This window comes from Caloenas nicobarica, chromosome 31 (assembly GCF_036013445.1).
Source record: "Caloenas nicobarica isolate bCalNic1 chromosome 31, bCalNic1.hap1, whole genome shotgun sequence".
NCBI classification, from domain to species: Eukaryota; Metazoa; Chordata; class Aves; order Columbiformes; family Columbidae; genus Caloenas; species Caloenas nicobarica.
Window position 1 is genome coordinate 2,190,736 of NC_088275.1, and position 208,263 is coordinate 2,398,998.

General features: G+C 57.0%; 24 protein-coding genes, 1 long non-coding RNA gene and 1 other non-coding gene across 44 annotated transcripts; 10 read left to right on the top strand and 16 right to left on the bottom strand.

Annotated features, from left to right (window-relative positions):
• Positions 1–504: 504 nt before the first annotated feature.
• Positions 505–2,907, top strand: EFNA1 (ephrin A1). The gene is made up of 5 exons (XM_065653766.1): positions 505–619; positions 1,857–2,152; positions 2,235–2,300; positions 2,553–2,597; positions 2,707–2,907. Exons 1-5 carry the CDS (start codon positions 519–521, stop codon positions 2,820–2,822), a joined length of 624 nt encoding a protein of 207 aa, XP_065509838.1. The 5' UTR covers positions 505–518; the 3' UTR covers positions 2,823–2,907.
• A 2,489-nt stretch (positions 2,908–5,396) lies between these two features.
• SLC50A1 (solute carrier family 50 member 1) lies at positions 5,397–8,099 on the top strand. Its single transcript, XM_065653734.1, has 6 exons — positions 5,397–5,514; positions 6,136–6,213; positions 6,316–6,439; positions 6,519–6,680; positions 6,770–6,889; positions 7,647–8,099. Exons 1-6 carry the CDS (start codon positions 5,447–5,449, stop codon positions 7,746–7,748), a joined length of 654 nt encoding a protein of 217 aa, XP_065509806.1. The 5' UTR covers positions 5,397–5,446; the 3' UTR covers positions 7,749–8,099.
• Positions 8,100–10,884: 2,785 nt separating this feature from the next.
• On the bottom strand, positions 10,885–11,520 carry DPM3 (dolichyl-phosphate mannosyltransferase subunit 3, regulatory). The gene is made up of 2 exons (XM_065653800.1): positions 11,438–11,520; positions 10,885–11,193 (listed from the first exon to the last, which is right to left on the bottom strand). Exon 2 carries the CDS (start codon positions 11,185–11,187, stop codon positions 10,909–10,911), a length of 279 nt encoding a protein of 92 aa, XP_065509872.1. The 5' UTR covers positions 11,188–11,193; positions 11,438–11,520; the 3' UTR covers positions 10,885–10,908.
• A 671-nt stretch (positions 11,521–12,191) lies between these two features.
• Positions 12,192–14,607, bottom strand: KRTCAP2 (keratinocyte associated protein 2). 2 transcript variants are annotated; one of them, XM_065653772.1, is made up of 6 exons: positions 14,550–14,607; positions 13,951–14,029; positions 13,250–13,404; positions 12,758–12,821; positions 12,587–12,653; positions 12,192–12,399 (listed from the first exon to the last, which is right to left on the bottom strand). In XM_065653772.1, exons 2-6 carry the CDS (start codon positions 13,952–13,954, stop codon positions 12,279–12,281), a joined length of 411 nt encoding a protein of 136 aa, XP_065509844.1. In that variant the 5' UTR covers positions 13,955–14,029; positions 14,550–14,607; the 3' UTR covers positions 12,192–12,278. The 2 variants fall into 2 exon arrangements, with proteins under 2 accessions (XP_065509844.1, XP_065509843.1); XM_065653771.1 differs by lacking the exon at positions 14,550–14,607 and having other exon boundaries at positions 13,951–14,240.
• TRIM46 (tripartite motif containing 46) lies at positions 14,570–21,232 on the top strand. 2 transcript variants are annotated; one of them, XM_065653769.1, is made up of 10 exons: positions 14,570–14,679; positions 15,688–15,943; positions 16,025–16,368; positions 16,459–16,602; positions 16,686–16,781; positions 17,294–17,547; positions 17,633–17,754; positions 19,318–19,617; positions 19,699–19,996; positions 20,641–21,232. In XM_065653769.1, exons 1-10 carry the CDS (start codon positions 14,617–14,619, stop codon positions 21,014–21,016), a joined length of 2,253 nt encoding a protein of 750 aa, XP_065509841.1. In that variant the 5' UTR covers positions 14,570–14,616; the 3' UTR covers positions 21,017–21,232. The 2 variants fall into 2 exon arrangements, with proteins under 2 accessions (XP_065509841.1, XP_065509842.1); XM_065653770.1 differs by having other exon boundaries at positions 14,571–14,679; positions 15,693–15,943.
• A 2,790-nt stretch (positions 21,233–24,022) lies between these two features.
• Positions 24,023–28,118, bottom strand: MUC1 (mucin 1, cell surface associated). The gene is made up of 7 exons (XM_065654019.1): positions 27,919–28,118; positions 26,402–27,102; positions 26,119–26,192; positions 25,874–26,016; positions 25,513–25,631; positions 25,274–25,420; positions 24,023–24,097 (listed from the first exon to the last, which is right to left on the bottom strand). The coding sequence occupies exons 1-7, from the start codon at positions 27,968–27,970 to the stop codon at positions 24,023–24,025; spliced, it is 1,311 nt and encodes a 436-aa protein (XP_065510091.1). The 5' UTR covers positions 27,971–28,118.
• A 2,269-nt stretch (positions 28,119–30,387) lies between these two features.
• On the bottom strand, positions 30,388–38,141 carry THBS3 (thrombospondin 3). Of its 2 annotated transcripts, XM_065653890.1 has the most exons (23): positions 38,023–38,141; positions 36,745–36,951; positions 36,311–36,567; positions 36,110–36,212; positions 35,823–35,849; positions 35,447–35,529; positions 35,286–35,337; positions 35,058–35,206; positions 34,772–34,912; positions 34,569–34,646; positions 34,326–34,478; positions 34,094–34,204; positions 33,889–33,996; positions 33,557–33,716; positions 33,329–33,447; positions 33,147–33,199; positions 32,753–32,946; positions 32,506–32,684; positions 32,342–32,390; positions 31,962–32,158; positions 31,714–31,886; positions 30,882–31,021; positions 30,388–30,682 (listed from the first exon to the last, which is right to left on the bottom strand). In XM_065653890.1, the coding sequence occupies exons 1-23, from the start codon at positions 38,117–38,119 to the stop codon at positions 30,624–30,626; spliced, it is 2,889 nt and encodes a 962-aa protein (XP_065509962.1). In that variant the 5' UTR covers positions 38,120–38,141; the 3' UTR covers positions 30,388–30,623. The 2 variants fall into 2 exon arrangements, with proteins under 2 accessions (XP_065509962.1, XP_065509963.1); XM_065653891.1 differs by lacking the exons at positions 30,388–30,682; positions 30,882–31,021 and having other exon boundaries at positions 31,866–31,882.
• A 1,243-nt stretch (positions 38,142–39,384) lies between these two features.
• On the top strand, positions 39,385–42,467 carry MTX1 (metaxin 1). The gene is made up of 8 exons (XM_065653894.1): positions 39,385–39,542; positions 39,637–39,706; positions 40,609–40,688; positions 40,799–40,891; positions 41,211–41,393; positions 41,541–41,617; positions 41,865–42,019; positions 42,094–42,467. The coding sequence occupies exons 1-8, from the start codon at positions 39,462–39,464 to the stop codon at positions 42,318–42,320; spliced, it is 966 nt and encodes a 321-aa protein (XP_065509966.1). The 5' UTR covers positions 39,385–39,461; the 3' UTR covers positions 42,321–42,467.
• Positions 42,468–43,891: 1,424 nt separating this feature from the next.
• On the bottom strand, positions 43,892–47,626 carry LOC136000006 (lysosomal acid glucosylceramidase-like). Its single transcript, XM_065653644.1, has 11 exons — positions 47,567–47,626; positions 46,631–46,749; positions 46,270–46,485; positions 46,035–46,181; positions 45,757–45,890; positions 45,352–45,524; positions 45,023–45,260; positions 44,706–44,930; positions 44,456–44,619; positions 44,253–44,378; positions 43,892–44,181 (listed from the first exon to the last, which is right to left on the bottom strand). Exons 2-11 carry the CDS (start codon positions 46,695–46,697, stop codon positions 44,073–44,075), a joined length of 1,599 nt encoding a protein of 532 aa, XP_065509716.1. The 5' UTR covers positions 46,698–46,749; positions 47,567–47,626; the 3' UTR covers positions 43,892–44,072.
• Positions 47,627–49,865: 2,239 nt separating this feature from the next.
• LOC136000026 (lysosomal acid glucosylceramidase-like) lies at positions 49,866–53,310 on the bottom strand. The gene is made up of 10 exons (XM_065653695.1): positions 53,199–53,310; positions 52,796–53,011; positions 52,575–52,721; positions 52,331–52,464; positions 51,843–52,015; positions 51,504–51,738; positions 50,494–50,718; positions 50,252–50,415; positions 50,038–50,163; positions 49,866–49,971 (listed from the first exon to the last, which is right to left on the bottom strand). Exons 1-10 carry the CDS (start codon positions 53,272–53,274, stop codon positions 49,866–49,868), a joined length of 1,602 nt encoding a protein of 533 aa, XP_065509767.1. The 5' UTR covers positions 53,275–53,310.
• Positions 53,311–56,532: 3,222 nt separating this feature from the next.
• Positions 56,533–59,727, bottom strand: LOC135999968 (lysosomal acid glucosylceramidase-like). The gene is made up of 10 exons (XM_065653566.1): positions 59,295–59,727; positions 58,893–59,108; positions 58,667–58,813; positions 58,420–58,553; positions 58,179–58,351; positions 57,844–58,081; positions 57,521–57,745; positions 57,245–57,408; positions 56,986–57,111; positions 56,533–56,896 (listed from the first exon to the last, which is right to left on the bottom strand). The coding sequence occupies exons 1-10, from the start codon at positions 59,347–59,349 to the stop codon at positions 56,794–56,796; spliced, it is 1,581 nt and encodes a 526-aa protein (XP_065509638.1). The 5' UTR covers positions 59,350–59,727; the 3' UTR covers positions 56,533–56,793.
• A 1,063-nt stretch (positions 59,728–60,790) lies between these two features.
• On the bottom strand, positions 60,791–65,797 carry ENTREP3 (endosomal transmembrane epsin interactor 3). Of its 4 annotated transcripts, none has more exons than XM_065653817.1 (12): positions 65,490–65,797; positions 64,796–64,852; positions 64,571–64,681; positions 64,279–64,404; positions 64,086–64,193; positions 63,765–63,925; positions 63,575–63,674; positions 63,419–63,503; positions 62,742–63,314; positions 62,553–62,618; positions 62,064–62,326; positions 60,791–61,542 (listed from the first exon to the last, which is right to left on the bottom strand). In XM_065653817.1, the coding sequence occupies exons 1-12, from the start codon at positions 65,706–65,708 to the stop codon at positions 61,372–61,374; spliced, it is 2,040 nt and encodes a 679-aa protein (XP_065509889.1). In that variant the 5' UTR covers positions 65,709–65,797; the 3' UTR covers positions 60,791–61,371. The 4 variants fall into 4 exon arrangements, with proteins under 4 accessions (XP_065509889.1, XP_065509888.1, XP_065509890.1 ...); XM_065653816.1 differs by having other exon boundaries at positions 62,553–62,621; XM_065653818.1 differs by lacking the exon at positions 64,796–64,852 and having other exon boundaries at positions 62,553–62,621.
• Positions 65,798–66,568: 771 nt separating this feature from the next.
• Positions 66,569–70,528, bottom strand: SCAMP3 (secretory carrier membrane protein 3). Its single transcript, XM_065653822.1, has 9 exons — positions 70,424–70,528; positions 70,278–70,349; positions 70,054–70,194; positions 69,430–69,550; positions 69,209–69,337; positions 68,586–68,745; positions 68,232–68,333; positions 68,004–68,121; positions 66,569–67,900 (listed from the first exon to the last, which is right to left on the bottom strand). The coding sequence occupies exons 1-9, from the start codon at positions 70,469–70,471 to the stop codon at positions 67,754–67,756; spliced, it is 1,038 nt and encodes a 345-aa protein (XP_065509894.1). The 5' UTR covers positions 70,472–70,528; the 3' UTR covers positions 66,569–67,753.
• Positions 70,529–72,920: 2,392 nt separating this feature from the next.
• Positions 72,921–81,327, bottom strand: CLK2 (CDC like kinase 2). 2 transcript variants are annotated; one of them, XM_065653820.1, is made up of 13 exons: positions 81,169–81,327; positions 79,547–79,716; positions 79,179–79,413; positions 77,397–77,490; positions 76,977–77,043; positions 76,323–76,439; positions 75,942–76,108; positions 75,391–75,485; positions 74,921–75,050; positions 74,532–74,614; positions 74,227–74,306; positions 74,001–74,091; positions 72,921–73,573 (listed from the first exon to the last, which is right to left on the bottom strand). In XM_065653820.1, exons 2-13 carry the CDS (start codon positions 79,714–79,716, stop codon positions 73,391–73,393), a joined length of 1,512 nt encoding a protein of 503 aa, XP_065509892.1. In that variant the 5' UTR covers positions 81,169–81,327; the 3' UTR covers positions 72,921–73,390. The 2 variants fall into 2 exon arrangements, with proteins under 2 accessions (XP_065509892.1, XP_065509891.1); XM_065653819.1 differs by having other exon boundaries at positions 77,397–77,493.
• A 267-nt stretch (positions 81,328–81,594) lies between these two features.
• On the top strand, positions 81,595–90,404 carry HCN3 (hyperpolarization activated cyclic nucleotide gated potassium channel 3). Of its 2 annotated transcripts, none has more exons than XM_065653813.1 (8): positions 81,595–82,055; positions 84,586–85,015; positions 85,171–85,332; positions 85,474–85,692; positions 86,039–86,185; positions 86,290–86,530; positions 86,729–86,893; positions 87,451–90,404. In XM_065653813.1, exons 1-8 carry the CDS (start codon positions 81,748–81,750, stop codon positions 88,593–88,595), a joined length of 2,817 nt encoding a protein of 938 aa, XP_065509885.1. In that variant the 5' UTR covers positions 81,595–81,747; the 3' UTR covers positions 88,596–90,404. The 2 variants fall into 2 exon arrangements, with proteins under 2 accessions (XP_065509885.1, XP_065509886.1); XM_065653814.1 differs by lacking the exon at positions 81,595–82,055 and adding an exon at positions 83,638–83,662.
• Positions 90,405–92,264: 1,860 nt separating this feature from the next.
• On the top strand, positions 92,265–95,224 carry FDPS (farnesyl diphosphate synthase). The gene is made up of 9 exons (XM_065653721.1): positions 92,265–92,451; positions 93,034–93,174; positions 93,246–93,326; positions 93,404–93,526; positions 93,756–93,844; positions 94,119–94,191; positions 94,325–94,402; positions 94,478–94,612; positions 94,800–95,224. Exons 1-9 carry the CDS (start codon positions 92,314–92,316, stop codon positions 94,998–95,000), a joined length of 1,059 nt encoding a protein of 352 aa, XP_065509793.1. The 5' UTR covers positions 92,265–92,313; the 3' UTR covers positions 95,001–95,224.
• A 1,015-nt stretch (positions 95,225–96,239) lies between these two features.
• RUSC1 (RUN and SH3 domain containing 1) lies at positions 96,240–106,540 on the top strand. 2 transcript variants are annotated; one of them, XR_010607715.1, is made up of 12 exons: positions 96,240–97,863; positions 98,987–99,073; positions 99,937–100,013; positions 100,684–100,864; positions 101,659–101,764; positions 101,855–101,901; positions 102,464–103,484; positions 103,786–103,914; positions 104,527–104,953; positions 105,044–105,190; positions 105,572–105,638; positions 106,420–106,540. XR_010607715.1 is itself a non-coding variant. In XM_065653804.1 (9 exons), the coding sequence occupies exons 1-9, from the start codon at positions 96,333–96,335 to the stop codon at positions 104,693–104,695; spliced, it is 3,348 nt and encodes a 1,115-aa protein (XP_065509876.1). In that variant the 5' UTR covers positions 96,240–96,332; the 3' UTR covers positions 104,696–105,025. The 2 variants fall into 2 exon arrangements, 1 of the variants encoding a protein (XP_065509876.1); XM_065653804.1 differs by lacking the exons at positions 105,044–105,190; positions 105,572–105,638; positions 106,420–106,540 and having other exon boundaries at positions 104,527–105,025.
• Positions 105,973–144,099, bottom strand: ASH1L (ASH1 like histone lysine methyltransferase). Of its 2 annotated transcripts, none has more exons than XM_065653802.1 (28): positions 143,922–144,099; positions 137,133–137,655; positions 134,122–134,185; positions 125,559–125,660; positions 124,287–125,022; positions 123,077–123,256; positions 122,104–122,198; positions 120,233–120,306; positions 119,058–119,103; positions 118,729–118,837; positions 117,909–118,115; positions 116,918–117,064; positions 115,904–116,012; positions 115,552–115,713; positions 115,259–115,353; positions 114,863–115,020; positions 114,215–114,367; positions 113,785–113,839; positions 113,569–113,701; positions 112,880–113,128; positions 112,648–112,734; positions 112,323–112,413; positions 110,969–111,107; positions 110,511–110,683; positions 109,976–110,142; positions 109,349–109,389; positions 108,793–109,082; positions 105,973–108,083 (listed from the first exon to the last, which is right to left on the bottom strand). In XM_065653802.1, exons 2-28 carry the CDS (start codon positions 137,553–137,555, stop codon positions 107,992–107,994), a joined length of 4,377 nt encoding a protein of 1,458 aa, XP_065509874.1. In that variant the 5' UTR covers positions 137,556–137,655; positions 143,922–144,099; the 3' UTR covers positions 105,973–107,991. The 2 variants fall into 2 exon arrangements, with proteins under 2 accessions (XP_065509874.1, XP_065509873.1); XM_065653801.1 differs by having other exon boundaries at positions 129,448–134,185.
• Positions 144,100–144,216: 117 nt separating this feature from the next.
• Positions 144,217–155,388, top strand: DAP3 (death associated protein 3). Of its 3 annotated transcripts, XM_065653739.1 has the most exons (15): positions 144,217–144,298; positions 145,191–145,291; positions 145,472–145,547; positions 146,141–146,187; positions 149,050–149,172; positions 150,873–150,974; positions 151,507–151,615; positions 152,032–152,124; positions 152,246–152,376; positions 152,640–152,720; positions 152,950–153,108; positions 153,485–153,544; positions 154,217–154,306; positions 154,486–154,603; positions 155,276–155,388. In XM_065653739.1, exons 4-15 carry the CDS (start codon positions 146,146–146,148, stop codon positions 155,359–155,361), a joined length of 1,194 nt encoding a protein of 397 aa, XP_065509811.1. In that variant the 5' UTR covers positions 144,217–144,298; positions 145,191–145,291; positions 145,472–145,547; positions 146,141–146,145; the 3' UTR covers positions 155,362–155,388. The 3 variants fall into 3 exon arrangements, with proteins under 3 accessions (XP_065509811.1, XP_065509810.1, XP_065509809.1); XM_065653738.1 differs by lacking the exon at positions 145,472–145,547; XM_065653737.1 differs by lacking the exons at positions 145,191–145,291; positions 145,472–145,547.
• LOC136000063 (uncharacterized) lies at positions 151,767–155,342 on the bottom strand. The gene is made up of 2 exons (XR_010607713.1): positions 155,262–155,342; positions 151,767–153,145 (listed from the first exon to the last, which is right to left on the bottom strand). It is a non-coding gene; the product is annotated as an uncharacterized LOC136000063 (long non-coding RNA).
• A 110-nt stretch (positions 155,389–155,498) lies between the features above and the next one.
• MSTO1 (misato mitochondrial distribution and morphology regulator 1) lies at positions 155,499–159,665 on the top strand. Of its 3 annotated transcripts, none has more exons than XM_065653805.1 (14): positions 155,499–155,576; positions 156,038–156,152; positions 156,223–156,283; positions 156,375–156,447; positions 156,776–156,824; positions 157,041–157,146; positions 157,263–157,380; positions 157,461–157,592; positions 157,719–157,871; positions 158,135–158,266; positions 158,392–158,576; positions 158,813–158,911; positions 159,009–159,127; positions 159,407–159,665. In XM_065653805.1, the coding sequence occupies exons 1-14, from the start codon at positions 155,502–155,504 to the stop codon at positions 159,634–159,636; spliced, it is 1,647 nt and encodes a 548-aa protein (XP_065509877.1). In that variant the 5' UTR covers positions 155,499–155,501; the 3' UTR covers positions 159,637–159,665. The 3 variants fall into 3 exon arrangements, with proteins under 3 accessions (XP_065509877.1, XP_065509878.1, XP_065509879.1); XM_065653806.1 differs by having other exon boundaries at positions 158,816–158,911; XM_065653807.1 differs by lacking the exons at positions 155,499–155,576; positions 156,038–156,152; positions 156,375–156,447 and having other exon boundaries at positions 156,227–156,283.
• Positions 159,666–160,252: 587 nt separating this feature from the next.
• LOC136000111 (GON-4-like protein) lies at positions 160,253–182,062 on the bottom strand. The gene is made up of 31 exons (XM_065653803.1): positions 181,720–182,062; positions 179,964–180,119; positions 179,117–179,313; positions 178,835–178,909; positions 178,461–178,511; positions 178,070–178,120; positions 177,688–177,783; positions 177,320–177,424; positions 176,423–176,596; positions 174,905–175,097; positions 174,206–174,307; positions 173,498–173,538; positions 173,118–173,221; positions 172,305–172,503; positions 171,754–171,840; positions 171,095–171,266; positions 170,558–170,702; positions 170,264–170,414; positions 169,450–169,566; positions 167,300–168,964; positions 166,467–166,710; positions 165,299–165,480; positions 164,823–165,020; positions 164,329–164,472; positions 163,822–163,965; positions 163,457–163,576; positions 163,136–163,249; positions 162,617–162,791; positions 161,353–161,938; positions 160,908–161,010; positions 160,253–160,402 (listed from the first exon to the last, which is right to left on the bottom strand). Exons 1-31 carry the CDS (start codon positions 181,997–181,999, stop codon positions 160,253–160,255), a joined length of 6,321 nt encoding a protein of 2,106 aa, XP_065509875.1. The 5' UTR covers positions 182,000–182,062.
• Positions 182,063–182,337: 275 nt separating this feature from the next.
• On the top strand, positions 182,338–190,844 carry SYT11 (synaptotagmin 11). 2 transcript variants are annotated; one of them, XM_065653809.1, is made up of 4 exons: positions 182,338–182,647; positions 184,957–185,780; positions 186,720–186,843; positions 187,947–190,844. In XM_065653809.1, the coding sequence occupies exons 1-4, from the start codon at positions 182,614–182,616 to the stop codon at positions 188,255–188,257; spliced, it is 1,293 nt and encodes a 430-aa protein (XP_065509881.1). In that variant the 5' UTR covers positions 182,338–182,613; the 3' UTR covers positions 188,258–190,844. The 2 variants fall into 2 exon arrangements, with proteins under 2 accessions (XP_065509881.1, XP_065509882.1); XM_065653810.1 differs by having other exon boundaries at positions 186,720–186,840.
• Positions 190,845–191,443: 599 nt separating this feature from the next.
• On the bottom strand, positions 191,444–196,732 carry RIT1 (Ras like without CAAX 1). Of its 2 annotated transcripts, XR_010607716.1 has the most exons (6): positions 196,430–196,732; positions 195,920–195,976; positions 194,782–194,855; positions 194,493–194,684; positions 192,880–193,957; positions 191,444–191,521 (listed from the first exon to the last, which is right to left on the bottom strand). XR_010607716.1 is itself a non-coding variant. In XM_065653811.1 (5 exons), the coding sequence occupies exons 1-5, from the start codon at positions 196,518–196,520 to the stop codon at positions 193,727–193,729; spliced, it is 645 nt and encodes a 214-aa protein (XP_065509883.1). In that variant the 5' UTR covers positions 196,521–196,732; the 3' UTR covers positions 191,667–193,726. The 2 variants fall into 2 exon arrangements, 1 of the variants encoding a protein (XP_065509883.1); XM_065653811.1 differs by lacking the exon at positions 191,444–191,521 and having other exon boundaries at positions 191,667–193,957.
• A 178-nt stretch (positions 196,733–196,910) lies between these two features.
• Positions 196,911–207,392, bottom strand: KHDC4 (KH domain containing 4, pre-mRNA splicing factor). 3 transcript variants are annotated; one of them, XM_065653855.1, is made up of 14 exons: positions 207,301–207,392; positions 206,619–206,856; positions 205,922–206,050; positions 205,135–205,214; positions 204,483–204,535; positions 203,639–203,802; positions 203,041–203,252; positions 202,445–202,505; positions 201,689–201,746; positions 201,266–201,516; positions 200,580–200,735; positions 199,618–199,730; positions 199,116–199,204; positions 196,911–198,169 (listed from the first exon to the last, which is right to left on the bottom strand). In XM_065653855.1, exons 1-14 carry the CDS (start codon positions 207,390–207,392, stop codon positions 197,970–197,972), a joined length of 1,896 nt encoding a protein of 631 aa, XP_065509927.1. In that variant the 3' UTR covers positions 196,911–197,969. The 3 variants fall into 3 exon arrangements, with proteins under 3 accessions (XP_065509927.1, XP_065509928.1, XP_065509929.1); XM_065653856.1 differs by having other exon boundaries at positions 205,922–206,044; positions 207,301–207,373; XM_065653857.1 differs by lacking the exon at positions 196,911–198,169 and having other exon boundaries at positions 199,118–199,204; positions 199,618–199,702; positions 207,301–207,373.
• On the bottom strand, positions 203,348–203,478 carry LOC136000249 (small Cajal body-specific RNA 4). Its single transcript, XR_010607726.1, has one exon. It is a non-coding gene; the product is annotated as a small Cajal body-specific RNA 4 (non-coding RNA).
• Positions 207,393–208,263: the final 871 nt, after the last annotated feature.

Here is a 208,263-nt window from a genome sequence, read left to right on the forward strand (position 1 = left end):
TCCCAGGCGCCCCTCGCCTGGTTCCTGGTGTCCCCCCACGTCTCAGATAAGGGGGTTCCCACGGTGAAAGCTGGGAGGGGGGACAAGCCGGCAGGGTGTCCCCCGCTTCAGCCAGAGCCCACCACCAGCCGTTGTCCCCCGGTGAGGAGGGGACGGTCACAGCTCAGACCTCGGGGGTCACCCCGCATCCCAGCCGGGGTTCACCCCATCATCGCCCGTCACCCCGGCTACCTCAACGCGGGGAGACTCCCCCGTCCCACCGCTGCCGGTGCTACCGGGCGTGACCGGCCACCCGCCCGCGCCGGTGTGTGCGCGGTGGGGGGGAGGTATCCCCGCCCGGTGCCGATCGCGCGTGGGGCCGTTCCCCCCTCCCCTCCGCCCCTCGCTGCCCGTGTTGTTGTTGTGTCTCGGCCCCGGGGCGCGGGGCGGGGCGCGGGCGGGCGGGGCGGCGGCGGGGCCGTACTTAAGGCGGGGGCCGGGAGCGGCGCCCGGCCGGCGGAGCGCACCCCGCGCAGCGCATGGAGCGGCCGTGGGCGCCCCTGGCCCTGCTGGGGCTTTGCTGGGTGCTGGGGGGGGCGGCCGAGCGCCACACCGTTTTCTGGAACAGCTCCAACCTCCGGTGAGTGCCGCCCCCCGCCCCTCCCCGGGATGCCCCTTTCTCCCCCACCGGGACCGAGCCCCGGCGGCCCCGAGGGCGCGGACGGCGCCGCTCCCTCCCGGGGCTGGGCGCTCCCCGGCGGCCTTTGTGCGGGGCGGGCGGCGGGGATGGAGCCTCCGCGGGGCGGGGGGGGGGCGGGCCGAGCCTGGCGTTGGGGTGTGGGGGGGTTCGAGGCCGGTGTTTAACCCGGCGGGGTGCTGGGGGGAGCGGCGGAGCCGGTGCTGAGCTCCGGTGCGGGTCGCGGCGGGGCCGATCCAGGTGCGGGCCGGGGAGTGCGGGGGGAGGGCCGGGGGGGCTTTTCCGTTCCCAGGGCCTCGCAGGAGCGGGGCCTCTTCCTTCCCCGCGGGGGTGGCGCGGCGCCAGCCCCGGCGCCGGGGCACAGGGAAGCGTGTTGACAAACACGGGGCTGGCCCTGGCTCCTGCCGGCCGGGCAGGATGTGCGGGGGGGCTGAGCAGGACCTGTGGCCCCCCCAAAGCCCCAGTTGTGCCCGAGCACCGGCCCCTGCGACGGGCTGGGGCTGTGACCCCATCCCAGGCATCAGCTGCTGTGAAGCTGTGGGGTTCCCCCTGCCCAGGGCCATGACCCCCCCGGTTGTGGGGCTGTGTCCCGAGGCGCCACCCCCCCAACCGTAGGACTGTCCCCCTTGGTTTTAGAGATCCCCCCACTAGGCCCCTCAAGACTATAGGAATGCCATGACCCCTAAGCTATAAGGTTGCCCCCTCCCTGGGGGGGTCCCCCGAGGATTTGGTTGCCCCCCATGGGTGGCTGTGCCTTGCAGAAGCCACTGCAGCCGGCGGGGTGAGGGGACGCCCCTGCGGCACCACGTCTCCCCCCGGGTGAGGTGTGGGCAGCAGCAGGCGCTGGAGCCGGGCCGGTTGCCCCACGGGCGAGAGCTGCCGCCGCCTCCCGGCCCCGCGAGCGCCGGGACGGGCAGGGCGCGCGTCCCAGCGGGTCCCCTCCCTGCTCTGCGGCGGCCGAGCCCTGGGAAGCGGGGTGCACTCACCAGCTGGCTTTGGGGAGCTTTTCCTCCTAACGCAACCCTGGACACGGCGCAGTTTTGCATGGACCGGAGGCTGCCCTGTCTCGGTCTGGACGGGAGGCTGCTCTCCCTTGGCCTTGTAGATCAGTGTGTGGGGGTGCAAGGGGAGCCCCCCCAGCTCACGGCTGCTGCTGACCCCCGCGTCCCTCCTGCCGCAGGCTCACGTGGAGCGACTACACGGTGGAGGTGCGTCTCAATGACTACCTGGACATCATCTGCCCGCACTACGAGGAGGGCAGCGCGGACCCCCGCGCCATGGAGCGCTACACCCTGTACCTGGTGGAACACGAGGAGTACCAGGCCTGCAAACCCCGCTCCAAGGAGCAGATCCGCTGGGAGTGCAACAAGCCCAGCGCCCTCCACGGCCCCGAGAAGTTCTCCGAGAAGTTCCAGCGCTTCACCCCCTTCACGCTGGGCAAGGAGTTCAAGGAGGGGCACAGCTACTATTATATCTGTGAGTGCCCCGGGGGTCTGCTGTGGGGTTTGGGGGGTCCCTGCTGGGCTCCCCCCCACTTAATCAACATCCTCCCTTGCAGCCAAGCCCATTCACCACCACGGGGACGCGTGCCTGAAGCTGAAGGTGGTGGTCGCTGGCAAAGGCGGTGAGTATCACCCAGACCCCCCCACCCATGTCCCCCCTTCCCACTCGTGGCGTGGGTGCCCAGCTTGGCCTTTCCTGAGCTGAGTCATGGCCACACCGTGGCCACTCGCCAGCGCCGGGGTGTGGGCACATGTGGCTTGGCTGGGAAGGTGCTGGTGGCTGCGGGTGGGGGTGAGGACAGGGGACGGTCCCTGGTGAAATGTGGTTTGGGGGGGCTCCCCTTCAGCAGCCTGACCCTCTGTTTGCTTTGCAGCTCACGCACTGCCTGTCCCCACCCAGAAGGGCAGGATCCAGGCAGGTAGGTTGGTGGCAGGGGAGCCCTGGGGGGGGAACGGGGAGCGGGGCTGGTGATGGATGCGCTGCTGCTTTGGGCCTGGGGGATGCTCACAGCTGCTCTCTCCCCACAGACGACGCGGCCGCGCACGTTCTGAGGAGCGTGGGGCAGAACTCGGCGATGCGGGCCAGCAGCCCCTTCACCTTCGTCAGCCTCCTCCTGCCCCTCCTGGTGCCGCAGGGGCTGTGAGCTGCCCCGCCGTGCCCCGATGCACCAGGGCTGGGGACACAACCGGGATGCTCGGGGACCCCCGCGGTCCTCACGCGCGCTCCAGGGCGGCCTGCCCTGCATCTGGGCGAGGAAAGGATTTGTCAGTATTACAGGGCTGGAAGCGCCCGAAGCTGAGCAGCCAAAGCCCTCGGTGGCCCCGGTGCTCACGGTGTCGGTAGCCGGAGGATGAGCACGAGCCCGGGGCGGGAGGAGAGCGCGAGCCTGGGGCTCTGCGTGCCCTGGACTGGAGGGGAGCGGGGGGCTGGCACCCCCGCCCCAGGAGCTGAGCTCGCCCGGGGGGCTCTCTCTGCCGTGGGCTCAGATTGGGACGTGTCCCGCGGGCAGGGACGCGGTGCCGGCCGTGCCACCGGTGCTGGCTGCGGTCCCTCGGCGTCACCGGCTCTGAGAGCTTTGTGTGATCAAGATGCCCAGCAGCGGCTGTAGGAAACATCCCCCATGTTCCACAGCCTTCATCCCACCCTGGACCTCCCCCCCCTCTGCTGGGTGCCAGAGGGGTCGTCCCCCCCCCCAGCACGCTGTGTGTGGGGTGTTTTTCCTGCCCTGATTTGTACAGCTTTCTAACACGGGAGGGGTTTTTTTATACAATTGTCTTGAATAAATAACCAAGACCATGCTGAGCACTTTTGGGAGTGGGCGCTGGAGGTCAAGGGGTTTGCCCCACATCGTGGGGCTGGACTCTGCTGGCCTTGGAAGGAGGAATGGCCCATGCAGGGCATTTGTGCTGGTTAATTAGTTAATTGGCTGGTGTTTGTGCAGGGCTTTGAAGTGGAAAAGTTGCCACAGTGGGCGGCTGGCGCTATTGGAGGCTCTTATCTGGTGACACAAAGCCCTCCCAGGGCCTGGGGGGTGGTTTTTTCTCCCTCCCCCCTGCACTGGGATAAGCTTCCAGGCCTGGGGCAGCAGCTGCCCCGTGGGACAGACCCCACTGGAGGTGACTGGGGGGGCTGAACTGCAGCAGGAACCAGCCAGGCTGGAAACCGGTGTCCCCAGGTGGGTGGAGGGTCCTGGGCACATGTGGCCTTTGGAATGTGGGGCCTGAGTGATATGGGACCTCTGAGGGGTGCAGGGTCCTGAGGAGGTGGGGGTCACAGGGACATGAGGCCCCTGGAATCTGGGGGACCCCAGGGATGCAGGGTCCCAGGAAGGTGGGGGTCACAGGGACATGAGGCCCCTGGAATCTGGGGTCCCAGGACTGGGGGACCCCGGGGCTGTGGGGTCCTGGGCAGGTGGGGTTACAGGGAGGTGGGACCCTGGGGATGTGGGGTCACAGGGACATGTGGGACCCCAGCAATATGGGATCTGGGGGTGGATGACTCCAGGGGTTGCAGGGTCCTGAGGAGGTGGGGGTCATAGGGACGTGAGGCCTCTGGAATCTGGGGGACCCCAGGGATGCAGGGTCCTGGGGATGGGGGGACAAAGGGACATGTGGGACCCCAAGGGTGTGGGATCTGGGGGTGTGGGACCCCAGGGATGCGGCATCCCGGGCAGGTGGGCTCCTGTGCCCTGGGGACATGGGGCACTGGGGCTGGGGTCCCCCGCATCGTGGTGGGTACCCCTTGGGGACAGTCCCCGCCCATCGCGCTGGTATCGAGGCTGTAGGACACCCTGCGGTGCCCGGTCCCCGCGGTGCGGCGGCCGGTCCCTCCCCGGTGCGGTGCCCGGTCCCTCCGGTGCGGCGGCCGGTCCCTCCCCGGTGCGGTGCCCGGTCCCTCCGGTGCTGCGGCCGGTCCCTCCCCGGTGCGGTGCCCGGTCCCTCCGGTGCTGCGGCCGGTCCCTCCCCGGTGCGGTGCCCGGTCCCTCCGGTGCTGCGGCCGGTCCCTCCCCGGTGCGGTGCCCGGTCCCCCCGGTGCTACGGCCGGTCCCTCCCCGGTGCGGTGCCCGGTTCCCCCCGGTGCTGCGATCGGTCCCTCCCCGGTGCGGTGCCCGGTCCCCGCGGTGCTGCGATCGGTCCCTCCCCGGTGCGGTGCCCGGTTCCCCCGGTGCTGCGATCGGTCCCTCCCCGGTGCGGTGCCCGGTCCCCGCGGTGCGGCGGCCGGTCCCTCCCCGGTGCGGTGCCCGGTCCCTCCGGTGCGGCGGCCGGTCCCTCCCCGGTGCGGTGCCCGGTCCCTCCGGTGCTGCGGCCGGTCCCTCCCCGGTGCGGTGCCCGGTCCCTCCGGTGCTGCGGCCGGTCCCTCCCCGGTGCGGTGCCCGGTCCCTCCGGTGCTGCGGCCGGTCCCTCCCCGGTGCGGTGCCCGGTCCCTCCGGTGCTGCGGCCGGTCCCTCCCCGGTGCGGTGCCCGGTCCCCCCGGTGCTACGGCCGGTCCCTCCCCGGTGCGGTGCCCGGTTCCCCCCGGTGCTGCGATCGGTCCCTCCCCGGTGCGGTGCCCGGTCCCCGCGGTGCTGCGATCGGTCCCTCCCCGGTGCGGTGCCCGGTTCCCCCGGTGCTGCGATCGGTCCCTCCCCGGTGCGGTGCCCGGTCCCCGCGGTGCGGCGGCCGGTCCCTCCCCGGTAGTGCGTCCCGGCCCGTCCCGCCCCTCGCCGCCGCGGGCAGCACCGCCCCCGCCGGTGGCCCGTTCGCGGTGGCCGGTTCCCGGTGGCCCGGGATGGCCCCGCCGGCGCTGCTGCCCGCCGCCTGCCTGGCCTGCACCCTCGCCATGTTCGGGACCGGCCTGTGAGCGCCCGGGGGGTGTTTAGGGGTGCAACGGGGCCGGTGCGGCCGGTTTGGGGGTGCAATGGGGACATGGGATGAGTTTGGGGGTGCAATGGGGGCCATGGGGGTGGTGGAAGGATGTGGGGGTGCAGTGGGGGCGGTGAGGGGGTGCAATGGGGGCCATGGGGGTGGTGGTGGGATCTGGGGTGCAGTGGGAGCAGTGGGGCCAGTTTGGGGGTGCAATGGGGGCCATGGGGGTGGTGGTGGGATCTGGGGTGCAGTGGGAGCAGTGGGGCCAGTTTGGGGGTGCAATGGGGGCCATGGGGGTGGTGGTGGGATCTGGGGTGCAGTGGGAGCAGTGGGGTCAGTTTGGGGGTGCAATGGGGGCCATGGGGGTGATGGTGGGATCTGGGGTGCAGTGGGAGCAGTGGGGCCAGTTTGGGGGTGCAATGGGGGCCATGGGGGTGGTGGAAGGATGTGGGGGTGCAGTGGGAGCAGTGGGGTCAGTTTAGGGGTGCAATGGGGGCCGTGGGGGTGGTAGAAGGATGTGGGGGTGCAGTGGGGGTGGTGAGGGGTGTCTACTGGCTGCAAAGATTGCAGGCCCCCCCCCCACCAGCACCGCACCCCTCCCTCTCTCCTTAGGTCTGACCTCCGCCAGATGTTCACAACCAAGAGCGTGGAGAACATCCAGTTCCTGCCCTTCCTCACCACCGACGTCAAGTACAGCAGGGTCGAGCCCTGGGGGCGGTGACATGGCTGTGGGGGACAGCAGAACCCCCCCCCCGGCCATGCCAGCGAGCGCTTGTGCCATTTGCCCCGCAGCAACCTGAGCTGGCTGGGCTACGGCGTCCTGAAGCAGGACTGGACGCTCATCGCCGTCAACACCGTGGGGGCGACGCTGCAGACCCTCTACATCCTGGTGTACCTCTACTACAGCCCTGCCAAGGTGGGGGGGCAATTGGGTGGCCCAATGTGGGGACAGCGCGGGGGTCACCCTCGCCCTGACCATCCCCTCCCCGCCCCAGCGCCCGGTGCTGCTGCGGAGCCTGTTGCTCCTGGCCGTGCTGGCCGCCGGCTACGGCTACTTCACCCTCCTGATCGAGGACGCGCGGACGCGCCTGGCACATTTGGGGCTCTTCTGCAGCATCTTCACCATCAGCATGTACCTCTCGCCGCTGGCTGACCTGGTGCGTGGGGCTGGGGAGGAGCTGGGGGGGTCACGGTGGCGGTGCCGGGGCTGCCCGGCCTGGGAGCAGCCTGATGTTTGCTTCCGCAGGCCAAGATTGTTCGGAGCAAGTCGACACGCTGCCTGTCCTTCCCCCTGACCGTCACCACCTTCCTGGCCTCCACCAGCTGGACGCTGTACGGCTTGCAGCTCCGCGACCCCTACATCACGGTGGGTTTGGGGCAGAGGGCGGGCAAGGGTTGCTCTCCTGTTCTGTCCCGTCCCATCCCATCTCCACCCTGTCCCACCCCATCCTGTCTTATCCCACCCTGTCCCATCCCATTCCCTCCCCATCCCATCCTGTCCTAATCCATCCCATTGCCATCGTCATCCCATCCCATACTGTCCCAATCCATCCTATCCTCATCCCAATCCCTCCCCATCCCATTCCATCTCATCCCATTCTGTCTCATCTCATCCTGTCCCAATCCATCCCATCCTTATCCCCATCCCATCCTGTCTCATCCCATCCCTCCTCATCCCATTCCCATTCCATCCCATCCCATTCTGTCTCATCCCATCCTGTTCTAATCCATCCCATCCTAATCCTCATCCCATTCCATTCCATCCCATCCCATTCTGTCTCATCCCATCCTGTCCCAATCCATCCCATCCTCATCCTCATCCCATTCCATCCCAACCCATCCTATCCCATCCCAGCACCCCCTTCCATCCCATCCCACCCCATCCCCTCCCGTTCCCCCCGTGCCATCCAGCCGAGCGCTTGGCACCCGGCCGGCCCACATCCAGCGCTGTGTCACACAGCAGAGCCCGTGACTCGTCTCGGTGAGATGAGTATTGATTTTAATTAATTAGATGGTATAAAGCCAATAAATCTCCCCCGGCAACGACGTGGCTGGCGGGGGGGGAGGGCAGCCGCTCCGCCAGCTGGGTAGATCTGTCCTTCCCCCACCACGTCCTCCCGCAGGTCCCCAACGTGCCGGGGATTGTCACCAGTGTCGTGCGGTTCTGGCTTTTCTGGCGGTATCCGCCGGGTCAGGACAAGCCCTACCGAGCCCTGCACGCCTGAGGCAACCCCCTGAGGAAGGAGCCCCCGCGCTCACGGACTGATGAAGGATCCCCCCAGTTCCCCCCGTCCCTTGCCAGTCTCCTCCGGGTGACACCGCGGTGCTGCTGTCCCCTCCCGCCTCTGCCGCCGCGGTTCGCCCTCGTCGCCGTCCCTCTGGCTCTCGGGCCTTCGGTGATGGTTGGTTTGGTCTCAGCGATGCCTTTGGGGTGGTGGGTTCCCCCCCTGTCACCCTGTGTGTCCCCAGTGTCCCTTGGACAGTCTTCCATGCCCCAGCACCAGGCTGAGGCTGCTGGGCAGCCCTGTGTCACTTTTATACAAATTTAAGTGCCTTTTAATAAATCAGAGACTCTTCCCAGTGCCTAGTTGGTGTCCCCTCCCTCCTTGGGGTGGCTCTTGTCCCCACAGCTGTTTTGTCCCCAGGATGGTGGCGGGGTGGGGGGTTGACCCTGGCACCCCCTGCGCTCCAGGAAAACAAAAACACACTTTTCGGCAGCGACGAAGCGTCAGCCCTGGCTCTGGGAAGGGATGGGGCTGGGTTGGGACAGGGAGGGGACACCGAGGACAGTAGCACCGCACAGGGACGCTGCTATGAAACCCCCCCGGGGGACACCGGTCACACTGGGGAAAGAAAAGTCCATTCTGCAGCTTCGACATGGGGCTCGCTACCAGCTGATGAACCCGTAATCAATTAAAAACCCTCGCTAAAACCACGACGATTGAGCGCGCACAAACTGGGCAGCCATCGGCATCGACTCCCCCAACTCGATTAACAAATTAACGGCGGGCCGGAACGAAGCTGTCAGGGAAGCAGAGGGACGGGAGCGCATTTCGGTGAGCAAACGCCACAACAAACACCGGAGCCTCACAAAATGTCATCCCCTCTGGATCAGGAGACCCCCCCCCACCACATCCCCGCAGCTCCACCGGGCGCGTCCTCCACTGCGGCTGACGCACGGTGGATTAAGGAAGCGGTGACGAGGACTTTGGCTCGTTTACACCTCGCGACGTGGCCTGGGAAAAATCAATACGGAGCAAGCGAGCAGCTGAGCCAAACGCGGCAGCTTTTGGAGGCGGGGGGGGACGGGACAAGGCCGAGGCGCCGCTGCCGCGCTCGCCCCGGCGTGCTCCGGCTTGTTGCTGCCAAATCGCGGCTCCTCTCGCCTGCACCCGCTGTACTCGCAGGTGTTTCTACCCCAGGGACTCGCCCCGGGGCCAAATTCGCTCCCCGAGTTGCAACAACCCCGTTGTTGGGGGGAAGGGCCTTGGGACGGGGTGGCTATTCTGGGGGGTCCGGCTGCCGTGTGCCGCCAGCGGCTCTGAGTAGCCCCTGGATGGCCATGAGTAGCCCCCGGAGAGCTGTGAGTAGCTTACGGAGGGCTGTGAGCAGCCCGTGGATGGTGATGAGTAGCCCACAGTGGACTGTGAGTAGCCCACAGAGAGCTATGAGTAGCCCCTGCATGGCCAGGAGTAGCACATGGAGAGCCATGAGTAGCCCGCAGCAGACTGTGAGTAACCCACGGAGAGGTGTGAGTAGCCCACAGAGGGCTGTGAGTAGGCCGTGGAAGGCTGTGAGTAGCCCACAGAGAGCTATGAGTAGCCCTTGCATGGCCACGAGTAGCCTGCAGAGAGCTGCGAGTAGCCCACAAAGGGCTGTGAGTAGCCCCTGGATGGCCATGAGTAGCCCAGAGAGGGCTACGAGTAGCCCATGAAGGGCTGCAAGTAGCCCAGGGAGGGCTCTGAGTAGCCCACAGCCGGCCGCTGTCCCTGCCCTGCAGTTCCTGCTTCGACAAGGCATCTCTTGGCCCAATCGGGGGTGCTGCCACCCCCCAAACAGCACCAAAGCTGCCCACCCTGCTCGGCACTGCCACTGTTGCTCAGGAAACAGCTAATTAGTTGCTCCTGTTAATTAGCCCGAGTCCTCCCTCACGCTACCAACTGCTCCTTTTTTTTTTTTTTCCTGCAGGAGGATGCGCAGCCAATAATTAAAAAACAAGAAAGTCCTTCGGCTGGTATGCGAAGAAGCCAGGGCGGCTGCCAGGAAGGCAGGTCCTGGCGTGCGTCACCACCAGCCGCATAGCCCCGCCAGCAGCTCCCAGACCCCCCCAGACACATGGACACCCCCGGATCAACAGACAGACAGACACCCCCAGCCAGAGGCCAACCGCGCTGCCCGCGGCAGTGACATTTTCGCCACAGAAGGAGCCCCAGCCCAAAAGCAGAGGCAGAGGAGCCGCAGCCGCTGCGCTGAGCAGCTCCCCCAGCGTGGGTTGGGCCGCCCCGGCGAGCCGGGGAGAGCCCACAGGCTCCGGGTGCTCGGAACTTGAAAAGGTTTGTGCTGTTTGCTCCACACCCAAGCTCCCTCCTCCTCCTCCTCCTCCTTCCCCTGCAAACCCGGCCGGCAGGGCCGGGATGAGTTTTCTCTGGCTCCCACCTGACGGTTCCAACCACATCTGAAGGGCGGGCGGGATCGCGGTGTTACCGAGCGCCGCGGGGCTGTGGGGCGAAGCCCCAGCCTGTTGTCGCCGCTTTGCATCCCTGCTGCGAGAGAGGAGCTGTGAGGAGCTCGGAGGGGGAGAGGGTGGGCTGGGGGGAGCGTTGAGAGGGGACGCGGGGCTGGGTGGAGGCCCCTCCTCTGTGCGCAGCTCCCCAAAACACCAGCATCACCCTGGGGACAGAATCATCAAATCGTTTTGGTTGGAAAAGCGCCTCAAGATCGAGTCCAACCATAACCCACCCCTGGCACTACCCCCTGTCCCTGAGAACCTCATCTCTGTCTGTTCAACCCCTCCAGGGATGGCGACTCCACCACTGCCCTGGGCAGCCTGTTCCAATGCCCCAAAACCCTGTTGGGGAGAAATTCTCCCAAATTTCCAACCTCAGCCTCCCCTGGTGCAACTTGTGGCCGTTTCCCCAGGTCCCTCAGCCGCCCCATCACACTTGTGCTCCAGCTCCTTCCTCAGCTCCGTTCCCTTCTCTCAACTCGCTCCAGCACCTCATGGGCTTTCTTGGCATGAGGGGCCCAAAACTGCCCCCAAGCATTTGAGGTTTGGGCCTCCCCAGAGCCCGGTATAGGGGGATGGTCACTGCCCCAGTCCCGCTGGCCACGCTGTTCTTGCCACAAGCCACCACAAGCCACCACCGTCCCTCGGTTTTATTTGGGTCACAAGCGCAGCCCCCGCCGGCGCAAATCCGCCCGCGCCGCCTCGATGTGCTCCCGTAGCTCAGCGGCCGCCTCTTCGCAGTCATTGAAGGTGGCCAAGCGGTAGCCCACGGTGGCCAGGGAGTAGCAGCCGAAGGCCACCAGCAGGTAGACGGGCAGGGGCAGCAGGGCCTCCCGGTACGGGGCCGGTAAGCGCAGCCCCGGCGGTGCCAGCGCCAGCGCGGCCCATGCCGAGCCCAGCAGGGCGAGTCCACACAGCCACTGGCCCAGCTTGGTCATGGCGGCCTGCGGAGAAACGGGCCGTGAGCACCGGAGCGGGCCGTGAGCACCGGGGCGACCCGCGGGCCCCGCACCGACCCCTCCCGCCACAACCGAGCCGGGCCTGGTCCCCCCGCCAAAGCGGGGCCTCCCGATCGCGACCCGGCCCCGAACCCCTCCAGGCTTCGCCAATCGGCGCCGAAACCCGGCCCCAGCCCCCTCCGAAGAATCGGGACCGCCCCCGGTTGCCGGTACCGTTCCCCGCCCCCACCTGGCTCGGTCCGGGACCCGCCGCCCGCTCTCCCGCCCCTGTCGCGCTGCTGACGTCACGTCAGCGCCGCAGCGCGGGGGCTGCTGGGAGATGTAGTACGAACAAGGCGCCGCGGCTCATTGCGCATGCGCAGTGGGAGGCGGCGAGGCGCCCCCTGCTGGCGGGGCGGGCGGAACCCCCGGGATCGGCCCCGGTGCCGCCAGGGAGCGCCGGGTTTTGGCGGCGGCGACCGCAGGAAGCATCTGGTTTCCTCCGCGTCCGGTCATGGCGGGGGAGCGGCGTGGGAGCAGCCCCTGCCAGCCCTCCCACGGCTCCTGGGCTCTGAGCTCTTCCCACGGTGCAGCCCCGGTGCTCCCCTCCCGGTGCCCGGTGCCCCCCGCCACCTGTCTCAGGGAAGGCACGGATGTCTTTGTTACCCTGCCCAACACTGGCACCTTTGGCCCTACCAGTGCAGGGGCCCGGTGGCAGCTGGGGACGGAGCTGGACCCTCCCAGCAGAGCCCCCCCACCAACCGGGCCAAGCCCCAGTGGCACCGGAGCCTGTTCCAACCCGCCCGGCTCCACTGGGATTTTCTTCCCTTGCATATCCAGGCAGTCATTACACCGTCGGTATGTTTTCCCGTTGCGTGGCTCGGTAGCTGAAACTCCCCCCCAAAAACCGGTGAGGCAGAGAAGCCCCCACAGCCCTGACAAGCAAACGGGATCGTTCTCAGCCACACTGAGAGCCGGCAGAGGAACCAAACCTGCCACAAAGCTACAAAAAAAAGGGTTTATTGGGCGGCTGAGAGGCCCAGGCCGGCCCGGCGGGGAGGGGGCTGCCCCAGAAAAGGGGCGTCAGGGCATCAATTCCTCTTCCTGCCTTTGCCGATGGCTTTGGCGGGAGCAGCAACAGGCGCTGCGGACTGGTAGAGGGTGGAGGAGATCTTGTTGATGTAGTAGAGGCTGACCATGGAGAAGATGAGGCTGCGAGGGAAGAAAAGAAGTGGGTGCTGAGCTGCTGGAAGGCAGGAACACGAAAGGAATGAAGCGACACCTTCCCCTTGGCTCCCATTGTGCTGTGGTGACCGACACTGGCCCTCCCTGACGCCCCATTTCCCTCCCAATGGTGAGAACAAGCCACTGGCTGCTCCGGGGCCGGCTCGGGACTTACCAGGTGGTCACGCAAACCCGGTGAATGAGGCCGGAGGCAAACAGAGCCAGCAAGAGGCAGGTGAGGACTGCAGGGTAAAAAAAAAAACAGGAGAGAGAGAGAAGATGCAGCCGTGCTGGCCTAACGTGTCACCCTCAGGGGAGCAGGACAAACCCACCCCGCTGCACTTACTCTCAGGGAATATCTTGGCCTGGAAGCCCTTGCCGAAGACAAGGTTCTCCAGGTTGTTGAAGGCCTGGCCGGTAGGTTAAGGTGAAATGAAGAAACCAACTTAACAGCAGAGGCAATTCTACTGTTAAGCGGCATTCTTTATTTTATCAGTGCTGGGGAGCTCTGGGGATCATCCTCCACAAGTGCTCCAAAGACTGGATGCTCTTGCATTGCTATATTCACATAATTATTACATATACATATTAATTATTAGTTCAATATAAGTTGAGCACTCTGCTTCTAAACAATGTTTTACTTCATCTTCTGCCTCCTTCTTGTCATGCAGAAGGAGCTAAAACTTGAAAAACATCCCCTCGTTTTGCAGGTGGTCAGAAAGCACCGATCGTGTCATGATGATGGGTATGTCCTTTGTAATTTAATCACAGTCTACATTAATTTAGTAGCTTCTCCTCAAAGGGACAGAAAGGGGGCCCCACTCCCCAGAAAGGATACGGTGAGGGAGCAGACGAAGAGTGCGGAGCCCAGCAGCCCGCCCTGGATGGTGAGCCACTCGGTGGAGCCCAGCTGGCGGCTGTACATCTGCATCCCGGCGAAGAGCAGCAGCGACAGCAGTGACGACAGAGCCAGGGACGTGCCCGTGCCTACGGCTGGGGCCACAGGGTCACCTCAGTGGGGCCACGGTGAGAAGGGCCAAAGCCGCTCCCCAGGCCCTGGGACCCCCTGCAGCCCGCCAGGCCTTGACCAGGTCCCGGGTTCCCTCCACAGCCCCTCAGGCCTCAGCCCCACAAGGCCTTGGCCTTGCCCTGGGACCCCCCGCAGCCCCCCAGGCCTCAGCCCCACAAGGCCTTGGCCTTGCCCTGGGACCCCCCGCAGTCCCCTAGGCCTCGGGACCCCTCGCAGCCCCCCAGGCCTCAGCCCCACAAGGCCTTGGCCTTGCCCAGGGACCCCCCACAGCCTCCCTGGCCTTGACCAGTCCCCGAGTTCTCCCCGCAGCTCCCCAGGCCTCGTCCCCCTCCCCGCAGCCCCCCAGGCCTCAGCCAGGCCCCTGGCCCACCCCCTAGGCCCCGGGACCCCCACAGCCCCCCAGGCCTCAGCCCCCCCAAGGCCTCGGCCTTGCCCCGGGCGCACCCCGCAGCCCCCCAAGCCTCGACCAGGCCCCGGCCGCCCCCCCCGCAGCCCCCCGGTCCCGTTACCCATAGTTCCCCGCGGCGTCGCCCCCGGCCCAGGCCCGTTCCCGGTGCCGCCGCTCTGCGCATGCGCACTGCCGCCGCGCTGGGGCGGCCACGGCATCAAGAACCGCGTGAGGGGGTGTGAGAGACACTGCGCATGCGCGCACGGCACCGCCCCTCCCCGCGGGCACCGCGCGCTCCGGCGGGGCTCCTGCGCCCCCTGGCGGCCGGGGCGCGGCGCTGCAGGGCCCCCCACGGCTCGCGCGCGCCCCCGGGCGGCGGGGAGAGGCGCAGAGCGGGAACGCGGGACCCACCGAACCCCGGGACCGGACCCCCCCCCCGCCCCGCCACCCCCGCCCCGGTTCCTCTCCCGACGCCTCGCTCAGCCCGCCCGGGGTTCATCCTCTCCCGGGCGCCGCTTCTCCAGCCGCTCTGCCTTCCGCGCGGGCTCGGCGGGGGGCGACCGGGGGCGCGGCGGGAGCCTCCCGGTGCTGCCGCCCCCCCGCCGCGACGGCTCCCCGTCGCCGCCCCCCCGCTGCCGCTGCCACCGGGGCGGGTCCCGCCGAGCATGCGCGCCGCCGCCCCCCGCGCTCCCCCCGGCTCCGCCGCTCCCTGCAACAGACCGGGGCGTCCGCGGCCGCCGCTGCTGCCGCCGCCGCGGGGACCGGCGCCGGGCGCGGGCGCGGAGCCATGGCCGAAGGCGAGGACCTGCAGACCTTCACCTCCATCATGGACGCGCTCGTCCGCATCAGCGTGAGCGGCGGTGGCGGGGGGGGGGGCACGGTGGGGCGGCCGGGCCGGACCGGGCTGCCGGTGGAACGGGGTCGCCATGGCAACGCGGCGGGGCCCGGCGGCGGGCGGGATGGCGGGGGTGTCCTTGAGGGCTGGGAAGGCCGCGGCGAGGCCTCGAACCCTCGGACTCCGAGGCGTCGGGCGGCGATGGCCGGGAATGGCCGGTGTCGGGCGCCCCCCCCGCACCCGTGTCACCGCCCGGGATGGACCCCCCGGGAGCACCGGGGGCTGCCTGCGCACCCGTGGGTGGGGGGCCCGATCCTGCTGCTGGTCCTGGCTCTGGTCCCGGTGCTGGTCCCAACCCTGGACCTGATCCCGGTTCTGATCCCTGATGCTGAGCCCAGTGCTGGTCCTGATCCTGGCCCTGGTGCTGGTCCCAGGCCTCATCATGGGCTTGGTGCTGGTCCTGGCTCTGGTCCCAGTGCTGGTCTTCATGCTGGTCCCAGTCCTGGTCCTGGCTCTGGTCTTGGTTCCAGGCCTGATCCTGGTCCTGGTGCTGCGCTCAGGCCTGATCGTGGACTTAGTGCTGGTCTTGGCTTTGGTTCCAGTGCTGGTCCTGATCCTGGCACTGGTGCTGGCCCCAGCTCTCATCCCCATCGCAGTCACAGCCCTGGTCCCCATCCTGGTGCTTGCTGATCCTGGTCCTAGGCCTGATTCTGGCCCCGATCCTGGTCCTAGGCCTGATCCTAGTCCTTCTGGTGGTCCTAGGTCCGATCCTGGTCCTAGGCCTGATCCTAGTCCTTCTGCTGGTCCTAGGTCTGATTCTGGTCCTAGGCCTGATCCTAGTCCTTCTGCTGGTCCTAGGTCTGATTCTGGTCCTAGGCCTGATCCTGGCACTGCTGCTACTCCTAGGCCTAATCCTGATCCTAGGCCTGATCCTGGTCCTGGTCCTGGCCCTGGTTCTACCCCCAGCCCCGCTTTCTCCCCAGTCACCTCGGCCATGGCTGACGCTCCCCCCTCTCTCCCCAGACCAGCATGAAGAACATGGAGCGGGAGCTGGTGTGCCCGGTGTGCAAGGAGATGTACAAGCAGCCGCTGGCCCTGCCCTGCGCCCACAACGTCTGCCACGTCTGCGCCAGCGAGGTGCTGCTGCAGCACGGCTACCTCTGCTGCGACCCCACCTCCGAGCCCTCCTCGCCCGCCGCCACCCCCGCCACCCGCAGCCCCCGCCTGGGACGCCACGTTGTCCCCAAACCCGACCGCCTCGACCGCCTCCTTAAGTCAGGTGGGACAACCGGAGGAGAAGCGGGGCCGGGGTGGCTTTGGGGTGTTTTGGGGTGACGCCCTCCTTGCCTCCCTCCCGCAGGTTTCGGCACCTACCCGGGGCGCAAGCGGGGCACCGTGCACCCCCAGACCGTCAGCTTCCCCTGCCCGGCCTGCCAGCGGGACGTGGACCTGGGGGAGCGGGGCTTGGGCAGCCTTTTCCGCAACCTGACGCTGGAGCGGGTGGTGGAACGTTACCGCCAGACCATCAACATCAGCGCTGCCATCATGTGCCAGTTCTGCAAACCCCCGCAGCTGGAGGCCACCAAGGGCTGCACCGAGTGCAAGTCCAGCTTCTGCAACGAGTGCTTCAAGCTTTACCACCCCTGGGGCACCCAAAAAGCCCAGCACGAGCCCACGCCCCCCACCCTCACCTTCCGCCCTAAGGTACGGCGTCTTCCTTCTCCCCTTCCGTGCGGGATTTTGGGGGTGCTGAAGGTTGGGGACACCCCGCTGAGGTCCCCTGTGCCCGCGCAGGGGCTGATGTGCCCGGAGCACAAGGAGGAGGTGACTCACTACTGCAAGACCTGCCAGCGGCTGGTGTGCCAGCTCTGCCGCGTGCGCCGCACTCACACCAGCCACAAGATCACCCCGGTGCTCAGCGCCTACCAGGCCCTCAGGGTAAGGACCGTGGGAGGGGGTGCAGGGATGGAACTGGGGACAGACGGGGTTGCCGGTGCCTCACCTCACCTCTTTCTGTGCAGGAGAAGCTGTCGAAGAGCATCGCCTACATCCTGAGCAGCCAGGACACGGTGCAGACCCAGATTGCCGAGCTGGAGGAGACGGTGAAGCACACGGAGGTGAGGGGCGGAAGGTTTTTGCTGTGTCCCTGAGCTGTCCCCGGGCAGGGGGTGGCACTGCCAGGCAGGGTCCCCTCCCCGTCCCAGGGAGCACAAGTGTGATGAGGAGCGGTTGAGGGACCTGGGGGGTTCAGCCTGGAGAACAGGAGGATGAGGGGAGACCTTCTGATCGCTGCAGCTGCCTGAAAGGAGCTTGGAGCATGGAGGGGGTTGATCTCTTCTCCCGAGTGATAGGAGAAGGGGAAATGGCCTCAAGTTGCACCAGGGGAGGTTTAGATTGGATATTTGGAAAAAATTCTTCATGGAAAGGTCTGTTGGGTGTTGGAACAGGCTGCCCAGGGCAGTGGTGGAGTCACCATCCCTGGAGGGGTTGAAAAGGCGTTTAGACGAGGTTCTCAGGGACGTGGGTTAGTGCTGGAGTTGGGTTATGGTTGGACTTGATGATCCTGAGGGTCTCTTCCAACTGAAATGATTCTGTGATTCTGTTCTCTGCCCCCGCCGTTGCTCGGCAGGCGAACGGCTCGCAGGCCAAGGAGGAGGTGTCGCAGCTGATCGGGGGGCTGTGCGCCATGCTGGAGGAGAAGCGGGCTGCCCTGCTGCAGGCCATCGAGGAGTGCCAGCAGGAGCGGCTGGCCAGCCTGCACGGCCAGATCCAGGAGCACCAGGCCATGCTGGAGAACTCGGGCATGGTGGGCTACGCGCAGGAGGTGCTGAAGGAGACCGACCACCCCTGCTTCGTCCAGGCCGCCAAGCAGCTGCACAACAGGTACCGGGCTGCGGTGACGCAGCGAACAGGGTCCTCCGGTGCCCACGCATATGGCCCTGACATCCCCACTCGCTCGTTGCCGCAGGATCCTCAGGGCCACCGACTCGCTGCAGAGCTTCCGTCCCGCGGCCACCGCCTCTTTCAGCCACTTCCAGCTGGATGTCAGCCGCGAGCTGAAGCTGCTCACCGACCTGGCCTTCATCCGAGGTAACGGCAGCGCGACCGGGGCACCGGCTGCGCCCCGCACGGAGCTGCAGCCTCCCTGCCCATCTCGGAGCTCGGCCACGGGCTCTCGCGGATCTGCCGGTCCCCCCCATCCCCGTCAGGGACGGCCCCCGCCCCAGCAGCCCCCAAAATGATCCCGGTCCCCGCACCAGGGGGGCAGGACAGGCAGGGTGGCAGGTAAGGGCAGGAGGAGTTGCCGGAGGGTGAGTACGGAGCCGAGGCTGCCCCGCCGCAGGGCAGGAGCCGCGTGGCCCTGCCAGACCCGCTGGGGACACTTTTCAGACCTGCTTCTACCTCTCTTTGTTTATAGGCTGCGGCCGCTGCTGAGGCGTCACCGAAGTAACTTGAGGCAAGTCACATCCCTGCCCCAGAGCCGGCCCCACTCTCTCTGTCCCATCCCCGTCATCCTCCAGCCCCGGCCTGCCCACCGCCGGTGGCTCTGCGTCCTCCATCTGCTGCCGCTCCTGCCCCCTCCTCGCCCCATTTCCACCCCAATCCTCGCCCCATTTCCACCGCAATCCTCGCCCCGTTTCCATCCCCTTCCTCGCCCCATTTCCACCCCCGTCCTCGCCCCATTTCCACCCCCGTCCTCGCCCCATTTCCACCCCTGTCCTCGCCCCGTTTCCATCCCCTTCCTCGCCCCATTTCCACCCCTGTCCTCGCCCCATTTCCACCCCCGTCCTTGCCCCATTTCCACCCCAATCCTCGCCCCATTTCCACCCCCGTCCTCACCCCATTTCCACTCCAATCCTCGCCCCATTTCCACTCCAATCCTTGCCCCATTTCCATCCCCCTCCTCGCCCCATTTCTGCCCCATCCTTGCCCCATTTCCACCCCAATCCTCGACCCATTTCCACCCCCGTCCTCACCCCATTTCCACCCCAATCCTCGCCCCATTTCCACCCCCGGCCTTGTCCCATTTCCGCCCCGTCTTCGCCCCGTTTCCATCCCCCTCCTTGCCTCTGTCCCCCTACTCGCCCCATTTCCATCCTCATCTTCACCACATTTCTGTCCCCCTTCTCATCCCATTTCCATCCTCTTCCTCGCCCCATTTCCACCCTCCTTCTTGCCCCATTTCCACCCCCTCCTCACCCCGTTTCCATCCCCCTCCTCGCCCCATTCTCGTCCCCCTCCTCGCCCCACTTCCACCCGCCACCCCCTCCTCTCCCCGCCTCCCTTCCCTCCCCGCTCCCGCCGCGCTGGCAGCACCTTCACGCCGCCATCCCCGTCTCCTCCCGTCCTCCTCCTCTCCTGCTGCCTCCATCCTCTCTTTCTCTCTTTCTCTCTCTCTCTCTCCTCCCTCCCCGACTTGCACTCAGCCCGTCTGGTCCCCGGAGCCCCACAGCAGCGAGTTCCTCTGTCTCCCCGACTCTCGCTCCTCCTCCGGTGCCTCCACACGGTCTCCGCAGTCAGATCCCCCTTAGACTCCTGCTGGTTGTGCGTCCGTGCGTCCGTCCGGAATGCCCTTTTTCCCCTGGCCGCCTCTCCCCGCCCGCCGGCGGGGGGGATGCTGCCTGATGCCCGGCCGGTCGCCTTTCCCCGCAGCGCCCGAGGCTCCGGTCATCGACACCCAGCGCACCTACGCCTACGACCAGATCTTCCTGTGCTGGCGGCTGCCGCAGCACTCGCCGCCCGCCTGGCACTACACGGTGGAGTATCGCAAGACGGACACCAAGGCCAAGGGGCTGAAGCTGTGGCAGCGGCGGGAGGAGGTTCGCGGCACCAGCGCCCTCGTGGAATACCTGGACACCGACAGCGTCTACGTGCTGCGGGTGAAGGGCTGCAACAAGGCGGGTTTTGGGGAGTACAGCGAGGATATCTACCTGCACACGCCTCCGGCGCCAGGTGAGGGGGTGCCGCGGGCTCGGAGCATCCGCACCACGCGCGCGATTTTCACGCGCTTTCTCCTCCTCCTCCTCCTCGCAGTCCTCAACTTCTTCCTTGACAACCGCTGGGGCTTCAACCGGGACCGCTTGGCCATCAGCAAGGACCAGCGCGCCGTGCGCAGCGTCCCCGGCATCCCCATGCTCTTCGCCGCCGAGCGCTTGATGACCAGCTGCCACCTCTCCATCGACCTGGTCATCGGCGACGTGGCCGTCACGCAGGGCAAGAGCTACTGGGCTTGCTGCGTGGATCCCAGTTCCTACCTGGTGAAGGTGGGCGTGGGGCTGGAGAGCAAACTGCAGGAGTGGTTCCAGGTGCCGCAGGACGTGGTGAGCCCCAGGTGAGCTGTGGGGCTCGGTGGGCGCGGGGGGGTTTGCGCGTCTCCGCCGGGGAACCCGAATTTGTGTCTGCGCCGGGAGAGAGGTTCTCCTGCCCCTCTGCTCTGCCCTGGGGAGGCCGCAGCTGGAATATTGTGTCCAGTTCTGGGCCCCTCAGCTCCAGCAGGACAGGGAACTGCTGGAGAGAGTCCAGCGCAGCCACCAAGATGCTGGAGGGAGTGGAGCATCTCCCTGCCGAGGAAAGGCTGAGGAGCTGGGGCTCTGGAGCTGGAGAAGAGGAGACTGAGGGCTGAGCTCATTCATGGGGATCAATATGGAAAGGGGGAGTGTCAGGAGGATGGAGCCAGGCTCTTCTGGGTGACAGCCAGTGACAGGACAAGGGGCAATGGGTGCAAACTGGAACACAGGAGGTTCCGCTTGAATAGGAGAAGAAACTTGTTCGCGGTGAGGGTGCCAGAGCCTGGCCCAGGCTGCCCAGGGAGGTTGTGGAGTCTCCTTCTCTGCAGACATTCCAACCCGCCTGGACACCTTCCTGTGTAACCTCAGCTGGGTGTTCCTGCTCTGGCAGGGGGGTTGCACTGGATGAGCTTCTGAGGTCCCTTCCAACCCCTGACACTCTGTGATTCACCCGTCCCCCCCGCCGCAGGTACGACCCCGACAGTGGCCACGACAGCGGAGCGGAGGACACGACGGTGGAGGCTCCACCGCCATATGCCTTCCTCACCATCGGCATGGGCAAGATCTTGCTCTCGCACGGCTCGGCGCTCACCTCGCGCGACCCCAATGGCTGCACCGTGCCCTTGCCCCCGCGCATCGGCATCTGCCTGGACTACGAGCAGGGCAAGGTGAGCTTCTACGACGCCGTTTCCTTCCGCGAGCTCTGGGAGTGCGGCGTGGACTGCTCGGGGCCCGTCTGCCCGGCTTTCTGCTTCATCGGAGGGGGTGCCCTGCACCTCCAGGAGCTGGTGGCCAACAAGCAGGAGCGGAAAGTCACCATCGGGGGTTTCGCCAAGCTGGACTGAGCCGTGCCCGCGCTCCCCGGCCCCCGCGGTTGCGCAGGAGGGAGCAGCGGGGTGAGCACAGCGAGGGCGGCTGGGCTGGGAGCGCACAGATGGTTGTTTTGTGGCATGGGGGGGACGGGAACAGCGCTGCCGTCCCCTCCTGTCCCTGTCTGTCTGTCCCTTTCCCCGGCTCAGCTCGGGGCGGTGGGCAGAGAGGGATCAGCCCTAGAGATGGAGCAGGGAGGGGGGTGCGAGCAGGACACGGGGTGGGGGGGACAGCAGGTGGCTATGGGGTGACAGTGGGGGGGGAGAGACGGTGCTGGCCGGGGTGGGGGAGGCAGCGGGGCTGGGGGAGAGCGGGCGGGGGGAGGCTGGGCTGGAACGAGACGTGAAGAGGGTTTGTTTTTTTAAAATGGCTCATTTTCCACACGGCCATCGGGGCTGTGGGTCCTTGGCGTCCCCGCTGTCCCCTGGGGCTGCTGGCTGTTCTGTCCTGTCCCCTGGGACACGTTCAGCCCCCCCGTTACACCACTCAGTCCCAGGCCTTGAGCCGTGGGGTTGGAGGGTCCCAACCCGGCTGGGGGGGGGCCGGGATCTGTCCGAGCTGCTATAGTTTCTCCTGGGTTCTGTTACATTTGCTGTATTTTCATGGTTTCCTACAATAAACTGCGACGCCAGACTCCTCTGGACATGCCCCACGGGGGGCACCGGTGCTGGGGGGGGGCTGTGGGGTGCCGGGGGGGTGCCCATCGCCGAGCCCATGGGCCAGGGCTGTCGCTTGGGCCAGGGCCAGCAGGGACGGGCTGGGGCAGCGCTGACGTGTCACTCGCTGCCACGTGGCCACTGCCACCCTGTCCCCACGTGTCGGGGTGGTCCTGGGTCAGCACCCCCCCACACGGCATTACTGGGGGATCCCACGGGGGTTCTGGTCCAGCCTGGGGGGGCTGTTGGGTGCTGGAGCATCCTTGGGGTGGGTAACGCGGGCTGGACCCCCAACCCGGGTACCCCCATCCCGTGGGGCAGGTGGAGGAGCCACATGTGGGGCCCCCCCCACCCCGCTCTGGTGCCCGTCCCTGGGTGACACCGGGTGCTCCGTTCAGAGCCGGGGGGGGGTGCGGTGGCCGGGTTGGGTCCCCGCAAACAGGCGGCTCTTTGTAGGGCCCAACCCAGGCGCTGGTTTCGATTCCTGGGGGCCCTGCCCAGGGCTGGCGGGGGGGGACAAACACAGCCCTGCCCAGCCCCATGTGGCAGCAGCCCCACGGCCCCATCCCCAGCTCGGGGGGGCGGCGGTGGGATGTGACACTGTGACACAGACCCCTCCCTGCCCAGCTCCTGCCCTAATTTCCATCCTCCTCCCCGAGGCGCACCCCAAAGTAAAACAGACGTCCCCCCGACACCTCCCACCCCCAGCTACACCCCCCCCAAAACCACGGCCACCCCTGGGGCTTGTGTCACCTCCTGTCACCGGGCAGCCCCCCCCAGCCCCTCATTCACACTCTGGTGTGGCCCTGGCACCTCCTGGGGTCCCCGCGGCACCCGGTGTGGCCGCGTCCCCCCCCAGACCCCACGTTTGGTGGCCAAAGCACCCACCCTGCACATGTCACCGGTGCCAGGGCTGGTTCCCGGCACGGGCGCTGGCTCCGTGCCTGAGCTCACACGGGCTTTCTTGGGGGAAAGTTTTGTTTCCTTGTTTTTCTGCTTTTTCACCCGTTGCCAAAAACCTTCCCAGCCCCCAGCGCTGACCCAGGGGACACAGCTGCGTGTGTCACCGATGAACACGCAGCCTTTATGGGGCTCGCCCGCGGGTTTATGGCGCTGTCGTCACCTTTCCGTGCCGCTTGTGCTGCCGTGGGACAACCGTTGGTGTCGAACGAGATGTGTTTGCTCATGAGACAGAGAGTGTGGGATGGGAGCGAGAGGGGCTGGCAGGACATGGTCACACCCGAGGGACGCGGGGGAGGGGGACGCAGGGGATGGGGACGCAGGGGAAAGGGATACAGGATGGGGACGCAGGGGAAGGGGACGCAGGATGGGGACGCAGGATGGGGACACAGGATGGGGACACAGGGGATGGGGATGCAGGGGAAGGGGATGCAGGGGAAGGGGATGCAGGGGATGGGGACACAGGGGATGGGGACACAGGATGGGGACGCAGGGGAAGGGGATACAGGATGGGGATGCAGGATGGGGATGCAGGGGAAGGGGACGCAGGATGGGGATGCAGGGGAAGGGGATGCAGGGGAAGGGGACGCAGGGGATGGGGATGCAGAGGATGGGGATGCAGAGGATGGGGATGCAGAGGATGGGGACGCAGGGGAAGGGGATGCAGGATGGGGACGCAGAGGATGGGGACGCAAGGGAAGGGGATGCAGGATGGGGACGCAGGGGAAGGGGATGCAGAGGATGGGGATGCAGAGGATGGGGATGCAGGGGATGGGGATGCAGGGGATGGGAACACTGATTGTAGGTACAACACCAGCAAGTGACAAAGAACCCCAGCACAAACCCAGGCTTGAGGAACAGGAGTGTCCCCCCCGCAGAGCCAAGACTACCCGCCTGGGTGACAACCATACTGGGGACATCCCACCGGCCACGGGGGAGTCACCCGGTGTCACCGTGGCCCCGTGGGACACAGCGCCCGCCTGCGCTCACCCTTTTATTGTGCAATGCGATAAATACAGCACGGCCGCAGACCCTGGCACCCCGCCGAGCCTGGTGCCGACACCCCCAAAATAGATATTTCTATAAAATAACATCACAGAAAAAAAAAAAAGAGCAGTTGAATCAGAATCCCCGGGGGCGAGCGCGGGGGGGCACGAGCCCTTGTCCCCCCCCCGAATCTTTGTTCGTCCAGTTCTGTCATGCGCGCGAATCCAGCTGCTCCAGAACCGTCCGGCTCCCGCTGCCCGCACCAAGGGGCCGAGCGGCGCCGGGGGGGGACGTGCCGGGGGCCGGTGCTGTGTCCCCCCCCAAAGAACCAGAGGCTGTGGCTGCCCCTTCCCCTCCGCCCTCCGTCCCGGCGCATCCTCAGAGGTTGTCGGAGCCGGTGGAAGGGTTGGTGTAGGTGAAGGTACCGGCCCCCCCGCCATTGCTACCGGCTACCTGAGGTGGGATAGAAGAGGGGGGGTGTCAGAGCCACGCTGAGCCCCCCCCAAACATCCCCACCATGAGTTCCCCCCTGCACCCAACCACGGGCACCCCGAGCCCCCCCGAAATGGCCCTGACCGTGTTCCTCTCCTCCTGGGCGATAAGCTCGCCCAACAAGACGAAAGGCAAATATTTACCCAGGCCCCTGGTATTTGAACAGGGTGAGCGGCTTCTCACGGAGCCAAGCAGCTGGATACGGCCCCCGCCCAAGGCAGCGGCACACAGAGGGGTGCAGCACCCCGGGGGGACGTGGGCACCCCCCCAAACCTCCACCTCGCACGTGGAGCCGCGTCTTTGCGTGCGCAGGCAGCTCTGGATGGCGCAGCTGCATTTTCGGTGCAGGATACGGAGGGAGGGATTTGGGGATCGCCCCCACCCAAGCTCCACCTGCACCCCCTGGTTCTAACCCCGGGGAAAAGGGGGAGAAGCTGCGCAAGGTCATGGGCGGCCCCCGGAGCCGGGACGGGTCTGCCAGGGCCGGCTGAACGCTCAGCACCGCGGCTCCATCCAGGCGTGAATGTGACACGGCCGGGAGGGCACCGGTGTGGGACCGGCACCCGGGGCCACCCGTCCCCTGCCCCACCGGCTCCGTTAGCCATTAACCTGGCGGGCAAGGGACCTGCCCAGCTACCCGGCTGCACCAGAAACACCTTCCCCTGCACCAAAAGCACCTTCCCCTGCACCAAAAGCACCTTCTCCTGCACCAAAAACACCTTCCCCTGCGCCAAAAGCACCTTCCCCTGCACCAAAAGCACCTTCCCCTGCACCCAAAGCACCTTCTTCTGCACCAAAAGCACCTTCCCCTGCACCCAAAGCACCTTCTCCTGCACCAAAAGCAACTTCCCCTGCACCAAAAACACCTTCCCCTGCGCCAAAAGCACCTTCCCCTGCACCAAAAGCAACTTCCCCTGTACCAAAGCACCTTCTTCTGCACCCAAAGCACCTTCTTCTGCACCCAAAGCACCTTCTCCTGCACCAAAAGCACCTTCCCCTGCGCCAAAAGCACCTTCCCCTGTACTAAAGCACCTTCTGCACCCAAAGCACCTTCCCCTGCACCCAAAGCACCTTCCCCTGCAGCAGCCGGGACACCAGGCACACGCACCCCTGGCGCCGGTGGCCCTGGGGTCTCACCTGGCTGTAGGGGTTGGGTTTGCCGGTGGGCGGTGCGTAGCGGCCGTGGCTCTGGTACGGCGGGTACTCGGCCATGGGGTTGTAGGAATCCTTGGTGTTGAGCAGGTCCAGCTTCCCGCGGCTTTTCCGGCGGCAGGTGCAGGTGGTCTGGGGGGCGAGGGAAGGGGTCAGGGGCCCGACAGTGTGGGAACGGGGACACGGGACCCACCTGAGAGGCCAGATGGGGACAGGGGACTCACCATGAGAAAGCAGGTGAGGATGCTCAACAGCAGCAGGAGGGACACCAGGACCAGCAGAGCAATGGCCCAGTCTGGGACCGCGGACACCGCTGCTGGGGACGTCACCACCGCAGTGCCTGCGAGAGGACCAGAGATGTGCCTGTGCCACAAAGCTGGGACAAATGGCCCTGAGACGTCCCCCGGGATGGGGGGCCAGGTGATTTTCCCAGTGCTGTCCACCACAGGCACTGGGAAACAGCCTGTTCTGAGCCCATCCCAGCGCCAAGGTGGGACGGTGGGGTGCGACCGCACTTGCAGACCCCCCAGACACCCCGCGGGGCTCCGTCGCCCCTCACGCCCCCGTAACGAAGCTCCCGCTCACTCTGGATGTCGACCAGCTGCAGGTCCCCGATGAAGCCGTTCTGGTCCAGGCTATTCCGCAGCTGCTGCTCCGCGCTGTCGCTGGTGACGGTGTCCTCGCCGTGCCCGAACACGAGGGTGGACTGTGCCCGCACCGAGCCTGGGCTGCGCGGGACAGGAGGCGTCAGCGCCCGGATCACCGACCCCTGCCAGGGGCTCTGGTCACCCAGCCGGGACATCTGTCACCAGAGCCACCGACCCGCTCACCTGAAACGGAGCTCGCTGCAGCCCTTGTAGCTCTGCTGGCCCACGCAGCTCGCGCAGCCGAAGACGGATTCAAACTGGAAAGAAACGTAGGGGTGACGGCCACCTCCCCAGCAGACACCCCCTCGACAGACACCCCGACCCCCATCCCCTCGTCACATCCCCTCGCCGGAGCAGCCGGGGCTGCCGGAGCAGATACTTTAATGGGAAGCCCTAATGGGAGGTGACTCCTTCCCAGTTCAGACTGGGGGGGGTTTTGCTCGCCCAGCGCAGCACCGGCACTCACCATGGTCAGGACACTGTAGCTCAGGCTCCGGTAATCCTTGGACGTGGGGTCCCGCAGGCTCTCGTTGAAGCTCCTGTTGAGGATGCGGAAGGACAGGGGGACGGGGACGAGCAGCTGGACGGAGGTGGGAAGCAGAGCCGCGGTTTTGCTGGGGTCGGGGCCGCCGCTGCTGCCCGGCACAGCTGAGGGGGTTTGCCTGGCAGCCGTGCTGCCCCGAGCGGTGACAGCGGTTTGCTGGGTGGGGACAACCTGGGCGCTGCTGCTCCCATTGCCTCGGGCGCTGGTGATGGGGATGACTGTGCCAGCGCTCACGGGGGAGGTGGGGACCGCGGAGCTGCTCGGGGGTGTGCTGGTGTTAGAAACGGGGATCCAGCCGCTGCTGTTGGTGGTGGCGTTGGCAGAGATGGGCAGCGCGGTGCTCTTGGCCGTGACCTCGTCTGTGGAGCTGTTGCCGGACTGGAAGTTCGTGGTGTTGCCTGTGGCGGGGACGGCTGTGGCGTGGGAGGAGATGGAGGTTTGGGTCCTGTTGCCGATTGTGTTTTTGGAGATAGTGATGTTGGGAGCGGGGGTCGCGGGCGTGGTGGTGGTGTCGGTGGTGGTGGTATCGGTGGTGGTGGTGTCGGTGGTGGTGGTGTCGGTGGTGGTGGTGTCGGTCGTGGTGGTCTCCGTGGTGGTCTCGCTGACGTTTATGGCACGTGTGCCTAGAGGCAACACCAGGAGTTGGCAGCTGGGGCTGCAGCACCGCTTTGGGAAGGTTTTCCGCAACGCGGCTCCTCGGCTGGATGCCACAAGGCACCGAGAAGCACCGCGACCTCCAGGAGCCGACCACCGGCAGCTCCACGAGGCCAAGACCTTCAGGAATATCCCACAAGTGGGGCTTGTGCTGGGCACACGTGGGTCTGGGCGGTGCCGCCCGGGCAGCTGGCACCAGCTCCATGCCCACCCCTGCAGATCCTGAGGGGACCCCGCCTGGCTGGGGGGCTCAGCCACAACCCTCCCACCCCAATAAAACCTGCGGGGGGCTGAGCTGGGAGGCTGGGGTGCCACCCGCGCCCCCCTGGACCCGCATGCCTGGGCTGCCGGCCAGCGCGGGCGGCTCCTGGCGCTTTCCCGGCGGCTGCCAGCGGCGCTGGAGGAGAGCCCGGGGTCCGAACGGCTTCACCGAGACACACCTGCATACCAGGCTGCGAGCCCCAGGCGCAGCCCGCTCCAGCTGGCCCCGGCACAGTCCGGCTGCCCGGCCCTGGCCGATCCCGTTGGACACGGCTAAAAGGAGCCATGGCCACCGCAAGGTCCCCAGGTTGTGGCTTTGCTGGGGACAGTCATCCCTGGCATGCTGCACCCCGGGACCAGACCAAAAAAGATGGCAATGCCGCCGCCGCCGGTGTGCCACCAGCTCTGGCGTCCCCTGCTCCCAGCTCAGAAAGCCCAGGGGACCCCCCTCCTGTCTGCTTGCCCCGTCACCTCCCCGCTAGCCCAAGTCCCGGCGTGGGATCCCACCGGTCCCCGTCCCTCACCTGCACCCAGCGCCAGCACCAGCAGAAGGGTGGTGAACGCCATGGGGGTCATCCCGGGGGGGTCCCGGTGCCTCTCGGGGCTCTGGGGCGGCTGCTCTCCCGTTAGCCGGCGGTGCGTGCCGCGATCCGGGGCTCGGAAACTGGTGGCTCGGCAGCGGCGGGAGCTTTATAGAGCACCTGGCGCAGGTGGGGAGGCCCCACCCTGCCGCTGGCCCCGGGGACGGGGGGGGTCCTTCCGCCCCGCTTGGCACATGGCACAGGGGCGCCGCCTCACTGATGGGGCACCCGCAGCATCCTTCCCCCTGGGTGGGGTCCCCCCTGCTCCCCCGGCGTGGGGGGACACTGCCGGTAGCGTCACTGTGCCATGGGTGGGGGCAGTTTCAGGGGGGGCGTGGGGAAGGAACAGCAGGTGGGTGTCCCTGGGCAGGGGTGAGGGGCAGAATCCGGCCCCCCTGCAGGCTGAGCCCTCAGCCGGAATTTGGGGGGGAGCACGGGGTGGGGACGGAGCCCCCCAGCCCCTCCCTCGGGGGGGCCTCATTCTCCAGCTCAGCCTGTGGTTAATCATTACCGGCCGGCCACTGCCTCGCCCTACACTCAAATAAACACCAGTGATCCCCCCCCCGAAATGCTTACGCAGGTGGGGCCCGGGGCCCCACAAAATCCCAGTATACCCCAGTAACCAGGTCGCAGGGCCCCCCCCCAGCACAAGACCCCCTTCCCACTAAGGACGTGGCCCCAGCCCCAGCTGATGCCCAGAGCCGAGCTGGATGCTGATGCTCCACCCCAGAGGTACCAGGTGCCACCGGTGCCAGGGCACAGAGCCCCCGTCCTCCCTGGCGACACGTGCTCCTGGCACGGCCAGACACCGGCCGTTCCGGTCCCTCCCTGCCCTGCGGCAGAGCCCCGATTCCTGGGGAGGGCCCCGATTCCTGGGGAGGGCCCCAATTCCTCGGGAGGGCTTGGCAGGGGCCCCCCAAATCCGGCATCCTGGCCGGATGGAGGTGAAGTGCCACCCCAGCCATGCCGGGGGGGTTCCGAGGCGTCGGTGCGAAGGGAGCAGAGGGGAGGGGACCCTTGGCGAGGCAGGGATGGGCAGCCTGGGTGTCAGCGTGGGCGCGATGGGAGCCAGCTGCACCCAGTGCCCCAACGTGATGCACAGTTTTGGTGCTGGGCAAGAAGAATGTGAGCAGGGGACAGGCAGGGGACAGGCAGCCAAGCTCCGGGCCAACATGACCTCCCCAAAACCCTGCAGCCGTGGGGAGGCACAGCTCCCGCACACGGTGACGGGGGCTCCCGCCGCCCTCGCTCGTTTTACCGCGTCCTCCTGCACCCGCCACGTTCTGCTCCCCGTGCCCATCCCGGGATCCTGGCTGCCATTCTGCGCCGGGGATGCAGCTCCCGGCCTGTGTCCCCAAGAGCCTCCCCAGCGCCCCCCCCAGCCTGCTCAAAGCCGCGGTTTAAGGTCTGCAATATGCCCCGTAGCAGAAACCCACCGAAAAAACACGCTGCGTGGGGGAGCTGAGGGACAGGAAGGGGCCGGACACGCAGAACAGGACACCCCAGCACCCGCTGGGGAACCGTACCCGGCACCCACGCGTGTCCGTGTCCCGGGGGGGGGTCGGTCCCGTCCCCACGGCCCGTGCACGCGCGGCCGCGCCCCGCGCGCGCTCCCGCCCGAGCTGCGGCGCCCCCTGGCGGGCGCGGTGCCGACCCAACGCTCACCCCGAGCGGCACCGGGAGCGGGGCCTCGCGCGCGCCCCTCGCAACCGGGGCGGGCGGCGGCACGAGCCCCGCCTCCCCGCGCACCCCTCGGACGGGAGGAGCTCGGTACCGAGCGGTGATTTCACCTGCCCCCGGTACCGCACAGGTGCGCCCAACCGCCTCCGTGATTCCCCCGGTAACCGCGCCCCGAGCAGCGCCCGCCTCATTCCCGCTGCGGTCCCGGGGCGAGAACGGGGAACGGACAACGCTCGCCCAAGCAGCGGCACCGGGCGCGTTGCCATTTTAAGAGAGGGGGGACCGGGGCCGCCGCGCCCATTGTCGCCGCCGCGGGGCAAGGGAGGCCGGGCCGGTGCCGGTGCCGGCCCCGCGCTCCCCGGGGCGGGGCGGGAGTTGGGATGGGGGGGGGGGCACATTCCGCCGCGTTGCCGGGACACCCGTTGCCATGGCGACCGGGCACTGCCGCCGGGGCTCGGCGCGCACCGCGCAGTTCCCACGGAACGGCCCGAGCGGCGGCGGCTCCGCTCCCTCCGGGGCGGCGGGAGGGACGGGATGCGGTGCAGTGTTGTGCTCTCGCCTACCAATATTGCACTCGTCCCGGCCTCCCGCCGCCCCGGCCTCCGCCGGTGGGACCGGCCCGGGCACCGGGCTCCACCCCCCACCTCCGCGACGACCACCGGGAGGACGGTGAAGGACGGAGCCGAGAGCACGGGGAGGGCGGGACCCCCCTTAGGAACCGGGCGCGCAGGCTAGAAAACACTTAAAACTTTATGGCCAGACTTCGGGCAGGGACCGCAGCACCGGGCAGCAGGGCGGGGGGGGGCAGCCCCGCCCCCCGCCCCGTTGCCGGCCGCAGGCGCCGGTTACCGGCAGTGCAAAGTCCGCGGGGGGCCGGGAGGGGGGCCCGGCCGGGAGGGGCTGCGGGGCCCGGAGCGCCCTTGGGTGCCGCTGCTGCGGGGCGGGGAGCCCGGGCCGGGCACGGCCGCTCACTCGCGTCCCTCCAGCAGGAACCGGCGGAAGGGCTCGAAGTCGGTGGGGATCGTGTCTGCGGGGCGAGAACGGGGTGGGGGCGTCAATAACCGGGGACGGGCCAAGCCCCGGTAAAGTAAGAGAGACCCCCAAGCCCCCGGCCGAGGACCGACAGACCGACCCCCGCAGCAGGGGCGAGGGGGAAGATGCTCCGTGAGCCCCCGGCCCGGTGCGGGGCGGCCCCGGTGTCCCGCGGGGCGGTTCCCGGTGCTCACCGTTGCAGCGGTACTGCAGGTTGGACCAGATGATGTTCTCCTGGGAGAAGCAGAAGACCCCCAGCCGCCCCCCGCGCATGGTGGTGTCGATGATCACCCCGGAATCAGCCACCAGCTGCGGACCCTCGTACAGCCGCACCCTGCGCGGGGGAGGAAAACGGCCCGGCCCGGGGGGGTCAGCGGGGGACCGGGACCCCCACCGGGGCCAGCACCGGGCATCCCGTCCCGGGCACGGGGTGGGGGCACCGGGCTGGGAACGGGGCATCCCGCCCCGGGGTAGGATGGAGGCACCAGGCTGGGAATGGGGCATCCCACCGGGGTTGGACCCCCGGAGCGGGCCCCCCCCGCCGTGGCCGGGATGGAGCCCCCCGCGCCGCCCCCGTCCCGGCCCTGCCGCTTTTGTGGGGCGTTTTGCATGTGAAAGGCGCCGGCGGCCGGCGGGGTCGCCATGGCGACGGGACAATGGCCGCGGGGGCCCGGCGGGGCGGACGGGCCCGGCCCGCGGAGCCCCCCCCAACCACCGCTGCCACCCCGACGGGATCCTTAAAGGGGAAACGCTCCCGAGGCCGCACCCGGCGCTGGACCCCTCCCCACGGCCGGCATCCCCGCTCTGGGCTGGTCCCACCGGGGCTGGACCCCCCCCAGCCGGCATCCTCTCCCCCAGGGCTGGACCACACCAGGGCTGGTGGCATCTTCCCCACTGAGGGGGACCCGCATCCCAGCAGCTGGCATCCCCCACCGGTGTGGTCCCACCCGGGCTGTACCCCCACCCAACAGCCACCATGCTCCCCATACTCCGTGGCCAGAGCAGCCCCCCCCGGCCCCCGCTCACCTGATGTAGCCCACCTGGGGCCGGTGGGCCAGCTGCCAGCGGTAGGACGTCTTGTCCCGCCAGCCCACGTTGCGCGGGTCCTTCCAGAGCAGGCGGACGTGGTCGGGCGTGTGGCCCGTGTGCCACAGCGCGTTGCGCAGGTGCTCCCCAGGGCCCGTCGAGGACTTCACTGCCTGGGGGTGCACGGGGTGTCAGGGGGAACCCGACTGGGGGGGCCTGAGCCAGCCCACGGGGTGGCCAGCACCCACCTTGAGCTGCAGCCCCGGCTCGGCCACGGCGCGGAACGGGGTGGCCTGCCAGTACGTCTGCTCCGTTTGCTTCCACATCACCACGTAGAAGCTGGCGCTGTCCTGGTAGCTGAAGATGAAGCCGGCGTAGTCATCATCAGTGACGGTGTTGACGTGGAAGGTGCCCTCGAAGTCCACCCCGTTGAAGGCCGTGTAGCCTATGGGTGGGGAAACGCTGCGAGAAACCTTCTTGCCCCGCATGGGACTCTGCACCCCAGCTCCCTCCAGCCCACCCTTCACCCCTTTGTGGGACAAAGAACCGGCTGTCGCCCCAGCCAGTGCAGGGGACAGGAGCAGGGGGGCCGCCCTGCGGGCTCTGCGGGTGGGAGAGCATCTCTTACCAACAGCCAGCCCGGGGTCACTGTTCATGGTCTGCACGATCTCCATGCCCTGTGAGTGACAGCTGAGTGAGGGCTGTCCCCAGCACCCCCAGGGACCTCCCGGTCCCCCTCTGCTCCCACCCCAATAACGCAGTCCCCAGAAACACGGGGGGCAGCACCCACACCTGGTTGAGGACAACCCAGTTGGGATCGATCTGGGCATCCCCCTCGGGGTCGAGGATGACGGTCTGGTAGGCGCGGAAGTCGGTCAGCGTCACCTCGGCGCTCTCGGGGCACACGTCCAGCTGGTCCACCACCGTGTCGTTGTCGAAGTCCTCCTCGCACACGTCACCCACGCCGTTCCCTGGGGACACGCACCCCGGTCAGGGCCGGGCTGAGCCCCTGTGGCTCTGCCTCCTACCCAGTGCTCACCATCCGAGTCCTTCTGGTTGGGGTTTGGGATGAGGCGGCAGTTGTCTGGGCCAGGCGCCACGTAGTCGGGGATGCCGTCGTTGTCGTCGTCATTGTCACAGTCATCCCCCAGCCCGTCGTTGTCCGAGTCCAGCTGGGAGCTGTTGGGGATCTCGGCGCAGTTGTCCTTGGTGTCCTGATGCCCATCCCCGTCACTGGGAGCAAGGACAGGGTCAGAGCAGTGCCACAAACAAGGGACGTGTCCCTGTGTCCCGAGACTGTGTCCCAGCACCCTCCTGACCCTGAAGATCCCATCATCCCTCCTCCTGGGCCCCCGAGCCAGGAACCCAGCTCTGCCCCAAGGAATAGGACAGGATGGGATGGGGATGTGATCCCGGAGCAGAACGGTCCCCACCTGTCCTCGTTGGTGTCACAGGTGTCTCCTACCAGGTCACTGTCCATATCTGTCTGGAGGAGACCAGAGCCCTAGTTCAGCGGACACCCCAGGGCGAGGGGGCCCAGCTGTGCCACAGGAGAACCCCCCCGTGCCCCCCGCCGCACACCCACACCCCTTCCCCAGCCTGGCCCCGGCCTTACCTGAGTGGGGTTGCTCATTTCAGGGCAACTGTCACAGGCATCCCCAACACCATCCTCGTCCCGGTCCGTCTGCAGAGGGTTGGGCACCTTGGGGCAGTTATCCAGCATGTTGGGAATCCCTGCAAGGACAGCGCTGGGTGGATGTCCTCAGCCCCCGCAGCCCGGTGTGACAGCATCCCGGCTCCACGAGCACCCCCGGCCCCGCGCAGGCACCCGAGAGCTGCTCACCGTCCCCATCGATGTCATTATCGCAAGCGTCCCCCTCGCCGTTGCTGTCCGTGTCCCGCTGGTCGTTATTGGGCACGTTGGGGCAGTTGTCACAGGCGTCCCCGAAGGAGTCGGTGTCTGAGTTCTGCTGGTCCTTGTTGGGGAAGAGCCGGCAGTTGTCCTGTGGGGAAGGGGACAGAAATGCCTGTGCTGCGGTGGCCACAGTCCCGTAGCTCCTCTGGCACACCCGGTGACACCATCCCAGAGCCAGGAGAAGTATCTCGAGGAATTCGTCACCAAGCCGAAGGGAGAAGCACTCCGCCCATCGCGCCCCACCCTCCAAGCACAGCCACCTCCACATTCTTGATGCCATCACCATCGGCATCATCGTCACACTGGTCCCCGATGCCGTCATTGTCAGCGTCCTCCTGCCCCGAGTTCGGTGTCAGACGGCAGTTGTCCTGCAGGCACAGACGGCGTTAAAGATGGGGAGGAGACGAGGTCTGAAGCACAGCCCGGCACCCTGAGGATGCTGCCCCCCCTCTCCAGAACACCCACCTGCTTGCAGTGCTTGTTATTGTCGATGCAGGGCAGGGGCTCGTCCGGGTAGCCGTCGAGATCTGTGTCTTGCCCACACACGTTGCCGTTGCCAGCCCAGCCCACGTTGCACTGAAAAAAGAAGTCGTCAGGAGCAGGGAAGCGGGGAAATGCCCTGGCAGGACTGACCGCTGCCCCTGGCGATACCCCCTGCACCCCCTGGTGCATCGCTATCCTCCTGTCCCCTGCTCACCGCACAGGAAATTTCACCGTTCCTCTCAAACACGCAGACACCATTGATGTCACAGGGGTTGGAGGTGGAAATGCTGCAGGATTTCTGCGGGATGCAGCCGGATGTTTGATTCCCCACAAACCCTGACTTGCACGGGCCACACTTGTAGGAGCCCTGGGAGAGAGAGAGAGAGGGACAGGGGCAGGATTCGGGGAGCAGAGCAGCCCCAAATGCCAGGCAGGGGAGCGGGGCAGCTCCGCTCACCAGCGTGTTGGTGCAGATGGAGTTGGGGTCGCAGCCCCCGTTGTTCCCGTCATTGCATTCATCAATATCCGTGCAAACCTGCGAGCAGCGCGGGAGAAACGGTCACCCGGGAGCTTTCCCTGCCTGCAGCTCTGCCCAGGAAAGGTGCCCTCCCCTGGCACCCCACATGGGGACCCGGCCGAGCCCTACAGCACCATGCTCACCTGCTTGCTGGCCCTCGCGTAGTCAGCCCCCACACCCGAGACGGTGTTGCCCCGATAACCGCGGGGACAGGGCTCGCAGCGGAAACCGGGGGCCGTGTTGATGCACTTAGAGCCGGGGAAGCAGGGGTTGGCATGAGCGCACTGTGGCACGGGGAGAGAGAAAGGCTTCACCCTCCGCATCAGGGTGCCCATCACCCCGGGGCGTCCCAGCAGGGCCCTTCCCCAGCTTGCGGATGCGCCGGGGCTCGGACATTGCACGCTGACCCAAGCCCAGGAGCGTGCCCACCTCATTGATGTCGGCGCAGTGCGTGCCGTTGCCCTCCAGCCCCGGCGGGCACGGCCCGCAGCGGTACCCGGGGTACTCGTACGTCTCCATGCAGTCCACGCCGCTGAAGCAGGGGTTGGGGTTGCAGCGGGATCGATGCTCGTGGAAGCCTGAGAAGGGCCGGGCAGGGGGTGAGACGGGACATCCCTGGGTGCCCCGAGGTGGGAGCAGAGCTTTGCCAGCACTCACCGCAGACCTGGCACTCCATGATGGTGTTGCGGATCAGAGACATCTCCTTCACCTGCGAGGCAGCAGAACGTGGAGCATCAGGGGGATGCGGTTTACTGGCTGGCACCCTGCTCTTGGGCAAATCCAACCCAGGGAAAGCTGATACTGCCCCGCCGCCTCACCTGGTCCCTAATGTCTTCTCGCAGCTCGGTCAGGACCCGGTTGAAGAGTGTCAGCTGCGTGACCAGTGCCTTGGTCTGCTCACCTGCCAGGAGCACAAAGGACAAGGTCAGCGTCAGGATAGACACATCATCTCGGTGTCGTTGGCTGGGGACTGCTCTGCCCCCCAGCACCAAACCAGGAGGACGAGACAGTCGACTGTCCTTCCTCATCCTCCCTGGTCCACACAGGACCCTTCCCCTGCAGCGCATCCCGTGTCCCTGAATCCACCTCACCCTGGGGCCCTGGGACAGGCTGCAGGGGGTTTTCTGCCTCTGTGGAGCCCCAAATGTTGCCATCACGTTGGCAGGCGAAAGGGCAAAGCAGAAAGGGACTTACCCAGGATGGAGGCCAGCACGCTTGTCACTGCAAGGCGAGAGACAAGATATTACTGAACGCTGTCACCGAAGCCCAGCAAGTGTCACCTTGCATGGTTGCTCCTGGTCAGGGTGTGCACAGCGCAGGAGCTGCCACCTGCACGGGGATGCAGGAATGGGAGAGGCACGAGCCCCTCTCTGTGCGATGTGCCGTCACCTCCCACCCCGACACACACGTAGCACGCGTGGGTGACCCCATAAGCCCTCTGCGTTGTCCCTGCTCGGCGCAGGGTGCGGATGTACTGTTACCTGCGCTGTGAATGGACTCGTCTCCTTGGAAAGGGCACTCGCTCAGGGCCCCGACGCGGCTCATGGACCCTCCCAGGATCAGCTTCATCGACTCCACGAACCCCTGGCGTACAAGGGGAGATGAAGTCAGCCGCGAAGGGCTCTGCCTGTCCCTGAGGACACGGGGGGGTGTGCGAGCCCCCGGGGAGTGCTGACTCTCACCTGCATCCTCTGGTACGCCTTCTGCCCCGTGCGCACCTCGATGGACTCCACCTCTGCCAGGGGGATCTCCGACAGCTCAGGCAGCCCCACGCTGGAGTCCATCTGCTTGCAGTCGACGTAGAGCTCCACGCTCAGCATGTCCCCGCGCAGCCCGCTCAGGCGCACGATGATGCTGTGGCTCTGCCCGTCCGCCACCTGCGCGTGCTGCAGGTTGACTGAGTGCAGCTTGTTGTCTTCCCGCAAGTAACGCACCAGGACTGCGGAGGAGTAAGAAGGGGACGTCACCTCTCTCCTCCAGCACCAGCAGCCCCTGGGGACCCAGATGCACCCACTGCTCTCCCCAGCGGGCCCCATGGATGGCAGGAACTTGGTCCCTGTTTCTGAACATCACAGTAAGACTGGAGCCAGCACATCCCCATGCAACAGGCACCCACCTTTGTTGATTTTCCCCACCACGGAGACCTCCAGCCACTTCGTGTTGTCCTTCTTGGAGTAGAGGCCAAAGAGGGTCCCTCCCTGCTTGGGGGGCAGGCGGAAGGTGGAGAGGAGGTAAACGTCGTTAACGGTCAGGAGCTCCATCCGGATCTTGTGCGTGATGCTGGCCATCTGCCGGGCCTCGCTCACCATCAGCAGGTCGATGACTGCGGGGGCGAGCGCAGGGGTCACGTCCTGCCCGGCAGCCGCAGATCCGGCCGCAGGAACCCGGAGATGCCCGGTGCAGGGCACCGCGGCCCGGCCCCCCGAAAACCCGACCCAAGGGTGAGGAGGGAGGCCCTGGATCACCGGGACCCCGGGCCGGGGCGGACGGGGAAGCCCCGCAAGCTCCGAGCCCCGCCCAGCCCCGGCCCCGCGCGGTGGCGCTCCAGCACCGGCACCGCCGGGAGGGACCGGTGGAGCCGCCGCCACCGGCAGGACCGGCGGCTCAGCGCGGTCCCCGGCCCGGAGCTTGCTCTGCTCCCCAACTCCGCACCCGGGATTTCCCCGCGGGGGCGGCCCCGAGCATCCCGTTCGCTGGGAGAACCGGTCCGGCCCCGTGGGATCGCGCAGGGGGGGACGCAGCTCGCGTGGAGCCCCCTCGGTCCATGTCCCGGTGGACGTCGCGGAGCAAAGACCGCGGCCGCCCCGTTAAGGCGCAGCGGGACCGGGAGCCCTTGGAGGGTCTGCACGGCCCTCGGCACCGGCCCGGGGCGCTCCGGGGAAGCACGGAGAGCCCGGTCCCGCCGCTGCACGGCTGCCCGCCTGCTCCGTGCAACGGCACCGGGCAGACCGGGAGGAGCCCCGGTCCCGCCGCAAGCCCCAGCCGCGCACCGCGGCCCCGGGAGCCCCCGCTGACCTCTCGCCTCCCCGAGCCGACTTCAGGATCGGTGTCCAGGCGTGGCTGTGTGTCCCTGCCCCGAGCTGCCCCCGGGCACAGCCGACCCTGGGGGCAGCCGGCGGCCGCCCCGAGCTCCGGGGATGAATGTCCCTCTGTCCCCAGCTGTCCGCAGCCCGGGTGCCAGACCTCCCAGGGCGAGCAGAGCCCGCTGTCAGCCACCCCAAGCTGGGAAGCGGGGCAGCGGAGCGGGCCCGGGGGCCCCCGGTTGATGGCAGCGGGACCAGGGGGACTCCAGCCGTCTCCTCCCGGCTGGCAACGGACCGGGCGCCCCGTCCGCCTCGCCCCGTCGGGGCAGCCCCGCCGCCGCCCCGGGGCCCGGCCCGGCAGCAGCCCTTACCTTGCAGCCCGTGACGAGCCGCCCCGGCGGCGCCCAGCAGGAGCAGCGCCAGCAGCGCACCGAGCACCGGGCCCCCCGCGGCCGCCGGTACCCCCATGCCGCCGGTGCCGCCGGTGCGGAGCGGAGCGCGGCGGGGCGGGGTGGCGCGAACGGGGAGGGGCCGGCGCTGCCGGCGAGGAGGAAACAAAGAGCCGTCAATCACGGGCGCGCATCCCCGGGACCCCGGCGGGCGCTCGGCCGCGGTGGCCCGGCCGCGGCCCCGGCGGCGGAGAGGAGCGGGGCGGGGAGCGGCGCACCGAGCACGGGGCTGCGGGCGACCCACCGGCCGCCCTGGCACTGCCCGCCTCTGGCGCAGCTCCCGCTCACAGAAATTGAGTGTGGCAGGCGCCGGTTCACCGGGAGGTCAGGCAGTCTGGGGCCGCCTTCTTGCGAGCTAGAGCCGCCCCAGCAGCGCCAGAGCATCCCAGCCCGGGAGAGCCGGGAACCGCCACCGGCAGCCGGGGGTGCGGGGGATGCTTTGCCAGGAGTGCCCCGCGGTGAGGTGCCAACCCCCGGCCCGGGCGGTGCTCCCCGGGCAGGCGGAGCCCCCGGGGCGGGCGGACCCCCCGGGGCAGGCGGACCCCCCGGGGCAGGCGGTGCTCCCGGTGCGGGAGAGGAGCGAGGGGAGCCAGCCCGCCTGGAGAGCGCTCAGCAGCATAAATCAGCGCCGGGATCCGGCCCAACTCCCGGAGCAACATCATGAGCTCATCCCGGGAACTCCTTCCCCTCCGCCCCGGGCTGCGGGGAGGGGGAGCGGCGGCAGCGCTGGAGCCCCCGCCGTGGCTTTGGGCGGCGGCGGCAGCGCCGTGCCCCGCGGGCAGCGCCCGAGCCGGCCCGTTGCCAGCGGAGCCAGCCCGGGGATGCTCGGACTGGTCGAGCCGTTTTCCCGCTGAGCACCGGCCAAGGCGGGCGGGCGGCCCGCGGTGTCCCGGTTGTGTTTACTCCTGTTTCCCCCGGCTCCATAACAACGGAGGCACGGGGGGGGCCGCCCCAGCCCCGCTCCCCCGGCTCCAGCTCCGCGCCAGCGGCTCAGCGCACGCCAGCGACCCCGGGTAACGGAGCAGGGGGGCCGGTCCCCAGCCGCACACCGGGAGTTTTCCCTCCGCCCGTGTTTTCAATCCATGGAAACACGCGGAGCGGGTCCAGGGACCCGCCAAGCGCAGCCACCCCCGTCCGGGCAGTTCGCTCAGCCCCGGAGCGGCCCCGGGACCGGAGCCGCCGGAGCCGCCGGGGCCGCCGGGGCCGCCGGAGCCGCCGGGGCCGCCGGGGCCGCCGGAGCCGCCGGGGCCGCCGGGGCCGCCGGAGCCGCCGGGGCCGCCGGAGCCGCCGGGGCCGCCGGGGCCGCCCCGCCGTGGGGGCGGGCGGAGCCGGGCCCGTGTGGTTCCGGGTCGGGCGGGAAGATGGCGGCGCCCATGGAGCTGTTCTGCTGGAGCGGGGGCTGGGGGCTGCCCTCGGTGGACCCCGATTGCCTGGCCGTGCTGGTGAGCGGCGGCGGGGCCGGGGCGGGGAGCGGCGGGGCCGGGGCCGGCGCGTCCCGTCCGGCCGAGCCCCCGCTCGCCTTCCGCTCTCTTGCAGACGTACGCGCGGTTCACGGGGGCGCCGCTCAAGGTGCACCGGGTCACCAGCCCCTGGAGGAGCCCCTCCGGTAAGGGCCGCCCCCCCCCGCAGCGGGGATACCGGTGCCGACCGGCAGCCGGGACTGTGCAACGCTGCACACCGGGAGCGCCCGGTGCCCCCCACCCCATCGCACCCCCTGCCCCATTGCGAACCGCATCGCCCCGGTGCACCCCTCTGCTCCGTGGCACACCCCCGCGCCCCTTTGCACCCCCCTTGTGCTGTTGCCCGTCCCTTGCACCACTGCACCCCCCTCACCCCATTGCACCCCACTGCACTCCCCCCTCACCCCGTTGCATCCCCCTCACCCATTGCACCCCACTGCACTCCCCCCTCACCCCGCTGCATCCCCCTCACCCCATTGCACCCCACTGCACTCCCCCCTCACCCCGTTGCATCCCACTCACCCCATTGCACCCCATTTCACTCCCCCCTCACCCCATCACACCCCCTCACCCCATTGCACCCCACTGCACTCCCCCCTCACCCCGTTGCATCCCCCTCACCCATTGCACCCCACTGCACTCCCCCCTCACCCCATTGCATCCCCCTCACCCCATTGCACCCCATTTCACTCCCCCCTCACCCCATCACACCCCCTCACCCATTGCACCCCATTGCACTCCCCCCTCACCCCATCACACCCCCTCACCCCATTGCACCCCACTGCACTCCCCCCTCACCCCGTTGCATCCCCCTCAGCCCATCGCACCCCCCCCCTGCCCCATCGCACCCCCCACGTCCCATCACACGCAGCTTCATCCTCTCGCCCATCACTGCGCCCCCCTGCCGCACTTTCTGCACCCCCCACCCCGCCACATGCGCCTCTGCCTCGCGCCCCCTCAGCCAAACGTGGGGTCCCCTCGCCCCGGCGCAGCCCCCCCCGCACCCGGGTGGCACCGCTGCCCACAGCCCCCCGCTCCCTGCCCACAGGGTCCCTGCCTGCGCTAAAGACGCGGGACAAAGGCACCATCTCCGAAACGCAGCAGATCATAACTCACCTCAGGAAACAGGTACGGGGGGGTGAGGGGCACCCCCTGCGCCAGGCTGGGGGGCACTGGGAGAAGAAGGGGGCTCTGTTGCGGTTGCCTAATAACTCCTGACCGGATCATGCCCATTGCAGAAGTATAACGCTGACTACGACCTCTCGGCCACGCAAGGAGCAGACACGCTGGCTTTCGTGTCCCTGCTGGAAGAGAAACTGCTGCCTGTGCTGGTGAGCATCCCCGTGGAAACATCTCCGAGGGGGGGGACACGGGGGAGGTGGCCTCCCCGAAGGCTGGATCCACTCCTTGGAGGGATGCTGGTGGGCTCAGGCGTGCACCCACCAGAAAATGTTGCAGGCAGCAAAATCCCGGGGATGCGGAGCATCGGTCGCAGGGATCAGGGTGCCGGGGGGGCTCGTGCAGCCAGGGCTGGGGTCTGGGCTGCACCCTGCTGCTCCCTCAGCCCCTCGTGGTCTCCGTGGCCACGGCAAAAAGCTGCGGGGGCGCCAGCCCTGCCACGGTCTGGGCACGGATTGTCCCCCGCCGCAGATCCACACCTTCTGGGTGGACGCGAAGAACTACGTGGAGCACACGCGCAAGTGGTACGCGGAAACCATCCCCTTCCCGCTGAACTTTTTCCTGCCCAACTGCATGCACAAGCAGCACGTGGAGCGGCTGCAGCTTCTCTGGGGAGACGGCTACATGGAGGACGAGGAGAAGCTGGAGAAGGAGGTGAGGGGACGTGGTCTGGGCACGGTGGGTCCTTGGTGGGTGCCCGGAGGGCTAAAATCTTAATTGGGGTGCAGGGCTCACCCCGGCTGAGCGCCCCTTCCCCTTAGTCTGCCAGGTGGGTGACAACCCTCTGTCCTCCTTCCGCAGCTCTACCGGGATGCTCGGGAATGCCTGACACTCCTGTCCCAGCGCCTTGGCTCCCAGAAGTTTTTCTTCGGAGACTCGTAGGTGGCTGTAGGGCCAAAAGGTGCTCGGGGGCACCAGAGCCCCTGGCAACCCTGGCAGGACATGGGGAAGCCGCAGCAAACACGTGGGATGGGGTAGTCCTGCTCCCCCCGTCCTCACCTGGGGGGCTGGAAGCAGAGAACCTTCTCGAGGAGGATGGGCCGGGGGTGACCGAGACGTCCGGGTGGCTTTGGGTGGTGACAGCGGGACGGGGGACCGTGCCCCAGCGCAGTCTCTGTGCCCCAGGCCAGCATCACTCGACGCCTTGGTCTTCAGCCGCCTGGCGCCGCTCCTGAAAGCCAAGCTGCCCAACGGGAAACTGCAGCAGCACCTCAAGTCCCTGCAGAACCTGTGCAACTACTGCACCTCCATCCTCAGCCTCTACTTCCCCTGGGACGGAGGTGAGATGTGACCCCCGCCTCGCCTCGCCCCGTGGTGACCCGTCCCCATCCACACCCCCGTTGCGTCCCCCCAGGTGACCCCCCGGCCGGCGCCCCGCGGACCGTGGCTGCCGAGGGCGGCGAGGCGGAGGAGGAGCCCCACAAACGGCGCAACCAGCTGCTGTCGGTGGTGGTGGGGCTGGCGGCCATGCTGGCCTACGCCTTCCTGAGCGGCATCGTCTCCATCCAGCGCGGCAGCGCGGGGCCGGCTGCCCGCCAGCCCGTCGCCGTGGAGGAGGAGGAAGAGGAGGAGGAGGACTGAGGAAGAGCCGCGCAATCGTTCCTCCCCCCGGCTCCCTTGGAACTGTTTTTACACCGCGAACCTGGCGGCATCTCTCCCTGCGGGCGCCCGGCTCTGCGTCCCGGTGGGAATCGCAGCCCTCCACCACGCCAATAAACCTCCCCCTCTCTCCACTTGCACCCTCGTGTTCTCCCAGCAAGCTCAGGGCTCTTCCCAGTTTCCCCAGTTGCACAGGCTGGAGCGCTGCCCCGTTGCCCGCCCTGATCCTGCACCGGCAGCTCTGCCGTCACCTCAGCTGGGGACAGGGTGAAGGGGACACCGACTGGTTTTGACGTTCCTAAAAGCATCTCAGCGGAACCCCCCATCCTTTTTCCAGCAGCTGCAGGGGCTGAGCCCTGCACTGTTCCCCCCTGCAGCATCCCTGCCCTCCGGCTGCGGGGCAGAGCAGCCAGCAGGTCCCGTGGGGCTGGTGTCCCCCGTGGCCACTCTGCTGCCAGCCCGGGGTCCCCGAGAGCCGCGGCACAGCCAGGGCCAGCAGCAGGGACCGGCAGCACAAACCAACAGCTCCCCGGGCAGGATGCAACCCCGACCCGGGAGGGATGCCCAGAGCCCAACTCCCTGCAGTGGCAGCCGCAGCAGGAATCCCTCCGGCGCTGACAGCTCTGTTTGCATTCCCCCACGCTTGCCAGCAACAGGGAGTTCCTCGCAGCTGGCACTGCCAAAAAGCACGTCCCGCGGTCCGCGCGGCTCGGCCAGCGGGGACACGTGGGGCCACGGAGGAGGACGCGGGGCGGCCGTCCAGGTACCGCGTGTCCCGGCAGCGCCGCGCCGCTCCCCGGGGACGTGCGGCATGGGGCTCGGCCCCGGCGCTGGCCACTCCGCTGCGGTTTCTCCTCTGGCCGCTGCCGCTTTCCGAGCGCGCAAATGGAAAAGCGGCGTCTGGCCAGGCTGGCCTGTGTGCGCACACAGCCCGCGCTTGTTCGGCCGTCGTGACACCCTCCGGGGAGCCGGCTGAGTGCGGTGCCCCCGGACACGCGTCCCCCTTATGGGCGTGATGGCCGGGGGGGCCCCCGCGTTTTGCCAGCAGGGAGCCGCAGCGCCGTGCCAGGGCCAACCGCGGAGCCTCCCCCGTGCTGGCCCGGTTGGAGGGGCCCCACTGGGGGGGGATGACTCAGTGCAGCCCCCCCCGCTTCGTGCCCGTTCCCCCCCATAACGTCACTCGGGAAGTATGTGCCCGACGCTCCCGGTTCCCATTAGCCGGGGCCGGGGGGGCTGGTGGCTGTTTCGGCAGGAGAAACCGCAGCACGCGGCCGCCTGCTCCGGCCGGGAGGAAAAGCCAGAGCTGCCGCCGTCAGGGCCTTGTGCTAAATCCCGGCTGCCGGCCCCGTGTCCCTGCCGGCTCCTGGTCCCTGTCCTGTCTCAGGGATGCCGCCGTGGGCGGTGGGGGCAGAGATGCCACCCCTGGGGGGGATGGCTCCCCGGTCTGGTGCCCCACAGGACCCGGGGAGAGGTGGGATGGAGCCCATGGGGCTCAGCGGGTACCAGCACCAGCGGGTGCGCAGGCGAGGTTGTAGAAAACCTGTTTATTTTATGACAACATCTAGAAAAGAGCGGACGTCGCGGTCCTCAGGTCAAACAGGTCCCTTAGGGCGTTGCGGGGCTGCACCGCAGCCCCAGCCCCCCGCACGGGGACCCGTCCCCAAATCCCCGAGCCCTCCACCAGCATCACCCTCCCAGTGCCAGCACCTTCCTCCATCACCAGCCGCGGCCGCGCTAAGCCGGCTGCTTCCACAGGAACGTCTGGATGGAGTCGCTGGCAGCTGTGGCCTCGATGAAGCCAACGCGTGGGTCAGAGATCCCGAAGGACACGTCGGTGGGGGAGCTGCGGGGATGCGAGAGGGTCAGAGCGGGCAGCCGGGGCTGGGAGCCGGGGCGCGGGGCCGAGCCACTCACCGGTTCAGGACCACCAGGACGACGGCCCCGTCGGGGCGCAGGAAAGCCGAGTGCTCCAGTTTGCACCAGCGGCACTTCTTGGAGACGCTCAGCCCCACGCGCTGTGAGCCCTCGGGGATGAACTTGCTGCGGGGAGAGGGATTGTGACCCTCGTGCCAGGCCGGTGACAGCCCCTGAGCACCCCCCAGCCAGCCGTGACCCACCTGAAGTGCCCCATGTGGTAGAACATGGGCTGCTTGTAGAAAACGTCCTTGCTGCCGTCCACGATGACGGGACTGTCCACGTAGTTCTTGCTCCAGTTGGGTCCCCCCTCCAGATCCAGGGCCAGGTTCCAGTCAGTCCAGCCGGTCACGTAGTTGTTGAGGTTCTGTGATGGGGCAGGTGACGGCAAATGAGCCGCGCACGGGTGTCAGGGGGTGGCCGGTGACATCCGCGGTCCCCAGCCAGCCCTACCGTCAGGATGCTGTGGCTGTACTTGCTCCCGCGGTCCCAGTCACCCAGCACCACCCTGGGCTCCCAGAAATAGGAGCCGGTGGAGGCTTCGGTGGAGAGGAGGAAATAATCCGGGAAGAGGTGATGGGTGATGGAGAGCGTGAGGTCAATGGGTGCCAGGAAGTCCAGGTACCAGTGGATGCCGATGCCGCTGATGTAGCTGGCGGCCACAGGGTCTTTGAGCACCTGATAAGAGAAAGGAGTCACCAGTGCTGGGACACCCGCTGTGGGGCTGGGAAATGTCCTGTGGGGCTGGGAAATGTCCTGTGGGGACTCACCACCTGGGCCCAGTAAGGCAGCATCACCCTCTGGTCGTCCAGGATGATGAGCCGGACGTGGCGGTGGGAGCTGTTGGCCAACGCGGGGCCCAGGTCCCGCGCGATGAAGTCCCGCTGGTGCTCGGGGGAGAAGCCCAGGCACTGGAAGGGGTAGAAGACGATCTCGCCGGCCGTGGGCTCGTTCCCCGCCGTCACTGCCCAGAAGGTCAGGTTATACTTGGCGTATTCGTCCAGGAACCTGCGCGCGGGGGTATGATGGTGAACGGCCCCGTCGCACCAGCCCCCGGCATGGCGAGCCTGGTGCCCACCGCGCTCCCATGGCCCCTCACCGGATGAAATACTTGGCCCAAGCCTGGTGGTACTTGTCCCCGGGGCTGCCCTTCAGCGTCCCCCTGCCTGTCATGGCACCGTTCGTCTTCATCCACACCGGGGATGTCCAGGGGCTGGCGTAGAGTGACAGTGGCCGCTTGGCCATCGCCTGGGCTGCCTGGAGGATGGGGATCTGGGGACAACCAGGGTGGCAGTGAGCTCGGCGGGTCTGCCTCAGTGTTGGCAGCACAGGACGAGTCGTCTCCCTCCCTATCATCGGGAAGATGCTTTCCCATCCCATCCCATCCCATCCCGTCCCGTCCCGTCCCGTCCCATCCCGTCCCGTCCCATCCCGTCCCGTCCCGTCCCGTCCCATCCCGTCCCATCCCGTCCCGTCCCATCCCGTCCCAGCGCCTTGTGCTCACCTTCATCCGTGTGTCCTCCTCCGTCAGATTAAAATGCTTCAGCTCGAAGTCGCCCACGGCATCAGCATAGGTGTAAAGGCGGATGGAGAAGTCGGTGCTGGCCATGGGGACGCGCACGAGGTTGTACTCGATGCCTGGGGACAGGACAGGTGGTCATGGGCATCCGTGCAGGTCCCCCCATCTCCCAGCAGCCTCCCAGCCCCTCGGCACGTCTCAGCAGCCAGACCCCAATCGGGGGGGGCTGGACAGACCGACCCCTTTACCCAGCAACATCTCACCTTCCTCGGAGAAATAGGAGCGGAGCAGCTGGTTCTGGGCACCCTTGGACAGGGACTGGATGTTGATGGCAGCCGAGTCGGTGACGGAGCCACCAAAGCCCTTCACCTTCTGGTACCGCTGCGCCGTGTTCAGAGTGAGGTGGAAATCTGCAGGGGACAAGCAGCGTCGCAGCCGCCACGCGGGGACGGTGTCTGTCCCGCGGCACACAGGCGGGCGCCCGGCCGCGGCGGGTACCTGGGGTCTGGGCGTTGCGCTGGAAGCTGCGCTGGAAGCTGCGCTGGAAGCTCCCCTGGCTGCGCTCCAGCCGCTTGCCAGCCTTGCTGCTCTCGTACTTGACGTAGGTGCCCGGGGCCGGCAGGACCACAGGGTCCAGCGTGTCGCAGTACGTGGCACTGCAGGCGCACACCAGCGAGCCGTGACCAAAGTCCTTGGCATCGCAGGGACGGCCACCTGTGGCACGAGGAGACACCGGGCAGGCGCAGAGGGCCGTGGCAGGCACCCGGCTCACCCTCTCGACCCGCCACGGTCACCAAACCCGTGGCTTTGTCACCCCAAACCGCTGACCTCAGCTTGGGGATGTGGCAGCGGCACTTACCCGCTGCCCGCGCCACTGCCTGCGCCAGCAGGAGCCAGCGCAGGACGCCGGCACACCCAGGCCTCATGGCAGCTCTGCTGCGGCACGGCTCAGACGGACGCCGACGGCAAACACCGGGGCTGGGAACAGGGTGGCGGGTGTCAGCAACCGGCTCCTCTCGCCCTGTCCCAGCCCCGCAAAGGGACGGGGACCCAGCACAGCGACAGCCCTGGCACCCTCCTGCCTCGGCGAGCACCAGCATCCCCGGCCACCCCGGCTGGTCCCCGCAGTCCCAGCCCAGCGCTCGCCTTCCCTCCTGCCCCGTCGATGCCCATGGATGTTTCTGGCCGCATCCCGGCCCGGGGCGCATCCCCCCAGGCATGTGCCACCCCGGCATTCCCAGCTGCCCACGCCGGCTGTACCCGGCAGCTCAGTTCACTCCCATCACCTCCCTCCCACTCCTTCTCCCTCCTTGCTCGTCCCATGGCTGTGTCACACCGTGCCGTACCACCGCATGTCCCCAGTGCCTCCTGAGCTGCCATCGGAGCAAACAGCTCCACACCCCAAACCCGTGAGCGTGACAGCCAGAACAATTTGGGGGTCCAGCCTCTGCCACAGAGGGTCCCGCGTTTCCCTGCTCGCTGTGGGTGCTCCCACCCTTCCCCGTCATTCCCGCGATGCCGCGCGAGGAGCTTCTCAAGCAGGGGCCCGGGAAGTGCCACCTCCGTGCCTTGGGACCGCGATGCCAGGCTGCTGTCCCCAGGGAGGCGAGGAGGGGACAGAGCCAAGTCACTGCTCCCGTGCAGGATGGGGACCAGGGCCAAGCAGGACGACCTGCACGCATCCCTGCCCAGCGCGATGCCCAGCCAGCGCCGCGGGCACAGCCTCAGCACGGTCCCACCGTCTGGGGACCGTCCCCACTGATGGATGAAGCCGCTTTGGACGCAGGGTACTCACCTGCTGCCAGAAAACCCTCTCGCCGCGTCTCTGCTGGCAGCGGGGCGGCAGGACCTGCTTTCTGGCTGCGCAGGGTAGGAGGTGGCAGCAGCTGGTGGAGCAGGAAAGGTGAGTCCGGGAGGTGCCGGCTCATGGGACTTGGTGCATTTGAAGAGGAGCCTGGGGATGATTTTGCAACCTTGCTCCGATGAGAACTTTCATCACCCACCACAGCGTTTGCAAAGCTCTCCTCAAACCTGTCCCAGTGGCCAGAGGGAAGGCGGGAGGGGGGGTGGCAAGATGCACACCGGCTCCCCATGTCACTCGCGTCCCGCTCGCGGCTGCACCAACCACTTTCCCGGTGTGGGCAGAGGCACCGCCGGGAACCCTGCGAGCTGCCAGCGCGGCGGGGACAATGTCACCCCACTCCTGCCAGCCTGCTGAGAAGGCGACGGGCTCGGCGGGGGCTGCGCGTGCTGCTTGCAGGGGTCTCGCTCGCCCCCGCCGTGGGGCTGTGCCCCCCACGCCTGAGCCCCACACGCCCGCAGGCGGGTTGGGTGGAGCGGGCTGCAGCAGTTTTATCACCTGCAAAACAAGTCTTGGCTCCACACCTTCTAATTTGGGAGCTTTCCTAATTGCAGACACCTGCCTGGCAGGAGAAAGGAGGGGGCTAGAGCCGTGGGAGAGGTGGTGTCTGCCCAGCTTGGCCCTGGTGTCCCCCAACACTGCTTGGGAGGGTGACCCTCACTTGGGGACCACAAGGACCCCGCCGGCACAGGCTGCAGCCGGCGGGGACGATGGGGACGACTCCTGCAGCCTCCCCTGAGCCCCTCGCCCCCAGTGCCGGGGATGCTGCATCACTCGCTTTGCCCATCGGCACTTTGGCGCGGCGGGGAGGTACCAGCCCCTCGGCAGATGTGCACCCAGATGGCTGCGGAGCACAGAGGGGGGGGCTGCGGAGCCCAAGCGTTCCTCCACACCGGCGTCCCCGGGCGCCGCTGGACATCTGGGGGTGCGGGGCTCTGGATGTGCACAGCAGAGCTTTGATGTATTTCGGAAAGCGCGGGCAGCCCAGCGCTACCCAGGAGCATCGATAAAAGCTCCGGATGGGGACATGTTCTCCACGAACAAGGCTGAGATGGAGCCCGGTGCCGCCCTCACGCTGCACTCCCAGAAAACAGCTGTTAAACCTCTTTTTTTTTCCTTTTTTTTTTTTTAGTTTTTTTTTTTTTTTTTCCCCAACATCAGCAACTCCGCAGCTCACACAGAAGGGGAGTTTGCCAAGGAGCGCTCTGGTTTTCTCATTCCAGGAACATCAAAGATGCTGGTAACGTTCCCAAAGGCTGGAGCAAGCAAATACTGTAACCGGTATTTAACGAGAGCAAACAGGCTGGTCAGGTAATTGTGGGCTGGGAGCTCCATGTCGGTCATGGCTGGGATAGAGGGGACTCTGTCCGGAGGCCACACCGGCTGAGGGTGGCTGGACGTGGCCAGCGACATGAGCTCCGAGAGACGGCATCGATCTCATTTTGCCTGCGAGGTTCGGTGGACGGGGACATTGATAGAATTCACTCTCCATTTTCTACAGTGTCCGCCCTGGTGGAGCAGGACATTTTGATTTAAAAAAAAAATTAATAATAATTTCGTCTGTGAGATGTCGTGGATGGGGACGCTGATATAATTTACTTGGCCTTTTCTATGGTGTCTGCCCTGGTGCAACAGGACATCTTGATTTAAAAAAATAAAAGGATTGAAACAAAAAAAGAATAAGAGCAGGCTAGGGAAAGCCAACAGCACATCTGAAACGAATCAAGAGCTGGCGAGCAGCGGAGGCTCCAGCTGCAGCGATAAACAAGGCGGCCACATGCCGGCCACGGGGCTGGAGCCCTTCGGGGCACCCCTCGCCCTTCGCCGAGGAAAACCGAGCAATTTCCGAGCGCGTAAAGGAAACACTGATGGGGACGGTGCATTCCGGAGGGAGCGCGTCACGGCTTTACTTGGCGCCCGAGAGACATGCGAAGGTTTTGGTGGAGCCACGTGTGGAAGCGTGGTCCAGGAGACAAAGCGGCGGGAGATTTTGGGGGGCTGGAGGATTTTGAGGGGCGGGGAGGAGGATGGGAAGCACCAACACATCAGCGCTGGTGGGACCCCAGTGTCAGGAGCGCCCACAGCCCCTCGTGCTGGGGGGATCCCTCCTGCACCCCCAGCACTGGGTCACCACTCACTCCCATCATTGAAGGATGCTGGAAAGGGCGAGGGGAATAACTGACCCCCCGGAGACCCCCCCGCCACGCAGTGCTGTCCCCAGCCCTGCCCGGTGTCACTGCTGGTGCCACAGGTAGGTCTGGATGGAGCTGGCCGGAGACACGGTCTCAATGAAACCAACACTGGGGTCGCAGATCCTGAAGGGCACGTCCCAGCCGGACCTGGGGAGCGAGAGGGGTTGAGCGGCTTGCGGCCAAGTGTCCCCCCCACCCAGGCTGTCCCCTGACCTGTTGAGGACCACGAGGACGATGGCCCCGTCGGGGCGCAGGAAAGCCACGTGCTCCAGCTGGCAGGAGCGCTTTCGGCAGACGCTGCGCAGCCCCACGCGCTGCGAGCCCTCGGGGATGAATTTGCTGCGGAGAGAGGAGCAGGAAAGCGATTGTGACCCTCGTCCCAGGCCGATGACAGCCCCTGAGCACCCCCCAGCCAGCCGTGACCCACCTGAAGTGCCCCAAGTGGTAGAACATGGGCTGCTTGTAGAAAACGTCCTTGCTCCTGTCCACGATGATGGGGCTGTCCACGTAGTTCTTGACCCAGTTGGGGCCACCCTGCAGGTCCAGGGCCATGTTCCAGTCGGTCCAGCCGGTCACAAAGTGGTTCAGGACCTGGGTAGGTGGGGAAGGGGCTGAGCAGGGCTGAGCTGAGCCCCCAGAGCCGGGCGGGCAGTGCTGGGGGGGTTGTACCGTCAGGATGCTGTGGCTGTAGCGTTGCCCTCGCTCCCAGCAGCCCAGGGCCACGGAGAACTGGCGGCTGAGGAAGCCGTTGCAGGCCTCGGTGTAGAGGAGAAAATGGTCGGGGAAGAGTTTGTGGGTGGCCCCCAGGCTGCAGGCGGCTGAGACGATGTCATCCAGGTACCAGTGAACCCCCACGCCAGCGACGTAGCCGGCAGCCGTGCTGTTGCCCAGGACCTGGGGGTGAGCAGAGGAGACGCCTCGCATCGGGGACACCAGCGCCCTGAGTCCCGTGGGGACGGACACACAGACCCCACGCACCAGCGGGGTCCCCGGGGCCACTTACGTCCCCCTTTGTCCCGTCCTGCAGGCACCGCACGCCCGCATCCCCCTCCATCCAGCACCCCAAGCAACAAGCCACGAGCAGCACCCCAAGGTGGCTCCAGCACCCTGCTGGGCGCAGAGCAATGGGTGCAGGGGGTGATGTGCCCCTTGGTGGGCACCTCACCCCCGTTTCTGACCGGTTGTCCCTTTGCACCCCCCCTCAGGGCTGATCCTGCCTTGTCCCTGGGCGCTGCCGGTTTGGGGTGACAGGGGGACGTGCTGCACCCTCCCCAGCAGCTCCAGCCTCGCTCGAGGCAGGAGCACCTTTTTATTTCCCTTTAGCTGGAAGGTTAATTCCCACAAACAGCTCTTTGGCATCGCGATGGGAAAGCCGAATCAGGCGAAACTCTGCCCGGAGAAGGAGCTGGGGCGCCCGCAGTGCCTGCGGGTGCCACGCCGCGGGAATCTGGGACACGGATGCCACCTCCCGTCCCTGCTTCAGCCAGGCACACGCGGAGGCGGCGCTACCAAATTAGCCGGCCCCAGCTCCCTCTCCGGCAGTCCTGGTTTAACTCCAGCTCTATCTAGGGCTGGGAGCAGCTGCTGGCTTAATTTTCAGCGCAAACCCAAGCGTTTAGTGGGACGGGGAGCAGAGGGAGAGGGATGAGCCGGGCAGGGCGATGGGCTTCGCTCTTCACCGTTTCAGCCCATTGCGGGAGGTGCACGCGCTGGTCATCCAGGATGAGGAGCTGGGTGCGGTGGGGGCTGCGGGCCAAGGCGGGCCCCAGGTCGTGGATGATGAAGTCCCGCTGCTGCTCGGCGGTGTAAGAGATGGTGGGGAACTGGGGGAAAGTGGGGAGCCTGGCACGGGGCTCGTTCTGCACCGTCACTGCCCAGAAGGTCACGTTGTGTTTGGCGTATTCATCCAGGAACCTGGCGCAGGAAAGGTGGGGAGCAGCGTCAGCCACCCCTGCCCGCCCCAACCTGTTCCTTAGCCCCTTGCGGTCCCCGAGCATCCCAGCCCCAGGGGACAGTACTTGATGAAGTAGTTGGCCCAGGTCTTGTGGTACTTGTCCCCTGCCCGTCCCCTCAGCGCGCCCGTCCCACGGATGTCCCTGTTGCTCTTGATCCAGGCTGGAGCGGTCCAGGGAGTCGCGTACAGCGACAGCGGCCGCCTGCTCATGGCCGAGGCTCGGTGCAAGAGGGGGATCTGCAGGAGGGGGCAGAGGGTCCGTCTCAGCTCCGCTGCAGCCCCCCGAAACCACGGGGCCCAGGGCAGGAGGAAGGGGGAGCGCTCAAGGGACCGTCTGCGAGCACCAACCCACGGCACGTGTCCCCAGCTCTGTGTCCCACCAGTACCAACTGGGATGTGCTGGGACATGTCCCCGAGGAGGCGCCGGCTCCCACGGGCTGTCCCCACGCACCCTCCCGCCCCGCGCAGGGTTCGGCAGCGCCTGGTCCCAGAGGTCCCGGCACATGCGGGAGCTCCAGCAAGAGAGGTGACAGGGACCGATGGCTTCCCCACCTTCATCGTCACGTCCTCCTCCGCCAGGCTGAAGTGCTTCAGCTCGTAGTCGTAGGGGACGTCGTCGTAGCTGTAGGGGCGCACGGAGAAGTCGCTGCAAGCCATAGGGAGCCGGACGAGGTTGTACTCGATCCCTGTGGAGCAGCAAAAGCATCAGGAGCAGGCACCCGGGTGACGGGTGTCCCTGCAGCAGAGGTGGGCGCAGCTGCTTCCCGGGACCCCGTGAGCAGCCCTCGTCGCTCACCGTGCTCGGAGAAGTAGGAGCGCAGCAGGTTGTCCTGGACTGGTCGGGACAACCCCATGATGTTCAGGGCAGCGGCATCGGAAAGGGACCCACCAAAACCCTTTACGCGCTGGTACAGCACAGAGGTGTTGAGCATCAGCAGCAGCCCTGCAAGAGAGACCCCCGCTCAGTCCACGGTGCTGGGGGGTCCCGCGGTGGCCCCCACCGCCCGCAGCGGGTACCTGGGGTCTGGGCGTTGCGCTGGAAGCTGCGCTGGAAGCTGCGCTGGAAGCTCCCCTGGCTGCGCTCCAGCCGCTTGCCGGCCTTGCTGCTCTCGTACTTGATGTAGGTGTCCGGGGGCGGCAGGACCACGGGGTCCAGCGTGTCGCAGTACGTGGCGTTGCAGACGCACGCTATGACATTGCGCCCAAAGTACTTGGGGCTGCAGGGGTCGGCGCCTGGGGGGGCACGGGCAGGGTGGGGGGCAGCTGCTGGGTTGGGGGACGTGTCCCTGCCAGGGCTGTCCTGCCGCTGCCCCCGCGCTCCGCACCCCGTCACTGCCACGGGCACCCCAGCTCCTGACCCTGCCCCAGGGTCCCCGGCCACGCTGTCCCATTGCCACCCCCGCGGCGTCCCCGCGCTCACCTGCGGCGCAGGGCAGGAGCAGCAGCAGCCAGGGCAGGAGCAGCAGCAGCCAGCCCAGGACACCGGCGGCCCCCATGGCCCCTCCGCGTCCCCCCGGCTTCAGTGGCTCCTGGGGAGCAGAGCGTGTGAGCGGGACCCCCCCCAGCCAACGCAGATATGGGTGCAGGAGGGGGTGGCGGCGCAGGCTGTGCTCCCCAGCTGGATCAGCGCTGTCTCCTCTTCCCCTGCTCCTCCTTCTGCTGCTGGGGAGCTCCTGCCACACGCTCCGTCCTGCCCGCCACCCCCGAAGACCCTCACCTTGCGGGAGGGGGAGGTGGGTGCATCCCTCCCAGGAGGCCACAGCGCACCCGCCTCCGCCTGCTCCCCGAGCTGGGCTGCCGCCAGCCTTCCTCCTTCCTCCTCCTCGGGCAACTCCAGCCTCCCCACCTCGTCTTGACGGGGTGCTGCTTTGAGACCTGCCCCCACGGCTCCTCCTCACGCTCCCTCTATCCACAACCTACCGCTGGTTTCAGACCCAGAGCATCGTGCATCCCCTCGCCATGGAACGCCGGCTCCCTCCTCGCCACCCGCTACCGTGCGAGGGCATCGGCCGCCGGAGGGGAGCGATGGGGACGTCGTGCTGGCTACGCAAAAATCCTCAGCAACGCAGGGAGATGCAGCACAGGGCACCTCCAAGAACCCACCGCAGCGCCGTGAAGGAAGAGCTGATTTCATTCCTCCATCAGGCTGGGGCTGGATGAATCCCCAGAGCACAGCAGAGCTTGTGGGCACCATAGGGCATCCTGCTAACGAGCTCTAACAGCACCTTGGGTGATTAACCCCTGCCCATCACCCCAGCTCCCCTATTTTCCCCCACAAGAGCTGCTGTGGTGGGTACACCCAGCACGCGGGGGGTCCAGGACCCCCAGGCGAGGGTGGCAAACGTGGCTGTGCTGCTGTGCCTGAGCCTTTGGCATCGCCCACCGCACGCCAGCACCCACCACAAAGGTGGCAGCGGGGGGTGAGTCCCCAGGTTCCCCCAACCATGGCAACCAGACCCGCAGAGGGGAACCCGCTGCCCCAACTCCCCAGTTCGGCTCCGGGAACACTCCCCGCTCCTCCAAGACCAACCGTCCCATCCAAAAAGTCCAAGAGCATCGAACACCAGAGCTCGGAGTTTCCCTCCGCAGGGTTAACCGGCTCCATTACCTCTCCCTCTCTGAGCTCCGCCACTAATTTTCTCCATTTCTGGCGCATCAGATGCAGCTGTGGGGCAATTCCATCCATCCCAGTTCTTTCTACCCTCCAGCGCTGCCCTGCCAGGGTCCCGCACCCCCGCCTGCCACCCATGGGCACCCGTGCCAGCTGCCACCGCGGAGGGGACAAGACAGGGCTGGGCACCCCCCAAGACAACTCACAGTGCAAACAGGCAAGGCTGGAACGAAGCTCCTGTCCCCATGGCTCTGCCACCTCCAGCTGTGACAAACGTGTCAGCCGGGTGCTACACCCAGGCTAATAAGTCCCAATTTTGAGGAGTCATTAATAGGTCACTCCCGGCTGCCCACAGCGATCAGCTGCCTCCTGACCCTCCGCCAACCACTCAGGATACCCCAGATACCCTTTTCTGCCCCATTTTGGGCTCTGGCGCTGCCTCCTCCCACCCAACCGCAATGTGGCAGCTCCCACAGCTCCCCAGAGCAAAAACACTGTGGAGGCTGCTGGAGCTCATCCCTATCACCACGGGCCGATAGGAGATAAGGGCTTCCTGACCAGCAGGAAAAGTGAGACCCAGGGGAACGGCCACACCTCGGTGCGGAGCGGGTGGCATGGGAGGTGCCAGGAAACCCCACCAAAGAAATCCTCCCCAAGCCGCTTCTCGCCCCCACTCCCAGCACACGGGTTTTTCGTGGGGTTTGCAGCAGGTGGAGGAGCTGGGGGGGTGAATTTTGTCCCTTCGCCAGTGGGGACGGGGACCCTGGGAACGCGGAGCTGGGGGTGAGTTGGCTTTGTGGGGATGGCGGCTCCAAAAACGTCGGTGCCGAAACGGGAGCCGCGGTGCAGCATCGCGGCAGCGGCTCAGGCTCCAGGGTCCTCCCAGCCCTTGCTGGTGGCCACTGGTTCCAGATGCTGGGGGTCCCGTCCTCTCAGTCCCACCAGCCAGTGCGTGCCCCAATGCTTCACACAAGAATTAACGAGCCCAGTCTAACGATGTTGGACGATCCGCCCCCTCTCCATTTAACTCAGTCAGTCCTTCCGAGCAGAGCACAGGGACAAAGTCATGTGTCCTGGGATGGTTCAGCACCTGGATATTGGCTTTTAGTACCAGGGCTGGTAAAAAAATTAAAGGAAGACAGTAAATAAGAACCTTGGAAAGAAGCAGGTGGAAGAGCGGTCCTGCTCCAGGGTGCTGGGAGCAGAGCTCACTGTCAATCCTGGAGAAATATTTCCCTCTTGTGGACAACCACAAACAGCCTCGGGGCAGGAGCAGGATGCTTGTGCCCCCCGGGACTTGGGCACTGCCCCATGCCATGGGGGCCCCAGGGCTCCTGCATCCCGGCGCAGGGACGTGCCAGCTCCCCCGGGTGACCCTGGCACCCACTTACCCACCGCCGCGGGCGGTGCCGGCCCACGCAGCATCGCTGGCAGCATCCCTGACCCTGATCACCCCAACAGTCCCGGCCACCCGGCCTCACCCTGCCTGCAATCCTGCCCTCCCTGCCCTCCTCCTCCTCCGCTCCACACGCCCTTTCCCGGCTGCCTTCCCCTTTCCGGGGTGTGCCCCAGCGCAGAAACCGCTCCTGGCCCTGCGCCCGCTTGCTCAAGCTGCCCCGGCTCCGTGATGGGTGCTGAGCCCCAAGTGCACCCTGAGCCTCCTCGTGGCATTGGGGGCTGCTCTACCCCACGTCCAGGTGGGGACGGCGCACCCCACGGCAGGGGACAGCGCAGCCTGGCACCCCTGTCCCTGCAAAGTCCAAAGAGAAGCTTGCAGGCGTCCTGACCCCATCCCGAGCCGGCTCACACCCTGCCGAGATGCTCATTGAGCTGGTTCTGTCTCCACGCCCTAAACCCAGGGAGCACCCAGCACCCTGGCCTGGGTGCGATGTGATCCACGCACCCCCCCAGCCCAGCATCGGGCTGCGAGCGGCTCCAACAGAGCAGGAAAAGCACAGGGAGCTGAAGCTTGGCCGCAAACCCTGCCCCGTGCTTTCCACCAAGCGCTCCGCCCCAAATCCTGCTCCAGGACCCAGGGCTTGCAGGGTAAAACCCACAGGCTCCATACCCAGGCGGCACCAAACCACAGCACCCGGGAGCACGGGAGGGACCCGGCCCTTCCTCTTCCAGCCACAGACATTGAGGCAGCATCAGCATTTAATGTCAGAGCAGTGGTAAAAACAGCGCTCACAGCCTGCAGGATCTCCACCCCGAGGGGCACCAGTGCCCCCCACTCTTCTGCACACTCACACGGTGCTCCCCGGCTCGGCTTGCTCCTCCGGCTCGCCCGGGCATGCGGCTTTGCCACAGCACGGACCGCAGGGAGCATCCTCCTCCGCACCCCTGGGCAGCACTGGGCTGCTCTGGATTGGGCCCCTGGCCGGCCACGGGCATCCCAGCCCCGTCACTGCCGCTGCCACAGGTAGGTTTGGATGGAGTTGGCCGGAGCCACGGCTGCGATGAGGCCAACGGTGTCGGCCAAGCCGAAGTTGACTTTCTGCGGGGACCTGGAGGGAGAGGAGCAGCGGGGTCAGAGCTGCGGGGTGCGCAGGGACGAACCACGCAGGCGGCTGGCGGGACGGGGTCCCGTACTCACCGGTTCAGAACCACCACCACCACGGCACCGTCGGGGCGCTGGAAAGCCGTGTACTCCAGCGCTGTCTTCTTGGACTCTTTGGAGGCGACGAGCCCCACACGCTGGGAGCCCTCGGGGATGAACTTACTGCACAGGCACGAGAAGCGAGTCAGACCCCGGCCGAGCGCTCCTCCCGACACACCTGCCCTGTTCCCCTCCTGAAAAGCTGCTCTTGCAACCATGGAGCTGCCGCTGGTGCCAGGGGGTGGCCCTGACCCACCTGAAGTGCCCCATGTGGTAGAACATGGGCTGCTTGTAGAAGACGCCTTCGTTGGCATCCACAATGATGGGGCTGTCCGCGTAGTTCTTCACCCAGTTGGGTCCCCCCTGCAGGTCCAGGGCCAGGTTCCAGTCGTTCCAACCCGTCACGTAGTTGTTGAGGTTCTGTAACGGGACATCCCAGACATCTCTCCAAGGAGTGGGGTGCTGACGGAAGGGGGAACGCACCAGCGCCCCGCTCCGGGACCCGCTGCGCAGGGCAGCGTGGTGGCCTCACCGTCAGGATGCTGTGGCTGTACTGGTTCCCGCGCTCCCAGCAGCCCAGGATGACGTTCCTCTCCCAGAAGTTGGAGCCGACGCACGCCTCGGTGGCCAGGATGAAGTAGTCGGGGAACAGCTCGTGAGTGGGCACCACCGTGTCCTGGATGGGACTGATGAAGTCCAGGTACCAGTGGATGCCGATGCCGTGGACGTAGCGAGCTGCTTCCTCATCCTCCAGGACCTGGCAGGAAGAAGAGTCGGCCACCGCTGGGTCCAGCAGGACAGGGAGCCATGGCCACAGGCTCCACGCTGCAGGATGGAGCGATATGACGTGCTCACCACTTTGGCCCAGTGCGGGAGGTGGATCCGGTTGTCGTCCAGGATGATGAGGCGGATGTCGCGGTGGGAGCTGTTGGCCAGCGCGGGGCCCAGGTCCCGCGCGATGAAGTCCCGCTGCTGCTCAGCCGTGAATCCCAGGCACTGGAAGGGGTAGTTGTTGATCAGCCCGGCCGTGGGCTCGTTCTCCGCCGTCACTGCCCAGAAGGTCAGGTTGTGCTTGGCGTATTCGTCCAGGAACCTGGGGTGCAAGGGGAGAGCGGTGAGCCGGGGTGTCTCCCCAGTTCCACCACTGAGGATCCCCTGGATGTCTCCCACAAGCCCCAGGAGCTTCTTACCGCACAAAGTAGTTTGCCCAGGTCTTGTGGTACTTGTCCCCTGCCTGTCCCTTCAGCGTGCCCTTCCCCACGAAGGACTCGCTGGTCTTCATCCAGGTCGGGGAGGTCCAGGGAGTCGCGTACAGCGACAGCGGCTGCTTGCTCATGGCCAAGGCTCGGTGCAGGAGGGGGATCTGGAGAAGGGGATCACCTGAGCTGAGCCCCTGTGCCTCCCCAAAAATCCCACCCTCCTACCGCTTGCCTTCATCTTGGTGTCCTCGTCTCGCAGGCTGAAGTGGGCAAGCTCGTAGTCGAAGGGAACGTCGTCGTAGGTGTAGGCGTGGAGGGAGAAGTCGCAGCTGGCCATGGGGATGCGGATGAGGTTGTACTCCAGCCCTGCCGGGCACAGCGGGGTGCGACAGACAGAGGTGGACAGTGGGACAAGTGGCCTCCAAGTCCCGCTGGCCGCCAGGCAGCGGCCTGCAGGATCCCCTGTCCCCATCCCTCACCTTCCTCAGAGAAGTACGAGCGGAGCAGGTGATCCTGGGCTGTTTCTGGCAGGGAAAGGACGTTGATGGCAGCTGCGTCGGTGATGGAGCCGCCAAAACCCTTCAGCTTCTGGTACCGCTGCGTCACGTCCACGGTCAGGACAATGTCTGCGGGGAGGGAAGGTGGCGTGAGGGCGGGTGGTGGGCAGGGGGTCCCGCGGTGGCCCCCACCGCCCGCAGCGGGTACCTGGGGTCTGGGCGTTGCGCTGGAAGCTGCGCTGGAAGCTGCGCTGGAAGCTCCCCTGGCTGCGCTCCAGCCGCTTGCCGGCCTTGCTGCTCTCGTACTTGACGTAGGTGCCCGGGGGCGGCAGGACCACGGGGTCCAGCGTGTCGCAGTACGTGGCGTTGCAGACGCACACCATGGCATCGCGCCCAAAGTACTTGGGGCTGCAGGGCTCGGCGCCTGGGGGGGCACGGGCAGGGTGGGGGGCGGCTGCTGGGTTGGGGACGTGTCCCTGCCAGGGCTGTCCTGCCGCTGCCCCCGCGCTCCGCACCCCGTCACCGCCACGGGCACCCCAGCTCCTGACCCTGCCCCAGGGTCCCCGGCCACGCTGTCCCATTGCCACCCCCGCGGCGTCCCCGCGCTCACCTGCGGCGCAGGGCAGGAGCAGCAGCAGCCAGCCCAGGACACCGGCGGCCGCCATGGCCCCTCCGCGTCCCCCGGGAGATGCGGCAGCACCGTCGAGCCCGCCTGTCCCGCCGTCACCCCGAGCCGCTCCCGGCCGCACCGCCAGCCCCGGGCTCGCTGCCGGCCTCGCCTTTAAGGCCACCCGGGCTTCCTTTTCCGCCCACGCCCGGTCCCCGCTGCAGCAGCGCCGCCGGGCCCTGCTTGGGAATACAGCGGGCCCCGGCTCTACCCCCGCGACGGTAACGGCGCCGCACGGGCGGCGGGGTCGCTCACTCCGGCACCGGCAAACCCCCGGCAGGCGCCGCCGGGCACCGCGCACCGGGCACCGCCCCCGTTGAGCAACGCGCTGCGCCCCCCCGGCCCCGCAGCGGAACGCCCCTCCCCGCGCCCGCGGAGCCGCCACCGGTGACACGGGCGGCGCGCCGCCCCCGGTCACGCGCGCGCTCAGCTGACCCGCCCGGTCCCGCCCCTCCCCGGTGCTGCCGGCCACACGGTCCCGGGAGGGAGCGGGGGAGGCGACCACGTTTTATTCGGTCTCTTGCGAGGGGCTGCGAGCGCCGCGGGACCGGCCCCGCAACGCGTCTGGGGACCCCGGGGCGGGCACGGCCAGCGTGGGGACGGGGCAGGGGACACGCACAGCTGGCACGGAGGACAGGGCAGGGGACACGCACAGCTGGCACGGGGGACAGGGCAGGGGACACGCACAGCTGGCACGGGGGACATGCACAGCTGGCACGGGGGACAGGGCAGGGGACACGCACAGCTGGCACGGGGGACACGCACAGCTGGCACGGGGGACAGGGCAGGGGACACGCACAGCTGGTGTGGGGGACACGCACAGCTGGCACGGAGGACAGGGCAGGGGACACGCACAGCTGGCACGGGGGACACGCACAGCTGGCACGGGGGACAGGGCAGGGGACACGCACAGCTGGCACGGGGGACACGCACAGCTGGCACGGGGGACATGCACAGCTGGCACGGGGGACAGGGCAGGGGACACGCACAGCTGGCACGGGGGACACGCACAGCTGGCACGGGGGACGGGGCAGGGGACACGCACAGCTGGCACGGGGGACACGCACAGCTGGCACGGAGGACAGGGCAGGAGACAGGCACAGCTGGCACGGGGGACAGGGCAGGGGACAGGCACAGCTGGCACGGGGGACATACACAGCTGGCACAGGGGACAGGGCAGGGGACATGCACAGCTGGCACGGGGGACACGCACAGCTGGCATGGAGGATGGGGCAGGGGACAGGCACAGCTGGCATGGGGGACACGCACAGCTGACACAGGGGACAGGGCAGGGAACAGGCACAGCTGGCACAGGGGACACGCACAGCTGGCATGGAGGATGGGGCAGGGGACAGGCACAGCTGGCACGGGGGACATACACAGCTGGCACAGGGGACAGGGCAGGGGACACGCACAGCTGGCACGGGGGACACGCACAGCTGGCATGGAGGATGGGGCAGGGGACAGGCACAGCTGGCATGGGGGACACGCACAGCTGACACAGGGGACAGGGCAGGGAACAGGCACAGCTGGCACAGGGGACACGCACAGCTGGCATGGAGGATGGGGCAGGGGACAGGCACAGCTGGCACAGGGAACAGGGCAGGGGACAGGCACAGCTGGCGTGAGGGACAGGCACGGCTGGCACAAGGGGACAAGGCAGGGGACAGACACAGCCAGGGTGGGGGACAGGCACGGCCACCCCAGGGGACAGGCACGGCCAGCGAAGGGGACAGAGCAGGGGACAGGCATGGCTATCCCAGAGTAGAGGCACGGCTGGCAGGGGACAGGCACGGCCAGCGCAGGGGACGGGGCAGGGGACACGCACGGCCACCTCGGCCCCCAGCGGCCACCCCAGGGGACCAGCCCCTCGCCCTGGGGAAGGGACCCTGCTGAGCCCCCGGGGCGCTGGCGCAGGACCCAGCCCTGCCGAGAATCAACGTCCGAGCAACGTCCGAGGGCCCTGGCCCAGAGCGGGACCCCCGTCCCCGCAGCGGGGTCCCCGCGGGAGGGTGTGCGGTCAGAGGATGCTCTCCTTGCAGGTCCCGCTGAGGCTCCGCAGGCGGCCGCGCTCCAGCCGGCGGGTGGACAGGAGCCGGCGCAGGGACGAGGTGGAGCTCAGGTCCCCGCAGCTCTGCAGGTGGATGCCTTCCTGGGGCCGCTCCGCTCCCGGCCAGGCGCTCCAGGGAACCTGCAACCCCGTGGGGACAGGCTGCAGCGGCGCGGGCAGCACCCCTGCTCGTGGCACCCAGCAGGACCGGGCAGCAGGGATGGCAGAGGCGTGTGTCACACGCGGACGGTGTCGTTAAGGACAGGATTGCTCCTGTCACGGCCTCACAAGGTCACCAGCATCCCGTATGATGAGGACGGGATGTCCCAGCAGCTGCCACCGGGCTGAGGTGACTCAGGGACAAAGACAAAGCCATTGCGACACACGTGATTTTCCCACTCAGAGCTACGGCAGAGGCCAAGGGGAAAGGACTGGCACGCCGGGAAGGGCTGGGTGACAACAGTGCCGCGGGAAAGAGGCTTTGCCTGCAGCCCCTGCCTGCAGCCGGGGTGCCGACACCGAGGGGTGCATGGCTGGGGAACGGGGACCCCAGAAGGGCCAGTGTAAACGTTCTAGCGGGGAGCGGAGAGGGTGTGGATGGGGCTCCCCGGGTAAGAGGAGCTGGCCCCGTCCCCTGCAGCACCACGGCTGCCAGAGCTCACCTGCTTGTGGCCCTGGGCGCTGTGGCCAGGCAGCTCCACGCTGGGTGTTCGGCTGCGCTTGGGTCTCTGCAGGAACCTGGCCACCAGCCCGCGGGTGCCCCGGCAGACTTTGAGGTCCCCCAGGGAGCGGGTCGTTGTCTGCGAGAGCTGCTGCGTCACCTTCTTGGAGGGCAGCGGTTTGTTCTTCCCCAGCGAGCCAGCCCGGAGCAGCAGCGGGGAGTCACAGTGTGGGTGGCGGAGCAGGCAGGCCGCCGAGCACAGCCCTGCGGGGACAGCGCCGGTCAGCGCCGGGACGCCGGTCAGCGCCGGGACGCCGCTCACCATGGGACCCGTCCCCAAAACCCACGGGGCTCTCGCTGTCCCCCCTTCCCAATAGGCAACGGTGCCTGCGCGCGTCTCCATCATCCCAGCGGGGTGAGCCTGATCTCCAAAGGGCTGCAGGGGCCCCTGCCCACCTCCCAGTATATCCCAGTATATCCATGCCCTGACCTGTATCCGCAGAGGAGTTGGACAGAGTGTCCTCCAGTGCTTTGGTATAAAGTACTTCCCTGAAATCTGCTGGGAGCAGAAAGAGCATATTCAGGCTCTGGCAGGACCCCCCAGCACACGAACGCAGCCGAACCCCTGCGGCGCATCCCGGCCGTGCCGCGGGGACACGGCCGCACGCGCGTCACCTACCAGCGCGGCCGCCCATCAGGACACCAGGGTCACTGTGCGACCGCAGGAGCGGGCGCTGGCTCAGCCCCGGCGACGAAGGGCAGGAGGTCTCGCTGTTCCGCCGCGGGTGACCGAGGCGCCCGGCGCCGGGCCCTGCGGAGCGGCCGCCACCGCGTCCCTGGCAAGAGCCCTTCTCCTTGAGCCGCACCTCGGGGAAGCAGGGCCCGGCGCAGCGCGCCAGCCCCTCCAGGCGGTTGCAGCTGTGGGTGACGGCTCCCCCCACCAAGATGCCGTCGTGGGTGGGCTCCTCCGTGGAGCAGGAGTAGGAGCGTTCCCCGCGCACCCGGGGCTGGGGGCGCTCCTCGAAGGGCCCCTGCAAGCCCAGCGTGGGGCTGCGCGCGTGGTGGCTGCACTGCACGCAGTCCACGCTCAGGCAGTAATCGGCGCGGCTGCGCTGGATGGAGCGGAAAAGGACGTAGTCGACGGAGCGCATGGAACCCTGAAGCTCCAGGAGGCACGAGTCCTCCGACGGGCTGCTGTCCCCGGGGATGTCCATGATCTCGGACATGATGAGGGACCCGCTGTCCATGGACACTGCGAAAGGAGCAGAGCGGGTGGGGGTGAAGAGGTGCTGGGGAGGGCTGGTGTCCCCGCGAGTCCTCGTCCCGTCCTGCGGTGTGTCGCCGGGGCACGCTCACCTTCTCCGCTGAGCACGATGGAGGGGACGCGGTCGCAGGTGCAGGCGTGCGAGCCGTCTGTCAGCTGCGAGTCAAACAGGGTGGCCTGCGGGACGGCGCGGTCAGGGCGCGGGCAGAGCAGGAGCCTGGTCCTCCCTGCGCCCCCCCATATCCCACCTGGCTGTCCCCCCGCAGCCCCATCACCGTCTCATAGGACGGGGGGAAGTCGGTGGGGTAGAGCGGCACGGGGCTGTCCATTGAGCCGTTGTAGGTGATACTGCGCAGGCAGGAGCAGAAAAGCCACGTCAGGTGGGACAAACTCTGCTTGGGGACAAATGCACCCCGCAATCCCGCCCCAGCCCGGTACCTCTGCGCGTCGGTCTCGGAGCTGCAGGTGTACTCGGGTGGGTAATAAGGGGGTGGCGGCACCGGGGGCACAAATTCCTCGAAGTCCAGCATGCTCTGCAGAAAGGTGTCGGGGGGGGACGTGCATTCCAGTGTGACGGAGCTTGAGCGCTGGGGGACCAGCTGCAGGGAGAGGAGGGAGAGCTGGGACCCCCCGCCCAGAAATCCAGCAAGGGATGCGTGTCCCGGGCCTTTATCCACACTCGGTTTGGGGCCAGGTCCTTCCCCGGCACCCTGGGGCCACCCCAGTCCCATCTACCGCGGGGCCGGGGCTGGGACTCACCACATGGACAATGTCGAGGGAGAAGATCTGGATGCAGCACACGACGGCAGAGAGTGTGCAGACGATGGTGGAGAAGACGGTCAAGCCGCAGACGCTGAAGAGCAGGTCCTGGGGAGGAGCGGGGTGAGCCACGGCCATCGCAGAGCCCGGCGGGGCGCGTTGCCGCTCCCCGGGCACCCCCCGCGTCCCCCACCTTGAGTGCCACGCGGATGCTGCGGCAGTCGGGGTTGGGGTACATGGTGAACGTCTCGCTGTGCCGGCTGCAGGAGGCGGGCGGGGGCTCCGAGCGGGCCTGGCAGCAGACACACAAGTCCCTTTCCTGGGGACGAGGAACGCCGTGAGGGACATCTGGATGCTCGGCCCTTCCCCAAGAGCCACCGGTGCGTCCCCTGCTCCGCAGCTCCCCGCGTCCCCAGAGCTCGGCAGCCAGGGACGAGCTGCCCGGGCGCGCGGGGGCTCTGCGGCAGCCCCCCCGCCGGCCTCACCCTCTCGCAGGCCGCCAGGGACGTCACCAGCTGCGCGTTCTGGCAGGACAGGATGGACCCGGCGAGGCTCAGCATGACGCCCAGCACCGACAGCAGCGTGAAGAAGGTGACCTGCGGTGCGGAGGAGAGGGGCTGCCAGCCGAGCGGGGAGCCGGGGGGGGCACGTGAAGCCTCTTGGCCCCTCCACGCTGCCCTCCCCAGCCTGTCCCCCCCGCCACCACCTACCACCAGCGTGAGCGGCCGCTTCCACGAGACGATGCCGACAAGCCCAGACAGTGCCAGCTGCGGATGCACAAGCCCGGGGGTGAGGATGAGGAGGGGTCTCTGCCAGGTGGAGGGGCCCAGAGCAGCCCCCACCCTTGGGCAGAGCCCCCCGAGCCCTACGGACCCAGAGCCGGCCTGGGAGTGGCAGGGCCGTGGGGACAACATCAGTGCCACAAGCCGGGAGAAACTGCTGATTCAGGGCAGTGGAAAGCCTGGGGACTGCGGGTGCTCTGGGCCAGGATCAGTGCTGCACGGTCACCGTTGGGGACCAAGGGCCTGCCAGGGTCCTGCCCTCACCCCACGTACGCCGCAGGCCGAGCATCCTGCCCCCCCTGCCGCCACTGCAGCGCCCCACGCACCCCTCCCTGCACAAACCTGCTCGGGGTTTGGCCAGAAGCACGTCACCCCAGTGCACCCCCCCAAGAGCATCCTGCACTGCGCCCAGGGGTCTCTGTCCCCCACAGAGTCACCCTGGGGGAACCCCCCGGGATTCTCCCACAATGCACCGCGGCAGCCACAGGCAGAGGGTGGGGGAGCAGCGGGGCCGCACTCCCCTGGGACCGGTGACAAATTCAGCATCCAAGGAGCTGTACAGACCCGAGCAGAGCAGGTCTGTGCCCGACCCCTCCGTACGCTACCCCGACCCCAGACTCACCGAGAAGCCGGCCCAGGACGGGCAAGAGTTGCGGATCTTGGTGGAGGGCGTGATGGTGGCCGCCACCAGGCTGAAGGTGACGATCAGGACGCCCAGGATCACTTGGATGAAGCCCAGCACCAGCAGGATCTGCAGCCAGGTCCGCTGGACGCGGAGGTGGGTGAGGCTGCGAGACGCGCGGCCGGTCAGCGAGCGGCTGGACTCGCTGGGGGACGGCATGGCTGTCCCGGGGGGCGACCGGGGACAACCGGCCCCGGAGCCCCGGGGCAACCGGCGGCACCACGCCAGGACGAAGCCGGTGCCGGGGAAGCGGGAACGGACGCTCTGCGGGAACGGGCCGGCCTCCACCTTTCACCTTGTAGAAGGATGCTGACAGCGGCTCTTCCCGGTCCCCCGGGACGGGTGCTCGGGGCAGCGCCCACGGCCACGCGGCACTGGGACCCCCGGAAGCTCCGTGGGGTGTCGTGGGAATGGAACCAGCCTCAACGGTATCTTCGCATCCCGGCGGCAGAGCCGGCCTAGAGCTCCCGGCCAGAGCCGGAACGCGGCCCCGGGGCTTCTTCCTCTCTCGCCGTCCCTCGGGCACCGGGCCCCCGCCGGGAGTTCATACCGCCCGGGACCGCCGGCCCCCGGGGCAGCACCGGGAGGCGGGAGCCGTGGGCGGGGGTCCGGCCGCCGCCCTGGAGCATCCTCCGCCGGCACCGGGCGCAGGGGCTCCCGCTGCCAGGAGCACCCCCGGTACCGGGCGGGCGGCTACGGGCGGGCTCGCCGCCCCGCTCCCCGCAGCCCCGGCCCCTCCCGGGGCCGCCCGGTGGGCGGGATGCTGCCGAGCATCGTCCCCGCCGAGACCCCCGCTCCGGCGGGGCCGGTGGCCGCGGTTGCGGCAGGAGAGCGGGCGGCGGGGCGGGCGAGCCCGAGGCGCAGCGGCAGCTCCGGGGACGCTCCCGTCGCCGCCCGGTGGCCGCTCGGGCCGCGCCCGCACCGGGGCCGCCCCCGCAGCGGGGCCGCCGGGAGCTGTAGTCCGGGCCCGCCCCGCCGTTCCCAGCTGGAACACACGGAGACGAGGCGGCACGGAGTGAAACTTCATTTATTCCTTAAATAAAACCTGAAGGCGGTTCGGCGGCGAGCACGGCAACACACGGGAGGTGGCGGCAGGAGCGGGGGACACCGCTGCCACCCAGCGCCAGCCCCCCCGCAGCGGGAGGGCACAGAGGTCCAGCTGCAGGTGCTGGTCCCCACGGAGGAAGGCACGAACCCTCTCGCTGGCCCAGAAGCAATGGGAACAAACCCCGGAGCATGGGAGAGGAGATGGGGCGAAGCAGAACTCATGAGACCCGGCACGGGAGGAGCAGGGTCAGGGATCCCCAAGGACACTGGCATAGGGGACGGGGGACATCGGGGGTTACCAGGGGCACGTACATCCTGGGGAGCAGCTCGGCCCCCAAGAAAGGAAGAGGGTGAAGGGGCAGGGGGAGGAGCGCTGGGGATTGCGAGGGGTCACTAGAGCCAGGGGATGAAGGGAGAAGCGGTTTGGCCCCTGGCTGGAGGTGAGGAGGGAGCTAAGGGGCTACCAGGAGCACTCCTGAGCACCCAGGAGCTGCCCCCAGCACCCAGCCCAGCTTCAGGGTGCACCATGTGCCAGTCCCGGCTGTGCCCCCCTTATCCCCATGCCTGGCGTGGGCTCAGCTCAGCCAAGGAGAGATGGAGAGGATGGGGAAAGGGACTGGAGAGGGGCTCCCTCCCAGCCCAGCACCCCAGGACAGGACCGGGATGATGTTCTCGGTGGGGAAGCAGCTCCCACAGCGAGGGGAAGGCAGGAAAAAGCCTCCAAGGAAGACCTGGACCCTGCCCAGCCTGGGACTGGGCACACAGGGACCCTTCGCGGCCCAGGACACGTGTGCTGGCACCAGGTGGGCTAAGAGCCGAGCAGCTGTTTCGGTCCCTGTCACACATCTGGAGGAGGCTCCTGCCCCCAGCAGCTAGCGCTGGAAGGGAGGGCGATGACGGGATCCGCCACCTCCTGTCCCACTCCTTCCCCAGTCTGCCGAGGGAAGCGGGACCAGCACAAACCAGAACAGCCTCCGCCCGCGAGGAAAGGGGGTGAGAGCAGCAGACGATTCGGGCACCAGCACTTCCAAGCTGGGATGAGGCAGCCTCTTGCCAGCTGATGCAAGACACACGGGGATCCAATGAAAGTGCAAATCGGATTTCCTCTTCCTCGGAAAGAGCCCACGTGCGATGGAAAACCGGGGTCCCCCGCCTGGTTAGGGTGCCCGGAAGGCGTTGGTGGCGGCGCCCGCGGCAGCGTTGGCCGCCGCCGTGCGCACCGCCTGGTTGGAGAAGACCCCCGCGGCAAACTCCTCCTGCGCTTTCTGGAAGCTGGCGCCCGTCCGGCGGTACAGAGAGTGGATCTGGGAGAGAGCAGCAAGCTCAGGGTCAAGTTCAAGGCCTCCAAGTGAAAAGAGCTGTGCCAAAACCCGCCCTCGTCCTCCCCAAGGGTCGATCCCAACTCACCTTTTTCAGCATAATGATGCCCAACACAGCCACTCCTGTGAAGGACAAGGACACCATGATCATCATCACGGCCACGGCTGTGTTCTTGCGCAGCGCTATCAGGCTCAATATCCAGCCACTGCAAAACAAGAGGTGGTTGCCTGCAGGTTCCCCCTCTTCCCCACCCGCTTCCTCCCTTTTTGGGGTACTCGGCCATCTGGGGGTCCCCAGGGTCAGCACAACACGCACCTAAATCCCCAGTTGGGTATGCCAATCGCCTGCAGCACGTACATCACATTCTGGGCAAAGAAGACGAAGAAGAAGACAAAGAAGTTGAACGAACTGTCGCTCCTGGGAGAAAGAGACAGGCTAGGTTAGGCCACAGGAAAGAACTCGCAAACCTTCCCTAAAGTGAGGGACGCAAGAACACGAAGTTCAGCGCCGAATCACCACGTCCCCAAGTCCCAAAAGGCCACAAGGAGCTGCGACACCGTTGGTGCCACATTCAGGGGAAGGGCCTCTTCAACTGAGCAGCCCAGTCTCCCCAGTTTGGAGCACCAGCTATGCAGCCAACCCCTCCCAGCTGCTTGAGCAGATACGCACTTGAACGCTTTGTACATCGGCCTGTACCAGCAGACAAAGGAGCAGGGCGTGTAGAGGAGAGCCCAGAGAATGGAGAGGCCGAACCCAGAACCAGACGAGGGTTCCACGCAGAACCAGGCCAGCGAGGACAAGAAGTTCAGGAAGAGAGTGATGGTGCTGGCTGAGAGAGAAGACACGGGTCGGGCAACCTGAGCAGGGATCCCCGCTCCCCGCGCCCCAGACCGTGCGTTAATCACAACTTCTCCAGCTAATCACGGCTGCTTCTTCTTCACTCGCACTTAGAATCATAGAATCACAGAATCATCTTAGTTGGAAGAGACCCTCAAGATCATCGATTCCAACCGTTAACCCAGCCCTGGCACTGCCCCCTGTCCCTGAGAACCTCACCTCCGCGTCTGTTCAACCCCTCCAGGGATGGTGACTCCACCACTGCCCTGGGCAGCCTGTTCCAACACTCCACAACCCCCTCTGTGAATAATTTTTTCCTAATATCCAATCTGAACCTTCCCTGGGGCAACCTGAGGCCATTTCCTCTCACCCTATCAGTCGCTAGTTGGGAGAAGAGCCCAACCCCACCTGTTCCTCTCCCTCCTCCCAGGACCTGCCCTGAAGTTTCCACTCACCCATCCAGAGGTAATACATGGTAGAAACGGTCTTCTGGAAGTCAGCGGGGATCTCCACGGGGATGTCCTGGTAGAAGCAAGGCTTCACCGGGCAGAACGATGGCAACGGGGGCCAGTTGTTCGGCCGCGCTGCAGAGAGAAGGAAGCGAGAAGGAGAGAGCGGCTGGAGGAGCCCCGGGGGAGGCGGCAGCTGTCCCTGCGCTGCCCCCCAGGCCCCTTACTTGCGGTGCCGCCGAGGGCCGCGTTCTGCAGCTCCCGCTCCCGCCGGTCCAGCTCCTCCGCTTTGCGGTTCAGCTCCTCCTGCCGCTTCAGCAGCTCGGCCGTGGCGGCCGCCGCCGAGGCCTGCGGGGAGAACACAAAAAACCCTGCTGAAACGGAGAAATTGGCTTAACAGCAGAGGCATTCTTTGTTTTATCGGCGCTGGGGATCTCTGGGGATCATCCTCCACAAGTGCTCCAAAGACTGGATGCTCTTGCGTTGCTTATATTCACATAACTCTTACATGTGCATTACAATTTTTGAAAATTTTGACATACGATACGTCTATGCTAAGAAATAATTGATGATGTTAGTTACAATTATTTCTTGCTTACATCTATTGATTATTAGTTAAACATAAGCTAAGCACTCTGCTTCTTAACAGTGTGTTTCTGAATCTTCCGTCTCCCTCTTGTCGTGCAGAAGGATCTAAAACTTGAAAAAAACCACCCCCTCGTTTTGCAGGCGGACAGAAAGCACCGGCCACGTTAATCGGTTAACGACGGGGACAGCCTTTGTATCTTGAGCACAGCCCACGGTAATTTAGCAGCCCCTCTTCACCGGCGCTCCCGCGCCGCCCCCGGTACCTGCGTGCCGTAGGAGCCGTAGTTGCGGGGCTCCGGGGGGCTGGTTCTCCGCGGGGGCTGCGCGGCCGCTGGCGGCGGGGCCGGCCCGGCCGGGGGAAGGGGCGGCGGGGCCGCCGATGGCGCCTGGTAGGACGGCGGCGGCTGCAGGAAGAAGCAAGAGGCCGGTGAGCGGGAAGGCGGAGCGGGAAGGCCGGCGGGAAGCGGCCCCGTCCCGCCCCGCTCACCGCGCCGCTCTCGAAGGGGTTGTAGGAGTCCAGCGCCGCGGGACCGGGCCGGGGCTGCAGCGCCGTGGGGTCCTGCAAGAGACGCGGGGTGTTAGGCCGGGGATGGGCCCGTCGCCGCCGTCCGTGCCGCCGCGGGCGGGCGGTACCTGGAAGGGGTTGTCCGGGAGCAGCGCGGGGCCGCCGCGCTGGGCCATGGCCGGGAGCGGGAACCGAACCGCGGCCGCCGCCGCCTCAGCGCCACCGCCGGCTCCGCCCCCCCCCTCGCCGCCGATTGGCCGCCGCGTCGTGACGTCACCGGCCCCGCCCGGCGCGCCACTGCAGGGAGCCTCCGCGCACGCGCGGGGCCGGGCGGAGGCGAGCACGTGATGCGGCCACATGGCCGAGAGTCACGTGCCGGCGCGTTTCCCCCCGCTCGCCCCTCCCCTCCCTCCCCGCGCGCAGTGCCCGCCGGGAGCGCGTTCCCATGGCAACCGCGGGGCCTACGGTAACGGTAGCGGCAACGGCCTGGGGGGTTAGAAGGGGGGTGGTCAGTAGGTCAGAGAGGTTCTGCTGCCCCTCTGCTCTGCCCTGGGGAGGCCGCAGCTGGAATATTGTGCCCAGTTCTGGGCCTCTCAGCTCCAGCAGGACAGGGAACTGCTGGAGAGAGTCCAGCGCAGCCACCAAGATGCTGGAGGGAGTGGAGCATCTCCCTGCCGAGGAAAGGCTGAGGAGCTGGGGCTCTGGAGCTGGAGAAGAGGAGACTGAGGGCTGAGCTCATTCATGGGGATCAATATGGAAAGGGGGAGTGTCAGGAGGATGGAGCCAGGCTCTTCTGGGTGACAGCCAGTGACAGGACAAGGGGCAATGGGTGCAAACTGGAACACAGGAGGTTCTGCTTGAATAGGAGAAGAAACTTGTTCGCGGTGAGGGTGCCAGAGCCTGGCCCAGGCTGCCCAGGGAGGTTGTGGAGTCTCCTTCTCTGCAGACATTCCAACCCGCCTGGACACCTCCCTGTGTAACCTCAGCTGGGTGCTCCTGCTCCGGCGGGGGGGTTGCGCTGGATGAGCTTCCGAGGTCCCTTCCAACCCCTGACGTTCTGGGGTTCTGTGAACACGGGGCTAGGCCTCTCTACCCCACCGTGGCCCCTGCAGTTCCCGGTGACCCTCCCAGGGCCAGGCCCCCAGGTCTCCCCTGTCCCCATGGGTCTCTCATGCTCCCCTGGTTCCAGTTTCCCCCCAAGGGCCACCTCTCCTACCCAACATTGGCTGGTTCAGCCATTCCTAAGCAGACCCCTCCTGCGGGTCCCCCTGAGGCCTCACGTCCAAACCCCTCAGACGGCCCCGTTCACCTCCAGCCTGCCTGCAACCCCCCCAGGCTTTACCCTCAGGGCTGGTAGGGGTGCCATGGAGCAGCTGTTTCACTGAGCCCACCCGAACCTGCCTTACACCCGACCTCATGGAAGCAAAACAGCCCCAGGGGAAGAATTCAAGGCACGACGAGCAGCTTGAGGAATTTAACGTATTTGTCTCCTGGACCAGTTATTTATAGGGATCTCCAATTCCATGAGCTACCAGCTGCACATGGGCCGTATTCCGCCACCCCCTCCCAACCAGGGATTCCACATCTCTCTGTACCCGCATCTAGTTCCCATCGCAGCTCTCAGCACTAAAAATATTCTTTAGCCTCTGAACACAGACTTACAAACTTACACACAAATCCCTGAGCTCCCACTTCAACCCAGACAGCTGGCGCCTCGAGCCGTGCTCTCCGCTGGGAAGGTGAAAACCGTGGATTCAGGTTTTGAACACGGTGTGGGTTATTATTTTTAAGTCTGAGACAAACTGCAGGTCTTTGTTCAATCTAATTCTCGCCCAGACTCACCCAGGAGGTGGCTATGCACCCAGCAGGACTCGTTCTTCCCCTGCTCTCATTCCCTGGCCAAGCAATACCGCAGGAGAAGACTCTAAATCAGGATCGCAAGCTCATGAAGATGACTTTTCCTTTACCCCTCTGCGTGCTGCCAGTCTGCCAGAGCCAGGACAGCGTCTGCCACACACAGATGGTGCCACAGCAAAGTCTGGTCTGTTAGACACCACCCCGGAGAGACTCTTCCAGACACGCTGGCAAAATGTCTCCACGGAGCTGCTGTCAGGCCTGAAATGTCCCCAGCGACTCCCACGCAAAGCCCAAGCCTCACTGCGGAGCGGGTGAGAGCCAAAAAGGCACAGACAGAGACGGGGTATGTGCTTGACAGCTGAATGTGGCACCCGGGGAACCCATTTTCCAACAGCCACCACCAACACCCATCCCATCCGGAGAGTGAGAGGTTTCTCTCGTACTAAATAAGGACCTGGATTTGCTCCTTTGCATCTTTTCCACTTGGATTTGCAACACGTGTCTTGAATACCCGCTGTCCTCCTTTTTCTGTATCCCCCCTCAATACTGACCACAGGGGAGCCTGTGTTTTGCTGTCACCCTCACCAGGGGATGGTTTCATCACTGGAGCTTCCTTCAGTATCACAAAGTAGCTGTTTTTCCCCAAAAAGGACATGTGTTCCTTCGCTCTGCACAGCCCCTGCCCCTCAGGACCACAATCCACCCATGGAACAGCCCCAAGAGGAGCTGCTGCTGGTCCAAACCCAGACCGGGTAGTTTATTTTCACTTCATATTTATTTTTCCACAAAGACTGTACAAAATTCTTATAAAACTCTGGTGTGGGGATGGGCTATGACATTGATCCAAAAAATATTTCCCATGCAGTCCCACCAGTTTCATAACTTACAAGGAAACAGATGAGCTACAGAAGAGCTGCAAGTCCTGGAGTATTTACACCAAGGTGGGGAGAACAGGAGACAAAGCAACACGTGAACAAAGGTATTTACAATATGGACATACAGGTCCCCTCGTCTCATGATAACGGCAGCAGCGATAGCAGGAGGTCGGGCCTGCGGTGCTCAGAGGCCGATATAGAATATGGGTTATTTACAGTATCTCACATATTAACAGCTTTACAAATGTGTCCAGGGAGGAGTTCTCATGTATATATATTAAAAAAAAAAAAAGCACCAAGTGTCTGAAGTCACACAGGCCTCCACGGGGGCTAAAATCTGAGGGCAGGTGGGCACCTGTGGCGTCACCGGCTGATGTCTCGGCTAGAGTCCCACATTTTTGTGCTCGGCTCCATCTCCAGCATGTCGAAGAAGGGATGCTTGAGGGCTTCGGCCAGGGTGATGCGCTTGGACGGCTCGTACTCCAGCATGCTCTCGATGAGGTCGAAAAGGCGGTGGTGGTCCTCGGCCTCAGAGTTCAGGTAGCGCTGGGGAGAGAGAGGGGACAAGTTACAGCCAAGGACACTGCGCCCTGTCCCGTCAGTCCTTTCCCTGGCTGAACAGCTAAACTGGGAGAAAACTAGTGTGTTCCAACCATCGCTAATCCTGCACCTGAACTCTGGGCTGCTTTACAAAGCGTGGAACTACTGAGTTTTAACAGCCGCCCCCCAACAAATTTCCCAAGCGCTTCCTGAGGTCTCCATGCCCTCCTCCTCCTCAGATTAAGCTCAGCTTGACACAGTCTTCCTAGTTTACGTCTGGGCCAGCCAAGGCTCCTTTGGGAAGACACTGGTCCTGCACTTTTGGTGGCCTAACCTTGCTCAGAGCAAGAATCTTCACAACCAAGACAGGTGCTATAAGACTCTGCAATGAGAAGATTAAAGCAACCAGGTGTTCCTGCCTGTCCCGCCTTACCCGCAGCGGCTTGCAGTTTTCCCTGACGTAGCGGCCAGCAGAAGTGTTCTCATCCCAGTCCAGGCGGCCGTGGTAGAAATATTTCTGTTTCCTGTCAGAGCAAGAGGTGGGAACACGTCACGCTCACGCATAAAACATCTCACAGCGATGATCCCTCAGGGAAAACTGCTACAAGTGAAGCAGGAAAGAGCTGCCGAGCCTGCAGTGCTCAGCTGGCCGCACTCACCTCGTCTTCCGGATCATCCGAGATGGAATTGGCCCCAAGATCCTCTCCATCATGGCCAGGTGCTCCCGGTTGTCGTGTGTCTGAGAGAAAGAAACGTAAAGGGAAGGCACAGAACAGATTTCAGTTGTTCTACCTCCAGCCCGTTCTACCTCAGAACCCCTCGCTGGGCAACACCTCGGTCGTCTCTACAAGACTGCGGTGCTGGAGGGAAGCCCATCAGTCCCAGAGGCTCCTGGCTGTGCTGGGGAACAGCCAGCATCCTCTTTCAGCACTTGGGAGGTAGCCACACAGCACACAGTTCTCACCTGAAACAGGGTGAAACCCACATAATACTCAAAGATGATGCAGCCAATGCTCCACACATCACAGGGCTGGCTCCAGCCAAGCTCTAAAAAAAAATGGTTTTTAAATAAAGGATCCAGTTATGGCCTAAGTTTCCAAATCCCTCTCCCTTTTCAAAACAAACTGGAAAAACAATTCCCATTCCAGACAGGCTCCTGATAAGTCGGTGGCAATATACTGCCAGCAATGCCAAAACAGCAACTCGGACGTTGTCGACCCTCCCAGAAAACAGATCACATTCAACAAAGCACTTATCTCCCAGGGTAAACCCAGGACAGCCACGGAATGACATAGAAGCAAAATGCTCCTTAATCCAGCAGGCAGCTCTGCAGAAAGAGCAAGCAGTACCTACCCAGGATGACTTCTGGGGCCCGGTAATGCCTGGTCGAGACAATGGTGCTGTGATGCTCGTGATCGAACGTGGCGCTGCCGAAGTCCACCACTCGGATGGCCGTGCTCTTCACGCTCCGCTCGTCCCGCTTCTTCGCGAGGGAGAATGGTCGTATCAGTTAATTAGAGTTTCGAGATGCGGAATTAGCCCCTTCCTTACACAGCTGAGGCTTTGGGAAAGCTTCAGAGGGGACGTTAGTGCTGGCACGGCCCCCAAACAAGCGCTCACCAGCAGGCAGGTAAGCCTTACTTAAAGATTTTAAGTCTTACTTATAGGCTACACAGGCTGTTTTTTCAGGACACAGGCCCTGAACGAGGGCTTTTGTCACCCCCATGTCTCCGAGGCCACGTTCCAACCCCTCCCGCCTGCTGATAAGGTCAGCGATACCAAGAACCCAAGAGAAAAGCTCTAAGATGAGACAGAACTGTTACCTTTTCCAGGTTGTAGGAGAGTTCGTAGTCAGAGTTCACAAAGAGGATGTTCTCGGGCTTGAGGTCAGTGTGAGTGAGTTTATTGTCATGCAGAACTGAGAAAGCAAACAAGAGTCAGGGTGACGGAACAGAATCGAGGCTGCACCCACCATTAATTGTTTGCTCCTATTAGCACCAGTTTAGCCCATATTTAGAACTGAGTGTGAATAATCAGGCTGGTCCAGGCCAAGATGCTTTGGCAGAAGCACAAAGATTTATCTTATCAATCACCAGAATGTGTGTGCAGAGGTGAATGCTGAAACATCCTGAGCTACTGCCAGCCCACAAGCATCAGAAAACTTTATGATCAGGAGAAAAAGGGTTCATTCCAAGCGCACATTCACGGCTGGAGGGGCAGGAAGGCTCAGCCCCAGGACTGGCACAGCAAAAACTCATTGTTTGGGCCACCAGTTGCAGAACTGGCATGGATATTGGGAGCTTTCCAGCTCTCCAGGTCAGTCAAGGACCAGAGAAGAGCAGCAAACACCTACATTTCACAGCCTGGCACTTACATTTCACGGCCTGGCACACCTGGAAGGCCATGTGCCGCACTTGGTGGATGGGGTAAGGCAGATAGTTGTTGTCCTTGAGGAAATCGAAGGTGCTGAGCCCCAGCAGTTCGAAGGAGATGCACATGTGGCCATGGTAGTCAAACCAGTCAAACATCCTGACGCAAAGACTGCGAGGAAAATTATTATTCAGGACAGATCTGCATGAACACTTGGCTGTGTTACCCTTTGCTCACTCTGTAGCCCATAGCAAGCTGATATACCGCCAAAAATCTACCTACAGATTAATTCGGTCACACAAAATCAAGCGCCTTCTCCCATCCCATCCCTGCAATGGCGCAAAGACGATGCTTGCCCTTCTGCTTTAACACCGAGACCACTCACTTCGTGTTCTCGGGATCCTTCTCGTTGATTTTCTCCAACACATTAATTTCCAGTCGAGCAGCCTCTTTGTATTTCTCCACGTTTTTAATGATTTTGAGAGCGACACGTGCACCGCCCCTGGGGAGAAACGGGAGGAAAACACAAGATCAACCCCTGACCTGCGTCAAAAAGCAAAAAGGCCTTTCTGAACCAGGCTCGTCCCTCAAACTGTGTGGCACAGCCTTCCGCCACCTCTTCTCAAGCCGGAAGGCATCTGTTCTTATGGAATATCTGCCAAAACAGCGCCTTTTCCCTCCCTACAAACAGCTGTGAGGCTCCCCCAACCCCTCTCCAACACCTGGGTGACCCAAAAGGGCGAGTCCCCAGACCAGTAGAGAAACCAAGAGACTCATTTTCACCCCCAGGCTGCCACATTAAGCCCAAAAAGCTCCACGGCCGACCGTGGTCTCTCTTTTTTTAGCCCAAAAACCTCCACGGCCAGCCGTGGTCTCTCTTTTCTAAGCCCAAAAAGCTCCACGGCCGGCCGTGGTCTCTTTTTTCTAAGCCCAAAAAGCTCCACAGCCGGCCGTGGTCTCTTTTTTCTAAGCCCAAAAAGCTCCATGGCCGGCCGTGGTCTCTTTTTTTCCCCCCTCCCCGTCCTAGGAACGGACGTACCTCCGGTGATCGATGCACTGCACCACTCTGCCAAACGTGCCTTCTCCTAAAGTGCTAATAATCTCATCTGAGAGGGAGAGAAAAAGAGGGAAACAGATGAGGGAGTGAGCAGGACCTGGGTGCAGCGCATACACAAGGCAGAGGAGAATGCATTGCAACACCTAAACCTGCACGCAGCTCGAGAGACCGGAGCAGCGGAAGGCTGACACCGGCTGCGCAAGGCAACTGCCCTAATTCCCTGACAACTTCAGGAACAATACAAAAATATAAACGTAGCTTTAACAAAAAGGGGGGAAGGAAAAGGAGAGGGTTTCTGTTTAATAAACAGTGAAAATAAAATGAAACAGAAAGATAAGACAGATCTGCGACTGCGATGGGAGCTTAACTAGAGAGCTAAATTATGTTACGATTTGGCTGTACATCTTTCTTGTAGCCAGTCGCCGATGCGATAGATCAGATGCCCCTCGTCGTCGTCCTCCACACTCTTGGCCCTTCTGCTGCTCTGTCGACTCCGCTGCTGGCCCAGGCAGACAGGGAATTCAGCATTCACCAATCAGATTTTCAAACCAGCGCAGCAGCCAGCGTCACGCATTGGGTGGTTTGCAAATTCACATGGTTGTTTGAGGAGGGGTTGCAGGAGGAGATTCCCAGCCAATTCATACGGCACAGAGGAATATATAACGATAGGGATATTGCAAGGGAACATGTCAAGATACAACACACTAGCTCAGAAAAGAAAAAAACAGTTTGCTTTTCGTTGTAGCCAAAAAAAAAAAAAAAAAGAAAAAAAAAGAAAAAATAAAAGAAAAAAATAAAAGAACCTACAAACAGCCCCACCCGAACCAGTGAGAGAGCAGAGAGGGTCAGAACAAGGGGCAGTGCAAGGGGCTGGCTGCTCTTGCTCCTAGGGGCGCTCAGAGAGGAACGGCACTGGCCTTTCGGGTCCTGGGTAACGCCAAGAGAGGAGGCCGGAGCGCAACTCTGCGGCCGGGCACCCAGCGGCCGCAGGGAGAGGCTCCCGGCAGCAGAAAGGAGGTGCCGGCAAGTCCCGCACGAGCAAAAGGGCCACGCGGACACTCCCCATCCCATTCCAACAACCGCCCAACATCACTTCCCCCAGCCCCACCACTCGGAAAAAGATGGATTCAGAGATTTCAGGAGCAAATTCTCGGTACAACGATCCATGCAAAACCAGAGAGGATTTATGAGTGACTGCCTGGGGGAAAGATGTGACACTTCTTCATAGACCCTCCCTCAAAGAAGCTGATCCTGGAAGGACTAACTTCCAGGAGAGAAGCACAGGGAACAGGGACAGCCTGGGATGAGGCAGATAAAGAGGTTTATGCCAGAAGAGAAAATTCCTGCCTTCGGTTCTTCAGCTAAGTATCCCCACACCTGGGAGTAACCAGCCAGCAGACCTGGGACCCGAATCCAGCCCCCAATCCCATCCCTGGACATCCAGCCAGAACAGACCAGACCACGCGGAGAGCTCCACACGCAGAGCAGAGAACGTGGCTGGGCTCTAACAGAAGTGGAAAGTGAACAGCAGAACAGACGAGAAGAGAAAGGCAGGGACACCGCTGGGAAGAACCTGTGACGTTTGCTACCTCCACCTCAACTGAGCAGTTCACAAGGTCCTTCGCAAAGCCCCTCGCACGACATCCCCCATCAGCTGGGCCCGCCCAGAAGGATCTCGCTCGGATCTAACTCTCAGAGAACTTTTGGGGGCTTCCTGCCACAGAACACAGGCCCAAAAACCAGGGACTAAACTGCCCGTCGCGGGCAGACTGAGCTCTCTGGGAATAGGACCAGCTGAATGTTGCTGTACAAACCTCACACAAAAGACTGCGCTTGGCCGGGGTTCCTAGGACAGCTCTTAACGAGCAACGCTGAACAAAAGCAGCACTCTGCAGGGATAAAGGAGCAGAGGACCTCAGGACCACCCCGGGGGACACGCCAGCCTCGCAAGGTACGCCTGTCCTCCTCCCACCTCTGCGCTGGCAACACCGGGAGAGGGTTTGAGCCGCGTGCGCCCAGCTGGCACATCAGGACAGCGGCCAGGAACCACTGTCTTTAAAAGCTTTCTACGCATTTCTCAAGCCGAGTCCGAGAGAGCGTTAGAAAGTGAGTTGTCTACTTACCCAGCTTGTCACCTGGGAGAGAAAGGTTACAGGGGGAGGCCCAGCACAGCAGGATACTCACCGATGAGGAGCGACTAAAGGACCGGCTGCGGCGCCGCCTCCGCCTGTGCTTACGCCGGCTGCTTTTGCAGCTCCGGTAGCTGCCCTCGCGGTCCCGGGAGCGCCGGTACTCATAGGAATGACGGTACTCGGGTTCATAGTAAGCTTCTCCTCGCTCACGGCTGTAATCATTGCGCCGGTAGCTGTCACAGTAACGCCGGTCGTAGGCCCTCCTGTCGGCTGAGTGGTCGTCATAGCTAGGGAGGGGAAGCAAGTTGAGGAGATTCGATTACGAACACAGCCTGGAAAGTTCCAGCTCAGAGCACATGAGAAAACAGGCTGCCAAGCTGGAGAAACACCCCCAGAAACACCTCGTCTTCGTGGACTCACCTCCTGGATCGAACGTGGTAACTGTCTTCCCGACGGTGCCGACGGTCACGCTCGCTGCTGCTCGATCGCGACCGCGTCCGCCGCCTCTTGTGCTTGCGGCTCCTGTAGCGCTCGTGGTAGCTGCCGCGGCTGCTGCGCTCCGACGAGCGGTACCTTCGAGAGTGAGGCATCTGCGGGGACGACACACCGGCATGACTTAGGGAGGCGGTCACCCGAGAGAAACCAGCACAGATCACCAGCGATCGGCACGTCTGAGTGCGCAGGAGGGATTTGAGAGGGAGGGGACAAACTTCTGAGGGATCCCAGAACCCCAAATGAGAGAGGATGTGACCACCCGCACAGGCTGTGCTTGCTGTGGTTCTTTTTTCCAGTTTATTTGCCCCTTTTCAGCCCCTATCTCTACTGGAAACAGCTCCAGGAACAGCATTTGCACTTTCAGGGCTTTCACCTTCTCTCTTCTAAACTACTGTGCTCCCCAGGAAGGAGAGAAACACCAAAGAAAGGTGAAGCAAAGCTCAGGTATCACTGGTGCTTGTGCACCAGTACCGGAGACACCCAAGTGGCAGCTCCTGAAGAGATGTCACCGGTTTCCTGCCAAACAAGTGACATCTACGCTTCTCAGTGCAAGCAGGGAGGGCCCGACAGCGTCCAGGGAGCAAAACCACCCCGGCCATGTGCAGAGGCCTTAATGAAGCCTTTGGAGACCCCACCTTGGAGAGAAGGGCTGCTCACCTCCACCTCTCTGGTGGGATGTGAACCAAGAGAAAGGGAAGAAATCTCTGCATAAGGTGGCACACGGGGTGCCAGCCGCAAAGGACAAACCCTTCAGACCCTGCTCCCATCGCCAGACCTCACCCCGCCACTCTAAGACATTCCCCGCATGTATTTTCGCTGCGAAGCATCAACCAGCAAAACATGCCTCATCTCCAAAGGAGCTCCCGATGCCCACAGACCCCCCCAAACACCTACTTTTCTCCCAAAAACACTCCCTCGCACACCCGGCTGCCGCCCCACAAACACTGACATCCCAAGCAGAGCCACCAAAGGGCAAAACCGTCCCCGGTGCGGCGGGGCCACGGGCTGTGACACCACGCAAGGTTCACCCCCAGAGTCAGCCCGGGCTCTATGGGGCCGCTCTCTGTGTCCCCCCCCAGTTCGGCTCTCACCGCCGCTTCCAGCCTCTAATTAATTAACTTAATTAAAGGCGACGCTGGCTGCCCGCCAAGGCCGGGCACGGTCGTTCCGAGGAGGCCCAAGCGTCTCCCAGCAGCTCTGGAACCGGTTTGGGGACGATGATGGCGGCCGCGCTCGTCACCCAGCTCCGCTGCCGCCGGGTGGGGCCTCCACCGAGCGCCCGAAGCGGAAACACCGGGGCCAAGCGACGGAGGGGACTCGGACACCGGGAGACACCGGGGAGGGGCGGCGGGAACCTCAGGCGGCAACCCCAGGGCCCGGCCGCGGCCTTCTCGGGCCATCCGACCTCCCCCTTTCCCCCCGGGAAACCCGCGGCCCCGCGAAGATCCGCCGAGCCCGGGCCTGCGCCGCACACACCGGGGCCGCCCCCGCCAGCTACGGAGGCCGCGGCCTAACCCGCCTCTACCCCCCCCCGCCCCGCGCCGCACCGTCCTCGCAGCCAGCCCGGTGCGCTTGTCCCACAGGAAATCCGTGATGGCGGCCGTGGAGCCTCCCCGGGAATCCCGGGCCCTCCCCGTTTCAGCTGCTCCGGCTCCGCCGTTCGCTGCCGCCGCGCCCCGCCGCGCCGCCGATCCGGGTCCCCGCGGGGCCGCGCACGCACGCACGCACGCACGCTGCGTCACACGGCGTCGGGGCGGGGCTCCGAGGGGCGGGGCCGGGTGGGCGGGGCTCCGAGGGCGACGGCCGTCGCCCTCGGAGCCCCGCCCACCCCGCCCCGCCCGCCGCGGGGTCCCGCTCCGCTCCGGTGCCGCCGCCGCTCCGGTGCCCGCCGGCACCTCCTCCCTGGCGGCGGGGCCCTGGAGCCGCGCCCGCGCCAGGGCGTGCGCAACAGGCGGGCGCCGGCGCCAGCTGCGGGAGCCGGCGAGCGAGAGCGGTCGGTGACCGAGCGGCCGGGGGCGGCGAGCGAGCGGCCGCCCGGGGCCGGGCATGTGCGGCGGGGCGGCGGACAGGGCGGCCGGGCAAGGGCGTTTGAAGGAAACGTGAAGCGCGGCGGCGGAGGCGGCGGCATGGACGCGGCACCGGGCCGGAGCCCCGAACCGCGGGAAAAGCCGCCGGTGCTGGACGGGGAAGCGGCGGGAGCACCCGCGGGGGCGGCGGGAGCGGTGCCGGCCTCGGCGGCAGCGGCGGAGCAGATCGTGGCGGAGGGCGAGGCGGCGGCGGGCACGTTCGTGCAGCGGCAGCTCGGGGCCATGCTGCAGCCCGCCGTGAACAAGTTCTCGCTGCGCATGTTCGGCAGCCACCGGGCCGTGGAGATCGAACGGCAGCGGGTCAAGTCGGCCGGCGCCTGGATCATCCACCCCTACAGCGACTTCAGGTGGGACCCCGGCCCCGCGCCCGCCCCGGTGCCACCGCCCCGGTGTCCCGGTGCCACCGCCCCGGCGTCCCGGTGCCACCGCCCCGGCCCCTCCCGGTGCCGCTGTCCATGGTGCTGAGCGCGGCTCCGCCGCCCGGCCCAGCCCCGGCCCCGTCGGGGCAACAAGTGCCGGGCGCCGGGGCTGCGCACCGGGACGCCGTTTCCCACCGGAGCCGGGCGAGCCGCCGCGGGGCCGGTCCCTCGCCGGTGGCCGGGGCCGCGCTGCCCCGGCCCCCTCCCCATCCTCCCCGGGGAGTGCAGGGAACTTTCTTCTTCCTCAATCCCTCCCCGAACCCCCGGGGGCTCCCGTTGGGCCGGGGACAGCCCAGGCGAACCGAGGACCTCCGGTGACCCAGCGTGCGAAGGAGGAGACAGGGGCTGCCTGATTTTGCCTCCTCGCACAGCTTCTCCCCCGTCTCTGTTTTTAATCTCTGCATCTCGTCAGGAGCCGCCTCATCCCCACGGGGGCACGGGCAGAGCCTGCCCAGCACGGGCTCCGTCTCCGCAGCCCCGGGAGCTGCTGGAGGAGGGCACGGCACCGAGCGAGGAGCCGGGCCTGGCTCACGGTGTCACCGGGATCACAGGGAGAGCTCGGGGATGGATGATGTGGGAGGAACTGGGTGTCACGGGGATGTTGAGTCATGTAGGGTGGGCTTTGTCTACTGGGGATGAAGCTGCCAGGCAGTCATCTCCCGCAGCAAGCTGTGACACGGCTGATGTCCCCAGCCGGGTGAGGCACCCCAGAGCGGGGCTGGCACCCGACACGGGTCCCTGGCACCTGGAGCCAATTCCTCTCGCTGCTGGGCCCCGACCTCCCATGCACACCAGCTCCAGCAGGACGCTAAGGGCGGCAAACCCTTCGAACCCTTTTCCTGGGGAAGCCTCCCCAAAGTTTGCGAGTCTGAGCTTGGCAGGAGCAGCTTGCACAGCCAGTGCCCTGTGCTGAAGGTGACATGAAGCGAGCTGGCAGATGGACAGCCGGCAGGATTACACCGGTGTTTATCACATTATGGGGATACACAAAGGCCACTGAGATCAGGGCCCTGCGTGTTTGGCCTGACACACTAAAGGACAAAGCCTGCCCCGAGGAGCTTAAGCCTAAACCTGAATCAAGAGCTCCGGTGGGTTCAGGCGGTTTCCCCGCTCAACACGCAGCATTTCTTGGGGTGCAGTGTGGGTGGGGGTGCGGGAGGCGGTTGCTCAGCCCTTTCTGTCTCGCTGGCGTCTCCTCGCCTGCCCCAGCAAACCCTGGCTGTGGGCAAGGAGGTGTTAATTTGTGCGAGGCTCCTCGCCCCGGGGAACTCCCCGGGGAGGTGGTGTCCCCCTCGCTGCCAGGCTCTGGAGCTCTCTTGCTGAAGGAGCCTCACGTGGTGCCACGGCTTCTCTGTCCTCTTCCCTGCTGCCTGCAGAAAGCCCAGTGCCCGTGCCCCGCCGAGGACACCAAGTATGAAACACCCACAGGCTTCTTGTCATGTGCAAAAGGCCCTTTGGATCCAAGAGTTGCCCTGAGGTCACCTTTGGAGATTTGGGTCTAAACCCACACCTGGGACTAACGGGGGCACCTGAAGGTGGGAGCAGGACTCGCGTTTCCAGGCACCCATAAAGGCTTTGAGCGTAGGGACCACCAAGCCGTTGCAGGAGCCATCACAGGCGTCGTGACAAAAGACATTTCGTGTGTTTGTGCGGAGATCGAAAACATCCCAGCTGCATTTGCATGTGAATGGGGATGCTGAATTTCACGGCATCACCAAACGCTAATCGACCGCTTCCCGGTGTCTCTTGGCTTTTCCTCCGAAGCCTCTAAGCTTGTCTGCTCTCAGAGAAAGGAGGTGGATTAGGGGGTCCTGCAGGCCCAGGGCTGCGTAGATCTTGCCGAGTGCTCGCGAGCAGCCCCTTTGGGGCCAGACGTGTTCCTCCCACCTTCCCCGTGATGATGACACTTGTCTGTCCTTGCTTGGCTGCTGCCTGGCTCACCCGTCCTACAATCCCAACCACCTCCCTGGCCCCCAAGTCCTTTGGCCAGCCCAGGAGCTCAGTGCTTGGTTTGCATAACTAGCAAAGCTTATTCTAAATCCCGCTAAGCCAGCCTGGGTGGTGGCGGGGAGCCGGCGGACGACAGGGAGCAAAGCCTGCGTCCTCCCTGAGTTCTCCACGGGGCAGATGTCAACTTTGGGGTGTCATCAGGAGAGGGAAGAGCAGCAGCCAAGCTCATCAACCTCCAGCTCTCACTTCCTACACACACAGGGTGACATTTGCTCCCCTTGGCCCCGCTCTGCCTCAAGAGCCAGTGCAGAATTTCTCCTCTGCGCACACAAATACTTGCAGAAGGGTCTTAGTCATGTGCGTGGGCAGGGACATGTGTGTACGTGTCCTGAGCGCCTGTCTCTCTGCGGTGTGTTGGCCTCTCTAACTTTGATCCCGGCTTTGCTGTGCCCTGTTTCTCCCCACTTCATCTTGACTCCGCTCCATCCCCTGCGCTCCCTCCTTGCAGGTTTTACTGGGACCTCATCATGCTGCTCCTGATGGTGGGGAATCTGATCATCCTGCCTGTGGGCATCACCTTCTTCAAGGATGAGAACACCCCTCCCTGGATCGTTTTCAACGTGCTTTCGGACACTTTCTTCCTGGCTGACCTGGTGCTGAACTTCCGGACAGGCATTGTGGTGGAGGACAACACGGAGATCATCCTGGACCCTCACACCATCAAAATGAAGTACTTGAAGAGCTGGTTCCTGGTTGACTTCATCTCTTCCATCCCGGTTGACTACATCTTCCTCATCGTTGACCTGGAGACCCAGGTGGATTCTGACGTCTACAAGACAGCCCGGGCCTTGCGCATCGTCCGCTTCACCAAGATCCTCAGCCTGCTGCGCCTGCTGCGTCTCTCGCGCCTCATCCGCTACATCCACCAGTGGGAGGAGGTGAGAAGCCCTTGGGGGTCCAATACCCCTGCCCAGGGTCTTGGGCCAAGTCGGGGATCCCTGGCTTTACAGTACAACTGGCCGGAGGGCGGGGGTTCTGAGGATCGTTCAGGAAAAAGAGCTTTTCTGTAGCTTTGCTCCCAACTTTTCCCCAGATCTTCCACATGACGTACGACCTGGCCAGCGCCGTGGTGAGGATCTTCAACCTCATCGGCATGATGCTGCTGCTGTGTCACTGGGACGGCTGCCTCCAGTTCCTGGTGCCCATGCTGCAAGACTTCCCCGAGGACTGCTGGGTTTCCATCAACCACATGGTGGTGAGTACCCCTGCCGGGGGGTAACGCCGGTTGTGCATCCACCGGGGGGACGAGAGGATTTGGTTACACATTACTGGGGAGCGTTGAGCCCGGCGGCTCCTTCCGCCAGAGCCCGCAGCGCCGCTGTTCCCTCCTCTGCAGAACGACTCGTGGGGGAAGCAATACTCGCACGCCCTGTTCAAGGCCATGAGCCACATGCTTTGCATTGGCTACGGCCAACAGGCGCCCGAGGGCATGACCGACGTCTGGCTCACCATGCTGAGCATGATCGTGGGGGCCACCTGCTACGCCATGTTCATCGGCCACGCCACCGCCCTCATCCAGTCGCTGGATTCCTCCCGGCGCCAGTACCAGGAGAAGGTCAGTGGGGTGGGGGAACCACGTGTCTTAGTAACCAGGGGAAGATGCTTTGACATGAGTGGGTCCAGCTCCAAAACCTGCTCAGCACCGGCGGGTTCCTGCTGAGATTTCTGCCCTTACTGCTCAACCGGGGAGCAGGATGTGGCTCAGGCTGCCCATGTGGATGGAGATGCCACATTCCTGAATGCTGGGGTTCACTCTAGCATAGCGAGGCCCCATCCTGGCTGGATCCCAGCTCCTTCTCACCACCAAGGAGATGGAAAGCGTTGGCCAGCGGTGCTGCCGGCCTCTGGTGTGGTGTGACTTCTTTCAGCACAGCCCTGCATGGCTCTGATTGTCCCCACAGTACAAGCAAGTGGAGCAGTACATGTCCTTCCACAAGCTACCTGGGGACACGCGCCAGCGGATCCACGAGTACTACGAGCACCGCTACCAGGGCAAGATGTTCGATGAGGAGAACATCCTGGGGGAGCTCAGTGAGCCGCTCAAAGAGGTACGGACAGGGACACTGGTGCTGGTGACTTTGGGGAGGGAGGAGCAATGTTTGCTGGGGTCACGCTCGGCGATGTCTCTGCTGAGCTGCTCGTCACCCCACAGGAGATCATCAACTTCAACTGTCGCAACCTGGTGGCCAACATGCCCCTGTTTGCCAACGCCGACCCCAACTTTGTGACAGCCATGCTGACCAAGCTGCGCTTTGAGGTCTTCCAGCCCGGGGACTTCATCATCCGTGAGGGCACCGTGGGCAAAAAGATGTACTTCATCCAGCACGGGGTGGTCAGCATCCTCACCAAGGGCAACAAGGAGACCAAGCTGTCGGATGGCTCCTATTTTGGGGGTGAGGTTGGGCTGGGGGACCTGGATTGCTGATGGGGGGCGGGAGACGGGGCTCCCCTGATGTTTCTGCCTACTGCACCCTCTTGCCCAGTGCTTGGGATCCACCTCCCGCCGAGTTCTGAGGCTCCGAATTCCGCCAGCCTTGTTCTTATGGGTGGTGTTTTTATTGTCCTGACACCCGAACCTGTCTCCCCTGCAGAAATCTGCCTGCTGACGCGGGGCAGGCGGACAGCCAGCGTGCGAGCGGACACCTACTGCCGCCTCTACTCCTTGTCGGTGGATAATTTCAATGAGGTGCTGGAGGAGTATCCCATGATGCGCAGGGCCTTCGAGACGGTGGCCATGGACCGGCTGGACCGCATAGGTGAGGAGCAGCCCCTGGGCCCAGCACCGGCTCCCAGGGGCCGCGGGACCCCAGCCCCTTGGTGATGGCATCGTGGTCCCCATGGGTGATGGTGTCATGGACCCTCTTGGTGATGGCATCATGGATCCCATGGGTGATAGAATCATGGAGCCCATTGTTGATGGCATCACAGATCCCATGGGTGATGGCATCATGGATCCTGTGGATCATGGTGCTCCAGCCCCATGGGTGATGGCATCATGGACCCCATGGGTGATGGCATCATGACCCTATGGCTGATGGTGTCATGGACCCTATCGGTGATGGAATCATGGACCCCATGGGTGATGATGTCATGGACCCTATGGGTGATGGCATCATGGACCGTATGGGTGATGGTGCCAACCCCGAGCCTGGAATTTTTTGAGCCAGGACTTGCCTGTTTTGTCCCAGTTTCTCCCTCTGCCCCAGCCCAGACCCTTCCCAGGGTCTTGATTGCCTTCGGGACACCTTGCCCTCCACGGTTTCCCCAAGAGCCAGCACTCCCCAGGGCGGTGACACTTGTGCCTCCCACCCAGGGAAGAAGAACTCCATCTTGCTCCGCAAGCGTGCTGAGCACAGCGCGGGGCCCATGAACAACGAGATGATCCAGCAGATTGTGAAGCACGACCAGGACGTGGCCCACAACATCCAGGACCTGCAGCAGATGGCGATGGGCCGGGAGCTGAGCGGCAAGCCGGTCATCTGGGAGCCGCTGGTGCACGCGCCCCTGCAAACTGCCGCCGCCACCACCAACGTGGCCATCGCCTTGACTCACCAGCATAGTCTGCAGGCCCACATCTTCCTCCCGCCCTCCTCCATCTCCAGCCCGCTCTCGCCTGAGGCCACCCTGCTCACCAAGCAGGTGCGCAGGTCCCAGCCCAGCCTGGGGGGCTCCCGACCCTCCTCGGTGAGCTCCCCGTCGGGGGCTCCGTCCCACCTCCAGACGCCGGCCGCCGGTTCGCCTTCCTCGCCCATGGTCCAGCCCCAGGCGCCCCTGGAGAGCGGGGGGCAGAGACCGAGCCCTGGGGCGCAGCCCCCGCCGCGTCCGGCGCAGAGAGCGGAGCTGCCGGCGCCGGCCAAGCAACCCCCGGCCGGTTCCCAGCCCCAGCTCTCCAAATCCCGCGGCGCCTCGCTCTCCACCTCGCTGCTTCAGCAGACGGTGGGGGCTCCGTCCCCCAGCTCGGAGCAGGTGCTGCCGGCGGGGAGAACGCTCCACTACAGCCTGTCCCGAGCCACCGGCTCCCATATCTCTCTTCTGATGCAGCCGCAGCAGCTGGTGAAGCACAGGAGCATCCAGGGGCTGCCGGTGGGGCGGCTCACCCAGGACGTCCGGCTCCTCTCGGCCTCCCAGCCCTCCCTTCCCAACAAAGTGGCCCAGCAGAGCGACAGGAGCTCCTTGCAGCAGGGCAGGAAATCTGCAGGGAACCTGGCCCGCAGATCCTCTCCCTCGGTAGCCGGACTCCTCGCCAAGCCGTGCCCGGGGCTGCCAGGCCAGCCGGCACACCCGCAGCAGATGCCTTCAGGATCGCTGGCTCAACCCGCTCGCTCCGCGGAGGGAGCGTCCACCCCGCAGTCCCCGGTCTCTGCGTCCAGGCAGGTGGCAGGTCCCTCCCGTAAGGGCTCCGTGGCCTTCAGCCCCGAGGTGGAAGTGGGGAAACCCAAACTCCCGTCCAACATGTGAGCCCCCGGCGGCACCCGTGCACAGGCAGGAGGGACCCCGGCGGCACCGGCGGTGGGAGAGGCAGAGCGCCCGGCCACGGCCCCCAGCCCGGCTGCGGCGGAGGGAAGATGAGGTGAGAGGCAGCGCCTGGGGACACGGACCGGCTGCTCCGGGCTTGGGGACGCAGGGACGGGTGTGGGTCCCCGGCTGGATGAGGAGGGACCCTGCCCGGGCTTCCCCCTCCTTGCTCCATCACCGTCTCCTGATTCCTGCCGCCATCCCGGAGGCAACAGGACGAGTCAGCGCCCTCGCCCAAACCGCGGCCTGTCTGGGGAGCCCCGCTCCCCACAGCCGCTCCTTGGGGTCTGGGTCCCCCCGTGCTCTGCCCTTGTGCCCCACGGCCTCTCCTGGGGGCCAGGCCAGCACTGGTGGCTCCTCCAGGTCATGGCACACACCTGCCTGCATCCCCGGGAAGCTCTGCCTTCGCTTTTTGAGAGAGGATGGAGAGGCAGCCCCCCTGGCTGGAGCCCAGGGCGGGGTCTCCCCGAGCGGGCAGAGTGTGGGTACCCAGGGCCAGCAGCGCCAGGTCCCCCCTGGGGCACAATGCCGGGACCTGGGGGTCCCTGGTGTGACAAGGGCCGTGTGGCGGAGCTGGGGGCAGACGGGTCCTGCAGTGAGCAGCTTCTCCCCAGCTTAGGGGAGCATCTTGCCTTGGGGGTGCTGGGTCCCTGGGGGGGCTGGGATGTGCCGCTGCCCCCACACCGTGGCCTGGACCCTCACCCTGCTCCAGCGAGGGGGGAACCGGCTGCCTGAGGTTCCCAGGAGGATGCTCAGCCCGGGGGCTGCTTCCCCCCGCCCTGCGGTCCTGTTTCCAAACTGCCTGGAGACGCCGGTCACCAGCGCTGCAGCCAGCAAAAAGGCGTCGTGAAGAGATGCCGACCCCGAGCAGCGCCTGGGTGACACGTGGGGCCACCTCCCCTGTCCCTTCTGGGTCTCGCCACAGGAGGGCAAGGACCTGGGGACCCCCCTGGCCAACCCTCTTTGCCCCCCAGAGCCAGTAGTCAGCAACGTGTGTTCGCGTCGTGGCTCTGCCGAGCTGAGCTCTGCTTCCAGTGTCGCTTTGGGCCAAGCGTGTCACCGGTCCCGGTTAGAATAGTGTCCCCTCCCAACCCTGCCATGCTGCGCCAGCTGCTTCCCACCGCTGGAGCCAGGAACTGTGGCTTGTCATTGCGCTCTGGGACCCCCCGGCGGGGCGGGCGAGGGTCTCGCTCCGTGTGATCCTTTTCCAAGTGAGGTCTTCGGTTCTCCCCTCTCGTGTTTCGGGATGTTGTGACCAGTCCGGACCATGGGGCTGCTCGGTGAGAATCCCATCAGCTTGTCCGTTGTTGGGGGGGGAATGTCCAGTACTGCCTTTTCTTTCATGGACTTCAACTCCCCCGTGTCCTGCTCCATCCCCGTGGTCGGTGTCTCCCCGCAGCCCCTCGGGAAGGGGTCTGCAGCCGGGCTGTGTTCACACTGCGTGATGTCCATGTCGTAGCGGTCATCCTAGGTGTCCCCTGCAGAGCGATGCTCCCCCCGGCCCGTGGCTGCTGCACCGTCCCCGTGCCGGGAGCCAGAGCCACCGTGCGCCGCGGTCACCGCCGCGATGTGTCCCTGCCACTGCCGTCACCTGCGGGGAGGTGGCCGGGGGCGTGGGGACGAGTCTCGCCACCAAAGACCACGACCCTTCACTCTTGCACTCACGGCAGTCGATGTACAGAGCTTGTAGTTTTCATATCGCAGAGGATTTAAAAGCGTTTTTTTATTTTTTTTTTTCGGTCCGTTGTACATAATGGGTTTAAATAATAAAGAGAGATTCTGAGCTGGGCTGGGGGAGTCTCCTTCGTGCCGCCCGTGGGGACAGGAAGGGCTTGGGGGGGGACACCATGGTCCCCCCTCCTGCTTAAAAGCCAGATCCGATCCTGGAGCCGGGAGCAGCCGGTGCATCCTGGGGTGTCCCCAGGGGCTCCCCCCAACCTGCAGTGGGACCCCAAAGGCAACAGGTCCCCTCCCGCCTGCCCCCCCCATCCCTTTAGGCCCTGGGGAGATTAATGTTTAATCTTTGCTTATTTTCCCCTTCCATCCCCCTTCCCCGCAGGGTTTGATATCGCCTGATTGCAGGGCAGACTCGAGGCATTAAATAGATTAAATGAAGGTCAAGGAGTGCGAGATGGGTCTGGGCGCCCGAGCAGCCGCCGGCGCACCCGGTGCGGGTCTGGGGGCGCAGCTTTGCTCTGCCTGCGCCCCCTCCCCGGCAGCTCCGCCGTGTCCCCGCCCAGGGCCCCCCGCAGCAGCCCCTGCCCATGGGACACCGGTGACGGCCCCACCGGCAGCAGGGATCAGGCTCGGTGACACACGATGAGATCAGAGCTGATTAGCGGTTTCTTTCTAATTTGATTATTTCAGATTACACCGAAGCCAGCCTGATTAACAGCCCCCCACCCCAGCAACCCGGCTGCGCTGCCAGCAACCAGCCCGGCTCTGCCCGGCCACCAGACCCCTCTGCAGCGTGCGCCGAGGCTGCCGGAAGCCAAAACAGCATTTTCTTGGAAATATATTATAATTCCAGCCCATGCATCTCGTGTCCAGCCCTGATTTATTTACCTACCATCTGCAGGGCTGGGCTGCTCGGGCAGCGGGCGCAGATGGGGCTGGGGATGAGGCGAAGGGACCCGCTGGCTCCCGGCGACATGGGGTCGGGGATTAGCACGCAACAAGGCAGAGCTTGATTAAACCAGGGTGAGCCGAGAGGACAGGATTACGGCAGATCAACCGGAGACCGCCAATCAGCGGCACCGAGTCCTCGGTCCCCCCAGCTCCAGTGCACCCCTGTACACACTGTGTGCCCCCCAGCTCCAGTGCACCCCTTTACCCACACTGCACCCCCCAGCTCCAGTGCACCCCTTTACCCACACTGCACCCCCCAGCTCCAGTGCACCCCTGTACACACTGTGTGCCCCCCAGCTCCAGTGCACCCCATACCCACCGTGCACCCCCAGCTGCCCCCCCAGCTCCAGTGCACCCCATACCCACCGTGCACCCCCAGCTGCCCCCCCCAGCTCCAGTGCACCCCTATACCCACCGTGCACCCCCAGCTGCCCCCCCCAGCTCCAGTGCACCCCTATACCCACCGTGCACCCCCAGCTGCCCCCCCCCAGCTCCAGTGCACCCCTATACCCACCATGCACCCCCAGCTGCCCCCCCAGCTCCAGTGCACCCCTATACCCACCGTGCACCCCCAGCTGCCCCCCCCAGCTCCAGTGCACCCCTGTACCCACACTGCACCCTCACAACTGCCGGGCCCCCCATGCATCCCCAAAAGCACCCGCATGCACCCCGCTGCACCCCCAGCTCCCCGCCCCCGCCGCGCCCCCGCGCTCCAGCCGCCCGCTCGCTCCATTCCCCCTCTCCACCAATCCGACCCCTCAGTCCCGCCCTCCCCCCGCTCCTATTGGCTCAACCTCCTTGGGCTCATCCTCGTGCGATGGAACGGGCCAATCAACGCGGGCGCCAGCCGCGGCCGGCTCCGCCCCCCGCGCGGGGCGCGCTGGGGGTTGTAGTCGGGCCGCAGCGAGGCCGCCGCTGCCTCCGCGGCTCCGGACTACAAGTCCCGGCGTGCCCCGCGCGGGGGGGGGGGGGGCGGGGCGGCCGCGGAGGCTGCCGGGGCAGCGGCGGCGCGTCCCGGAGCGTCCCGGTCACCATGAGCGGCAACGGGGCCACGGGCGCGGCGGCCGAGCGGGAGGAGTTCATGGCCTTCTTCCCGCAGATCGTCCGCGACCTCACGGAGGGCAGCCTGGGCCACCCGGAGGTGGGCGACGCCGTGGCCCGGCTGAAGGAGGTGAGGAAGGGTCCCCGGGGCTGCCCGGTTCCCGGGGCTGCCCGGTCCCCGTTTCCCGATGCTTCCCGTTCTCCGGTACTTCCCGTTCTCCGGTACTTCTCGTTCCCCGGTGCTCCCCGTTCAGCGGGACTGCCCGTTCCCCGGTGCTCCCCGTTCCCAATGCTCCCCGTTCCCCGGTGCTCCCCGTTCCCCGGTGCTCCCCGTTCCCCAGGGCTCCCCATTCCTGCTCCCCATTCCCCAGGGCTTGCCGTTCCCTGCTCCCCGTTCCCGGCTCCCCGTTCCCCAGGGGCTCCCCGTTCCCTGCTCCCCGTTCCCTGCTCCCCGTTCCCCAGGGGCTCCCCATTCCCCAGGGGCTCCCTGTTCCCTGCTCCCCATTCCCTGCTCCCCGTTCCCCAGGGGCTCCCCATTCCCCAGGGGCTCCCTGTTCCCTGCTCCCCATTCCCCAGGGGCTCCCTGTTCCCGGCTCCCCATTCCCCAGGGGCTCCCCATTCCCCAGGGGCTCCCCGTTCCCTGCTCCCCGTTCCCCAGGGCTCCCCGTTCCCTGCTCCCCGTTCCCCGCTGCCCGCTCCTCTCTCCCCGCAGGTCCTGGAGTACAACGCGCCGGGCGGGAAGTGCAACCGGGGGCTGACGGTGCTGGCGGCTTTCCGGGAGCTGGCGGCCCCCGCGCAGCAGGACCCCGAGAGCCTCCGCTGCGCCCTGGCCGTGGGCTGGTGCATTGAGCTGGTGAGAGCCGGGCTGGGGGCGGCTGGGGACCCCCCCGGGGAACCCCCATCCCCTAACACAGCCTTTCGCAGTTCCAAGCCTTTTTCCTGGTGGCCGACGACATCATGGACGCGTCCCTCACCCGCCGGGGGCAGCCGTGCTGGTACAAGAAGGTGAGAGGGTTGGGGAGGTTTTGGGGGTCCGGTGGGGTCAAGGTGCTTTGTGACACGTCCCTGCCCTCCTGCTCCAGGAGGGGGTCGGGCTGGATGCCATCAACGACGCCTTTCTCCTCGAGTCGTCCGTCTACAGGCTGCTGAAGAAGTATTGCGGGGAGCGTCCCTACTACCTGCACCTGCTGGAGCTTTTCTTGCAGGTGAGCCTGGGCCCTGCGTCCCCCTCCCGCAGATTTACCTCGATTTTGGGCCGTTTCGGGATGCACGTGGATCTCAGATTATTCCTGAAGTTCCCGGGCATCCTACCAGATGCGCTCCCTCCCTTGGGACTCGGAGAGGAGCTGAAACAGTGCTTGGGTTTTGGGTTTTGCCTGTGCTGTGGGGTTTTTTCAAGGGACTGCGTGAATAAATCCTTTCTTTTCCCTGCAGACTGCCTACCAGACAGAGCTGGGGCAGATGCTGGACCTCCTCACCGCTCCCATTTCCCAGGTGGATTTGAACCGCTTCAGCGAGCAGAGGTAAAGCGGCAGGAGGGGACGGAGCTGCCAGCCCCGTTGTGGCACGGTGGCTTTGCTCGCCATCCCTTCCGGACGCTGGGAGGGTGACGAGCGGCTCGCTGCAGCACCGCTGTTACCTGCCAGGCTTTGGGGAGCGAGTCTTGCTCGTGCTGTCAGAGCTTGAGTGCCGCTTTGGAGCGAGATGTTGGGTTTTTTCTGCTGGTTCTGAAGTGCAGAGCCCCGGAGGGAGGGGAAAGCCTGGGTTTTGTCGCTGAGCGGGATTCCTCTGCTGCAGGTATAAGGCGATTGTTAAGTACAAGACGGCGTTTTACTCCTTCTACCTCCCTGTGGCCGCTGCCATGTACATGGTGAGTTTTCTGGAAACAGTCTCAGGAGGTGCCTTAACCCTCCATACGAGGCCGTTGAGGAGGGCAGGGTGGCTGGGAGGAGGCTGGGAGGCAGATATTGCAAAGCTTGATTCTGTTTCCCCCCCCTGCTTAGGCTGGTATTGACAGCAAGGAGGAGCACGACAACGCCAAAGCCATCTTGCTGGAGATGGGCGAATTCTTTCAGATCCAGGTAGAGGCGGCTCCCCGTCCCTCGGTGTTTTTAACACGGGGGTCGCGGCGCTCACACGCGTCCGTCTTTGCGCAGGACGATTACCTGGACTGCTTCGGTGACCCGGCGGTGATGGGGAAGGTCGGCACCGACATCCAGGACAACAAGTGCAGCTGGTTGGTGGTGGAGTGTCTGCGGCGGGTGACGCCAGAGCAGAGGCAGATCCTGGAGGTAACGCTGCCAGAAACCCACAAAAGATCAGCGGTGTGGGCTCCCTCCCTGAAACCGCGGCCCGAAAAGCTGCGCCGTGCGGTTACCGGGCTGGGAGAAACGCTGGTTGTTGTGAGGGGTGGAAGACGGTGACTCCTGCCACGCAAACTGGGCTTTCAGCCCGGCTCGTCCTGGGGTGTTTTCTCAGGAGAACTACGGCCGTAAGGACCCCGAGAAGGTGGCGAAGGTGAAGCAGCTGTATGAGACTCTGGGCATGAGGGCGGCTTTTCAGGAGTACGAGGAGAGCAGCTACCGGCGGCTGCAGGACCTGGTCGCCAAGCACGCCAACCAGCTCCCCCAGGAGATCTTCCTCAGCCTCGCTCGCAAGATTTACAAGCGGCAGAAGTGATGGGGGGGTCCTGGCGCTGGACTGTTTAGTTTTTGCTCAGGAGGGGAGGGCGGGAGGGTTTGTCCCCCGCTGTTGTCGCTGCTTGGAGCTGGATCCAGTGGGTCTGGGGGCTGGTTGGAGACCCCGGCCCTGGGCTGGGGGGACTGGTTGGAGACTGGATGATGCTGCGGGGGGGTCGTAGAGCAGCCGCCGGCCTTTTGTGTCAATAAACATCAGTTACTGTGGGTGCGGCGCTGGCTGGAGATGGGGCTGGGGAGGGGGGGGGCCGGACACCGGCACCCCCGGTGCCTTTGGGCTGCGGGAGCTTCGGTGTCGCGGGGCGGGGTGGGACCGGAGCATCGTCCCCGCCTTGTCCCGGGTGGGGCCGGCTGGTTCCGGTGATGGGCAGGACCGGGGCGGTGTCCGGGGCGGGGCTCCTCCCCTCGCCCCCCCGGCAGCCGCATTCGCCGCCGCAGCGCAGGGAGGTGAGCGGGGCTGGGGGCGCTCCGCGGGGAGGGGAGGGCTGGTTGTCCCCCGGTAACATCGTTGCGACCCCGGGGCCGCTGCTCTGCCAGCCCCGGGGCCGGGGGATGCTCGGGGGTACCGGGGCAGAACCGCCTGGCCAGGGATGCTCGGGGGTACCGGGGGATGCTCGGGGCCGGGGCAGAACCGCCTGGCCAGGGATGCTCGGGGGTGCCGGGGGTACCGGGGGTGGCCGGGGCCCAAGCTGTGCCCTGCGCAGGGCCAGGCCGGGCGATGCGGCAGGCTGCAGCAGCTGCCATGGCTGGGGCGCGGGCGGCTGCCAGGATTTCTGCGTGTTTGCCAGGCCAGGCCAGGGCCGGGTGTCTCCTTGTCGCTGCCTTTGGCCTGAGCGCGCCCGCGCTGTCACCGTCCCTTGGCCAGGAGCAACCCCCCCGGCTGAGCTTTCAAGGGCGTTTTCTCCTTGACGGCGTCTCTGAGCCGTTCCCGACCCTCGAGAGCCGGCGGAGGGGACTCAGCACCGCTGCTGCAGCGGCTCGTAACGCCCGGAGCTTCCTTGGCCCGTGATCTGGGATCAGCCGCCGGATCCCCAGCCAGCGCCTGCAGCTGCACAGCCCTTCCCTGAGGAGCTGTGGGGCAGCCCCTCTTTGTGCCCCCGACCCCCGGGCTGGTCCCCTGCAGCCCTGACCCGCTCGGTGGCTGCTGCGGCGTCACTGCCGTCCCCCCGGCCCTGACCGTTCCTTTCCAGCTTCGTGCTGCTGCATTCTGCCGACCGAAAGGGCGGTTTCGGTTTTTGCAGGGAGCTGGATGGTGTGAAGAGGGGAGCTGGGGGGTGGTGTGAGGAGCTCCCAGCGCTGCCGGTGAGACAGCATCATGCTGGCTCCAAAGAAAGGCCTCCTGTGCAACCTCAACCACATCCACCTGCAGCACATCTCGCTGGGGCTGCACCTGTCCCAGCACCCGGAGCTGCAGGAGACCTCGGCTTCCATGGCCGGAGACCAGACTGGCTGCGGCGACTGCCCGGAGAACCACGAGCAAGTGGACGCCAATTCCAACAACCCCTCCTTCAAATGCCGCTGTTGCGAGTCCCACACTCAGCAGCCGGAGACGTTGGGTCTCCTGCACCAGGCAGCTCAGGAGGGTTTTCCCTGCCTGCGCGCTGGGGAGGAGGCGGCTTCCCCTTGCGATCTTGCTTCCTCCACCTCCTCCTCCTCCTCTGTCAGTAGCTGCTCGGATTTCAGCTTGGATGACTCCCCGGTCTCTGTGTACTGCAAGGAGTTCTCCAGAGAAGGGTCCCAATCCCCTGAAAACCAACCTGACGTCGTTCCCGCAGAAGACGCCGGGGATGGCCGCTTGTTGGCTGACCCGAGCAGGACGTGCGATGGAAGAGACACCAACCTCAACCCCCCAGCGCCCCGGAGAAGGGACACCCTGGCTGGAGAGAGCCCGGACAGCCTCTGCAGCAGCCCCTCGCTCGCCTCCCAGCGCGACGAGACCTCTCCCGGCGTGGAGACCACCCGCAGCATCCCCACCGACCTGGACCCCAACTGCAACCCGCTCCCCGAGCCCGACGCCGCTCCCGCGGCACCCCCAGCGCCGGCCCGGTGGGAGCCCGTGCTGGGCAGCGCTCCGGAGCCTCTGCCCCGCGCCGGCGGCGTCCCCCCGCCCGTGCCGCCCCGGCCCCGCCGGCGGCTGCAGGTTCTGGGTGCGCACAGAGCGGAGCAGCCGCTGGTAGAGCCAGAGCCCAGCTCGGGTGAGCTCTGCAAGGACGCGGGCAAGAAGAACATCACCTCCTTCCACGAGCTCGCCCAGAAGAGGAAGAGGAACGCCGGCGGGGCCGCTCTGGCCCAGGCCAGGGCTGACCGGAGCGACTGGTTGATCGTGTTCTCCCCCGACACGGAGCTGCCACCCCCCAGCGAGCTCCTGGCCAGCGAGCCGGCCCGGCCACAGCTCCAGCACGACTGGCCGGCGAAACCGCCCGGCTCCCGGCAGAGAGAGGTGACCACGTTCAAGGAGCTGCGGTACCGCAGCGCTGCCAACAAGCCCAAGGGGCAGCCGGCTGGCAGGCGGGCAGAGCCGGTGGCATCTCAGCGCCCGCCCGCGTCCCTTGGGACGGCCACGGGCAGCGACGGCGCGGGCTGGGGGCCGCCCGTGCCACCGGCACCCGTGGAAAGCCACCAGCCCAAGAGGAGGAGGTCTCGCCCGGGACTGCAGCCCATTGCGGAGGGACAGCTGGGGGACGCGGAGGAAGGGTTTCTGCCACCGCCACCAAACCGCGTCCCAGGGGAGAAGGGGCTGGGCGCCGGCGGCGATGGAGATGTCCCGGTTTGGAGGCTTGGGGAGCCCGGGGGGGACCCCTGGGTGCCAGGAACGGTCCAGAGAGGAGATGATGCCTGCAAGGAGGGTAAGAGTTTGGGTCCCTTCTGGGCCGGGTGCAGGGGTGTCGCCTTTGAGAGGGCTCTGAGCAGGGCAGGGGGCGGCAGGACTTGGGGGAGCGCAGGGAGCAGCTGCAGGACTTGGGGCGGCAGGATTTGGGGGAGCACAAGGAGCGGCTGCAGGACTTGGGGGAGCACAGGGAGCAGCTGCAGGACTTGGGGGCGGCAGGACTTGGGGGAGCACAGGGAGCAGCTGCAGGACTTGGGGGAGCACAAGGAGCGGCTGCAGGACTTGGGGGAGCACAAGGAGCGGCTGCAGGACTTGGGGGAGCACAAGGAGCGGCTGCAGGATTTGGGGGAGCACAGGGAGCAGCTGCAGGACTTGGGGGAGCACAAGGAGCGGCTGCAGGACTTGGGGGAGCACAAGGAGCGGCTGCAGGATTTGGGGGAGCACAGGGAGCAGCTGCAGGATTTGGGGCGGCAGGATTTGGGGGAGCACAGGGAGCAGCTGCAGGATTTGGGGCGGCAGGATTTGGCGGAGCACAAAGAGCGGCTGCAGGACTTGGGGGCTGCAGGATTTGAGGGAGCACAAGGAGCGGCTGCAGGACTTGGGGGCTGCAGGATTTGAGGGAGCACAGGGAGCAGCTGCAGGATTTGGGGCGGCAGGATTTGGGGGAGCACAGGGAGCAGCTGCAGGATTTGGGGGAGCACAAGGAGCGGCTGCAGGACTTGGGGCGGCAGGACTTGGGGGAGCAGAGGGGCGGTGGTTGTGGGGATGCGGGGTGCGTGTGGGCAGGCCGGCTGGCCCGAGCGGTCCCTGTGCCGGGCAGGGCCCGGCGGCCGCGGCGGGCTCCCCGCTCCCTGCCCGGCGGAGCTCGGCTGGGCTGGGGGCGCCGTGGGCTCCGTGCCCCCGGCCCCGGGCCGGGCTGGCACCTCCTCACCCGCCCTGTCCCCGGGCCCGGCGCCGCCCTTCGCTCCGCCGCCCCTTCCGGCTCCATGGGCGAGCGCGGCCCGGCCGGCCCCGGCTCCGGCGGGGAGCGCCCCGGTAAGTCGCGGCGGGCGCGGCCCCGGCCTGTCCCGGCAGCAGCGGCCGGGCCCGGGCGAGGCCCCGCGGGCAGCGCCTGACGCCGCCGTCCCCTTCTCTCCCTCCAGCCAGGCCCGAGCCGCCCGGAGCCGCCCCGGGCACAGCCCGGCCTGGCGGGGGGAGCACGGAGGGAGCCCGGGGAGAGCAGAAGAAAGGTAACGCGGGGCCGGGGGGGGTGGGGGGGGCTGTGGTGGCCCTGGCCGGGGCTTGGGCGGCGGCAGCGACGGGGACAGACGGACACAGCGACGGGGACAGACGGACGCGGCCCGGGGTTGTGGTGTGGCGGCAGATGGAGCTGCGGAGCCGGAGAACAGGGGTGGGGCGGCCCCGGCATCTTGCGAACGCCTCCAGGGTCTCCTGCCCGACATCTCTCCATCCGTCCCCTTGGCCTCGGCGGTGGCGTTAGCGCTTAAAATAATTAACCCTGTCTGCAATTGCTGACCTACAGACACGTAAATACTCTGAGTTTCAGGTCAAAGGTAAGGGTGACTTTGCAAAACCCCTCATTGGAGAGGCTGACCTCGCCGGTTTTGACATTTCGAAGCCTGCGCAGTTAGTTGAGTCTTGCTTTAACATATATCTGCGTTGGATAAAGTGTCCTTTAGCTGAGCGTTGCTCGTTATACCCTAAAAGGATTATGTAATGCGATGTGCAAACGCGTAAGCGGTTGGCTCTTTATAGCGTGAATGTAGCGATAAGATTTTTGTATAGAATGGCTGTTCCTTTTCTTGCTGGCGTACCAGCCTTATTCCCGCCCCCAGATTGTGCAGCTCTGTGATAAACAATATCTCGCCTCCATGCGCTAAATTCCGCTCATTTACCCGCACCCCGGGTAAAGAACCCAGGCTTTGGGGACAGCAGCGGGTTCCCGTGCCTGGGATGCCGCGTCGCCCCTGGGGCTTCCCCGGCTCCTTGCCCAGCTCCTTCATTGCCAGAGCTGCTGGTTCAGCCGCAGATGCTGTGGTGGCGACGCGGGGTCGGGGCCCACGTTGACGTCTCCCTTTCCATCGCCCGGCAGCCCTGCTGGTCGCCGTCAGCGCCGCCGTGGACAAGATCATCGCCCATTTCAGCGCCGCACGGAACCTGGTGCAGAAGGTGAGGGGCTGGGCTGGGGCGAGGGCAGAACCATCGAGCCATTTTGCTTGGAAGAGACCTTTAAGATCATCGAGTCCAGCCATTAACAATGTCGATATCGAGCTGCTAGAAGGATGGTGCCCGATCTCAACAGAAAACGGCGGCTTTGGTCTGGGAAGCTTTTAGTAACATTTCACACAAATTTAAGTCCACTAGACTAGTATGAAATTTTAGAGCCCCTATTATGCAGAATGTTTGAATTGCTTTTAACTTCACGGTGCCGAGAATATTTAGAAGCGTGTATATTCATTAACGTGAACTTCGGCATAGGTGAAACTACATTTATCCACGGTAAAGTTGGAATTAAAGAAATTAGGAAAAGAGACTGGTAGGGACTTCATGCTAACAGTTCAATACTGAGCCAGGGGTTAAGCTGGGGGTTTATTTTTTGCAATGTGCTTCTGTTATTATGAATACAGCGTAGTGAAAATCCATGAAACTGGGTCCACACTCAGGGCACGGAGGGGCCTCAGGATTTTATGCTGTGATTCACCTTCCCAGCTGAATTCGTTTCAGCGACAGCGCGTCTGTACGTGTCGGACTGGGGCGAGAGGGGCTTCGGGAGCTGCAGGGGAGGGTTCGGTGCTGCTTTTCCCATCCTTCTCCTCTTTTTTGTGCCTCCCGAGCGCAGGCGCAGCTGGGGGACAGCCGTCTGAGCCCCGACGTGGGTCACCTGCTGCTGCGCACGCTCTGCCCTGCGCTCTACGCCGTGGTGGAGGACGGGCTGAAGCCGTTCCAGAAGGACGTCATCACGGGCCAGAGGAGGAACTCCCCTTGGAGCGTGGTGGAAGCTTCGGTGAAGACAGGACGGGGTGAGGAACGTCCTCCCGGAGGTGTTGGGATCAGTGTCTCGAGGTGCCTGGAGCCTGGGCAAGAACAAGCCCACGTTCCAGTATAAGTTGGGGAATGAGCTGTTGGAGAGAAGTGATAAGGCACCTGGGGGACAGCGGGGTGAGCATGAGCCAGCACTGGGCCCTTGTGGCCAGGAAGGCCGATGGGACCTGGGGGGGATCAAAGGGGGTGGTCGGTAGGTCAGAGAGGTTCTGCTGCCCCTCTGCTCTGCCCTGGGGAGGCCGCAGCTGGAATATTGTGCCCAGTTCTGGGCCCCTCAGCTCCAGCAGGACAGGGAACTGCTGGAGAGAGTCCAGCGCAGCCACCAAGATGCTGCAGGGAGTGGAGCATCTCCCTGCCGAGGAAAGGCTGAGGAGCTGGGGCTCTGGAGCTGGAGAAGAGGAGACTGAGGGCTGAGCTCATTCATGGGGATCAATATGGAAAGGGGGAGTGTCAGGAGGATGGAGCCAGGCTCTTCTGGGTGACAGCCAGTGACAGGACAAGGGGCAATGGGTGCAAACTGGAACACAGGAGGTTCCGCTTGAATAGGAGAAGAAACTTGTTCGCGGTGAGGGTGCCAGAGCCTGGCCCAGGCTGCCCAGGGAGGTTGTGGAGTCTCCTTCTCTGCAGACATTCCAACCCGCCTGGACACCTTCCTGTGTAACCTCAGCTGGGTGTTCCTGCTCCGGCGGGGGGGTTGCGCTGGATGAGCTTCCGAGGTCCCTTCCAACCCCTGACGTTCTGGGGTTCTGTGACTCTGTTCCGTGTTCCGCAGGCTCCAACACGCGCTCTCTCCACGCTCTGTGCTGGCACGTGGCCGGGCTGGCCCCTCTCAGCAGCACCAGGCAGAAGTTTCACGCCTTTATCCTCGGCCTTTTGAAGTGAGTGGTGGGTCCTGGTGTCCTTGCTGCCGTGGCAGCTTGGAGCAGAGTCCCAAAAGCTCTAACTTGGCTTCCTCTTGTCTCATTTAGCATTAAGCAGCTGGAGCTGTGGATCTCTCACCTGCAGAAGAGCCCAGGTAAGGACATAGCGACCAGAATCTCCTCACCCAAGTCTTCTGCTCGCCAAGGTGATAATCCTGGACCCGTTTCAGCCACGATGCTTGGCTGGAATTTCTGTAGTGGATGAGGGCGTCGTTTTCCATGGCTGTCATGCGGGGTGAGGGGAGTCAGGCTGATAATTTGGACCTGTCTGGATGTGGGAGGACGTGTGGGCGAGGGCCGGGCGTTTCGCAGCTCTCCAGCACCGTCCACAACCATCTGAAAGGAGGTTGGAGCCGGGGGGGTCGGGCTCTGCTCCCCAGGAACAAGTGCCAGGACCAGAGGAAACGGCCTCAAGTTGTGCCAGGGGAGGTTGAGGTTGGAAATACAGGAGAATTTCTTCCCCAAAGGGCTGTGGGGCATTGGAACAGGCTGCCCAGGGCAGTGCTGGAGTCACCGTCCCTGGAGGGGTTGAAAATACAGAGAGATGAGGTTCTCAGGGACACGGGGCAGTGCCAGGGCTGGGGAAATGGTTGGACTTGATCTTAAAGGTCTTTTCCAACCAAAATGATTCTCTGATTCTATGTCCCTGTCTCGTAGGGGTCATCTCCACGCTGTATTCACCTCTGGCCTTCTTTGCCCTGAGCCAAGGGCCTCTCCCCCACCTCGCCGATGAGCTACTGCTGCTCATCCAGCCGCTCTCCGTGCTCACTTTCCACCTCGACCTCCTCTTCGAACACCACCACCTCTCCGTGGACGTCAGACCCTTGTCCCGTCGCCTGGAATCCCCCTTATCTCCTCCCCATCGCGCCGTCCAGCCTCGGGGCGCCGCGCAGCCTTCTCCGGAGCTCCAAAGCAGTGAAACCGGGGACAGCCTGGAAGACGAGATCCCCCCCGACGCCGTGGGGAGGGCGGCCGGTGCAGAGGGCGGCACGAGGGTTCGGTCGCAAGCGGCCGAGCACGGGCTGGTCGCCGGCCCGCAGGTGGGGGCTGCCCTGCAGCAGAGCTTCCAGCACGTGCTGCGCTGGGGCGACCAGCTCAGCCGCGCTTTCCGCGGAGGTGACAACTCCCCGGAGACCCCCAAGCCCGAGGCGGGTCCTCGGGGTGCCGGCGCTGGCCTCGGCGGCTGGTGGGACCAGCTGGGCCAGGCCTCCAGGATTTACACTGCTCCCAGCAAGGAGAAGTTCGCCTTGGGCTGGTGGACGAAGCTGCGGGCGGCTGCGGGGGATCCCAGCCCCGGCCAGGCTGCGCGACCCCACGGATCCGGGAAGGAGGCCAGAGAGACGGAGCTGCAGCTCCTGCAGAGCAAAGCTGTCCCCGAACTCCCCGCTGCAAAGCCCAGCGGCGGCGCTGACGCCTCCGGGACCTCTTCTCCTGAAGATCTCGCCCTGTCTGCTGGAGCTGGAGCACCCGCCGAGCCAGATGGCCGCACGGCCGGAGAGCAACTCGAGGCTGCTTCCCCGGAGCCGCGTGTGAACGGGAACGGGGCAGCTACCGATCCAGAGCGCGACGGTCCCGCTGGTCCTGACAAAGGCAGCTGGCTGGGTCGGCTCTTCGGAGCCACCAGCCCCTCTGCCAGGAGCTTCCATCCCAGTCCTGACACCAGCTCAACCAGGTCCAGGTAAGACCCAGCTTGGGCAGGCGGGGCTGGGGAAGCTGGGGAGGGTCTTTTCTCCCAGGCAGCATACGGAGAACACGCTGCGGGGCTGGCGGGTGTCGCGCGCTGCCCGTTATCCCAACTGTGCTCCTGGGCTGAGGAATTGGCGCGTGTCGTTGCCTCGGTCCTTTAGAGCAGCAGGAGCTCCTGGTGGCGCTCGATAGAGCCCTTGGCACCTGCCGGATTGCCAGAAGAGTTTTCTGAGCAAAACGGGTGGGGAAGAGGCTTCCCCGACCAGCTCGCGGCTTCTTTTGCTCGGCGGCAGGAGACCCTCCAGCTGGCTGTCCCCCGGCGCGCGCATCCTGGCCGGGGCGGTGAAGGGGCTGGCGGCCGAGAAGACTCGCGATGGAGAACGGGCGGAGAGGAACGCGGCCGAGGCGCCGCAGCCCCACAGGTGACACTGGGCGTCGTGGGGCTGGGAAGCCGGGGGTGGATTTTTCTTTTTGGGGTGTCCCGCAGACGTTTCCAGGCTCCCTGTTGCTTCCCTGGGGATTTTCCCACTTTCCTGTTGAGCTTTGGGTGAACTTGAGTGTCTGCCAAGCTGGGGTCAGTTGTTTTTCCCGGACATGAGGAAAAAATTCTTCCCCGAAAGGGTTGTGGGGCATCGGAACAGGGTGCCCAGGGCAGTGGTGGGGTCACCATCCCTGGAGGGTTGAACAGACGGAGATGACGTTCTCTGGAACATGTTTAGTGCTGGGGTGGGAGAATGGTTGGAACTGATGATCCCGAGGTTCTTTTCCAACCAAAACGGTTCTGTGGAATCGTGGCAGGTCAGAAAAGCCGTCGTGGTCCTCCTGTGCTTGCGCAGCATTTGGCTCCCGCTCTGCCGCTCCAGAGCTTGGCAGGACCGTTTTGTGATGCGGCGTCTCGGTCCCGTCCGCAGGGAGACGGGCTGAGGACAGAGAGTCACCGGCCCCACGCCCGAGGGTCAAAACCTCCCCCGAGTCCTGCGGGAGCTTCTCTTGGTCCCTGGGGAGGCGAATCCCTGATGGGTTTTGTTGCGCAGGGCGGTGCGGGCGCTGTGTGACCACACGGGCGCCGCCGACGGTCACCTGAGCTTCCAAAAAGGGGACGTCCTGCAGCTGCTTTCCACCGTGGACGAAGACTGGATCCGCTGCTGCCGCGGAAACAGCACCGGCCTCGTCCCTGTGGGCTACACATCCCTCATCCTGTGAGGAAGAGGAGGCCCGAGGGAGCAGCGGAGCTCGCCCAAGCAGGTGCCACCTCCGGGAGGGACCGTGTGCCACGTTGTCACCGCTGCCGAGGTGTCACCGCCGGCAGGACGCCCGTCGCCGCTGCTCGCTCGCGTGGCGTTACCGTCAGACCCGCTGGCGCTTCACCGCCGGGGACCCGCTCGCGTTTCCTCTCCGTGCTGTCCCCGCGTCGTGCCACCGCCGCCACCTCCGCGTGTCCCCAGCCACTCCGAGCACTCTGTAAATTATTGTAACCACAGGAACGAGCTCGTTCTGGGGCGGGGAAAAGCTGGAAATAAAGGTTGTGACTCACGTGTGTGCGTGTGACAGGGCGGCTGCGGCAGGGGGATGGCAAGGGCCCCGTGGGCTGTGGCAGGAAACGCTCTTGGGGCGGCTGCGGAGACCCAGAGGCAGAAATAACCCTGGAAATTGCGTCCCCCGGCCCCGCGGGATGGAAGGGGCTCAAGATTGGTAAAGGTTTGTTTTTCTTTTCAAGTTTTTCTCATTGTTCATGATTTCGGTACCGAACTACTTAGATTTTTACTCCAGGCTCTCCAGTAAGCGAGACACTTGGCTTAGGGGCAGCTTTGGGGCCAAAAATCTGCATTTTATTCTTCTACCGGCCTCTGCTCCCAGGATGGAGCTGCGCTCTTTTTATTCTCTTCTCGCTCTTTTTATTCTCTTCTCGCTCTTTTTATTCTCTTCTCGCTCTTTTTATTCTCTTCTCGCTCTTTTTATTCTCTTCTCGCTCTTTTTATTCGCTCTCTTCTTGCCTTCATTTCTCTCTCTGGAACTTTTACTCACAGGCGAGGGATGTTATAACTTAATTGGAATGTTATTTGGCTTTGTCTTAAGTAGGTTTGATTGAATTCCGCAGCTGCCTCCGGACTTTAAAATGGGTCAAGCCAGCAGGAGATGAATCCAGGTACTTTTTTCTGATTTTTTTTTTTTAATTAAAAAAGCACTAGAATCCGCAGCGTGGCGCCTCCAGTTTAAAAGGAAGATGAGCGTCTGGATCAAACCCGGTGTTTTTATAACTGCGGGAGTTATGGCTGGGGAATGGAAAAAAGAAAAATCAAATGATGTTAAAGGAGGGTCATTGATGAGCTGTTGAATCCCCGAGTAACGCAAAGAGTTACCAAGGGAGACGGGGCAAAAAACCCTCATAAAAGAGGCTGGAAGAGTCAGAAAGGAAAAGCAAAGGGAAGGCGTGTGAAAGAAAACCCCACAAGTCATGGCTAGGAAAAGATTTTCCATTTAATACTAGACTCTCAGGATTGAGATGCAGGCTTTTTATGCAATTACATCCAATGTTAAAATTGGTAATACATAATTTACAAAGATTAACATCAAAACAATGATCTATTTAGATATGCTTTGTAAAAAGGAAATATATTAGCAGCATTTATTTTCAGCAATCACACAGCCTACACCCATGCAGACTAAGTCGGGAGCTATTTGCAGTAATGTAGTGCTTCCTGGGCCGACCCCGTGCTCTCCTCGGGATATAAAATAACCCAACAAATAAAAAAAGTCATTAATTTCTACACCAGTAAGAAAAAACAAGTCTTTGCACTTACCTAACGTTTGATTGTCTAAAAAACGTTTTGTTTAGTCTTTCAACAAAAGAAAGATAAAATGACAGAGCTAGTGTCTCGCTTCTGTACGCGCTTTATTTTTTTTTTCTTTTTTTAAAAACTTTTTAGTGTTTAACACCATTGGAGACAATGATTTCCGTTTGAAACTAAAGGAGACAACTCGAGGTTTTGGACATGCGATATTCCTACTACACGCACGAGTATTTTATACTCAGGGTTCCTGGTACTGTACAGTGCTTCTCTACAGTAAGAAAATATTCCAAACTATTTTCTTATTTCTTTTTTTTGTTTTTTTTTAATAAAATATTTTTTTTTCTCAAAGGGTTTTTTGTCTTTTTTTTTTTTTTTTTTAACTTTTCAAATCAACACGTAAAAGTTAATGGAATGAGTCATGTTCCACTAAGAGTAAAATAATTATAATAATAATAATAACAAGAATGTACATTAGGACGAGCTTGGTCCGTTAAAAAGGAACATGGAACTACCGTATTGCTTTACATCCACGCAGCAGATATATATACAACTTGGCACATTAAAAACTGGGGCTTTTTCTTGGAGGAACATCTAAAACGGGACTGGATATGCGTATGTACGGCTGAGAGACAAAAAGCGAAGCTGTTTGTTTGGAGGGCGGCGCAGCCCGCGGCGCCACAGGCGCGTCCCCCCCGCGGCCCGGTACCTGTGACGCTCGTGGGTCGCTGGCGCTTGTCCAGCGGGGGTTTCGGGCCGGGGGGGCGCGGGATGCGCCGGCTCTTAATTTAAGAGACGGACGTTTGCAGCTGTACAACCAGAACACAAGAATAGTGTTAGCAGTCGATATATTCTACAGTTCACAACAAATACTCGCTCTGAATACTGCTTGACGGGTCATGTAGTGAAGATTGCCTTTTTTTTTTTGTTTTTCTTTTTTTTTTTTTTTTTTTTTTTTTCTCCTTTTAACGGGTTTTAATTTGCACAACACACTAGACACACGAGAACCACAGCTTAGCAAAAAAACCACCAGCGATGGCGTCGGCAGGGTTCGACTCGCTTTAGAAAAATTTCTCTGCAGAAAAAAGTGGAAAAAAGAAAAGAAAAAAAAAAAAACCCAATGCGATCACCCCCCGTCCCCGGCGCAGAACAAGTGCCTGAACCACCAACTCCGGCTTCGCTCCAAGGTGACGCTGGAAATTTCTCCACCTTCCGCACGTTCGGGTGCATTTCGCTCTTCTCGGAACTTGTGCAAATCGGAGGCCGCGACTTTCGGGCAGCCGCTAATTCCCATCCCGTTCGGGTTTCCATTCACGGCGGTGCCGAGAGCGTCTCGTACAGTCCCAGGTTCACTGCTGAACACGGGGAATATCCTCATCACAGTCAATCCTCACCCTTCTTACCTCCCCATTTATTTCTCTTTTTAATATATTTTTCCTCTGAGTGGGACTATCAAGCAAAAAATAAATTAAATTTTGACCATCCTGGACAAGAACCACAAGGTTTTTTTTCTCAGTACCGAACATCAATACAAGGCACGCCCAACAACACACACACCATGAGAGCACCCGGACATCCAAGTGCTGAACTGTTTTGTATTATTTGTCCGTATTTTTTTGTTTCCGCCGCCCTCTTTTCCTCGGCTGTCGCGAGGATTTCGGGCTCTTGCCCTCGGAGCAGATTCCAAACCGCAGCGTTTTGCTCGTGGCGTCACTTTCTGAAGCTGCTCTCCGGGCCGCCGAGGGTGCGGCGCCGCAGTTTCCTTCCCGATCCTTCCTCCAGCAGGTATGTGACATCGATCGCTGCAAAAAACCCACGTTTCTGGTTAAAAAAAGGTGATACAAGCAACAGTTTTCAGATTTCCCTGCTCTTTCAAGGATGTTTCCATCCCAAAAGTTGGGATTTTAGCCGTGTGGACCAGCCAACCTCCAAAGATCCTTCCAACCCAAATTAATCTACGCGTCCATGATTATTTTGCATTAAAGAGACTGGACAAAGCTTTAAATTAAAAACAGAGACATACTGAACCAGCGCTACCGCAACAACACCTACAAATGTTCCTTACGCCCCAACAAAAAGCTCGTTAAAGTCACTTAGACCCCAACGGAAAGCTCATTAAAGGCCAAAAGACACTTTTCAAATTCTCTTCCGTCTTTCTTTGCGCATCTTAAATTGGAAACATGGGGGGAATTTGTCTTCAGAAAGTTTTCACGGTGACTAAAAATATTCTACGAAACACCGCGTCAGTCGTGAGAAATTTCATTCCGCGTTAGCGGAAATTGCGAAAGAAAACATCGCTGCAAAGAAAACTAATTGTGTTAATAGATGTAAATATATATATAAATATATTCGGATGTTTATTTATAAATGTTTAGCTAGAGCTATGGTTGGAGTCGATGTTAGAGGTTCTCTTCCAACCAAAACGATTTGATGAATTTTAGTTTATGATTTGAAATGGAAGCGATAAACGTGATTTTATCGCCGTGGTGTAACCGCGGCGGCAAATCTCACCGTTTTTCCCTGGGATCTTCTCGAGGAGGTTGAGCAGGATCTGGTTGAGCCTCTCGCGCTGGACGTGTCTCCGTTCCTCCGCACTGCACAGAGAACCGTTTTCTTCCCCCTTTTTCTCAGTTCCGCAGCTCTCGCTCGAAACCGCCTCTTTTTCGGGCTCCTCCAGGCCAGGCATCTCGCCTGGAGTTTGCTCTTGGTTTCCTAAAACATCCTCGATAAGCGGAAGAGAATCCTCTTCTTGGTTTAAGTCTTTCATCTGGGGTTTCGAGCGATCTGTTTTCCAGGACGATCTAGCAGGAAAATAAAGGTTTGAATACCGCAATTTGTCAGACGTTCACCCGAAAGGCCAATTACTAGTGAGTCAAGGACTTTTTAGGTCGGGGGCTCTCTGGAATTTCAGTCGTCTGACTTGAAACACACGTTTGAAAGTTATAGAGAATTGCTTGAAATCATTTAAATTCCTACCCAGGAAAACCGGGTAGGAAAAAGAGCGGGTGTTTGGCAAATAAAGAGGATTTTCTCATCTCTTCTCAGCAATCTGCTGGGTAAAACTCACCTGCCTCCATTTCTCTTGTAGTTGTCTGGTACGTAATGAGGCTGTAACGACAATAAAGATGATGATTAATATCAAATAAAATCCCCAGTGGAAGGAAGCGCTGGTCTGTCTAATATTCTGGAAGTAACAATACTTGAAATATTGAGATGGAGGATGTGAAGGAAAACATGATTTTGCTGCCTGTCTGCTGTTTTTTGAGAAAACATCCATTTTCAGTGATAATTCTATAGAAAATCAGCATCTTATAGAGCAGGGAAATCAAAATAGGAAAATACTGCTTTTCTGAATTGAGAATCACCATTGCTGAAAACCAATTTTAAGCAAGTTTATTAAAGCACGGAGTGATAGTGACAGGCTGACAAACGACGTGTTGTGTGATTCTCTGCAACGCAGAAAATTCTTTTACAGTTGCAGAATCGCTACCGAAAAGTGAATTTTAAGATTTCAGGAGTGGCTTAAATGAAATGAGCCTCTTGATTCCAGCCAGAAACCGCCATCTCCAAACTTACACAACCATTCGTTCGACATCTGTTTGTCTTTGAGCTGCAATATTCTCTGTCTACATTTAATTTTTCTTTCCAGTCTTCTAGTAAGAAAAGTCAGGAAGGCAAAAGAAGGGAAACTCACGGAAAAGTCTCTCTTGGGCGTGAGTTTTTTGGGGAAGTGGTCGAAGGCGTAGGGCTTGGTGCACACGGGATAGCGATTGCGGTGGATCTTGTAGAAGAGATGAGCGGATTTGTCGAGGCGGTAATCGCAAATATAGACGTCCTGCTCCTTCACGCCTTTCGGCCTCCCTGGGGTTTCCAAAGAAAGAACGGAGGGGAAAAATGAGCATCGGGTTCAAAATACCAGAATGAGAACAAATAGTGTTGGAGGAGTTGGGCTGTCCGAGCAGGATTGTCGGCATTTTTCTTTGTTCTCCTCCATTCAGAATCGTAATAGTGGACACATAATTCAATTAAAGAGGAAAAACTCTATGCTCTAATGAAGTAGCACCCAAAATTTTACAAAAAATCACAGCAACTGCCATCACTTTCTCTTCTTTGCCCCCGCAATCCCACCCTGCTGCTGTCTCTTCAGTACCGGCCCTGGAAACATTGGCAGGATTTACTTTCAAAGGTGTTTTCTATTGAATTTCTCGCCCCGTTGCGTTTTTCCTCACCTTTGCAGTAGGTGTAGAGGTCGAGGACGCAGCATGTTCCTACCACGGCCTCCAAGGGGATGATTTCGTAGAGCGGCACGCGGAAGAGCTCATTGTGGTAGAACTTGCGCGAAGGGGAATGATGCGTCTCGTGCGGACGGAAATAATGGTGCCCGAAGGCAAACCGCTCCTCTCTGAGGTGGAAAGACAGAAGGGAATAATAATCATTAAAAAATATTTCTATAAGCCAATGATACAACTTAACGCCCTCCGCTTAATTTTTAGTTATCTATCTTGCACTTTTGCGATGAAAAGCAAAGCCATGTGAATATGACACGTTCAGATTTATCCTCCTTTGGTACGTGGAAATATTCCTAGTGCCATTTTTCCCAACGCAGCTGCCTTCCTGTGCTCCCATCTGGATGGCATTTAATCACGTTGCAGTGACTTAACGAGTTGGCCATCATTAGCAAACATACTTCTCGTTTTTCCAGAGCTTTTCGATGCGGAAAATGTCGAGTTTCTCCCTGTTGATGTGGGACAGGAGCCGGTATGACTGCCGGACGGGGTGTCCGTCTGGGGTTCTGCGGCTGTCACGCATCAGGTAAACGCAATCACCTGGCAACAGGCACAAAAGAGAGAAAATAAAGAACTTTTCATGAGGGCGGCACATCAAAAATAGAGTCAATGGTTTCATTAAAACGAACATGACAGAGCTACTTCATGTGGAATTGTAAGAGTGATGCAAAACTGCAAAAGGAGGAAGGTTTTACCCCGATCGTCTGCACAAAAGCTTTAGAGCAAGAACTAAGTGTAACTTGAATTTTATATCCCAGGCTGAAAATAGTAACGTGTAATGAACCAAGAGAAATTACAATAGGATATGTGACAAAAGACGTTTTGATTAGAAAAACATGTAGAAATTAGCGATAGCTGTGATGTTTAAAGAACAAATTTTGAAGAGAGAAGATACTAAGAGAGATTATTATTAAGAAAATAAATCATTGCCTGAGAAGCTCCCAGCTTTTCATTATTCCAGAACTCAATGAAGTTTTTCCCTTGCTGGGAAAAAGTTTCAATCAATAATGGTCACGAAGAACTCAAAGAGTTTCAGAGGGAGAGCATTTAGGAAGCTCCATGTATTAATGAAAACATGGTCGGATTTAATAGATCATATTTAAATATAAATCCATTTAAAAAAAAAAATCTTAAAATGAACAAAAATGTGGGAGGTCCCAAGCCATAAAAACTTAAAAACCTACCTGGGGCAAGATCAAAGGCCACATAGAGAAATATTCTCACTAAAAAAGGGACAGTAGAGATGCTGAGGAGGGAAAAGCCCAGGGAACTCCCACGGTTTCCCCTTCAGGCTTCCTTTAATATCGGTTTTATGGACTTTTAGAGCTAAGATCAATTATCTTAATTATTATATAAGCTTCTTTCTAACCTTGGACATCTCTGTAAGATGAAATTTAACAAACAATAAGCAATAAACTGAATGAGGTGGCTGCGTAGCTGCCTCTGAAAGACTCCGGGCTTTGAAGCCATGTCCAGAAAGATGCATTTAGGGAACAAACAAGCAATAATTCGGATGTTTTAATGACTATTCTACGCTAAAATATTAATACTGAAGGCCTAATATCCGCCTTTGCATTTATTTCTAAGGAAGTTGGCTCGATATCTTCCTTCTCCAGCCAGGAGAGCCCTATCCGTGCTAAAAGTAATTAAGATTTCTTCATCAGGCGGGCTGTGAGAACTCTGACAATGTGTCACTCCCATCAGAGCAGCTTTGCTGCTTGTCAAAAAATCACAGCACGAAATTGCAGCGCGTACCTTGGCGCAGCAGCAGATCGTCCCGTAACAAGCAGATGTAATAAACGCAGCCGGGCTGGGCGTAATGGGGACGAGGGATCATGGGAACCTCCTGGAGGAGAAGAGAAGAAAAAGGCAGGAAATTGTGAAATAATCAGGGCAAAAATATCCTGATATCCTTTAGGAAATTTGCAGAAGCAGGGAGAGAAGAACTGACATGATGTGATTAAACCTTAAGCCAAGAAGCTACGCTAGAAAGTGAGAATCCCACGCCAATCACAGTAAATATAAATGCAAAAGTGGCTTTAGATGCTAAGTGGAGTAACGAAGAGGCTCTTTTTTGTACCCTGTTCACAGATCGAGGTTCGCACTGCTCGCACAAGTAGTGTTCCACGTCGGAATTCACGCCCATGCAGTCGCAGTGCTGCCAGACCTGGAAAAAAACCACACGACCCCATTAGAAATTCCTGTGCGAGGTTCGATTTACAAACTGCATTTGCTCCAAAATATTAATGAAAACAAGCAAACAAGCTTTCTGAAGGAAACCGGGCTATTTGGCACCATTCCCCCCGCCTCACCATGCACTTTTCGCACTGGATCATGAGCCCCTCGTCCTTGTAAAGGCCGCAGATGCAGCGGATCACGTCCTCGTCCTTCTCGTGCCCATTTTCCTTTTCGCAGACTGAGGTCTCGCTGCTGTCGGCTTCGCTTGCTGTTTCTCCCACGATTTCATCGATCTGGGCAGACGCCTCGTGCCGAGCGTTGTAATACGCTTTGCGGAGTCGGCACACGTCGCGCCCGGTCGGAGATTTTCTGCCGTAATATTTCTGAATAGAAACAAAACGAAGAAACAAAGAAATTTGATTATTTTTCCCCCAGATTCCACGTTTTCGGTGCATTCGTCCTGTCTGCACGTACGCTTTAAATGTCTCAGCACCAACCTGGTATTCACCTGTCCATCTATTATTTGGAACAGCAGGTCTGTGTATCTTACAGGTGATGCTGAAGAACAAGGTGCCTCTTCCAAAAACATACATTTCTTTAGATTAACTATTCATGCATGTTCTTGACCTTCTATTTGTTTAACCTTCTATTTGTTTAACCTCAGGCAACTCAGAGTAAGTTGAAGCATGTGAATTTCTACCAATATCTGTTCATCAGAAATGGATCATCACAAATTCTCTAAAATATTCTTCTTCTTTTATTAGTAAACTGAGGGAAATCCCCACTGCCTACGCAGCAGTTTGAAGGCCGGAGCGATTCTCACCTCCGCGTTCCGGAAAACCTTGAGCATGTCGCCATCAAACGCTTCCACGGTTTTGTAATAGCCCGTCAAGATCTGTTTTTCGATCGTGGCAAGGTCCAAAGGGTCAGAGATCTTTTCGTAATAGTCTGCATTTCTAAAATGGGAATTTACGCATTTCAAAAGCTGTGAAAATCCATTGTAGAAAAGGATGGGCTGCTCTGAGAAGCAAAAACTTACTTTTTCTTCGGGGGGAGGTTGAGGAGAGGAGCTGCAAGAGCCTGTCTGGAGGAATCTGGAACAGAACACACCGTTTAGGAACATTTACTCGAGTCAAACTTCAAAATACAAGCAACTAACATTATATCTACATTAAAACCAGGCTTTTCTACTATCTGAGGCCCAGGAGACTGAAATGCTTTTGCATTTCTAGAAGTCGGTTGCTGTAATCGGACTATGCGTATAAAAAAGGAGGAGAGTTTCCTCACAATGCTGAACTGCTGAAAAATAAATTTACAAGGATAGCAACGTCTGCAGATTCTGGGGGAAAAAAGGTTATTTGAAGTCCTGTAGAAACCTTATGTTTTTCTACTATTTTCTATTCAGAGAGTCCGTTTTCCAGAGGCTGAAAAAGTCGCCATAAAGACTTTTTGAGGAGCGTCACCTTCACCTTTGTAGGAGATGATGCTGTCGCAGATTTCCTTGAAGATCTGCGCCAGGCGGGCGGCACGAGCCACCTCGATGTTCTCTTCAGCCGCCGCCAGGCGCCGCGTCCGCACCGAGCGCGAGGTCTGAAGGGCGGAAAACTGGGTCATGAAGACATCTGCGGGAGGGTAAAACAGAATTATCGCTAAGCAAAAAAATTCCGCAGCAAACGGTAGCATCTTTCCTGAGCCAGCAGCTCCCCCAGCAATTATGAAAATGAACTGACTGCGCACCAAAAAGCTTTGGTCTCTAAAGGCCTGAAATCCACCGAATTTGAGGATAAATGAGAATTCTCAAAGTCAGCGCGACTGCTTCTCTTGGTGACACAAAAATGAATCCAGCAACCAGAAAAATGCTTTCTAATTTCTCAATTAATTTATAATTTATAACTTCTCATTCTTAAGAACGTAGCATTAAGTGTTTCAGAGGAAAATGTGGAATCTCATAATGCAAAAAATACAGTGGGAGAGCTTGTGTTTCACCCTGCTACTTCAAGATAAAGGCATACATCCATCCAAAAATATATATATATGTATTTTTCTCTGTATGGCACGCCCTGTATGTATTACAAAAGGTGTACGGATCTTGTAGTGACTCTCTGTTTGATTTATACCTGATTTAATGTTGCCGTCGTCCCGGCAGATCCCGTTCCAGCGGTTGTAGAGTGACGTGGGGTGGATGTTGTCGCTGACCTGCTTCACCTCCTCTTGCTTCTGTCGAATCTTTTCCCAGTTTCGGACCAAAAAGACGTGGTGTTTCAGCACAAAATTCCTATGGGAATTAGAAAAGCATTCAAGAATCACCTTCTTAGTATAAAATTAATTATTTAATGGAGGGAAAAGGATATTCATTTGATGTCAGCAGAGAGGAATTCCAGCCTAGCTGGTTAAAAGAGAGCTAAGAACTGCTCATTCTGACATTTCATGATGCCTTATCTTACAGAAAAATCATTGCAATGTCTCCCCAATGCTCCGTTTGTGAGGAAAAAGCCACTGAAATGGTTCTTTACCTCTCTCTGTTGGACATGGGCTTCATCTGCAGCTGCGGCATCAGCCGGGTGGGCGCGTTCACGCTCTCGCTGGGCTCCTCTGGGATGTGGCCTCTCTGGAAGACAAATCATTCCCACAAATGGGAAAAACTGCGCCAAGAACTCAGCAAAGCACCAAAAGAACTCCTGAGACAGCACCTGTAGCATTTCTTTCTAGTTTAAAATACCTAAACACGCAGTTTTCCAGTCCGATGGCAGCAAACTGATTTTTTGTTATGCTTTTAGCCACAAAAAGAGTCATCTTTCCTACTTACTCTCTTCTTCAGTTTGTGCTTTGACTTCCTTTTCTCTTTGGAGCGCCCAGGTCTCCTGTGGCTGCTCACGGCCTGATTGCTCTTGCTGGACAGTCCGTTCATCCGCTGGCTTTTCCCACCAATGATCCCTCTGCATTTTTCAAAACCGCATTTGCAGAGTTGCTGTGGGGGAAAGAAAAAAAAAGGGGGGGAGAAATTACTTTAAATAAACCCCAAACCCTTTTGATGATCTCTCAATATTATAAAGAACCTCTTCAGTTGAGTACAACGCAATATTTTGTTAATCACCTTCAAGTTTACAAACTGTTTGTCCCTGCTGAGTTTTCCCAAGGTCTTGCCCCGTGATCCTTACCTGTTTTTCAACATTAAACGAATGAAAATTGTAGTCGTAGGTCAATTCGGTACCAGCAGGCATGTCTTTAAGCGCATACAATCCGATCCGGTAAACGCCATTGACGGACCTGCAGGGAAAACACAACCAAATATTCCCAGGAATTAAGAAGCAAATTGTCTTTGTGCACATAGTGTTAGAGACTGGAAGCAACACTTGTGCCCTGGATTAGACTTGTTCTTCATTTGTACTGTTCTCTTGTTTATCTCTTACAGTAAGCTTTGAAAGCCAAAAAAGCGAATACTTCATTTAGAGTAGGAAGTTGTGCTTTATTTGAAGCTACCAACTACGTTGGCTATCACGGCGGATCTACTGATCAACCGCCAAGATTCACTTGAAATCAAAAGCTCACGCTGAACATCGTGTCTCGTTTCACAAAATGCGCTACAACTAATTGCCTCTCCAATTCTTTTCTTTTTTGCGTTGGGTGTTAAAATGTAAAACTTGATTGCTATTGCCTAAATGCGCTCGAATGACCAGAGGATCACCAGCTCCTCCGCTGTGCTGCCGCCACAGCCGATTCCTGTCACCACCAACTGCTATTTTGCTGTCATTTATTCATTATAAAGTTCTCAGAAGTATTTCCTACGAGTCTGATAACATGGTACCGATAAAACAAGGGTGGGCTAAAATCAGACTCCTTCCTTGTTTGCCTGCTTTAAAAAATAGATTTGAATTGCCAGGAGGAAAGAACATCCACGCACAGATGATTTTATGGCGTTACCGAGGCTTCAAAATTTGTGGCAGGTTAAAAGTATGACAAACACGTTGGATTTGCCTCGCCAGGAAACTTAGATCTTGTCACCAAAATGTGAAAACATCACATTACTTCTCTTGTGCAACGCAAGCACGAGCGTAAATACGGTTTACACCGTTCGGTTTGATTCCCCTCCCTGTTTTCGGATCAGATTATCCCAGACAATCTGGTTAATTAGATCATAGAGTCTTCCCATAAGCAGGATGTGTTTTTCTTACCATTTCTGCATCTCGCAGTTGGGGTTGCAGCTGTGGTTGATGAATCGAGCCTCGTTGCCCATGCGGTAGCTGTCGATCACCATCCCACTGTCTAAATTCAGGCAGTAATGGTCGCTGTGGTTGTGATACTGCTCGATCATCCGGTTCCTGCGAAGCAACACAGGAACGCGATTTGTGATTCAAGAATTCTCAAAGAGGGTTTTTGACGGAGAAGCGATTCTAACCGTTTCTATTTTATAGAGCAGTACACCTAGAGATGGAGGAAAACCATGATTATATCTAGTTTTACAAGGCAAGGCCACTGACAGAGCTTGGGTTAGAATTTAGAAATCTGCTCTTCTGGAATGCTGCACACATCTGTAGACATTTCATGGTGATAACCTGTGTATGGAAGAGAAAATGCAAGAATCCATTCTTTGGGGTGTCTATGCATGTGGACTACAATCAGCTTCGCTCTTTCATGAGCTGGGCTGGACACAATTTCTGGAATTGTATAAATATACTTCTGGATTACAGCTGCCTCTTTTTAGCAAGAGTAGCAAGAGTTGGCTGCGTTCGCAGTTATCTCTGTACGAGAAGAACACGTTTGTCGTCCGGTGGAGCTCTACAAGTAGTGCACGTCCCTCCAAAAATCTCAGTTACCTGATGATGCCACACAGTTCACAAGACAACTTCTTTTTTCATTGATTAATGCTCCCACTTGTGCTTTTTTCTTCACACCGTGAAAGCTCCTTTCCCTCCTGCCCCATTCTGTGTTGTGCAGTTCAAATTCTGCACCAAACTATGTCAAAATTCCCTTCATTCGTGGCATTGACAGAGCAGACGTGGCAGACGACACGTTCCAAAACCACGGCTGATCAAAAAACCTGAATTCTGAGCCTTCTGCTGCCTGTGACCGCAAAAACATTCCTTTTTTTCCCTGGATTTCCCAGCAGCGATAACAAATACCCAAGTCATTTATCGAGCTAAAGCAGGGAAGAAGTATTTCTACCTGAATTCTTGCTCGCTCACGACTTCTCCCAGGTATTCGATGATGAACTGTCCGGCTTTGAGGGGCTCCTTGGTGCGGATCCCCCAGCCCTTCTCCTCGGCGCGGAACCGTTCCAGGCACTGCACCCACTCGTGCCGCTGGATCCGCTGGTTGCAGCACTGCTCGCCGCACGGGCACGTGTTGGGGGAGCATTCCGCAAAGATCATCCTCAAAAAGAATTTTAAAAGGGTAATAATTAAAAAAGAACTCGACGAGAAAGTTAAAGGAAGGTGAGTGGCGTTGGTTTAGATCTATGAGATGAGGAAATTTAGATCTATGATAAGAGGAAATTTAGATCATACAAGGAAATTTAGATCTATGATACGAGGAAATTTAGATCCATCACACAAGGAAATTTAGATCTACGATATGAGGAAATTCAGATCCATCATACAAGGAAATTTAGACCTATGATACGAGGAAATTCAGATCTACGATACAAGGAAATTTGGATCTACAAAACAAGGAAATTTGGATCTATGGTACAAGGAAATTTGGATCTATGGTACAAGGAAATTTAGATCCATAATACAAGGAAAAAAATAAGCCCTCTGTTAAACAAAAGTTATTAAAGAACTAAAATGCTTCTTGTTTCCAAGGTCTAATTCACAGCCTGGCTCTTGCTGCTATTCAAAGAGCAAAACAGAGTTTTGAAGGGAATTTTCCTCCGAAGAAAGAGGTGGGGGAGCGTTTCTGCAGCAGAAAATGACTCTGTGTGCTCTGTCAGGATAGTTTTATTGCTGGGAATCGATGATATTGGAATTCTGGAGCTGTTTCTAACCTGTTCAGACAATCCTCCACACAGCCCTTCCCGCTCTCCTCATCGGGTTTCTTACAATTGCAGGTAGTGGCCTCGTAGCCGGAAAGGGGTTTGACATCCACGTAGACATCTGGAGGAAAAAAACACAAAAAAACCAAACCCAAACAGGGAAAAGAATTCTTGCCAGGTGAGAAAACAGAACTAATTAGCTACAATATTTAAATTTTAATTACATGAAGCAAAAAAAGGCAGCGGGAGGGTGTCTTTGGTAAGACGAAGAGCACGGCAGAAAGGAGGGGGAGCGTGAAAATTCCACCGTTAACACGTTTTAGTAATAAGATTTTACTTACTAGAACGGATTTTTTTATAAAGCGGAACATCTGGCTTTTTATACAACTAAAAGGAAGAGAAAGAAAATGTTAACACATCGCGTAAGTGCAGCTGCTCTTCAAAAGAATCAGGGAAATGATGTTCTGTAACTACGGAACAGTTTTGTAGTCACTACTAGAAAATAGGTCTGAATTCTCTTCTTTAGGCTCAGACATTAACAAATAGGTAAAAAAAAGTACCCAGATAAGTAGAACTTGGGCTTAATGAGTTAACTAAGCAGTTTTTCTAATATATTGTTTATTTTCCCCATGCTATCTGATATGGATAACAGATACCACGAGGACATGCCATTCTGAACGACGACGTTCTTTGCCATATTGAAAAGAAGAATTATTTCAATCTACTTTGGAGAAAGCATCTCTGCTGGAATTCCCATATGCTGACACTTAAAATTCAGTGAAAAAGAAAAATTAAGGTGCTTAACAAAACTGTGACTCCAGGTAGGAGCCAAAGAAATGTAGAATTATCTTTTAAATACAAAGAGAAGTCGGAGCCACAACCACTTGAGAATTTGTCTTGCTCATTTACACGCTGAAGTTCCATGTCTGAAAGCTGGGGACACATTTACCCTCCAGCCTTAAATCCTTTGTTAAATTGCTTAGTGGAAACTTCTCAGGGAATTAAAAAAAAAAAAAAAAAAAGAAAAATCTTCCTATTTTTAGGTTTGCGCATATTTAAAGCCCTTGAAAAAGAACGCGGCCATTCGACAGTTTCTCTCCTTTCCTCGGCAGGAAAATTTCAGCTCGCGAGTGAAAAATAAATTCCACTCCGCTGGGGCCCAGCCAAGAAAAATAAGGCCTGAAATTTCTCAGCGCTGTTGGCAGAACATCCGAATTCTCCCGAGGCGTCTAAAAGCAGCTTGTTGCGGAGAGCGCGGCACCAAAATAAAAGTCTGCGGCCAAATCAGCGCCGCTTGTTCAGTGGGAACCCGCAGGGTCGCTATTTTGCAAGAGATGGAATAATGGAAATGATTCCCATTAAGTACAGATGCAAATCCTTTTTTGCCTTGTACGGCGGCAGCAACAAGAATATTCATCAAAATACAGGATGCATCAACAGTTTTCATGTAAGAATCCTGCTGTTTTCTAAGATTTCTGATCAGAACCTTGGCACTGGGTGACGTTTTAACTCGTACCTGGTTGTGTTTCCACTGCCAGAGGATGTCGTAAGGCAGCTGGAAGTCGATGCGCTTTTGTCTGAGATACTTTCCTGAAAAAGAAAAGGTTTGTGAGTCGCACACGCTTGTATTTGTAGATCCCAAGAGGCCAAAGGGCCTCTCGACAGCTCAAAGTCGCAAGGGCCGAAGAGCAGAATCCTGCGAGAACATTTTGTGTGTCGGTGCTGAGCACAGAGAACGAATGTGCCTTAAAAATACCCCAAAATAGGCATGCGCGACTCATGCGAGCTGCTCAAGCAGAATAATGCGCTCAAAGAAACTGAATTAGTTTGGAAAATAGTACCCAAGCCTGTTCCTATGGCCTTTACCAAAAGAGACTTAATTCAGACTTGGCAAACACATTTCTAAATGGTTCAGGAAGACTTCAAGGCCATCGGTATTTTCAGCAATAAGTGAAACTCGTCTTACACAGAAGTTACTACTTTCAGTGCAGATTTATTCTATTCTAAAATCTACCATCGCTCCTCCAAAAGAAGAAAGCTGACCCATTCCACACGTTGTTAAGACAAGACCAAGCGCTAGATTAGTTCTAGCAGATTAAAACCTTCTTTTAGCGTTTTTGTTGGAATATTGTGTCACAAAATTGCAGTGAGGAGTGACTAAAGATGAGGCGTCAGCCCCGCGACCGATTTTCCCAGTTTTTCTAAACGTTACCAAGCGCCTTTACATCTGGGGTTTCATGTAAATTCACACGCACGCCCTCACCGCTGGAAAAGTTAAGCTGGAATGTTTTCCTTCCAATTTACTCCTAAATTACTTTGCATTTTCAATGCTTTATTTCTCCATAGCAGGTTCCAGGAAAGAGCTAAATCTGGGGGGATTTGCTTTCACTTCTATGACCTCAGTGGCAAAACAAAAGACTCTTTCAGGTCCCTCCAGCCCTCGACAAGTCGGCACTAGTGCGGAGCCCTAAATTTCTGCGGTTAAATGGAGTAACCGAAGCTTTATCTTCAGCCCAGGAGCTCTTTCGTGGCCGCTACAATAAATAAAAGCGAGATCGGGGCTCTGTGATGGCAGCGCTGGAAACTGAGCGTGCAAACAGGCGGTTCGGTCACATCACAATTATACGACCCCATTCAAAAAGGAACTGAGAAAGGTCACATTTCCGAGAATTTCCGTGAAGAGCTTCAGTTCTGAAACGTGTTCTTTGCGGTTACTGATTCAGGCAGATTCAAACTCTTCACCTGCTACGGCCTCTCTGTAAAGTCAAAGTTGTGCACTAGGCAAAAAATCCACTTAAGGAAGACAAACCAACCAACCGTTTGCATTTGATGGGACAAATATTTGTACCGAACAAGGTGGAATTTCCCAAACTCTTTTGGTGTGATGGTACTTGAAGAAAAAAAACAAAAAAAGTCATCACAGCACTTGAAAAGCTGAAACAAAGGCCCGCAAAATCAATCAATTGTGTTTTGTCCTGGGAAATGATGCGGGTTCTAAGACAGACACCACAGAGTGCATGGGGAAATTCATTATTGCTTGCTTCATTTTTGAGATTTAACAAGCGGTCATAACCATCCCTGGCTGTTCTACCGCAATATCAGTTTGAAAAGGAGACTATTGTACTGTGTTTAACTTATGGTAGTTAAAGCAGGTTTTAAACTACACTGGTATTTTCTTATGGTGAACAAGAAATGAAAAGAAAGTTCATGTAGTCAAACTTTTGCACCGAAAACCACAGATGAGTGTGGCCTTTGCTAACGTTCACGTGCTGAAAGACACGAGTGACCTTGCAAGGTGATAAAATAAAAGAAAAAAGAAGAAAAAGGGAGAGAGCGAAGCGCAAACATAGTGGTTCCGTGTCACTGAACCACAGGTGAAGGACCCACCGACGTGAATGGGGGCCGGGAACAACCCGTGCTCGTGCTCCCCAGGCGTGTACTCCAGCTTTTCTTTCTTCAACTGGATGAGGCGGCTCTTGGGGCTGTGGGCGACAGGGAAAAGAAAAAGAATCCCATTAAGGAACACGTGCCATTTGCAGAAACGGCATTGTCTGCTTTAATCAAGGCACAGATGTACCGCAGCACCGCAACGCTCCGAAAAGACTTGGAAATATTCAATATACCAACCATACAATTATATTGAAGGCTGGAACGGTGAGTTAAATCAGCAGTAAACTTCATTATTAAAAAGTGATGATTGTTCTGCTGATTTAGATTTGTTGGATCATATTGTAAGAGAAATGTAAATTCTTGACTTCTACACGTTTGTTCAAATGGCTGTTGAAAGTTGATGCAACTCCAAATGGAAGCAGAGGTGGGTTGGTTATCGGAAATGGGAGATGTCCACTTTCTAACGGATAACCAGGGAAAAAAGTAAAAGAATGCTGGAATTTTATTCTAAACATCTCATAGAAAGGGAAGATGAACTTCCCGTAACTGTGAAATGAAGAGGGTACCTACTGAAATTCTATCACGCAAAAGACGACCAGTCGCCACCGTTCAGTAAATAAAAATAGAAAATGAACGGCCCCTTTTCTGCAGCCACTGCGCTCAGAACCTGAACAGCTCGAGCTCTCCCAGCACTTTTACTGCCGTGAGCGTTAAGATCGTCGAACGAAACTTCTCTTACCTCCTTCAAAAACACTTTCAGACCACCAGAAGCCACTTTTGCACTGGGGCTAGATTTTAAATCCTCACCGGGTCACATTCTGATCATTATCACGCGTGTGATTTTTCATAGGCCTGAACTGAGTTGCTGGTTTTATTTCAGCTCCTCGTGAGCAGCGGCTCTTCGTGGCTCTAGTTACAAGGAGACGGTTTCCACTGGAATAGCAGCTTTTTGGTGGTATTTCTTACTTACTCTGCTGTTTTGTAGACGTCGGAATAGAGCCCTGCCTTCTGGTACTTCTTTTTTGGGGGCCGAGGGGCTTTTTTCTCCCGCTGGGTTAGAGACGGCAAAGGCTGCTCCGTGTTCTCAGCCTCATGCGGTTTCCCAAGGGTATCGTGTGGACTGGGAGGTTCGGCTGCCGTCTCAGAGAAACTGGAAGAAAAAGAGATTTTTTGATCATATTTATTTCTCTCTAGAATATGGTCAGCAGGAAAAAAACGTCCGTGTTTTTGAATGACTGGATGTCTCAGCTATTTAACAAAATGCAATTCAACGATCACAATCAAGCGGTAGCAATGCATAATTGTAAAAAATGGAGGATCTTTTTATAGTGATGTTGTTATTACCAAAAGAATGTTATTTGTACTGCTCGTGTTTATCCCTCGGAGCCTCAGTTGAGTAATTCAGAAGGTGGTTTCTGCTATCGGCTTTTGTGCTCTAAAAATAGGATGTGGTGAACCATTTCTCAGCCACATAACACACCCCTTGAACATGTGGTTCCAGCAATTCTGTGAATCTAAACGCCTGTATTACAATATTAATTCCTGAAACACAAACAGGTGGTTATTTTTCAGAACTATTTCTGCAAAGACATGCAAGGAGATTTCTGGAAGAGTTTGATCTGTTTGTATCGATGATGCTGGAGATAAGTACGTGACGATCAGAGCAGAGACGCATTTCTGGGGTGGTTTTTCCTAGGCAGGGACTGCACTCTTAGGTTCACACCTTAACTCCTCATTGCTTTGGTTTTTCTCTTTATTTGCCGTGTATCAACTCATCTCACCTCACATTCTGTGTTGCTTGTGAGTATTTGGAATGCACAGGAGTCACACTCATTCCTGCGCTGCATGGAGCTCTTACAGTTCCTTATTCTGCACATGATGAAGGAACAATTTTCTCTATGATATTTCATCAGCAAACCTGTTACCAACTCAATAGAAATACTCTTCAAAAAGTCATAAAACTTGCTTGAGACACAAGCACAAACCTAACCGTTTGAGATGACCTGATTCCATCGCATTTTGGGGTGTGTTCAGGAGCTCAGGAAGACCCTAAGAATCCTTAAAACTGAGGCGTTGGTTCCCTCTAAACTCAAATCCTAAATAAAAACAAATGTCATGAGCAGAGCTCCGAAGAGCAGGATTAATTCACAGCTTGCTGAAACTGTAAGGGAATTAATTACCTCTTATTGCTCTCCTGTTCATCTTCCGCTAACGACTTTTGTCGCTTCCTGGCCTGTTCCTCTGCAAGCCACCTCTTCCTCTTCCAGCCTTTGCGGTGATCTGGGTTCAAGTTGACGCTTTGCACGACGGCTTCGATCACGTCCGTGATGGTATCGGGTCCCAGGTGCAAGGGGCTGCTGCTTTCCTCTTGTTTCTCCAACTCCTGGCTGACCAACCGAGCCGCCTGGAACGCCTGCATGGAAACCACCGCCTGCATCGGGTATTTTCGGGGCCTCCCTGGCCTGCGCTTCACAAAATTATTCCCTGTCCGCGCCTGCCTTTGCAGTTTTTTTGCTTTCAGGATTTTATTGACGTGGTCGAGATTTTTTTTTGTCGCCAGGATCTTGTTGTAATTGCACATTTTGCGCGCTTGGCGCTGCATGGCTTCCACCACGCTCCTCTTGAGGTGATGCGGGGAGTAGGTGTCCGGGAGTCTGTCCGACAGCAGCGAGATGTTGTTATCGCTGCTGGGAAGGGCCGGGGCTCCCAGCCCGTCCTGTTTGCCCAACGCTCGCTCCCGGTTGTGGTTTCGAGCAGGACTGGCTGAGGGTGGAACAGCCACGTTGGCCATGACGGCTTCTAAGGTTTTGTCCAGAGTGGTCTGGTTATCGTGCTGTGCCATGCGCTGCAATAAACCGTCCACGGGATCGTCGGTGCCGCTCGCCAGCCGCGCTCCCCGTGTTGGGGCTCCGGCCCCTGCAACAAACACACACGTTTATAGTCAAAGAGACTCGAGACGCGACCAAATAATCAAATAAGGTTGGAATTAAAACATGGTAGTTGGATAGATCGACAGCATTTGATATCTTAGAATTGCCTGGAACATTCAACGACACCAATTTCTAGAATAAGTTCTAACGGGAGAGGGACCTAATGATGCAAAATTGGTCAACGTTATGGACTTTTTTTGTGTCCAATCATAGCTAAGTCAAGCTTGGAGGAATTAATTTATTAATCTAATTAATTGATGAACTGTAGTGTCAGGGGTCTTGCTAGTGTTAAAGCATTGAGCTTCACGAAGACTAATTCAACTCAGTGAGGAACCAAACTCTGTTCTGCTGCAGAAGCAGTTGCTTCTACAAGCACCAGCTCAAGTTGCCCTGTTCTACAACCCGATTCACAGCGTTTGCATCCTAAAATATAAGGGAAAAACCTCAGTATCTGCTGTCTGCAGTAGCGCAGGTCTTAGGAAAGTGGTTCTGAAAAGAACCCAATGTCCAAATGTCACTCGCCTGTAGAAGACGCGCTCTCGGACGTCGATCTCTTTCGGGAAGGGCTGCAGCTTGTGCTCTCTGGCTGTCGCTGGGGAGGTTTGTCCTGCGTCGGCAAAGCGCCTGAAAAGCACAAAAAAGAACAATTACTTCAGTCTGGCAGCACTAATATGATCAACGGTCAAACTGAGGTAGCTCTGGTTTAGCTTTAGTAACATTCGCTATGGTGGAGAAGGATGGAAATGGACCATCAAGAAAGAAATTCTCAGAGGGTAGAAACACAGGGAGGACGTGGCTCAAAATAAGTAAAAAACCCCCCAAAACAGAGAGACAACGGATCTTGTCACAATAAAAAACCCCAATATTTTGGCTTCGGTCGGCCATGGCAAATATGTCAGATTTGCAGGGTGTAAACAAATAACAGAGATTATTATTAACGAACGGACATTATTGGATTTTAGGCACCTACAAAACATGTTTCATTGTGTATTCTGGAGGCACAGCGCTTGCTATTACCAAAAAATCATTAGATATTGGCTTATCACGGCAAGATGACATCAACTAGCGGTGATCACAATTACTGCTGCTTAAGCTCAAAACCATTTTCGAAAAGCTCTAGAAATCTCACAACTACTGAAACGTGAAGTGACAAAACTCGCAAAGACACATTTGCTGATAACGTGAGGAATTTCCAAGTGTTGCTTGTGATAAATTTGCTCAGTGCTGTGCGGTCAGTTCTGATCTTCTTTTACTGACGGACTCCAAAGAAACGAGAGAGGAGGCCAACAAAGTTCCGCTCGACATCAAGGCCACAAATTAGCGCCCACGCAAACGAGCTTTTGCGTCAATGCGTGAATAGAGATGCTGAGGTATAAGATGATGGGAGAGTCCTGGAATGTACCAAAGTGATTTCCCAGAAATCTTCAGGAAAATCTCCTTTGAGATCCTGTCTTGCTTCAAAATCTGCATTTTTTTTTTTACATCGTGGATGCTATTAGCTCATGGCATAAAACCTAAGCTAGATTTGATTGACAGAAGAAATAATATCACTTTTCCAAATATTCTAACTGCTCGACAAGGCAGATCGATGGGTTTATTTTTCATTATTTCTCAAAGAGGGCACAATCATGAGGCTGCTGGATGTTGGCCCAAATTGCGAATCCCGTTCCTGCTGAAGATTTTCTGATTTTTCCGCATGGCCTCAAGCTGGGGGGCTCTTCAAAGGGGCTTCTGTGCTGTCTGTTCCTCCAACGCGCACGTTGAAAAGGTTGGAGCCGGGGTGGTCGGGCTCTGCTCCCCAGGAACAAGTGCCAGGATGAGAGGAAACGGCTTCAAGTTGCGCCAGGGGAGGCTGAGGTTGGAGATTTGGGGTAATTTCTCCCCAAAAGGGCTGTGGGGTGTGGAACAGCCTGAGCTCAGCCCGGAGCCGCCGGCAGCGGCGCGGAGCGGCCGGCAGGGGGCGCCGCTGCCACGGGCTCCCGCGCGGTGTTTGTTTCGCGTCCCCGCGCGCAGCGGACGCAGAACGGCCCCGGTTAACGGACAGAGCGGGGCGGGAACGGGGAGAGGGGCTGCAACAGAGAGTGCAGGGCTGCAATGGAGAGCACGGGGCTGCAACGGGGCATGTGGCACTGCAGCAGGGTGCACGGTGCTGCAACGGAGCGTGCGGCGATGCAACAGGGTGCACCACGATGCGACGGAGAGCGCGGCGCTGCAACGGAGGGCGCGGTACTGCAACGGAGAGAGCGGTGCTGCAATGGAGGGCATGGTGCTGCAACGGAGGGCACGGTGCTGCAACGGAGGGCACGAGCTGCAACAGAGAGCACAGTGCTGCAACGGGGCATATGGTGACGTAACGGAGAGCACAGCACTGCAGCAGGGCGCACAGCGATGCAACGCAGAGCCTGGCCCTGCAACGGAGAGCAAGGCCGGGCTGCAGCTGTGACACCGGATCGAGACCGCGCGCCTCCAACCGCTCCTTGGGTTTGTAGGTGGAACGAAGGCTGGAAAGACTTTTCAATGGCACCGATCCTCTCGGAACGGCTGATGTTGGTTTTTCTTTCCCTTTCCTTCCAGGAATTGTGAGCAGCTCCTGCTAAGCCATCGGTTTTTGGAAACAACACACAGTGTGAAGCTGTAGAAGTTCACTAAAGGCTGCTGGGAACGGCAGATGAACAGGTGACAGCGTTCTACAAACATCTTCAAGACAAAACATTCCATACGGGATACTTCTGAAATAAAATATCATGAATATCCCTTCCGGATCATGCAGAACAATTTTTAAAAGTTGGTCTCCAACTACTCCTTTTAACTGCTCCGATTCAGCATTTTCTCGAGGATGCACCTAAATCGGATCTGGTTTCATAAAGAAACAATCTCTAATGCATCACAAGTTTTCTTCTCCATCTGTGCTATTTTCTGAATCGCACAAAAACATCCAAGTCCTTCATGGTAATAGTTTCAGAATCACAATTCAGCTCTGCAGTTAAAAACAAAACGCAACATGTAAATGGAACCCTTTGAATTCTTCTTGCCATCGCTGTAGGAGGAGCAATCTCATGGGTTTATTGCCACGTCTCCTCGCCCCGAGGACTTTTACTAATATGAAATACTGCGAAGTAATATGAACGTGTAAAAAAAAAAAAACAGTCGCTTCCAACTGCCCTTAAAATAAAGCAGCAAGATGCAAAACCTCCAAATGCCAAAAGAAAACAAAGAGGAAAAACCCTTCGGTACAGAACAGGAAGGCGGCAGGAGGCACCGCAATGGGAGAATCACAAGAAAAGGAGGAAGATGAGAGTAAGGAATGTACTTTATTATTATTCGTATTATTCATTACTGGGTGGTTTGCTCTGTGAAATATTAGTCACAAGTGTTTTTGGAGAAATGATTTGAATTAGAAGGGAGAGCGTAGGCAAGTTCTGGAGGGGGAGGAGAAGCTCTCAGGCTTCTTTATCCAGCAGCAGAAAGAGCACGAGCCGCACTTGGTCTTTCGCAGGTTCGGCTTTTGTGACACGGTTTCCCTAACGTGCCCACGGCAATTAAGAAAGAAGTGGATAAAATGTGAAAATCATTCCCGCAAACACCTGGAATAATAAAGTACAGCACGAAGCGCCACTGAAGCCAGCAGGGAAAGCCATTTGTAACAGAATTTCTTCAAGTCCTAAATTTCATGTTGGATATTTTTGTTAGAACTGTGTAAATGCCAAAGTTCACCATGTCAGAGTGGAGGTCTCTTCCCAAACCCCCCAGCAGCGGCGTCGCGATTTTCTGTGCAGTTCTGTTTGGGTTTTGCTGGAGGGTAAGATGGGTTTCCCAGCTCTGAATAACCCGGCATCGCAGGTTTTGCTCTCGGGCATTCCCAGCAGCATTTAGCGACTGTTCGGAGGTGTCGCGAGCGGCCTTGAGTCAGGGAGCAAAAGTTTCATTGCAGTAGAGGTTATCAAAATAACTAAAACGCAGATAGAAAAGAAAAAGGAAGCATTTTCTTCAATGGCAATGTTAGTAGCTAGTCTAAATGCAAGCAACCGAACTTTGAAACAAAGAGAAACGCAGCTTTTACTGTTGCAAAAGTCATGAGAAATTTTAACTCATTTCTCCAGAAAAAACGGTACGGAAAAAGACCTTTTCCTAAGAAAGCACCCTTAGCGTAGCTTTATAACAGAGCAAGAAAAAGCTGGTGGGAAGAGGTACTTAAACAAGGAGACGCTGTGAGTCTGTCCCAAACGCCGCATGAACGGTGCTTTAACAGAACAGAGACGCTCCCGCGCAAAAATTCAACCAAAATTCACCGAAATTCAACCTGGAAGGATTCCTAGAGCCAAAGCAACACCTGCCCTCCGTTTCTAGCACATCTGTACAACACAAAGCAGTGAGACTTGCGGGAAAGCACGCACGGCGAGAGCTCCCTTACCTGCCAGCGGCTGCAGCGCCTTGTCGATAGAGGGCAAGGGTTCCTTTCTGAGGGGGCGGTTTAACGAGTTGTCTTGCGCGCTGAAGAGTCCCGGGCTGTCCGTTACTTTTTTCCGGCCGTTGGCGCCCGTGGAGTTTGCGACTCTGCAGCTGCCTATTGCACTTGTGAAAAGGTTGGTGTGTTCGTCGCTGCTGGCCGGCTCGGAGCTCGGAGTGAATCCCCCCAGGGACAGAGCTGGGGAATTGTCTGAACAGTCAATCTGGAGCGGCGTCTGCAGCCCCAGTGCTAAGGAATTAGACTCCGAAGGCTCCCTCCGAACCCACTGTTCGTCTCTGCTTAGCAAACCCTTGGAAGGTGACAGGTGTGGACACGACATGTGACATCTGTGTTTGTCTTTATGTTTGTACCTCTCCCCGGCCTCCTTCCCAAACCTGTAGCGCTTCAAGGACTCCAGAACCGTTCTAGAAGAGCTATTTGCCGCCAGACTGTCCATGGAAACCTGCGGTTGTTCCGAAGAACGATGCTCGCGGTGTTTATGGCGATGCCTGTGCTTGTGTTCCAGCATCCAACCGTAAGCCATTTCAGGTGGAACGCTGGGGTACGTGCTCATGGACAAGAGCGGAGTCCGGCTCGTCGTGAGAAAAGCCTCCTGGCGTAAAAGTTTATGCTTCTTCTTGTGATATTTGGTGGGGTTGAGAAGCAAGTGGCCTGTGTGCATGTAGGAAGGTGGCGGGAGGGGGGTAGTAAAAGAAGGAGAAGGTGGAGGAGGATAAAGAGTCGGGGGGTACCTTCCGTAATAACCTAAGCCGATGGGAGCGGCCGCGAGGGGAGAGGGAGAGTAAGGCATGCCGTACGAGGGGTAGAACCCGGTGCTGGAGAGAGGAAAGCTCAGGCTGTGCATAAACGGCATTTCTGCCATCGCCTCGCGCATTTTGGGAGGCCTGCCTCTCTTTTTCTTTAAATCAGGTTTCCTAATGTAGTGCAAAGGATCCAAAGGAAAAGTAGGATGAGTGTAGAAGCTGTTGAAATTTATCCTGAAAATGGTAGGCAGTAAATCTCGCGGGATAAAGTGGTGGCTTCTGTGGGTTATTCGGATTTCGCTTAATCGACTTATTAATTCTTCTAATTCGGCAAGGAAATCTGGGTCCTGCCTTCCTCGAAGCTGAGGATACTTCTTTTTCCTTTTTCGCTTCTGCCTCTTCATCTTGTCGTAACTGAGGTAATCGTGACTGCGGCGCTTACATTTGTGTTTATGCTTTTCTTTCAGGTTACTCAACACGGTGGAAGTTTCGGGCGGGATGAGGGAAACGTGATCGAACGAATGCCTTTTCTTCTTCTGCCCGCAGAACTTCTCAGCTCGATCCGAAGTGCTGTTGTTGTCCGTTCCTATTCCGCTGTCGCTGGGAATCGTCTCGTCGCTGTGGGACTCGCTCACCGGGGACGGAGTGGCTTCTTTGAGCGACGTCAGCTCGCTCAAGTGAGAAGGAGAGTTTGGCAGCAGCGTCGGTGGAGATAATCTCCTCCTTCCCTTAGCAGCTTTCTTCATGGCGAGCGTCTGGACGACGCTTCCTTGCCGGGAGTGGATGTGTAAGTACGGCACCGAGCTGGGCTCGATAAATCCCACGTCACTGCCCACGGGGCTCTGGCCTCCGCTCACCGCAGAGGACTGCGAGCAAACCGGGGATGGGAGAATCTCGGAATTAGTCGTCGGTGAAGGCAGCAAATGGGGAAGAACTTGTCCTAGCGACGTACCCGGAATTTGTTGAGCCGACTTCTCAAGAACTGTCAAACCGGCGGAGCTGCCGGTTAAAATACCGTTCAGGACAGCTTTAGGTTTCCTTCCTCTCCTTTTTCCTATATAAATGGTTCCTTTCTTGCTGACATTTATTTGCTGGCCTAATTTCGAACCAAACGTGGCAGCAAGAGTCGACACTGTGTTGTGGAGTTTGGATTGCACTTTCCCTTTGTTATTTGGTTCCACTGTACTAGACAGAATCTGATTCAAAAGCTTCTTTCGCTTCAGGGTCTTCATTTTATTTATTTTTCGAATAATTGTTTTCATTAACTGTCCGTTATTTCTCTTGGCGACTTTTCTGTCTGAGTCTACTTCTAAATCAGTCATACTGCAAATAGGAGGTTTTTGGACTTCTTCTGGCCCTCGGAGCTGATCCTTTCTCTCAAAAAAGTCCCCGCTTCGGTGTTGATCGCTCTCAGATTCTATCTTGCTCGAGTTATCTGTTCCAACGAAAGGTGCCACAGAAAGAATAGGTGGCTTCATTTTAATGGATGACCTGATTTGCCTTTTAGGTCTCCCTCTCTTTTTAGGAAAAGGTTGTCCTCCTAAGCTCTGTTTTAGGGAGGGAATTTCTACTTCAGGCTGCAAAATTGGAGGTTCTTGCTCTTCTTTCGACTGCATCGAAAAGACTTTGGATGCTGGGATCTTTAGAGTTCTTTTGGGAGGACCTTCAAGCTCTGGCATCTCCTTGGATTTCGGTCTTCCCCTTTTGGGTTTATACATATCAGGTAAGAAATCGTCCGACATGCACAAACTAGAGGGTTGTTTGTGAGCGCTGTAGAACTTTGGAGTTTGCTTGTCAGCCTCGGCTAACAGCGCCAGAGACTGACCGTTGCTTTCGCTCAGTTTTGGCAACTGATGCTTGACAAATTCATGTTCCACGAATGAAGACGATCCTATGTTTTTCAAGAATTTGGCCTGCTCCAAATTACTGCTCGATAGTGCACTGTACGAAATGTTTTTAAAAAGCTCCGACCTTTCTAGTTCTAGACCTTTCGGAGGTCGACATGTGTTTCTTGACACCACCTTAGTCCACCGTGGTTTCCTTCCTTTTCTTTTCTTTAAAGGTTTGGATTGCTGAGTAGCGCTCAGATTTTTTGCTCCTTGGCAGGATTTATCCGATGCAGCTATCGCACCGATCTTTAGGAACTGCTTGCTGCTAAACAAGCTCGTAAAACTAACTACTGAAGGGGTGACAGTAGCATGAATGTTTGTTTCAGTTGCCAAAATCGGCTTTTTCCCTGTAGAAGGACTAGTTCTTGAAGTTTCTACGTAAGCAGCTTTTGAATCATTTAAATCTTTATCAGCACCTTTAAAATCAGTGCTCAGAGTGTGGTTCAACGTTCTGTTAATATTCAGAAGCGTACTGCCAGAGGAAAACTGAGTTTTGCCAATCTGGTCTGAGATACCTTCTAAGAGATCTGCCGTGGAACTCAAATGCAATGAGTTGGACGCCAACGTCGCCGAGAGGCTCCTGTTTAAGGTGGTAACAGACACCGTGGGTGAAGGCGACGGGAGATTTCCCTCTCCCACCGCGCTGAACGGGGACTTTGCCGTCGATACGTCTGAGGCACCTCCTGTTCTGAAGTCTGGCGAAGTGCAATATACTGGAGGCTGTTTTTCGTGCTTCGACGTTTCATACATCCCTTTTTCACCGGTTGAGTAAGCATCCTGTGGAACGCAGATTCCTTCATTAAACATCTCTTTGCTTACATCAGCGATTTCTTTCCGAATCGAAAATTTGTCCAAGATGCTTTCTTTATTCTGTCTCATACTATGCTTCTCAAACGTTTTGCTAGTGGTATTTTCCTTCAGTAAATCTGTAGTCTCATGGCTTTCGAGGCTGCTGAGGTCTGAATTGCAAGGAAGTTCAAAGGGCTCCGAGGAAGGCAGGAGAGCGTCTGCTTTCAGAGCTCCAGAGTCCTTGCTAACCAAACCCACTGGATTGCCCATTCCTGGTGGCTTCTTTCCAGAGTCCTTGCTCACCAATCCCACCGGACTGCTCATTCCCGGCATCTTCCTCCCGGAGTCCTTGTTAACTGGTCCCACTGGGCTGCCGATCCCTGGTGTTTTCCTTCCAGAGTCTTTGTTGGGCAAAACTGTCGGATTGCCAGTTCCCAGCATCTTTCTCCCCGAATCCTTGTTCACCAATCCTGTAGGACTATTTATTCCCAACAATTTCTTCCCGGCATCCTTGTTAATCAATCCTGTCGGAGCGCCAATCCCCACCGGCTTCTTGACAGACTCTTTACTAGTCAATCCCGCTGGAGTGCCGATACCCAGAAGCTTCCTCCCGACATCTTTGCTGATTAATCCCACCGCGGAGCTGGTCACCGGCTGTTTCTTTCCCGAATCCTTGTTAACTAACCCAGTCGGGGTGCTGATCCCTGGTGGCCTCTTCCCAGAGTCCTTGTTAACCAGGCCGATTAACGGGCCGATTCCTTGTGGCTTCTTCCCAGAGTCCTTGTTCACCAATATGGCTGCGCTACCGATCCCTAACGGCTTCTTCCCTGAGTCTTTATTCACCAAACCAACTGCAAGACCAGATCCCGGCAATTTCTTTACCAAATCTTTATTAACTAACCCACTTGCCGTTACGGTTCCAGGCAGCTTCTTCCCAGAGTCTTTCACCAAACCAGACGCAGTTCCGTTTCCAGGCTTCTTCTGCTTTGTTTTGGAAGACTTCGAAGGGGGACAAGTTGCGATAAGTTGAGCCAATTTTTCTGTTACAGTTGTTGCTCCGTTAATTTGTGTTCTATCCTTTAAGTCAGAATTATGGCTACTGATAAGGGTCGGAGGAGATGACTTTATATAATCGGTCATTTCAGAGTGCAATGGGGGAACTTTCTTAGCTAAAGAATTTGTTTCTACTTGTATACCTTCTTCCACACGTAATTCAACCGTTGCAGCTTCTCCAGCTTTCTTGTACGACTTTGAAGGGTCCTAGAAGTTAATAATAAAAACAAAATCTTTAGGAACAGAGTACAAAGACCCTCTCTGAGTAACACAGTATCTCTTTATGTTGAGATGATTAATACCCGCTTTTGATAACAGGGTAAGTATATAAACACATGCTTCAAGATCCTGTTCATTTCAAAGCAAATCTATTTCAGTGGACATGTCGAGGCTTTTCTGATGTTAAGGAAACCCACGCTCACTCCCAGTCCTCAAACGTAAACCATTTAATCTGTCCCCCAACGATAAACATGATCCAAAAATACTGTTGCTGTTTATTTTAAAAACCCATTAACACTGGGCTAGCTATTTATAGAGTGACAGCACTTGAAGACCTCACATGGCACTGAGAAGTAGCCGAGCAATGCACTGCAAGGGCAGGCGTGGCGGCAACCTGGCCATGCACAGCTCTACCGGCCTTTCTCAGTCTTGTCCCGATAAAATAAAGTCAGATTATTCTGTAGTTTGTATGGGGCTGGGACACAACACACGGAGTAAATCAAACCTGCAAAGTTATTTGCAGTTCTGACCTAAGCAAATTAGAAATTTATTCTGGAAAGGTTAAAAAAACTGCAGTACACGTTACGTCAATAAATCTTACTAGGAACATCTCAGTAAATTAGTCTTTTATTTTGGAAGGACATTCTACTTTGCACCCAGCACCCAACACATCGGTGAAATATGTGGGGTACAGTCACTCCAGGCAGAGGCTAAGAATGGAAGATTTTGATCCCTTACGAGACAATTACAAACACACACAATTTGAAAAAAAACCCAAAACCTGGTATCTACTATCTCAAACATTGAATAAAGAATGAAATGCATCAATGCCTCTGCAATAAAAATCAGGAATAATACACTGAGAAATCAAGTAAATCTCTCAGCTGAAGCCAGCACCAGTCACAGCAGAAGTGGTGGTACGTGCCAACTAAAAGTATTTTTAAGAAAGTTACCTAAAAATTAGTAAAAACAGATCAGCCCATGTGTGCATCGTTGCCTGTTTATTAGGTCCACAATAAAATCCTTGATGGACTGAAAACTCAGTTTCACTCACTGTTACGATCGCTGCCCTACCAGCCCAAATGTATTTCCAGAAAGTAAAAAATATGTAATGAGAACAGTGATAACATCACTAATCAAAATTCTCTTGAGAGAGGGTGGCCATGAGCACCGGGTGGGCTCGGATGGCTCCAAACCTGCTGCGGTCACAGAACAAAACCCACCCGTCGGATCGGCGGCTGTTTTGAAAGCCATGGTGTGAAAAAGACTCTGTTCTCCGGAGAGCAGCTTGGCGCTGAGCCCGGCTTTTCTGTGGCAGCTGCAAGCTGATGGAAATGATGCTGGAGCGTCACATTTTAGGAAGTTCCCCTCCAAATTAGCCACCCCTCATCCTCACAAAACACCCGGCCGGGAGGCGAGGAGCAGCCGTGATGTGTCAAAATAAAAAGGTGCCATGCTTTCCTGAAATATCTTCTGTTGCACAAACAATCGCTCCGTGAGATGGGAAGGAGAGATCTGAAGTCCAAAATACGTTCCAAAGTGGTTTTCAGTGCCCACAGCACTTGAAAGCTTCAACGGTTGGCGTGACCACGTTCACGTGCAGCTCTATAAATGGGTTAATTAGTCTCTCACTGTCATTTTGCTCCTGGTGCTGCAAGCTGGACTTACCTGCAGCACATTTAGTATTTTGGTTTTGTGGTTCCATGGAGTAGAGAGCCCCCCGTCACCGTTGGACTTGAAGAAATGCAGAGTTTTATCTCAGAGAAAGCATCAAGTCGGATTTTAAGGCAGGGAAGCTTTGTGAAGACTTCTAACAATTCTATCATAGAAAAAATAATAAAACCCAAGAAACAAATCCCAACATCTTGCAGGTGTTTTATCTGTCTAATTCCCCTTCTATGGCTGCAAACAAGCACGGACTTCAAGCCGCTTCACTGATGCCTCGATGACTATGGCACATAAAAGTTTAAACCAGTTTTTCTGAGATCACATGCAGTTTCAGTCAAGATTTCTAGACCTATTCTGTATTATTCTGGCTTTCGGATGGTGGGTTTCATCCAGGTGCAAAGCTGTTCAAAAGGTCTAGATTACATGATATCATTTTGTGTTTTAAAAACTAAAATATTTATTCCAAAAGACTCTGTATAATTAGACTAAGACAAAAAGTTATGGCCCAGATCCTGCGGAAAAGATTCTCAAACTGTTCAGAAAGAAAACAAAATGCCTCTTTAGCTCTGTTACTTTTTTTCTTTGAAAATCCGCAGTTAGTGGCTGTGATTTCATCAGCAAACTTTCCTACATAACCAAGGGCAATAAAAAGAACTACACAATACTGCACTCAGCAGTTTTAGAAAGAAACAGGGAGATGGAGCAAAAAGGCGCGTTACAACTTGCTCCACTGTGGGTCCCTTCCAACTCGGGACATTCTATGAGTATTTTTTTTGAAGATCCTCTTCCTCAAGGAAAACTGAAATCTGGGTACAGCAGGTGAGAGACAAAGGTTTGGGGACGTCAGCCAGACGTGCTCTCAGTACCAAATCAAGGAATTTTCCTTCCTTGAAATACACAAATCCAAATACTAGAGACAAGCACAGCAAATACACAGCCACATTTAAGTAGAGATTAAAAACCCCACTTTCTTCTATAAGAGAGACTGAAAATTATGCTATTACTTTTTCGGAATTTACCTATGACGTTCACTTCAGGTTAACATAGGAATTATCCTTCATTACTGGTAAAAACAATGTTGGCAAGCTGGGAAAGAGTACATTTTTTTTTCCTGTTGATGGAAAGGGAATCAAATAATTTCTAAGTTCAGAATCATCAATATCAGAGACTACATAAAAAAACATAATCGTGTGGAGATGCCAAAGACTTTTAAATAGAGTTTAAATTTACTAGGACTTGCAAAACACTACATAAATACACGACTCACTTGTTTCGAAGGACAATGCTCATTCTTCTCATCTGTCATCTTCCCACTCTTGGGTGCCCTTCTGGGTTGTTTGATGCTGGTTTTTATAGCGGGCCGGCACACATAATTCTCCAGGTTCTTGGGAGGCTTTTTCGTTCGCTTGGCTTGAAGCCCAATCTTCAGCTTCAAGTTTCCCTCGGAAAAATTGGTTTCTTTCACCGAAAACTGGTGCTGCGCGTCACTCAGAGCCTCGTTCTTCCCATTCTCGGTGCTGGTCCCCTCCCGATTCTTCTTCTTGCCGTCGTCTTCTTCCTTGGCGCAACTTTCTAGCTCGGCTTCTCCTTTGCCCACCACCGTGCCAACGTTTGCCACAGAGGGGCTTTTCCCAGCAAACCCGTCAGAATCGGAAGCCAAGCCTAACATAGCAGTATTCCGAGGGTCCATCACAGGCGGAATATTTGCCGTCAGGTAACTGGAGGGAAGATTTACAGAGATGTGTTCCACAGAAGATCTGTTCTACTACTGGCAGCCAGCATCTTTTACTCTGGAAAGACAGAAGTAAATGTTAATCTTCCAGCAGAAATTAATATTTTTAATATTCAGACAAGCGCAATTATGCAGCTGATGTTTCAAACACCAAACCTTCCCATAATCGCCTACAAAAATACAATTTATCTGTAAACCCACTTTTAAATGATTGGTGAAAATCAGAAGTGTATGAATATTATAATGCAATTTCAAGTTAATCCACTGGACACTTCAAATAATGATTAAGGCTTTTAATATTGACCATCAAATTAAGGTTTTCTTATTTAAAAGCAGAGCCCAGCTGCTCTTAGTCCGGACCTACTGAAACGGCTGCATCTAAGGAATGATCCAGCTAATGAAACCTATCATAAAGCACCCGAAAAATCAGAGACAAACTGATTTTAATAATCTGAGCCACTAGGAAAGTTGAGCTTCACCCAAGTATGCATTGGTTTCCCAACACGCCACAAAACCTGCTTTCTAGTTGAGGACTTTCCACAATTCAGGAAGAAGGATGGGAGAGCAGAAAAAAAACCCCAACACCAAATATATTCACACACTAATTTGTACATCCTGCAGCATGGGAACAGAAAAGCCCACACTGTTATGTATATATAATTAACCTAGTTATCCTAAGATATTAGAGAGAGCTTTTTCATCTTAACTGCCATAAAAAACTAAAGCAGGAGTTGATTGGAGTCAATTTGCTACTGCGAGGGTTTCAAATCCCCGGCGGGCAGACAATGTGCACAGGGTGTCAGAACAACCAAAATCTGGGTACCCCATTCTATTTTTATTTATTAAAATACCTTTATCATTTTGAAAAACGAAATACGACAGAGGCAGGTTTGGAAAAAAAAAAAAGTGATGTACCGAGAAGAGCATCACAAGAACTAAACCCGCGTGCTTTTCTGTCCTTATTTTCTATACAGTTTTTAAGGCTGAATTGTAAGAAACGCTAAAAAAAAACCATTCTGATGGTTCCAAATGAGTGCCAATGGTTTCAGAAAGGTTTCAATGAGCCCAGCAATTATCTGTGACATTTGGCCTGGTGGCAGGTCAGCACACGTATGTCCCAAAGCCTCTTGGCCGGACAAGAATTAGCAAAGCAGCGGCTCAGCAAACACAAGCACCATAGAAAAAGAGGAAAGGATAAGGAATGGGAAAGGTGACACCAGGAGAGGACTCGGGCCACAGGTTGGAAGGGAGATGCCAGGATTAGTGTGGACAGAAACGCTGCTGAGAACACAAAATGCACATCATTAGAAAGTGAGGGTTCGTTGGCTGCATTCGCAGAGAAAGTGACCTTGTTTTCGCGTTTTTGGCACTTTGCTAAAAGCGATTTCTAACTGCAGCTATGACTTTTCAACTAAGAACATCCTAAAAACTTAAACCCAGCGTTATTACCCATAAGACCAGAGGGAATTCAATAAAATCCTCATTTTAGGATTAGAAAAAATGGGTAGAGGAGTGTGACACAGGGGGCTAGAAAGGAAATCAGTGACGGTTCCGAGTTCAAAGTTCAATGCTCCCCATTAGGAAACGGCCTCAAGTTGCGCCAGGAGAGGTTGAGGTTGGAAATTTGGGGTAATTTCTTCCCAAAAGGGCTGTCGGGTGTTGGAAGAGGCTGCCCAGTTGGAGTCACCATCCTACAGTGCTGTATTTGGCTCCATATTTGCTTAATAACAAGATTTTAAGGAAGTAATTTCACTTATACACCGACCTTAGAAACTGCAAGACCGAGACTAAGTGCATGATCAGAATTAAAGAACCATGTCAAAATCTTATTCTGTGATCATACAGAATCAGGAACTATCCTAGAAGCAAAGTCACCAAATTGATGTCTCTCATCAACGCATAGCAGGTCATTTTATTTATCCATTAATTCCTCTCTACACAGACAACAAAAATGCTAATCCTGGACCTAATCATCATTTTGCCTCGATCACTGTAATCGTCTCTCTGACTCTCCAATTACCTCCCTCGAAATCACAGAACACGTACCTGCCGATTTGATTATTCTCAGAACTGGGACCTGATTAGATCTCGACTCTTTGAATCCCAAAAATGTTTTTTTCTTCCCCACCTCATCAACTTCAAGTTTCCTGACACTGTCCTCAAGGTGCCCAGAACTGTACCTTGATTTTTCACTTGTTCCCGTTCCTTAGTGCTTGCTGCTTGCATGAATTTACCCTAAAAACTCCAATAATTTGGTACTTTCAAGACCTAAAATGATCATATTTACCTATGAGGTATAAGGTACATATCTGTGTCTTTGTTTTCCACATTTATTCTGCTAACTTGCAAGTCTTGTTTTTAATTATACTATAGGCTTCTTCAGGTTAGATAAACAGACTATGGACTTAAAAAGCACCTGATCCAATGATATTGACCCCTGAAAGAGATTTGCGTGTGTTCTTTACAAAAATATCCAGCTGGTGTTCCCAGATTAACGGGAAATTCAAACAGTGGAGCCCAATCGCCCATTCCCACAGTTAAATATTTTGCAGGTCTTTCCAAAGCAACATCAACATTTTTTATTTAAAGACCCTTTTTTTTCTTGATGAAAGATATTGTCATTTCCTGGGGAATCTATTCCAAGACCTAATCCATATTTTGCAACAACTTTCATCCATGGGATCTTAGGCTAACATGAATTTTACTAGATTAAGAACCATCTAGGATCAAATCTCTACACAGCCCTACAAATAATCATCAAGACACATCCCAACCTTCTCTCTAAGAAACAAAACCCATCAAACTTCCAGCCTTTCATCCAGTAGATTCTGTAGATCTCATATCCCTCCTGTAATTGTTCTGCCCCCCCAAAAATTAGGAAGCATTTCAACACCCATAGAACTAAACGGTGTTTATTCAGGAGTTTTCTAATGCCATATACAGTTTTAATCCCTATTATTCCTTCTCATTCCCCCGTTGGCACATCCAAAGCCCTTTTTGCCCATCGTTTCTGTTCTTCTCATCCACTGCTTTTCCAGAAAAAAATTCCAAGGCTTGACTTCTATTCTCAACTCCTACATATGTTTTCCTCTTCTGCCCCCTTAGCAACATTAAATGAGGGTTTTTTCCCCTCTGTCCAATTTACTAAGTCATCTTCATTTCTGCTACCACTTTTGTTGACAAAAAAACATGCTGTGATTTTACATTTGGAAGGTGTTTTTCTTTTGGTTCTTTCTATTGCTTCAGCTTCAGGGGACACGAAAAAAATCCAGCCGAGTGTCTGGAATCCCCAAATATGACTATTAACCCTTCACATATTCCTTGTCTTCTTTCTTCCACTACAGAAGACAGTTGTTACACTTGGAAGTTCCTTCTCAAAAAGAGATGTAACATTCCTTCTCTTAACCTTAATTCTGTTGGTATCTTAGCCTTAATTCTGTTGGTATCTTAGCCTTAACCGAAAAGTTTGGAAACCTGAGACTGAATTTTGACTCGTCCGCTAATTTTGTTGTTTCACCGTTGATATGAAATTGCTAAACGCCGCATAACAAAGCCCAGATTTGATGGGACCAAAGGTTCATTTGGCCTTATGCTGTTAGTCCCGTTAGCCAATATTGATTGCCTAGGGAAAAGTATAAAAAGACCCAACATGTGCTGTGGTTCATTCCGCTAAAATACTCTCCCAGCCTCTAAATTTGTGAATCAGGAACTTCCTGAGATGTCCGTCTCTACATCTCATGCCTTTCAATGGATTTTTCTAAACAAAACCCTCTGATATTTATACCCATCTAATAAAAAATAATGTAAAGGACACGGTAAACCCAGCATTTCGCCTTTAGCTCCTGACAAAATGCGCATCCAATGCCTTTGGTTATGCCCCACGCAAGCCGTGCTGCACAACAGGTAGCGCCGTGAGACAGAAAATGAGGAATAAATCCAGATTTCTCTGTCACAGAATAACTACATTAGGTCTGCAGATCAGATTTTGTATTGTTTTTTCCCGAGATGAAACACATGACCCACTGGAGTGGAAGAAACGTGTCCACAATGGCAGAACTCAACCTCTTGCCAACTGCAGTGCAAATTAATTTTTTTTTTTAAAGTCAACAATCCATTTGACAACAATATCTATTTAAAAATAACTGAGATTCAGTAACTATATGTGCCATTTTTCTATTTTTCTCATGACAGCAGCATTATAATTTATATCAACAAGCCTGCCTCTTGCACCAAGCGCTTAAACTGGTTTTTGCATCCTCAAGGACAGTTTAAACTTCTGAAAACAACTGGAAACAAACTTATTTTTGTAAATTATGACTCAAAATATTTTACTGTTCATTATCACTTAAACATTAAGTGCTTTTTAGATGACAGTTGACTGCCTGTAGCAATCAAATGCAACTTAAATCCAAAAAGAAGCTGCGATAATTTTGTCTTTAAAACCAAGATGTACTCAGACCCCCTCAAAATAAGAAAAAATCTGTCTTGCACAGTTTAGAAAAGCTACTAAGCTTTCATTCTTGAGTAAGAATGCTTCTTAAGAACTCAAATAGGCAGCCAGATGATGATTTTAGAGCCCATCTCTACCCATATGTTCAACCAGCTGCCAGAACTTCCCATTCGCGCAGAGGCAAAGCACCAGCGATGGGCTCCAGCTCCTCAAAAATGACCACGTGAAAACACAAGTCTTCAAGGATTCACCCCAAAAAAACCTCCAAACTCCCATGTTCTCGCAAAACCTCGCGTTGGCAGGTGCGATCTACACTAAGGCGAGGAAGGCGCTCAAAATAAACACAGAACGGACGCAAAACGGTGCGCTGCGCTTGAAAATTCGAAGTATTTATGCTTAAATGTATGAAGGTAAAGCCACAGATTTTTACCGCGCGTCCGTCCTGCGGTCCCTGCTCCCCAAAACTCTCCTACCAAGCCTGGAAAGCCAGTGTGAGGATCCACTATCTCAAATTTCCCTTAGTGGCTCCTGACAACGCGCAACTCCCAGGAGAATGAATGTGTGTCCCGAGGCCATCCGATGGAAACCCACATTCCAAGTCGTTTCTAGTTCTCTGCTAAGTAATTAACAGGGTGAAGGAACCACAAACCAAGGCCGAAAAACAAAAGTTAGAAAGTCAGGAGACTGTCTAATGGAAAGAAAAAGGACAGCAACGCATTTTGGCTTCTAAGCTGGGAGATGGGCAAGGCTACGGTGCATTAGGCTCAACCATCAAATCCCGTTTCCCCAAAAATAAGACCTACCCCCAAAATAAGACCTAGTACGATTTTTCTGGATTTTTGAGGATGCTCAAAATATAAGTCCTCCTCCAAAAAGTAAGTCCTAGCTAGAGTTCATTAAAAAAGTGTCCAGGCAGCAATACGTGTTAAAAAAGGCATCTTTTGGAGCAAAAAATTAATATGTTTTATTTTGGGGGAAACAAGGCGCCAAAATACTCATCATTGAAACGAGATTAGAAATCCAGCGAAAGTAAAAATTCAGAAAAAAGATTTTAGGGGAGGACTACAAGCACAAAAGTCTATAAGCCACTGATCTAAAATAGCCAATATCCCAAAAAGCACCGAAAAAAAAAAAAAGCTGCCAGAGAGCCCCCCCCCGCCCCGTCTCCATCACCTCAGCAACCCCCATCAGGGAGGCCGCACCAGAAAAATGAAAACTTCGGGGGATGTGGATGCTCGCAGCACCGGGAAACGGCCTGAAAGGCGCCACGGGCACCTGGCGGGGCCGGGACTCCCCCGGGGCCGCTGCCAGGGCTGCCCGCTCCCCCCGCCAGGGCAGCGGCCCAGCTGTCAGCGCATCTCCCGCCCCCCCCGCGCCCCGGGGCGGACGCCCCGCGGCTGACAGGCCCTCGCTGCACCCCCCCGCAGGGCACAGGCCGCGGTTGTCCCGGCACACGCTCCTGTCACCGGGACCCCCCACCCGCTCCCGCCCCGCCAGGCCGGGGATCCCCCGCTTCCCGCCGCCCCCCCGCCCCGGCGCGCTCCCGCCTGTCAGGGATCCCCCCGCCCCCTCCCGGCGCGCGCCCGCCTGTCAGGGATCCCCCGCCTCGCCTCACGCAACCACCGGGACCCCCCCGCCCCTCCACACACACACACCCCCCCCGGGGATCCGCCGCCCCGGTACACCCCGCCGCCGGGGTGGGGGGGGCGGGAAGGCGCGGAGGCCCGCGGTGCGGCGGGGATGCGGGGCAGCGCGCCTCAGGCGCCGGGGCGGGGCGGGGCGGCCCCCGCGGCGGCTCCCCGGCCAGCCTCCCCTCCCCCCGGGCCCCGGGCCTGAGGCGGTCCCCAGTCCCCGCCCGCTCGCCCGCTCCTTACCGTGTCAGCGACAACACGGCCGGGGCCGAGGACGGGCTCCTCCGCGCCGCATCTTCCCGGCCGCCCGCGCGGACGGGGCCAGGGCGGGACCCGGAGCGACCGGCCGCCGCTTCGGCCCTGTGCTCCGAGCCGAGGCAGCGAAACCAAAATGGCGGCGGCTCCTGCTCCACCGCGAGCGAGCGCCCGGCGCCCCGCCCGCCCCGCGCCCGGCCACGCCCCCCGCCCGGCCACGCCCCTCCGGGGTAGCCCCGCCCCCCCGCCCGGGGAGGCGCCGTTAGCCCGGCGGTGGGCGGGGCCGGCGGCAGCGCGTGGCCCCGCGCGCGACCCGTAGCGGCCTCGCGTCAGCGGCGGATCCGATCAGCGGGGCGGGCGCGGCGGTGAGTGCCGGGGAGCGCGGGGCTGCGGCCTGAGGGGATCGCGGGGCACCGAGGGGATCGCGGGGCTCCGGCCTGAGGGGATCGCGGGGCACCGAGGGGATCGCGGGGCTCCGGCCTGAGGGGATCGCGGGGCACCGAGGGGATCGCGGGGCTCCGGCCTGAGGGGATCGCGGGGCACCGGGGGGATCGCGGGGCTCCGGCCTGAGGGGATCGCGGGGCACCGGCCTGAGGGGATCGCGGGGCACCGGGGGGATCGCGGGGCTGCGGCCTGAGGGGATCGCGGGGCACCGAGGGGATCGCGGGGCTCCGGCCTGAGGGGCTCTCCCGGCTCGGCCGCTCGCTCATGCGGCGGTCGGGCCCGCCCGGGGCGGCAGCTCCGGGGGCGGTAACCGGGGCGGGGGAAGCGGCTCCGGCCCCCCCGGGTGGGGCGGGAATGGAAGAGCCTTTGAGTTCAGGTGTGACCAACAGAGCTTCAGCTTTCCCGGTGCTTTTTTTGGTTTATTATTCTGAAGGCCACCGTGTCTAGAGCAGGTTGAAGCATGTGCCTTATGGCTCTTTGTTACCTCAGTGCTGTGTGTTTCTACAACTGCCTGAAAGGAGGTTGGAGCCGGGGGGGTCGGGCTCTGCTCCCCAGGAACAAGCGCCAGGACCAGAGGAAACGGCCTCAAGTTGCGCCAGGGGAGGTTGAGGTTGGAAATTTGGGAGAATTTCTTCCCAAAGGGCTGTGGGGCGTTGGAACAGGCTGCCCAGGGCAGTGCTGGAGTCGCCATCCCTGGAGGGGTTTAAATACACAGAGATGAGGTTCTCAGGGACATGGGGCAGTGCCAGGGCTGGGGAAATGGTTGGACTCGATCTTAAAGGTTGTTTCCAACCAAAATGATTCTATGTCTAGAAAAGCAGAAAACTGGAGAATGGTGGAGAGCACACGGCGGGGAACAGGTCCCTGATACAGCATCGGTCGCCCAGCGATTGTAACACCCTGGTCAGCTCAGAGTGGGTTCCGTCTTCTGTGTTTCTGATTCCTGAAGCCAGTAGTAAATATATCGACAACAAGCAACCAGAAATTTGTTTTTCATTTAGTCCAGAGAGGTGATAGGTTAGGATTACTCAATAATATCTGCAAATGTAACTTTCAGGGTTCTCTGCATCATTTTTACTTATATTCCAATCTAGAAATCCGTTCCTAAAGACTACAAGCAGACAAGTATGGAACAGTATGCTAGTTGGACGGTTCTTTAACATGATCCAGGTACAAATCAGTGAAGTGGCCACAGTTTTAATCTACTCTTCTGGTAAAGCTCCTCTCCCACAGAGAGATAAAGCCCAGAGAAGAGCCCTTACAACTTGCATTAGTCACACAGGAATTCTGTCTGAATGTTGGGGTGCCCAAAATAAATGACTAAAACAGCCTCCGCAGGCTGATATCTTCACACAGAAATGCTTCCAGTCTCTGTGTTGTTCCAGTTTCTTCAAAACAATCGCTGTGTAGCCCTTGCTCTTAACATCTCTTAACAGCTGCGGTCAAAGTAGACGCCCTTCCCCAATAAAAGAATTCGTCCTCACTAGATGAATGAAATATCTTTACTTATAAAATAAGGGTTTTTTTGTAAATGTCTCTCTGAAAAAAAAGGCAACATCATTAATGGAATATTTGTTAGGTAAATGATGCTGTTTGCCAGTAGTCAACTGGATTTCTGCAGAGCATTTGACAGCTTGTCTGAATTATTTGTGTGCCTGGACTTTAAGCTCTTTGGGCAGGAACGACTCTCTCCTGGCATAAGATACATGAAACACAATAAAAAAACCATCCACAATAAAAAAAATCCACTTCTGTCTCTGCAGAAAACATGCTGAGAAGTCTCAAAGGACTCGTCTACCATCCCCTGAAGGTAAGTCCTGTAACAGCGCGATGCTGCTTCCAGTATTTCAACTGTCCTGGGACCTGGAGTGACAATTTACAATGGTAAAAAGTGAGATTCTGCTTAGACTCCTCATCTAAAAACTTGGTGTCTCCTGGATAGTTGCCTTAAATAAGACATTTGTTGGAAGACTGACAGTGTTGGTGTTGCTGGCGGGAAGATAATTTTGCCCGAGATGGTTCAGTGCTCCAGGCGGGTGTAGCAACATTCGCTCTGCCACAACACCACTATCTTATCAGCAAAGCTTCCCTATATTCTAAACAGCATCATGAATTAACGTTGCATATCTGGAATGACTTCCTAGCGGTACAGAATTCCAGTTGGTTTGTTTGCTGTTGTCTTTTAAAGGCTTTTTTTTTCGCTAGCACACAGTGATCCGCAGCCTTTAAAGAGGATGGCTGGATAACCGCTTGTTTCCAGAGCTGAGATTCTGGTTGTGCAGTGCTGGATTTACGATGGCAGCCTCTATGAAATAAACAGGCTTTTTTCTAGAGATGAGTGTGGAACCGTGTAGGAACAGCTCCACCTTACGGCACACGACGTTGGGATTAATCTCCACGCACCACGTGATAGTTTGCTGCCATTTCAGGGATCTGACTTAGACTCCTCTGTCTTCCTGCAGATGGAAATTTACTATAAAATCCACTCTAGCAGCAGAAACTGCCTTAAAAGATGTGAAAGCCTTAAGTACATGCCAGGATTTACTATGCAGAGCTCCACAGTGAGCCAGAAAGGTCTATGTATGTGTTGCTGGCATTCTGCATGAAGCCAAGGGGATCAGTGATAAATCTGCTTTTCAGGAGAAGGGGCCACGTGGCACATTGCTATTATAAAATCGGGATATAAAACATGTGAGTAGTGATATTTCAGGTCACCTAAAGGTGTTTTTGTAGCCCGTTAAAAATGCTGACCCGCTTGCGTGTGGATTTTGTGAACGGAAACGCGGTAATTCATAAAACGCTAGTCTGTACCTCTCAAATTCATGATAGCTCTGAGTAGTGTTGGATTTGGCTCAATTTTGTAGCACTTCAAAGACTGAGGAAGGATTTTGTGGCTTCAGGTACTTATAAGCTGCTTCTACTGTCCACAAAGAAGTTCCAAAGTCATTCAGTTAAAGCCTTGAGCTGAGTCTAGACGCACATGAAAACTGAATGTTGGCAGAACAAGAAGTTAATCTTTGCTTAATTTTCCATTCACTGTTACGCACGCAGGTCAGGGACAAGGATTTGTATGTTCACTTGAGATTTGAGGAGGAGGGAATGCAGGATGTGCAAAGAAAATGGGAGGGACTATCATCCCAGGCTAGAAATGACCTAGAGCTGACATTTTCTAAGTGAATTTTCTCGGTGACAATAGTTGCTTGCTCTAGTTATTCATGTATTAAATTAGCTTCTTAGCACCTTGCTCTAGGCTGTAAATTAAGTCACTTCTGTGGACTTCAAACTAAATATAGCCAAATTGATCATTTGGATTTGAGGAGGAAAGGAACATTGTAGGAACAAGAAAAGGTGTTAAAACGGGATGATAAAAGTCAATTTTAAGTGATTTCTGCATTGCCATTGCAGTAGTTTGTTCTATAGGTTGAGCACAAACTGGTTGAATTCCTTCCCGAAAAGAAGAGCGCTGGACCGCTGGACTCCAGCGTGTGTTTAAGGTGGGATGTGGGGGTAATCCCACACTCCGCTTTCTTGGGAGCACTCGCGGCTTTCAAGTGACCCCCCGAGGAAGCCTTGGCTGGCAGCAGATTTGTGTCACGCCTTGGAGAACCCAAACAGCTGCTCCTGTCTCTAAACTTGAGTTTATGGCCACTCTCATCTCCGCAGACAGACAAAATACGAAACTACTTGCTCTGTTTACAGCAAAGCCTGCAACTGTTCTAGTCATTAATCACACAACGGAATCGGAGACTCATTTTGGTTGGAAAAGACTTTTTAAGATCATTAAAGGCTGATACAAGATATGAAAGGTGGCTTTCAGTTTTGCTTGCTTTGGTCACAGCCTCTCTTTGGACTATATGCTTCTTTTATTTCTTGACAAATGCTCATATTTTCTTTCACTGTAACATAATAAAATGCTTGTCCTTCTACTACTCGCTTTCTCGCCTATTTTGGCCAGGTTTTACAGGCAGGCTGTCCACGGAAAAAAAAGAATTAATCAGCTTAGCTGGCTGTTTCAGTTTCTGTGTTATAATGAAAGCATCTCTATGCAGGGACACAGGGAAGAAAATCAGTGCAGGGGCTGTAATTATAAATATCAAACAGTGGGCAGCACTGCACTAATCCTGCAATAATTGAGGTGATTACGGATTACTAGACAGTTTGAATTTTCAAGGTACCAGCTACGATTCGTCGGTGTAGGCAGAAACACTGTGGGAACTTGACGGTGTTGGGTTAACACTTGGACTCAATCATCTTAAGGGTCTTTCCCAACCAAAATGTTTCTATGATTCTAACGGGAATTCCCAGTGATGAGATTTTAATGGCTGTACTGGTGCTCTTCAGATATCTTGAAGGAAATAACTCTTTCAGGTCCAGGGCTTGGCTGTCTAGATGGTGGCAGATAAATTTAAGTGAATGGGAATGGTTTAAAAGCAGACATCTTAAATATAAAATGTGGTTCTAACGCATGTGTTTTTTTCATGATGAATTTACTTTTTAATGAACTTTTTTTTAATCCTAATTGCAGAGAATTCTATTCTGTACTGCATGCTACCTTGTCCCGATCGCAATTTGCATGCAACGAGCATACAAAGCAAACTACTACCTGGATTTTTTACTGGAAACCTTGGGCTGCTGAGCAGTTTATTGCCTGTTTGCCTTTTTCTTTCCTCAGTTGGACCGTGGGTTTGCCCTCCACACGGCAGCCAAGGATTGCCTGAGTTCCCTCGCCACCCAGGATGCCCAAACAGCGGCCGAAAGACCAAGAGCAGTTTTCTATACCAATGAGAACAACCCGGTAAGTTCCTGCCGCAATCGTTGGTCAGACAGCAAGTGACTAAATTCCATCAGGGACTGTGTTTTTCTAATAAACAGGCGTCTAAACCACGATCCCCAGCCCTAAGGAAAACAGGCCATGGCTGTGCAGGGCACCTGCCTCACTTTAGACAAGCCAGTCCTGAAAGCTCCTGAGAACGAGTATTGTCATCAGACACCATTAATTTCAACTCCAGGGTTATTCTTCCCTGATTAACCTCCCCAAATTGGCTACAAAGGGGGATAAAAACCACTCCAGATGACCTCAGCGCGGCACAGCTCTCTAGTATCACAATTCCAGCCTCACACGCTCCATCTCAAGCACAAAATTAAGTGGAATAAATGAAGGGAATAAGCCTTTGAGGTGCTTTTCTGCTGCCTCTGTAATTGGAGTCTTTCAGCGCCGATTCCTCTGGGGTCTCTATGGAAACGGCAGCGCGCGCGGATGATCTTCCTCACGTGACGCCGGTGTCTCTATGGATGGCACAGAAGGGTCCAGATGGTGAGGATTGTCCCCGCGCCTCCCGGTGACATTGCCAGGCAACCGGCTCTGGCATTCTGACTTCACGTGCCTGACGTTTGGCGACAACCGCCATCGCTTATTCATTTATCAGATCGGCATTCCTCGGGCTTGCTGTGCTGCAGCAAACCCAGGAGCTCTGACTGCGCCCCGACTTCTGCGCCATAAAGTCCCATTAAAAATGGATTAAGACGACCAGACGAAAACTAAATTTTTAATAAGACTTAGCTTTTCTATACCTTCCTGTTAGCAAAACTCAAAAGAGACTAAACATGGTGATAAAGACACTGACCCACTTTACGGATGTAGGAGCTGAAGAGTGAAGGAATTTGCCCAGGGTGATGAAACTGAGAATAAAAACAGTCACCGGAGTATTGCTCTTCCATTGGAGTCCATGGATAATGCTGCCATGCAAAAACACACGTGCTGTTAGTCTGTGTCCAACATGGGCAGGAAAACTCTTGGAAGTCCAGCTGTGCATGGAAAAAGACTGAAATCTTAATAATTCTCCTCTTATGTCCAAGTAACACCACCTTAGAGCAGAGGAGCTCTCGACTGGCTAGGGTTGAATTTTCTTCCTGTTGCTGAGATTTACTGACCAGCAAACACCAGATTGGCAATTCAAGCAGCTTAGAGAGCAGTTTGCTCGAGTTACCAAACGGTTCTGGGCCTCAGTACATTAAGCCCTGGCTCTGCAGCAAAGCTAGTAAGGAACACAAGGCAAGTCTGAATCAGCCCCCAAAAAATCAGAAAATATAGTTTTGTTGCAGACTGAAAGGAAGTAGATTTGAATCTAGCAGATAACTCAAAAGGGGATCACGTTACTGATAAAATATTGTGATGACCAGAAGTCCAAGTGGGCTAATAAAAGACTAGGCTAAATTCATGAAGCCACCAGTGCCCCCAGAACACAACAGTTCATTCCGAGCTCCAGGAATCTCTTTATTACCAGCTTTCCTTTAGACTCTTCCTAAGCATCTCCCCGTCCTGATACTACAATTCCTGCTTTACTTCATTTTTGAGTTCTTGTGACTCCCAGTAAGCAGACGCTCGCTTTGCTTGAGCATTCCCCTCCCTGTTCCATTCTCACAGCTCTTCTGGATCTAGAAAAATAAAACTGCCAGCCTTCCCCGCACGTTACCATTTGCCTTTTCCCTTCCCAGGCCAACCACACAGAACAGCACGAGGGTCGTCTTTACAGCATCCCGCTCGACGAGGTGAAAATCGTGTTTCCGCATGGACTCCCCTATCGCTTCCAGCAGCAGGTACTTTGGTTTAGAGCAGATTTCTAGGGAGTGGACGGGTACGGGGGAAAAACAGACCCATCGCGTAACTCTGATGCTTTCCTATTAGAATAAAAGAGAGTGATGTGCTGCAAGAACACAATTATTCCTTCCTGTTATTTTCTACATCTAAAAGAGACAAGTCAACCGAACCAGAATAGTGGCTGAGGGGTGTGAGGATCCCACCGTAAGCAACATTCTGTCCAATATTTTTCATCTCTAACTTCTGAATTACAGAAATATTTTTCCACAGTTACACGAAACAAGTTGTCTCATGAAATAAGTTTATATCGGCAACGAAAAAAAAGCTGTTGCAACTGGGTCAGGCTTTGTGAGCAGCTAATGCAGACTGCCTGCTTGAGTTTAGGAACAGATAGTTAGTTAATAACTCCAGGTGGTTGATTTTTAATTAACTGACAGGCCGCTCAGCCTCACCTTGGCCTCTGGGAAGGCGACAGAACAGCCACGTGTGCCGGCACCCCACTGCTTCTCCACATTGTCTTCCTTTCCTCAGATCAAGACCTTCAACGAAGCCTGCGTGATGGTGCGAAAACCCGCTCTGGAGCTTTTCACTTACCTGAAGAACACCAACTTCGCACACCCAGCCGTCAGATACGTGATCTGTATCTTTTTACTGCTTGCTTGACGGTAGAATTCAAATGCAAGCGGGTGAGTTTATGCAGAGGAGGGCGATGGTTTGATCCTATGCTGACCGCTGTGGTTTAGTCTTCAGGAGGTGGTTCTGTTGCCAGCAAAGCTTGTCTGAGAAGTTCATGAACCTCAAATACTTTTATTTTAAGCCAGATTTGGTTTATCTAGGGCTTTCAGCACAACTAAGGAAATAGGAAACATCAGCTCTGATGTAAGTGGGGTGGGAGGATACAAAGAGAAGAAACTCTTTAGGGTTTGCCGCAGGATGGAATTCCACCCCTGCTTTTTCAACCTTCGAACATCCTTTATGCCTTTCGTGAAAGAATTAACGGTCGAGTAGAATTTGAAGTAGTTTTCTAGAGACTTTCCTTGACAGTCCGCGCTCGAGATGGCGAAAGAGGAACGGGGAAAACCATGACGCTGTGTCACCTGGTTCACTACTGCACCAGGCAGGGCTGGCTGGTGCTGCACATCCCGGACGGTAAGAACGCTGACCCTGCGTCCCTGCAGTGAATACATCCGCTGATCTGCAAGATGCTCATTCAAGTGAAAAGCATAGGGTAGGTCACAGCAAAAAATAGCAAGTTTTCTTTTGCTTCTAGCTCATCTCTGGGTGAAAAACTGTAGAGAGCTTTTGCAGTCCTCCTACAACAAAGAACGGCTCGATCAGCCTTTGCAAGCGTCTTCCTGGCTCAAGAACTTCAAAACCTCCAATGAGCGCTTCCTAAAAGAGGTTTGTCTTGGTTCGTGCCTAAAAAATACCCACAGGATCATCTCCTGGGGACTGTGCGTGCTCGTGCTTCCTGACATTGGAGATTTGCTCGTTTTTGAGAAATGCTTCGTGTATTAACGCACGCATTCCTATTGCATATAACCCACAAACCCCACCCTTTACTGGAATTCCATTTTTCTAGCAAAAGAAAGAATATCAATCCCTCCTGTGGAGGTAGCTATTACTACTTGCTTCCCAGTTTAATCGTAGTTCTCTTCCTGCAGATAAAAACACACAAAAAATACATGTGGGGCAAACGAGAAAGCACAGAGGAGGGCAGACCGCTGGCTGAAGTGGTGGAGCAGGTGAGGAACAGCAAGCGCTTCTGGTTTGTCTCACGTTTTATTCGAATTTCCCATCGTTGTGTATGTAGAACAAATCGGTCCTAAATATCTTACAAATACCAGATTGTTTCTTTGCGAGGAGCAACAAACTGTTTGATCCTCCTCCCCTTTAAGAAGGGGAGGCAGTGCCCAAAACTCCCAGTGTTAACACAGAAACCAACCTGAGTTCTCTGCCTTTTCCCTCCTGAAGGGTTTAGCTCGGGTGAGAAACGCCAGCGATGCCGTCGGGGTGGTGCTCAAAGAACTGAAGCAGCAAAGCCGTCTGGGTTTGTTCCGGCTCCTTGTGGCTGTGGACGGCGTCAACGCGCTCTGGGGAAGGACCACGTTAAAGAAGGAAGACAAAAGCCCCGTAAGATGCCACCTCTGACGATATTTCTGTGTTCCTCCTGCAAGGGAGAGCGTTTTGTTCATTTTTAAGTCCTATAATCACCCTTGAAAAATGTATTTTTGATTTTGCTCCCTTGGAGGGACCTGGAAAATCCAGATTGTGCTTTAGACAATTTTTAACGAAGTTGTCTCAGTAAGAAAAAAGTGCAGGTATGTCTTGTTACAGCAAGGAAAGGTCTGGGTGTTTCTGTCCCTAAGGCTGAATGCTACGGTGCAAAGTAAAGCAAGGAAAAAATGCACAAAATGATGCAAATTATACTCCCATTCTAATTTAAAGTAGGGGAATTTACGTCTCAGTTAAAACTGCTGGTAAAAATAAGTGACGTGATTTTCCCCAGGTTTCTCCAGAGGAGCTGACACTTGTGTACAATCTACGGAAGATGCTGATGAACGACTGGGTGAGTTCAGTCTGTACCTTTGGGCTCGTTATTCTCAGCAATTAAAGCTCCGTGTCGATAAACATAAAGCTACAAATGGGCCCTCGCACCATCCCCGCAGCACAGGAGGGTGCGAGCACAGGCTGATTCGAGGGTTAATATCACCCAAAGAGAGTAAGAACAGGTCAAATATATAATATTTTTTTAATCACTGCACCAAACTCCAGTTTAGGACTTGCACTTCCCAAACTCGAGGTATTTAATAACCCTTAATGACACTTTATGATTTTTTGAACCAATTGGAACTTTCAGTTTCTCAAAAAACCCTAAACCGTTACACTTTTTGCTGCAGGCCGTCAACTCCTTCTGCTTCTTTTCCAATCCCCTGGATGCTCCTATCTCTAGGAGGCAGTCTGCAAGTTTTAAAATACAGAGAAAAGTCCCTTTTTTAAAGTATTTCAGTTGTTTCAGCTGAAAGCTGCGTATAAGAACAACACGTTTAAATGCCAGCACTGGAAACAGCAGCTGGGCTTCGCGTCGTTAGGAACATTTTTACATCCATCACATAGAATTTTGGAACTGAAGTAACTAAAAGATCAAAGAATAAAATCTCTGGCTTGTTCAGAATGAACCGGTAACCGTTTCCCAAACGCCGTTTGTGGCGCAGGGCGTTTCTAATCCCGTTTTCTTTAGAGCGGAGGTGCGGCGGTGATGACCCTCAGCCAGACCGGCTCTCTCTTCAAGCCCAGTTCCGCCTATTTGCCCCAGGAGCTGCTGGGAAAGGTGAGTCTTGGCTTCTTTTTTTCCTTTTTCCCCCCCTTCACATTGGGAAACAAACACAAACATTGCTTTAGGAGTTGCGTTCAGCTCCAGGTGGTGCTTTCCTCTCCTCGGGATCGTGTACATCTTTATTCTCCGCTTCACCTCCACCATCGGTTCCTCACCCGCGCTTTTCCTTCCAGGAGGGTTTCGACGCGCTGGATCCCTTCGTCCCCATCCCCGTCCCCAACTACAGCCCACGGGAGTTCGAGAGCTGTTACCACTACTACCTGCAGCGCAAGTGGCTGCAGCACGAGAAAGGTCTGTAGCTGCTGGGGGACCCCGCGCAGCACAGGGGACCCCACACAGGCACCCTGCACAGCACAGGGGACCCCACACAGCACAGGGGACCAGCCATCCTGCCCTGGGGACCCTGCACAGCCCTGGGGACCCTGCACAGCCCTGGGGACCAGCCATCCTGCCCTGGGGACCCCTCATGGGGACCCTGCACAGCACAGGGGACCCCACACAGCACAGGGGACCAGCCATCCTGCCCTGGGGACCCCTCATGGGGATCCTGCACAGCCTGGGGGACCCTTCACAGCCCAGGGGTCCCCACATGGGGACCCTGCACAGCCTGGAGACCCTGCACAGGGACCCTGCACAGCCTGGGGGACCAGCCATCCTGCCCTGGGGGCCCTGCACAGCCCTGGGGACCCCGCACAGCCCAGGGGACCGGCCATCCTGCCATGGGGACCCCGCACAGCCTGGGGACCCCTCGTGGGGACCCCGCACAGCCCGGGGGACCCTTCACAGCCCAAGGGACTCCTCAGGGGGCCCCTGCACAGCCCTAGGGGACACCGCCCCGGAGACCCCGCACAGCCTGGGGACCCCTCGTGGGCACCCCGCACGGGGACCCCTCAGCGCCCCGGGGGGTCCCGGGCGGGCGTTCCGCGGATGCTCCGCGCCCCCAACGCACCTCGTGTCCCGCAGCGCACACGGAGGCCGGGAAGGAGGAGCTGCGGTTCCTGAGCGGCTCCAACCCGCGGCAGCTGGACCGGCTGGCGGGGCCTCTCTAGCGCAATAAAGGCGGCGGCAGCGGCAGCGGCTCCGGTGTCGGTGTCGGTGTCTTTTAGGGGGGGCCCGGGGGAGGGCGGGGCCCCGCCGTGACGCAGTTCCGGGGTGGGGCGCGCAGGCGCGGCGGCGGGAACCGGGCGCGATGCCGGGGGAGGCGGTGACGGTGCAGCTCGGGCACTACGCGGGGTGCGTGGGAGCGCACTGGTGGGGGCTGCAGGTGCGGGCCGGGGCCGGGGCCGGGACCGCGGCAGGGCTGGGGCCGGGGCGGGGCGGGACGGGGCCGGGGCCGGGGCGGGACCGGGACCGGGACTGGGGCTGGGGCCGGGGCGGGGCGGGGCGGGACGGGACGGGACCGGGAGCAGGAGCAGGGCGGGACTGGGACCGGGACCGGGACCGGAATAGGGGTCAGGGCCGGAGCTGGGACCGGGACGGGAATCCGGACCGGAACCGTGGGCAGGGCTGGGACCGGGGCGGGCGCCGGGATGAGGATCAGGGCTGGGACCGGGACGGGATCGGAATCGGGACCGGGGTGGTGCGAGTGTCAGGGCTGGGACCGGCGCCGGGGCTGGAACCGGACGAGGGGGGAGTCGGGACCGGCGTTGGGGTCAGAGCCGGGACCGGGTCGGGGTTCGGGGTTTGTCCCGGGCCCGGCTCTGACCCCCCGGCCGCTCCCCCCAGGCCGCCGCGCTGCTGCGGCCCGATGCCGCCGAGCTCCGCAGCTCCGCGCTGCTCCGCGCCGGCCGGGACGCGCGGACCCCGCGAACCCCGCGCCTGGTGGCGCTGGAGCTGAAAGGTACCGGGGCGGGGCGGGGCGGGGGCGGCTCCGCCGGGACCGGCCCCGCCGTGACCGGCTCCTCTTGCAGGCGGCGTGGGCGCGCTGGGGCCCGGCGGCACCGCGGGGGAACCGGGCGCACCGGCGACATGGTGAGTGGGGCGAACCGGAGGCACCGCAGGCACCGGGGACCCGGTGAGTGCGGGGGGGGCTCCTGCGGCAGCTGCCCCGGTTGTGTTGCAGGGACGGGGACGTGGCCGATTACCGGGAGAGCTCGGGCGGGGGCTCCGCACCGCGGGCCGGCGGGGACAGCACGGTGAGGACGGGAGGAGCGGGGGGGACACGGGGGCGGCAGCCCCGCTCGGCTTTAACTGCACTTGGGGCATTTGCTTTAAGGACCAGAGGAAGCGGCCTCGGGTTGCACCAGGGGAGGCTGAGGTTGGAAATTTGGGGTAATTTCTTCCCCAAAGGGCTGTGGGGCGTTGGAACAGGCTGCCCAGGGCAGTGCTGGAGTCACCATCCCTGGAGGGGTTGAAAATACGCAGACATGAGGTTCTCAGGGCCATGGGCAGTGCCAGGGCTGGGGGAACATTAGGACTCCATCGTAAAGCTCTTTTCCAACCAAAAAGATCCGATTTCTTTAGGAAAACGCTCCCTCTGAGGGAAAAGGAGGTTCCAGCGCGTCGGTTCCAGGTGTGTGCGCGTCGCCTGCCCCGTCGGTTCATCCCGTTTGTCCCGGCGACTTTGGTTCGCTTGCCGGGGTCGGGAAGTTCTGGGAAGGTGGAGCAGGCGCGGTGAGCTGGCCGAGATCTTAATTAAAACATTCACAAAACCCTGGCTTTGTGCGCGTTATTCGAGGGGCCGCCCGGAGCTGCCGAGCCCTTCGCTCTCACGTCCGTGTCGTTCCAGGGGCGGCTCCGGCCCGGGACGGTCCCGTCCGGCTCTGGTCCGATTACCTCAACGTGCGCCTGCACCCCAAGAGCCTCTACGTGATCCCTCAGTACATGCACGACGGGTACGGCCGGAGCTTTGCTGCGCGATCCCTTGTCCCGAACAGCCGTGTTTTGTGTCAAGGACAAATTTAGAGGCGATAGGATAAGCTTTTTTATGCTTTTTCCCCTTTTTTCCTAGGGAGTGCGGCGTTCTCGAAGCCTTTGGCCAAGGCGAGCGGCTCCTGCAGGATCCCGGCTGCCTCGAGGAGCTGGAGGATCGGCTGCATTTCTACGTCGAGGAGTGCGATTATCTGCAGGTTCGACGCCTCGGCCCCAAACTCCCTTTCCCTTCGAGAAACCTCCAGCTCGAGACGAAGCCGAACGCGGTTTTGCGCAGGGGTTTCAGGTCCTTTGCGACCTGCACGACGGGTTCTCCGGGGTCGGCGCCAAAGTGACGGAGCTGCTGTACGACGAGTATTCGGGCAAAGGGATCCTGACCTGGGGCTTGACGCCGCTCGCCAGCCCCGGCGTGAGTGAATAACGGGGGGAAAAAAGCAAGAACACGCAATGCTTTCGTGTTAAATCTGCGTTAGACGGTTTGCTTGCATCTTCTAATGGTCGAGCTGATTTGATTTGATTTTCTTTTCGCCCGCAGGATCATCGGAAGGACGTTTGCCGGCTGCTGAACACGGTGCTGGGCACGGTGCACCTGGCCCGGCACAGCTCCCTCCTCTGCCCCTTGTCACTCAGCGGGACTTTGGGGATTAAACCACAACCTCCCGTCACGTTTCCGTACATCGACTACGACGTACGGACCGTGGATTCTGTTCCAAGCAGAAAACATGATTTTTTCCCAGCTTTTTCACCATTGGCAGAGACTAAACCGCCAGCTTTTAATGGCCAAGCAAACCGGCGGCAGCTCATTTGTCAGCAAACAACTGGCTTACCCGCAACCTGAAACTTAATGCAACCTCTACAAAAGCCCAATTTACAAGATGCTAAATTAAACAGGTGAAAAACGGGTTGAGGAACAGAAGGATTTAACCTGTCCTGTGTTGTTTCCCCTCGCAGGCGTCGCTCAACTACCACAGCAGCGCGATTTTGGCCGCGGCGCTGGACACGCTGACGGCTCCGTATCGGCTCCGCGCCGCCCCGGGCTCCATGGCGCACCTCGCCGAGTCGCTTCACTTCTCCGGGAGGAAGGTAGAGACGCAAAAAACCCCCAAATCCCTTCATTTCCACCCAAACCGGCGAGAGCTGCCGTCCCACTTCCCCCCAGCGCAGGACGCGGTTTAGACGGGGGGTTATTTTTGTTCCCCGACTCGCAGGTTGTGGCCGCGTGGGCTTCTCTCCCCTTCCCCGTCCGCTGCGGCCTCGCGCTCCCCGATATTTTGGGCGCCCGCGGGCAGGACGTGCCCTGGGAGCCGCTGTCGTCGTGTCGGGACCCGAAGCTCGGCCGCTGCTTCGCTCAGTCCGTGGTGCTGCGGGGGATCCGTGAAGAAAGCGGCGGCAGGTGATCGCCTTTTCCCCAAAAATCACCCACGATCTTTCTGTAGAATCGCATTACGCTGGGAAAAAAACCCTTTAAGATGGTGAAGTCTGAGCGTCAACCTGATGCTGAACGGGAAGAAGGTCCAGGGCTCGACAGAGCTCCCGACTTCAGAGCAAAATGGCTGAGACGATGTTGAGTCGGCGACGTTTTTGGTCGAATCTCTTGGAAAAACCAAGAATTATTGTGTGTTTTTGCAGCAGCCGCCCGGGGCAGCCGCCGGCATCTCCGCTGCACGCGTGCGGCGTCGAGGAGACGCTGCAGCGTTACCTGCACGGCGCCTTTCCCGGGGCCTTCAGGTTGGTAACGCTCGTCCGGTTGGGTTTTTTTTTTTTTTTTTTGGCAGAAAACTGAAAGTTGAGCGTGTTTTGGGTCATTTTATTCCCCTTCTTGCAGCACGTGCTACGTGCTGGAGCAGCCGTGCCCGACGCTCCCCCCGTTCCCCCAGTTCTTCTCTCCCCTCCTGAGCGGACGCGGTTTCCTGCTGGACAAACCCCCCGCTCGTTCCTCTGCAGGTAACGGGTGTCGCTTAAACTATCCATTTGGCCACAGAAAAATACCGATTTGAGGGCGGCCGGGTCTAAAAGAGGTCAAGGAATTATTTAAAAACCAAGCAAAACGCTTTGGAACGTTTGCAGGGGAAAAATTCTGAGCGTTGAGCTCAGTGGCTGCTTGTGAAGTAGCGACTTGTAAGAGATGTCTCTTTTCTAACAAGTGACGTCTCGTGAAGTAGAACAGGGCGAGGAAAGGGATTTTGGGGGGGAATATTGCAATAAACGGTGTTTTCGGTGCAGCGGTGGAGAGCGTCCCGGTGCTGGCGGCGCTGCAGTCGGCCCCGGTTCTGCACCAGCTGCTCTGGGGTTTGCGCCGGGACGCGCGGAGGTTGAACACGCGGCGCTGGGCGAGTTTCTTCGCGGCCGGGGTGGAACAGGACGATTTCCAGGAGGCCCTGGAGGAGCTCGGGACGCTGGCCCAGTGCTACCAGAACGGGTTTCGGGACGAGGACGACGCCGATTCAGACTAAACACACCTTATTTTGCGACCCCGTGGAATCTGGATCCCGTTTGGATCCCGTTTCCACGGTGGCCCGAGCGCTTTCTTGTCATTTCAGAGCCCTGTGACCGGGGCCGCCTGAACTTGGGGGGTAAAGGAGGAAAAGCTGCTTTTTGTATGTGGTTTTCTGGTTTTTTAAAAAAAACCCAAACAACTTGACAAAGTGAATTCGCTCCACCTGTTAGAATAAAACCACACAATAAATACAGAATTCTGCTCGTACAATCACCACGGGGGGGAAGAACTTACAAAAAAAAAAAAAAAAAGAAAATCATGTGTTTGTCCACATGAACCCACATCTTATGGTACAATATTTACAGGGTTTTTCAGTCCCATCAGTGTCCACAAGCGTTTCTGCTCTCATTTCACTCTTCTACAGGATGTTATTGCCCTAAAAATGTTCCTTCATTCTGTTAGTTTGATAAGGGAGACGCGCAGCCCATCAGAAGCGCAAAGTGAACAAGAAAAGGTGCCGGAAAACCCCTGTGCAAACATTTTTTCCCTTTTCCGCGGCACCCGTGTAGCAGCAAACTGGACAATCTCCCTCCTGCTGCCGGCAGTAGCTCGTGGAGGCAGAAAAATCCACCTTAATCGTCGGGATCTTCCTCGGAAAGCAGCAGATCCTTGTCCGAGAGCTGGTCGGTGTTGCTGGTGCTGGTCGCGTCCTCCTCGTCCTCGGAGCTGCCGTCGCAGGACGTGTGGAACAGCCGCATCAGCTCCCGGAACCGCCGCGACACCTGCGAATCAGCCAAATCCCACCGTACTGACCCAAACGGGGGTTTTGGGTTCCGGACACTTCGTGCTTTATGTAAAAAAAAAAAAAAAAAAAAACCAACCCAACACGTGTTTTGCGCGAGACTGGAAAATGAGGAATGGGGGAGAGCGGGGTGTTTTGGGGAAGAACGATTCGATTCCACTGCCCTGCGGGGGAAAGCGTGGCACTTCGGGCAGGTTTTTGTGCGGTTCCGCGGGGGAGGTTCCGCAACAAACCCCGACAGACCCTCAGACGGGAGCAGAAACGCCAAAACGCTTCTGGTACCAACGACCAGAATATCTACAATATCGTGGTCAGCGTGATTTTTGGCTCCGCCAGAACAGATGGGGGGTTATTTTGCCTTTTTTTGCTGGTTTGGTGGTTTGTTTCGTTGGGCTTTTTTCCCTATTCGCAGTCGGCATTATTTTCCCCGGTGCAGCATCAAATTAAATTTCCACAAACCCCCCGTTTTTTCCCCCCAAACTCACCTCGCCGGGCGTCTTGTTGCCCAGTTTGTGGGACACGGCGCGGAAGGTGTCGGGGTGGGCGCCCGCCTGCTGGCACGCGGTCAGGATCACCCTGTCCGCCTCCCTGGAAACAAAACCAGCCCCAAACCCGGGCTCAATCACCCGCCGCAACGATCGCAACAGCCGTGGGGCAGGTTCGTTTCTTTACCGCTGCGCCCACCCCCGATAATAAGACAAATCTCTAAGCTGAGCTGGATTTAGCATTTAAAATTGAGCATCTTTTTAAGCTTTTTTTTTTTGAACGGGAAAAAATATGATTTATTAAAATAACAGCACAGCGTTTGTCACAGGAGCGAGACGGCGGCTCCGACTGCGCTCAGAGGGAATGAGGCCGGAGCCACTAAAAAATGGGAATATCAAATGAAAATAAAAGCTAATTCTAGAATCTGAAAGCCGGGCAGGATACCTGGTCCAGAGCACGACCCTCTCGCCGGTGGAGCTGACTTTGCTGTTCTTGGCGCACACGGTGGGTTCGGCGCCGCGCGGCTGCGGCTGCTCCTCGTCCCGGGGCTCCGGCTGCGCGGCCGCGTTCGGCTTCAACCCGCGGCCGTTGGCGCCCGCGGCCGGACCGCTGGGTTTGCTCCAACCCTTCGCTTCGGCTCTTCCTGCCGCAGGCAGAGGCGCCGCCGCGAGTTCTTGGGCGCCGAAGCCAAGGCGGTGATGCGATGAATCGGAATTAAGCCGCTCGGTCCGACGCGAAGTCCCTTCGGGAGGGGACTCGGGTGGCGCTGAAGCTGCCGCGGGCTGGCGGCCGCTCGCCCGCTGGCCCAGCCCCTCGCTCCCCGCGGCGCAGGGACCGCCTTTGGTTTCCTGAGGTAGTTTCAGAGCAGGTTTTTGCGTCTGTGGCCCCGCGGGGCTTTGGGCAGAACCGTCGCCGTCCTTGGCTGCGCTGGTGGCGACGCCGGCGCCTTCGTGCCCGCGGGGATGGGGCAGCGCGGCCTTTTCGGCGGCCGCAGGTTTGCCGGGGAGAACCTTCCCCTCCAGGTGCCATCCTAGGCGGAAACAAAAACAACAGCCACTTCTGCAGGTTTATTCATTTCCTTGTTAAGATTTTGGTTTCTTTTCATTATCCTGCTATAAACGAGAACGCACTTTGGGAGCAGCTTTCTAATCCTAGCCGGTTTCCCCCTCCCTGTACTGATTTTCCAATGAGCTGCTGCACAAAGAAGCGACAAACACATGAAGTTCTCAGCCCAGAACAAAATTCTGCAGTGAAAACCGCTCTAAACTAAAGACAACAGGTTGCGTTACGTTTAAACCGCGATATTCAACCTGCATGTCGTCTCCAGACACACAGTTCCTGAAAGAAGATCCCTGCGGTTCATTATCCTGCGATCACCACGTTTGTCTGAAGTAATGTGGAGATGGTTTAAAGAAAGATCAGAGGGACAGGGATTCTGAATTGCTGCGGTAAAATGAAAACTGGAAATAAAACCCCAATATCGTGGCCGGGTAGTGGTGGGAATCAGGTTAGTGTGGCAGCGAGAGCTTAAATGGACCAAGCGTTCTGAAAAGGAGAATATTTCACGAATACTCCGGATTTACAGGTTTAGAGCATCCGGGGTGGATAAACACACGGAAATAAAGACGATTAGTTCTCACTATCTCGGTAACGGGGCGTTATAAAGCCGAAGGGCGGTTCTGGGTTTGGCGGCGGGTCGTGCCGGTACCTGGGGCTGCGGTCTCGGTTCTGCGCGGGGGTTTCCTGCTCTCCGGAGCCTCGTCCGCCGCGTCCCCGCACGCTCCGGGGTCCCTCCCGTCGGGCCGAGGACTCGATTCCCGCTGAGCCACATTCGCCGACAGCTCTTGAGAGTCTCTATTCTTATAAAACTTGGTTTCGCACACCTGAAAAATCAACACGGAGGCAAAAAGTTACTGTTTCAATCCCAACCCGACACCTTCGCTTCCAAACTTCGACCCTCCCAAAGGCTGCGGGCGGGCGATACGTTCGCATTTAGAAAGCCGAATATTTGTTATTGTTACGGCTCTTTTCACACAGTGGCCACGCAAGCATCTTCCGCTAAAAAAAAAATAAAGCTTATTTACTCAAAAGAATATCACAATTAACACTATTTAGCGTAGGAGATGGGGAGGGGAAGGCCAGGCGGCGCAGTCAGAGCTCCCAAGATGCAGTTTTTGGTTTAATTTCTTCCTCGGGAACGTCACTCCGGAGCCCATCCCGCACCGACCTTAGCGCCGCAGTGGCCGCAGCTCCTGCGTTTGCTTTTCTTCAGCCTGAGGTCGCCGCTCCCGTCGTGGCAGGAACACGAACTTTCCTTCGGCCCGTCCGCCCACTCGACCTCCTGCAAACACCACGTCCCGGCCCGTTAAACCGAGGAAAACGGCACCGGAACCCCCGACGCGCCCCCCAGAACTCCCGCGATGCGCTTTGCTCGCTCGCAGCATCAACGGGGTCATTTCAACACGGTTTTTTCAAACCTTTCCAGGCTGTTGCCGCGTCTTTCTAAGGCGGATTTACCCTGGTGGGGTTTGCTCGGGGCCCAGCTCACCTTGTCGTTGTTCTGGCCTCCGATCTCCTTCCGCTTCTTATTTCTGGAGGCCGCGTGCATCTTGGGGGGTTCGTCCTCTTCTTCGACATCTGGCAAGGAAACCTCTTCAAACCCATCAAACTGCAAAAGAAAAGGAAAGAAGATTCTTCAGCAGACCCAGTTTCATCTTCCCCGCGGATTTCTGAATGTTCAGCTCAGTTCAGTTAAGTTAGAAGAGACGTAAATGCTGTAAAAACAAGTTTCAGTCCACCAACCACCATACCACCCGGCTGCTCTGGAAACGCAGCCGCAATTCGAGTCCTTTGGGTTTAAACACATCTCGTATCTTTTACTTTTTTCTGGTCTTGGGGAACAAACGGCCGCACCTCGTATTCCTTCTCCTCGGTCCAGTTGATCTCCTCGAAGTCGTCCATGCGACTGGCCGAGGGCCGCAGGTGATCGAAGAAAACCGAGAACTCGTCCTGCAGGTGGTCGTGTCCTTTCAGCAGCTGCCACATCTGCGTTTTCAGCTGAAAGAGAGAAATCCAGAGGAAAATGAGAGTTCGGCTCCGCGGGATTCCTCAGAGCGAGTGGGACGTCGAGGCTCAGTAAAGCTCCAACGTGAAGACGCTACTTCATAAAATATTTTAAGATCATTCCGCATCAGCAGGGAAATATCCCTCCAAAATTCTGGAGCCGGCACCGAGCTACAATTTCACCGGCGAGGCCATAAACACAAGGCGGAAACAGGCCAGTCAATTGGAAAAACCTCTTGAAGACGCGGCTTTAATCCCCCGGCAGATTGTGGTCTCCAAGAGCCGCAGGGAAAATGTGACCAAATCGCATTTTGGGGGTTTTTGGAGCGAAAAGGAGGCGCCTGGACACCCCGTTACCTCCGCAATCTCCTGGGGGACGCAGTCGGCGCAGCTCTGCAGGACTTTGATGATCTTCTGGTGGTGGGCGGGATTCTCAGCAAAGCAAATCTCCAGCTGCCGCAGGAACTTGCGGCTCTTCTCGAACGCTTGCTGCTCCTCGAACTGAGCAAAAGGAAACGAGAGTCACCCCTTGTGCTCCACAACAGGTTTCTGCTGGCTGAAGCAAGCTGCAAAACGCCCGTCTTGCCATTTGTTTTCCGTTGCAAAACCGGGAAGACGTGGAAAAAGCAAAACAAGACTTTGCATATGCGATAACTCAGGTGAGCTATAAAGTTTTGCTTCAACCACACGCATGCAAGATGGGAAAATAAAGAAATATCACAAGCGAAAGCCTCTGTCTTACGAAGCTGATTTTTGGGACGTTTAACCAGGAAGAATTCCTTATTCTTTCACTCCCACAAGTGTTCACATCGTCTGCTTAAAATGGGGTGATTGAATTCCGTTCTACCCACCAGCCCACACTCCAGAGCTTGTTCTGGTAAAAGGAAGGCGGCGAAATCCGTGAGCAGCTGCGGCCACTCGTGCAGCAGCTTCCGCAGCGTGGAATACAGATCCACGGCCGTCCGCTTGTCCGCGCCCGTCTCGAACTCGTAGATCACGCGGAGAAAGTCCTCGTATTTCCCAGGGACGTGCTGCAGAGCTTCGCGCACCTGCCAACGGCGACAGCCGGCGGAAAATCCAGGAAAAAAACAAGTTAATTTAATCATCTTTGACCTCTTGCCGCTCAGAGCTTACGCGGTTTTGTTGAGCCAACCAAGTCTCTCTTGGATTCGAATCGCTCACAAGAGAGAAGGGAACCAGATCCCAGGGTGTGAAATTCTGAAATTAAGAGCATTCGGCCCCGCTCAGAGCCAGTCAGAACCGGCAGCTCCGCGCTGGGCGACTCGCAGCGGCCAATATTCCTTGTTTTCCACCCCCGCGTGCTCACCCTGCTCAGATAGGCCTGTGCGAACGCCAGGTCCTTCTGCTCGCGCAGCGGGTCCCTCTCCAGAATATCCTCGTCGTACAGGAGCAGCAGCTTGGACGTGTCTTTGCTGGCGCGATTTCGGCCCCTCTTGCTCCTGGTCCTGTGGGAGCTCCGGCCCTTCCCGGGTGCTTTCGCGGTTTCTCCTGCCGAGAAGCGCAAAGTGAGTCGTACAGGTCCCCTCCCGACATTCCCTGCACTTCTACATCAAGATTGCAACACAAAATAGGTTTTCAGCGTCAGCTGTAAGTTGTTTATGCTCATACGACCAACAGACTTGTCAGCAGTTGGGCTGGCTGATGTATTTTAAATTGGCTCGTTATTTTTATAGCATCTAGCGGTTCGAACCTCTGGACACGGCAAAGCCATCCCGGGCGTTACTCAGCGAATAATTTGCTGATGTATTTAAAATTGGCTGGTTATTTTTATAGCGTCTAACGGTTCGAATCTCTGGACACGGCAAAGCCATCCTGGGCGTTACTCAGCGAATAATTTACTAAGAGCTGACAGATAAATCCAGTGCAAAGAAATCACAGTGGGAGAACAGAGACGCAGCAGAGCTGGGTGTAACACCTGCAAATTATCCTTATTAACACCAACAGAGTTAACGGCACAGATAATCCCTGGTGTCATGTAAAAGGGAATAAACTCCTGTACTAAGAGTTGCTACACGGAGATTGTGTTGTCGTCAGATTAGGAGTCTCTTGGTCTAACGACCTCCTGCTCAAACTCATCCACCACTTGCTCTATTCGGTTAATTTTGTTTCATTTCTTTTTCCCCCAAGGTGACCTCGTAACACAAAGTTCAATTCAGCAAAGATCCGCCGGTTTAATATTGGTTTTCTGTAGGTACAGGGGATTAGCTGATGCAAACCACAATTCCACCTGCAAAGTTTTGAAGCACAAATGGATTCACAGGGGACTAAAGACACTCAGTTCACACACACAAAGGCTTCCACGGTCAGAACTGGCGCTACAGGCTTGGGGCTGTGCTGCAAAATTTCATTTCCAGGCAGAAAGCATCAGAGTGAAATGAAATGCAGAGTTTCCCCACGGCTCTGGGTTTCATACGGCGCGGGGCTCCGGGTTTCATACGGCGCGCGGTTCTATCTCCCGCGTCACAATAACTGACCTGCCGGCACCCTGAGCGCCTCCACCTGCGGGGCCGCCGTGCTCAGCGGGAAGGCGGATTTGGGCTCCTCCGACAGATCCCCAGATGTTTCCTCATCCTTCTGCAAGCTCTCTGCTCCCTCCCCTTCCTCCTCCTCCTCTTCCTCCGGCTCCGAGTTCTCTTCCTGCGAATTCTCCTCTTCGGAATCTCCTTCTTGGCTCAAACGTCTCTCTGTTGCGAGCCAAGTAAGTTTTTCCATTGTCTCCTTTGAAAACAACGATAAAAAAACCTCAGGTTATTTTATTTTAGTATTTAACACCATTCAGCAAGTATCCCAGCCCATCAGAATTCTAACCGCCGATTTCACAGCTCGACATCTGAGCAACCAGAGGGTTCTACCGAAGGGACAGAATCCCCAGCGACCACAACTGCCTGGTTTTGTGTCACGCAGAAAATGAAAATTCAGAATCTGCCCCATATAAAAGCCTTAAGTTAGACGGGGTTCCTTAATGATCGTCTTAGATTTTAACAGCTTGCTGGAATCGTGACATGGAAAATAATCCTCATTTGAAGGACTTCTTATTAAAGAACGGCCTCTGTTGTGGAAGTTCTTACAACTCAGCACCATTTCCATCTGTGTATTTGCAAGATATTCCTTTAGCTTGGACTTCAAATTGTCTCAGACCGACGCGGTGCCTGATTCTCTGTAGAAGAGCACAACACCACGCGCTATAGAGTTCAAAGTCCAGTGTTTCCAACTGGATTCAAATTGTGATTTGTCCTGACCCCACACCTGCCTGTTTCAGGACACTGATATTTGTCATTAGCGAGTTTTTCAAAAGTTTTGCTCTTACCTGAAGCTCTGGCACTGAAAGAATGGATTCTTCCGAAGCCGATGACATTTCCTCATCCTCGTCTTGCGTGAAATCATCAAAGTCGTCTTCCTCCTCCTCTTCTTGCCCTTCCCTCTCTCCCCCGGCCGGCGTCCCGACCGACTGGCCATCGACGCTGGACGAGTCCTCGGGTTTCCCCAGGGGGCTGCTGAATTCGGCCTCGGCCTCCGTGGCACACGGGGGATTGTTCGGGGAGTCGCCGCCGGTCTGTGCCCCGGCCGCGGCGTCCGCGCGCTCCCCGCGGGGAGACGCCTGCGCCGCCCGCTCCTCCTCGCCGTTCCCGGCGCACGACGGCCGCTCCTTCTGCATCTCCGTGGGGTCGGAACACGAACACGCGGCCTCCACGTTCAGCTCCTGCCCCAGACCCAGCACGAATTCCTCCTCCTCTTTGGCGCGTAAAAGATCCCGCTTCTGTCCCAGGTTTATGTCCTTGGTGGCATTGCTGGACCCTCCAGGCTCGGTTTTCACCGTTTCGTCGTCTAAACGAGGCAGAAGCTCCACGGCCAGCGGCTCGGGCGCATTCCCGTCTCCTCCAGCCACGGCCCAGCCGCAGCAGTCGCTCTGATTTACCTTCTCCTGGTTCAAAACGGTCGGATTTGCACCACGATCCGCGTCGGGGGAGCAGGGGACGTACAGCTCAGGCGATTCGGCCTTGGGCTCCTCCGCGGGATTCGCCGTTTTATTGTTGCCAACAGCGCAGGGAGGAACCAGGTTGAGCTGTTCTTCATTTTCACCCCCAGACGATGCAGAGAGACCGACAGTGTTAGGAGAGACTATCAAGGACGGGATTGAAGACGTGACTAGCGGCTGGTTTAAGGGGAAAGTGGATGGATTTACCAATAAAGTCGTAACCGGAATAGCCTGAGGGCCTCCACCGACCGTCGGATTTATGGGCTGGATCATATTGCAGCCATTGCCAATATTGAGCACTTTGACTGTGGTCGCGGGTACGGTGAGGATGACGGGGGACGGCTGGATCAACGGCGGAGTCTTGATCAGCGGGGCAGGTTTCGTCCCTTTTTTCCTTTGGTACCCCTTCCGAACGCAAGGTTTGCGGATTTTCGCTCCGGCTAAAGCCGGCAACATCAGTTTGGGCTGCAAAGCGACCTGATTCGAGGAGACTAGAGCGGGCGGGACGGCAGCGGAGAAGGTCTGCCTGGAGTCGGGGTGCGGAGCGGAGAGGACGTTCGGGAATTCCAACGCGTCCCCGTTTCCCAGCACGGCTGGGACGCTCAGGGGCTGCACTCCCGACACCGTCTGGATCAGCTGAGGGATCTGAACCATCACTTTGCTGGGAGGAGCTTCCGACTGGGACAACTTGAGCGTTTTCTGGACGTTCGGGGCATTGGGGTTGGGCTGCAGACACGGGCTGGGGCGGATGAGGACGGGCTTGAGCGCCGACGATCGCTGCCTCCTCCACGCTCGCCTGGAGAACCGGTTGGCGAGGGGCTTTAGGGTGAGCACGAGTCCTTTCGGCACGAGCAGAGGGTACTTATCGTCACATTCCGCGTCGGACGTTTCCTTTCCCGTCCCCAAAAAGGCGGATTCCGCAGCAGGAGAACCGGGTGTCTCCCTGGCGTCCTCTGCTAATCGCTTCAGTTCCGCCTGGATGGAGGGCAAGCTGGCCTAAAGAAACAGAATTTATTAGTCCAGCCATGGGCTGCTCTTGTGTTACCGCCTTCAAACGGGAGGCGACAGGCAGCAACTTGCTCCTGAAAGGAAATAATTTTCTATTTCCTTTATCCTACTGTATATCACTGGACATTGACAAGTTTTACCACAAAGCCTGAGAATCTGAGAGAAATGAACTGAGTGGCTTTATAAAGGTGTATTTAATAAATAGAATATTCTGTGGGAAAGGAGCTTCGCTGCAACAGCTCAGTGCAACGGGGGGTTCAGAGAACTGGACTCGGCGGCATCGGAGGCGAATTCTTTGCTCAGCCCCGGTTCTGTGTGACCAACTCATGGTCACTGCGCCTCAGCTTGGTGTTCCCTGGGCAAGAGTCTTTACAGAGCGAGACATCGGGGTACAACGAAAAACAACAGCCCGGACCTGGGCTGGGAGAGAGGGGGAAAATAGACAGACAGAGGGGGGAAAGAGGTTGAGCGACCTTGAGCCAGAAGGGCAGGCGATGCTCCTCGCGCTCCACGGGCGCCCGCCACTCGCTGGGCTGCAGCTCCTCGCAGCACTTGAACAGAACCGGCAGCTGCTTCGTCTTCTTGTAGAACTGTGGGGACACGAGGGACAGAAACACCGTGGTCGGTAACGGCTGCGATGGGGGCGAAGACTCAAAGTGCTGGTGGGAATCCAGGCGTCCTCGGCACTGCTTTAATAAGGTACCGACCCCAGAAACCTTAAAAAATAGGAATAAAGGCTGAACAAGAGCTCACTGCCGCCTTTTCTCCCTCAAAAACATGAAGTCCTGGAAGATGCACAGCCGTATTTCCTTAGTTTAAGCGTTTCTGGTTCTTTCTCTTCAAAAAAAGAGGCGGAGATGAGGACACGGGTTAGTTCACGGTTGGACTCCATGACCATAAATGTCTTTTCCAACTTAATTCTCTGATTCTGTGACTTACAGGACGGGATATTTGGCCAGCAGGACCTTAAGCCTGATCGGAGACAACACTTTGGCTTAAGCTTGAGCTTATTTGTATGAATTTGTCGGCATTACTGAAGCCACAGTTATATTGGGACTTTGTGCAAGCGCTGGGCTCTAAGGAGTCAAAATCGTAATCGAAGTACTGAGAATAAGGGCTTTTTAAATAAATCCTCATAGCTAATAAAAAAACGACATGTTCTTTTAAGAAAATGTCGGGACGTACGCAAAAAAGGTGCTCGGAACAAACACCAAGAGGGACAAAATCTGAAAAATCCCAAATAACCCATCATAATCCCCAAGCGAACGCACCGAGCGCGTCGCTCACCCGGATGATGTTGTCGGGGGCTCGGTTCATGTTGAGGTTCTTGATCCGCACCGTGAGCTGGTGGGCGGTTTTTGTCGGTAACAGGTATTTGCTGATCAGCGGCTTTGGAAACTCCGTCCCTTCAAAATGTTTCAAACCTAAAGCTAATAAACTGAAAAATAAAGGCAAGAGAGGATAAAAAAATCTTTTAGGCTGTACGGCAGATTGCTTTTTGTTGCATGATACACAGATATCCCCAAAATTTGCATCCGAGTGGAATTGTGTGTATTTCATTCGCTAATTCTAAGCACCTACTTGTCCTCAGCCTTGGTGAAGATTATCTTGTCCCGGGGAGGATTTGCTTTCAAGGAACATATGGGTAATAACTCCGGGTACATGAAGACTCTCCTCGTTGCCAGAATCCACGCCACTTGCTTCGGCAAACACGGGAATTCGTTGGCTGTGGAAAGAATTAATGGATCAGGACAGACGTCTCCATGGACAAATTCTGTTCTTCACAACCAACTTCTGGAAAACACCGTTTGTTTTTACAGAAAAATCACAAACTGAATATTTGAAACCAACAGTTTGGAGGGGTTTTTCTACTAAAACACTCCAATAAAGGGAATATTTCCTTGGTGTGCATTAACCAACACATTTGGAATGATTATTTAGAGTTTTGTCGTTTCTCGACGGACTTCTGCAGCTCAAAACACCATCTGCAGAACGACAAAGGGCAGCGCGACGAAGCGAGCGGCTCGCGGGCTGCAAGTTTCAGCAGCGAGGCGGCCCAAAATTGTAAATAAATAAGGACAAATCCGTGTCTCGCCCGCTGCCAATTCCGACACCCACCGCTCTTCTTGCCGGGCTTGCGCGGGCTCCAGTCGGGCGGGACGTGCGTGTGGAAGTCCTGGAGCAGGCGCAGCGCGGGCTGCAGGTTGCAGGGTTGGAACGCCGTCTGGAAGCGCGGCTGGAAGGGCTGGCGCAGCAGCGTGGAGCTGCGGGCAAAGCTCCCCAGCTCGCTCTGCAACAGGGAGAAGGAGGGCAAAAGGAGGGCAAAAGGAGGGCAAAAGGAGGGCAAAAGGAGGGCAAAAGGAATATATAGAGATATCGAGAGATGATATATATAGAGAGAGAGAACAACACCCAAAATTTATCAGTGTTTTTGAGCGTTACAAATGGAGGAACAACCAGAAGAACCAGGAACAATCAGAGGAACTTATTCTTTCTTTACTTTTTCCGGAATATTTCAAGGTCACAGAATATTCACTAATTGTGGGAGCTGTTATTTTTCAAACTTTGTTTTCAGCAACAACAAGAAAAAATGCAGACGTCCCAATTCAAACCAATTATCAGCCTGCGCAACGTGAACTACTGAAGTTCATCGGAGCCTAACGACACCATTCCCTTGTGGAGTCTCAATTTAACGGGATTAATTAAATCAATTAAGCTCTCGAAATATCCCCAGTGACCAGAAATCGTTCAAATTCTGATTTTAAACGTATCCTTACCAAAAACATCCTGGTTGTACCGGCCTCTGAACTTAAGGCGGGGTTGGAACTTGCGAGGAGGTGGATTTGAGTCAGAAGCTGAACGTGCTGCAGGAAGAAAATCAGACAAGTGTTTTAAAAATAGTTACAAATGTTTTTAAATTAAAAAAAATATATATATTCAAACTGAATTTTTACAGAGTTTTGTGTGGTGGGAGAAGGAAAAAAAAAAAAAAGAATCCAGAGTAATATGCTCAGAAAATAATAAAAATGTTGGTGAAAACAGAGGATTTTGAGCGATGACAGCCAGAATTTAGACACGGCCAAGGCAACTTCCTCACATGACAACACCACAAATGCCGAGAAATAAACTTGACTTTGCACATTTAATTCAAATTGTCTTGCAGTCTGGAATCGGGCTTGTAAACATCACCTGTTAAAGCTCCAAATGGGGCTTTTTTCAATTAATCCCTTTGCCGAATGACACCAAAGCGCTCGCTGCACCATCGGCTTCCGCCGCGGTGCACGGCGAATAAATCTTGGTTAATTCAGCCCTGCTAACGTTTCCTGACCTGCTGCATTTGCTGCTGGAGCCTCCTGCGCTGCGCGGTGTCCAGCACCAGGCTCTGCAGGGGTTTCTCGCTTGCGGGTTTGGATTTTTCCATCTCTTGGGGCGGTTTCAGCGCCGACTTTTTCATCCGCAGCTGCTCCAGTTGCTCCTTCACCGTCCGGTGTTGCTCGTTCAGTAAATTGGCCAGAGGCTCCTCAAACCTGTTTGATATGGAATAACCAAAAGATAACATGCGCACGACTTAATAAGCAGGTTTATTTTGTATATTTTACTCTGTATCTGGGACGTGCAGTTGAAGAACCACCATCCCTGTCCTGTTCGGCACGTCGACTTGCAAAAACAGTTATTTATACAGTTGGCCTATACGTAAATCTTTTCATTATCGGGTATTTTGCCACGAAACTTTAAGAATCCTGTATATGGATAAAACTGGGAGAGAAACAATTGGAAGAACTGCCCGCCAAATAAAAGTTAACGCAATTAGCCATTAGCAAAGACAAACGCGCACAAATAAGAAGAGAAAATCGTTTCTCTGCCTTGAGGCTGTCGCTGGTTTAAGAGCCGCCGCTCTCGCCCCTGGTACCGCTCAGCCCAGAGGGAGCAGGAAAAACCTCCAGCCTTTGTTTTGGCTCCTTTCCCAAACAGATCCAGCTTATCTCGAGCTGATCTGCCCCATCGACAAGGAGACGCCGCAATTCACCGTCTGCAATGGCTCCAATTCATTTAGAAATCAAATAAGTTTAAATCATCATTATAACAAAGCTGCTATTATTTTTTGGTTTTTAATTTTACGACCGTAACCAAACGATCCTACCGAAGCGCTTGCGGCGTGTTAAAATTGGGCCGGGACTCGGTCACGTTATCTTCGTCTTCCGGACCTTCGTCTTCCATGTTCGAGAAACCCATCTCGTCCTGAAACTAATGTCAAAAGCATCAGGAATTAAAAGCTCAAATAGTGAATTCACAAAAAAACCCCTGTCCTTAGGTAATAAATCTCATTATTATCTTCTTAGCACAGACATTTATCTCTGCAGGGACACATGGAAATTCCTATTTATGTTCTTTCCCAGGGCTGAAAAATGACAGTTTTATAGGAGGGCCCTCTGCAATATTCAGGCCCTTTTTTAGAGATTTCAGGTCAGATCGGAGAAAGGTCCGTCCCTCAGCGCTATAACCGATTTATTTATCGCTTACCGTCTCAAACAGCTCCTCCATCAGCTCGTTCACCTCCTTTTCTGCAAGGAATATTAAAAAGAAGTGTGAAGATTTGTACTTTGCAATCCTGACATGATATCAAGTCACTGAAGGAATAACTCCTGCAAAGTGAAACCCTCCTCTTGCAAATAAAGAAAAGAACAAGACAAAAAGGCCCCTGATGCTGTATCTTTGTTTATTGCTGGGCCCCAAACCACTTCAGCTGAGACCATTTTGATTCAAAAAATATAAGAATGAATTTTCAAAATTACACGATGTTAACCTGCAGCAAGACCTAAAACAAATGCACTTTATTGAGAAGATGAAAAGCAGTGTGTTCATCAAACTGTAACTCAAAGACTGTAAAGACTTGGAGAAAATTTAATCACATTCCAGGCAAGGATTCGATTTCCAAATTGGCTGAAGCTTTTCAAAGACGATGTTACCATAAGAATGATTTTTCGGTCTTTGCTACGGAGTAAAGTCCCATTTAACAGCACAGCAGCTCTGGCTGGATCCTGCCATGAACTCACCAAACCAGCTTTGCATAGAAAAGCTGTTTGAGTCAGTATGCAGATTGATTTTTTTTTAAAAAATAGCCTAAAAATTAAATTAAATTGCAAAATCTTGGCAAAAAAACCCACTCGCTTCTCAAAATTAGCTACTAATCCTAAACAAGCAAGTGGGCGCGATTCCCAAGGGACTTACTGGTAATTCTCACGGCACGATCGTTTCTGAAATCTTCTGTGTCTGGTTCATCCAGATCTTCCAGAAAGTTGTACTCAGGGTCATCGTCATCATCTGCTTCATCTGAGAAGAAACAGGTTTTGAAACGTCCTTAACTCGCCCTGAGACGCAGAAGCGCTTTGTTCACAATCTGATCTGGCACCACACAGACTGATTTTGATCTGCGTGTGACTTCAGCTGGTGTTTCACATTCGATTTGCACGACGGAGCGAGCGCTGAATTCAGCACAAAAGGAAGTCGAGCACCAAAGATTCTTCTCATTTCTTCCCAAAGAACAAAATAGTTGTTTCCACCAAAACAAGTCATGCTCCTACCGCGGAGCAGAACACACTCAATAGATTTAGGTACATCGCTGCTGACAAATTAACGACGCAGCATGATGGATTAAGGGCTGAAACAGAGGATTTTCATTTATGGTTGCTAGTTACTGCATGTGCTGGCTAGTAAATATTTATTACTATTATTATTAATACAAATGAGACACTTGAAGTTAAAAAAACCTCATGGAGAAGATGAGTAAAGTTGATGGCATGAAGTGTGCGCATTACTAAACAAGACAATGGCTGCAGCCACAAACATCACGTGTAAAGAAGCAGGAAAAGCCTCAGTGTAACCCAAAATTCCACTGAAAAGCAACAAAAACCCCCGTGTGTCATGTACCTTCGTTCTCCACGTCGTCGTTCATGAGCCCCCCCAGCCACCTCTTCCAGTCCTCGTCGTCCGCCGTGTTGGGGTCGTACATGTCGGGGGTGATGTCGGGCGCGCGTAGCTCGGCCTCCAGCTGCCCCAGCGGCACGTCCTTGAGCGGGCGCTTGGAGCGCGTGCGGAACGCGATCAGGCTGTCGTCCAGCGCCTGCAAACCGAGGAAAAGCACAATATAACCGCAACAGCCCCGCTTGCTTCGCTTCCACAGAAATCACAGAGTGTCAGGGGTTGGAAGGGACCTCGAAAGCTCATCCAGCGCAACCCCCCCACCGGAGCAGGAACACCCAGCTGAGGTTACACAGGAAGGTGTCCAGGCGGGTTGGAATGTCTGCACAGAAGGAGACTCCACAACCTCCCTGGGCAGCCTGGGCCAGGCTCTGGCACCCTCACCGCGAACAAGTTTCTTCTCCTATTCAAGCGGAACCTCCTGTGTTCCAGTTTGCACCCACTGCCCCTTGTCCTGTCACTGGCTGTCACCCAGAAGAGCCTGGCTCCATCCTCCTGACACTCCCCCTTTCCATATTGAGCCCCATGAATGAGCTCAGCCCTCAGTCTCCTCTTCTCCAGCTCCAGAGCCCCAGCTCCTCAGCCTTTCCTCGGCAGGGAGATGCTCCACTCCCTCCAGCATCTTGGTGGCTGCGCTGGACTCTCTCCAGCAGTTCCCTGTCCTGCTGGAGCTGAGGGGCCCAGAACTGGACACAAGATTCCAGCTGCGGCCTCCCCAGGGCAGAGCAGAGGGGCAGCAGAACCTCTCTGACCTACTGACCATCCCCTTCTGATCCCCCCCAGGTCCCATTGGCCTTCTTGGCATCAGGGTTTTTCAGCCCAGCCAAAATAGCCTGCTGCCAGAAAGATGAGATTTCGGCCACAAAGGACGCCCAAGAAAGCAAAACTTTGATTATTCTCGCTATTAAATTGGCGTTGTTTATAAATATATTATTCATTTGTCTCACGCTAAACTCCAAGGAAGCAATTTCCACTTAGGGTATTTTGTTTTCACGCCTGTTTTACTCCCTTTGCCCTCCCCGCCATCTGAAATTCATCCTGCATGGGAGGGTTTCTTCACGACTCCTCGCTCTTTAACACAGATCAGTCGTATTTTTCTCATCTTTACTACGAAATAGCTTTTCTCTTTACAACCAGCCTTCCTCAGGTGTTCCTATAACAGTGCACCTGCTTGCAAAACACAACTAAGCTGCAGGGCATCTTTTAATTAGTTACGTAAATGTCATAGAAGTAGATTTTAAAGCAACAGTAGAGAGACATATGAGCATAAAGAGAAAACGTAGTTACACTACAAGAAATTAAAAATACACCTCGCTAACACCACTTTACTAACAGCTACCTCTACTCTCTCACTTTCCGAGGATTCCATTTATGAAAGTTGTAAAAGGAGAGGAGAACGCGGGAGAAATTACAGCAGAGAAGGGCAGAAAGTTCCTCCGTTTCTACCAGATTTTCCCCCGAATTGACCTGGTAGGAGTCCATGCAGACGGGGCTGGAGGCCAGCTCTTCGTCCACGGCGTGCAGCTTCTCCATGAACGCGCTGTCCCTGCTCTGCTTGGGTTTCGGAGGCGGGGGAGGCCCCATGGGAACCACTTCGGCGCTGATGTGTCTGACGAGCGGCGGCGTCGTCGCCTTCTCCATCTAATTAAAAAGGCCTTGGCGTTAAAAGGTTTTATTTAGAATCCATTTCCAAGGACGGAATGAGGCTCTTTTTCTGTTTGTCTGGCACAATAGAAGTGAGAGAAACAGTTCGCGGAAATAAATGGATTCTTCGTGTCACGCTCGCTTTGGTTTTCAGAAAGTACAAATAAATTTAGGATTCAAAAGGCTCGCGGGAAAGGAGACGTTTGGACGGGTAAATGTGACCGCTCGGAATCGTGGCGCACCCCCGAGCCTCCCAAAAACCAACCCACGGTGAACAGAACATGGAATTATCAACATATTTTTGCTCTTTCTCCGATTCCAGTGTCAGTGGGCCAGTTCCCACAGTTGTCTTCTCATTTTTGGCTGCCGACAGCAGCTCTTATCACCACAAATACCTTATCGAAATGACTTTCTCCTCCTGAGCCAAGCACAGAAAGCAACTCTCGCGCACTCCTCTTGAAAATAACCAGAAAAATAAGAATTCTCTGAGGAACATCTGATTTTTTTCCATTTCCAGTGCTTTTTTAAGGGCTCACGTTTCATTCAGCTCTTTTTGCATGGGGGGCACCTCGCTGCTTACACAGGAACCGTTGCCAAACCCACCCAGCGCCCGCAATGTCGCCACCGCTTCAAGGAATAATCTGTAGGTTTTTTTGCCGTCGTGTTAATAATTTCAGAATAACGACTGCAGCGAGAAAATAAAATCTGGTGCAAATTTACCTCGCAGAGCGTCCCTCCCTCTTCATCAGACGATCGCCGGGTCCTGGATCGCTTGGCGCCCCGAGGAGAAGAAGCCGTGCTCTCCACATCGCTTTCTAATAAGCTCTAGAGTGCAAAAGACGCAGAATGCGATCAAACGCTGCTTCAACTGGTATTTCAAAGACTCTTTTTTAGCCTAAATAAATAATATAGCATTGTAGAAGGATGACTAGGAGGTCCGGGATGACTTAGAAGTTTTCGTGTGTTAAAATAAAAGTGAAGCCCAAGCGGAGCCCAAGCCCAGCTCTACCCCAAGCCCAGCTCTACCCCAAGCCTCAAACACGCAGACAACTCCACGCCAAACGCATCTTTGCCCAAATTGCGCTCACCTCTTCGGCAGTCTCATCCTCATCCTCGTCATCAGGCTGGTACTCCTCATCAGATGAATCGTCTTCCTCGAGAGGAATGTCCACAAACTGAGGGGGCTGCAAGGGAACAGAAGAGAGAGGAGTTTTTGACAGGCAAGACAAAGAGTTGCAGGATCAGATCAAAGATTTCTAACTGAGGAAGCACAGGGGAGCTCAGAAAGGAAGGAGACGACTGAAAAAGGCTGAAGAAATCAAAGAAAACACTAAAAAAACAAAGATACGTCAAGCAAAGTAAGTGGTTGGAAAAGGTGCAAGAACAGGCACAAATGATTTAACGCTTATACACCAAAAAATGTCTTGCTCAGCGAGGCCTCATATGATTCCCTGGCAGTGGTTCACTGACCTTCACCTCGTTCGCCTTCTTAATTGGAGAAATATTCCACGTCGGAATCACCTAAAGACAGGAAAAACGCTTTCATGTCTCTGAAAAGCACGGGGTGGCACAGCTGAGACAATTCTCTTAAATATTTGCTCTCCAAAGCGGCCAAGCAACGACAGACGTCAAACAAACGCTGCGAAACTGCCTGCCTGGTCTCTACGGGCAATAATTCAGTGTATTTAGTGGATATTGTCAATCCACCGGCCTGCTTCTTTCTGCTCATCTCAAACAATGTAAAAAACAACTCATTTTAATGTCTTTTTCCATTTTAAAAGCACACATCCCGCTTCTTTTAGAAGACCCAGCAATCGAAATCATTTGGGGAGGGTGCGATAGTAAAATATCATGTACTCACCACTCCTTTCTCCACAACTTCCTTCAGTTTGGAACGAGTCATTTTGGGCTCCTGAGAGTCGAATAGAAGAAAATAGCAACTTATTCAGTTCTTTTCCTTAACTGCAAACTTTTCCCCAGCAACTCTTCACTTCAGTACTTCTCTTTTTAAAATTAATTTGCTTTTAGACACAGTCACAGTGACATCAAAAATAAACCCTTATAATTCTGTTTATAACCTATATTCACATCATGCAGGTAGCAAATCCGGTCATGAAATGTAAATGATGATACTTATTCTCTCCAGATCACGTCACGGAGCAAGAAGAGAGACTGGGGAAGGTATCGTGTCTTTGGAACAACTGAAAAATCCACCCGAAAAAGGTTTTTACTCACAAACAGAGGAATATCTTCTGTCTCGCTGATGGCCGCTTTCATCATGGCAACCACGTGCTCGTTGGTGATCACCTCCTGCAAAAAGAAAATACCCTTTAGGTCGTGTTTGGTAAAAAGAAACGGACTTAAACTAAGCTAGTTGGAAACATGATGGAGAAATATTCAGCGTACAACAGACTCTGGGCTTAGGCGGGGTTTGGAGGTGGACTGGGCAGGGTTGGGTTAAGGGTTGGACTCGATCTTGAGGGGCTTTTCCAACCCAAACGATTCCCCAACACTCACATGCAGGATGTTCCGCACGTTAACAACTGTCAGGTTGTGTTGTTTGGCTCCGTCCTCTAAGGTGCGATCGAGGGTGTCGTCCAGCTTGATGTCACAAGACAAAGAGCCCTCCTTTTCTTGACTTTTCCCTTCTCTCTTCCGTTTGGTTGCTTTCTTCCTCCTCTTCCTTCTCTCCATATCCTCTCCGTCTTGCTCCTCTGGAAAAAACCCAATAAAAACGGAACCTAAAAATTCAGATACTTCACATCCAGCACGTTCTGATGAGTTTTTTAAAGAAAAAAAGCTAGAGTTCTGCAGATACTTTCCAACAGGAGATCACCCAAATGGAGACGGACACAAGAACTAGAAACAGTTTTGAAAAATGGATTCAATATTCTGCAGGACACATTTGCCAAGCAAATCAAGGTTATGTATTTGCCACCTGTGCTAGGCTGATTTGATGGAATGGTCTCAGTAACCTTTTTACACCTTTTAAGGATGCCATCAAGATTAAAACAGTTGCAAAACTCTACCACACGGCAAGGGGAGATCACCGTTTCCACGACTTTTCAAGTGTTTCCCAACCGTGCTGTTTTGCTGACTCGGGAAAAGGAAAGAATCATCATTTGCTCAAAAGGAAAGCTGTGTTTTTAGTAACCGAAACCGCGGAGACCAGCTCCAGCAAGTTTCACTCAGGTACCCGGAGTTTGTTTAGCCACTGAACGACGGAGCACAGGATGGAAACTTCGAAAACCACCGCGGGCGAAGAGCCGCGGAGCTCCGTGTGCCCAGCCTGCTCCTTGCCCAAGGCTCAGAATAACCAGCCCCAAATCCTCATTTTCCTCCTCAATCTGCTGGGGTCACTCACCAGCTCTGCCGTTCTTCAGCGGCTTCACCGCAGGATTTCTAACAGCCGGCTGCAAAGGGCCTCTCCCCGGAGCCTCCGCCGCGGGGTCGCGTTCGGGCACATAGGGATCTCTCTGCGGAGCCGCCTCCACCTCTGGGAGCAGCTTCGGCGCTTTCCCTGCGAACAGGACACGTTAAGCTGGAGCTCAAAACCGACCCTGCCAAACGATCCGACCGCAAACAAAACGACGGTTTGTTCCTAGGGAACGGCCTGCCTTGACTTATTGAATTATTGGGTGTTCTGCTTCTTGGAGAAGTTTAGAAACTGCTTAGGTAGAATTCGCTCAGCCTAAGTTTGCTCAGCGTGCGGGCTGTGAACTTCTAAACTTTCTGCGCTGTTAAGTAAAAAAGGCCACGGAGTCTTTGAGCTGGAGGATAAAGGAGCCGCGTCCTTGGAGATAAGGAAAGGAACAAACTGCGTCCAACGGGAGGATGTTTTGGTTACTAAGGGCTTATTTTCTCCAGCAGCGGGTGCAAAATAGCAACTCAAGGTCAGAACTTTAATCTCTGAAAATGAAAAGGTCAAATCAAGAACGGGGAGACCCCAGACTCTACTTTTGCAATTGGCCCAGAGGGACGTGTGGGGTAGAAATGTCCCAGTTTGTTTCTGCTGAGGGTCCCTGTTCAGGAGGCACCAGCTCTACGCTGCGCCCGGCAAATAAATCATTTATTTTAGAAGAATCTCTGGAATCCGTGTGTCAGTCTCTGCCGGCAGCAAGAGTAAAAAAACAGGATGGGCAATTTGGGGAAAGAGGGAACAACCGCTTACTTTAGTAGATTTCAAGACGAGCGGAGCTACAAAACGAGCATCTCTTGGCTGGCGAACACCTCCGACCTCCCTCACAAACCACGTTCCGCTGAGCGAACCCCGGAGAAAACCAATTCACCCGGGTTTTTGACACAAGCCTCCAAAACACCCGCGTTCCACAACGAATTCCTAACTCGTTAGCACGAGTTCTGCGCATCAAGGATCACACCGAGCCCCGCACGGGTGCCCCTGTAGACGACTTTAGCAAACGCTTGAAAGAATTATTTTCTGAGAATGAAAGCAAACGCAGACAGAAAAACCCTCCAAAACCCAGCATTTTTGGAAGCGCCAGCTGCATTTTTGCCAGTTTCACAACTCAGCAGCCAAACACCTGGGTTGAAAAACTAAACGCAAGGCGACTGCTTCGAATCAGAGGCCGGACTGACGGGGACCCGTCCAAACCCCGTGAAATAAGTCTGCGAAAGTTCCTGCCGGGACCGGCTAAACACGAGGGCAAGACCGGGAAAACGCCTGCGAGGTTGTGAAACTTCGGGTTGTAAACGTGGAAAAAAAAAAAAAAAAAGGCAAGTTTTAAAGCTTTTGGTGTCCAAGGCGAGCGGCTTCAGTTCTCTCAGGGAGAAAAACCCCCGGAGTTTGACAACGGGACGCACGTTAACGTGTTATGACAGGGGAAAAAAGCAAAAAATACCACAAAAAGTCATGAAGGGAAGGAGAAGCTTCATCCCAACGGGCCTGTGCCGCCACCACCCCTCAGCGGACCCGGGAGAGCTCCGGGATCGGGCCGTTTGGGGGGGAACCGGGGACCAGCGGGGGGGGCAGCGCGGGGGACAGCGGGGGGGACAGCGGGGGGGGCAGCGGGGGGGGCAGCGGGGGGGGCAGCGGGGGGGGCAGCGGGGGGGGCAGCGGGGGGGGCAGCGGGGGCAGCCCGGGCCCGCAGCCCCGCACTCACCGTCCGCCGCCGCTCCGGGGCCCCGGGGCCCGGCACAGGCCTCCCCGGCGCCCGCCGCCTCCGGAGCGCTGCCCGGCGGCCTCTTCAGCGCGGCCTCCCCGGGCACCCTCCACACGCCGGCTCGGGCCGCCGGGGCGGCTTTGGCGGAGGAGCCGCCATCGGTAGCGCCCGCTGAGGGGGAACCGGCGGCGGGGAGCTCGCCGTCCTCCCGCGGGCCCTGCGGCCCGGCCGCCGCCGCTCTCCTCTTCTTACAGGGCAGCATCTTCAGCGCGAGCGACATCGCGGGGGCGCACCTGGAACACAGGAAAGCGGCTGGCCGCGGGGCAGCGCGGCCGGGCCCGCCACCGGCACGGCGAGCGGGCGCTGCGCCCCGCCGGCCCGTCCCGCTCGCTCCCCGGGAAGCGGAAGCGCCGCCGGGCCCGCCCGCCGCGCAGGCGCCGCGCCGCCATGTTGGCCGGCGCTGAGGGGAGCGGCCGCCATGTTGGCGGCGCGGGGAGCGGCGGCCCCGCCGTGACGAGGCGCCGCCATCTTGGCTGAGCGGCGCCGCCGGGCGCCGAGCTCCGCGCTGCGCCCCCGCCCCGGGGCTCCCCGGGAGGGAGGGAGGGGGGCCTGCCCGCTGCCGCCGCCCCCGCGCCGCGGTGCAGCCCGCCGCAGCCGCCCCGCCGCGGGGCTCCCACACGGTGCCGCCCGCCTGAGGCGCGGCCGGAGCCGCCGCCACTTGCCGAGTCACCGCCGGGCGGCCGCGGGGCGGGGCGGCGGGAGGGGCGGGCGGGGCGGCGGGCGGGGCCTGCGGCGCGTCGGGACCAGCCGGCGGCTCCTGCATCCCGGGCTGCCAGCATCCTCCGGGCGGGGGCCGGCAGCGCAGCCCGGCCACCCGCGGCCTGCGCCGGGGCCATGGCGGAGATCACCAGCGTCCAGCCCGGCTTCGGTGAGTGCGGCGGCCGGGCCGCGCCGAGGGGCCTTCCCGCCGCCCCCGGGACAGGCCTCACGGGCCCCGCGGGCCGCGCCGCGCCCGTGCCCCGCTCCCCCCGCCCCGCACCCCGGCTCCAGCACCCACCGCTCGGGCCCGGAGCCGCCGCGGCCCCAGCGAGAGCGGGAGCGGGCGGGCGGCCCCGCCGCATGACGTGATGTCTGTGCCGGGCCGCGCCCCGGCCCTTTGTTCGCCGCTCCCCCGGGGGCCGGGGCGGCTGCGGCACCGGGGGAGGCGGGGCCGGGCGGGGGGGGATCGGCCGGGCCGGGGGCGCCGCGCTGGGGAAACTGCAAACCTGCCGCATCATCCGAGGCCAGGAAAGAGCCGGGCGGGCTGGAGCCAGTTCAGGGAGGGGAACGGAGCTGGGGAAGGGGCTGGAGCGCAAGTGTGATGGGAGCGGCTGAGGGAGCTGGGGAAACGGCCTCAGGTTGCGCCAGGGGAGGCTGAGGTCGGAAATTTGGGAGAATTTCTCCCCAAAGGGCTGTGGGGCGTTGGAACAGGCTGCCCAGGGCAGTGCTGGAGTCGCCATCCCTGGAGGGGTTGAAAATACCCAGAGATGAGGTTCTCAGGGCCAGGGGTGGGTTAACACTTGGACCCGATGATTTTAAAGCTCTTTTCCAACCCAAACGATTCTCCAAGTGACCTGTGCAGCCACGGTCCAGCTCCCCGAGACACCAGTGAAATCATAATTCTGGGTAATTTTGAAGGTGTGTGTTTTTTCTGCAGCCCGGGGGTGAGAAGGGCTGAACCGCAGCCTTGGGATCTGGGTCGCCTGGCGTTCTCCAGTCCCCAAAATCCAAACGGCTGCTTCTCTCTGCCCTCCAGCAATTGACTGGCCATCCCCTTGCGCCATAAGGCCCCGTAGTTAAAGCCCGGTTACTACATTTCCTTTAAATTCGGAAGTACTTAGTAATAATTCTCTCTTTGATCATTTATCTAATGTGCAATATATCTACTTAACCTTTTACGTTCTGTGTTTCCTGGAATCCAAGAGCCACGCGCCGTCATAATTTAATCACTGGCCACCATTAACCGTTAGAGGACAATTAGCAAACAGCAGCTTTAGAAGAAAGTTTTCAATTATTTTTCATTCATTGCAAAATAATTCCATATCCCCCCCCAAGCTGGTTTTGTTTCAGTTAAATCGTAGCATCACATCAGAACAAAGATCTTTTCTACCAAATTGGAATAAAACCAGCACAGTTCTGTTCTTTTTGAGAGAGGAGACGCTGCGGTGCCGTTGAAAACAGAGCAAAGTGCTCTGGAAGTTGCAAAAGCTTCACTAGAACTGGTTTTAGGCAGGAATTCTTTGCCACAGAACATGATGGGAGCCAAATTGAAAAGCTGAGATAATTCGATGGATTGCGGGGATTTATTTGGTGCTTTCTAGAATTGTCCTGTCGGATCTGCAGGAAATGAAGGTCCGAGAGCTGGTTCGGTAGGGATGCGATAGAAACAAAACGCACGGTTTAAAAAAAAGCGATTAGAATAAGGAGTTTTCAGCATTTCTCCTTTTCTGTGTATCCTGTTTGTGGTACGGAATGACGACAGGAAAATCACATTTAGGGTTTTTACCAGCTCTTGCTGGGATTGTCATGACAATAATTCAATCATTTTTGGGTTTTCCCTTTTCTTACGGAAGCAGTTTGTCCAATTTGTAAAGAAAGAGCCGTGGGGCTGCGTCTTGGTCAACCCTTATAAATAGAAAATAACACGGTTGCTAAAAATGAACGTGGTTTTTCATCGTTACTGAAGAACACAGTTGACATAAGCTCTAGAAAATATCAAATAAGCCCTAAATCCAAATACGGGATTTTCTGTCCGTTGGTTTTTGACATTGGATTTGCACATTGAATTTTGGGCTAGAAAAAAGGGATTTGGAGGTTTTCCTAAAGGATAACTCTGGGTCCAGGCCGTATTTATCACTCCCTGTTGATAAAATACAGGGCGTTTCAAAGAGATGGACCCAGTTCCAAAGACAGAGTTTGGTAACACTCCGTAGAATCGCATAACGTTTAAAAAACAAGTTTTAAAAAGTGCTCCTGCAAATCAAGCATTCCTGCGGCGATGCTGGCGATGCGGGAGTTTGATTGGGCAAGAGAAGGCAAAAAAAATCCTTATTACAGCACGTGAAACGTAGGTCAAGTATTAGGAGTGTGGGAAAACATCCGCTAAAGGACGTAACGTTTTGTTCCGGGGAAGCTTTGCTCCCCAGATCGTTGAATTAGGAACAATTAAGAATTCAGGCGGCCCTTGTCTCTCTGCAGACGTCTCCCCGGTCGCCGCGGGTCTCATCGGTGCGACCGTGCTGGTGGTTTCCGTCTCGGTCACGGTTTTTGTGTGGACATGTTGTCACCAGCAAGCGGAAAAGAAGCACAAAACGCCACCCTATAAATTCATTCACATGTTGAAAGGCATCAGCATCTACCCGGAGACCTTGAGTAACAAGAAGAAAATCAACCGCGTGCGGAGGGAGAAGAACGGCGCGCCCAAGGAGGCCGGGAGGGGAAACCTCTCAGCGGATGCCGCCGAATCGGGTTTGATCAGCTCTGAAAAGGCTCCGGATGCGCCAAACGCAGCCCCGCGCGTCGAGCAGCTCCCGATCCAAGTTGATTACGGAGACGAACTGAGTCCAGATCAAAGCCTGACCCCGGGAGGGAGTAAAACCTCCTCCCCGTCTTCTCCAGGGGACGACGTGACGTTGGGCGAGCTGACGTTCTCGGTGGATTACAACTTCCCGAAGAAAGCGCTGGTGGTCACCATCCAGGAGGCCCACGGGCTGCCGGTGATGGACGAGCACACGCGCAGCTCCGACCCCTACATCAAGATGACGATTCTCCCGGACAAACGGCACCGGGTGAAGACCCGCGTGCTCCGCAAGACGCTCGACCCCGTCTTCGACGAAACCTTCACCTTCTACGGGATCCCCTACAGCCAGCTCCAGGATCTGGTGCTTCACTTCCTCGTCTTGAGCTTCGATCGCTTCTCGCGCGATGACGTGGTGGGAGAGGTCATGGTGCCGCTGGCCGGGGTGGATCCCAGCACCGGGAAGGTCCAGCTCACCAGGGAGATCCTCAAAAGGAACATACAAGTAAGTGGCTCCGCGTAGTTTTGACACAAGGCGTTGTATTTTGTCCCACTTCTTTAGATCTGGGAGCCTCCGGAATTTTCAACACTAAATCCTTTGCTGCGAGACTCGTTTTTTAAACGGCTGCGTTCTCTTAGTGACGCGGTTCTATCAAACCTCAGCGATTTGATAAGGCACGGTCGCTATTTAGGCCTAGAAATGGTGAATGTTCTAACCAACGATGCCACGGGAGAAGGGGGACGTCCCTATCTCCAATAAAAGAGCTGAGGTGATAACAGGACATTTGTCTGCACAGAAAACGCCACGTGGAGCGGGAGCTTTATCTGCCCCGACCGCTTTAGACACACAAACTTGTCATTATCTCCATCTGATTATTGCTGTCAGCTGGGAATCGGTGGGAATAAATCAACGCAGCGCAGCCTGACGCGGTTCCTCTCGGCCCGGAGCAACGTCTGAGTCAGTGCAGGCGAATCCCACCCTACACCAGCTGATACTTAATCTTTTTATTTTCTTGCCGAGCTTATTTTCGCGATCCACCCCCCAGCTTCAGTAGAAAAAGGGGTTTGTGCTCACCTTAAAATATTGAAAATTGTTGGGGGCCAAAACCACCTTCATCGGGGTCAAACCTTCCAGGGGTCAAAACTGTTGGAGTTGTGCAGCAGCTCCACGATCGCCCCATTTCCCACCCGCGCCAACGCCCTTTCCCTCGATAGCAAATCAACCTCGTCTCAATTAGCGCCATCTCAACGGAACTTAACGAACGCCATCTGGAAACCCAAACTAATTATCTTAATACGGCGTCACTCTTCGAAAGGACAGACAGCAAGTTGAACTGAGTCAATCTGTTAGTTTTTTATCCTCGTCCTGTACCTTTGCAGACTTGCCCGTTCGCCTGCCCACAAAACAAAGCGATTTGATCAATTCTGTTTGTTTTTTGCCCAGAAATGCGTCAGCCGGGGGGAGCTGCAGGTGTCCCTGTCGTACCAGCCCGTGGCACAGAGGATGACGGTGGTGGTGCTCAAAGCCAGACATTTGCCAAAGATGGACATCACCGGCCTCTCAGGTAGAAGCTATTTTCTCCAGCTCTGAACGCCTAGAAAAATCATCATCATCATCTCCAAATTTTCCACCATTTTTTTGCCTAGAAGGGAAAGGTAAAAGAGAGCAGGGGTTAAAACAAAGGAGGGATCACTCAGGAAAGAGAGGAGGAAATCACACTTGCGGTACATGAAAATAAAAAGTGCCGTGTGCCCGTATCTTAATTTGAATCCCAAACCAGCGTCTGCGTCAAGAACCAGCTGGTTGATAAAATAACACGCGAGGCCGATGCAAAAATGAAGGGTTTGGTTCCAAACTTTCTTTTTTTTATTCAGTACCTCCCATAGAAACATTTTCCATCTGCAAATTCTTCAAAATCTTTGACGCTTTGTTGGCTGTTTCCTGAAACGGGGTAAAAATTCATGCTTGTTAGAGGCGACAGGGAAAAGTTGTGGCCAGTTGGGCACTGGCTGCACCAAAAAGGGACTTGGTTGGGATTTCTAGGATTAACTACAGGAGAATACACCAAAAACTGGCGCCAGCAGCCCAGATTTCCAGCAGTTTCTTGAGCTGGCTCGAGTTCAGCAAACTAAACCTGCTCCGTTATTTCCAGGAGCGTCACTGGGCTGTGTTATTGCTTTATTTTTATTTCCAGAAGCGTTACTAGGTTGTTATTGGTTTATTTCTATTTTCACAAGCATTACTGAGCTGTATTATTAGTTTATTTCCACAAGCATTACTGGGCTGTGCTATTGGTTTATTTTTATTTTCACAAGTGTAACTGGGCTGTGTTATTTATTTTTATTTTCACGAGCGTTTCTCAGCTGTTATTAATTTATTTCTACAAGTATTACCTGGCTGTTACTGGTTTATTTCTATTTCCACAAGCATCACCGGGCTGTAATATGAGTTTATTTTTATCTTCACAAGCGTTACTGGGCTGTTAGTAGTTTATTTTCAGGAGCATTACTGGGCTGCGTTATTAGTTTATTTTGATTTTCACCAGCGTTACCGGGCTGTTAGTTTATTTTTCTTCCCAAGAGCGTTTCCTAGGCTGCGTTATTAGTTTGGTTTTGTCTTCACGAGTGTTTCCTGGGCTGGGTTATTAGTTTCTTGCTCTCTCCCCCCCAGACCCCTACGTGAAGGTGAACGTTTACTACGGCCGCAAGCGCATCGCCAAAAAGAAGACCCACGTCAAGAAGTGCACTTTGAACCCCGTCTTCAATGAATCCTTCATCTACGACATCCCGGCCGAGCTGCTCCCCGACATCAGCCTGGAGTTCCTGGTCATCGCCTTCGAGCGCAGCACCAAGAACGAGGTGGTGGGGCGGCTGATCCTGGGCGCGCACAGCGCGACGCCCGCGGGCGCCGAGCACTGGAGGGAGCTCTGCGAGAACCCCCGCAAAGCCGTGCCCAAGTGGCACAGCCTCAGCGAGTACTAGGCCCAGGACAGACTTAAGCCCGGGTTTAGCTAGGCCTAGGACAGACTTAAAGCCGGGTTTAGTTAGGCCTACGACAGACCTGAACCCGGGTTTAGCTAGGCCTAGGACAGACTTGAACCTGGGTTTAGCTAGGCCTAGGACAGACTTAAAGCCTGGTTTAGCTAGGCCTAGGACAGACTTAAGCCCAGATTTAGCTAGGGCTAGGACAGACTTAAACCCCGGGTTAGCCGTAGAACAATTTCTTTTCATAAGAAGCAGCAACCTCATTGGTTCTCTAGTGATGTGATTTTTTGCAGGGCACTAAAATCCTAAAAAGAGCGTTAAACAGAGGAAAAAAACTACCACGAATATATATAACAGTGTAATCACGCTATTGCATGCCTAATACAAACTGAAATTAGTATAACTACCGATAACGAGTCGCAGATTTTCATCCGATTCTCTGTCACTATGGAGTTGTGTTTGTGCCGAACTGTCTTTGCTGGTTTTCACCACGACTGGCCTGGTTTTTATGAGGCTTCTCCCAAAGTTGCCCAATTCTGCTGTTTCACCTCTAGTTTCTCGTTGGTTTTGCCTGCGGTTTGTTCTTTGCTGCTTTGGGAGAACCGAGCGCGTTGCCGTAGCAAGGGGAGGTGGGATTCTGCACTAGCACAAAGGAAAATACAGGGAAAATGGCACTTCTCCTTCAGAGGAGAAATCATTCCGGTGTTGGGCACCAAAACTCTTGTCGGTGCCACCTGCTTGTGAGGTCACAAAAGATTCGTGTCGAAAATTCAGACGCCAAACCCGTGATGTTGCTTTTGCCTCAGGCTGGATCTCCCAGACCGTCAGAATCGGGGAAACGCCGCTTTATTACATCTGATTTAACCCCGTCTGTGCATGAAGGGCCCAAAAAAACCTGACGTAAGGACCTTAAATGTGAAATTCTACGTAGGTTCTGTTCTAATGGCACCACTTCTCTGAGATAGGAAAATATCTTGGGGGAAGAAGTTTTAAGTGAAAAAATTACGATTCCCTTTGTTCATCCTTGAGCCAGTTTGCGTTATATTTGATGTTGTAGTGACCCCAGAGCCAGCTCGCAAAAAAGGAGCAAACATCGCGCTACAAAGTGTGGCAGATTCTTAATTTGCAGAGTTTCGAGTCAGTTCTTAAATTGCGACTGATTTCTGAGACTTGGGCTCTGCTCGGTGTCGCCTCCCAAGTGTCACAATGTTCTTTGACAAGTGTGACCTGCAGCATTTCGGGCTCTCGACCCTCAATAATCAGGAGTTTGGAAGAGAAGTTCAGAAAATCCCACAAACGTCCGCGTGGAAGCCGCTGGATTCCGTCCGGCGGGAAACGCAGACGCCCGTAACTCCATTTGGCTTCTTATTACATTCAAACCAGAAAAAATAGTAAGTAATTGATCGTAAATATTTTTGGTAAACTGAGCAGAAATAGTTATTTCCAATGGAAATACAAAGCAGGAGCGAGACCGCAAATTTTCAGCCTTCAGTTGCTTCCCGTCTGTGCCCTGTGGAATGGAAAGAATTTATCACAATTACAACATTTTAAGCTCGTTCAGGACTCGACTACTGAATTTTAGAGCCCTGTTGGAAAAACGATCCTTTCCACCTTCGTTACCAATGAAAAGAGGCTAATTGAGCGAATCTTAATTGGGTTTCACCGGCCAGCACGTAAAGCAGCAGCTGCTGGGAGGGCGAACACTCGGCGCTTTGTTTGTCGCCGATATTTTGGCATCTCTTCCCTAAGAAATTCTTTTTGCAAAGCTGAATTTTCTCCCTCGTAGCTGGTTATTCACTCAAACTTCCTTCCAGGCCACGTCTTTTTAGCGACAGAAGCGGCCTTGGAGCTGAAGCTCCGATTTCTTGGCCTCTGTTCGTGCTTTATCCATCCCCATCACGAGGATTTTCTGCCGGCGGTTCCCGTAGATTTTCTCTTTCTCTTAAATCTTTTATCGGTGGCTCGCGGCCGCAAACCAGAGATGCGTTTTCCCTCGGCGCAGATTCGCAATCCCCGTTTTTGCACTAAAGCGATCGCGTTGCTGAAGCTCAGCGACCGTCACGACTTTTCCTCGGGACGTGCTTTCCAAACACTGCGTGGGGCGGAACAACCACGACAACGGGCCCTTTTTTCTCCTTTTCAGTGTGAAAAGCATGCTCAAGCCTCGATGATCTCCACATTCCTTTAGTTGAAAAGATGAATTTCTTGTCAAGGAAACATGCTCAGGGTAAATAGATTTGGCTGTTGGGCATAGGAGCTCCGACCCCCTTCTGGAATAATAGGAAACTGAAGATGTACAGATTTCTATATTTTTAAAAGGTAAAATAGACAGTAAGTGACAGCGGACTCACTGTAAAAATCTCCCAGGTGTGGTTATTTACCTTGTGTCTTCTATTGTAAAATTAACTTGGACAGTTACAACTTTGTGTGGAAAAAAAAAAAGAAAAAAAAAAAGGCAAACCCCCCTAACGGGCCATGTGTGAAAGTGCATAACGCTGTACGCTAATCGACATTCTGTAACGCTATCTTGTTGTTGGGTTTGGTAACGCACATCGAGCGTGCAAATAAAACTTCAATCACTTTAGCGGCTGCCTGTGCCCTGTGTGACCGTCGGCAACGCGCACGAGCTGATGCCGAATCGCCGGAGAAACCTTCTAAAAACGTGCGTTTCTGCTCTGGCCATTCCCAGGAAACGCACACACCAAATAAACGGCGGAGAAATAAAAGGGCGTAACGGAATTCGGGCAAATTAACACGATTATTTGAGCATTAGCACAGAGAACTCTCGGTGATCTCCACAGTGTTAGAATTTGGTCTAATTTACAGCGTCAGAATTTGGTTGAATTTGGCATGAATGGACATTCATGAGCTAAATTCAATCTGAGTGAGAAAAGAAAATGTTAGAGGGGCAGAAAAAGAACCAAGATTTGGAACCCAGAGGCGTTCCTGGATTCCCAGTCCAAACCCAATTCTCTGGGAACATTTCTGTCCCTCTCGCTTTGCGCGAGACGCAACAATTTCTCCTAAACCGCTGCGATTTGGCTCCCGCGCGTTGTTTTCCTGCAGCTCCCGGCCTGAGCTTTTAGGTATTTCATGTATATTCCTCATCTAAGCGCGGTTTTTAGGAGTTGGCTGAATCTGCTCAGCCAGAGCATGCGGTTGCTGATTATTTTTCTCCTCATTGTGCGAAACGCGAAAGAAAATCTCTCTTGGTCCTTCTCTGCTTGGCCTCCGCGTCAAACAAATGGCCCCTTTTGGGTCCTGAAACAGAAACAAAAGAATTTGCATGAGGCCAAGAGAACGGGTTTGCCGAGCAGGGGAAGAGAAACGGGTTTGGGAGACTCTTCCAAAGTCAACACACCTTAGAAAGTCGCTAAAGGCCCAAATCGTATTTAAATAATCCAGCACCAGACTCACATCGCAGTATTTTTAGGCTTTGCACCACATACCAACTCCTATTATTTTTTTTTTCAAGCAAAATAACCGTTCTCCAAAATAATTTACAACCACGCCCCAAGTTTTCCTTCTTCGGCCTCGCCAGCTGAACGACCTTCTTACCATCACCCATTAAAACAGCCAAACGCTTGTATTAAAAATTATATATTGTGTCAAATAAACCAATAGTTCTGTGTACAAATTTATATACATGACAAAAATAAACCTCTTTTCCAATAACACTGTGTAAAACAAAGTGCTCGCTGCTGTTCCAACGGAGGAATTCTGGAAGCAACAGGCTCAGGAAAGGCAATGGTGACACCGAAATCGCACTAAATAACCGGAATTTTTCTCAGCCTTTTTCAACCATCCGGTGTAACACAGGAGCGAGAAACAGAAACCAATGTCAAGGTTTAGCTCAGCCACAAATCAAAGAAAAAGTCTAAACCCAGTTTTCTTCAGCTTTTTGAAATCTTACAGAAGAAATTACTCTTAAAACCAACGGGCGCAGAATTTCCAGTCGGATCTTAAGCAAGAAGGAGTTCGGCAAGAAAACAAGCTGAAACAGATAGATTTGCTATCCCAGCTTCTTGTACCGATCCTTCTAGGTAGAAATGTTGGGTTTGGGCTGAGACCGACGCTGCGGAGCGGATTTGTGATCGGTGAGACCAACCGTCACCGACGTGAGCCGAGAATAATAGAAGCTGCACTACGCTTAGTTCGCTAAACCCTCTCGCTCTTCAAACTGATTTGAGGCACTTAGTTCTCTGAAAAAACTCGTTTTAACTGTGTCGGAGTCACCCAATTTGTTCCATTATTAAAAAACAAAAGAGGAACACCAGACGTGTCCTCTCCGGATTGAAATTCTACAGCTGATGTATTTTTAAATCAGCTCAAAAATCTCTCTATGCACTTTTTAAAGCAAATTCTTCATTCCCGAGGCTAAAAGCTGCCCCTGCGTGTGTGCGCAGGGGCTGGAGCATCGTCAGCACCGGCATCCGCCCCACTAATTAATTAATTCCTTCCGCCGCACCGGCTATTGGATTTTTAAGACTGCCCTGGAAGAATCTGAGCAGTAGGATATATTAATTCTGGGCCCAGATACCTCAGGATCAGTCATTTTCTCTACAAAATAGTTATCACTGAATAATTTGAAATGACTACATTAGAGACTTGTACTTAACAAAGATACTGGCTCCTTTCAGGCAAGAACATCAACCAATGGCAATAAATAAGCCAGCGCACCCTCCCAGCCGGGATTTTTAACGTGAAACACATCAGAAAATTCAAAGCTGTGGTTTCTCCGGCACCGTTTACGTTGTGCAGCAAACACCGCGTGTTCGTGCGCTGCGGCTGCCTCAGCGCTGCCGCAGGAACCACTATTTGCTTTTTCTGACTCGTTTAGAATCTCGCCCACCATGCTGCTCATTAACTGATCATTTACAGCAACTTGGACAAGTATTCCACAGCGCTTTGCTGGAAAAAAATCTTTTCCATGAGAACACGCCAAGTCCAGCACAGCTCCGCTCGGTGACGTTATCGCAGCCCGGGCTGCACGTCACGTTTTGTAAACGACTTTACGTTTCATTAAATCCTCACCCAGCCACCTCTCGTGCTGCTCCGCAGAGCAGCAACGTTTCCTTGTGCAAAGAACTAGGCTAAAAATGTGATTCGGTTAGACCGGGGAGAACTTCGGCGATATTTGTACATAATTCAGCTTCCAAAGACAAAATTCCAAAGTGCAGGGACATAAACCTATCGGCGTTTGGAACCAGCCAGATACACGCAACGTTTGCTGGATCCGGTAAAAAACGACAATGAATAGAAGTACAACTGTTACTGCATCTGAAGTGGAAGATCCAAGATGAAGGGAATAGCACTCGAAACAAAAAGAACCGGTCGAAGTTACGCATTCCCTCAGAAAAGTCCCGTCGGGTTGAAAACACGCTGTCAAAATGTCGTCGCTAAAGCGCTTTGGTTCCGAATGGCTGTTGACAGGTTCGGCTGGATTTTGGTTGGAACTCTCTCTGTTCAAGTGACCGAATCTTTCTTCCTTCGGAATGGTGACTTCAGTCTTTTCCACACGCTGCTTTTAGGTTTGGATTTTTTCTCCATGGCCATGACGGCTTCTTTCTCCTTCCTGCGGATTTCGCGCACCAGCGCGTGGAAGACGTCGTCGATGTAATAGCGGAACGCGGCCGACGTCTCGAAGAAGGGGCAGCTGAACTCCCGCGCTAAGGCAGAGCCTTCTTCCTTGGAGACCTGAAAACAAAGACAAAATTCACACTTCAAGAAAGCCAAACCCAGAAAGCTGGTTTCTTGACCATTTCTTGTTTCTGTCCCGCATGTCTGGAGCTTTTTTCCCAAGTCCGTCTGCTCTGAACTGTTTCCCACAGACAGGAGTTACTGTTTCCTTAAGCTGAAAGTCATTTTCCTTTCTGTCCGTTCTCACCCAAGCTCTCCGTTACTACGTACCCATCTTAACACACTCGCATCTGCAATTTGCGTGCATATCTGTGTGGCTTACGGAATGCAAGATCTTTATTAACAGAAGCTCCTTCCAGCAATTAAAAAAAAGCAGAAAAGCCCAAGAGCCGTTGAAACTCAAAGCATCAACTTGAAGACTTTACTTTTCTGACCGTGTTTGGTTATTCAACACATTCTGGGTTAAACAAGTACTTCTCTTGTTCAACTCATCAAACACGCAAAAAAATTAAGAAAGGGAATACTAGCTCTTGTATCAGTGCATTTCACAGCAGAAACAGCTCGTAGCTGCGGGTGTCTGGGTGCCACTCACCTGCCGCAGCTGCGTCAGGTCGGATTTGTTGCCCACCAGCACCACGGGGGTGTCGTCGGTGCGCCGCACGCGGTAGATGAGCTGCTTGAACTCGCGCACCTCGTGGAAGCTGCGCCGGTCCGTGATGGAGTAGCAGATGATGAAGCCCTCGCCGGCCCTCATGTACTGGTCCCTCATGGCCGTGAACTCTGCCTGAAAACACACGAGGACGTCTCAATCCCACCGGGATTTGCTCGGAATGGGAAACACAAGATGAATTCCAAAAGCTGCCGCGCGTAGCTCGCTGTACCTGCCCCGCTGTGTCCAGGATGTCCAGGTTGGCGGGTTCGTCGTCAATCCGGATGCGGATTTTATAAGCGTCCTCTGCGAATTCACGGCACGGGGGAAAGAACAAGGTTGGAAAACAACGGCAATGCTCATTAGTCCTCAACCCACAAGGAGAACGTTACAACAGAAAAACCTAGTAATATTACTAGTAATGTAGATATATTACTATCATATTACTATTATAGTAATATTATATATTATAGTAATAAATCTAGAAATAGTAATATAGTAATATATATATTATATTATTATATCTAATATTACTATGTAGTAACATTATATATATAGTAATATAGTAACAGATCTAGTAATAGTAATATAGTATATAGTAATATAGTATATATCTAGTAATGGTAATATATTAATAGTAATATATCTAGTAATATCACTATACTCCATTAGTCTGATCTTCATTTAATAACGAATTCAATTTTCAGTTGTTCTGGTGTGATTTAGTACCATCCCGGCTGTTTGCTAATAATAAAATAACACTGTTAGCAACATAATAAAATCTATTGTACACGCGATTTCTGACAGACACACGACCACATCCTACAAATTCCTTTTGGACATTTTGTGGAAAGCAAAGCACAGAGTAAGAGAATTGGCCACCACCAACTGCTGTTTTCTTAAGACAACAAATATTCTGTTCCTCTAAGTCAGGTTTCTCTAAGAGATGCCGCAAAAATCAAATATACTGAGTTGTTAAGCACTTTCATCCCTCCCAATTTCTAAAACACGGCTTGGAATGACAAGTTAATAGCAGAGAGCCGACCCACAGCAAGGAAACCGGGTTGTTCTTTCGGAACAGACAACTAATCATCGCTTATCGGCAGCTTTTCATCCTCATCTGCCAACATACAAACACATACACACAGCGCGTGGCCTTAATATATGAGAAGAAAACCACGAAAGATCTGAAGTTCAGGATGTGGATCCCAGTCCTCACAGCAGAACTCTTAACACCTTTAAATGAGGAACTGAAGGGAATTGGGTCCTCAATTTACAGCCCAAACGGGAAACTTTAAAGCGACGGGCCCCACAGCGGTTTAACCTGCTAAGAGAGGGCGTGAACAGCGAAAAGAAAAGATTTTTCTTACCAATTGTGGGATCATGATCCTCCGGAAAGCGGTGGCTGATGAACTGCATGGTCATGGCTGGGAACAAAAAGAATCATGAGCCACAATCGCGCAAAGTCTCGGTAAAACATCTGCCGCTTCGGCATTCGGTTTATGACACGCCTGAGAACGTTAGTTCGCTAACAGGTAAAATATAAAACCGTGCTCGGCGAGGAGCTTCGAAGAAACACGACAGATAAAACAGGTTAAATAACAAACAGAGAACTACGCCCTTGTCCTCCGGAGTTTCAGAAACAAAGCTGGACGGCGCAGAAACGCGGAAGCCGATGACACACCGAGCCAGCCCGGGGAAACGCGCCCCGAGCCGCGCGGGTTCGCTCCAGAAACGCGTCCCCGGGCGCTGCCCAACCCGCCCCCCGGGGCCGCTGGGGGGAACCGGCGGCCCCGCCCGCGGCGGCGGCGGCTCCGGGGCCGCCTCGCAACCCCCCCAGCCCGCGGTGCCACCCCCGGCGGGTCGGCCCCGGCACCCACCGCTCTTGCCGACGCCACCGGCTCCCAGCATCACCAGCTTGTACTCGCGGGACTGCCCCGCAGCGCCGCCCGGGCGGGCTCCGCCATCCATCTCCTCAGCGCCGAACGAACCACGGAAGACGAGGCGGGGCGGGGGGGAAATAAAAAAAAAGCGTGAGCACCCGCAGGCTCTCGGCCGGCCCTGGAGAGCCGCCGCCACTCTTTTTCTCCTCAGCGTCCGGCTCCTCACAGCGGACCCACCGCCCCCCGCAGAGCCAGCGACACCAAAATGGCGGCGGCTCCTCCGCGGCGAGCGACCGCTCGGCCACGCCCCCGGGGCGGGGCTTCCGCGGAGCCGCGCCGGCGTGAGGGGGCGTGGCTACCACAGGGGGCGTGGCTACCACAGGGGGCGTGGCTACCACAGGGCTGCATTAAAGCCAACCCTGCCCCCCCAAAAAGGCAGCAGAAAGATCAAAAAAAAAAAAAAAAAAGGCAGCATCTTTATACATTTATTTATAATGAAAGTATGGTTCTAATTATTTACAACACGTAGGAAAGACAAACGTTTGTACAATCGAGCCAGCCAGTGCGCAGCAGCGACGCACATCCCCGTTTTTAAGAGCGTTTCGAGTGGTTGAAAAGTTCTTTTTGCAACAGCCCGCCCCGCCAAGAAAGCCAGTGTCGCAGTTCATGTCCATAAATCATCCAAAAAACTTATTTCCCGGGTGCAGTTTTGCGCTTCGAGGCAAGAGGTGGCGCCGCGTGGACCCGGCTGCTGCTTTTCCTTCGTTAAACCGCCGTGAAGCAAAAGGGGTAGAATCAAGTGAATTAATTAAGAGATGGGGGGTTCTGTCCTTCACGAGAAGGGTTTTTGTCCGAACTGCTGCGTGGGAAGGAATCTGAGGGTGAGCGGAGAAGGTCAAGTTCAGGTGCTACGGCACCGGGTTCACGGGGGGACAGCGGGATGAACCCCCCAAAAACCAACAGCCCCCCCGCCCCGTCTGGCTGGAACGAGAAGTTGGGGGGTTAGTAAAACCACCTTTAAAGAAAAAAACTAAAAAAAACCCTAAAAAAAAAAAAAAAAAGCGCCGAGTTACAGGAGATGCTTGAAGTAAAAACAAATCAAAGAGTTTTAGGCAATGGGATCCTCCATTTTTTCAGATTTACTGATTCTTTCTTTGTTGAAAGTCTGAATGTTGGAGCTCAACGGGGCTGTGAACACAGGCTGGGGCAGCCCAAAAACCACCGACCGCGGGTGCAGAGCGAGTCAGCGCCCCCGACGCTGCCCGTCTAAGTGATCCTGGAAGAACGGGAATCGCAGAGAGAGAGGCTTCCCGAATTTCAGGACACTATTCCAAATATTGCGGTTTTTAAATCGACAAATTCATCGCAGAAAGGAGGATTTTTAAAACAACGGAGCCCTTTCGAGGGGGGATATCGAACCTTTAGCGTCTGCGGATGTAAAAAACGCATATTTGCAAAGTTCTGTAATATACGTGCGTTATTGCTAGAAGGGGGGAATAAGAAATAAAATAAATGAACGAAAACTCTTCTGCTGCTTTTACGGCGCCATCCAGAACGGCATCTGTTGTTTCGCTCGCTGTTGGGAGGATGGGTACTGGTACCCCAAGCTCCATCCCTGTGAAAAGGTACTTGCGTTTTTGTGCCCGCCGTGCTCCTCCTCTTCATCCGACGAATCCCCGGCGTACGCCACTAATCCAAAGCCCTTTTCGGCCGTTTTCATCTTCTTGGCGTGATGATCTAAAAGGGGAAAATTAAAAAAAAAAAAAAAAAAAAAAAAAAAATTCTCCCCGCACCCCCCCGAGAAGGGAAAAAAAAAAAAAAAAAAAAAAATCAAAATAAAGTGCCCCAAAACGAGTTAATTATAAAAAACAAAAAGATGTTAATTGTGAATTGTTAGTCGGACACCAGTTTGAGGTCGCAAGGCCAGTGGTCACCAAGGTCGAGGGCCACACAAAGCAGGACCAGCAACAGCACGTGTGATCCACCAGAACCATGGAAGAGAACAGAGAAACGAGAAAAAACACACAGAAAAAGGCAACGTTAGCAAACGGGCTCCACGCGACCGTACAAGAGACAAACATGTCAAGAAAAATGGGAATTTGGGGCAAAAGGAAGCTAAGAGGAGGGCAGCCTCCGGGGCTGGAGAAAACTACGGTTAACACCATGTACCGCAGACCCGAACGGCTCTGAACACCCGGGAGACTTCAAATTATTACAGGTTTAGGTAAAATTATTCCAGGTTTTACCAAGCTGCGAATATTTGATCCTAGGAAAGGATGAGATCTGACAGCGCTTGTGTTTGCAGACATGATTCATGTCTGAAAATGCACACCGAAACTCCTCAGCGCCTACAAAAATAGCTGTTTGTAACGTAAAACCATGCGATATCTGTGTTAGAAAATCCCAGGAGATTCTGGGCCTGACCGATGGGTTAAAAAGACTTTAGTCTTAGTCTTTAGTCCTCTGCTTAATTAGTCTCCTCATCTGTATCAATATTGATAGAAGTTTTACGAGAAGCACCATGTGTGCGTAACCACAGTGCACAGAAGTGTTTTAGAGCAGATATAATCTGCTTTGCACTTAAACAGCCCAAAAAAATCACCTACTTAAACACTGAGACCAGCACAAACTCATTTAGGGAAGGAAATTTGGCTTCCAGGCGTGTTGTACTGGCCGCACTCACCGTGGTTTCCTGGCAAAGACCCCGCACCGTTTCTTTCTTCAGGTTCCGATTTCATCCCAACAGGAAAAGCTGGCGGAGGCATCAACTGCCTGTGCAGACCAAGGCAAAGCAAGAAAAGAGTCAAAGGGAACAGCAAACGCATGTAGAACTCGCTCCTCAGCTTTAAAAGAGGGTAGATGTAGATGAGACATAAGGAAGAAATTCTCTTTCCCTGAAACTTCAGGCTGCGCAATTTGGAGTTGACAAGTTATTTTTTTTCACAGTTTGAAATGGGAGGGATGGAGAGGATGGAGAGGATGGAGAGGATGGAGAGGATGGAGAGGATGGAGAGGATGGAGAGGATGGAGAGGATGGAGAGGATGGAGAGGAAATAAAAAACACCCACAACAAACCAAATATCCCCCTCAACCCCCAAGTCACAGAGGAGAACACGAAACACAGATTCAAAACTGCCGAAATGAGCTTTTCCTGGGGATCGTAACGTGATGGTTTCATGGCTCACCTGTCCCTCTCTCTCTCCTTTCCTGAGGAACTTGCTGCCTTCGACCCGGCCCCTTCCATTTCGCTCGGACTGGAGAAGCCTGTACCTAAATTAGTCATATGAATGGGTCCATGCTATGAGCAGAAAAACACACGGCATTAGCAAATCTACAACTACAACACAAGCTCCAGCTCCTTAATGATAACGACAGGAAACCCAGCTAGCAGCAGAAACCGCTAATCGGCATGGGTCAAATGTTTTCTCCTCAAAATAGCGAGAGTGCCACAGTAGGAAAGGCCTGAGCGCGGATACAGAAGCGACCTCGCCACCTACTCCACCTTTTCAGGAGGTCTGGACTGTAAAAATAGCTGCTTAGTTCACAAATGGACTTATTATCTCCTCAATCGGCCAATTCTGAGTATTTATAGACCTCGCGTCATGGTAAACTCTGCTCCAAACACTAATATTAGGTCTGACAATGGCAGTTTTTATTGTCTCCAGGCAAAGCTTTTGTTAAGGGTTCCACCTGTGAGCAGAGGAGCATTTGCAGAAACTCCTTTTTCTCACAAGAGTCTGCAGAGCTCAAAATTATCCTTCAAATCAACTCTTTAACATTGGCTATCTAGAAACCAAAATCAAATCAATCTCTAGCAAAACTAGGCTTCTGGAAATCTCCAAGTGCAACCTGCAAGGAAGGGAAACGGGAAAACCTGGGAGTTATTACCACATTTTCCCTCCCACCCCTCAAAGACCCACCAAAAAAAACAAACACAAAAAAAACCAACAAAGCCTAATAACCTCCTTTTAAACTAACGAGTAATAGATTCTTGTCATCTCTTTGACCACTCAAAGAAACCCGAGCGTGGTCTTGATGTTTTCCTGCCAAAGGTGTTGCAGGGCTCTTGCCAAATCAACTGCGCTCGTAACGCCCTCTCTGCAGCCACGCTGGGGTGAAAGCAGTAGAACGGGTGATTTTATTGCACCTGATAGCCCAGCAGTCCCGACTCCCGCTCGTCCGGCAGCTCCTCGGTGAAGCGCCTCTTCTGCCCTTGGGGATGGGGCTGCACTTGGGGCTGGGAACCAGCAGGAACGGGGGTTTTGACCGGGGCAGCGGGAAGAAAAGGAGCGTTCAGCGGACTCTGGGAAACAGAACACGGGAAAACTTGATAACATGCATGGGAAGTATCAATTCAAGGTAGAGCTTCACACATCGGAGCAGAACACGATTTGCTCTTGCCAGAAGCAAAGGGAAGCTAAAAGGAAATGTGTGATTTAAATAGAAAACAAGTATTTATAGTGTTCCCACCTCAAACTAATCACTATAGAATAATTTTGGATGGAAAAGAGCCTCGAGATCATTGAGTCCAAGCGTTAACCCAGCTCTGGCCCTGAGAACCTCATCTCTGGGTATTTTCAACCCCTCCAGGGATGGTGACTCCAGCACTGCCCTGGGCAGCCTGTTCCAACGCCCCACAGCCCTTTGGGGAAGAAATTACCCCAAATTTCCAACCTCAACCTCCCTGGTGCAACTTGAGGCTGTTTCCTCTCATCCTGGCGCTTGTTACAGTAAAAAAAACCATTGGCCTAACGAAGAATTCTCCACCTGGAACTACTTTATTTTATCACCAGCAAAGCAGCAGCTTATCAAGTTGAGAATTTTAGTTGTTACCTGTGCGGTGCTGGCCGGGAGCTGGACCTGCGGGATGGGATATTGCGTGGGGACGGGCGGCACCGCGGCCGGGAGCGCGGGGAGGACGCCGGGGGCCATCGGCACGGCCGGGGGGGCGATGCCCGGCACGTAGGGCGGCTGCACTGGCTGCTGGGGCGGGGGGACCACGGGGTAACCCCCCTGGTACCCGTTGGACGGGTAATAGGGCGGCTGCGAGGGGACGCTGCTCAGAGCGGCCGGCTGCGTGAAACCTGCGGAGAGAAAGGGGGAAACAGGTCGCTTTCCATTCAGTTAGGAGCCGCAAAAATATCTGATTTAGTGACCGAGCGCAGAAGGAGCTGGGGTACTTTTCAGTAAGAGTTGCACAGGGAAATAAATTCCACAAAACTCAGTGCGGAGCAGAACGCAGCTCCGAAGACTCACCTGCTAAGGGTACGGCAGTGGTGATCTGATTCACAAATCGGGAGTATTCAGCGTGAACCTGCAAAGATTAGATGAGAAACAGCTGTTGACTGGATTAAGCTTCACACATCCCCATAAAACTGGAAGGGGACTTTGATTATACGCTGCAAAAAGCAATAATCCAAACGTAAAAACTGAAATAAAAACCCAAAGCTGACCAAAACCCCACTGAACATCCCACTGGTCCCTCAGACAGATTTGGGTGAAATTCAGGATAATCTTGCCCAGGGAATGGAGCAGCAAAGTCATTACTCCAGTAGAGACAAAACACTCAAAGAATGGAAAAGCTTCCATTTATTTTTCAGAAGAGACTTTGGAGCCCAAACTCCATTATCGATATTAACAGATTGTCTCATAGGATTTTACTCTATTTGCATTCATGTAAGAAATGCAGAGAAACTCATTTTCTAAGTGTACATGTGAGAGATTTTCTAAGGTGTTTTTGGTACAACAATCGCTATATGAAAAATAAAGCAGAAAACATTGAAAGCTGAAGCAAGGGAAGCTGCAGCAATCGGAACAAAAAGCAGATCCCTTGATGTTCGCATTGTTAGACAATCCCCTCACCCCCAGTTCTACTCCAGTATTTTTATTTCTTCCCCCCAAATTCCACTACTACAGCCTCATCCTGAGAAACGTCTGTTCCCTGCACAAAAAAATCAGACAGAAGGAAAAACCTCTTAGCAAATAAATCTCATATTTGTAAGAGCTACTCACGGTTTGCAAGAGATTCTCACACAGCTTTTTAGCAGCTGCCAAACCTTCTGGCTTCGGGTGACTGCAAAGATATTAAAAAAATACCTTATAGGCACAAATGTTTCCACCCAAATTTGGGAGCTGCAACCTGCTGTCAGGTCTTATCCCTTTAACGAGCGACCAGGCGCCTCAACTACAAACTCGGCCGCTCTTTTGCATGATTGTGAACAAAAAGGAGGAGGATTTATTTTGTACGTGAAAATTCGGGTGTAAATACTGCAAGAAACAAGCCCAGAACACTGACTTGGTGAATGCATTTTGCATTCTTCCCTTAAAAGCTCAAGACCACAACCCAAAAGGAACGCAGCTTCACTGCATCCCAAAGAAAAGCAACCCCTTACGGTTTAATGTCACTTGATAGCGTGGTTGGTACCTTTGAAGCTTGTGAGAATAAAAATTCAGGTTCAACACCTATTTCATTTGCATGAAGTCAGAACAAAGAACTTCCCACATCCATGAAACACGAACGCGGCTGCTCGCTGGGATTTATTTTTGTCGTTAAACATTCACGGCTGCTCGCTGGGATTTTCTTTTTTTCTTTAAAAACCCCCTCGTACCTGATGTAGATGTACATGGGTTCGAAAGCCTCTCTGCCCGACGCCGGCTCTATGCACCCCGAGCCTTTTCCCCGCAGAAAGACTTTGGCGCCCGTCTCCATCTGGATGTGCTGCAGGTAGGAGCAGCCGGGTCCTTCCACCTTCTCCTTCACGTTAAACGTGGGCACGGCGTGTTCCAGGCCCACAAACAGCTTGTCCTGGACATAATGCATCTGCAAACGGAACAGGAAAGCTTCACTATTTCACCCCAAGAATCGGGATGTTTGCTGGAGGCCAGGATTTTGATTTTAGGACAGTGGGAGCAGCGCAGTGTGGGATGGCGCAGTCAGCGCTTTGCTTTGCTGTAAGCGAGGCCGCTCTCTCCATCCCTCTTTATTTTTTGGAGGCCACCGTCACCCGAGTCTCACTCTTCAGACTCGGTCTGATTAGTCCTCCAGTTTTCACAGCACGCAAGAGAGTTATTTTTGATTTTTTGGGGGAGTTTTCTTGGTGTTTGGGGTTTGTGTGTGTTCTTGTTTTAACAAATACCGCATCGCATGTACGCTTCGTAATAGGTAAATCTTGTAAATTAGTGATATACAATAAATTAACGACTCACCCCAGACTGGAACGGAGGTTTTTGGCCAACGGCTGGAGACAACTGGGTGATGGGGGCCGGCTGGTGATAGACAGTGACGGTCGCACCGTTGAACGTGGGGCTGGAACCCGTGGCCGCCTTCACCACCCCGTTAGTAATTATCTCTTTAATTCGGTTCACAGCTCCTGGTGGAAAGAAGAGAAAATTCATTTACATTTTGGTCCTTGTCAACCGCTCGGATTAACCAAATTGTGAAATGACGATGTTATTTTCCCATATTCTGGGACGGATTGACCGCAATAAGACAACCACAATGGACAGACAAGCATCAGGGTTCTTTCTGCGCTCCCACCCCCGATAAAGCTGACGCTAAAATACGTAGGTGGGCAGTTTTAGCCCAAAACCTCTTAGCAAATGCCAGAAACATTTCCGTTAACCCTGGACGGAATTTGCAGCTGCGTGAATGGGTGAACTAACACATGAAAACGCTGTTTACTGGCTCTGGAAATCAAGTGGGTGCCTTCGAAGCTTCGAGAGGCACCTGAGGGCAAACCTGTGAACTGATCTACAGAACAAACACCCGAACGCTTTATCATTTCCCTTCTTTTTTTTTTTTTTCTGTGCTGCGATCTCAGCATGTTATCGGGGAATAAACCCACAGGGAAAGCCCCATCTGCTCCCTCCACCTTCCTCCTGCTCTGTCCAAAGTTTTAACTTCACGATGAACGCAGCACCTTAGGCAGTTCTGACCTTTTATCAAAACCAAGATATTTATAGTACAAACCCACACCAGTCATAAAGGCCCTTGGTAAAACCCCTTTACGGCAAAAAATGAGAGAAAAAGCAGAATTCTTTGCACACTTACTGTCAACCAGTTCCCGTGTCTGCCCCTGGACGTGAAGATACAAAGGACGATCTCTGGAGAGGAAATGTCAAATATTCCATTAAACCCACAGAGAACACACAGTGGATTCAATCTAATTCTATTAGGTCATCTAGACACATAAACCCTTCCATAAAAATTTGGAATACTCTCCAAATAAGGAAATAAATATTCATTGCATATCACAGCGCTCAGTAAGCAAAGCTTTCCACTGAAAGCTAAAAGGACACAGAAGTTATTTATGTTACAACTTCTTACAGTTAAACCACTGAAACTTTTAATTTACTTGTCCACGGGAAAGGTTAATTAAGTAAAAGCACCGAGTCTACAAAATATTGGCAATCTTTGTAATTGGAAAGTTGCCCAATTCTCGGCAAAATGCACGAGAGGTCCAGGATAGTCAGAAGAAGTTTAGCACAGTCTGATCTGTCACATTTTCTGTTTGCCGGGGTTTTTTATTTCACCCTGGCCATGTCGAGGAGGTAGGAAAGCAGCTCTGCGGTCAGTACGTCACGGTAAATATTGGAAAAACTCACCCAAAGGTGACAACATTCATGAAAAACAAACCCCAAACCCCAGCAGTTCGCCAGCCAAGGAGAGAAAAAAGCAGAAACCCAAGAAAAGCAATACAAACCCAGGCCCCACTTTGGCTTTCTCTTCCGCAGTCATGAACCTCCCGCGAGTGGAGACGGCCGCTCCGCTCAGGCGGCTGATCTGCAAACAGTTCAAGAAACCCAGTCAGGAGTTTAGTGATAACAAATGGAGCACACACAAAACCACCCGACTGGTTGAAGCTTCGGTGTTGTATAAAAACCCCGTTAAAAAGTCATTAATGAAGTGGTAAGACAAGGAATGGTGCCCGTTGAAGGGAACCGGCTGTGCTACCTCATCGTATGACATCGTATTGAACAAAGCAGAGAATCAGAGGATCATTTGGGTTGGAAAAGAGCTTTAAAATCATCAATTCCAAGCATTAACCCAACACTGGCACTGCCCCATGTCCTGAGAACCTCATCTCTCTGTATTTTCAACCCCTCCAGGGATGGCGACTCCAGCACTGCCCTGGGCAGCGTGTTCCAACGCCCCACAGCCCTTTGGGGAAGAAATTCTCCCAAATTTCCAACCTCAGCCTCCCCTGGCGCAACTTGAGGCCGTTTCCTCTGGTCCTAGCGCTTGTTCCTGGGGAGCAGAGCCCGACCCCCCCTGGCTCCAAGCTCCTTTCAGGCAGTTCAGAGAGCACAAGGTCTCCCCTCAGCTCCTGTTCTCCAGGCTGAACAATTCCCAATAAACCACTCAGCAAATTGCCTTAGAAAAGACGAGTTTTGTAAAAGGAGGAAACAACCACTGAATATCATTTAACCCAACCTCTTTTAACCCGACAGCGCCAAACGCAGTGCCAAGGCTGTGAATCCCGGCTGTACCTCGTCCTGGGTCTGTCCTCTCGTCAGCAGGTTTCGGCACGTGAGGGGGACGTCATTGATTTCAACCTCCGCCACCACAAGGTCGTCTTTGCTTTTACTCGTCGCCGGACCTTTCCCCAGAGCCTGCAGCTTCAAAGAGAACCGTTGCAAAAGAGCAGAACGCGGAGATAAATGATTTAATGAAGACACAAACCCTCGTTCTCTGGAGGTGAATATCCTTTTTATTCTCTCTTTTCAGCTGTTGAACGCAAAAGCTTTCCAAATATTAGCAGAAAGCACATTATATCTATTACTTAATAACCTACTTCTTCACAAGCTTGAGCCCAAATAAAAACACTAATTTTATCTTCAGCACATTTTATAAGTATTCATTCTGTTCTATAAATAAACAGATAAATAAGCAGTAAAGCTGCTGACACAGAAACAGAAGCAGCTTACACTTGAATTACCAGCTCTGACAGAAATCCGTGAGCCTAATAACACAGAATAATGACACAGCCTAAGAATACAGAAAAGTGGCAGGACTGACCTCCCAGCCCCGCCACTCTTCAGAAAAATTTTTAAGGATGTTTTCCCATCAGTTTTCTTTTTGTTCTATCCTACTTTATGAAGCAAAGCTCCATCACTTCCCGTCTCAGGGCGAGCTATTCCCACAAACACAGGTCGCGGGTCTCCAGGAAACAGACGTGACACCCACCTTGTCCGCCGTGCTGGGCGCCGGCTTCAGCTTCCCTTTGGCCATTAACATCGCGTTGATTTTTGCCGCCACGGCCGCAGCCGCATCCAGCGCTCCCGAGGGGGCCGCGGAGCTCTCGGAACCCGCCACAGCGGAGCCGCCATCACCGCCGCCGGGAAACGGGCGCCCGGGCAGCGGGGCCGTGCCGGGGAGGAGGAACGCGGGGGCCGGGCCAGGCTGGTCCCACTTACTGCGGCGTCTGGGAAAGAGAAGAGGGGTCAGCGTCGGAGGCCTCAGACCTGCGGGGCTCAGGCCAGGGGGGGTCTTGGGCCCGGCAGGGCCTCAGGTGCAGCCACCTCGGGCCCGGGGGGTCTCTAGGCCCCGGGGACGGCGTGGCCTCAATCCTGGGGGATCTCAGACCTGGAGGCCTCGGGGGTCTCAGACCCAGGGCGGGTCTCAGGTCCAGCCACATCAGGCCTGGGAAGGGGGAGGGATGTGTCTCAATCCTGGGGGGGCTGTCAGACCCGGAGGCCTCGGGCCCGGGGGGGTCTCAGGCCCAGCCACCTCAGGCCCAGCCACCTCAGGCGCGGAGGCCTCAGGCCCGGCCGCCTCCCCACCCGCTGCCCCGCGGGACTTCCAGGCCCTGCCGCGCCTCTCGGCCCCGCCGCCCCTCGATCCACGGGCGCCCCCGGCCCCGCCTCACCCGCCCGCGCTCCCCGCGTCGCGCTGCGCTCCGCCACCCGCTGACATGGCTCCGACCCGGCTCCGCCGCCTCCGCGCCAGCCGCTGCGTCATTTCCGCCTTCCAGGACGCCTCCGCACGCCCCTTCCGGGCGTTGCCAGGGAGACGCGCGGCCGGCAGGGGCGGCCCCGGAGGCTGCGGGCGGGAACGGGCACGCAGCGCATGCGCACTGCCCCCTGCTGGCCTGGCGGCTGCACGGGCACGGCAAGGTGGCGCCATGTTGAGCCCAAAAGCAGCTGAATTTCCCCCAAACTGTGCTCCAAGCCGCCCCCAGAAGCCCAATTCCTGCCCCTGGGCACGTGTCCGGGTGGTGTGGAGGAGAGGGGGTGCAGAGGTGCCGGGGTTCTCCCACCGTTCAGCTTCGCTTCCAAAAAAAGGGTGGTTGTCCCAAAAAATGGAGTTCTTGCCCGGTGCGTAACTGAGCGCAATTGAGCACACGGAGATATTGTTTATTGCAGAGCTGTGCAAGTCTGGATGCTGGAAGGAAGCCAGCACACCAGAAAGTAACAGCCGTTACATACAAAATCTTATTACCATGTTCACCCCCTCAAGAGCCAATTGCTTACACATTTGTGTATCGGTTACATCATCATTTTAGGGTATAACGAGCAACTTTTGCCTAAAGGACGCTTTATCCAACAGATACGTGTTTTAAAAAGACTCTACTAATCGTGCAGGCTTCAAAATGTCTGAGGCTGTGAGGTCAGTAGTCTCTCTAGTTCCTGATGCGGTGTTTTCCAAGTCATTCTCATCTTTATTAGAGGAGCAGACTGACCTAAAACCGAGAGGATTTACTTCTCTTTAGGTTAACAATCGTCGACAGGATTTATTCTTTTAAGTGGTAATGGCTACAAGGCCCCCACGAGGCACCAGGAGCAGATTTTCTGGGCTGTACAGAAGCTTTTGGAGGGTCTTGGGAGGCACT

What these genes read in the sequence shown, in the direction of transcription:
- LOC136000006 (XM_065653644.1), bottom strand. Translation starts at nt 46,697, where the DNA reads ATGAGGCCTGGGTGTGCCGGCGTCCTGCGCTGGCTCCTGCTGGCGCAG. An exon ending in GGCAGTGGCGCGGGCAGCGG is followed by an intron (nt 46,486 to 46,630) that starts GTAAGTGCCGCT and finishes CTCGTGCCACAG; the next exon opens with GTGGCCGTCCCTGCGATGCC. An exon ending in TACCACATGGGGCACTTCAG is followed by an intron (nt 44,379 to 44,455) that starts GTGGGTCACGGC and finishes CTCTCCCCGCAG; the next exon opens with CAAGTTCATCCCCGAGGGCT.
- MSTO1 (XM_065653805.1), top strand. Translation starts at nt 155,502, where the DNA reads ATGCCGGGGGAGGCGGTGACGGTGCAGCTCGGGCACTACGCGGGGTGC. An exon ending in CGCACTGGTGGGGGCTGCAG is followed by an intron (nt 155,577 to 156,037) that starts GTGCGGGCCGGG and finishes CGCTCCCCCCAG; the next exon opens with GCCGCCGCGCTGCTGCGGCC. An exon ending in AGGAGTGCGATTATCTGCAG is followed by an intron (nt 157,381 to 157,460) that starts GTTCGACGCCTC and finishes GGTTTTGCGCAG; the next exon opens with GGGTTTCAGGTCCTTTGCGA.
- SCAMP3 (XM_065653822.1), bottom strand. Translation starts at nt 70,471, where the DNA reads ATGGCCCAGCGCGGCGGCCCCGCGCTGCTCCCGGACAACCCCTTCCAG. An exon ending in TCCCGGACAACCCCTTCCAG is followed by an intron (nt 70,350 to 70,423) that starts GTACCGCCCGCC and finishes CGTCTCTTGCAG; the next exon opens with GACCCCACGGCGCTGCAGCC. An exon ending in GCATCATTATGCTGAAAAAG is followed by an intron (nt 67,901 to 68,003) that starts GTGAGTTGGGAT and finishes GCTCTCTCCCAG; the next exon opens with ATCCACTCTCTGTACCGCCG.
- LOC135999968 (XM_065653566.1), bottom strand. Translation starts at nt 59,349, where the DNA reads ATGGCGGCCGCCGGTGTCCTGGGCTGGCTGCTGCTGCTCCTGCCCTGC. An exon ending in CTCGTACTTCTCTGAGGAAG is followed by an intron (nt 58,554 to 58,666) that starts GTGAGGGATGGG and finishes TGTGCCCGGCAG; the next exon opens with GGCTGGAGTACAACCTCATC. An exon ending in TACCACATGGGGCACTTCAG is followed by an intron (nt 57,112 to 57,244) that starts GTGGGTCAGGGC and finishes GTGCCTGTGCAG; the next exon opens with TAAGTTCATCCCCGAGGGCT.
- THBS3 (XM_065653890.1), bottom strand. Translation starts at nt 38,119, where the DNA reads ATGGGGGTACCGGCGGCCGCGGGGGGCCCGGTGCTCGGTGCGCTGCTG. An exon ending in GAGAAGACATTAGGGACCAG is followed by an intron (nt 35,338 to 35,446) that starts GTGAGGCGGCGG and finishes GCTGCCTCGCAG; the next exon opens with GTGAAGGAGATGTCTCTGAT. An exon ending in AAATGAGCAACCCCACTCAG is followed by an intron (nt 33,200 to 33,328) that starts GTAAGGCCGGGG and finishes GGTCTCCTCCAG; the next exon opens with ACAGATATGGACAGTGACCT.
- ENTREP3 (XM_065653815.1), bottom strand. Translation starts at nt 65,708, where the DNA reads ATGCCGTCCCCCAGCGAGTCCAGCCGCTCGCTGACCGGCCGCGCGTCT. An exon ending in GGCTGCGGGGGGACAGCCAG is followed by an intron (nt 63,504 to 63,574) that starts GTGGGATATGGG and finishes GCCGTCCCGCAG; the next exon opens with GCCACCCTGTTTGACTCGCA. An exon ending in CATCGTGCTCAGCGGAGAAG is followed by an intron (nt 63,315 to 63,418) that starts GTGAGCGTGCCC and finishes CTCCTTTCGCAG; the next exon opens with TGTCCATGGACAGCGGGTCC.
- HCN3 (XM_065653813.1), top strand. Translation starts at nt 81,748, where the DNA reads ATGGACGCGGCACCGGGCCGGAGCCCCGAACCGCGGGAAAAGCCGCCG. An exon ending in ACATCCACCAGTGGGAGGAG is followed by an intron (nt 85,016 to 85,170) that starts GTGAGAAGCCCT and finishes ACTTTTCCCCAG; the next exon opens with ATCTTCCACATGACGTACGA. An exon ending in TTTCCATCAACCACATGGTG is followed by an intron (nt 85,333 to 85,473) that starts GTGAGTACCCCT and finishes CCTCCTCTGCAG; the next exon opens with AACGACTCGTGGGGGAAGCA.
- DPM3 (XM_065653800.1), bottom strand. Translation starts at nt 11,187, where the DNA reads ATGACCAAGCTGGGCCAGTGGCTGTGTGGACTCGCCCTGCTGGGCTCG.
- RUSC1 (XM_065653804.1), top strand. Translation starts at nt 96,333, where the DNA reads ATGCTGGCTCCAAAGAAAGGCCTCCTGTGCAACCTCAACCACATCCAC. An exon ending in AGATGATGCCTGCAAGGAGG is followed by an intron (nt 97,864 to 98,986) that starts GTAAGAGTTTGG and finishes CTCTCCCTCCAG; the next exon opens with CCAGGCCCGAGCCGCCCGGA. An exon ending in TCACCTGCAGAAGAGCCCAG is followed by an intron (nt 101,902 to 102,463) that starts GTAAGGACATAG and finishes CCTGTCTCGTAG; the next exon opens with GGGTCATCTCCACGCTGTAT.
- LOC136000111 (XM_065653803.1), bottom strand. Translation starts at nt 181,999, where the DNA reads ATGTCGCTCGCGCTGAAGATGCTGCCCTGTAAGAAGAGGAGAGCGGCG. An exon ending in CCCCGGAGCGGCGGCGGACG is followed by an intron (nt 180,120 to 181,719) that starts GTGAGTGCGGGG and finishes TCCTGTTCGCAG; the next exon opens with GGAAAGCGCCGAAGCTGCTC. An exon ending in GCGGCCACTGCGGCGCTAAG is followed by an intron (nt 162,792 to 163,135) that starts GTCGGTGCGGGA and finishes TTGATTTTTCAG; the next exon opens with GTGTGCGAAACCAAGTTTTA.
- EFNA1 (XM_065653766.1), top strand. Translation starts at nt 519, where the DNA reads ATGGAGCGGCCGTGGGCGCCCCTGGCCCTGCTGGGGCTTTGCTGGGTG. An exon ending in GCACAGCTACTATTATATCT is followed by an intron (nt 2,153 to 2,234) that starts GTGAGTGCCCCG and finishes CCTCCCTTGCAG; the next exon opens with CCAAGCCCATTCACCACCAC. An exon ending in GGTGGTCGCTGGCAAAGGCG is followed by an intron (nt 2,301 to 2,552) that starts GTGAGTATCACC and finishes TTTGCTTTGCAG; the next exon opens with CTCACGCACTGCCTGTCCCC.
- MUC1 (XM_065654019.1), bottom strand. Translation starts at nt 27,970, where the DNA reads ATGACCCCCATGGCGTTCACCACCCTTCTGCTGGTGCTGGCGCTGGGT. An exon ending in GCTACAGTGTCCTGACCATG is followed by an intron (nt 26,193 to 26,401) that starts GTGAGTGCCGGT and finishes GTTTCTTTCCAG; the next exon opens with TTTGAATCCGTCTTCGGCTG. An exon ending in TGCAGCGAGCTCCGTTTCAG is followed by an intron (nt 26,017 to 26,118) that starts GTGAGCGGGTCG and finishes TGTCCCGCGCAG; the next exon opens with CCCAGGCTCGGTGCGGGCAC.
- TRIM46 (XM_065653769.1), top strand. Translation starts at nt 14,617, where the DNA reads ATGGCCGAAGGCGAGGACCTGCAGACCTTCACCTCCATCATGGACGCG. An exon ending in GCGCCTACCAGGCCCTCAGG is followed by an intron (nt 16,603 to 16,685) that starts GTAAGGACCGTG and finishes CTTTCTGTGCAG; the next exon opens with GAGAAGCTGTCGAAGAGCAT. An exon ending in CGACCTGGCCTTCATCCGAG is followed by an intron (nt 17,755 to 19,317) that starts GTAACGGCAGCG and finishes CTTTCCCCGCAG; the next exon opens with CGCCCGAGGCTCCGGTCATC.
- SYT11 (XM_065653809.1), top strand. Translation starts at nt 182,614, where the DNA reads ATGGCGGAGATCACCAGCGTCCAGCCCGGCTTCG. An exon ending in CAGCGTCCAGCCCGGCTTCG is followed by an intron (nt 182,648 to 184,956) that starts GTGAGTGCGGCG and finishes GTCTCTCTGCAG; the next exon opens with ACGTCTCCCCGGTCGCCGCG. An exon ending in CATCACCGGCCTCTCAGGTA is followed by an intron (nt 186,844 to 187,946) that starts GAAGCTATTTTC and finishes TCTCCCCCCCAG; the next exon opens with ACCCCTACGTGAAGGTGAAC.
- MTX1 (XM_065653894.1), top strand. Translation starts at nt 39,462, where the DNA reads ATGGCGGCGCCCATGGAGCTGTTCTGCTGGAGCGGGGGCTGGGGGCTG. An exon ending in CCGATTGCCTGGCCGTGCTG is followed by an intron (nt 39,543 to 39,636) that starts GTGAGCGGCGGC and finishes GCTCTCTTGCAG; the next exon opens with ACGTACGCGCGGTTCACGGG. An exon ending in CTACTTCCCCTGGGACGGAG is followed by an intron (nt 42,020 to 42,093) that starts GTGAGATGTGAC and finishes GCGTCCCCCCAG; the next exon opens with GTGACCCCCCGGCCGGCGCC.
- ASH1L (XM_065653801.1), bottom strand. Translation starts at nt 137,555, where the DNA reads ATGGACCCTCGGAATACTGCTATGTTAGGCTTGGCTTCCGATTCTGAC. An exon ending in CGAGAGCGCGTCTTCTACAG is followed by an intron (nt 125,023 to 125,558) that starts GCGAGTGACATT and finishes TGTTTGTTGCAG; the next exon opens with GGGCCGGAGCCCCAACACGG. An exon ending in GTGGAGGATTGTCTGAACAG is followed by an intron (nt 118,116 to 118,728) that starts GTTAGAAACAGC and finishes ATTCTTTTTGAG; the next exon opens with GATGATCTTTGCGGAATGCT.
- KRTCAP2 (XM_065653771.1), bottom strand. Translation starts at nt 14,047, where the DNA reads ATGCCGTGGCCGCCCCAGCGCGGCGGCAGTGCGCATGCGCAGAGCGGC. An exon ending in GGCCAAGATATTCCCTGAGA is followed by an intron (nt 12,654 to 12,757) that starts GTAAGTGCAGCG and finishes TTTACCCTGCAG; the next exon opens with TCCTCACCTGCCTCTTGCTG. An exon ending in CGGGTTTGCGTGACCACCTG is followed by an intron (nt 12,400 to 12,586) that starts GTAAGTCCCGAG and finishes CTTCCCTCGCAG; the next exon opens with CCTCATCTTCTCCATGGTCA.
- DAP3 (XM_065653739.1), top strand. Translation starts at nt 146,146, where the DNA reads ATGCTGAGAAGTCTCAAAGGACTCGTCTACCATCCCCTGAAG. An exon ending in ATGAGCGCTTCCTAAAAGAG is followed by an intron (nt 152,377 to 152,639) that starts GTTTGTCTTGGT and finishes CTCTTCCTGCAG; the next exon opens with ATAAAAACACACAAAAAATA. An exon ending in AGAAGGAAGACAAAAGCCCC is followed by an intron (nt 153,109 to 153,484) that starts GTAAGATGCCAC and finishes GATTTTCCCCAG; the next exon opens with GTTTCTCCAGAGGAGCTGAC.
- FDPS (XM_065653721.1), top strand. Translation starts at nt 92,314, where the DNA reads ATGAGCGGCAACGGGGCCACGGGCGCGGCGGCCGAGCGGGAGGAGTTC. An exon ending in TGGCCGCTGCCATGTACATG is followed by an intron (nt 94,192 to 94,324) that starts GTGAGTTTTCTG and finishes CCCCCTGCTTAG; the next exon opens with GCTGGTATTGACAGCAAGGA. An exon ending in GCGAATTCTTTCAGATCCAG is followed by an intron (nt 94,403 to 94,477) that starts GTAGAGGCGGCT and finishes GTCTTTGCGCAG; the next exon opens with GACGATTACCTGGACTGCTT.
- RIT1 (XM_065653811.1), bottom strand. Translation starts at nt 196,520, where the DNA reads ATGGATGGCGGAGCCCGCCCGGGCGGCGCTGCGGGGCAGTCCCGCGAG. An exon ending in GGATCATGATCCCACAATTG is followed by an intron (nt 194,856 to 195,919) that starts GTAAGAAAAATC and finishes GTGAATTCGCAG; the next exon opens with AGGACGCTTATAAAATCCGC. An exon ending in ACCTGACGCAGCTGCGGCAG is followed by an intron (nt 193,958 to 194,492) that starts GTGAGTGGCACC and finishes CTTTGTTTTCAG; the next exon opens with GTCTCCAAGGAAGAAGGCTC.
- CLK2 (XM_065653819.1), bottom strand. Translation starts at nt 79,716, where the DNA reads ATGCCTCACTCTCGAAGGTACCGCTCGTCGGAGCGCAGCAGCCGCGGC. An exon ending in CCTTTAGTCGCTCCTCATCG is followed by an intron (nt 77,494 to 79,178) that starts GTGAGTATCCTG and finishes TGCCTGGGCCAG; the next exon opens with CAGCGGAGTCGACAGAGCAG. An exon ending in GGTGTGCCAGGCCGTGAAAT is followed by an intron (nt 75,486 to 75,941) that starts GTAAGTGCCAGG and finishes TTGCTTTCTCAG; the next exon opens with TTCTGCATGACAATAAACTC.
- LOC136000026 (XM_065653695.1), bottom strand. Translation starts at nt 53,274, where the DNA reads ATGGGGGCCGCCGGTGTCCTGGGCTGGCTGCTGCTGCTCCTGCCCTGG. An exon ending in ACAGCCACAGCATCCTGACG is followed by an intron (nt 50,416 to 50,493) that starts GTACAACCCCCC and finishes CCACCTACCCAG; the next exon opens with GTCCTGAACCACTTTGTGAC. An exon ending in TACCACTTGGGGCACTTCAG is followed by an intron (nt 50,164 to 50,251) that starts GTGGGTCACGGC and finishes CTCTCTCCGCAG; the next exon opens with CAAATTCATCCCCGAGGGCT.
- KHDC4 (XM_065653855.1), bottom strand. Translation starts at nt 207,392, where the DNA reads ATGACGCAGCGGCTGGCGCGGAGGCGGCGGAGCCGGGTCGGAGCCATG. An exon ending in CACTGCCGTACCCTTAGCAG is followed by an intron (nt 201,517 to 201,688) that starts GTGAGTCTTCGG and finishes TTCTCTCCGCAG; the next exon opens with GTTTCACGCAGCCGGCCGCT. An exon ending in TCCCGGCCAGCACCGCACAG is followed by an intron (nt 200,736 to 201,265) that starts GTAACAACTAAA and finishes TCTGTTTCCCAG; the next exon opens with AGTCCGCTGAACGCTCCTTT.
- SLC50A1 (XM_065653734.1), top strand. Translation starts at nt 5,447, where the DNA reads ATGGCCCCGCCGGCGCTGCTGCCCGCCGCCTGCCTGGCCTGCACCCTC. An exon ending in GCCATGTTCGGGACCGGCCT is followed by an intron (nt 5,515 to 6,135) that starts GTGAGCGCCCGG and finishes CTCTCTCCTTAG; the next exon opens with GTCTGACCTCCGCCAGATGT. An exon ending in TCTCGCCGCTGGCTGACCTG is followed by an intron (nt 6,681 to 6,769) that starts GTGCGTGGGGCT and finishes TTGCTTCCGCAG; the next exon opens with GCCAAGATTGTTCGGAGCAA.